Genomic DNA, 246,702 nt, shown 5'->3' on the forward strand with positions numbered 1-246,702 from the left:
GGAAACATACCGACTGCACAGGGCCTCACGAGCACTCAGCGTTCAGAAGGTGCCCTGGAACAGTGTCCTGGAGAGAAGTAACCCCAGCCTCAGAGGAACCAGGTTTGGGGGGTGGGGACAGAGCCAGAAGCCTGTCCCTGGTCTGAGAATCAACAAGAATGCTGCCACTCAGCTGGGCTGGTGGGGCTGAGATCCCTGACCTGCCCCCCGTTCCCCTGCTCCCTTATGGAACCCGGGGAGGCCTGGGGCCAGCTCACACTGAGAGGGTGACGGGGGAGGTGGGGAGCATTATCAGCAGGGTCCCCTCAAGGCAGAAGGACCAGGCAAAGGGTGGAAGTTGTGGCGGGGACCTGGCTAGCTGGGCTCTGCCTGCACCGAGGGGCTGGGCCCTGTTCTGCCCTCACCTTCAGATATTGGGGCTCCATTATGAAGGTCTGAGCATCCCAGGCCCCCGTGGGCTGCTGGGCCTGGCCTGATCCCTGGGGACTCTGGTGGCACCTGCTGGTACATAGGCCCAGGACCAGGTGTGACCATTGTCCACAGGGCCCCTGAGCTCTGACAAATCCCTCCACCCTGGGGCGAAAGGAGGCCCCAGACACCAGCCAGCTGTGCCTCGCCTGCCATGGGGAGACTGCAGCCCAGGGAGGGTGGGTGCTGAGCCCAGGTCCCACAGCAGCTCTGGACACTCATTTGGGGCTTCTAGCTGGGGCTGCCCCTGCTCCCCAGAGGTGGGCCGAGCATGTCCATGTGTTATACCCAACCTTGTCTGAAAAATGTTTGAGGTGATCTACATCAAAACGTTAAAATTGGTAAATCATAAGTGAAAAATCAGGACTAGGAAACACACAAATTAAGATAGAAGACCAGCTACTCCTGGTCTCCTGGTCCACAGAAGCTTTCACATACAGCCATATTGGCCTTGGTGGAAGATGAAACCCAGGTGTTCCTCCAAGAACCAAACCTTACAGTGATGGTCACATCACTGACCATGTCTTCCTTTGGCCGCCAGGGAGCTCAGGCCAAGCCCCAAGCTAGCTGTGGCCAACGCCAACCTATGGCCCTATGTCTGCCCCACCAGCCTGCCTGCCTTCCACCCCCAAGGCATGGTCTTCTCTCCCCACCCTACACCCCACCTCCTGATTCCGCACCTAATCGCTTCACAGCACTTGTCACTCTGAAATCCAGGGGTGGAAACAGGGATCGTGGGGTCAGAATCGCATACAGCGCAGTTTGCTTTAAGGGCAGAGTGGAAAGAGACTGGAGAAACTCCTCCATCTGCAAATTTACATCTGAACACGGGGGGCCGGGGCCGTGGAGTGACTGGAGCAAGAGGAGCCCAGGGGTTTTAGCTTCATGAGCTCAGGGGAGACATCCCCCCAAGAGAAATGAGTTTGTCGTTAGCTTGTCTCCCCAGCCAGAAGGCAGCCCCGTGCGGCCAGGAGGCTCACCCGCCCCACTCCCCCCAAGTCCTGGGCCACAGGCCAGTGCCAGCACGTGTTGGCTATTGGTTAACTAAGCGTTGGTGTGGCCTGGGCTTCAGCCGGGGAATCCTCAGTGGAACGTTGCATCCGCATCTCCAGGGCTGGGGTTCCAAGGACCGGCTCACTGTTTTTGTCTTTTGTTGTTTTATTTGTTGTAGATTTTCCAGGGTGACCTCTCACCCCCTCACCTCTCAAATGCAGAGTCTCCGGCTGGCCCGCACCTGCTGCTGCTGGATCTGCATCCCGGCCACACCCGGGGGTCCGCGGGCTGTGACCTGCTCCACACACTGGCTACGCTTGGGTTCCGGGGCGGCTGCTCCAAGGGTTGTCTGGACGGAAAGTCCCGCAGGCTAGTCAGTCAACAGCACTGCAGGCAAAACACACCAAAAAGCAGATGGTGGCTCACCTGCCCGTCCGTCCAGCCGCCTGCAGTGGGGGTGCTCGTGGTGAAACTCACATCCCCCGCCTCTGCTGGTACCTGGCCGAGGGCTGCTCACCCCGCGGGCTGGTCTTCATCCGAGGACGGCTGACCCTCACTCCAAGGTCAGGGCGTGAGCACAGAGCTGGGATCTTATCCGCGGGCAGCTCAGAGAATCTGAGGAGCTGCAGTCCAGACCCCGCAGCCCACCCACCTCTAGGGGCAGGAGGGACTCCAGACTCCCCTCCCCTGGGGTCACGTAAGCCCTATAGTGTCTGCTGGCCAGTTGTTCCAGGCACTGTGTGGTCCCATTGGTGGGGCTGCTGGCTGCCTCCTCCTCCCACCGGAGGAGCTGGGACTCAGCCAGTTCAGTGTCCCCGGAGGCCTCCTCACCCTCCTGCCTGTGCCCACCACCCCCGCCCGCCTAGGCTGCCTCTCTCCCCAGTCACTACAACGGCGTCCGCGGCTCCCAGCTCCACACCTGGCTCCTCCCGCGGGTCAGCACTGCAGGCAAGAGCTCCCCTCCCACTGCCCCTGCCTCGGGGGCCAGGGCGCGCTCTGCAGCCTGGATGGAAGGCCCTTCTCAGGGAGGGCCTGTTGGCCTCCCCTACCTGGCTCCCCCTACACACCATGCACATGCATGCACACCCACACACGTGTGCACATGGCACACAGCTCACCTCCCAGAGGCCCTTTGCTGCTTTGTACCTGCTCCCGCCGATCCTTGAAGGTTCTCCCGACCACCCGGCTGCCTGGCAAACACTCACTCAGGGTCCCCTGACTGCAAAGTGCTCCCTGGTTTCCCTGCAGGGAGACTCAGCCATGCTGTCCTGACCCCCGCCCCTCTGAACCGAGGGCCTGTCAGGTTCCCATGGCACCCTTGGGGTCCAGGAGACAGGAGGGTTAAATGAGACTTCCCTCCTGGAAGAGGACACAGGACAGGGACAGCGGGTGACCGCAGCTTAGGACCCAAAGCCGGAGCAGTCCCTGCCTCACATTCTCCATGAATGGCCAGTGCGCCAGCTGGCAGTGGGGGTCAACGGGCCATCCTTGGGGGGCCCTGCTGGTGAGGGCTTCGCCTTCCCTCACCCAGCAAACATCCTTGTCACTCTCATTAGACACCGGTAACCCCCTCGAGATCACGCTTCGTCCACGCAGAGAGAATTCTCTCTGTCTCTGTCTCCTGACAGCAGTGCCCCTAAAGCCATCCAGGGCCCCCACCCCCTCAGCGTCTTTTTTTGCAGAAAAGTCCAGCTCTGTCCCTTTGGTCTTAAACTTTCATATCCAGGCCTGGAAGAGGCTATCATATCCTTCTTAACAAACAAAAGCCCTTTCAACTACCAGGCTCCACCTGCTTTCGAAGGCAAGAGAACTGTGTGTGAGAGGTCACTTCTGGGACGGAGCAAGGAATTATAAACAGCTTTTTCCTGCCCCACCGGTACCGGCCTGCTGTTGCTCCGGGCCAGCACCTGGCCACAGATTCCCCCTTCGTCACCTCCTCTAACCCCTTCTCCCCAGGGCTAGCTGCTACCATCAGTCCTATTTCACAGATGACAAGACTGAGGCCCCGCCGCTGTGAGTGGTGAAGCTGGACTCTGTCTCAGCCCTGTCTGACAGCAGGACTCTCGTTCTGAGCTTCACTCTGACCGCTGTTGGCCCTCTGGCCTGAGAGCATCCGGGGGCCGGGGTACCTGGGACTCGTGGCTGGGACCTGTACTCAGAGGGTGCCCGCAGGTGTCTGCTGGATGAACTGAATCTCAGAGGAGCCTTTCAGAAGAAAGATCAGGCTGGATGTAGCTTACGTTTTTTTCCCTTGAAAAAGATAAACCAAAATCATGTAATATTCTTAACTCCCCCCCGTCCCCTCCTCTCAGCTACGATTTCCTTTCTCTGACCCAGACTTCAGCTCCAGATGGCACTGATGTGCTCTGTGGCTTCATTCTTGGATGGGAAATGGTACAAACGCAGGTTACACGTGGGGGTGGGGGTGGGGGACATACCGGCAGTAGCTGGTGTGTCCTCGAAGCACTGCAGGGCTCACCTTTGGCATGTCCCTACGTCTGTCCTCAGTCCTTGGACTGCCGCCTGCCCCTGAACAGCTATCAGAGAATGTCTCTCCATGCCCCAGGGTCCCCACTTCCTTCCCAGCACCCCAAGGGGCTTCCTCAGTGCTGGGGATCCATCCTGGGTGCTGGTGTTAGGGGGCTGTCCGTCCCCCGGGCCTCACTCAGCATCTGGGGGAACTTCTGGGGCCGCTTGCTGTCTGCCAACCCTGCCCCAGCCTGGTTAGCCAGCCCCTTGTCCCTGGCATTGCCTGTGGGTGGGCTCAGTCCCCTGTCCCTCCCCAGGCCCCCTACATCTTGTGAACAACAGGGATCCTTTGGGCAGACAGAGAAAAGTGGGAACCTCTGGACTGATACGAAATCACGCATTTTGGGGGTGACAAGTGGTCTGGAGGCCAATAAAGAAAGATGGGAAAAGGTGGGGATCCCCCGTGTCCGAATGCAACTTTTGCTCATTATGCCTTCATTTCAATAAAATCAGCCTTGCAGATCAGAAGTGCCCGTCAGGCACCAACGCCATGACCCTTCCCATCCAGACTCAATAAGGACAAAAATCCCTCCTCCCCTCGGGAAGGTAGAGCTGGGTGGAGATCAGGGAATAGGACCCCAAGCCCTTCCCTCCCCACTGAGTATTCCGCCCATTCATTTTTACACCGTGTGGAACCAGCTTGCCGAAGAGACTCTGCAGCTGCTCCCCTGAGCCTGCCGTCTCTCCCCTTGGGAGCATGCTCTCCAACACTTAATAAATCTTCACTCTGCTTCCTAGGCCTCCGTGCCTCTTCTCAGGGATGAGGGACAGGAACGTAATCACCGGCAACAGTCCCCGTCACTCAAACTGCCACCAGCACCGACAGCAGCCCCCGTCCCAGGTACTTCACCTTGCAGCCACTGCAGCTCCCTCGCCTCCCCCCACGCCTGAGCTGCCCGTCTAGGCTGCCCTTTCCTGCATAATAAATTGCAGGGCCGCCTCCTCTCTTACGGTATAGGTCACAGTGGCGGAGCCTGGTCACTGTCTGGGCCCTGGGTTTATTCTGGGTAAACCCGCGGTCTGGCCCCCCGGGGCAGAGAGACTGGGAAGGTGGGGAATCCCAATAGAGCAAGGGCATTTGAAAGGTGCAGGGTGTCAGAGGACACAACCACGTTCCACCTTGATGTCAAAAAGGCATCAAGAACATGACCTGCTCAGTTGCAAGTCAAAAGGGTTTTGACAGTCAGGTCCAGACAACCCCAGAAGACATGGTGGAGCGTGCACATGGGTTAGACTCGGCTGGCAGGCAGTGCTAGCAACCAGATGCTCTTGCTCTGAAATACGGACCAGCGCACAGGATAGGAGGCCAGGGCGTCAGGAAATGCGGCTGGGGTTCCTGGCTTGGCTACACAGCCACCAAGAAAGCCTCTTACCTCACTGGGTCTCAGGTCCGGGTCCACAAGGGAGAGAGTGGGAACGTGGCCCTCCTGCCCGTGCCCACGCTTAGCAGGAAAACCTTGATTTCATGGTTTTAATAAAATTCAAAGCAGACCAAATCTTGGCTCCAGCAGTTGGTGGGGAGAGTTAATTTGGGAGAAAACAAATGAGAAGCCCAAGGCCGGGATCGGCTGTGGGGGTGGGTCTTTATTTCCTCCTTTCTTCGAGCTCCCATCCCCCAGTGCTTATTAACGTGGAATTTGCTGCTTGGGGGAGAAGCAACTCTCCGACTTCATAAACATTTGCACGGAGCAAATTTAATAAAGCCGGGAATAATACCATTCAGATGTAATTCCTTCATTTTGCATTATTATTCTTGCTTTGCTACCGCAAAGTGCTTGAAATGCAAGGAGTTATTGTTATAGCAACAAAAGGAAATGACTGACTGGTGGGTTACTGATTAGACGTGCTTGGGGAAAAACAGAAGAAAGTCCCTAAAAGGGAGCCGGCCTGGGTCTCACAGTTCCTTTTTAACTTTTTTTCCTTTTATTATGAATGGCGGGATACACCTGCAATTTTTTCCCCTACTATCTTTCTGTATTATCGCTTTATTTGTACCTATTTTAATATCACTAAGCTATGGTCATGGAATTTGTATGAGATTTTTGCAAAACACAAATGCGAGGAGGGTGGCCTTCCCCTGACATCTCGTACGTAGTACCTTGAAATTAATGCTGCCAGCCGCAGACCAACCGGGGGCTGTTTTATTTCTGTTCAAAGTCACTTTTTGAAACAGAAAACCTGCAAATTGTCCGGCTTTCATGAGACTGATCTTACACTGGGAATAAAAAAAGATGTTTACATTCCAGAAAAGGAAAAGAGAACCCAGCACAAAGCACTAGACAAACCCAGCCAGTGTGTGAGTCACCGGCATGAGTTTTGTCCTAGAAATAGGCCCCCTTCCTGATCCAGCCTCGGGCTCAGATCTGCGGGGCTTAGAGGTCAGACAGTTCCGTCCGCTTTCTCACCACCCATGTCCTTCGGGATCAAGGAAAGTTCAGATACTAATAACTTGCAAGGGTGCTGTGTGAGGTGAACAGGCCCAAGTGCTAGGATGGTTACAAATTCTTTGCACAGAAAAAGGCAACTGCATGGGTGACGATAGGGAGAAACTGAGGTCATTCATACATTCATATTTTTTGTTTTTTGGGGTTTTTTTCAGGGGGCGGTAATCAGGTTTATTTATTTTAACAGAGACACTGGAGATTGAACCCAGGACCTCGTGCATGCTGAGCACACGCTCTATTACTGAGCTACACCCTCCACTCCCATTCATTCATATTAACTGGGGACAGTGGCTACTCAATACTGGGCACAGGGCTAGGCCCTGGGGATACCTCAGTGAGCAATAGTCTCCTGGTGCTGGCCTGAAGTAGAAGGGTGACAACTAATGTTTAGTACCAGGCACTGGTCCCCATTCATACTAAACCATATTCATTTATTTCATGGTCACCTTTAGCACAACTGGTGTGGAGCTGACTGTCTTGACTATGGGCTCACTACGGCCCCCTGAAGGCCTGCATGACTGGCTTAGGCCCAGTAACTTCCAGAGCTTGAACCAGCTGCTGGAGCAGTGGAGCGATATTACACCGACTGGCCTGTGCAATCAGACCTCATCTCTAGAAATGGGGAGGGGCCAATACATCTGACTGTCCTAGCTGCTGTACACTGGCCACCAGGGACCACAGAGCCTGCCACACATGACCTCAGAGCTGACAGCAGCCACACCACCTCCCACGTAAGGCAGCCCGGGATTGTGGGGCTGTTCTCACCCCCCCCACCCTTCTCCCCGAGAGCAGGGGGGAGAAGGGGGAGGGGCACTTGAGCAGGGACAAGACAGGATCTCAGGAAAGGATTCCCCTCGCTGCTGTGTTGACACAGATGGAAGGGGGCGAGGGCAGAAGCAAGGAGATGGCTTCGGAGGCTGCTGCACTGAGCCACGAGAGATGTTGGCGGCCTGGACCGCGTGCGCCAGTGCGGGTAGAGAAAGTGGTGGCACTGTGACACATTTTGAAGGAAGAGCTATCAGGCTTGCGGAGCACTGAGGGACCACACACGGGGTGTGAGAGAATGGGGGAGTCAAGGATGGCCCCGCAGGCTTGGATGGGGCTAGTGGAGATGGACATGGGAAGCCCAGGAGAAGAGCCGACGTTGAAGTGCAGACCTTGAGCTGCCTGCCAAGATCTCCCCGTGGAGATAGCAGGTGGGCAGTCGGAGGCAGGGGTCTGGAGTCAGGAGACATTAGTTGGGGACCGTCAGGGTATAGGCTGTATTGAAAGCAGGAGGCTGGGGAGTGATTACAGAAGGGAAGAGGTGCAGACCCAGCCCTGGGACGTGTCCTTCAGAAACTGGGGAGATGGGGGGGAGACTGAGAGCTGCACCAGAGAGGGGGGCGCGATAGACAAGGGGCCTGATGGAAATCCACCCTTAAAACCCCACTTCCTGAGCAGCTCTCAGGATTGGAATGTGACCATATCGGAGGACCCGCCATCTGCTTGCCTGGGGCTCCGGGCATTCAATGGCACCTCCAAGGGTAACTGGACCCCAGCCAGGGCCTTCCTGATTATATGACCCCGGCCTCAGGGCTGGGGCAGTGACTGCACACATGCGCAGAAATGCAGCACCGGCCCCGAATGACCCCGGGTCATTCGGGGCCGGTGCTGCAGGAAAACAGCTCCGGAGGGGTAACGCGCGGGGCGGGGCGAGGGGCGGGGCGAGGGGCGGGGCCTGCGCGGGAGCCACGTCCGGGGCGGGGCCAGGTGAGGCGCGGGCCGAGAGGAGCCCAGGTGAGGAGCCGGCGGGGCTGGAGCCAGGTAGGGCCTGGGGTTCGCGGGAGGGAGCCCGCCTGTACCCGGGTGGGAACGCAGAGCGGGTTCTGAGGTTGGGCCCATTGCTCAGGTGGACACGCCGAGGCGGGGCGCGGCGTCAGACGACGCGGTGCGATGACCGGCGGGGACCCGAGTGCCTGCGCTCGCCCCGGCCCGGCCCCTCCCCCTCCCCATTTTGCCCAAGCGCTCTCCTCTCCCTCCTCCCGCCCTCCTCTCCCCCTTACCCCTGCCCCTGCTCCCTGCCCCCTCCTTGCACCCCCGTCCCCTCCCTTTCTGCTGCCTCCCTTCTCCCGCGTTTTCGCGTTTTGGTTTGGTCCGGGTGGGCTGTCTCAGCCCAGGCTTTCGCCGGCCGCCCATTTCCCTCCTCTAATTCGGGGTCTCCGATCCGGCCGACACATCAGCTCCCTCATCCCGAACCTGGGAGGCGGGAGGCATCGTCCCGCTTCACAGATGTGAAAACTGAGGCACAGCAGGTGCTGCGCTCACTCAGAGGTTCTGGCTGCGGGCGCTGGCCCATTTATCACCAAGACCAAATATGCCGAAAACTTCAATCCGGAGGCTAATCAACCTCCAGAATCGCTAGTTAGGGGAGAGGCCCTGACTGCTTTCACTTTTCCCAAAACCAGGCATGGGGCCACTGTCAACAGCACAGGCTTGAGGGTTGCCCAGGGCCGGGCAGGTGTGTGAAGAGTGGCAGCTCAGGCCCCTGGAGAGGCAAGCAGGGTGGGAGGGGAGGAATTCCTGAGTCCTTATTTGGCCAAGTTGGGAGGGTGGGGACCCGGCCTTGGCTGTCTGGTGGTGCAGACTTTGAAGTTTTGTGTGAGAGGCTGTGTGGATTCCAGAGAGCGCGGCGCTGCTTGTCCGTGAAGTGTGGTGTTGACGTTTGTCCGGGTGAGAACGCAGAACATGAGACTCAGCAGTAAATATCCTTTGGTCGGTCTCTGTTGGTGGTTTTAGGGTCTTGTTTATGAGTTTCTCCTTTAATGCAATGACTATTTCTCAAACTAACACCAGGGCAGGGGCCAAGGGGTGAAGAGGGACACGGGGCACCACCTGAGCCCAGCTAGTCCTTGAGGACAGCCCCCTCCCCAGTCCCTGCCCACAGAGGACCCAGAGTCTAGCCTTTGTGCGACAGAAGGAAACTAGGGGCTTATAGGAGATCAGGGACAGCTTCCTGGAGGAGGCGACCATTGAGCTGGAGGATGGATGAGAGATAGGCAGAGGAGGTGTGGCACGTTGAGGTCACACACAGGCTGGTTGGCTTAGTTGGCTGGTTGGGGATAAACCACCTGTGAGGTGGGGTTGGAAATGCCTGTGGAGTACCCGACAGGAGGAGCGGTAGGAATTTACTTGGACTCAATGACTTGAGTCATTGAGATGCAACCTCAGTGAGATTTTTGTTATATTTATTTATTTATTTTTTAGATTCCACATAAAAGTGAAATCATACGGTATTTGTCTTTCTTTGTCCAACTTACTTCACTAAGCATAATAATACCCTCCAGGTCCAACCATGTTGTTGCAAATAGCAAGTTTTGTTCTTTTTATGGCTGAGTGATATTCCATTGTATGTACAAACCACATCTTTATCCACTCATCTGTTGATGGGCACTTCAGTGAGATGTCTTGAGGTCTGGAAACTTGGCTAAACATCTCACAGACACACGGCATCTCCCTGACAAGCTAGTTCCAGCTAACTTGGTGGGGGGCATGCCGTAGATGGTGGCTTCTGTTAAAGAGAGGACAGCAAGAGCTCAGGCCACCGTGGAGGTGCCCAAGGTACAGATCTGTTCTCTGATTTTGCCCTCTTTCACTGATGGGGAAACAGGCAGCAGGAAGGTGAGAGCCGCAGGAAGAGTCAGAGACTTGAGCAGGTCACTTTCTCTCTTGGGGACTCAGCTTCCTGACCTGTAAAGTGACCTTCTTGGCCGTACTTCCCCCAAAGGGTCATGGTCACTTTTGCTAATGGCTCTCAGGCTCCAACTGCACAACTGGTTGCCTCGTTCCTCACTCCCGCCATCCTCATGAGGCAGGAACTGTTACAGTCCCCTTTTACAGATAAGGAAACTGAGGCAGGGAGCTTTAGGTGACTTTCCGAAGTCACACGGCCAGTGAGTGGAGAGCCGCAGTGTCCACACCCTCCCCACCGGCACTGAGGTCTGCCTCCTGGGTGGAGACATTCCAAGCCTGCCAGTGACTGCCTTCAGATCTCTGTGAAGTTAGCATGTCGATATAGAAATGTCTAGAGGTTTTTTTCAGACCAATTTTTCAACTTTTCCCTCAATTCTTTGATTAAAATTGATGCTCAAAGAAGATGTGCCCCACGCATCCAGAGCTTCGAGGCCTCCAGGCGTGCCTTTGAGGGTCCCCTTCTGGCCCAGGCACTGTGGGAGTAGGGATGGCCTCAGAGATGCCGTGTGGGGCTCAGCTGCAGGCAAACACGATGCTCCCGGGTCCTGCCCCAGCCACCTTCGTGTGCGGCTTGTGGAGCTGCTGGCAGCTGGACCTGGCCACTGTCCAGGTTTCTGGGTCCCTGAAAGGCAGGAGACCTGGCTGAGTCAGGTCCCTGTTGTCTCACCTCTCAGACAGGCATCGCAAGCAGCAGGTGGTCCTGAGGCTCAGAGGAAATAACGTGGGTGCTCAGTGCAGGCCGAGCGGTGCGCTGGTTAACAGCTGATACTGGAGCCTGACTCCCCGACCCAGCCAGGATCCTGACCATGCGACTTTGAATTGCTGACCCGAGTTACTCTGTGCCTCAGTTTCCCCAACTGTAAAATATGAACAACGTTATCTCCTATCATAGGGTTATTGGGAGAAACAAATGAGTTAATTTGCATAAAGTGCCTAAAACAGGCTGTGGCATCTTTACAGGTGTTTACATTTGTTTGTGCTAGATCCCCCCCCCCACCATCACCCCCAACCAGGGGAGACGGGTGAGGACTGAGCTTGTGGGTAGCCTGTTCTGCCCGGGCTGGGGCCAAGTGGTTCTCTCTTCAGTGCCCCTGGGCAGAGTAAGGCTTGAGAAGTTTGCTTCAGTCAGAGCCCGTGACTGGTGACTGTCCATCCAAAGGAACTGGTTTGGCAGGTCAGGAGTCCAGGAACTCCTGGGGACTGCCCCGTCCCTTCCCCCACCCGGTCGTGGAACTGAAGCCAGGGACACACTGGCAGGCAGGAGGCTGTCTGGGCTGGGCCATTTGTCCTCTACAGAAAAGCTTCATTTCAGGTGGCTGAAGGCAGAAGGCGGAGGCTTGAACCAGCCGGGCAGGTGTGGGGCTTCTGGAAAGCGCCTCCTCTCTGGGCCGTGGTCTCTGTCAAGTTGTAGGTGCCTCCGAGACCCCCGCAGCTGTGAGGGTCTCTGCTCCCCCCGGGCCCCTAAAGCTGCAGGGTCACCGCATTTGCTTCTGTGCTGTTATAGCACCTTGCATCTAGGGTTGGGGGCTTTGGGGATTTACTCAAAGTTTTTTCTTTAAGGAAAATTTCAGATATTCAGAAGTGAGCAGGACGTCCCAGCGTCAACCACTGCCTCCCTGCAGCCAAGCCTGGCCGGCACCCCGCCGCCTTCCCATTCCGTTCCCCCACCTGCTCACCCCCCACCCACTCAGCCCCGCCTCCTGCTCCCGTATCATTGTAATACTTGTTCTCCATAAACACTGCAGTGTGCCTCCCCTTATATCACGTGACCACAATACTATTATCACACTTAAAACAACAGTAATTCCTTAATAGCCAATACCCAGTTGGCAGTCAGATTCCCAGTTGCATCAAATATAAAAATAAGGTTAATCTGTCTTCTGACCATGCCTCGCCTCTTGAGGAGTGGTCTGTCCTTGGCTCCCACAGCCCTGGTGACTCTTACGATGCATTAGCCTTGGAGCGCCTGACCTTTCAGTGTGCTGTCACACCTGTCACTTTATCTGATCTTCTTCAAGGCACTGGCCAGACAGAGCTTGTGCCCATTTCACAGACGGGGAAGTGGGGTTTAGAGGGGCAGACTGACCTCAGCAGGGAGGTACCCTGAGTAGGGGTGACCCAGGCTGGAACCTTTTCCTCTGACTCTTCGTCCATGCCGTTTGCTCACGGCGCCAGCGTGGAGGTACAGAGGGGTTTCTGGGTGGGGTGCAGAGGGGATCAGAACCAGGTCCCTGGCTCTGGGAGGTATGGGTGGCCTGACCTTCCCCCAGGGACCTGGGGTGCTTTTCTCTCTGGCTACATGGAGGGAAAATCTTTATTTGACTCAGCTAAGCTCTAACCAGATCTTTCCATACAGAGACATCTGAAGGTAGAGGGGTTTTGGGCCCTGTGGGTCCCACTTTGATTTCCAAGGAGACCAGTGTGGAAGGTAGATTTGAATTCAGACTGAATTATTGAACTGGACTTGAGCCAATGCTAGTAATAGGAACCATCTATGGATCATTGACCGCCTGCAGGAGCTATGTGTTCCAGGTAGTGTAGACAGCATGTGCAAAGGCCCTGAGGTGGGAACAGCTTGGCGTGTTTGAGGGGCAGCCCTGAGGCCTGTGTGGCTGGAGCAGAAAGAACAAGGGTGGAGGGGAGGTGATATGAGACAAGTTTTTGAGGGCAGCAGGGCCAGGCCACAAAAGTCTTTCAGGTGTCTGCAGGGGTTCGAATTTTATTCCAAGAACTGCAGGATGCTGCTTGCACTCAGAGGGTGTCATGGGAGGTGTGGAGTAGGCAGTTGGGATATTCGAGTCCAGGACTCCGGGAGAGGTTTGGGCCTGAGATCTGGGTGTAGGGGTGGAGAGCGTGGGATTTAATATCCCTTAGGGAGGAGAGGAGAGGGCCCAGGGTCCCCCACCCAACAGGTCTGAGTGTGGATGATGGACATCATGGCAGGGGCCACAACTGTGTCCTCTTCTGGGACAGAGAAGCCTAGGATGGCAGACAGTGGAGCCAGTGGGAGTGGAAGTGGCCTGGGAGTGACCTGAGAGTGTTGGTGAGACGGGCCGGGAAAGCCTTGAATGCCGGGCGCTGTCGTTGCGCTCTGCTTGTTCTCCTATTCAGCAGGCACCCCATGTTCCTTTCATGTCCTGGATGAGAGCTGAGACTCAAGTGTGTGTCAGAAATGGCCCCGGTTGTCAGGGGACACCCAGTCATGGGTCCAGAGAGATGCATGGACATGCGATGTTGGCTGGTGAGGGCTGCCAGAGCCTAGAGGAAGTTCCTGCGGCCTGAGGTGGGTGGGGGATCTGGGGGCATCATAACACTTTTGACTGTAACAAACAGGAAACCCAACTCTGAACTAGCCCCAAAGTCAAAGGGGACCCATTGGCCCGTGTAGCCAAAATGGTCTGGGGATTCTATGGAGATCAGATATGGCTTGATCAAGGCTTAGCAATTTCCTGTGTTTTTTGTGAGCTGCTGGCTCTTCAGGGTGGCAGTGATTGGCTACAGCCATTCTAGGCCACATCTTTATACACAGCTGTGTGGTGAGAAACTCCTCTATTGGCCATCTCCTGATAGCAAATGATCTTCTGGAAAACTTTTCCAGGTCCCTCACAGGCCTCAATGAACCTATCCGATTGGCCAGGAAAATTGCTAGGTGCTGATTGGTTCAACTTGACTTCCCCAATAAACCTTTGAAAAGGGAGATCGGCTTACCCTTAGGTAATCGGCAGGTCCTAGGAGGTGGGGTGGGTCAGCTCCTTGCAGCTGGAGGGCTGTGCAGGTAAGAGGGGCACCTGGGTACCACGGGCAGGGCCACAGGGATGCTGGGGAGGGGAGTGGCCCTGAGTCTTGAGCTTGGTGTCTACCAGAACCACAGAAGCGAGTGGGTGGTCCCAGCAGCTCTTTACAGACCCCCTTGTCCTTTCAGAGTGTCAGGGAACTTGTGGGCAGGCCTCTGACAGAACCGTGTAGCAGTTCACAGCTCACCTGGACCTTGCTGCTGCCACCTTTGGGTGTCTCACCCGGGTGTCATGCCCAGGTTCCAGTGGTTCTGGCCCCGGTACCTGGACAAACCAAACGGTCTACACACGCCTTCTCGCCAACACTGGGGACCCAGGGGTGTTTGTGTTAAAGAGTGGGTCATAGGGGTTTCTATCAATAAATTTGTGAAACGGCTGAGACAAAAGGGTGAGAATTACTCTTTATGGGGTGCACCTGGGAGAGCCTGGCATCCAGCTCAGTGGCGGCCCCTACTCAGCCAGGAGTGAGAGTTCCTGCCCCTGCCTCAGGTGTGACCCTGTGCCGGCGCCCTCCTCTCGCGTCGGTGCCCTCCTTGTAAAGTGCGGGGCCAGGCCTGGATGGCAGCCCAGCCCCTCCTGCCCGCAGAGCCCTTTGTCCGCACGCCCTGTTCACAGACAGGAGCCAGGCGGGCGGATACAGCAGCGAGCTCTTCCTCTGTACGCCCTGCACAGCGCCCGCACCACTCAAGTTAAATCTGGTGCTGATTTGCCCGAGGTGAGCAGGTGATAATTTGTACAACATTAGGATGATTGCTGTGAGGGTCTATTTGGGTAACGTGCAAGTATGTTTTTATAGCAACAAACCATTTTGCTGTGAGTTACAAATAGAGCCGTTGGGTGATTCGACACCTCTCTTGCGTGACGTCACGTTGCCCTAGCTCTGGTCCACGTCTCTGTCGTTGTGGCCTCACGATGCTGGTGGCTCCTTGGTGCCCATGCCCCCCACACTTGGGCCACAGAGCCCCGCCCAGAGGGAAGATTTTGGGCAGTGAGAGGTTCTGGAAGCAGGTGAGGTGCGTGAGTTCTATGAGTCATCCTAGCGAATTATTGAACCAGAGCAGGGCTGGTCATGGGAACCCCCGACTTTGTAGCCAACTCAGACAGAAGTGCACCTGGCTGGGGACCTAGGACTTGGACTGGTGTGTGTAGCAGGGGCAGTCTTATGGGACTGAGCCCTTAACTTGTGGATCTGCTGCTAACTCTGGGTAGTTTACGTAAGAATAAGATTGTGGGACACGGACTTGGCATCAGAGAGTTGGTGTTGGGATGACGTGTTTGTTGTTAGAGGAAAACCCTGTACAGGAGCAGAAAGAACAAGAACAGGGAAGAGTCTGTGCAAAGGTCCTGGGGCGGCGGAAGCAGCGTGGAGTCTGGGAGAGGCTCAGATGGGCAGGTTTTGTGGCTGGAGCTGCAGGAGCAGAAGGGGGAGCCTCATGTGAGTCTCGATTATGGGCCTGCGGGGTGGGGGGCTCACAGGGCTCACCCCAGCAGTTACCCCCTAACTCGCCATCCGTTGCCATAACAAAGTAGAGATTATGGATGACACGCTTAGGCCTGAATGTACAAACTTCAAAACAAATCGTGCTGCCTGTGCTGTTTGAGATAGGCGATGGAGTAAAGGTTTTGAGCTTGCAGAGAACAAAAAGAGGAAAAAAATCACTCTGTCTGGTTAAAGAAGAGTCTGGAGGGAAAACAAAGCCCTCTTGGCTTCAGAGACTCTCGGCCCCGGGCGGTGCTGCCGGACCGTGCAGTGGGAGTCCTCCCTCTGCGGTGGGAGTTCTCTCTCTGCTGAGGACGAGGCCTGGGCCCTTCCATTGTTTACCCGGGTAGTCGGGCCGCCTGCCTGCGAGGCTTGTAAGCAAGAATGTTCCAGGCATGTTCCCTCCCCTGGGTGGGTGGGTCCCTCAGGAGGTGGGCCAATCAGGGCCCCTGGTGTCCTCAGAAGGTCACCTCCAAGCTCTTTGTCCAGCTTTAACAGGCTTTTCCAGGGTAGCCCAGCAAAAGGGGGCGCATGGGGCTGAAGGCTGGCGGGGGGAGCTGCGGTGGAGTGGGGACAGGATGGCTTCCCACCTTCTTCAAACTTCAGGAGCCCCTCCTGCCTGTCGTGAGGGGTCAGTGGAATGACAAGGTGGCTGTGAGTCCCCCACAGGACTGAGTGCCCCCCAAGGGTGGCAGCGGTCTTCACACGCACCCCTGTGCCTGGAGTGACTGAGGACAGACATGCGCCAAGTTCGCAGCTCGTCGGGCTCCCGGCCTGGTCTCCTTGCGGACCAGCTGCCCGGGCTGGTGCAGGGCTGTGGGTGTAGATGATTGAGTTTATTTTCTCACTTTCACTGCAGATAGAGGGGAGCTCCCTGCCAGGCGTAGGTTCTAGGGTCCCAGGCCTGGGTGTTACCCCGCTGCCCCCGGGTCCCTGGCTTGGGGAAGGCTGGATGTGGAAAACGGTGCTGTGTCCTGATGCGGAGGAGGTGGGCGGTGGGGCAGCGCCGGGCCTCCCTGCCTGGTGCTCGGTGCCCTACGTCCCGCAGGGAGCAAACCCCAGCCTGTGTGTGCACCTGGCCCTGCCCGCCGGCCTTCAGCTGCCATCCCGTCCGCCTCCCCTGCCCTCAGGAGATGCAGCCTCTGGAGAACACAGAGGGTGCAGGGGTTGGGGACGGGGGCAGTGGGCGGGGGTGGTGGCAGATCCAGTCGCTGGTGAGGGTGAGACGTGTGGGTGGTTAGGGGGCCGATCTGGAATTGTCTGTGAGGGCGCTTGCTGGAGGTGGTGGCCCAGAACTGTAGGCACAGGGGAGCCAGGACGAGAGTGTGTGTGTGTGTGAGTGTGAGTGTGAGCGAGTGTGTGAGAGACACAGAGAGAAGTGGAGAAGGTGGTGCAGGTGACTCCTGAGACCTCGCCTGCCTGTCCCTGGGGTCCCTCTCTCCGGGGGTCTCTGCCCGTCTTTCCCTGCCTTCCCCATCCTGGGCTCCCTCCGTGTGCTCTGCCCAGCGTCTTCCACCAGCAACCAGCAAGGCTCTTGGTCCATCTCAACTCAGAGAGGGCACAAAGGGCACAACTCTTGGCGAGGCGACACAGCTATCAGTGGCCGCAGAGCCCACCTGAGGGAGCAGGTGGCCTGGGCTGCAGGGAGTGCTGGCGGGGTGGGGGTGGGGGACACAGCAGGGGGTGGAGGCTGGTTGAAACTGGAAATGGTCACTGGTGACATGGCCCCTAGACAGTGGAGAGCTGTCAGAAGGGACACACAAAACCCCCAGGTGTATCTGTGCCAAGGTGAGAGAGACTGTAAAGGGATCGGAGTAATAGGAGGCATCCTGGGGCCGTGTCACCGTGTGACCCTGAGCCACTGTCTGCACCTCACTGGCCTTCCTCTTGTTCTCCGATAAATGGGGAGGCTACAGAGTGGCTCCCTCCTTCCCGCCTTCTGTCTCCAACCATTGTTATGAAAATTGTTCAGAGAACAGCAACATGTAAGAAAACACACTTTTTGCCTTGGTTTGGAAGTTGGTACCGTTCATTATGGATTTTCTCTGTCTCTTTCTCTCTCTCTGAGCTGAACTCTTGGAAAGGAAGTGGCGGACCCCCCGCCATTCATTCCCTGCCGACTGTTTGAACATAAAGACGTTCTCCTGTACAACCTGATACTATTCCCACAGCTCAGCAAATGAGCCGTAATTCCTTTAATATCATCGTCCATTCAGGCCGCGTTCACGCTTCCGCAGTTGTCCCAGGGATGTTTTCGCCGCTCCTTTATCAACCAGAATTCCATCAAGGGTCACATGCTGCGTTTGCTTGTTCTGTCTCTCCGTCTCCATTCAGTCTAGAACAGTGCTCCCACCCCACCCCACCCCCACGCCTCCCCTGCCTTTTTAAAAAATAACATCAACTTTTAAAGAGGCCAGGCCAATAAATTGCCTGGTAGGATGGCTCTCATTCTGGGTTTCTCTGCTTGTTTTCCCCCATTATTGTGTTATTTCTTGTGTTCTTTGATTCCCTGGGGTGTTTCCTCTAGAACAATAGAGCTGGAGGCTTAATTAGATTCGGGTCGGACCTTTTGGGCAATATTGCAATGCATCTGAAGGTGCGGAGGTCAGGCTGTCCTGCAGTCGTGGTGCTGGGCTTGCCTGACTGCGGGGTGGCCACCAGCACATCACATGTTGTCCAGCACCCAGCTATGTTGTCCACACTCCTTTCCTGACCCCCACATCTTCCTCTTTGCAGCAAGAGACGCCAACTCCCATCCCAGATGGCGATGGCCGTGCCGCTGGTGGCCCAGGCACTGGGCTGAATATTCCAGGGTCTGGGGTGCTCTGGGCTGATGGAGGTGGTGGTGGGTGAGCAGACAGAGCTGATTATAAAACATACATGTACGTGCAGTCTGATTGTGGCTGTAAAATATGGGTGCGTGCGGACAAAGACTGGAGGGAAATGTGCAGAAATAAAAGTTGTACACAGGGTCATGAGCGACATCCCCCCAACCCCTTAAACTCAGTCCTTCAGTGTGCTTGTCACACCATTTTGCTGTTTAGAAATGAACTGCGGAGTAGAGGGAGGTCTGGGGGACTTAATCACAGCGACGTGGAGCAGAGCAGGTTCCTTACAAGGCTGTGTTATCTGCCTGGCACAGAGAAGCTTGGATCAGGGGAGAGCAGCGTCCTCAGGCGCCCTGCTGAGTCAGCGCTGGTGCTACCGTTTCTTACTGTGTCCTGGAGTGGAGAGATGGGGTCGTGTGCAGGGCCAGGGCTGGCGTCGGTTGTAGCTCTGTTCTGAGTCAGATTTCCCCCAGAGCGTTTTCAGAAATGCAGTTTGTTTACCTGTACCACCATCAACAGGAAAATAGTGGGCTTGATCATTCCATTCTCTTAGAGAAGAGAATATTGAGGCAGATTTCATCAAGTGTTTCAGTATCACTGATTTTTCAAAGGAAAAAATAGTTCTGGTGGAAGTGACAGGTCATCTACAACCCCAACTGGCTTAAGGAGAAAAGCGGATTTATTGGCTCTTCACACTCAGGTACAGCTGGATCCAGGTGCACAGCGTTTTAGGGACATTTCTCTTCTGCCATTCTGTTTTCATTTTCCTCAAGTTCATGTGGTGACCTTGGCTAGCTCAAGGCTCACATCCTCTCAGGTTTGGGTCCAGCAGAAGAAATTTTAAAAGCATCTCCTTTCAGTGGCTTTGTGGACGTCTTAGACGTCACTCTGATTGGACTGGCTGTTCGTGTGATCGCTCCTGAGTCGTTCCCTGTGGCTCAGGGAATTTCGTGCTGTGATTGGCCAGGCAAAGGTCCCGGGGGTGGAGCCTCCCTCGCCATCGCAGGGCTGCGTGTGTGCGTGTGTGCATGTGGGTGAGGGAAAGATTGCACGTGTGTGTGTGTGTGTGTGAGGGAGAAAGTGGGTGAGTTACGGGCAGAGGGGGAAAGGATGCCGGTGGCCAAGAGGTGTCCACTCAGTCCAGCCATGAGCCCTCTTCCTGTGGGGCCGCAGGCCTGGACCCTGGCCGGAGCCTGTGTGTGTGGCATCGTCCCTTTGGGCACAAGTGTGAGCAGTGCTGACTGGGGAGGCCGTGCCTCTGATGCCTGTTGGGGTCTCCTGACACCGGCTTCTCTGCCCGTGTGTGGCCTCAGCAAGCCCCTTACCTCTGTCATTCTCCACATGCGTCTGGTAGACACCCAGTCCTTTCCTCACACTGGTCACTTCATGTCTGGGCCCCTGTCTCAGCCTGAGCGCTTCTGAAGGCACAAATCCATCCTGCTCTTTGTCGGGGCCCTGGGATCCTGCCCGGAGCGGGTGGCAGGTGAGGGGTGAGGCCATCGTTTCATATGAATGGAATCGTGTGATCTTTTGTGGCGGCTTCTTTCACCAAGCATCATGTCTTCAGTGCTCGCCTGGGTTGCAGCAGGTGTCAGCACTTCCTTCCTTTTCGTGGACAAATAATATTCCATTGTTCAGTTACTAATGGGGATTTTTGTAAAGATGTGTACAGGTTTTGAAGCAGCATCCAGGCACAGAATGACCATGTGGTAACTCTTAGCTATGATTGTGATTGCCAGCCCTATGCAGCCATGAGTAGCTGAGATGGAGCTTTGCTGGCCTCAGTCACCCCATCTGTAAAGTGGGTACAGGAGTGAGTATGCGTATCTTTGAGGTGGGTGGCTCGGAAGGAATGAGACTGTCCTTGTAGTGCTGTCCCCACTCCATGTGTCCCTGATCCCACCGCCCTCCACCCTGCTCTCCTGGGATGTGGGGCTGGTTGGTGAGGGGAAGCCCCGTGGGTGCCCTGGTCGGTGGGCAGTGCCTGCAGAGGAGGAGGTCACATGTAGAGGCCCAAACATGGGGCTGATGCCACCGTGCAGCTGGACCGTGAGTTGTTCATCGAGGGGCAGTTCTCCCGTGTTGGGGGGACAGGGTGCGGGAGGGCTGGGCAGGCTGAACCCCGAACACCAGAGTGATCTGCAGTCTCGGCGAATCAGATGTAGGTGTTTTGTTTTTAATGTCAAGGAGGAAAATTAAACAGTAAGCAGGTCACATGAAGGGCGCTCCTTTACTCCTTAAGCCCGGTGCACTTGTGTGTTAAATGCCCCCCGGGTTCCGTGTGCTTCTCCCTCAGGGCGTCGGAAGGACCCCACGCCCAGATCCTCAGGCGGTGGCATCCGGATGGTGTGCCCAGGCCACCCTGTCCCCCGTCAGAGCATGTCCCGGCTGGACTTGGAGGAGCTGGCCGAAATAGGTAACGCGCATCCTCCCCCAGCCCCATCCTGGGAGATCCCTGGGGCGCGTTTGTTTTTAATAGGTAATATATTGATATGGCTCAGAAAACCCTACCCCTCTAAGAAGGTGCTCTGTGAAGCTGTCCTTCTACCCCATCTCTGGATCCCCACCTCCACCCTCAACGGCCAACTATTAGGGACTTTTTTCTTTCCAGAATTTTTAATACAGATTCACCTGCACCCCCATGGGTGATGACGGCCATCCTGCTGGGGTGCTGTGAGGCCCAAATGGGAAAATACCCTCATTCACTGCTTCCCGCTCCCTGCTGGGGTGCCGGGTTCTAGACCCCCATTTTACAGATAAGCAGCCTGAGACTGAGTGACTGGAAAGCATACCGAGGTCCCCTGGGGACAGGGCCCAGATGGGAGGAGAGCCCGTCATCCAGGTGCGTGGGGAGACCCCTTTCCGTGGCATCAGCTCACGGAGCTGGTTAAGGCCACGTGCATATGCGTGTTTAGGTGAGGCGCTGTTTCTGTTCTTGTGTGCAGCGCCGCCAGACTATCTTATTCATTTCACTCAAGTGCAGATTTCAAGGTTTGCAGGAGCCAGGGCAGAACCTAAGGACCTGCTGAAATAAGTGATTTTCCATCTGCGTCAGCATTTGACACCCAGATGAGGAACCCTGACGGGTTTTACATGTGCTGCTTGATTTGCTCCCGAGAACCCGCAGTTTTACCTTCTAGTTTCTGCCCCTTAACGCAGAAGCACGCAGCCTCAGACCGCTTCTCGCTCGGGTCGATTTGGCAGCACGACGGTAGTGCCAGTTTTAGGGGAAGTGACGTAGTTCTGAGACACGGGCCATCCTGTCCCCGGAAGGGGTCCTTGTTTCCCTCCTCTCCCGCCGTCCTTAAGGGGTCCAGGGTTCCAGCTCGTCGTCTCTTTACAGGTGTCCCTGCCACGTGCTGGAGCAGCTTTTACTTTTCTTTTTAAATTGAGGTGAGATTCATTTAACATGAAATTAGCCATCTTAGAGCGAACAGTTCAGTGGTCTTTATGATACTGACAATGCTGTGCAGCCATCACCTCTCTCTGGTCCCAGAACATGTTCATCACCCCAGAAGGAAACCCCAAACCCGTTAAGCCATCTCTTCCCCGTCCCTCCCTCCCCCCAGCCCCTGGCAACCATCAGTCTGCTTTCTGTCTTTATGGATTTACCGATTTTGGAGATTTCATATAAATGGAATCGTACATTCTATGGTCTTTTGTGTCTGGGCAGATGACATTTTGTTTATCTATCCATCCATTGATGGACACTTGGGCTGGTTCTGCTTTTCGGCTTGGTGAGTGGTGCCGCTGTGAACGTGGTGTGTACGTGGATTTGTCTGAAGATCTGTGCTCCTTTCCCTGTGTGCACACCTAAAGGGGGACTCGCTGGGTCGTAGTAATTCTGCGTTCTACCTTTTGAGGAAAAGCAGACTTTTCCACGACGTGCCCCAGTGTCATAAACATCTATCAAGATACTTCCAGAAGTGGGGCGTTTGTGGGGGTTTCCATGGGGCTGTGTCTGTAGGATGTGGCGGGTTTAGAGGTGGGCTACTTTCAGTGAACATGGGTCAGCCCAGCTCCGGGGCACGGCCTGAAGGTCCCCAGGACGTGGCCTCGCTCAGCTCCAGCCTGATCCGCACGCTCCCCTCTGTCTCTGGTGTGAGGCGGACCAGGATGATCACTTACGGCCCCCGTCTTCCTGCTCTTCCTCCTGGACTCGTGACCGTAGCTTCGTGGCCCTGTGGTCTGGCCTGCCCACCCCCAGGCCTCACCCTGCCTGCGTACCCCCTGTTCTCCCTCTGGCCACGCTTGTCTGTTACCCTTCCCCCGCTGGGGCCCTTTCCTCCCTCTGGACCACTTACCCTCTCACCCCTCTGTTATTTTATACCCGTCCATCATGAGCACTCAGTATAGACTCGGCTCCTCCAGGAAGCCTGCTCCAACCGCCTGGGATGGGCCAGCCCCTCGCCCCTGCCCCCTGCAGCCTTCAGGCCACTCAGCTGCCCAGGGATCCTGGGAAAACCCGTGGATGGAGCTCTTCAGGGTGACAGGTTCCTACCCATCTTCTCTGATTGTCCCTGGGACTCCCTGCTGACACCTCATGGCCTCTGTGCGCCGTTCCCTCCACCCGGATTCCCTTCCGGCAGGTTCCAGCCGCCTGGCTCCCTCCCTCCCTCCTTCATGCCTCTGCTTAGAGGTCCCCAGCTCAAACCTGATGCAGCCCCCAACTCTGTGTCCCCCTTAGGCTGCTTAATCTTCCGTTTGCCCCCCACACCTGACATCCCTCTGGTGTCTGTTTCTTGACCCCGCACGAAGGCTGGTCCTCGAGGGCAGAAACTGCATGAGTTCCCTAGAGCTCCCGAAACAGCCCCACAGAGCTCGTGTCATGGCACAACGCTGTCTGAAGTGCGTTTCACTGGGCGGGTCTGTAGTGAGGCCCGTACTCCCTGGGGGCTCCCAGGGAGAAGCTGTCTCCTGGCTTTTCCACGTGCCTGGGCTTGTGGCTCCCCGACACCCTGCAGCTCCACATCTTCCTGTCTGTCTGTCTGTCTGTCCTGTCCTCACAGCTCCTCGGATGCTGACCCTCCTTCCTCCTTCTTACAAAGACCCTCGTGATGACGTTGGTCCCACCCAGATACTCCGGGTTGATCTCCCCATCTCAGGTGCTTCATCATATCTGCAGAGTCTTTTTTGCCGTGGAAGGTCCCCTGGTCTCAGGTTCTGGGGATTGGGATGCGGACATCACGGGGCCGCCAGTGTCAGCATCTCTCAAGAAGGGCCCACGTTGGAATGTAGAGCCGGGGAGCTGAGTTCACGGCCACACCTTGCTGCCAGTTTGTAGTGCGACCTTGAGGAGTCATTCCCTGCTCTGAGCCTCAGTTCCACCCCTGACCATGCAGAGGACAATATCCAGTCCTTGGCTCTCATTTTTCTCCCTCCATGGTACTATGCACTGAGTGGCTGCACAGTGGGTGAGCAGCAGAGGTGGGTGCATAGTGGGTGCACAGCTGAGACAAGGTGCGTGTCCTAGAAAGACCTCAGGAGGCTCCCTCTCTGTCCTCCATCCTCGGGAATACAGCTGACTTCCTCTCCCCCTCATTGTCTGCTGTAGAGCTGCAGAGAGATGAGGAGGAGGCCACGGCACTGGGCGCGGTGAGAAGGACCCCGGTGGCACCCATGGCTGGCCCGGACCCTGCTCTGAGCATGAATCACCCCTTCTACGACGTGGCCAGACACGGCATCCTGCAGGTGGCCGGTGAGTCCCAGCTGGGTGGTTCCCCAGGACACCGACAGGGCCAGCCTTCCGTGGGTCCTGTGGCACGAGACGGGCTCCTCACGTAACCCCAAATGTCCTCTTTAGAAAACCTTTAATGTCTAGGTAGTGGGGAGGGATACTGGTCCAGATGTGAGGGACGTGGACCCACAGATCAGGTGCTCACCACAGGAAAGCAGGAAATCTAGTTACTTTTAATAAGATGTAAAAAATTCATTATTTGTGTTAATGTGCAGTGGGTTTATTATTCTTTTAAAATGAGCAATTAACTAAATATTTTAAAATTCTCTGTTTTAGGTTTTTAATACTGTAAATTTCTATAGAAATAACCCACATTAAAAAAGTTATTTAAAATCTCTTTGAAGTCCTCAGTGAGTTTTAGGAGTATTGACATGTTCTGAGACCTAAAAGTCTGGGAACCAGTGGCCTTGTCTATGATCTGTCTTGTGCACTTAAAAAGAATGTATATTATATTCTGCATTTTGGGGCGGAATGTTCTGTGTATTTCAATTAGGTTAGGTTGGTTAATAGTGCTGTCCAAATCTTCTGTCTTCTTCATCACTTTTGTGTCTGCTTCCATCAGTTACTGACGGGAGCGTTCAAAGCTCCCACGATTAGAATTTGCGCACCTCTCCCTTTGGTTCTGCCCACTTTTGTTCTGTGTTTTGATGCTTTGTTTTAGGGGCGGCATATATACTTAGGGTTTTTATGGCTTCCTGACCTGTTGACCTTTTTGTCATTGTGGAGTGGCCCTCCTTCCGTGCGTCATACTCTTTTATTCATCCTCTTTGCCCGATTTGTCTGATGTTACAGTCGTCTCGACAGCCGTGTCAGCTTTCTCCGTGTTGCTGTTGGTAGATACGCCCTCTCCATCCTTCCCCTTCCAGCCTGTCTTAGTCTCTGCGTGGGCAGCGTGTCTCTTAGAAACAGCTGATCGTTGGCTCTTTCCTTTCATTGAGAAGGGGGCTGAGTATCGGGGAGCCACCTTCTCGACAACTTGCACGCTATGCTGGGGAGTTTGCACTTGGTCACGATGGCTCTGGGGAAGCTTGAACAGGACCGACGTAATCCGGTCTGATTTAGGGGGATCCTTCGGCGTGGAGGGTGCTGATGGCGGCTGCAGGAGGCAAGGAGACGCACGGGAGCAAGAACGTGGCAGCAGCGAGAGGGGAGCGGCTAGAGCTGAGAGAGACTCTAAGATGTTATGCTGAGGACCTGCTGAGTCCCACCTGGGATCGGGCCCTCGTAGACGAGATGAGGCTCCTGGGTGCAAAAGGAAAAGTGGAATTAAGAGACGAGGGTCTCTGGGCAGTGACTCGGGCTGGCTCTTCTTTTATTCATTTATTTTTCTTTCTCTTTTTAAATAATTTTTCTCTGTTATGGAGGTACTGGGGATTGAACCCAGGACCTCGGGCATGGCAAGCACTCGCTCTACCACTGAGCTATTTCCCTCCCCCTGGCTCTTCTTTCACGTGCCTTACCTCCACCTGCTGCTCTGGTGGGGGCCGGCGGGACACGGTTCCTTCCTGGCAGGAGGCTGTGGGCATCCCCAAGGTTTGTGGTGGGTCCTTCAGCACCGTTAAGGGACTGTAGCTGCCGTGGGGTTGTGCTCAGGCCCTTCTAGAGACACCGCATAGAACCGTCACAGTTGAACACGTGAGCCTGTGTCTGCACTCCTGCAGGTTTCCTTGGGAGGGTGGAGGCTGGGCAGTAATCTTTGGATTCCGGATGGTTCTTTTGGACTAGAGTTCTCACTCGTTCAAACACCGACTTCTTGAGCTGTTTAAGTGTCTTAAAAAGAACATCTAAGAGCCTCGAGCCATCCTTAAGAACGCCGGCCCTCCTCAGAGGTCGTGGATAGCTGGAGAAGAAATCAGCAGGACCAACTCCACACTCAGCGAACGGGATTTTGTAGTCATGGATCGACAGCAAGGGGAATGAAGGGCCTCACCTGGGTGACTCAGTGGCTAAAGATGGAGAAAATCATCAGAGCAAAAATCAGTGTCCCTGAAATCGCGCGTGGCTTTTCCAGTTGGAGCGCCCGGTGAGGGCAGGCTCCGGGGTTCCCTCCCTGAGGGCTGGCCCTCCACCCCTCCTCCCAGGCCTCACCTGGTCCAGCGTTGTCCCCTCATCCCAACTCAGCCATGCTCCTTTGTGTCTGGTGGGTCTGCGATGTGGGGACGGAACCCTTTTTCCTGCTCCTCCAGGAGGTGGCACAGGCCACTCTGGGATCCCCTTCAGGGGTAAGCAGGCATCCCTCTCCGCGAAGGGGCTCCTCTAATTTTCCTCTCCCAAATGTCACCTCCTCCAGCGCTGAACGTCCAAACCACAGCCAGAAACCAAAGAGTCTTCTTGAAAATAGTATTGAAGGATCTCTCATTACTTTAGGGGTTGTATATTTGGCCAGATGGAAGCTTTGTAGAATTTTAACTCTTAAGGCAGTGTTCTGTAAATACAGTTGATTTAAATACTTTGAGGAGTGGTCGTCATCTGAAGCTCCGGGCTGGGGCTGGGGCTGGAGCTCAGAGGGGAGATGAGCCTGCGGAGAGCAGGGGGGTCCCGAGAGATCGAGGAGGTGGGACATGTCATCTCTGAGGCGCGTGGCAGGGGAGAGGGACACCGGGTCTGGTCCCCTGGAGGACAGAGCCTTCCTCGCAGCCCATGCAGACTCCAGCTGGCCTTCCCTGCAGGATGAAGACAAAATGAGTCTTCAGATCTCCTTTCACTTCTGCAAAAGAAGGTTAGCAACCTGACAACAAAAACCAAAACAGACAAGCCCCCACGTAGGTCCCGATGAGGCTGCTGCTGCCTTTATTACGCATTTTAATCATCCTTCACTCTCAGAGCGATGATGGATCGACGCGGGCGTGGCAGGGCAGCGGCTCGGGGGATCATTTCTTTATTCATAAACGGGGCTTCTCCCGCCTCGGAGACAGTGAACGATGCTGTGCTGTAAACAGCCAGGGGAGGAAAAGGGTCATGAATTAAACCGATGCCGTGTCCAGTCTGCGTTTTATTGATAGTTTTCATTTCCCGCCGTATTATATCATGTGGAAGCCCGTTCTCGACACGCTGGCCCGTGTTGCGGAGGGCAGCCGAGGGTGTTCACTCATCTTGACTGATGTCGTTGACGCCAATGCCCAGCGACTGCGCAATCAGCGGGAGGGTTGGGTGTCCGGGGATTCCTCTGGGCTGCAGAGGAGGCTGGGCCCCGGCGGCTGTGGAGGTTAGAAGGCCTCCTCCCCGGGAACGTGGGTGACCTGGCAGCAGAGAAGGCTGCTGAGGCCGGGCGGGGGGGTGCCACCCTGGGAGTCAGCCGGCTGCGGGGGTGAACCCAGCTCTGACACTCCCTGGCCTCTCCGGGCCGTGGTTTTCTCACCTGGAAATGAACAGCACACCTGGAAGCCGCCCAGCATCCCGCCTGGCACGTGGTCATGGGTCACATTTGTTGAGCACATGCTGTGTGCCAGCTCTGCAAGACTATTCAAGCTATCGATCTAGTCTCTCCTGAACCCCTTGAGGAGCCAGGCAGGAGCCGTGTCTGGTCTCTTCTCTCCAGAGCTGAGTGCACGTGGGCCCGCAGCAAGCACTTGTTGGCTGGATCTTCCGTTCACCAAAGTAGCGCATCCCCAAGAATTTCCGTTCAGTCCGATTCAGATGTTAGTGCTCATTTTCCCCATCACTTCATGGTGGCTGTTGACTTTCTGTTTCAGCCCCAGCAGCTTTTAGTTCCTGGCTCCTTCAGTAGCCGCACAGACAGTTCACATCTTCAGAAGCCGACTGGTCCTTTTCCCTTTCCTCCTGCGGAGCCCCGGCCTCCAGGGTGGTAGGAACATTGTTTGGAAAACAGTCCAGGCAGAGCCGTGGAAGGCTTTGTGCTGGAAAACGCCCATCTGGCAAGGGGAGCAGATAAATGTGTGGGTTCCAGTGCAGCCCTCCCAGCGGGAGCTTTCTAAGCAAACGGAAACCATGACCAGAATTCTCAAGCAACCTGTGAAAAGGCCGCTTTATTTGGAAACCGAAACAACTCTCGAATTCTGAACGTCAGAGTGGCTCCCAGGCTCCTGGGAGAATCAGACGTGCCCTAAATAACAAATAGCTCCCTGGCCGGACAGCGGGCGGGGACCTCAAGGGGCACGTGGTATGTGTGCGCCTGTGTGTGTGCCTGCACATGTGTGTGTACGTGTGAACGTGGGCACGTGTGTGATCATTTTCTTTCTTTTTTAACAAAGATGCTGGGGATTGAACCCAGGGCCTCGTGCATGCTGAGCACGTGCGGTACCTCTGAGCTCGACCCTCCCCCCGACGTAGGATCTTGCCTTTCAGAGCTGGGGGCGGGGCTGAGGAGGCGGGGCTGCCGTTCTTCTCATTTTAAGCAAACCTCTGAGAACAGTTGTGAATACTTGTTAAAGGGGCTTAAAGTGGGTTCAGAGTCGGGCACGTTTCTGGAAGGGCTCCCTTGTGTTTCCTTCAGGGTCCTGGTGATCTTCCCCAGTCAGTCCCTCAGCCAGTCAGTGAATGGTGTCGGGCATCGTTTGAGCCACAGGCATGGGCAGCAGGCGTGGGCTCTGGGGATGCAGATGGTGAAGGTGAACTTGGCACAGGTGCACAGAGCGTCGGGTGGTGGGTGCCCGTCCTCAGGTGCTGCATCCACCGCGCCCTGGGCACCTGTGCCCCAGTGGGCTGGTCAGGAGGCTACCGGTCTTTGTTATCGCCTGCGGGCGTGGTGGGGGAAGGCAGCCTTCGGTGTCAGTGCCATGAGGCAAGGCTCACGCTGTCTCCCCTGCAGGGGAGGACCGCCTTGGAAGACGAGTCGTCACGTTCAGCTGCTGCCGGATGCCCCCCTCTCATGAGCTCAACCACAGGCGGCTGCTGGAGTAAGTCCTGTCCCCTGTCCCCTCCACGCACCCCCACCACCTTGTGCACACATCCCCTCTGTAGGCTACCCCCCCCCCCCGTGTAAATGCCTCCATGACTCTCAGCACCGAGTGGATGTTCGGGGTCAAAGGCTAGCATACACAGACTGACGGGCAGGTCCCCAGGTGGATGTCACGTCAACTGCCAGGTCACCAGTCCACCCCGGGCCTGGAGCCCACAACTCGAAGTGAACAAAGGCACAGTTGGGTCCCAGAAGCACCTGGAAGCTTTGGGCTGGTTGTTCTGTGAGGCTCCCCCTGACCCACGCGTCCGCTCTGGCTTGTTAAAGAATCTTCCAGTAGCTGCTGAAGATATAATGGCGATGGCAAAAATCTTTGCTGGGAACTGGGGCCCAGAGTCTTTCTGCCAGAGAGCCAGTTCTGCTGTCTTGAGCTGGGATCGGCTGTGGAGTTCTCGAGGGGAGCCCGCGTGCCAGGCAGTGGGTTCCTCCAGACGGCAAGCCGGCCCTCCCAGGAGGTGCTGGCCTCCCTGAGGAGCCAGGCCAGTCTGCCGCCCACTCTGTGTAGACAGGGCACGTGGGGAGGGAGGGGTGCCCGAACTCAGAGCACTTGTATCCTGAGGTCCTCCGAGATCAAACACATTCCCTTGCCAGATTATTCCTTTTGTGGCATCAAGTAATCTGTGACCTGTGGGTCAGCTCTCACCAAGGGTACCACTGCTGTGCCAGGAATGAGTTCAGGATGTGTTTTCTTGGAAAGACAGACAGAAAGCAGGTTGGTGGTTGGGGGTGAGGGCCAGGGGAAGGAGGAACGCCTGCTTACTGGGCTTTCTTTGGGGGCAGTGAGAATGCTTTAGAGCTGGCTGAGGTCATGCTTGCACAGCATTGTGAATGGACTGAATGTCACTGAATTGTTCACTTTAAGATGGTTAATGTCACGCATTTCACCTCAATCCAAAAAAATGTACCTCTGACAACAATCGGTATGTTGTGCTCTTCTGCCCTGCCTCAGAAACCGTCATTACCGGATGGAGGTGTTAAGCATGGCCACCATGAACAGTTGTGTAGGTTGTCCACTGCACAAGGGCACCAGCAGGTGCTCCCCTCACCCAGTGCTGGCAGGCGTCTACCTGGAGGAAGAAGCGTCCTTTTCTCACTTGCTCAGAAGTGCTCTGTAGGCTTCTCGGCCTTGATAAGCCCTAATACCTAGTCTTTTCCATGGCTTTTCAGGAAAAATCAACACCATGTATATTATCCTCCATCACTCCATCCCAGTGGGTGGCTTTCCTGTGGCCAGATGTGTGCTCCTATTTTGAAACGAGGGAAGAAATAAGTCCGAGCCTTTGAAGCTCAACCAGTGATTTAGTTAATGACTTCCTATGCTGAGCAGGCGTGCAGATGTGCTGAGGCACTGAGAGGAACTTGACACGTTATGGAAGGAACCGGGGGCACACTGGGCTGGGGAAAACGTGCCCGCTTTCACTGCAAGTGTCCGCTGTGGACACGTGAGCTGGTAAGGACAGCTTTCTGATTTCTCCTTTCTTAAGAAAGTTGAGAAATGCAAGAGTGACCATCCTTACAGAAATGAGAGGGCGTTCTCGGGCTCAGGGACTCTCTGCGGGAAGTCAGAGATCTCCATCTGGTCCTGTTAGTGAGGGCAACTCGAGGCAGCATGGTATCTGTGAATTATGCCCGAGGGCTTGGTCCCGAGGATCTGGGGGACAGTGCACTGGAGAGTGTCTGGGCGTTGGAGTTGCTTCCGCGGCTGCTGAGCCCAAACCATGTACCACGTGAGGTCAGACTCGCATCATTTTTACATCAGAGCAGATGGCAGGTGGGGGCCTGTGGCTTTCTGGGGGCAGGACAGTGTGGGTCAGAAAGTGGACTCCGGAGCCAGGCTGCTGCATTCAGATCCTGTCTCGGCCCCTTACCCGTTCTCCTCTGCCAGCCTCTGTTGACTCCTCTGTAAAATGGGCATATTGGTGCCTGCCTCAAAGGGTCGTTGTGAGATTTAAACGAGCAAATCCGTGTAAGGGCCTGCAGTTCATGTGGTCAGTGCTTTGGGCAGAGGGCACTCTGATGTTTGGAATCACACAAGCAGAGGAGAAACTGCCATCCTTTGGGGCAAGGAAATGACCCCCTGCGGTATTCCGGCCGTGCGGGGCAGCTGCATGCCTGCCGGTGGCGGGGACTACCTGGGTTTTTGCCTCAAGTGGTTCTGGGGACACTTGTCCACCTGAGAACCGGCCTGCACAGTGGACCTCCGGGCTCCAGTGGGCTGCGTTCGCACAGCTCACAGTGAGGGCCGCTGTGTTCAGAGACACTGGGTCTGAGCTCCTGGAGTGCCCGGCTGGGTTAATTGTGGGATGAACTTCTAGGTAACGAATGACTCTGGCAGCCTGACGTGTGAGAGCTCGTACTGACGGCTGGGTGTCAGGGGCCCCGCCAGCGTGGTGGTGGGCTCAGGGATGGGCTTTCTGCAGCTCGTCTACTGGCGGCCACACGAGGCCGTTCTAAGTGGGCCACATGGGTGTGTCCAGGAGGGAGGGATCCGTGATCTCGGGACTTGTAAAGCTTGTGCTAGGGGTGTGGTCAGATGACTGAAGCAGAGCAGAGCCAGGGTTGTGCTTTACAGTAAAAAGAAAAGGTGCTGAGAGCTATTCTGGGCAGAAGGAGTTGCTTGCTTCTGGAGATGCAGCAGAGCAGCAGGGAGTCGAGGTGGAGGGGCCGAGCGAGTCCCGGGGCTGCATCCCAGTTCATCCTCTTTGTTGGTTTCCTATGGCTCTTATAACAAATTACCGAAAACTAGGTGGTGTAAAACGATGAATTTATTCTCTTCCGGTCCTGGGGGACAGAAGTCTGAAAGCGTGGTGTTGGCAGGGCCCCCTACCCACCAGAAGATGCTCCCCGTCCAGGAGAGAATTCCTCTTGCTTCTTCAAGCTTCTGGGGGCTGTCGGCAACCTTTCACCTGCCCGGAGCCGGTGGCTGCGTCACTCTCTTCTCTGCCTCCGTCTCCACAGGGCCGTCTCCCCGCTCTGGCTTTCCCTCTTATGTCTGTCTTATCCGGATACAGTATTGCATGTAGCGCCCTCCTGGATAAACTCCTCCTCTCGAGGTCATTGTCTTAATCACTTTCACTGAGACCTTTTTCCATGTAAGGCCGCATTCATGGGTACGGGGATTTGACATGGATGTCTTTGGGGGGCCATTTTCAGGCTACCCCCTCCACTTACTGTCTGTGTGACCTTGGGTAAGTTACTTAGCGTGTCTGAGCCTCAGTCGTCATCTAAGAAACGAGGACCAGGCCCCCAGCCTGTGGATTCTCAGTGTTGTCCTGGACATGTTCCCACTGGGTGCCCATAGCTTCTGTTACGGGGAGAGCACATTTGGTTACAATGATGGGGAGCGGGAGACTGAGCCCTGTGCTTTGCGCCCAGGTATCTGCAGTACACGCTGGACCAGTACGTGGAGAGTGATTACACCATCGTCTACTTCCACTACGGGCTGAACAGCCAGAACAAGCCATCCCTGGGCTGGTTCCAGAGCGCCTACAAGGAATTCGACAGGAGGTGCGTGTCCTCCAGCCTTCAAGGGGGGAGCCTCAGGTGCAGGAGGCTCGGGTGACAGGAGGGGTCACGTGTCTGCAGTGGGGGAGGACGGGATGCCAGGGGAAGGCGGGGTGTTAGGGGCGCCTCTCTTCAGGACCGGGGCCTCTGCCCAGCGCTGTCACAGGGGGCAGGGTGGGCACACATACTCTGAAAGGGCCAGACAGTCAGGATGCTGGCTTTGTGGGCCACCATGTCTCTGTCGCAACCTCTCAACTCTGCTGGAAAGTCTGGAAGTGGCCGTGGGTAACAAACAGGCAGGACTATTTATTTATGGACATGGAAATGTGAATTTCATGTCATTTTCACATATCACAAACTATTATTCTTTTCATTTTTTTCAACCATTAAAAGCATAGAGCCATTCTCAGCTTGCGGGCTGTACAAAGCAGGCGACAGGCCAGACTCGTACCCGAGAGCACCGACCCTGGTCTAGTGAGTTGTTGGCAAGGAAACGTAACCGTCCCCCCGGTGCCCTCCACCTGCAGAGCGCTTCAGTCTGCAGGGGGCTTTCTGGTGTCTCGTGTCGAAGAGGTGGGCACGGGTGTTACAGACAGGGACACACGGGTCCCAGAGGACGGGTGTCTCCCTCTAGGTCCCTCAGCTGGCACGTGGCAGGGCTGGGACCCCAGCTGAGACCCACGTTCTGCACTGTTTGGGGACTGCCGGGGGCTGGTGGACTTTTTCCTGCCACGTCTTGCGTTAACAGTGGGCTTCGCAATGCACTCGGCTCACAGACGGCGCTGCTGGGCGTTAATGTTGAAATCCGGGACGACTCCGGGTTTTCCTTCTTCCAGGTCCTTTCAAACCTATAATTAAATCTTCCTAACAGATGTTTGAGTCGGTGGGACGGTGGCAGGCAGTGCCTGATTTCTCAAAGCCCTCCCTCCCGACTGCCTCTTGGGTCCTGCTGCCATTGTCAAGAGAAGCTAATTTAGAGGGATTTCTCGATTTCCTGCCCTGGGTCTTGGGGAAAGTTTTGTTGCTACATTTTGCAGTCATTTATCTGGCACCATATGTACCGGTCAATGCAGGGGAGTCAGAGGCGACCAGGCCTCAGCTCTGGCCTTCCCCCATGAAGCCTTCCTGGATTGGCCCAGGAGAATCAGCAGTCCCTCCCCTGCAGCTTCACTGTCCCTGAGCCAATGATACACCTGCAAAGCATGCATTTGTGGCCAGGTCTTCCCCCTGCACCTGGCTGCATCCCCTGATCCATCTGTGCATCCCTTGCCTGTCGGAAAGGGTCTGCATATGACAGGCTCTCATAAATGTTGGGTAGGAGGAGGGAGGATGGAGGTGGACCAGCACTAAATACCAGCCTTCCAACTGGGGCAATCAGAGAGGCTGCATGGAGGAGGCAGCCTCTGAGTGGCTCCTGGAGTGATGGGCAGGCTGTTGCTAGGCGGCAGACACAAGAAAGGATGGTGGGCTGAGGCTCCGTGGGTGGGAGGGCTAGACTGGTGGGCTCACATGGGAACCATGGAGGGAAGCAGCAAAGGGTAGGGAGCGTGCTAAGGATGCCAAGCTTTGTCTAGGAGGCAGTGGGGAGCCATGCAAGGTTCTTGAGGAGAAGCAAATGACATGTTCAGAGTAGCCCTTTTCAGAAGCTCAGGCTGACAGCACAAGGATGTGTGTTTATACCTTTGTCTTGAACTGAAAAAGACAAATTGTCAAATGAGAGGAAGTTAACTTGTTCTGTGTCTCACACTCCCCTCAAAGGTGGACTGTGGGTGGGGATAGGGTTACAGAGCTAGGTTTGATGGAAGCCAAAATGAGGGAAAGCCTAGGCTTCAAAACCAGCCAACAGTGGACTGTCTGCTATCAGGTAGTGAGTTCCCCATCACTGGAGGTATGTAAGTGGATCTCCAGATCTAATTAGATGAGATTTATACACAAGGATTTTCCATCTGCCATCACTGCACCCCAGTGGGTTTCCTGGGTTCTTTTCTGTTGTCTCTGCTATTGACTTCTCATCTTCCAGACTGTTCTGCCAGGTTACTCCTTTAAGGAAGAACCATTCACACAGGAGTGTCCGTGACCCTCTTCCAGCAGTACTCACCTCTGCCAAGAAGCTCCTGCCATGGGGGCATCTCACGGAAGCCACCTTCCAGTAGGGATGGACTTCATGGCAGCTGTGTTCTGGGTCCTTGGACCACCTGAAAGTCACCGTAGCCTCCCTGTTCCGAATGGCAAGCCTGTCTTTTTGTAATTAATTAGTATTCCTTTGGGAGACACTTGGAGACTCTATAATTACCCTGCTCCTCATGGGAGTTGTGTGGGCTAGCTTTCACCTCCGTTGCCATTTCTCGGCTTGATTATTACTAAGATGGGTGCCAAACGGTGACTGGGATTCCTGGTTGGCACTTTACTGTAAGAAAGAGCCTTCTCTTCTGGTTTATTTATGTCAGTATGGACTTGTGATTTCCCATTTTATTTGGTGGGTTATAATCCATGACTATATTTATCTTGATGCTCAAATTGTTCAAATTTGGCCAAGCGGGCTTAAGCCTAGCTCTGTGTCCCTCAGACACGCCCCGTCCCTCTGAGCACTTCCATTACTTTCTAGCACCAGGATATGCTCTGCCCAGCCTGGGAATTGCCGTTCCTCTTAGCGGAGGGTGCTCCTGGGGCCCTGGAAGCAATGTGCTAGTTGCTTTTGGGGTGTTACGGCTCCTGGGCCAGTCGGTAGACAGTTGGGGGGGGGTGTGTACATATGCACGCACACACATCAACCTCGATCTCACATTCACACTTACCTATTCCTACTGGTACCCATGCTTTCACACCGACATCTACACCAGTTCCAGCCCTACCCCACGGATTGTTCTAGTTTTCTCACTTTCTCTATTTGTAACGTCTCCTCTCTGACAGTGACAGACTGGCTTCTGCTGCCCCTGCTTGTCCGACTTGCCACGTGTCTGACGACCCTGTGTGGCCGCCTCTCACTCACTGAGGCTCCATTACTGCTCGGGCGGCCCTGCCCCCACCCAGCGCCTTCCGGCTTGCACACTTGGCTGCAAACCTTGGGTCTCCTCTCATGCCTCTGGCTCCGGTGCTGTCCCCACCCTGCCTGGGCTCAGACACCTCCCTCGGGCTGTCTTCGCTCCTGTCCCCACCCCGCCCAGGCCGGCTTAGTCACTGACTCCAGGAGGCGGGTGGTTGGGGAGACTGATTTATAACATTTGCAGATTTCTGTGGTGACACTCCTGCCACTGTGGCCAGTGTCCCCGCTGGACACAGGCCTGGGAGGAAACAGGCGGCTGTCACCTCTGTGTCCGTTCCACCCCTCAGATGCAGCAGGCAGAACAGCACAGGGATGCCAGCCTTCCGGGCTCAGCCCAGTGGCTTTGGACTGAATTACTCAGGAAGGACGGAGGGCAGCAAGCTGAGAAATGCCTCGTTTGCATGGGCGCCTCGTGCTGCGGGTGGCTGTGCTGAGGCTCGGCTGTCCCTGCTATGTGAGCACACAGCTAAGTCCCCCACCCGGGGCCGACTCCCAGCAGAGGTGGGGCTGTTGCCAAGTTGCTGTCCAATGTGTGTCCCCAGCCTCAGCCCCAGAGTGAGCACCTGTCAGTGGGAGCTCTGATCTTGCAAACTGTGAAGTGCAGCGTGTACACTGGCGGTGGTGGCCATGGAGTCCTGATAGTCTCCTACTTTTGGTTCAGTGTCCTTAAATTGGCCAGAAAACGGAAGGTTCTGAGACTTGCCGTCAAGGCCACGGCTCTGCGGTTCTGCAGCTTAGAGTGTGTGTCTGCGTCTCGTGCTCTGAAGCCGTCTCCCCTCCCTCCACAGGCACAGGAAGAACCTGAAGGCCCTGTACGTCGTGCACCCCACCAACTTCATCAGAGTCCTGTGGAACATCCTCAGACCCCTCATCAGGTGCGGGGTGCGCTCTGCCTGGATGTCCCTGGGTGGGACAGCCTTCACCGTCCGGGCGCCGGGGAGGCCCTGACTCTGGGGTCCCCGCCCAGCCCGGGGTCGTGATCAGGCGTGCCGGCTCTCGACCGCAGTGAGGTTTGCTCCTGATATTTTAAATCCCCCCTTGGCCTGAGCACCCATCTTGTGGACTTGGGTCCCAAGACCACCGTCAAGTTTAATGACTCCCCACGAGGACTCCCAGAACCCAGGAAAGCTGTTATACTCGCAGATACGGTCTTTGCAGAGAAGGAGCCAGGTGGGATCTGGAAAAGGCCTGTAGGGGGAGAACAGGCAGATCACGCCAAGCCCCCCTCTGTCCGCCCCGGGGGATTCACAGGCCACCCCCCGTCTCCCAGCCATGACGTGTGGCCCCAGCAGAGTGTCGCACCCAGGGAAACTCGCGCGAGCCTAGTGTCCAGTCACTTAGACAGGCCAGTCCGAGGCCCCTGCCATGAACCACGTGGTTGGCGTCTTGTTCCTCTGTGTTGCTGCTTAACCAGGACCAGCATGCTGGGGCCACAGCTGACAGAGAGAGAAAGCCAGTGCCAGTTGCCCGCTGCCCGGGAGGACAGTTCAGATGTTCCTCTGCTTATTGGTGCCATCATTCACCTTGGGAAAGCCCTAAGGGTTCTAGAAACCTCTAAAGTCCTTCTTGGAAGAACACCCCCCAGCTCCTGCTGTGGGCGGCATGGCCGCCCGGGTGACAGGGTGGTTCTGGAGCCGGACCTCCTGGCTTGACTGGGCTGCCTTGAACATCTGTCACCCTCGGCAATAGATGCCACCTCTCTGCCTCGGTGTCCTTGTGGCTGACAATGCTACTTCAGTCACTCTGCCGCTGTAACAAGAGCTGACTCAATACCCGTGCAGTGTTTTGAGCAGGGCCTGCCCAGCGCTGGCAAACACTCACTATTAGCTGTTAAGGTTGTTCAAAATTTTTTTAATTATCCTTTTGTGATTAATTAATTAATTACAATACATTGGGTACTTTATGTGCAAGGCACCCCCAAACAATTCTATGAAGTCAGCTGTATTTCCTTATTCCAAAGGAGAGAAGGCTGATGCTCAGAGAGGTTAAGGAGCTTGCCTGAGGTCACACAGCAAGTCAGGGCTTGGCTGGGATTCCAACTCAAGCCTGTCTGGTCCTGCCCCTTATCCTGCCTCAGGCAGGAACATAAGCAGATACCATGAGCGGTCTGCAGAGATCAGGCTTGGGGCCCTAAAACTCCCCGGCCTGATGGCTATCACCTGGCTGGCTGCCCACCTGAGCCCAGGAGTCCTCAACTGACAGTGGAGGACATGGATAAGAACAGGGGCTCTCCACTGCCCACGTGCTGCCTGACTCTGACCCTCTGGAGGTGAGGCCTGGCGATGCCACCACACACCCGCGTTGGGGTCCCCTGGATGGGCTGCCAAGAGGCCCTTTCCTGGGTGTGATAGGCAGGGAGGGCCCTGTTTGCTCTGCAGAGCCTGCCATCCAGCAAATGCCTGGCTGGCTGGAGGGCAGGCAGAAACTCAGAGAGAAAGTTGAAGGGGGCTGCTGCATGACAGGAGTTGGCACAAGGGACCTGTATCCTTGCAGACGAATCACGGGAGGCCCCCACAGTGCAGGTGGCCAGGGGTCCAGGCACCCTGTCTGACTCCCCCTCATCCACTAGGGGGAGCCGGTGCACGCGGCTCGGCCTCCCGTGGGCTCCGGGCTCACGCCAGGTCAGTGATAAAACAGCTCGGTTTCAGTTACACAAGGTGAAGAGGTTTTAGAGACCTGCAGGACCGCGGAGAGCCTGCAGTGAACCATACGGTATCGCGCTCTTGAAAACTCGTTAAGAGGGTACCCCTCATGTTAAGTTAAAAAAAAAAAAAAAAGCAAAGGGCCGCAGGGAAACCTGTAGGAGCATGGTTATACTTGCTACCTGATTGTGGTGCTGGTGTCCCAGTGTATACATACGTCCAAACTCATCGAGCTTGGACGATTTCACGATCAAATTGTGAATGCATCAAATTGTGTGTATATCAGTCAGACTTCAACAAAGCTGGAAACCACGGAGCCGTCAGGTGGTGATCATTCACTACGTGCCGACGTGGGCCTGGCATTTAACTTCTCACCCATCTGCGCCTCCTGGTCGCCCCACTTTGCAGCTGGGGAAACCGAGGCTCGTTAATGACGATAGTCATGGACTGTGATGTCTGCCAGGTGTCAGACAGCGGACTGTTTTAAGTAGCCTCCTATTTACGCAGGAGAACCGACCGCATTCGGGGAGGGGGGGCAGGGGTCCTGAAAGGTGGGCGAGTGGATTCCGCTAGGACTTACCTGCGTCATGCCTGCTCCATGGTGGACCCCTGGGGGGACCCAGTGTGTCTTGTTCAGTCCCTGCAGTAACACGGAATTGGATGTGGTCGCCACCCTCGCCGAGAGGGGGACTGAGGGGTTCAAATGTGCAACCAGCAGCGACCCCAGAGGCCACAGGCCCCACGAGCCCCTCTCCGTGCCCCTCCCTGCCCCGGCGGCGCAGGGCTCCCGCTCTCCTCCATCTGTGCAAATTCACCGCAATTCAAACTGGAGGCACATATTTATTTTTATGCAGATGAGACTCTCCAGAGTATTTGGTGCATCCAAGATCTTATGAAAGCGAACATCTGCAGACGTGCGCTGCCTCTGTTACATCCTGGCTTTAGGTTGTGTCAGCATTTACATTTTCTTAATATGAAAAATGCCAGCATCTCTGTTCTTCCAGTGCTCCCGCTGCCAGCCCCCTCCCCCGGCCCCCGGCCTCTCTCTCGCCATCTTATCGGGGTTTTTTTTCTGTTTTTTTTGTTTTCATTCTCTTGCTTCTGCTTTTTCAGTCACAAGTTTGGGAAAAAAGTCACCTATTTCAACTATCTGAGTGAGCTCCGTGAACACCTCAGAGATGACCAGCTGATCGTCCCCCCGGAGGTGCTGCGGTGAGACCCTGTCCCAGGAGGCGGGGACTGGGCCCCCGGGCTTCCGCAGCCTCCGTCCCATCCTGTGAACACTGAAGGCTTAATTTCCAAATGTGTGCCCAGCCAGATCTGGTTGTGAAATCTGCAGCCTCAACAAAGATTCGCAGTAAAAGATGCTAACTGCTGACGCAGGGAGACGAGGCTGCGGACGGCTGTGTACACAGAGGAGATGCTTTCCTCACCCACCGTTGCAGAACTGATTAAAAAAAATAAGCCACGATGGGGAATGCTGTTTGCTGCCTTAGAGTTGACCATTTTTGCTTTTGAGCAGAAAATTAGGGGGATTTCTAATTCTAGGGAGTGTGGATAATGCTGTGTACAGAATGGAATGTTCTCCGGCACATCGCAGGTGCTCTGGAGAGCAGCCCACCTGGTGCTTCTGGCTGAAAGCCTGTCTAACGTGTCTGCTACTTTGTTTTATATGGCAGTGGTCCACCACCCGCCCCGCCCCCAGCGACAGTCTCTCAGGTAGGGTCATGTGGGCTGAGAGGGCCCAGAGGGCCGTGTGGTCGGCCCTGGCCCCCTACTGTCAGCTCCGGGCAAAGCCGGATCTCTGAGCCCTCCCTGAGTGCCCTCCGCCCTTTGCATCTCCCTCTCTGGGGGGGCTTCTTTGAAGGAGCAGGGCCCCTGCTAAGCTGCATGCGGGTGAATCCACAGCCCTGCAGGAGGAGTAACAGTGTTTCGCTCCCTCTGGGTGCCAGGTCACAGCCAGGTTCTGGGGATATCAAGCTGTGTTAGGGAGTGTGTCTGCCCACAGGACACTTGCAGGTAGTGGGGCCACGAGTCAGTGACAGTAGGAGCTGAAAGAGGCACTGAACCCAGCTGGGGAGGGGACTAGTGAGGAGGGATATCAGGGAAGGCTTCCAGGAGGAGGTGACTCCTGAAGTGAGTTTCAGAGGGACAATTGGCTAGATCGAGAGGCCAGGGAAGGATGTTTCTAGCAGAGGGAAGCTGTTGTGTAGACACGTGGGTGAAATATTGGCCAGGGGTTGGCAGGAGAGACTGGATGCTGGATAGAGGTTGGATTACCCTTGCTGGCTTCTGTGTGAACACCCCATGGCTACGGGGATCTCTAGGGTGCGTGTGTCTGTGTGTGCACATGCGAGACAGCAGTATGACACACAGGCCTGGAAGATGAGACCCTCAGGTCTCCTGCAGACATTTGTGGGACATCTGGCCCCAGACAGCCCCTGGAGGCGGCCCTTGGTGGCCCGAGGCTTCTCCCTGCACGTGACATGGTGACAGCTGTACTTCTGTTGTGTCCCCAGGCACGACGAGGAGCTTCGGAACCTGCACACGGGCAGGCTGCCCCCTCCCACCAAGACGCCGCCGCCGCGGCCCCCTCTGCCCACGCAGCAGTTTGGAGTCAGTCTGAAATAGTGAGTGAGCTGGGACGTGGTCTGCTCTGCTTGCTGGAACCGCGGAGAGCTTCCGCCTGCTGGGAGCTTCTCCCGACCTCTCCTCCAGCAGCCAAGCTTAACCCTGCAGGGGAGCTGAAGTGTGAGCGTGTCGCTGAGGCTGGAGTGCCCGTCGCTGCTGTGCGTGTCCATGTGTGTCTGTGCAGAGGACCCAGCAGTGGGCGGGGAAGGCATCAGGGACCTGGGGTCCTCGTCCAGCTTTTGTCACCACTGCTCACTGGCCAGTTCTGGCCTGTGACCCCCAGGCCATGGCCCGGGACACCTCCCACCACCTTCCACGTGAGCTGTGGCCACATGCTTTGCTCTGGCCAAGGAGTTAGGAGTGGCCATGGAGCGCGTCACATCCAGGAGGGAGCTTTGGGGACCAATTCATGGTTTGCCTCTCGTGGTGACAGAAGCAGCTGGACATGGTGCCCAGCCGGCCTGTGTCCCCGAGTGACTACAGAGTGTCTCCCACTGACACCTACACCGATGGGGAGCACGAGTGACAGGTGAACTTCTGTTGGGCTCAGCTGCCAGCATTTAGGGACTGTTGTTGCCGCAGTGTAGCCTCCCCTTCCTGACCAACCTTAGCCTTTTTAGCCATTAGCCATGTGACCTTGAACTCACTCCCCCTCTCAGCTTGTTTCCTTATTTCTGCAGTCAGGGAGCTGGATGATGTGATCTTTACTTCTTGTTAAGGCTTCTGGGGCCACCTATGCAGGCCAGCTTCGTCTCTTTGAAGACATCCCAACGGTACCTCCTCCAAGAAGCCCTCCTTGATGCTCCAGACAGCCCACAGGGCCCTCCTCTGTGGCAGCCTCGATCTGAGCAGGCTGCCGTGGGGAGTCTCCCCTGCTGACTCCCCTGCCCAGGGGCGAGCTCCTGCCCATCCTCCTCACCTCTTCTTCCAGCATCTGGGATGACGGAAGGTGAAGGGCTTGTTTTAACCACACAACCACCATCAGGCACTTGGGTCTGAGCTGCCTGATGCAGAGGGAAACCGGGGCCTGGAGGGTCGTGGATCCCAGGGAGCAGTCTGCTCGCTTTCATTTGTTCGTTGTTTCTGGTCAGAACCTTGCATGTGCTTTGCATGTGGTGCCCTGTAGACCTAGGCTGGTTCTTGTAACACTGAAGGGTTATGAACCGAGGCGGCTCTGGGAGAGCCCAGGCCAGGGAAGGCGGCGGGAGTGCCACCTTGGGTGTGTCCCAGCAGCTAAAGATGGACTGTCACTTTCTAGAACTTTGTGCAGTGGTGGACATGATCTGTACTGTCCACATGTGAATTTTTGAGCAGTGCAGGTGAGGCACGGAATGTCTAGCTTTATTTAGCTTTAACTGCTTTGAATTGAGATGCCCACTGGCTGCCTGGGGGTCCGTGAGGCCCTGGACTGCGGGGTCTGGTGTCTCTTCAGAGAGGCTTTTTGTAAGCGCTTAGTGAGTATAGTGTATGTTCAAATATGATCTCCCTAAATGTGTCTGGAGGAGAAGTTTACCGAACAGCACTTCCTTTTCCTTTATCACTCATTGTAAAAATGTGCTGGCGTGACCCACTTGTGTGGTGTGACTGGGGAACGCGCCTGCAGTGACCCTGGGCCCCTCTGGGGGGCGCTGGCGAGAACGCGGCGCTCAGAGGCGGGTTCTAGGGAGGTTTAGTCGGCAGGGCCGGAATTTTCAAGCACCTGTGACCATTTTCCCAGAGTTTCCTAGGCTCCTGCTGTCGGCCCTGTGTGCTCAGCCCAATATGGGTTCTGCGTGCGGGTGTGACCTGACACACGGGGTTCCAGAGCGGCTGTGTCGAAGCCGCTGGCATTTCTATCATCAATCCCTTAGCCCGAGGACTAGCGGTGCCTTCTGGTTTGCCTTTTCAGAACCACTTCTGTCCCCTTACCGTCTAACAAAGCTTAAAAAATGAAAAAAAAAAAAAAAAAAAAGGAAACTCACCCAACTCGTGGACTTCTGAAGCCATCCACCTGAGCACAGTGCAGGGGGCTGTCTGTAATTTAACCCAGCCCTCTGAAGCTCCCCAGGGCACCTTAAGCCTTGTGTTTCGAGCAGGTGCCTTTTGAAAACAGCTGACGCAGCATTTGAACCCCAGAGCTGTCAGCAGATGGGAGGCACATAGTACAGATGTCTGTTATGAAGGCTGTGGTTCACCCCTGTCCCAGGACTGGCTGTAACTGTGCACATCAGTTCCTTGTGTCTTTAGGGAGTGAGGCGTACCAGTGGGCAACCTTTGAAAAACATGCTGCACGTGCCGCTTTGAGAGAGAATCCATGCAATTGCCTCTTTAAATGAATATTTTATGCTGTTTCATTGCGAATGACTATAATAAAATGGCAATAAACACATTAAATAAAGCACCAAATATGTAATTTGTTTGAACTATGAATGAATGAATGTCATTAAAATTCATAAGCAGATCCTATTCACAAATGTTAATTCACTGAGTGAAGTTCAAAAGCACAGACAGGAAGCTATCACCTTAGAACAAGCTAATTAAGTTAACATATTAAGGGGAAGTCAGAGATTCAAAGAGGCCTTCGCCTGCTTGCCGTCCCGAAGAGAGACAGGGAAGACGTACGTGTGTGTTTAGTACGGCCCTGTCTGGGCAGCTGTAGGGGGCTGGGAAGAGGGAGGGGCCTCTGTCAGCGGAGGAGGGGCACAGGTCCCAGTCCAGCTCCAGCACTTTCCAGCTTTGGGAAGTCGAACTTGGCGTGTAACTTCTCACACCAGTCTCTTTCCCTGTAACTATAGGTGAAACCCTGCCCTCCGCACCCTCCAGGGCCACGGGATCTTAACAGGGTGTGCAGACAATGCGAGCTAGTTCCTGCTGCCCTCATATTTGTGCTTTGCTGTTATTCACCCTCATAGTCCCCTCCTCCAGGAAGCCTTCCCTGATGGCACCACACAGATGGGGATTTGTCGAAAAGGTTTTCCCCCACTGGATTGCCTTGGCACCCTTGTAAAGAACTAATTGACCATGAAAGTAAGCGTTAATTTCTGGGCTCTCATTCTGTTCCATTGATCTGCGTGCTGGTGCCATCAGTCTTTATTGCCGGAGCTCGGTGGTAGGTTTTGCAGTTGGGAAATGCGACTCTTCCAACTTTGTTCTTTTTCAAGATGATTTCAGCTCTTCTGGGTCCTTGGAATTTCCGTATTCATTTTAGGATCAGCTTGTCAATTCTGCAACAACAACAAAAAAGCAGTGGGGTTTCAGGAGGGACAGTGCTGTCTCTGTAGGCCCATGTGGGAGGTATTGCCATTTTAACAGTGTTGTCTTCCAGTTCACGAGCAGGGGATATCTTTCCATTTATCTGAATCTTTTAAATTTCTTTCAGTGATATTTTATAGTTTTCAATGGACCAGTTTTGAACTTTTTTGCTATATTTTTTTAAAGTATTTTTTCTTTGTGATGCTATTGTAAATCAAATTGTTTTCTTAATTTCATTTTTTGATTGTTCATTGCTAGTATATAGCCATACAGTTGATTTTTTATACTGATTTTATATCCTGTGACCTTGCTGAACTCACTTATTAGTTTGAATAGGTTTTTGTGTTTTTGTTTTTGTTTTTTTTTTTTAGTATTTTCTACATCCAAGGTCATGTCATCTGCAAATGGACATAGTTATTCTTATCCAACCCGGGTGCCTTTCATTTCCTTTTCTTGTCTGATTGCACTGGCCATGCCCTCCAGTACAATGCTGAATAGAAGTGGTGACGGTGGGGATGGGGGGTATAGCTTCGTGGTAAAATGCATGCTTAGTATGTGCAAAGTCCCAGGTTCAATTCTTAGTACCGCCATTAAAATTTTTTTTTAAATTAAGAATAATTAAAAAAAATAAAGTAGTGAGAGTGACGTCCTTGTTTTGTTCTTGATCTTAAAGGAAAGCGTTTCAGTCTTTTACCATTAAGTCTGATGCCAGCTGTGGGTTTTTCATAGACGCCTTTTATCAGGTTGAGGAAAATCCCTCCTGTTCCTGCTTTGTTGAGTGTTGCTTTTTTTTCTTTCATGAAAAGGTGTTGGATTTTGTCATGCTTCCTTTGCTCTGTTGAGATGATCACTTGACTTTGGTCCCTCATTCTATTAATGTGGTTACACTGGTTGCCTTTCGTATGTTGAACGAACCTTATACTCCTGGGATATATCACATGTGTTCATGGTATGTAATCTTTTTATATGTGGCTAGATTTGCTCTGCTAACATTTTGTTGAGGATTTTGTGTCTACGTATAAGAAATATTGATCTGTAGTCTTGTCTTATGATGTCCTTGTCTGGTTTTGGTGTTACTAGCCTCACAGGATGAACTGGAAAACGTTCCCTCCTCTTCTATTTTTTGGAAGCGTTTGTGCAGGATTTCTTTGGACATTTGGTAAAATGCACTAGTGAAGCCATCTGATCTTGAGGTTTTGTTTGAGGCAAGTTTTCTTGATTACTCACTCAGTCTGTTTACTTGCCATTCTATTCAGATTTTTTATTTCTTCTTGAGTCAGTTTTGGTAGTTTGTGTTTCTCTAGGAGTTTATCCATTTCATCTCAGTGATCTTATTGTTTACTGAGTTGTTCATAGTGCTCCCTTACACTTTTCGATTCCTGTGACGTCACTAGTCATGGACCCTCTTCATTCCTGATTGCAGTGATTGAATCTCCTCCCTTTTTTTTCTTAGCCTTAGCTAAAGCTTTGTCGATTTCATCTACAGCCTTGTCAATTTCATCTACAGCCTTGTCGATTTCATCGATCTTTTCAAGGAGCCAACCTTTGGTTTTCATGACTTTTCTCTATTATTTTTCTATTCTCTGTTTACTTCCACTCTAATCTTTATTGTTTCCTTTCTTCTGCTTGTTTTGGGTTTAATTTGCTCTTCTGTTTCTAGTTTCTTAGGGTGGAAGTTTGGTTGTCGATCTGCGATCTTCCTTCTTTTCAATACAGGCATTTACAGCTCTAAGTTTCTCTGAGCCCTGCTTCAGATGCGTCCCGTAAGCACCAGTAGAAGACAAAACCAACAATCTAAGAAAACTTGAACAACATAATCAATCAAATTAGTCTAACTGACATTTAAAGGACACGCTTCCTAAGAACAGCAAAACATATTCTGCTCAGTTAAAAAGTGACAGAGCAGAATTCCAGCCAGGTGTGTCTGACTTCAGAGCCCTTTTTCCGCAATCCAGCACAGTCGCTCAAATATGATGTCTTTGGGGTAAGAAATTCCAGGAAATAAGGAAAGAGAAAAACAAACATGTTTAGTGGGAGCCCAGAGGTCCATAGGATGAGTCATGGTGAGTGGCTCTGGCTTCAGATCCTGACAGATGGGGGCTGGGGGGGGGGTGAACGTGTGTGTGGGTGGGGCTGGGAAGGCCATTCTTTTATATTTGTACACATATTTTAAAGTTTCCTTATGTGAATCTCTGTATCGAATTAGCACAACGAGAGACTAAGTGTTAACAGCCTGTCGGAGGCAACATACTAGGTTTTCATGAAACAGGTTTTTTGACTAATCAGCATCCGATCCAGGCCTCCTGGTTCTGCTTTCATGGCCAGATCTTCTCTCACCTCTAGGCTTCCCTTTGTGTGCTTCCATCTGCCTGTAATGCACTTCCCTCTTTTGTCCTCTGCAGGCTCCTACTCATCCCTCAAAACCCAGCTCAGAAGTTTCCCCGTGTAGAGCCCTCCCCAACCCAAGGTCTCCCTGGTAACACGTCATCCCTCTGGTGGAGCCCGCAGACAATGCATTATCATTTTTGTTGTTTCTCTCTCTCTTTTGGCCGCTGGACCACCAGCTTCCTTGGGGCCCAGGCAGCATCTCTCTCTCCCTGTGTGTCATCGCGGTCCTGTGTTTTCACAGGGGTGTGGAGAGGACTAGAGCCCTGTGCTGTCATCCCGTCATGCCCAGGGAAAAACTTGCTTTCTTTCCTCTCCTCAGCCTCAAGGATAAAAATCAAGGTGAACTCATCCCCCCTGTTCTGAGGTTCACAGTGACGTACCTGAGAGAGAAAGGTGAGTGCTGGCTCCAGCCAGGGGAGGTGAGGGCTGCCAGGTACACCTCCCCTGGGGGCCGCTCCAGGGTCCTGAGTGTCCCACAGGCCAGGGAATTGGAGGACTGGAACCTGGGAGGGAGGGTGACCAGGATGGGCAGGGCTCATGCACAGTGTTTCCATCTAAGGGCTCTGACCCAGACTGTCTGGGTTTGAATCTTGGCTCTGCTGTGCACTAGCTCTGTGGCCTCAGGCCAGTTACTCACCTTCTCTGGCCCTCTGTTTCCTCCTCTGTCCAATAGGATTAATAACAGTACCTGGTTCACAGGGTTGTTATGGGGACTAAGTGAGGTGATGACTGGGAAGTGCTTTGCACAGCGCTGGTTCACAGGACGCCCCCCCATAAAAGGGACTCCTTTGGTACAAGAGATAAACTTGGTTTGCAGATGCCACTGCCAGTGAGACGAGTACATTCAGTGGCTTGGAGGGGGTGAGCCTTGTGGCTCCTCCAAGACTCCCGAAGCCAGAGCTCAGATCCACAGGGAAGGTGTGCGGAAGCCACTTTTACCCTAACGGGAGGCAGATTGTTCTCTCGGAGGAGCAGGATGCCGGGGAGGGGTGGCCACCTGCAGATGTCGGTGCAGGAGCTGCAGAGGGGGCTGTGCTCAGACAGGAAGTGGGACTCACCTCCGCTGGGGTCCCTGCTGGTGGTTCCCGACCTGCCCTGGGAACTGCGAGTTCAAATGTGAAGAGTTGTATGGAACACCGCTCGGGCTGGCGGAGCTGTGGTTGTCACTGGAGTCTCTGCTTTGATATTTGCTTCTGCTTTGTCGTTTGTAGTACTTCCCGTTCCGTAATGTGTTTCAGGGATAGACGAAAAGATAGTGAGTAAACAGTTTCACAGAAACTGAATGGGAGTCTTCCTTTTTTTTTTTTTTACCATATTAATACCTTTCTTTATTAAAAAAAATTTTAACAAAACAAAGAAACAGCCCAGAGTAGGAACTCAGTGTACATTTGTTGAATGAACATGTGAATTAAACATTTACTCACTGGGCACCCACCCTGGTCCAGGCACTGAGGTTTGCATGATGACTGCAGCTCACAGCCTCTGTGTTCCAGGGACTCACAGCCCATTATGTTTGTGTCCGTAAAGCTGTAACTGTCACAACCACAGACTTAGGCAGAAGGGGATGAGCCGTTCATAGTAATCAGGGGAACCAGGGTGCTAACACCTGGGTGGGAGGTCACTGTATCGATTTCGTTGCTGCATAACAAGCGGCCACAAACTTAGGGGTTAAAGCAGCATGAATTTGCTACATTCTGGAAGTCAGAAGTCTGGGCACACAGGAGTTGGGTTTTCTGCTCAGGGTCTCACAGGGCTAAACTCAAGGTGTTGGCCAGGCTGTGTTCTTCTCTGGAGGCTCTAGGCAATACTCTACTTCCACGCTCATTCAAATTGGCGACCAAATTCAGTTCTTTGCAGCTAAGATGCCTGCTTCCTGGCTGGCTGTCCACCAGCAGCCTCTGTCTGTTTCTAGGGGCCACCTGCTTTCCTTGCTATTGGGCCCCTCGCTGAAGAAATTCCCACACCTCGAATCCCTGCCCGCATGCTTTGAATCTCTGTTGCCAGGAGAACTTGGTCCCTTTTAAGAAGCTCACCTGATTAGGTCAGGCCCACCCTAGATAATCTCCACATTCTTGCCTTGGATGTGAATTCCATCTGCAAAGTCCCTTCACTGCAGCATCTAGATTCATGTTTGATTGAATATCTGAGATCCCGGGGTCCAAGGATTTGGGGGCTATCTCTGAATTCTGCCTGCTACAGTCACTCAGCAAAAAAGAGAAGGACCAGCCCTCCAGGCAGAGGAAACAACAGAGCATGGAGCCACCTGGAGGCTAGATGGAGGGGCTAGAGGGGCTGTGGGACAGGAGAGTAGGGCAGCAGCAGCCAGACCATGTGGGCGGGGCAGCAGCAGCCAGACCACGTGGGTGCTAAGGGTTTATGGGCAGCTCTCCCAGGCTGATGAAGGCAGGAGAGGCTCCATGCAGGGGCTGATGAGATTCGGATAGACATGTTCCATTCAGCTTCAGGATGGAGAAGAGTTGAGGGAGGAGGGGAGGGGAGAGCTGGGGGTCCAAGGCCCACTGCTGTCCCGTAGAACTTGGAAATGTCCTATATCTGCACTGTCCAAGATGGTGGCCACTGGGCACTTGTGGCAGTCACCTAGTAGAGTATTTTAATATGTGGCTCGTGCTTGAATGTGGGTAACTTGAGTTTTCCTTTTATTTAATTTTAATTAATTAAACTGAAATTTGAATCACCATGTGTAGCTGGTGGCCCCTGTGTTGGACAGATTAGCTCCAGGCACTCACGGGAAGAAAGGGAAGCAGCATGTTTGGGGGCTTCCTGGGGGCCGGGCATGTGCCAGGGGTTATCCTTCCTGCAGCCCTCAGAGGCAGAGGCTCTGTGGACTTACTCTGTAGACGAGGCAGCGGAGGCTCAGAGAGGCTAAGCGCTTTCCCTAAGCCCACACAGCTGGCGCGAGGCAGAGTTGGAAGGACCTGGGTTCTGTCTGCCTGAAGTGTCAGTCTCTTCCCCTCTCCCTTTCTGGGGCCCACAGAGGTGGGGAATCACAAGGGATTGAGGAGTGTGGACAAGTTTGATTTAAGAGGAGTAAATACAGGTACGGGTGGAGGATAGCGTGGGGAAGAGCCTTTCCTGCTAGCCACAGAGGGAGTCACACAGTGTTCTAGAAACCTCATGTGCTAGGACCTGTGAGATGCCCCAAGGCTCTCTCTCTGCAGGACTCCGCACCGAGGGCCTGTTCCGGAAATCGGCCAGTGTGCAGACTATCCGTGAAATCCAGCGGCTCTACAACCAAGGTGAGGGGGCTCCCCGGGGACTCTGGGCCTCCCGCCTGGCCAGCCCCCAGCCCCTAGAATCGCCCAGGGCGGAGGGAGATGCCCAGGTGAGTCCTGTGCCCGGAGGGGCAGGTGGCCACACGGTGTCACTTAACTTCCCCGGGTCCTCCTCTCAAGCCGGGTGGACAGTGGTTTGAAGTGTAAGGAACTGTCCCGTGGCACCTGCTCGGGCAGCTGCCCCGCCAGCCTGGCTCGGCTCCCTCAGCTGCCCGCGGATAAACCTGCTGGCCGGGAGCCGTGGTGTCACAGCTGGCCCACCACCGGTGACGTTAATAAAGCAGTTGGCTGCGGACAGGAGGCCTCCCCTCTTCTCCCGAGCACCCTTGTCTTTCCCACAGCCATGCATTCACTCATCAAGCGACAGGGCCAGCCCGTCTCAGCCCCGTGTGCCGGGCACCGGGGACAGTGGAGCCTGGTCTGACCTCAGAGCACCCTCATCCCAGGCAGGACCGAGTCACCTAGCTGAGAATCTGTAGCATGCCCAGCCTCCAGCGGGTGCCCTGGAGAGGCAGGGGAGGGTGGGGCGGCACCCCATTTCCAGGTGCTGTGTCCCAGACACGTGGTCCAGCATAAGGCCCTTCCCCTTTGGAGGTTTAAAGCCATTTTGTGTTAGAGCCTGTCTGAAAGCGGGAATCCCCAGCCCAGAGTCAGATCTCAGACGTGCGATGCCCTGTGTCCAGGGAAGCCTGTGAACTTTGATGACTACGGGGACATCCACATCCCTGCCGTGATCCTGAAGACCTTCCTGCGGGAGCTGCCCCAGCCGCTGCTGACTTTCGAGGCCTATGAGCAGATTCTGGGGATCACCAGTACGTACCTGCCGCGGGTGCCGGCCTGGGGTGGGGCTGCCCGGCCTCCTTCTGTTTCCATCTGGCACTGTGGGCCAGGGAAGGGGCCCGCCCCCACCTGGACCCCTGCTGGCCTCAGCCAGGCCGCTACTGTCCATGGTGGGGGGACATGGGGTAAGGGGTCGTCATCAGGGTGGCAGAGGGCATCCTAGACGGGGCACGTCACCCAGATCAGAATGCTGCCTCCACCCCCTCGTGGTGCTGCTCCAGAGGAACCCCCACCTCCAGCATCTCCGCATCGTCGTCTGGAAAGGGGGTAACCACCCCCGCCTGCTGTTAAAGACAAAGCTATTTGGGACCCTTGTTAAAGTACAGCAGGGCAGCCTCTATTCAGTGGGGGCAGGGGGACATTGTGAGAGGTGCAGGACCCCGGCAGTGGGCTGTGTCAGTGGGGAGACAGATTGGCTCAAGTCTGAATCCAACAAGCAAAAGTGGGGACTTACAGCCAAGGAGCAGGTTGGGGAGTGGTCACTGGGTGGAAACATCAGGGGTTGAGGGGGTTCTGGCTAACCTGACCCAACAGAATTCTTGCTGCAGGCAGGCCTGGTGGTCCAGCATCACCTAGGGTTGTGGGACCGGGGATGAGGAACCCAGTCAGATACCAGGGGCAATCAGAGTTCTTGTTAAACTGGCTTAGCAGGGTCCTTGGTAAAGCTGGACAACACAGAGACAGACATAGAAGCCCAGAAGTCAGGGCCTTGTTAAAAAAGAACTCAGAGGTGCCTGACTGGAGCTTGAGGAGAGAATCTTTGTCACCATGTGTCTCCCCAGATGGGTGGAGAACGCCGGGGAGACCTGGCCGGAGCTGCGACCACAGTGCGTGGTGAAGTGGGTGCTCTGGGGTGGACCGCGTGCACTGCTCACATATCAGAGATACTGGGGCGTGCCAGGAGACAACAGAATCGAACACTGTCACTTTCGAATGGGAAACAGGACTCCCTCCAGCCCCAGTGTGACCAAAATTGGGTTCACCTCTTGGTGGGTGTCAGGCCAAAAGACACACACCAAGCCAAAGGGCAAGAGAAGGACAGATTTTACCATTGCAGCAAGTCAGGACAACCAGGGGTCTTCCCCAAGCTGTGTCTCCTCAAGCAGCAAAACGGGGATGGTTTAAGCTAAGGGTACGCGCATATTCATGCAGAGGCTCGGGTGGTATATGCATATTCATGAGGGGCTTGAGCAGAGGAGAATGCAGCCTAGAACTGGGGCAGAGCTTGCCAGAGCCCACGCTCCAGCTGACTGACGTCACAAGGGTCCGCAAAGGTCAGCGCCGTCGTCCCTTAGGTTCTGGTTGACGTGGTGGTTGGGCGCTTGCGGGGACTTGGATCCTGCCAAACAGCTCAAGAGTGTGCTCCAGGCTCACCTTTACCTTTGAAACAGACCTGGGGGGCTTGACAGCTGATTTATTGCCTCCGATATGGTGAGGTTACCTCCCTGACCTGGTCAGAGCTGCTCTTACGTTCTTTGTTCCTTTAAAATCATCAACTGCCGAGGCCTGTTCTTCTGCAGGTGCAGGCCCTGTGGTCAGGCCTGGATCACAGATGGCTTAGGCCGAAAATGGCTTCTCTTACGTCAAGAAAGCCAGGCCTGGTTCTCTTCCTCCAGGGCCCCCTACCCCATCTGCCTACACCAGGCTTCCTGGAGCCCTGCAGTCCCAGACGGAAACTTGGGTTTTATATCAATTCCAGAACAGCTATTTTAGGATATTTTAAAGATAAATCTTGAGCTGTTTGCTCCCAACCAGTCTTCTCTGTTTTGCAGTGAAGAATCAGTTTTACCCAAAAGAGGTCTGGCCTCTGAGCTGGCTCCCGGGAGGGAACCTCTAATCCTTGGAATTTCCCAAGTGACAGAAGTTCTTGTTCATGGGGGCCTGATGGTTTATGCTAATGAGGTGACTCAGGATGGGGCTGGCCAATCTGAAAAGACCAACCAGGTGCTGTTAGAGGTGGGGTGTTGAGCCTGACCTCTGGGGAGGACAGGGGGTGGGGTGAGCTGGACGCTGATCTTAACCACATGGCCGTCCTTCAAGGATATGAGGCCCCAACTCCCCTCACCCCACACCCCATGGAAATTTGCACCCATTTAGTTGGCTGGCGCAGCCAAGCACCTCCCAAGCACCAGGCCCTGCCTGAAGGGGGAGGTGGGGATGGGTGACATTGAAGCTGACTGACTTGGGCCTGGGGGGCTGGAGTCAGGCTGGGCCTCAGGGAAACGTGACCGTGTGCACAGAGGTGATTGGCTGGAGGAGACAGACAGGGAGGCTGCCCATCCGGCGTCCACCCACGAGCCGGGCCCCATGCAGGGATGGCGGGGCAGGGGAGATGGCGGTGCCCTAGAGAGACACTTCCATACCTCGCTAACCCCTGCAGGGGTCTCTGACCGCCTGTGTCCCTGTGAGTGGAGGTGAGCTGCAGTCCAGTCCTCTGAGGGCCCTGCCTCAATGACAGAGCCGCGCTCGGAGAGCCCCTGGGGTCAGCAGGACACACGGTCGTGAAGCCAAGTTGGATTTTCCCTTGTCTCCTCTGCTGCCCTGGCCCCCAGTGTCATGGCCATCAGGGAGGGTGCTCACTGTCTTAACCTTCAGGAGATAGGAGTTCTGATTAACATCATTAGAAAAAAAACCATTTAGAAACCTCATACCCAGCGTGGGCCGTTATGCTGCTGGCACGGACTGTGTGACTCGTGTGACAAGGCCTCTCCTTGGCCGCACTCAAGTGAGGCTCCTCTGGGCCTCCTCGAGTAGGCCTCGGCCTTGGCCTGTGAAATCTGCACACCCGGCACAGATAGTTCACCAGCCCACGCCCTGCCCCCCGCACACACACACAGACTGGAATAAGCACTAGCATTTTTTCTAACAGCTCAAGGCTGCACCCCTAGGACGGTGACTCCAGACTCAGTCAGTTCCTGCCTGAGAGACAGAACCTGGTGATAGAGGTGCCCGCCCCGTCTCAGAGCAGTGACTTTAGACAGTGTGCAGTCATAAGGCCCGCCTCTGCCCGCTTGGAGATGTAGATCTTCTCTTCCCAGGACTGCCTTCTCAGGGGCCGTGGAGCCATCCCTTTGAAAGGCAAACATTCAGGAAGACCCGTGCCTCCCGGAGGGGGAGGGGGGGAGGGCATCGCTCACCTGCCTCCTGTCCTGAGGCCTAAGTGTGTTTCTCTGATTAATAAACCCAGACGGCCTTGTCACATTAACCCCCTCTTCCTGCTTTTGCAAACATCCCCTTCCCTGACTGCTCGAGCCCCTGCCCCCCCCCAGCTCCCTCGCCCCCTTACAATGTTCAGCCACCTCTGCACAAGTGGTAGGGTTCCATTCATGCCAGATTCTTCCCTGTTAGGGTAGTTATTACTGAATGCAGTCTATCCTGATCTCCATAACTAGGGTCCAGATAAACCATCCAGTTTATCTTTGACGCCGGCACCTACTTGCCAAGCCCCGAGCCAGGCAGCGGTGATCTTAGCGGAGGAAACCTTCAGGCCCTGCCCAGAAGGCATGCCGGGCTAGCTGCGGGCCAGGTGCAGAGTTGAACTGAGTTGACAGAGTTAAATGGTTGAAGTGTTTCTCGACCTGGACAACAGGTATTTTCCAGAAGGAACACGGGAGAAGGCTGCCGGGCGGGAGGAAGAGTGGTGGCAAAGGTGTGGCAGGGTGACTGAGCTGGGAGCTTGTGGCCATGAGGCTGGCTGGGCAACAGAGGTTCTCAAACTCTCCTGGGCATCGGACTCCCTCCCCCACCGACCCCCCAGGGGCAGGTTGAAACATTGACCCCTGGGCCCCACCCTGGAGTTTCTGACTCCATAGGGCTGGACATCAGCCCGCAAACCTGCATTTCTAACTGGTTCCTGGGCGATGCTGATGGGCAGGGCTCTGTCCCGTGGAACACAGTGGACGCCCAATTCCTGGGAAAGGCCAGGCTGTGAAAAACCAAGCCTCTGAGGGATAAAGCTCAATATGTGGTCTTTTTGCACCAGGAAGCAGGGGCAGGGGAGGGGCAGACACTGAGAATTTGTGAAGATTATAGCATGATGGTAATCACACGAGCACACAGTAAAAGAAAAAAAATCGAACAGTGCGAAAGGGTCTGTGATGAAGCTGGGGTCCCCTGGCAGCACCCTCGGTCCCACGCGTGCATCGACCCCAGCAGTGGGTCTGTGCCTGTTTGCCTCTCTTTCCAGGAGTGTTCCTCGTGCACACGCTGTTTTGAGCCTTGCTTTTTTTTTTAAACTTGAGACATCTTTTAGTTCTTTCCTCGTCCTGCGCATCTCGACTCATTCTTTTTAACAGCTGCCTAGCATCCCATCAACTTTATAATGTTACAGGTAGCAAACATCTAGGACTACTTCCAGTTTTGTTTTGCTCCCTAATTTTAAGTCTCAGTTCTGGTTATTGAGAACCCCCATGCCCATGTGACCGAAGACTAAGGCTTCCGGCTGTCGTCTGACAACGCAGCCTGGCTGAATTGCGACTCAGGTGTAGGGTTGCCAGATTGAACAATAAAAATACAGGATGCCCAGTTAAATGTGAATTTCAGATATGCAGTGAATACTTTTTTAATATAAGGATATTCTAAATACTGCACAGAGTGTACCTGTACTAAAAAATATTCGCTGTTTATCTCAAATTCACATTTAACTAAGTGTCCCCTGTTTTACCTGGCCACCCTGCTCAGGTGGGCTGCATGTCTTCCTGAAGGGAGGCAAAAGCCTGCCCCTGCAGGGAACACTCTGGAGGAAATGGGCTTTCCAGGTGGCCTGTGTTGTACAGGGAGAAAGGAAACTGCTACAGGGACAATCACCCAGTATAGAGCAGGGAGGTTGAGAGCCCTGACTCAGAGCTGAACAGATCTGGACTCCAGTCTGGGCTTCACCACACATTAGCTGTGTGACCTTGGGCAAGTCACTTAACCTCTCTGAGTTCAGTTTCCTCACCTGTCTCAAACTGGGGCTGCTTTAAGGATTAAGTGTGCATAAAATGCTTGGCATGGTTCCTGCTCTGTGCATACATGAGATACATGCTGCATACACGTAGCTTTAGGACAGCAAGTGGGTCCTTCCTGCTCGCCAGGGAGTGCTCTTTCTCCAAGGAACCATGAGCCGGGGGAGGGGGGGACCTGGCACCAGTGTCTGCTCTGGGACCACAGTTCCTAGAAAGAAGACGTGGAGGCTGGAGAGCAGAGACCCAGGGCAGCCAGGTGGCCACCTCCAAGCCTGCTGGTTCCTCGGAAATATTAATCCCAAGGAAACTCTTTGTCCGCTCAAATGACCCAGCAACAGCTTGAGTTCCGGAAAGAATGACTTTTATTAAAAAGCCAACAGGGATGTTCACAGCAGGGAATTCTGTGTCTTTCCGCAGTGGCTGTGTGTGTCAAGCACAGAGCGTTCACCGTAACCCTGCCCAGGGCTTCGTGGGAGGAGGTTAGCGCTCAGAGGACTGCGGTGTGCGTGTGGGTGTGTGCGCAGGTGTGTCTGCCAGTGTCTGCCGCGGGGGCCTGGTGTGCACTTGCTGATGGCGAGTTTTGACTTGAAGGCAGTGGAGGTCGGTGGAGGATGTCGTTATGGGGGGGTCTGGGGCTGCTCACTCTGGTCAGCTCCACCCAGGCCCCTGGTGGGCGCGGGCACCTGAGCTGCAAATCTTAAGCAGGTTAAGTTGGTCTAGAGCGGGATCAGCACACTCTTTCTGTAAAGGGCGAGAGAGTCATTATTTTAGACTGTGTGGGCCGGACGCAACTGGAACGCAGAAGCAGCCACGGACGAAGGGGCTTGGGTCTGCGCCAGTAAAGCTTTATTGCCAGAAGCAGGCCGTTGGCCCTCGGCTTGCAGTTTGCCGCTGCTGGCCTGGACCATTCCATGTATGAAGTGGTTCGGCTCCCTGGCCCTCTGGGAGGGAGTAGCTACGGTGCCCGTGGAGAGGGGAGGGGAGCACGAAGAAGAGGGGTTTGCTGAGAAGAGCCGCCCAGCTGGGAAGAAGGCGGGGCCCCGAGCTGCCCTCCTCCCGGTCCCCATGGCTGTTCCTGGGAGGGACGCAGGAAGGACCCTCGTGCTGTTGCAGGTGTGGAGAGCAGCCTGCGGGTGACCTGCTGCCGCCAGATCCTGCAGAGGCTTCCAGAACACAACTACGCCGTCCTCCGCTACCTCATGGGCTTCCTGCACGAGGTGAGCGGGCCGGGCAGGGCCGCGGAGGGGAGGCACTCCGCTCGGAGCCCCAACAGACCAGGGTCTGGGTTCACATTCTCCTCGGGCTTGGAAGCCCACTCAGGCCTCAGAGGACACCATCCAAGGCCTGGCCAGGCAACAGCTCTGCTGAGAAACCCACCTGGCCGCTGGGCAGGGTCACCTGTGCCCGCCCCCGCCCCCCTTGGACCCCTGGTCGGTGCTGAGACCTTCCCTGTCCTGTCCCTCTGCTCCGCGCCCACCCGGGCTGAGTGTCAGGAGCGGGGATATGTGCCCAGGCCAGGGATGGCGAGGAGACTCGTGGCTGTGTGTGGGCCCAGCAGGACGTTCCTGTGAAGTTTCATGAGTTTCCTGGAGCTGCCGTAGCAAAGTACCACACGTACACGCTGGGAGGCTTAAAGCAATAGAAATGTGAGCTCTCACCATCCTGGAGGCCAGAGGTCCTAAAATCAAGGACCGAGGTCTGCAGGGCCACGCTCCCTCCGGAGGCTCCAGGGGAGGGTCCTCCTGCCTCCTCCAGCTCCCAGCGGCTCCAGGCGCCCCAGGCTTGTGGCTGCATCCCCCAGGCCCGTCTTACCTGACCGCCTCCTCCATGTGTCTCTGTGTCTCCAGTCTCTCTCTCCTTTATCTGATAAAGCTGCTTGTCGTTGGATTAGGGCCCACCTGGGTCATCCAGGGTGCTCTCACCTTGAGATCCTTAACGTCTGCAAAGACCCTTTCTCCAGTACGGCCACCTTCGCAGGTTCTGGGTGGGCGTCTCTCTTGTGGGGCTGCCATTCACCCCCCGGCACCAGGACAAGGACATGGAAGTGAGGAGCACCTTTCCCGGCTCTGGGTCCGGGCTCAGGGTCCCCCTCCTGGGACAGGGAGCGGCAGTCTGTGAGGCCAACATGGGGAATGTCCACAGCCCCAAATGGGTCCTCCCCCGGCACCGCCAGACCCACGTTCCCCGCTGTATAACCGCTTCTGGATCCCCTCCCCTCTCCCTTGTGGGTGGAGTGTGGACGCAGGCGTGGACTGGGCCGTGCCTGGCTGTGTGGGTGCCAGCCAGGGACCCCGAGCTTCTGAGCACCCGCAGGGCGGCAGCATTTCCAAGAGACCTGCCCAGGGTCTTCAGGGGCTCATGTGGGAGCCCTGCTCCGTGGCAAGTGGCCTGAGGATGTGATGACCAGTGAGGGTGGAGGGGACCTCCGGGCAGAGCCAGTGTCACGTACTGGATTCCATCAGCTGATGCCACCTCTTGGTTTTAAAATAAACCACTTCATTCTCCCTCCCCCTCACTTGATTCCGTTTCTCAGAGGTCAACAGCTAAAAGTTTCTCCCCTCACGTTCTTTTTCTCCTTTGTTTTCATAATCTGGTGACAGATTTGTTTCTCAGCCCTCCTCCACGCTGCTGACGTTCATACGTCCAGTGGGGCTCGGCGCTGCGGCATGCTGGCCCTGGTGTGCGCCAGCAGGGGCTGTGGGGGCTGGTGGTGACAGTGACTGGGAGGGGGACCGGCTGGCTCACTGAGGCATGCTTGGACTTGTCTGGTCATCCTCTCTGGGTCCGTGTGGGTCACCTGGCTGTGTCCCCCTCACCCCAGTTTCTTCTCTCCCCTGGCATCTGTGGCTTCTGATTCTCAGAAGTTCTGGGACCTGGGAGCTGAGAAGAGAACAGGCTTTGCCCTCAGGTGAGCCCAGGTGACCCTCTGGCCACTGACTAGCCATGTGACCTTGGACAAGTCTCCTGGACCTTCTGGGCCTCAGTTTCCTCCTCTGTAAAATAGGCTTGAGGCGCCCCACTTCCCGTAAGTGTTGGCTGAGATGGGGGGCAGCTCCTTCGGGGAAGCAGGCTCCTTACGCCCTCTCGTCAGCCCCCTAAGAACCCTTGCGTGCCAGCCGGTTTGGTCTCTGTCCAACTCACCAGCCAGAGCACGGAGGTCAGAGGTCATCTGGCTGGGTGACACTGAAGGCTGGGCTCATACACACTGTGCTCGAGCCCCCACCACGAGGGGACTGCCTGAGTCCTCCAGAGTGGAAGAGGAGATGGGGGGCTGCTGTGGAGATTCTAGAAGGGGACCATAGAAGACCAGAGCCAGAGGGCCCCATCAGGGCATCGGGAGACCGAGGCCTGAATGGGGAAGTGGCTGCCCGAGGTCGCCACCCTGGCTGGTGGCTGCCTGCGCTCTGCCCACTGCTCAGAACCCATGGTCACACCCCTTGTGTTCTCACCCAGGTGTCCCGGGAGAGCATTTTTAACAAAATGAACAGCTCCAACCTGGCCTGTGTCTTCGGGCTGAACTTAATCTGGCCATCCCAGGGGGCTTCCTCCCTGAGCGCCCTGGTGCCCCTGAACCTGTTCACTGAACTGCTGATCGAGTACTACGAAAAGGTCTTCCGCAGCCAGGATACACACGGGGAGCCCGGCGCCAGCGGGGCCGCCCGAGATGGACACGCCAGAGACAGAGCTGCTGCGGGGCCCGCCAGGCCCCCCGTGCCCCCGCGTCCCCTGCCCGTGGCTGGGAGACCCCTCTAGCACTGGGAGTGTTATGGTGAAGTCTGTCAGCCTGCGCATGCGCGTGCTGTGTGAACTTGCATTAAATGGCCTTCTGGTGAACCTTCTAGTAGGAATTCCATGGTCCTGAGGGTCCAGCCCTTTGCACTGTTCCTGACTGAGGGCTGAGGTAAGATGATGGGTCTGTGAGGACCGTAACCCAACCTGGCTTAACTGCGGTCAGGCCTTTATGGGCTGGGCCTTGTACCAGGCATCTCCTGCTGCCGTGACGCTGTGTGACACGCCGCAGACCCAGGGGCTTCAAACAGCGGCTCTCTGTCGTTGCCCACAGGTCAGCGGGGCAGTTCTGGTCCTGTTGGGATTGCTCAGTGTAGTCGGGCGGAAGGTCAGTGGGGACACTCAGATCTCCTGCAGGCGTCGCATTTCCCTTTAGTCGGCTGATCCAGGCGCTTCGTGAAATGTGGGCCAAGGCTCAGGCACAGACACTAGTGCAGCGTCTCTCTGAGCTTGCGTGGTTCACTTGTGCTCACACACTGTTGGCCAGAGCAGGTCTCATGGCCAGGGCCAAGGTCACAGTGGAAGGGCTCTGCCACGTTGGCAAGGGGTGTGGACACGGGGAGGTGGAGAACTGGGGCAGCCGTCAGCCTGCCCAAGGGCTCCAGGACATGCTCTGGCCCTGTAGTCTCAGGCAGGCTGGCCCCTAGCCTTGCAAGATGGGCCCTGTGTTTCCAGCTTTAAATACAGTGAGGAGCGGTAGGAAGTCGTGGTTCTCCATTCCCAGCAAAGAGCCCCCAATTTCCCTGATCGGCCAGGCTTAGGTCGCGTGCCCACCCTGGACCAACGCCATGGCCAGAAAGTGCACTGGTGGGCTGGCGTGAGCCGTGTGCCCCACACTGACCTGGCAGTGAAGGAGAGGGGTCCCCCGATGTGTCATTGTGCTGGGGCCACCACAGCAAATACTGCAGACTGGGGCTGAAACAGCAGGCCTTTGTGTTCTCGCCATTCTGGAGGCTGAAGTCCAAGGTCAGGGTGCTGGCGTGGTCAGTTTCCTGGTTGGGTTCCGGAGGGCTCTCGTTCTGGCTTGCAGGTGGCCGCTTTCTCCCCCTGTCCTCACATGGCAGAAGAGAGCGCCCTCTGGGGTCTGTTCTTATAAGGAGACAGATCCTGTTGGATTAAGGCCCCACCACGCTCCTGGCCTCATTTAGCCTTGATTACTTCTGTCCAGGCTCTGTCTCCAAATACAGCCACACTAGGGGTTAGGGCTTCAACAGATGGATTTCAGAGGGACACAGCCACTCAGGCCACAACACTGAGCAATAACACCCTAGTGACGTGCCACCCTCCACAGAGGGTCAGCTATGTGTCAGGCACTGCTAAGCCCCCCGCGCTCTGGCTGCAGAGAGAACGGGGCTGCCAGGGAGCAGAGGACACATGTCCACTGCGGGGACACCGTCAGCCAGTCCAGGACAGGGATAGGGTGTCAGTGCCTGACTGAGCTGTGACCCGGGTGTCTGCATGGACCCTTGGAGTCGCTGGGGGCTTCACTCTGGATTGGAAGGTGAAGGTGCCTCATTCACCTCCTCCCTGTCCTCATCTCTACATTAACTCCACTCCTGACCTGTCGTGTGCAGTCCTCTGCTCTGCTTGTCTCCGCTTTCCTTGAGGGAGGGGACGTGTACCCAGCGAGCATCTCCCAGTGCCTGTCAGTGAATGAGTGACCCCTTGTGCTGAGGACCAGGCAGACTGAGGGCAGGAGAGCATCTGCCGGGAGTATTAATCCTACCTGATGAAGTTTCTCCCCGTGGCGCAGGTGGGCCTATGTGTCTTCTCTGATCATCTCATTCCTGGTCTACAGATGAGGACTGGAAGGCCCAGAGAGTTGAAGGACCTTGCTCTAAGTCACACAGCTTGTCCTCAGCAGAGCAGGGATTCAGGCCTGTGCATCCCTGTGCTGTGGGAGCCAAAGGGAGAGATGGGGCCTCAGTCTCAGCACATGTACAAGGGTGGGGGTGGTCACACTGCACACTCCCCTCCAGCTCTGAGAACACCAGCACAGAAGCCATGAGGCCTGAGCTGGGATCAGCTCCACCAAACGTCTGATCAGGTTGAAGTCCCACCCGCCTGCTTCCTATCTGAACACAGGTGAACCATCCAGTGGGGACACCAGGGTTCATCTGCCCCGTGTCCACAATGGCAGAACATGGAAACAAAGTAAGTGTCTGTCGATGGATGAATGGATAAAGAAGATGTGATTACATATACAGTGGAATATTATTCAGTCCTGAAAAATGAGGAAATCCTACCATCTTTGACAATGTGAATGGACCTTGAAGGCATTATGCTGAGTGAAATAAGTCAGGCAGAGAAAGACAAATACCATATGATATCATTTACTATGTAGACCAAAACACACAAAACACACCAACCTCACAGAAAAGGAGTTTTGTGGGTACCAGAGGCAGGGGGTGGGGGGAGGAGAAACTGGAGGACGCTGGGCAGAAGGTACAGACTTCAGCTCCGAGATGAATGAGTACAAGGGATGTGCCGTACGGCGTGCCTGCAGCTGACCCTGCTGCACCATCTGCATGGAAGCTGCCGAGCGCAGCTCCTAAGAGTTCTCATCACAAGGACATTATTTTTTTCTTTTTACTGTATCTGTATTGAGATGATGGATGTTAACCTATTGTGATAAATGCTTCACAAGTTATGTAAATCAGCCCTTCATGCTCTACACCTCACACTCAGGGATGTACTTTAGCTATTTCTCAATAAAACTGGAGAAAAAAAGGTTGGTCTGCTGCATACTGTATTTTGGATTTTTCCTGGTTGTACTGGAACTGTCTACATTGTTGGGTTTAAAACAGGTCTTGGTCCCCCCAAGGGCCGTCCCTGCCCCTCCCTCTGTGTGGCCCACCGGGGACACCTCCAGCGGCTGCAGTGGCCCTGAGCAGAGGGCACTGGTTTGTAGAACCCGTGGCACTCAGGCTGTCAGAGTCCCCGGCAGCCTTCCGGGCGGGATGACGTCAGAGGCCCCAGACCCTGCTTGCTCCGAGCCAGCCTCAGAGCTGTCTGGCCCCAGCCTGTGCCCTCCCAGTGCCAGGCTCCTGTCCTGTGTCCTGGGCATCTGGGGAGCCCCCAGGCTCTGCTGGTCTGAGCGGTATGGCCTACAGGCTTCTCTTCACCCATCCCCTCCCAGTGCCCTCTTCCTCACCACTCTCTGCACCCCCCACCTCTCTTCCTTGTCTGTCTTTGCCGTTCCTTCTAGCCCACCCCTCACAGCTAATCTCAGCCAGAATCATTCTCTTGTACAACTTGAAAAGTGATGATTGTTTCATTTCTTTTCTATTCTGCTACAAAGCCTTCTTTTTTTCCCCCTTTCATCCTTTTTTCTTTTTTTAAAACACAATCCTCCAGCTCCAACCAACCACAGCCAGGCACAGGGGGCCCAGACTGGGCCTGAGTGGGCTCCCCCAAGAGGAGTTCAGTTTGGAGCCGAAGGCAAACCCGCCGTCTGTCCCCTCCCCTGGCCTCAGCCTCTGGAAAAGCGGCTTGGCACCTGCTCCCTAGCCCCCAGGAAGGTGTCTTTTACTCATACAATTCAGAGCAACCCTAAAGCGGCCTCAGAGTTCTGTTGCCAGGAAAAAAAAAAAAAACCGAAATAAAAATGATGTCTCCCTGAAGAGCACACCACTGCGAACACCAGAATTAACAACGACATTAAATCAAATCTCATGCATTATGCAGAGAGGTTTACAGTGCAAAGCACATTTGTGAAATAAATGTTTCAAATTTTCTGACTCCGAGAGGTGGCCCCAAGACGTTCTCCTGTGGCTGCTTTGATAACAGTCTCCCTTTCACAAACGATAATTGTGGAATCCTAGCTTGAGCACGGCGTGGCCCTGTCACCTTCCCTGGGATCAAAGCGAGAGAGCGATTACAGTGATAATGTGTTGGAAGCACACACGGTGTGTATCAGCCTAAAACTGAAACGTGATGTAGAAATGAGGGCTCTAGGGTGTCTCTCTTGACAGGACGTGTGAAATAAATTGTCCAAACATTCAGTTTTGCAGAAATGGCCGAGATTTTAAGTGACTCCAGAGATTAGGCAGGCTGCCCAGAACTTGTAGCCTGGCGTCCACCAGGAACGAATGGATCCTGCCCAGAACAGGAAAGTCTGTAAGCAAAGCAAGTGACTGGTCTACCCTGAAGAGAGCCAGGCTGCTGTCATTGGGGAGCCGGGACTGGGCACCCCACTTCTGGTACAGCTGAGACTCCCGGCTGTGTGACCCTAGGCAAGTCATTTTGTACAGTGGGAGGAGTCCAAAGTCAGAAGACTCAGCGTGTGTCTCTGCCCTCCACCGGAGGGATGCCTGGGGTAAGTTCTCCGACCGTTTTCTCCTTTGTAAAATGAGAACAATGCTGCCGTCCCCTGTGTGCTTTTAAGCACCTGCTTTTTTTTTTTTTTAATTTTTAAAATTTATTTTATTTTGTGTTGGTGGGGAGGTAACTAGGTTTTTAAAATTTATTTATCTTTAATGGAGGTACTGGGGATTGAACCCAGGACCTTGTGCATGCTAGGCACACAGTCTACCACTGAGCTAGACCCTTCCCCCCTTTAAGCACCTGCTTTATGCCAGGCAGTGTCAGTCTCACGAAGACAGAGGTGAGTCGGATACATTTCCTGCCTTCAAGGTGCTTGCAGAAGAGTTGGGGAGAAAATAAATAAACACAGGAAATAAGTCTTTCTAGAGCTAAGGCTGTATGCACAGGACACAGGCAGGAGCGGGAGGGAGACAGGAGACAGAAGAGGGTCCCAGGCACCTCCTAGTTTTCTGGCTTGAGCTGTGTGGGCCCTTGAGGGTAGTGTTCTCCCCTGAGAGGGACCGGGTTTAAGAGGCAGAGAGAGCCTTGCTGTTGGTTTGATAACAAAAAGCTTTAGTGTTTTAAGACAAATAATTGCTCAGAGGGGAAAAAATATTCAATGACAGAAAGTGCAAACAAGACAGTGAGCATTGCTCAAATTTTCACCACCTGTAGATAGCCATTGTTACTGTTTTGAGGAATGGGCACTTTCATATGCTGCTGGATGAGCGGTAAATTGGTTCAGTCACTTTGGAGAGCAATTTAGCAAGCTGGTAAGGTTAAGGCTGATCCAGCAATTGTAAGTCTAGGGAAAGAACCCAAGAGGTAGGTCCAGAGCGTTACTGCAGCATTGCTGGCAGAGCAGATAATTAGAAGCAGCCCGAGTGTCCAACAGTATAAGAAATGGCAGGTGAGTGAAAGTTACATCCATGTGGTTGCATAGTGTCCTTCAGTTCAAACGGAGAAACTGGGTCGGTATGTTTCAACATGGATAGATCTCCGAATACAATACTAAGAGGGAGAAAAGTTCAGAATGATCAACACAGGTGCCGTCACTTGTGTAAAGGTTTAATACTCCCCAGTCCTATGTACAGCTTATGAGTTGAAAATATTACCCTTTTTGAACAATATACAGAAAGAATTTTTAAAAAGTGAATAGGAGGAGACATACCAAATTCCTCATGGAGCAGAGGAACAAAAGGTCTTTAATAGCTTCTACCTATCTAAATTTTTCCAAGTATTCTTAGTATAGCTAAGTGTTCTGCCTCCAGTATGGCTGAATGACTCTGTTGGGACTTGACTTTTCCATAGACAGCATCTAAAAACTGTAGACAAAATACAAAGGAACACAAGTAAACAAACAAACAGAAAATCAACAGTGACTTGAAGGCACTGCAGAATGAACCAGGACAGATCCCAGAGGGACATCCACACTTGGCAAAGTGAATGATGTGGGATGATCTTCCATTATGTGGCTTTTAACCAGAGCCATCCCAAAGCTGGCAATTCCGTTAGAATGGCTATATCTCCAATAGAAAATCACGGTCTTTTTGGCTTGAAAAACAGAGGACAGAGTTTGGGACAACCACAGTCCCTAGAAGGTGGGTAGAGAATTCCAGACAGGAGAGAGCCAGACAGGGAGATCCTGCATTTTGTGCATAAACTGCTCAAACTTCTGCCTGATCCCTGAGCCACACTTGTGCAGGACAGACACCAGCTAATGATAAAAGAACTGAACTGAAGTTTGAGCTACCAATGTACAGAGTTTGCAGTTTGAGTCCATCCAAGTTCAATGCCTGCTAAAGCAAACAAAACCCAGCACTCTTCAGAGGAATATAACAGAAGCCAAGGTCTCTACAACATAATATTCACAACATCCAGGATACAATTAAAAATTATTAATCATACGAAGAAACAAGAAAATGCAACTCACTCTAAAACAATCAGTGGAGACCAACCTTAAAGTGATGTGGGTGTTGGAAACAGCAATCAAGGATGTTACAGTAGCTATTATACACATCTTCAAATATATAAAGGAAAATGTGCTTAAAGTAAATGCAAAGATAGGAAATCTCAGTAAAAAATTAAAATATAGCTATTAAAAACGCAGGGAAATTATTGAGGGGGAAGGTAATAGCTCAGTGCTTCATGCACGAGGTCCTGGGTTCTATCCCCAGTACCTCCATAGAAAATTAATTAATTATTTTAAAAAACATGGAAATTCTATAAGAGCAAAAACAATACCTGAATTTTTCTTAAAGAAAAGACAAAAAAGAAACCCACTGGTTGTGGTTAGTAGAAGAATGGAGATGATAGTAAAGAGTTGGTGACCTTGAATCTACACTGATGGAAATTACCTAATCTGAAGAACAAAGAGTAAAAGGATTGGGAAAATATGAACAGAGCCTTAGAGACTTGTGAGACAATATCAGAATGTCTCACCCATATTTGGAGCTCCAGAGGCAGAGAAGAGAGAAAATAGGGTACAAAAAATTTTTGAAAATTAATAGCCAAAAATATCCCCAATTTGATGAAAGACATAAATTGTCAGATTCAATAATCTCAACAAACCCCAAGATGGATGCAAATCAAAAAAAAATACACCTAAACACACTATATAGGCTTTTGAAAACAAAAGAGAAAGAGAAAAACTTAAAGCATCCAGAGAACAAGGAAACATTGCACACAGAAGACCAAAGATGGAAGTCAGCCAACTTAGCAGCAGAAGCTATGATGGCCAAAAGACAGTAGAACATAATCTTGTTTCAATACAATAAAGGAACAGTAAAAGGCCGAGGGAGGAGGGAAAATTCCAGAATTCTATGTCAACCAAAAATACTCCTCAAGAATGAAGATTAAAAAAACTTTTTGTAAAAGAAAACCAAGGAATTTTTTTCCACTGGCAGATCTGGATTACAAAAAAAAAAAAAAAAAAAAAAATGCCAAAGGAATTTCTTCAAGGTAGTGGAAATGACAACAGATTGAAACTTGGATAATTAGGAAGTAATGGAGACTATTGGAAACGATAGCTATCTGGACTATATAGACCAGTACTTTCCCCTCTTAATTTAAAAGAAATAAACAGGATTGTGTGAGGAAAAAATGTATAATATTGTCTGATAGGATTTATAATATATGCAGGTGCAATGCATACGACAGTTGCAGCACTAAGTACAGCAGAAGGGGGCTTGTTTCAAGGTTTCTACCTTCTGTGTTAAGTGGCATAATATTCGTCCTAAGTGAACTGGAAAGGTAGGGATGTACACTGTAATCCCTAGAGCAGCTACTAAAAACAATGCAAAAAGACAGAGCTTTGAAAATAAAGTAAAAGTGACTTCTAAACAAATATTCAGAAAATTTAAATAAGGCAAGAAACGATTAACAGGAGGAAAAAAACCAGAGGCGGCAAAAAATAATAAAATGGTAAACCTAAATTAAACTCCATCGATAATTATCTTCAATGTTCATGTGCTAAATGCTACAGTTAAGAGGCAGATGTTGTCAAAATGGATATAAAAGCAAGACATAGCTACACACACTTTAAGTATAAAGATAGGTCGAAGGTAAAGGGATGCAAAAATATACACACACATAGTGAGCATCAGAAGTCTGGGGTGTTTATATTAATAATAGATAAACTAGACTTTTAAGACAAAGAATATTACTAGACATAGACGGCCTCTTTTTAACGATAAAATGGTTAGTTTATTCAGAAGACATACGTATCTTAAATACTAATGTGCCTAATAACAGAACTTTCAATACATGAAGTAAAAAACCCACAACAGATTTAAGGAATTTCTATAATTGTAGTTGGAGATTATAGCACTGTATCTTGGCAACCGAAAGATCAACTAGACAAAAAGTTGGTAAAAGTCATAGATAATCTGAACAACGCTACCACCACCTTGACCTAATTGACATTTGGGTGCCACACCCAACAACAGAAGAATACACATTCTTGTAAAGTGTACATGATACAATCACCAATATAGACCAGATTCTGGGACATAAAACAAGTCCTAGTAAATTTAAAAGAATTGAAATCATGTGAAGACTACAATGGAATCAAATTGGTCATAAAAAAATCACATCTAGGAAAAACTCAAATATGTGAAAAAATTTGTAAAGAAAGAAAAAGGAGTGACATTTCTAAAGAATCCAGGTGTCAAAGAAGAAATCATAGCAGAAGAGAGAAAATAATTTGAACTGAACACTAGTGCAAAATATCAACATTTGGGAAAACAGTCAAAGCAGTACCTGGAGGGAAGTCTAAATGCTTATAAAATAAATAAAATTAAAAAGAACAGCCTGAAATCAATGACTAATGTTCTACCTTAAGAAACTGTATATACAGGCACACCTCAGAGAGATTGCAGCCTCAGTTCCAGACCACTGCAATAAAGTGAATACCACAATAAAGCAAGTCATATGAAATTTTTGGTTTCCCAGTGCATATAAAAGTTACATTTACACTACACTGTAGTGTATTGTGTGTAATAGCATTATGGCTAATGAAACAAGGCACATACCTTAATTAAAAAATACTTTGTTGGGGGAGAGTATAGCTCAAGTGGTAGAGTGTATGCTTAGCATGCATGAGGTCCTGGGTTCAATCCCCAGGGCCTCCTCTAAAAAAATAAATAAGTAAACCTAATTACCTCCCCCACAAAATAAATAAAATTAAAGACATACTTTGTTGCTAAAAAGTATTAACCATCATCTGAGCCTTCAGGGAGTGGTATTGGTAACATCAAAGATCACTGATGACAGATCACCATAAAAAATAATAATATTGAAAAAGTTTGAAATACTGTGAAAATTACCAGATGTGACCCAGAGACATGAAGTGAGCAAATGTTGGAAAAATGATGCTGATAGACCTGCTCAATGAAGGATTGCCACAAACCTTCAATTTGTAAGAAACGCAATATCTGAGAAATGCAATAAAGGGAAGCACAATAAAACGAGGTCTGCCTGTATATATATTTGACCCCAGCTGGCCACAGCTGATTGTCCAGGCATGGGGTTCTCACCCTACTGGGCCAATTTGATATATGTATCAAAATAAACCCAAATCAGTAGAAGGAAAGAAATGATAAAGAATGAAATAATAACAAAACCAGACAACAATACAGAAAGTGAACAAAGCCAAAGGTTAGTTCTTTGAATAGGTAAATAAAATTCATAAGCCGGATATATTAAGAAATCACAAATTAAGAATGAGAAAGCAAGAATCACTTTAGGGTCTACAGAAGGTAAAATGATAATAAAAAATATTATGGGCAGTTTTATGTCAAAAATTCAATATAGATGAGATAACATATTCCTTGAATAATTCAACTTAACTGAAAATGACACAAAATTAAATATATCTGAATAATCTTACATATTTAATACACTGAAATTTCAAAAAATCTTCCCACAATTAAACTCCTGGCCCAGATGGTTTCCCTAGTGAATTCTAGCAAATATAAAGATGCTCTTTCAGAAGCAGAATAATTTTCAACTTGTTTAACACCGTAATTTGACAGACATTGCAAAGAAAAAAATCTATTGGTCAATATCCCTCACAAAGATATGTTCAAAAATACTTAATATTAGCAAATCAAGTAAAGCAATATAAAACAAATACATCATGACCATGTAGAGTTTATCCCAAGAATTCAAGGTTGGTTAGACATTTGAAAATTAATAGAACTCATTGTATTTACAGAACAAAGGAGAAAATCCACTTTTTTTTTAAATAGATATAGTATAAACTCTTGGCAAAATTTAGCGACCATTCATGATTTTTTAAAAAATCTAAGCAAACTGAGAATAGAAGAGAATTTCCTCTATCTACAAAATAACATATTTAATGGTCAAACTATTGAAAATTCCTCCCTAAAATCAGAAACAAGACAAGGATGCTTAGCCTCACCACTTCCTTTCAAATTATACTGGAAGTCCTGGCTATCACAATACGGCAAGAAAAATAATAGGCTTCAATGTTGAAAAAAGTGAAGTAAAACTATGTCTAATTTGCAGATCATGTAACTGTTTATGTAGAAAGCCACGAGGGATCCTCTCAGCAGCTACTATAACTAATAGGTGATTTAACATGGTTTCAGGATATAAGGTGTGTCGATCAGGGTTCAATCAGAAAAGAGAAACCACACAATAATTCGAAAAGGAAGAGTTTTAGACTGTTTCATATAAACAATCACTCAGAGGGGAATAGCTTTGAAAGTATAAAGCGATCTCTTATCACCTGACCACCCTAGGACTGCAGGACAGTACCCAAGGGACACCTGGAAGGAAAACTCCCCTCCCAAGGCTGGGATTCAGACCCCTTTGCTGAAAATGTGGTTGCAGCCTTTTGGCTGGTGACGTTTGCTGGGTTGCCTGGACAGAGCTGATCCACAGTCACTGGACATGCAGGTTAACACCCCTGTAAGTGGCAGGTAAGCTGAAGTTGGTAGGGAGTCATACAGAGGGAATTGGGGTGTTAAATAATTATAAAAGTTTAAAAACAATGAAAGAAATGGCTCCCAAGTAGCCCTGGTTCACATGGACCTTGAGTGCCGGATGTTTCTTTCCCGATGGTGCCAGCTGAATTCCTGGGAGCTCTCTCACTACATGGATTGGGGCGTGTGGCCCTTCTGCTAACAGAACAACATAGCTGGGGTGGGTCTAGCAATCTGAGCTTGAACCAGCCCCTCTGGTGGCTCTGATTCTCACTTGAGTTTGAGAATGACTCCCCTTGAGTGACGTTAAAGGCATGCCTTACACCCAAGGTTTGGATAATTTTTCTTGATCCCCCAGAAAGGCTGGTCCAACTACGGTTTTGTAGTATTTGGCCAGATTCATTTACATCAGTGCAGGAAAAGGTGTTAATTACCACACAGAAGCCTCCTTGTGAAATTGTTGCGGTTTAGAGCCATACATTTTTGGCCAACTGCTAGAGCCAGAGAATTATCTTCCGTCTGGAAATTCGGTAAGGAATCTAAGGTTGTGCTTTCACACCGAGCAACTTTTCGCTAGTGCTGGACACGTTTACTTTGGAACCACCCTTCTTGAATTCGATGTCATTTGCACACACATGCACACACATGGAGCAGTCAGCTTGTAAACATTTAACCACTGGCTCTCTAGGAATGCAGAGCCCTGATTTGTGGCATCTGCCAGTTTCTGTGGTGTGAATGATCCCACCGTGGCCGATTTTAAGCTATAAGCATGAAGTCACTGAACGTGGATTTGGAAGAGACGCATGCAGTGACTCTGTGGGGCTGATGTGAGCCTCTCTGGCATCAGCGCCACCCTTCCAGAGGTGGCCGGGTCCGGCCGGGCCGTCCCTCCGCTTCGGGGCAGCGCCTCTGCCTCCAGAGCCCCACCCGTGGAGGCCGTGGGAACAGCGCCGCCTCCTGCCTTAACCCGGATGTGGGAGGGGCTGGGGTAGACGCGCAGCTGCGCATGTCCTCCTGGAGCCAGCCTTCCCTGGCCTGGGTTTCTTACCCCGCAGGGACCTGCCTGCTGCTGCTGGAACGAGGCCTCTGCCACCTGAGGACAAGATGGGACATGTTCAGAGTGGCATTGCCCTGCAGGTGGGTTGGCGTCCTTGGGTTCTGTTTGGAAACCAGGGATCCTTGAGGGTAGATGCTGGGGGCTCGCCCTGCGGAAGTTGACCAGAGGAAGCGGCCGCGGCCGCGGCCAGCACCCAGCTCTGTGTGCCCCGATGCGGGGTCCTCCCAGGGGTCCTGTCCGGGGGACTAAGCAGGTGGGGGTGGGGGCTGGGGGCGGGGTGAGCGGCAGCTGCCTAAGGCAGGACAGGTGAGGATGGTGCGGATGGTTTGGCCTGCCAAATGGTCTCGCGCGCTCAGATTGCAGCCAGCTCTCAGACTTCTCCCGGGATGCACCCCAAGCCACGCTCAGGAATGCTGCTCAGAGGAGGGAAGGACACCGAGGTTAGCGCTAAACCACCCAGCAGCATTACCGGAAACGGTAGGCACTGTTCTCGGGGAGCCGTGGGGGAGCTTGAGCGGTGGACTGGGGGCAAAGCAGAGTCTAGGGAACACCGCAGTGCACCATGGGACTCACAGTCTGGGCTGGGGGGGGGGGGCAGCGTGTGGTTAGTAGTGCTTAGCTCGCCTCTGCTCCCTCATCTGCCCCTCACACCGCTGTCATGGGGCCACCCAGGCCCAGGTGGCCCCCTGCAGCCCCAGGCTGGCAAGGTCGCCAGGTTAGGAGTGTGCATGCATGCAGCCTGGCGGCGTGGCCTCCAGCCATCCGCACGTGCCCCACGACGTGATCATTGTCCGATGGGCAGAGATAGAGTGGCCAGAAACACAGGCGCGGGGCCACAGCCTGGGATGAAGTCACTGGCTGGCTGTGTGACCTGGATGTGTCCCTTTAGGTCCCTGTGTTTCAGGTCCGAGGCAGGAGCCAGGCTGGGTGGGTACACAGCAGGTCTTCAGGGAACCAGCTCTGCAGTCTGTGGGCTGTGGGGGCCAGATGAGGCAGACGGGGCAGCCCTGGGTGGTCCCGGGGGGCAGAAGCCACAGGGAAGCAGATTTCAGGTGACCTATGGAAAGGTGTCCATGACGGGCTGAATTGTGTTCCCCTAGTATTTGCGAGCATGACCTGATTTGGAAATAGGGTGACTGAGTCTAAATGAGCCCCCTGGGATGGATCCAGTGCAATACATCTGTGTTCTCATGAAAAAGGGAAATTTGGACACAGACACGCACACGGGGAGAAGGCCATGTAAGGTGGAGGCGGAGACGGGGTGGTGAGTCTCCAGGCCAGGAAACGGAAAACACGCATGGAGGGAAAATGATGAGGAAACACAGTGTGGAGACAGCCATCTTCGAGCCACAGTGTGCCCGAGGTTTACGGATGCTGGAGAGAAGCCGGAAACAGATTCTCCCCCACAGCCTCAGAAGGACCCAGCCCTGCTGACACCCTGATCTCAGACTTCCAGCCCCCAGATTCCCTGCCTTTGTGAAGTGGACAAAACCATAAAAAGGTGACTCATAGTAAGTTATGAAAACCTAAAGGAATCGAATGGAGCAAGGAAGGAGAGGAAATGCTGTCTTTCTGAGAGTGCCTGAGACAGCTGCACTGAGGGAACTGTGGTCAAGTTCCCAAGCAAGTGGGGGAGCCAGCAGGGGAGACAGCTGGAGAAGAACATGCAAATGCAGGCACAGCCTGTGCAAAGGCCCTGTGGCAGGAGCAGGCCTCATGGGTTCCAGGAAGCACAAGGAGGCCACGTGGCTGGGACACAGCCATGAAAGTGGAGAAGAGCAGGAAGGGAAGCTGAAGGGGCCAGATGTGCAGTGCCTATGGCCTTGAGGACTTCAGCTTTTGCTAAGCAAGGAGTGACAGCAGGCTTTTAACAGAGGTGCTATCACACTGCCCACATGAATGGGGCTGACTGTGCTAAGGCGGTGGTGGCAGTAATCCAGGTGAGATCATGGCTGAGATCAAGGTGATGTTGGTATGGGTGGTGAGATACGGGCACATCCTGTGAATGGTCCGAGGATGCAGCTGACAGATTGCCGACGACCATGCGGGAGGAGTGAAGGGTGACTGCGGAGGTGCTGGCCTGCGTATCAGGAAGGCTGACTCCCCCCGCGATGGGGAAGGTGCAGGAGGGGCTGCGGGAGACCAAGCCATCTGAGATACCTGCCAACATCAGCGGGGCTGGCCACGGGCAGCCGGATATACACAGCGGGGGGGGGGGGGGGGTCCCTGGCAGAGGTGCGGGCTGGAGATGGAGGCTGAGGAGCCACCAGCACAGAGACAGAAAGCCCAGAGGCTGGACCAGGCCAGCAAGAATTCAGGAGAGAGAGGTGGGCCCCCGGCACTCAGCGATTAGGCAGAAGAGAAACTGGAGGGGTCCATCTCTGTGACCCTGGGCCAGGCGGGGACAGGACAGTGCTGTGGCAGACCCCTGTGGCGGGGCTCCGCTTTATAGTCTGTCCCATTCCCTGGCCACAGCTGACTGTCCAGCGGTGGGCGCCTCGCCCAGCTGGGCCGACCAGAGGCCTCTGTAAGTCTGGAGCAGGGGTGCAGGGAGGCTGGCTTCCCAGTCTGACTAAGCCCCGGGGTAGTTTTGGCTAACCTCGCTGCCAGGCTGCTTGGGAGGCAGAGAAAGCGAGGATGTTGATGCTGAGAGGGAGCGAGGGAGGGAGCAGTGTGGACATGGCACCTGGCCTGAGTTTCTGTTACTTGTGACCATCAATCCTGGTCCTAAGAGGTGCACATGCCACCTCCTAGGGGGACCAGTGCATGGAGGGCGCCTGAGAGCCCCCCCCCACCTCCCTCCCTCTGTCAGGGTGGGGCGAGGGCAGGACTCTGATTTTCAGCCTCTCCAATTTCCACCTCCCTGCCCCGTGTGCTCCCAGAGGTTTTTCCGACGAAGGCAAGGAAACAAACCGCAGGACTTTGAAATCATCCATCGAGTTTAATGCATCGTACAGAAGGGAAACTACATCAGCATATTTAAGACAAACACTTTTTCTCTATCCTCACTATCCATCGGACGGTCCTCCTCGGTCCAAAAAACTAAGTCTCAAGACACATCGGCAGCTACCTCTCCCGGGTCCAACCTTTCATATCCTCCCAGTACGTTTTTAAAAAATTTAATTCACTCCATCCAAGAAGAAAAACAAACCAACAGAAAAGGAACCTGAAGACATTTACATCGCAAGCCACGCGGTAATGCATAATTGGCATCTCGAGTAACCAATATATAAGACGTGTGTCTCACAGTTCACTTTGTTCATCAATAAAAGAATATAAAAATCTTGTTCAACCCAGTGTTGAGTGTATTAAAATAGATCTGTATCGTACAGCACAGTTTCTCCCGGAGTCGTGAAGATGACAGGAGGGACCATGGCAGTCTGTGGGATTCCGGCCAGCCTCCTTGCTCTGCACCTGGCAGCGTGTGTGCGTGCGTGTCGGGGGCCACGTATGCACACGCACACGTGTGTTCAGCGCAATGTGGCACCATGTGATATGCTGGGGGTGGGAGCCCTGTGGCTCCCGGATGCTCATCCTGTTGTGCTAAGTCCCTGGGGACTGGAGAAGCTGAGGGCGTGACGAGCCTGCAGCTTGTAAGCCGGCAGGCACCCTTGGCTCTCGGGGGGGACGGCAGGAAGAGGGCCTCTCCGGTCTCCCAAGGCCACCCCTCCCTTCTCCCCAACCCTCACCCCACTTCTTCAAACCCCTCTGGATCCGTCCAGTTTGGCAGCACCCCACCCCCGAGGGGTTTCCCATTGGCCCCTGGCAGCAGAGACCACTGGGAGCAGAAAAAGAAGTTAGCAAGTGTCCCCTTCACATTAACTATCTCACGATAAAAACGCCATACAAAAATGTAAAGTTTCTTTTTGGCATAGTGTCTGTACTGGCAAGACAAGAGGAGTGGGAGACTTTATCGGCTCTTCGAAGGGAGAAGACAAAAGGCTTCGGTCGGAAGTTGAACGATTCAACCAAAAATAGAAAGCCCACCAAACGCCTCCACGGCACGGCTGCAGCTCCCTCTTGCCCCAAAACTCCATGAGAAAAAGACAGCGAGAGCGAACAGGTCCCAGAGTCAGCAGAGGAAGGAGGCGGGCAGCCAGGGCTCTCAAGACGCGGCGGCGGAGCCTGGCATCCCCCAGGCGCCTCCTTCACGCTTAACAGCTGCGGGTCTGAACCGCAACACTGACAATGGGGCCGGGCCGGCGTCTGGGAGGCGGGGGCCGGGCCTGGCTCGCGCCCAGCGGGCCCCGTGAGGGAGGGCGGCGGCGTCTACCTAGATCTGCTACCCACTCTCGCCCCAGCTACCTCTACTGCTCAGCTACGTTGTGCCCCAGCTCCCCACCCGCAGGACCCCTGGGCCTTCCTCCTGGGGCCTGGGCTGCACAGTCCTCCTGGCCCCTCCGGGGCCTCAGCCCTCTCTCCCCCGTGGGGGTGGCACGAGGCCGAGGAGACACCTGTGCCCAGAAGCCGGAGGCCTTGGCAGCTCCCCAACAGCCAGGAGCTAACTGTGTGCCCCCACCTGGCTCCCGGGCGTCCCGTCTGAACGTGACGGGAGTCGGACTCCATCCCCACCCGTCCAGGCTCTAGGCTTCTCACCCAGCTCCTTCTCCCTTCGCTCCTCTGTCTCTGTCTGGTTTTATTTTTGTCTGCAATTCATAGTGTTTATGAATTAAGGCTGACAGAACCCTCAGGTCTTGTAAGCAAGGTCCCAGTGACTTTCCGTGGGTGTGAAGATGGGTCCCTTGGGGTCAGTTGTGCCCCTGGGGGTGCTGGAGGGCAGAGTGCATGGCGGCTGCTGAGGGCTTGGTCCAGGGCCCAGCCAGCAGCGGGGCGGGGCTGGTGGTTGTCATGGTGACCTGGAGCATCTGCTCGCCCTGTATCAGTCTCAGGAGGGCCCGCAGGCGGTCCAAGGACGACTGGGTGCCCCTCTGCCGGGCCAGCAGGCTCGTCTTCAGCTCCAGGCATTTCTGTCGGGGGCAAGGAGTCAGAGAGTAGGGTCTCAGAATTCAGCTAGGCAGGTGTCCTGCGACAGCCACCCCCTCAGCCCCATCTCCCAAAGCCCCTCCCTTCTATTGCAGAGGCCTTCAAGAAACCATGAAGAGGGCCTCATGTACACCAGGCAGCAGCGAAAGTGGAATTAAACAGCAGCCAGACCCACAGGAGACACTTGTTTTACAGTCGAGAGCTGGAGATGGTGTGCGTGTGTGGGAATGTGGGAAAGTTCTCCCTCGTGCTTGTGACACTGCCGAGCAGACCCCATCTCTCTCTCCTCCTGCTGGAGGAAGCTCACAGCCTGTTTGGGCTCAGCGGCAGCAGCTGTGGAAGACCTTCCGATCCCTGGCCGGCTTCCCGCTCTGTCTCCTGCCTGCTGTGTTCGTGGCTTTTGCTAGCTTTTGTATAGATCATGGCGGCACAGGAAAGCGGTAAGGGCTGATGCCTCAAGTGAGAGCTTCACTCATTTGCTGCTTGGACAGGTAACTGACACTCCCTGAGACCGTGTCCAAACCACTAAGAGAAGAATAATCATAGAGCTTCTTCATGGGGTTATTGAGAGGATTAAATGAGATACTGCATTTAAAGGGTTTTACCAGGACCTGACACTGCTGTTGGCAATATCACCACCACCACCACCATCAACATCACCACCATCGTCATCATCACCACCATCATCATCCTCATCACAACCATCGTCACCATCACCATCATCATGCACAACACCTTTATCACCACCACCATCACCACCATCATCACCACCATCATCAATATCATCACCATCATCAATGTCATCACCATCATCAATGTCATCACCATCATCAATGTCATCACCACCATCAGTATCATCGTCACCATCAGTATCATCACCACCATCACGATCACATCCACCGTCACCATCATTATCATCATCATCACCAAAATCACCACCATCACCACCACCACCCTCATCTTGTTGATCACCACTCTGCAGAGGAGAAATCATCATGTTCACTTTATACAAGAAGCTGAGGTTCAGAAGCAGTCAGGGTCTTGCTGAGGTTCCAGAGCTGAGAAGGAGCAGAGCCAGATGCTCAGCTGCTTGATAACTATTTGTGGAACGAGTCACAGAGCTGCCTTCTGCACCTGCTGACTGGCTGAGTGATGCTGGCGAGTCTCTCTTCTCCTGGGGCCTCAGTAACCGGACAGTGAATCTTTGGATCTAGGTCTTGTGGTTCTGAAGGCAGATCCCCCACCACCCACACCACACACCTTCACCGCTGAGGCCAGGCGCCGGTCCCGCTCCTCCAGCTGCTGGTGCTCACTCTGCAGCTCACTGCCTCTCTGCAGCAGCTTTTGCTTCTCCTCTTCCTTCACTGGGGAAGAGAAGGCCAGGCCCCCCCAGGAGCGGCAGGTAAGCAGGGGCTGGGCTGTGGTTGAGCAGGAGAAGCAGAGAGAATCCTAGGCCCCTGCCTATAGACCATTCTGGCTACGGCCTCCTGCAGGGGCCAGCGGCTCTTGCCAGATGAACAGGGACTGGAATTCCCGCAGCAACCGCCCTGCACACAGGACTAGTCCCAGGGTCCCTCTTTTCAGAGCTTTGGCTCAGAACAGCCTCCCATGGGCCCCGGGTGAGCCAAAAGGCCTGGGGGCAGGTGGGCCAGAAGGGAGTCAGTGCCCCCTCCCACTTCCCGAGGCTGTCTTACCTGTCTTGTGGGTCACGTAGGAGTGCACGATGGCCAGCATCCCGGTCCAGGGCACACCTTCGTCTTTCTTTAAGGCCTGGAGGGCAGATGGGGAGCTGAACAAGTGGACAGCCTGGGGCCCACCCCACCCTGGCTCGCCCTCGGGGAGGCACGAGCTCTCCGGGCGGTAGGTTCTGGTGTGATCTGGGGTTGGGGCTGCACCTGCCTCCTGGTCTGTCTCACAGAGGCCTCTCAATAGGAACAGCTCCCAGAGGCAGGAACCTGCTTATCGCCAGGTCCCCAAGTAGTGCCCGGTGGGGAGCAGGTGTAAATTCTTCTTGAATGAACGAATGAATGAATGATCACGTGTCTTCTTCCCATGTCCCAGGGACCTCAGAGCAGTCCTGGGCAAGCCAGGGACAAACTGGGGACTGCATCCCCTCAAAGAGTTGGGACCCCACCCTCACCCCGGTTGAAGCAGTCACAATACAGGGCTGGTGGCCTCCCAGGGAGCAGCCCCACAGGGGCACACAGCCAACCGCACCCACCATCTCCCTCGGTCTCTACAAAACCCAGGATGATGGGAACTCACAAGCGTTAGTATTTTTTGAAATAAACGTGATTCCCCAATGACTTTTACAATTAATAATTCATTCTGTAGAAAAGCACACTTTTTAAAAAGCATTAAACAAACAAAACACTGACACTTCCCCTCACCCAGCCACACACAATATTAACACTTGGAAATATTTTCTCCCAGGTTTTTTATTCTGCATAGTTTTTTCTCAGATAGCTGTTGAACTACACAGCAGTTATAAAACCTGTTTTTGATTTTAATTTTTTAAAAATATAATTCCACATAGTGAACAACTCCAAAAGAACCGCAAAATCCTTGTAAAAAATCATCCAGTGATCACATAATATCTCACTGAGTAAAGAGCTAGAACCTATTTCACCAACTCCTTGTGGGGAAGCTGGTCTGTTTCCAGCTTTTCCCTTTAATAAAGAAAGGCCGAGGGGCTTCTCTGTGCACAGAACTTTGCCTATATGGCCTAGACTCCATTCCCCAAAGCAAGACTCTAGGTTTAAAAAGTGTACAATTTTTAAGGCAGTGCTTGAGAGTGCCTGCTTCTCTGCATCATCACCAGAAGGGAGTGTTACTGCTTTTTGCTAATTTGATAGCTTTTCTTCTGTGGGTTGTTATCCATGAGATCAAATGTGTCAACTGGCACTATTTTTGCAGTTTGTGTTGCTAGGCTGGTTCTACCCAGGGGAATCTGGTGTCACTGAAAGTCAGACAGCTGCAGAGGGAACCTGTGCTCACTCTGCACCAGTGGTCCTCCCCGGCGATGTCTGAGATGGCCATGATGGGGGATGCTATTGGCATCCAGCAGATGGAGGCCAGGGACACTGCTGAGCAGACTGCAGTGCACAGGACAGCCCCCCACAGTGGATCATCCAGTCCCAAACGTGGGCTGTGGGAAGGCCTGTTCTTCCCCAGCCCCTCTTCTCCCTCCTCCTCGGCCCTCCCCGTCTCTGCTCACGGTTGAGGCAACCCAAGAAGTGCAGACGGCCTGAGCTGCCTCAGATGCTGTGCCGGGTGAGGGCCCTGCGGTACAGGGACAGGGTGAGGGCGACAGCTTCCCGTACCTTCTGCTGACACTTGGGACACACCCACACGCCCTTGGGCGCTGACTTGAGGGGCGGGTCCAGGCAGCTGAGGTGGTAGGCCCCCGGGCAGGCGCCGCAGGGCTGCAGGTCGGCCCCTCGCCCGCAGGCAGCACAGCGCTCATCGTGGGCAATCTCGTTCTGCAAGAGAGGGGAGGGCGGAGGCGGGTCAGCCGGGCTGGGGTGGGGGGGGGGGGGGGAGGGCGGGTGCCCAGGCAGCTGCCACCCCGACCTGCTGGGGACCCTCTCCTCCGCCAGTGTTTTACTCAGCAGCCCTGGGAGAGAGGAATAAAGGAATAAAGGAATAAAGGTATAAACCTGGGCGGGGGGCGGTGATGACAGTGTGGGGACAGGCCTGGAAACCAGGAGGAGGAGCAGCATCCGGGTCTCCTGCCTCAAAGCCAGGGCCCTTCTAGGACTGTGGGCTCTGCAGAGCAGGACTCGGGCTCCAGGCATCCCCTGTCCCCGTGGCCGGGCTGGCTGCGTCAGGATGGCTGTGGACAAATGCTGCCCCAGCAGCCCCGACCTGTGATACTGCAGGGTTATTACTGCCAGCAGCTCAGCCTAATGGGAGTTTCAGCACCTGTTGCTCTTTGGTGGCTTGACCTTCACAGGCATGGAGGGCCTGGGAATTTCTCTTAGAATTAGATCTGCAACTTCGCAAAAAAAAAAAAACTGAAACAGTGAATAAACTCTGAAGCCATGCCCACAAATGAGGTCAGGACCAGCCAACCCTGGGAAGCTGGGTCACGGTGCGTGCATGGGGGGCTGGGCTCTCGCATGATCGCAAAATCTGGGTGTGTGGGGTGGGACCCTGAGACCCAAGTCCAGTCCCTCACCAGGTGGAGAATGAGGACCAGAGAGGGCCAGCTCTGCCCGGGGTCACACAGCGAGGCCAGACAGAGCCCGCTGGCGCCCAGCATCAGCTGCTTCCATTCAGGGTCCCTGAGTCCTCAGTACTGTGCAGGGAGGGCCCCTGCTTGAACCTGTGGGCTGGGCCCTGTGGTGATGCCGACCGCCAGGCAGGCTGGAAAGTGGACTGGTGTTGTACAAAGCTCTCGGCACCGAGGACAGAACCTGAGGCCCTCAGCTCCACTCCAGGGCAGCAGGAGTGACCCTAACCTGGACCGTATGGAAGGCGTGCCCCACCCCACCCAGCTGTGGAGACCAGGGGACACGTACCTTCCAGCAGGGGTCCTCATTGGCTAGCACAGGGAAGAAGGGCGGAGAGCACGTTAGTGGGCACGGGAGGAGCACTGATCAGGACTGGAGTCCGCAGTCCAGCGTGAAAGGGGTTCTCACCCAGGGCATGATGGGAGTATCACAGGCCCCCTGGGGACGCCTGGGTTCTCACCCAGGCTCATGGGAGTAAAGGTCTCTGCCCTGGCCTTGGCCAGGACCCGACAAGGGAGAGGTGCACTGTGGCCCCGAGCTCCCTGAAGAACACGGCAGCAGCAAGCTGTCCTGTCCAGTGGGGGGACATCACTCCAGGGATCCCTCAGAGTGACTTACTGTCAACTCGTTTTGGGCCGTCACTCACTTCCATTCTAGTAAGTGATGCCAAACCACATGTTTTAATGATCACAAAACACAGTTTTCCAGGAGGAGGGTATGGCTCACGTGGTAGAGCACGTGCTCAGCATACACAGAGTCCTGGGTTCAATCCCCAGCACTTCCTCTAAACCCAGCACCTCCTCTAAAAATAAGTAAGTAAACCTAATAACCTACCCCCCAAATTTTTTTTAATTTTTAAAAATTTAAAAAAAAAACTAAAAAGTAGTTTTCTTTTCAGTTTCTGGAAATCATACCATCCAGTGGGAAGAATGGCTCCTGTGCATTCACAGCACTCGACCGTTTACAAAGCGCTGTCATGCTCACCGCTCGTGTCACTGTCCCAGCTCGGAGAGGCAGTTACTGTTAGGGGCCCATTTTCTACAGATCAGTAAACCAGGGCCCAGGGCGGTAATGTGATGTGTTGAAAGCCACGAAGAGTCCCAGGAAGCAGGCAGTCATCTTCTGCCCTTAGGACTCCTTGTTTCTTTGGCACCACATGGCCTGGTTCTCTGCTCAAGACCACACTCAGGGGTGGGACAGAGGGCAGCCCGGAGCCCCGGGTTCTGGGCCTTGTGCGCGGCCCCGGCCCACACGCCTGCTCAGGGAGGTCGCAGCACAGGGGCCTGTGCCTGGAATGCGCCGCCCGCCAGGAGCAAGTAAGTGGTCGCCGCCGTGGACGAGGCAGGCCGGGGGGTCAGGCCCGCTGCCGCGGGGGGAGGTGGCCCCGGCCCAGGCCCACAGCAGGAGAAGCCTGCCCCGCCTGCCTTACCTCTCGCTGTGAGGAACAGGGGCGTGTTGAGATAGTTGGACGCCAGCCGCTTCCTCTGCAGGGGACAGAAAACAAAACCAAACCACCAGATCGTGGGGAGCCCTCCTTGGCTGCCGTGACCCCGCCCCAGACAGGCTCCCCACGCCGGGCTCTGGGCTCCAGCCGGCCACGCCCAGCCAGGGGCAGAACAGGGACAGGTACAGGGGTGCAGGGGAGGGGAGGGGCGGGTCGGCCGGGACAAAAGCCAGCAGAGGCTCTGTCCCACAGGTGGCCGCGGAGCCCATCCCGGGGCTGCGCCTGCCTCACTCAGGAAGGACGGTTAGGAATCTCTGACCGGGGCAAACCAGTAGCAAAGCTGACATCCGGCCACCCCCGGCATCTCCTTTCTCAGTCGGTTCTCGGGTCAGGTGGGGAAATGAGGGGTGTTACAGACTGGCCCCACTTCTTGGCATGTGGTCCAGGAACCCTGGCAACAGAGTGGCCTTGGCGCCCAAAGCATCATGTGTAGATGGAAGTTTCTGGTACATTCCAGAAGGTGGCTTTCGTCCTGGGCTTTGGCAACCACAGGCCATGGGTTCAGACCTTGGTGGTTCGAGATGGCTTTGGCTGTGGCAAGAAGATGGTTCTAGACTTGGATGACAGACTGTAAACATTCTCTCACGTGGTAGGTCCGTGCTCAGGACCAAGGGAGAGACTCACAGAAGGGCTGCTCTGGGGGTGACATCTGTGTCCAGGGCTCAAGGTCACAGGGCTTTGTGTTGGCTCTGATTGCTAATCAGGTCACCTGTGGCCATGGCCACAGACTTCGGAGGTCACGGCTCTGCCCCAGAGCGGGGATGGCTCCGTCAGTGAGCACAGCAAAGGGAACAGGGCCCTTACTGTACAGAGAACACGCCGTCTCCTTGGGGAGGTGGGGGAACAGCTTAGGGACACTCGTACCAACGGTGCCCAGTGCTGGGGGCACTGTCTCAGGACACGCTTGCTCAGAAAATGGGGGAGGAGGTGAATGGCTATAAAGATGTGCTCCCCGAGCAGGAGCAGGAGGCGAGCACCGGTGGGGACGGGTGCGGGCGAGGAAGCCGGGCGACGCAGGCACAGGGCCGTCGCAGGGCTGAGCCCTTCCTGCTCCGTGGACGCCCTCCCTCCCTCCCACTGAGCCCCAGTTTGTGAGCCACAGATTTGGGACAACGGGCCCAGACTGACCAAGACCCCGGGGGAGGCGAGCGGGCGTTCTCCTGCCCCTCCTTAGGCCCCAGAGCCAGCACTGGCCTCTGCAGACGCCCCGGAACGTGCCCCGGAACGTGCCAGCGCTGGCCTCTGCAGACGCGGCTCTGCTCCAGAGGGCTGCCCTGCTCTGCGGCCTTCAGGAAACGGCTTCCATCCTGGGGGAAGGTTCTAGGGCCTTTTTCCTAGGAAACCCCAGAGCATCTGGGAAAGGTCGCTGGCAGACGACGCCGAGCTAGCTTCTGGGAGGTGACATCTGGAGTTTAGCCTAGAATTTTGGACTTGAATTTGCCAGATTTCGTTCCGGATTCAGTTCCTCCCTGGGAATGTGAGGATGGGAGGGGCCAAGGTGCTCCCTGGAAGGCGTCCTTAAGTCCTGACAGCACAGCACGGGCTGGAGTTGGTTATTCTCATCGTGCCCCCCCTCCCCCGTAGGGCTGCAGTTGACCTTGGGGGGCGGTCTGGATGGGATTTGGATTGGGCGAGAGTTCCTTGGCGCCTACTTCAGTGCCCTATTTCCCCAGTTTCGGCTATCTGGGGAGCGCGCACGCTGCCCACCGTGAGGAGGCCGTGTTGGAGCCGGGGTGCCACCGTGTGAAGGGGACCCGGGCACAGGGCCAGCCACAGAGGGTTGGGAGAGAAAGCTGGGCACGCCAGGCGCCGTCTCTCAGGTTTCCGCGCGGAGGGAATTCAGCTGGAGTTACGGCCGCTCCTCTCCCTCCTCCCACCCCGCTCCTCCCGCGCGGGAGAAGGAACCGGCCTCGCTCAGTCCCCTCTCTCTGAGCCTTGCAGCCTCGGCCTCTCCACGTCAGGAGCATGGGCTGAGCTGGCCGGGCTCCACCGTCAGGCCTGAGTGGTCCCGGGAGGCCCAGGGGCAGCAGGGTCTGCCTGTGACCAGACCTCGTGCCTGGTCATGGGGGGTGTTGGGGAGAATCAGGGAGCTGGCTGCCCCCTGCCTCCAGGCCACGCGCCCCAGGGCAGCCCGTGGGAGGAACACACCGACATGCTGGTCTCCCGCATCTGGCTCTTACCTGATGCTGAACTCAGGAGGTACAGAAAGAATTATTTACCGTCACGCCGTGAACGGCGATCCCAGGAGGGGCAGGCGAGGGAGCCCCCCCCCGCCCCCCGCCCCGCGCAGCGCCGGGCCCTCACCTCCGTCTCCAGGAGGCCGCTGTAGGCGGGGTTGGCCGTGCTCCTCCTCTTGCGCTCCTGGCGCTTGCTCTGGATTTCTGAGGACGCACAGGTGCAGCCGTCACTGGACTCTTCCTGCCCCGGGGAACCCCGCCCGCGGCCCCTGCAAACCCTGGCGCCACCGTCCCCTCGCAGAGGGTGGGTCACACTCAGGTGCTGCCATCTGACCGGGAGTCCCAGCCCCGCCGCTCCTGTCTGACTCCAGCTCGGCAGACAGCCCCGCGCCCGAGCCCCCCGCCCCCGCGCCGGCCGGTCCCAGCCCCGTGGCCCCGGTCCTCACCCTCCAAGTGCTCCGTCGTAACCAGGCCCAGTGCTACCATGAAGGCGATTTTCTGAGGGAAGGAATCGGAGAAGGGTTAACACAGCTTTTCTGTTTTGCGGTTCCTTAGTGTGCACCTAATGCCCCTTCTCCATCCCGGGACCCCACCCAGGACCCCCCATCCATCAGTCGTCCTGTCTCCTTAGGTCCTCGGGGCTGTGACGGTTTCTCAGACTTCCCTTGTTTTTGATGACCTTGGCCGTCCGTGAGGAGTGCTGACCAGGACTCGTGCAGCACGCCCCTTGATTGGGACCTGTCTAATGTTTTTCTTGGGCTTAGACGGGGATGCTGGGTTTTGGGGGGAAGCCCACAGAGGTGAAGCGACCTTTCCATCTCATCCCATCGGGGCCCATGCCTTGACCGTGGCCGATCGCTGTGACGTTGGCCCCCATCACCTGGCTGAGGTGTGGCGTCAGGCGTCTGTGCTATGGAGTCACACTCCCCACCAACCCCGCCGTCCCCACTGTCCTCTTTGTCAGGAAGTCACTGTGCACTGATCACACTTAAGGAATTGGGGGGTTTTGGTGTTTTGTATTTTTGTTTTTGGTTTTGTTTTTTTTTTTTTTTTTGGTCATGAAGACATTTTAAAAAATTGTAGTAAAATTTATCAGTATTTTGTTTTGCAGTGTTTGGATTTTTCCATCTTAGCTAGAGACCAAGTTTAGAAAGCAAGTTGCTTATGTTTTTATTTTAGTATCTATGGTTTCACTCCTTTAATTTTTGATCCCTTTGGAATTCATCCTGGTCTTCATGGCGCCTATGGAGCCACGTTATTCCATACAGCTACGCATTTGTTCCAGTACCACTTACTGAAAATCCCATCTATTTTTCATACTGACTTAAGGAGCTACCTTAATCATGCACTAAAATATCATATATACACCCACACACCACATACACACTTGGGTCTGGTTTTTTTTGCTTCCTATTCTGTTCCTTAAATCTGCCTATATATTCGTGAGCTATGGCCTCACTTTTAGTATCAAGGCTTTACAGTAATATGATAGGATCAGAGTCCATTCCCTGCTTTTCTTGTTCAGAGCTTCCTCTTCTTGCTTATTTCTTCCTGTGAAATTTAGAAACCATCTTAGGCCATTCTGAGAATGAGAGAATCAGTTGGTCTATTTACTGGGCTGATGTTAAAATGATAAGTTAACTTAAAGAATAATGACAGCTTAATAACATTACATCTTTGTGTCCAAAACCACGGGGTGCCTCTGTTCTGTCTGTCTTCAGGAGTTGCAAACATCTCCTCAAACGGGCGTTGAATATTTTTACGTTCATTTCGAGGCATTCCATCCTTCTGCAGCGATCACAAACGGGGCCGTCTGGAAAGCATCCAGCAGGCTGCTACGTGTTTCTGTAGACTACTGATGTTTGCACGTTAACATCACACCCGCGGCAACGCCGGGTTCTCAAGTGTCTGCAATACTTTCTCCATCAATTCTCTTGGGTTTCTACATCATCTCAAATAACGACTGTCTACTCCTTTCCAATTTTTACTTCAATGCTGTTAAAAATAGTTCTCAACTTGTCAGCTTTAAATGATACTCTTTGAGTCACTGAAAGTCCCAGCTCTACAGAAGTGACAATCTGAGAGCTCACCCCTGCCACCTTCTCCCCATCCTTCCCTCTCCGTTCATGTAGATGAATCTTATACGTTGGTATTTACTGTAATCTTACAAGTGTAATATTTACATTCTGTCCCAAAACCCTTATCCTGTTCCAGTTTTACTCTGTAGTTAAATATACACGATGTGCACCCAGCATTGGTGCCGAACGTACCCCAATCGTCTCGTGGTTGACCAGGGTTGAGTTTCTAGCAGTGTTTTTGTGAATGGCTCATGGGAACAGCATTTCCTGAGTTCTCGGCGGATTTAAAATTCTTAAGTCTGTCGCCTTTTAATGTGAAGGACAGTCTGGCTGGACTTAAGTCCCAGCTCTCTCGCCTTTCTTCCCGGTCTTGTCCACGCTGCCCTCCTGGGTTCTGGGGCAGATGTTGCCGTGGAAAAGTAAGATGCCAGCCCAGTTGTTCTTCCTCTAAAATGACTTGATTATTTTTGTCTGGATGCCTACAGGACCCTTTCGTTTCCATTAAAAGTGAGTGACTTGACTGGGCTGTGACCCAGTGATGACCATTCCCCCGGGTACAGGCACCAGCTTTCCCTGGGACCTGGTGGGTCCTTTGTATGGAAATGAAAGTCTTCTTTTATTTCAGTAAACTTTTCTTGAAATACATTTAAAAACACAGGGAGGCATCACCACAGCATGAAAAGTGGGGCCAATAAAATCAGTCAGAGACGTGCGTGCACGTTGACATGGGATTAACAAAGGTGGTCGAGCAGGAGGGCCCAGCTCAGCGGTGGAGCACGTGCCTAACACGCTCAGGGTCCTGGGTTCCATCCCCAGTACCTCCTCTAAAAATAAAACAGACAAATAAATACTTAACTACCTCCTCCCCTCCCCAAAATAAAAAAAATAATAAAAGTTAAAAAAAAAATGATTGAGGTGGCTGCAGAGCTGCTGAGACAAGGATTCTGGGGTCCAGCAAGCTTCAGCCAACAGATGCCAGCATAGGCTGCAGTTTGGTGGCGCCTGGTTTCAGTGTCACGTCTAGGGGCCTGTGCTGGACAGGGCAGTGGCAGGGCTTCTGGGAATCTGCCAGGGCCGGCGCCCGCTTCACTGGCCTGGTCTGGGAAGGCTGGGCTGGGCCGGTACCGGTGGACTCCTGGTTCTGCATGCAGCCTTCCCTCCAGCCCCTCCTCCGCAGACGTTAACTTCAGTCCACGCCCACGTGAGGCAGCAGGAGCACACGTCCTAACGCGTTACAGCCACGTTCACGTTGTGGGGGGTTGTGGGAAAATCTCACTGTGTTTCTTCCTTAGTCCCTGGGTTTCAGCGTCGTGGCGCCTTCTTAGCGGTGATTATTTGATTGATTTCTTTCTTTCAATTCGTAGTAACATACTGGATTTTTGCGGGTAGTGAGGGTTCTTTATGTGTGGTAAGAATTGCCTCTCTTTCTCGTATGATTCCTTACAGTGAGTCTGTATTGACTCCATTCTTCACGTACGGTGCCTCTGTGGGATTCTGTTTTACCAGCTGCCTTGTCCCCCAACAAGGTCCAGGAGGGCCTGTGGCCCCTTCCCTGCTCCTGAGTGCCTCACAGGTCACAGCTGTGAACATCTTCAGGAGGGACGTTTTTGCTCGTGCTTTCTGACACGTGCCAGCACCAGACACTCCCCCCTTCTGTGTGTTCTCTCTCCGCATTCCCTCACGTGGCCCCAGCTTTCGCCTGACCCAGCCCCGTCTACCCTAACTGCGGCTCACAGACGCTGCCTGCCCTTTGCACTTTCTGAACACGGACTTGTAATCCTCAGGCAGTATGTGTAACTGACTCCTTCTGCAGCCTGCAGCCCCTTGGCCCTCGGCAAGGCCTCACCCACACAGCTCAGGCGACTGCATCGTGTGTACACACACACATCTATATGTACACATGTACATATATAATGTTTTATTTCTTTGCATCTCTGTGCTCTCTCTCTGGTAGCATATTTTAAAGGACTAATTATCTTGGTTCAACGCAATAAGTTTTTTTTTTTCAGCCAATCATGGTGGTTTTTATTACCAGATTTTCAAATAATTTCTGTATCCATCTGATGAATGTTTTATTTTCACGGTTTTTTTTTTTTTTGCTTCATTATTCCTTATTTATTTCAAGTGCATGTTATTCCTTTATTTTTAACTTCCTGGAGTACCTGAAACATACGCATTTCAAAGCCGTTGTTACGAGCATCCCACAAAGTTAGCTTCGTCCTGAGGAAATCTGTCCCCAGGGCTGGTTTTACTGAGTGTCCTTCTTAGCGTCACATTGTGTCACGTGTCTTAGGACTCTGCCTGCAGACGCAAACTGAGCACCACTTCTTCTTCTCTGTTTATTTTAGGTTTCCTTCTCTCTCCCTACGGCTTGCCCTCCCCTACAGCAAGTTTGCAAGCGCAGGGGCCTCTCCCCGCCCAGGTGTGGCCCCAGGCACAGGCTGGCCTCCCTGCTCCTCTCCTGCTGGAGCTTTCAGGACCCACTGCCCCTCAGGAGCTGCCCTCTCTCCTGGTCACCTTTGTCAGATTCTGAAGCTGGAGGCCACGGCCTGGGGCATGGGCCCTTCTCACTGCTTGCGTTTCTAGGACACGGTGATGCTCAGCTGCATCTTACCGCTGTCTCTCCGTGCACTTATCTGTCGTTGCCGTGGGTCCTCAGCAGGGAGGTCCAGTCCAAGTGCCACCCCGGGGGTGGGGGAGGGCTGCTTTGATGGATTTCAGGAAGGGAGGGGTGACCAATAAAAAAAAAGTCAAGGAAATCGTGCCATTTTTGACGATATGGATGAAACTTGAGGGCATTATGCTAAGTGAAATAAGTCAGAGAAAGATAAATACCCTATGATCTCACTTATGTATGGAATCTAAAAAAGAATGAACTCATAGCAACAGAGAACAGATTGGTGGTTGCCAGTGGCAGGGGGTGGGGTGTGGGGGAAATGGGTGAAGGTGGTCAAAAGATACAAATTTCCAGTTATACGATAAACAAGTACTGTGCAGCATTGTGACTAGAGTTAACAATTCTGTATTGTAAATTTAAAAAGTGCTCATCACACAAAAAATAACCACGTGAAGTGATGGCTGCTTAACTACAATTACTGTGGCATTTTGCAACATACACATGTATCTAATCATTATGCTGTACATCTTAAATTTACATAGTGTTATATGCCAATTATATCTCAATAAAGCTGGAAAAAATTTTTTAAACAAGAAGTGGAGGGGACTTGGTTATTTCTGAATTTTAGAAAGATCCTTCTAGCTGCAGGGGGAGTAGACAGGGAGGAACCCGTGTCGGGGCTGGGAGCCCAGGGACAGTCAGGGTGGGGCTGGGGCAGCAGGGATGGCGTGCAGGGAAGGAGCATCTGGGTGCATGGGTCTCGCCCCGAGAGGAGGCTGGGGCAAGGGTGGTGTCAGGGCTTGAACAGGGCTGAACTCCTGTGCCGGCCGTCCCTCTGCGGGGCACAGGTTAACCTGTGAGGGTAATCACCTTGGTCAGATGCTGCCCAAGGCCAGGACAATGAACAGCACAGAAGAGGCCAGGCTCTGTCCTAAAGAAGGCGGGGGATTTGGGACAGAAGGGAGCTGCCAGGGCCCGGGGCCAGGAGCCTGGGACGTGTCTGGACTTAGTGCTCAGCCCAGCGACCAGGTACACAGCTGGCCTCTCTGAGCCCGTCCACTCGTCTGTGAGCTGAACGCTGGCCTTCCTGCCGCGCCCACCTTGCAGAGCAGCCGCGAGGCCGCGGGAGAGGGGAGAACGCACAGTGAGCGCGGAAGGCTCGCTCGGCAGAGAAGCGCGCTTCCTGCCCCGTGTCCCTCCGATGTCTTGCGCGGGCCCTGTCCCATCATGTGGCTGAGCCCAGCTCCCTGCTTATCTCACAGGCGGCCGTGAGCTCAGAAGATGCTGTGTGTGTGCGGGGTGTGTGGGCACCAGGACCTCGCCAGCCACTGCCCCAGAAGCCACCGTTACAACCCAGCCCTACAAACACTAGCTAACATCTCTTTACCCAAAATCGAAGCCCCAGCCCGTGACCCCTGAGCTTCCGACTGGCTCATCTGGGGAACTTCCTGGGGCAGCTGCTGCTCTGGCCTCAAGTGCTTTGACACAGATTCTTCACGAACGGGTCCAAAGGCTGCCACGAGAAGTCGCGTCCGTGCCACCCGACTGCTCCCGGCCCTCTTCTAAAAGCAACTTTGAGAAGGCCTTTTACAGCAGGACATGTTGTAATTGCAAGTTCTATTTAAGTCATTACACGTATTTACGCTAATTATGTAGTTAGATGCAATTATACTAATTGTATAAATGCACAATAATTGACTAAGATACACTTCGAAAGAACAAAGAGAATCCACCCAGAAACCCTTCCCGAATGTTAAGGGTGAGGCAAGCCCCGTGGGAGGACGGCAGGGTGCTCGTGGGCACTTGAGCAGCGAGCTGGCCCCAGGCCCCACCATGCACACAGTAGGTGCTCATACGTTGCCACTGAATGGAACCAACGGTCTCTCTTGAGACAAAATTGGGCCTGGGGCCACAGAGGAGACGGGTTCCATTTCAGCCTCAGTGAGTGGGTGACTCTACAAATTCCCAGCGGGCTTTTAGGACCTATCAAAGGACGTTAGTAACCAAGTCATTACCCAAGGAATTAAGTTCCATCTTGGCGGCCGACATGCAGGTCTTCCAGGGTCAGGCTCCGACGTCACTCTTTAACCCCATGTCTAGAAATTCTCACACACACACATGCTACCCGAGATCCAAACAGACCAAACAGGCCAGCTGACTTTCTGGGGTGTGCTGAGTCCTTTTTCACTTCCATGCGACGCCCGGGTGGTACCCTTCACCAGACCTGCCATCACCCTGTCTCTTGTCCTTCTGCTGGACACCCTAACTGTTCCTCTGGTCCCTGTGATCATGCCTCTCCTCTGTAAAGCCTTGCACGGTCCTTCCAGATAGAAACACAGCTCGCTCTCTCTGCCTGGATCTCCCACAGCTCAGAATTTGTAATTCTCTGATGATACCTGACTTTTTTTTTAACCCAAATTCAAAGTTCTAGTGGCCATGCCTGTGTGTGCCAGTAGGTGTGAGTTTCCCTAGGGCCAGGACTGACCACATCAGCCCCATCTCCGTGTCCCCATCCTCAGCACAGAGTCTGGCATGGAGCAAAGGCATGCTGGATGGATGAATGGATGAATGATTTTTCTGGACAGCAGCACTTTGATAGAATTCTAAGGAGTTGGAGGAGCCCAGAGGGACCTCTTCTGCCTGCTGGGGGTGGGTGGTCAGGGAAGGCTGCCTGGAGGAGATGATTCCTGAAGGGAATCTTGCAAGATAAACAAGGGTTTGGTAGGGAGAGAAAAGGGGGCTAGGCAGGGGCAATCAGATGGAAAAAGGCCCAGAGGGGTTTGATTTTGGCCCAGGGTGGCTGAGCATAAACGCAGGAACACGAGGGGGTCACTTGCTGTGAACAAAAGTTCAACAAACAGCTTACTTTTAAGGCATTCGGGGTCCTGCTGTGCTACCTTCAGAAGGGGGGCACGGGTGGGCAGAGAGAGGAGCAGGGCTGCTTTGGGACCACAGCACTGTCCCACGGACGGAGGGTCCTGAGGACGGGGATGGTGGTAACAGCAGTGCTGGGCCCTCTCCCCGCAGACGCTGACTCAGGGAGACCTCCCAACAACGCGGCCAGGAAGGCAGACAGACCTACCCCTCCACCTCATAGATGAGGAAATGGACCCCGTCCGCCGCCCCGCCCCCCAGTCTCACCGCTGGCAACAGGCAGCTCGAGGATGCAAAACCCAGGCAGTCTGGTCTAGAATCTGTGCTGACCGCCGCCCCCCACGGCCGCTCAGCGAGCAAAAGGCTGACGCGAGACGGCTGAGACCGCCACTCTCTGGGCCAGTCCCCGCCCGGAGCACCCAGGGCCCCGGGCGGCTGTGCCCCGGGCTTGTCGCTCGACCCCAGAGTGAGGCCCGTCCCCACCCCCTACGGCGCAGCCATGTCCTACGGCGGCCCCCAGCCCACAGCCTCCCACCTCGGGGTTGTCCTGGCTTGGGGGCCGGTCCTCCTTCTTCTTTTTGGTGGCCTGAGCTCCCTGAGATGGCGCCTCCGTGGGCGGCCGCGACTCCGCCGTGCTCTCGGGCTGCGTCTGCACTTGAGGCTGAATGATGATGACCTGGAAGACGAGGCGGAGGGTGAGGGGGACGGGGCTGGAGGGCCCAGGGCGGGCGGGGCTGGGTGTGTCTGCCCCCAGAAGGGTGCGGGAGCTAGGATGGTGGTGGGATCCCAGAGGCAGGAGGAGGCCTGCACCCCGCCTCTAGTCCAGGGGGTGCTCACTCTGAGGGGCTTTGGCGATCCTGGGGGCATGGAGAAGGGCGAGGGGAGTCAGGCCCACTCAGCACGGCGGAGAGCAGCCCTCCCCGGCAGTCCTCGCGGCGCCCACGCAGTGTTTGGTTGGACTGAAACGTCTGCAGCTGAGAAGTCAAAGATTGACTTCTGCTGCCTGGCCGCTCCCTGGGCCGGAATCTCCCCCTTATGTGAATCAATTATTTATTTTGGGGGCAATGAATTGGGAAAGGATTGCTAACTTTTTCATGGACCTAGGCAAAAGAATTCACCAGGAGCAGCCCTGGGTCTGGCTTCAACCAGGAGTAGCTTGTTTTTTCACCCTAAGAACATGTAGCGACTTGTGAATGTGAAACTCCTCAGCGGTCACAGGAAATGCACCCCATTTCTCTGCCGGCTGAAGGGGAAGTACTTTGTTCTTCTTTGAATCATAATTTTGAAACCCCAGAATTCTCTGGGTGGAAAAAAATGTTCCCTTTTTATATTTACAGAAAAAAAACATTAAGATCCCCAACAGAAAAAAAGGGGGAAGAATATCCTAAAATGAGTCACACAGGAGACAGGATTCTTGAAAAGTGCTGGGAAACCTTCGAGCTCAACACTAACCAATTCAACTTTCAACAACCAGCATCTGTTTGCATGGACTGAATAAGCAAAAAACCTTTTAAAACGACCACACTGAATGCTAGTGAGGGCGCAGTGAAGCAGGCACACTCATTCAGCAGACGTCTGCTAAGCACCCGCTCCGGACCCGGTGCTGCTGACTGGTCCTCTGTTCCTCCCGGGACCTCGCCATCTGACCCTGGCCGGCAGTAACTCCTTCAGCGTGGAGAATCCCTAGGGATGCTGCCCACGAGTGGGAGCACAAAAGCATACTCCCAGAAATACACTGAGCGCAATACATGCAGCTGCGTGAAAGCAGCTGACGCTCAGGCTAGCAGGTGGAAGGGACACTGGCCGTGAGCAAGAGTGGGACAGCCTGGTGGACCCTGAACTGAGAACAGAGAAAGAGAGATCGAAGAGAGGAGACGGCATAGCCCGCGCGGCACCAGAAGCCTCACACAGCCACCAAGGCGCTCGGAGGAAAGCAGGAAGAGGGTCTCAGCTCTAAATCTCGGCAAGAAATCACTGATTTTCCACTCAGGCACCGGGGGTCCAAAGAAGTCTTGGCTGACCTCCCTCCATCATCGGGGACCAGGCTTCAGTACTGGGGCCTCGTCCGGGCATCTGCTTGGCCTCACACGTTATTAATTAGTTAATTCACCATCCCAACGAATAATTCATTCACCAACCAATCATTCTTCTTCCATGGGCATTAATTCATTCAGCTGCACATTCTGTCCATCCCACACTCATTCGCTTGTACCCCCGCCACTCCCACACCGGTTCACTCCCCTGCTCACTCATTCAGTCGTTCACCGTCCCCTCCGTTCATTCATTCACGTGCTGGTCCTTTCACTAGTTGCTCATTCACACTCCATTTATTTGCTCGTCTGTTCACACCCCACTCATTCATTTGACCGCCTGATGGTTCTGCCACCTGGTCGTTCGTTCTGCCCGGGGCCTCATTCCGCTGGTCCTTCCCGGGCCAGCGCCTCCCGTGGGTGTGGGCGCCCCTCACCTTGTTGTCGGCACTGATGAGGAGGGGCTGGACTTTGATGCTGTCGCTGACCACGGACACGGCGGTGCTGGGGGCCATGGCGGCGGCATTGCTGGGGGCGGTGGAGATGATGGCGTAGGCCACACCGGCGCTGCTCAGTGGGGAGGTGATGGCGGCGGCCTCGGCCAGGGCCTGGGGCTGGCTGCTGGGCGTTGGCACATGGCTCACGGTGTTGTTGGCAGTGGGGAGGGCTGGGCTGGGGTTCTTGATGCTGACCACGGTGGCCTTCTGGAATGTTGGGGGCTGCTTGGGGGGCCGGTCCCGGCCTGGGGTGACAGGGAGGCTGTCTGGAATCAGAGTCTTTGGCCTAACCTGGAGAGGGAGGGACAGTTGCGTGGTCAGATAGATGCACAAACAGGGTGATGGCATGCAGCCCCGAGCAGAGCCAGGACTCAGGAAGAATCCAGAGCACAGGCTTGGACACCACCTGGCTCAGACACCCGCATGTTTGAGGAGAGGGGACGGCAGTTGTGAGGCCATGGTGCCACCAAGGTTGCCCGGGTCCCGGACTGGCACCGACCGGCCTGGGGGCTCTGGTCTCCAGTAACCTGAGTGGAGGGAGAGGTCTAGGGTGGTTTCCGCAGGGCTCCGTGACCTCAGGAGGTCCCCTCAGTCAGGCGGGCACCTTGTCTGTAAGTTCCCTGCAGGGCTGGTCTTTATTCCGGTGGCCTTTCCTCCTCCACCACAGCGGGCCCTCAGCACAGCAGGCCTGCCTTCTAAGCACAGAATCAACATCCCCACCACCAGAGGACACGCGGAGGCCGGGGTGAAGGCCTCATGCCTGCCCTGGGGATGGCCAGCCTGGGGTCGGACAAGCCTGTCCCGCTCTGACCTTGGCACAAGTGGTCAGGGTCTCTGATCCCCAGACACCAGGCTCGGAGCTGGACACAGACATTGATACCGAACGTGGAAAACAGAAAGAATCCCTCTGGTCCTCGCCAGGCCGTGGCTGCAGACAGTCACCAGCTCGGGGACTGCTCTGCTCTGGACCAGGGTGGGGCAGGTGGGGTGAGTGGTGGTCAGCGAGGACCCCAGCTGTGATCCCGGCTCACATCCCAGGGAGCCAGCCTGCACTCTGTCAGCCCCTCCCCATCATTCAAGGTTTGCCCACGTGCTCTGGTTCACACTGGCCAGCCAACAGTACATCATCCGGACTCTCAATGTGGGTCAGCTGGCCCCAGGCCACCGGGGCCAGACTCTGAACATAAGCTTAGCCAGAGGCTCAAGATTTGGTTCAAACATGTGGACCTTCAACCCAGAGAAACACATGTGAGAGACCCCAGAGCTCATGACCTTTTGCTGGTGCTACCTGGCCCCAGGCCCAGTCCTCCTCCCAAAGGAGCCTCCAGGGGTCCTCCCCGCCCTCCATGCGCCTTCCTTTCTCTGGGTCTGGGGTCGGGCCCCATGAAGGCTGCCTCTCCTGCTCCCCAAGTGGCTTCTGGCAACAGCAGCGGCCAGCAGCCAAGCTGGTGGGCACCTTTTGGCCTGAGCTGACCCACCTGGAGGCCACCGAGTTAATGGCAGGTCCAGACGTGTGTTGGGAGGAAGACGCAAGGGCAACACATGAGATCAAAGTCCCAGAGCAGCAAGGGGAGAGGAAGGCTCAGGAAAGGTGCAGAGGCCGAGCTGAGCGACTGCGTGAAGATGGCTCATGCCTGCGTATTTTGTGTTTAGCTGTGCACACGTGTGTGCGTGCGTGTGCGCATGTGCGCGCGTGAGCGTGCACGTGTGTGTGCGCGTGTGTTTGCAGTGCGCACGCTGGCGTGAAGGGAGGGGTGGGCCTTGGACTTTCACAGCTGAGGGGGCACATGAGAGCGAGAGCTCCTAGGGACACAGCACTGACCTTGGTCAGAAGCCTCTCCCCGGAGGCCCAGTCCTGACTGTCCCTTGCCCAAACACCTTCCATAGCTCCCCATTGCCAGCAAGTCACTGACAAGCAAAGCTCAACTCCATGACTCAACATGCGAGGCCCCCAAAGGCCCCCGTCTCCACCTCTGTGCCTGCTCCCACCTCCCCTTCCAGTGCTGCGAGGCCCGCGGTTCCAGCCTCCCACTGCCATCTGCCTGCAGTTCTCACCGGGTGCCCGTTCCCTGGGGCCTGCCTCCACCTTGGACTGCCAAGACTGTCCACCCTCAGAGGCCTGCTTCAAGCACCACCTCCTCCAGGAAGGCCTCCCTGACCCCCAAGTAGGCGATGGGCCTCTGCAGCGCTCTCAGAGCTCCTGGGAATCCTTCTGACTCAGCCTTCTGACTCAGTTCGTCTGATTCCTCATCTGTCCCCCTCCTGGAATCAGCCTCTTAGGGGCAGGAGCTGTCAAGTTCAACCCAGGCAGGCCCTCAGCGAGTGAGGCTGCTGTGAGGACAAGAGGGCCAGGGCAGCCCCTCCCTGTCCACGAGTTGGGGGCCTCTGCCCAGCCCTGTGGCCCCAGGACAGGCAGGAGCCGTGGTCACCTGTGCAGCCGGCAGCCCCCGGCCGCTCCGCGGCAGGTGCCCCACAGAGCTGAGCACTGGGGGTAACCCTCGGGCTTCTGCTCCGGGCCGGGCGCCGCAGTAAAGGCTTTGTGCCGCCCAATTCTGTCCTCACGGCCCCCAGGAGGCACCGGCACCCCCCGCCTTGGCAGACAGGCAGACTTGGCCAGGAAGGTTAACAGGCCAGGCGACTTGTCCGAAGTGTGGAGCCCAGTCAGGGGGCCCCAGCCCAGCGTCTGTGCCGTCTCCCAGAGGGCACCCGCTTGTGACCCACACTCAGAAGTCTTCATGACACGTGACCCAGTCCAGGAACAAACTGCTCACGAAACAATGCCTATGGTGTCTCTTGGTATTTTCTCTTCTGTTCTAGTCCAGCCTGGCTTATGCCATTAAAAAGAATTCCGGTCGTAATCCACTAAATCGACTCCACAGCTCTTCCCGGTGTGGAAACCGCGTGTGGTGCAAATGTCTCCTCTGAAGGATGGGCAAAAGAGACAGGAGTGGGGGGACTCCCACGTGGGTCATGCCCAGCTCAGTGCCCACCTAAAACCTCAGTGCTGAGGGGCCGCGTACGGACAGACAGACAGACACCCTGGGGCCCGCCCGCGGGTGGCTTACCTGAGGTAGCACTGCCGCTCCTTGCCCGGCCAACCTCTGCAAGGAGCTGACCTGAGGACCCGTGACAGGCACTGCAGTGATGGTTCCCAAAGCCTGGAAGACAGAGGAGGGCAATGCTGACGTGACCCTGCCCAGCCTGGAAACAGTGAGCTCTGCCCTCTCTCTGAATTACAAGTTGTTCAGTCACAAAAGTAACATATATCATGCAGGAACTTCTGGAAACCAGAGAAAGAACAGCATCCCAGAGAACAATCACCTTTTGTCCCACGTTAGCTGCCTTGTACGTACGTTTCCTATATAGCCGCACAGAGAATTCTGTAACCGGTTTTTCCATTTTTTACTTAAACACATGTAAGATTTCCCGATGTGGCTACACTCTTCATAAATCACTCCTTTATCGTCTTTCATTCAGCAGATGTCATGGTATTTCCTCAACCAATCCCCTCCTCTTAAAAAAATTTGGTTTTTTCCCATCCTTTTTTGATTAGTAATCAGCACTTGCAGTGCACATCTCTGTGATTGATGCCGTTGCCACATCACAGAGAATTTCTGCAAGGGTCTGAAAACAGGGGTCAGTGAGTGGGAATTTCAGGAGGCAGGACTATTTGGGGCCCCTGATACAAGTCCCCACCAGGCTACTCAGGAGGGGCGACGACCAGGGCTCACTCTGATGCAGACGCAGACCTCAGCCTCCCAGTCAGGGCTCTCTCCGTGCATGACCGGACGGCCACACCAGCAGCAGGGCGGGCATTTAGGGTGGGGAGACGGGCGGCGACACCTCCCCGGGACTCCAGGCCCACACAGATGCAGAGGGTGTGTTTTGGGGTGCCTGTCTACCTCAGGTCCCTTTTCTGGGAATCGCCACTACCTACAGCTGATGAAGGAGCAGTTCCACGCAGCCACCGTGGTACCCACAAGCCTGCCTGATGGAGAGAGGCACTCTCACTCGGAGCCAGCCAAGCCACCAGTGGCCAGTGACCAGAGAGGTTCTCTCTTGAACTTAGAAGCCGAAATTCTTAACAAAGTGTTAGCAAATCAATCCCAACAATAATAAAAAAAATGAATAATACATCCTGAACAAGTTGAACTTATCCCAGGAATGCAAGGCTGCTTCACCGTGGGAAAATCAGTCAGAAAAAAAATGGTACGGTTCTCTCAACAGCTGCAGAGAAAGCACCGAGCAAAATCCAAGGCATGAAAAAAATTTCAGCAAACTAGGAATGAAAGATAACCCAGTAAAAGGCATCTACAAAATGTGAGCAGCTACCATCAGACTTAATGATGAGAGAGAACGCTTCTCCGCTGAGGTCAGGACTGAGGCAGGGTGTCCTCTCTCTCCACTCCTGGCCGCCACTGGGCTAGAAGTCCTAGCCGCTGCAATAAGCCAAGAAAAAGAAATAAAAGGCCTTCACATTAGAAAGAAATAAAACTGCCTTTGCAGATGGCAGTAGCATCTATGTAGAAACTCTTATGGACTCTACCAAAAAAGAAAGCTGTTAGAACTAATAAATGAGTTTAGTGAGGTTGCAGGATACAAGATCAACATAGAAAGAGCAACTGTAATTCTACATACTAGCACCAACATTTAGAAATTAAAAAATGTTTACTAGCCATTTGCAGTAGAATCAAGAAATAAGGAATTTCTTATTGAAATTTTAATGAGAGAAATTTTTAAAAGACCTACCTAAAGAGAGAGACATATCATAACCATGGATCAGAGGCTCAGTATTGTTAAGATGTCAGTTCTCCCCAAACTGATCTATAGCTTCAATGCAACCTCCATTAAAACCTATCCCCCCCCAAAAAAGGTAGAAATTGACAAGATCCTTTTCAAATGCACGTGGAAATGCAAAGGACCCACAACAGCCAAAACAACTTGAAACAAACAAAAACAACATCAAACAAAGTAAAGGACTTACACTTCCTGACTTCAAGACCTGGTATAAAGCTATCATATTCAAGACTGTGGTATAGGTGTTAAGTTACACAAACAGATCAACGAAACTGCGTAGAGTCCAGAAACAGACTCACACATATGGTCAACTGATTTTCAGCAAAGACTGCAAAGTCCACTAATTAAGTGGAAAAAGGACAATTGTTTCACAAATGGAGTTGGAACAAGTGGATACCCGTAAAAACAAACGAAAACATAACTTCAATCCATACCGTGCACACATTAAAAAAAAAAAAAAAAAAACAGGTGGATCAGAGACCTAAATGTAAAGTCTAAAACTATAAAACTTCCAGAAGAAAACATAGGAGAAAACCCTTGGGGCTGTGGGTTAGGCAAGAGTCTTCGATACCACACCAAAAGCATAATCCATCTAGGAACAAATTAATAAGCTGAACTTCAAAAAAATTAAAAACTACTGAAGTTGGAAAGACAGTGTTAAGAGAATGAAAGAACAAGCCACAGACTGGGGAAAAAAAACATGTGCAAATCACCTCTCTGATGGAAGCCTTGTATCCAGAACACACAGGAGAACTCTCAAAACTCAGTAACTGGAAAACTAACGACCCAATTTAAAAATAGTTTGAACAGATACTTCACTAAAGAAGATATGCTGATGGCAAATAAGCAAATGAAAAGATACTAAACACCATTTGTGATTAGGGAAATATGAACTAAACCACAGTAAAAGACCACCACGCACCCATTCAGATGGCTACAATGAAAAGGCGGACAAGTCCAGAGCTGGTAAGGATGTGGAGCAGGGCCCCCATCACTCTTGGGAACATAAAGTGGTGCAATCACACTGGAACTCAGTTCGGCAGTTTTGTAAAAAGTTACACATGCTTGTACTGCTGTGGACTGGATGTCAGTGTCCTCCCAAAATTATGAGGAAACTAATCCCCAGGGTGATGGTATTTGGAGATGAGGCTTTGGGGTGACTAGGCCACACGGGTGGGGCCATCATGATGGGGTTAGCACCCTTATAAGGAGAGACTTGAGAGGGCTTGCTTCCCCCGCCTCCTGCCATGTGAAGACACAGCAAGAAGGAGTCTGCCATGATGTGAGTGTGTCCCCTTAAAAGTCACTTGATGGAGTTACAAGGCAGGGTCTTTGGGGGGTGCTTAAGCTCTGAGGGTGGAATCCTGATGAAATGAATGGGATTAGTGCCCCAAAAGAGGTTCCAGAGATTCCTAGCCCTTCCCCCAGGAAAGAATACAATGAAAAGTCTGCAGCCAGAAAGGGAGCCCTCACCTGACAGTGCTGGCACCCTCATCTCCGAAGCCCGGCCTCTAGAACGGTGAGCAATGAACCGCCGATTACAGTGAGCTACTGTGTTTTGTTACAGCAGCTAGAACAGACCGAGAAAGCATCCATCTGCAAACCAGGAAGAGGGTCCGCACCACAAACCAAACCAGCCAACACCTTCATCTTGGGCTTCTCCAGAACGGTGAGACAGAAATGTTTATTGTTAAAGCCACCAAGTAGATCATATTTTTGTTGCAGCAGTCCTGACTAAAACACTCCACTTCTAGGCATTACCCACGAGAAACGACAGCACGTGTCCAGACAGAGGCTTGTCTGTGAAAATTCACAGCAGCTCTCCTGTGATAACCCAAAATGGAAACAGCTGAAACATACAATAGTGGCTCTGCAGATGAACAAACTGTGGTATATCCATCCGATGGAATATTACTCAGCCATGAAAAAGGAAACAAGCAATTGATACACATAAACATAGATGAATCTCAACATAATTTTGCTGAGTGAAAGGACCCAGACAAGAAGGGAGGATGTATTATTGTATGAGGCCATTCATATGAAATTCCAGAAAACGCAAATTAATCTAAAGGGACAGAAAACAGATCAGAGGGTATATGGAGATGGGGAGAGGAGGAGGAAGGTGTTACAAAGGAGAAACTTCTGAGGGTGAAGGGTGTGTTTACTATCTTGATTCTGGTGATGGTTTCACAGGTGTGTATCTGCCAAACATATAGCACACTCTAAATATGTATATTGTATATGTTACTCCAACAAAGCTGCTAAAGATAAACTCCCTTCCTCTTTCCCCCCTTATGGCTCTCTGCCCCTGGAATGAGTGTCATCCTTCCCCAAATGACACAGCAGAGGGTCTCAGGCCCCACAAGTCCCAGAACTGCTTGTCCCAATAATGATAAGATGGCTCCTCCCTCCTCTGGAACGTGCCACCTGGCCCAAGTAGGCAAAACTCTGAGGTTCACGTCCTTCCAGCCAGCTGCCTGCCTCTGCATGGAGCCAAATTATCCATATTTACCTAGAAATTCACTGTGGACACGTGGTGGAACAGAGCTTTACATGCAAGACAGAGGGCATTAAAAACAGATGCAGGATAAAGAAGTTGTGGTATATTTACAATGGAATACTACTCAGCCATAAAAAAGAATAAAATAATGTCATCTGCAGCAGCGTGGATGGACCTGGAGATAGTTATTCTAAGTGAAGTAAGCCAGAAAAAGAAAGAAAAATATCATACAATATCACTTATAAGTGGAATCTAAAAAAAAAAAGACACAAATGAACTTATTTACAAAGCAGAAACAGACTCACAGACCTAGAAAACAAACTTACGGTTACCAGGGGGAGAAAGGGAGTGGGAAGTGATAAACTGGGAGTTCGAGATTTACAGATACTAACTACTATATATAAAATAAACAAGTTTATGCTGTAAAGCACAGGGAACTATATTCAATATCCTGTAGTGACCTACGATGGAAAAGAATATGAAAACGAATATATGTATATGTATATATATATATATATATATATATATATATATATATATATATATGACTGAAACACCATGCTGTACAACAGAAATTGACACAACATTGTAAACTGACTATACTTCAATTAAAAAAAAAAAAAAAGACGCAGTCACTTTATGAGAAAGCGTCTCCATCCACTGTGCCATTCCCTGTCCCCCTCCAGCACCGCCCTGTGCCCACATTCTCAAAGATCCTGCCCCAGCTTCCGTAAAGGGAGGGAAGGCGGTGCCCTCCCCCTTGCCGGACCTGCTGTCACATCAGCGTCAGCCGCGCAGCCTGTCTGCGGTCAGATCCCTGGACCCGGCCTAGACTTGCGCAGGTGGGAGGCAGGCTTGGGGGAAGCACTATTTGATTAACGAGCTTCCAGGTGATTCTGCCAACGTGGGGGCCACGGGCCAAAAAGAAGCTGGGCTGTCCCTCCAGCAGGTTCGGCAATGAAAGGCCCACAGGTGCACCATCACTCCATCAGTGGGTGGAGCCACGTGGACCCTTAGGAGCAGGGATTCCCGCGTGGGTGATGGGCCCACGAACCACTAAGGCAAATCCAGGTCCAACACCTACAGGAGCCAGAGAGCAGGCACGAAGCTTCTTTCCCTGGGGACTCCCTGCCAGCGAAGATCTCCAAACAAGCACTTCGGATGAGGGGCGTGTGCGCCTGCGCTTTCCCAGCTTGTGTGCACCTTCAAGTCTGCGAGGAGAGGCGTGAGGGCGGCTGTGTGTCCGTGTCTGGGCACATTACTGCACCAGCCGTTTGGTTCTCCGGCATCCACTTTGGGGCATGTGCCCTGTGTGTTTCCATATGGATTCTTCTCTGGGTACCTCTTCTGCTCTGTGTCCATGGGTCTCACAGGCACCAGTGTCTGTGGTTCTAAGCCTTCTTTCCAGACTGGCACTGAGCAGTCTCTCCCGCCTTAGGACACCGGTGACTTCCGTCCGTGGGCCTTAGAAATTCACAGTCAGGGAGGGGGAGGGGGGACCACAAGAGGGAGGGATGGGCCAAGGCTGCTGGAGAGGCAGAGCCCTCGAGGGTGGGGTGGGTCGGGGGAAAGACAGGGGGAGCTTCAGTTTGACTGCATTCTCAAATACTCAGTTACTAAGAAAAAGACACGAGCTGCCACGGGGAAAATGCTGAACACCTGTGGGATGTTCACAGAACAAAGCATTCACCTCCCGACTCCCGCCCAATGGCCGCATTCACACCGCTGCCTGGGCCTCGAGGTGCCCGGCAGCTCTTTAAGGAGCATCTCCAGTGTCTGGGGGTGCCCTCTGTGCCGGGGCAGCAGGAGGAGCGCAGACGACCTGACGACTCCCTGGGTCACAGCCCAAAGTCCCAGGCTTTGGGGAGGAGCTTGCTACAAGCAGGCTGCTGAGCGGACCCTCGGCCGCACCGCTGCTGGGAGTGGTAGGCTTCCCCCCAGGTCACCACAGCCCCGTCCACGGCCGTCCACCTCCCGTCTGTGCTCCAGGGCTTCCGGGCACCCTCCAATCGCCATCTATTTGCTTCTCTTGCTCGAAGGCCGACCACGGAGCGCATTCTTCCACGTCCCTATAAACCTTTAATTAACAAGCTGAAGAGACATTTTATCTGGCAGGGGCTGACCTTTCTGCTCCGAGGAGGAATTTATCGGTAGCGGCAGAAACAATCATCTCAGAGACTATTTCACAAGCACTGGAGAGTTTATAGCTGCACTTTTGTCAAGATAAATGAGCTCCTTATGACTACACTTACAGCTCTAAGCATTTTAATAGGGGGAAAAAAGGGCCATAAAAGTCAAAGATAACTTCACATTTTTCCTGCATCGGTGGAGTCCCTGGGGCGGCCTGCGACACCGGGGAGAAGCTCAGTCACGGCCGAGGCAGGTGGGAGGCACCGAGGAGACAGGCGTCGTGCTGACTGTACTCGCGGTGGGGAGCTGGGCTCATAAGCTGGCTCTGACACCAGCTGCGTGTGGCCCCTTAGCTCTCTGCACCCAATCTCCTCTTCCACGACACGGGGAGTTCCTGCTGCACCAGGCAGAAGAGGGTCAAAGAGATGGGTGCCACGGAGTCAGCGCTGCGCCCGGTGCGCGTCCCACTCCGTGAGCGCTGGGTAGGGGGAGCGGGCGGCCCCAGCTGTGCCCGGAAATGGGGAGGGACAGGAGGGCGCTAAGGGTGTGCCTGGGAGGAAGGTACACCCTGGGGCCCTGGCGGGATGCGCGGGGCTGGACCGGCGGCACAGCCTCGGGCCTGCTAAGCTGACTCCAAGGGCTCCGACAGCTGGGGGACCGGCAGGCACCGCCGGCAGCACCAGAACCGGAGGCCAAGCAGAGACAAGAACCACGCGACCAGCTCACGGTGGCCGAGTCTCCCACGCGCCACGGCCCCGCACACGCGCGGGTCAGGGAGCTCAGTCCTCCAGACTCTCTGTCCTCCCTGCAGGAGTGGAGGCGGTGGGGGGGTCACAGTGCATCCCCCCACCACCCACGAGGCCTCTCAGCCCCTGCCCCGGGCCGCCGCTGTGGGACTCAGGAGGGCTGGGTTTCTTCTCGCCTGAATACCAGTGTTGGTATCGACACAGATCTGCAGATAAAACTGTAGAAAAACACACGGGGAAGCCCTCCCACAGTAAGAGACACCCACAGCATGCCCTGTCCCCCTCCTGCCGCGTAAGCACACACCTGAAACGCCAGGACATCCCCCGCGGAGCCGTGTCACCAGGACCTGCCGCACACGGCTACACCAACCTCCCACTGCCCCCAAACACGAGGCCACTGCCTGGTTTCTCCAGGGGAGGAGGTGGGGACTCTCATGCCCCCCGTGCCTTTCGTACGAGGTCACCCAAACTGCCATGTCCCCCCAGGCCACCTGCACACCACCAGGTTCCAGTTATAGCCTCCAATCCCCAGCCAGTCCTTCCAGACAAGGGGGAGACTGTTACTCCTACGTACTGCACACCCCGTCACCACAGAGACGTCCAGCGGTCCTCGTTAGAGGATGCCATGTGTTTCCAATCCAGACCTCATTGAATAAGGGGGACAAGGCTCTTGAGAGGTTCGCCCCCCATCCAGGGCAGCCAGGGGGCCGGTCTTTGTCCGCTGAAGCCCTAAGGCTGGAGAGGGGCACCCCCAGGCTCCCCTGCAGACCCAGAGCCTTTGCCCTTTGCCGAGGAGTGGGCAGGTCCTCCGTACCCTCAGCGCCCATCCCAGGATATGGTTCCTGGTTCCTTCCAGGGAAAACCCTCACTGAACAGTGGAAAAAGCAGCCCACCCAGTGGGCCACTTTCAGCCCCCAACCGCCTGAGAGGCTTCTGAAAGCACGGCCCCAAACTGGCCCAGGGGAAAGGTCTGCGCCCTGAGCGGCCGGGGACACGGCGCCTGGACTGCAGCAGCCTGTTGCTGAGTTGAAACAACAGGGTTTCACACCACGCCTGGCCTGGGAGGCCCTCGGCCAGGCCTCTGTGTCTCTTCATCGCCCACCGGGGAAGAAAAAGCAGAAGTTGAGTTTTGCTAAAGGAAGCCATCAGGTGCTGGGATCCCCTTGCATTTACTGGAACACTCTGCCATGTCTACCTCCCCACCAAGGGACGCCGAGGCCAGGGGCTGGATGTCACACCACAGCCACGCGGCCAGTCTATGGTAGGGCCCAATCTCACCGGAGCCTGAGCCCTTGGCCACCACGGGAACCCCAAACATCGGGGGGTTCCTGGGGCCCGTACACCCTCAGTCCCCAAACATCCTTACCAATCTGCCCCCTAGTTTCATTCCAGGTGAGTTCATCCCCAGCCCCTGCTTGGCATCACCCCCTGCTCAGCTGCCCACAAACATCCTTGTGGTGCAAGGTGAGTCCTGGGCTGAGATTCTGAGCCAGAGGAGAGCATTCAGGACTTGGAGCTCAGGGGGCAGGAGGGCAAGCGAGCGCCTCCCAGGAGCCGGTGCCCCTTGCGTGATCAGCAGGGGAGCCGAGGCCAGGTCATGGCCTGACTCCTAAGGAGCTCAGACTACATCCCCGGAGCAGCGGTCCCCGAGGAATGCGGCTACACTACACAGAGACGAATGTTCCTCTTTATCTGACCTGGGCAGCTGGGCCCCAGTCAGCAGGAGCAGGAGTTCCTGGGAGCCTGGCTCCCCTGCAGGAGGAGGAAGTGCCCTGTATCCCAAGTGCCCTGTATTGGGGCACAAACCACTATTAACTTCGTCTGGGAGGCTGATATCCCACAGGGGCCCAGGGTGCTCACTGCCAGGTCTGCGTGCTGAGCGGGGCTTCAAGGACCGCAGTGTCCCCTTCTCCAGCCCCTCCGATGACCGAGAAAGCATGTGCTGAGCTGACCAGAGCGGGGCTCCTGCTTTCTGCACCCCACGAGGCTCCTGCCTCCGCCTGGCTGGGTGGGGAGTGGGGCAGCAGCCCCAGGCCTCTGAGAGCCACACAGGACAGCCCAGGAGGAGCCCGCTTCCAGGCCGCAGGCCGGCTGAGCGGCGGCACAGCTTCTCGAGCTGCAGTCCTCCCTGCCTCCCTGCATCCCTGTGACGTGGGGCAGAGGTAAGCCTGCAGCTCCAACATCCGTAAGTGCCAATAAATGTTAATATCACACAAGCACCACTCTTACCGTCGTGTGAAACCGGTTTATTATTCACAGATGAAACCTGACCGCCGCCTTTATCACTGTGGAGGAGACAGGGATAGTTCCGTGTGCTCCCGGCGGGCTCTGCCAGCCCCAGCTCGGGGCCCCCGCGCCTGCTCCCTGCCTCCACTAGCCCCGAGCTTGTCCACAGGGGACTGTCAGGGGCCTTTGGGGTTCATGTGAAAACCCAGGGAAAGGCAAAACTCCCTTTGCTGCCCCGTGTCTTGGAAGCCCCCTCCTCCTGGCCCAGGTCGTACCTACAGCTGAGACCCAGCACACACCCGGACCACGCGGTACCGGTGGGGGCCAACCAACCCGCACTCGAATTTCATCCCCTGTCCTCACCTCCGGAGCAGGGGATCAAGAACCACCTTCTCTGTTCCCAGGACCAGAGGGGCGGGCAGGAGGCACCTGGCCCAGAGCCACGGGTGTGATTCATTCAGTGGGTCCTCAGTTCACAGATGCCTATCAGGGACCCACAGTGGTGACAAGGGAGGCGGAGGGAAGGACTCGAGGGGGATGGCACTGGCAGGAGGGCAACGAGGTCTCCTGATGAAGGAGGGACAAGCATGCCCAGGCCTGAGGGTCCCCTTCTGGGCACACCTGGGGCCACCCGTGCCCATGTGCACAGGGACCAGACGGGAGCAGGCTCACAACAGTGTCTGCGACGGGGAAAACTGGGAACAGCTCGGCTGTCCCCTGGGACAGATCAACTGGAATGCTCTCATGATGGAAAAGAGGCGTCGGGGAGTCCACGCAGGCTCTTGGCTGGAGAGGTAGGGGGTCCGAGTGGCCCACAGCGCTGCGCAGACCCGTTTAGATCTCCCCTCCCAGGACCAGCCGTGGTCGTCAGGCTCTTGTCCACAGGCACCCACACCCACTGGCCCCTGCCCTGGGCATCCTGCCCTCTCCCCAGGTCTGGGGCGTGGTCCCCAGTGCTCAGCAGCTCCTGGGAGAGGGGAGCTACGCCCCGGGGCCTCTCAGGAGACCACAACACCGAGCCTTGAAAACAAGCACCCTCCTCCAAAACCCGCTTCTTCAAGCCCCTCACGGGGAGTCATTTTCTGAAGCTCCGATTCTAGGGACGCTGCCTACTCCCCGCCCCAAAGCAAACCTGTTTACTGAGCACCTGGGGCGGGTGGGGGCACAGCTGCCAGCACAGGGGGCTCCAGCCAGGCTGGGTCCCGGTGACCCTGGCCGAGCAGGGCCGGCCGAGGCGGGCTGCCCGGGGCCAGTTAACCAACGCAGTGGTCTTTACAGAGGAGGCCATTCTTAATCAGAAAGCCCCAGAAAACACAAGTGGCTACTCTGTGCTGACATTTAAAACACCCTTTTGGCAACCCCCAGTGTGGCAAAGCGGTTTAATTAACTTGAAAGGGTGTAATTTTATGCTATTTAGTAGGAGATACACACTCCAAATGGCATCGTGGACTGAGAATCGGGGGCTGTGATCTTGAGAGTGAAAAAAACCAGCCATGAGTCCCTGGCAACCACAGGTGTGGGGTGGGGGGCCGTGGGGGTGGGGCATGCTGGGAGCTTCCCTCCAGATGGCGGCCTCGGAAGCCGCGCCAGCTCTGGGGCGGGGTGTCCGCAAGGCCGCGGCCCATCAACTCACCTGGGAAACAAACGCAGCATCTGAAGGAGAACTGGCCTTGGGGGGGCCAGTCACAACTCCCTGCCAGTCCCCTCCGCCGGGCCCTGCGGGCGCCAGTTCTCCGAGGGGGAGGTACCGCCTTCCTGCCCAGCTCTGGCTGTAGGCATGTCCAAGGTCACAGGGGTGGGTGGGGGGCTCCTGGATGGGAGCCCCTGGCTGGACGCTGCCCCCATCCCCACTGAAGGGGCCTCTTAGGGAGGAGACCAGCCTCTCAGCTGTGAGGCAGGATGGGTGAGGCGGTGTGACACACAGAGGACCCAGGAGCTGGGGCTGCAGCCTCACTTGGATGCTGGAAAGACCCTGGGGCTAGTTTCCCTTCCTGCCTGACCTCTGGAATGATGTAGTAAAATCTGGTACCGAAGGGCATGGGCTGGTCTCCAGGGCTGCAGGGGAGGAGGCACCACGGGGACCGCTCCCTCTCCCCGGGGCCTGGGGCGAGAGGAAGGCGTGGAGTGGTGGTGCCCACCCTTCCTGGTCCCCTGGTCCCCACAGACTGCCTGTCCCACTCGCCTCGTGCTCCCCGCTATCTGCGACTCGGGAGCCGTTGTGTCTGCCCCTCAGCAGGAGGCCCCGGAGCTGCTCCCTGGGCCCTTGGACGCAGGGGCACGCATCGTCAAAACAGATCCCCGCGAGGGTGAAATGCAACCTGCAGGCGTGTTAAACGGGCTCTCCCCCACCGACCCCGGACCTCCATAAAACAGTCATTCAGGGAATCTGATTTCCACATGTGATCGGCTGACGCACACTCCCACTGGCCCCAGCCTCATCATCCTGCCACCTCCAATGCCCCAGAATCTAATTTAGGGGACCCACATCTGCATGGCTCCATGGGGTGCCCGCCACAGCCCGGTCCCTCTCCCCTTTTGGGAGAGGCCCCCTGCAGTGAGCCTCACGTGGGCAGTAGTGGGGAGGGGCTCGCCCCAACCCCCGGAGGCAACTGGGGGGTTTTCGACAAACATCTACACCCAAGTAACCACCACCCAGACCAAGATACGGAACACTCCAGGAACCCTGGAGGCTCCTGAGAGCCCCACAAAGGACGGTCTGGCTGGGGGAGCAAGGTCCTGCCCTTGGCAACCAGCTCCTGGTTTGATTTACCGACCCGGCAACTGATAGGGAAACAGGATTAAATCCCCACTACTTAATCCGTTGGCACTAATTAGACTCAGCATGTTTACTGACCAGCTATCCTGTGCCAGGCCCCGTGTGGACAGAAGTAAGCAAGGTGAGGGTGCCGCCCTGTCTGTGGGTGACAGGCTCCAAGCCAGTCCAAGCCAGCGCAGGTCCAGGATGTCAGCCAGGATCTGACACTTCCCAACCAGCAGGGACCTGGTGGATGGAGGTCCCACCATCAGGGAAAGGGCGTGGGGGTGTTTGACGTACACAAGGCACCTCTGCGTCGAGGTGGCTTCCACAGTTCTAAGGGATGAGTTCAGGGTCCCAACATGCAGATGAGGGAAGTGCAAGGAGATGAAGTGACCTGCCCCAGGCGAGTGGCTGGTGAGACATGCGTGGGAGGGGACTCTGAGGGGGACTGTGGCCCTCAGGTTTCAAGTGGACAGTCCTTCCACCACCCTGCCCCCACCCTTCCTTCTCTCCCCTCCTCCACCTGGTCCTGCAGGATGAGACCAGGCCACAGGGAGGAAGGGACGACTCACAGAGGGCTCAGGGACGCTGGGGGGCTCGGCACGCAGCTCAGACACACAGGGGACCACAACACTTGGTGGCAGCACTTTGGGAACTGGGAAATGATGCTGATGGTGGATCCCAGGGGTCACTCTTCTGCATGTGGCTCTGGGCGGTGGGAACCACACTGAGCTCGGGGAGGGGGAGGCGGGAGGACCTGGTGAAACAATCCCGGCGGTGCCTCCAGGAGTGACTCCGACCGGCACTCTCACCTCCTGATTCAGTTTCCCCATGTCTATGATGGGGCCACCAGCACCTAGGGGAGGCGGCAGACAGGCCACTAGACAATACCTTCAGAACCTGGCAGTGAGACAACCCAGGCCGAGGGCAGGGAGTGTGGTGGGGGTGGCAGAGTGCCCTGTGTGGCAGGCACCAGCCGGCACCCCCAGTCTGCGGGGGAGAAAGCCCCCGCCTGATCCTCCGTCTTTCCCCAGCAGACTGCCGGGGGCCAGACCCACCTTAGGCGGAGCGAGGACCGAGGGCTCGCCTCTGGGCCGCTTCCTGGTCTTGCTGAGATCTGTGTGGAGCAAAGGCAAGGGGACACAGGCAAGGCTGGCCGGACCAGGTGCTGTGTGGACGCTGGCCGACTCCCACCAGAACCCACCTCTGGCCTCCCCATGTCCAGAGGTTGACCCTCTGCATGGGGGAGGCCGGGGTAGATCAGCCAGGTGGCCACAGACATGGGGCCACATGATGGGAGACTCTGTGTGGCTGTCCTTCCTCTCAGCGAGCTTAACTGGGGCCAGAGGCCCTACTACTGCCAAGTTCCCCCCAGGCATGGCCTAACACAGCCTGGCCTAAAGGACATTCTCCAGAGCATGGATGTCCCCTGCAACCCTGTAAGCAACACGAGGGGGCCAAAGCCACCCCCAAGCACACCTGTGCCAGGCAGACGCCAAGGCACAATGAGCTTTCCTGAACGGCTCCTTCCTTCACTCCCAGGTGAGCAGTTGGGCAGACTTTTTGGGACCTTTCCTCTGATTCACCTTGGCCAGGCAAGTCCCCAGGGATGGTGGTCTGTAAATACCACCCCCAGGCCAGTCCGTAGTTAGTACAGTGATGAGAGTGTGAAATTGGGCCAGAAGATGGTGGGGGAGAATCTCTTCACACTTCCACACCTTTGCACGCACACAGGTACCAGTGCACGCACACGGACATGCGCACACTGCCCCCTGCCTGGAACACCCTTCCCGGTTTCTGTGCTGGGCCACCAGCCCTCCCTGGACCTCACTCAATAAAGCAGTGATGCTCCCCAAGCCCAGCGCTGCTGAAGGAAGCGCTGGCTGGCTGCCTGGCCCCCAGGGGACTCACTGGCTGGGTGGTGGGCGGGGCACCAAGACCCTCCCCCAGCTTCAGACTGGAGCACATGACCCAACCTGGCCAATCACAGCACTGGATTATCTGGGACCTATTACTGGTTTAGTGGGCCGGCATATGACCCAGTGGAGCCAATCAGAATCCTTCCCTGGGACTGAGTCTCCAGCAGGGAGAAAGACGCTGTCCTGCCAGGGATCCTTGCTCAGGAACCGGAGGTTGTCCCCTGACCCTGGGGCCCCGGAAGATCACCGCTGGGCTGGTTCACACTGATGACGGCCCAGGGTGTCACCCTCACCTCGTGAGTAAAGGGGAGGGCACAGAGTGGGAGCCCCATACTTGCGGCTCTCTGCTTTGGGGGTGAAGGCAGCGCCTGCTTCGCCCATGGGGAAACCCCTGGGGCCTCTGAAATCTTGACACCTGGTTAAACACACACCTGCACACAATGTAAGTACCTATTCTGAGTCAAGGAAAAAAGCAGAGCCTTCAAAATGCCACTCCAGCCAAATGCCCACACGTGCCCGTGGTGGTCCCAAGGAGTCGTGGAGGTCTGTCCACTGTCACCTGCACCATCACGTCCGCCCCGCAACGTGCTCCCTGGGACGCCAGCCAGGAACTGCAGGAAAGCAGCCCAGAGTCCTGGAGTCAAATCCTGGCCCTGCCCCCGATGGGCTGTAAGACCCTGCACAGTCATCACACTCCCTGAGCCTCAGTTTTCCTCATCTGTAAAACAGGGACAATTAACATGCATGCAGATTGGCTGTGACGGTTAAAAGAGGAGTGTGTGGCACACACCTGGAGCTTAGGAGTCCCCGAAAAAGCTGCACAGAGGTAGGACAATGTGGCTTCAGGCAGCCGTGCCTTTGATTAGGCTACCCACCCTCCCCGAGCCTCCGTTTCGTCATCTCTAAAATGGGGATGCGGATGTCATCTTCCTAGGGTGGTGAAGAATCAGGGAGATTAGGAAGGTAAGGTGTTCAGCTGCCCCGTCTCTGCCCTCCTCCAGGAACCCCAGGCCTTGAGCAGAGCCTGCGAGCTGGGCCCGGTGACCTGCTGAGCTGTGCTCTGCGTGCAGACGGTGTCCCCCAGGGGGACACTCAACGCTCTGTCCTCTCTGCTGGGGTAGTCTTAGAAGGAACAGTATTTCTGATGGAAATGAATAAAGTGCTGAAAACAAGCTTTAGACTTTGAGCTGAATGTCCTGGGGCGGGGTGGGGAGGGACAAATCCTCACAGGCTAAATGTAGCCAAAATCACCTCCCAGGAGGGTCCTGACCAGGTGGCACTGCTGCCTTCTCTCCCGCAATGAGTGCGGGGGCCATGGCAACGCACGGGGTCCTGCTCCAATACCCCCGCCTCCAGGTGGCCCCGGAGGGCTCCTCCCAGCACTGTCGGACAGGGGAAGGGGCGTTGCTGGGTGGTGGAGGCAGGGACCAGGGAAGCCACTAGCAGCCAGACCGGTTCACAGCGGCTCCTGGCAGAGGCCTTTGTGAGCTCACGCTCTCCCCTTGACCTGGCAGAAATGCCGGCCCCTGGCCTGCAGCCCCCATCTCACTGTAAATGCCCCCACTCCCAAACCCCTCTCCTCTGAGCTCCAGGCCCGCACAGGACATCCCCCCAACCCCGGACGCCTCCCCTTCCTCTCAAGCCAGCTCCTCTTCCCGGGTCCCTCATGGCAGGGAGGGGTCCCACCACTGCCGCCCTGTGACCGTGTCACGCCTGGGCTCAGGTCGGCCCCTCTTTCCATCACGGAAGTCTTCTCCGAACCCCCTGGCCAGGTGGGAGCCGGGGCCTCATGAACCGCGGGGGTAGGGGAGACGACACGACACTTCGAAAAAGAGTTTGGTGTTTCCTACAAATTAAACACAGCCTGTGCGCTAGGACCTGGCAACTTCTCTCCTAGGTACTGACATAGAGGAATGAAAATGTGTCCTCAAAATGGCATGCCCACGAATGTCCAAAGTAGCCTTATTCATTATCGCCCCAAAGTGGGAAAACCCAAGCGTCCGTCAGCTGGAGAGTGGACAGCCATGGTGACACATCCGGGCCACGTGACGAACAGAGCAGAGGGCGAGGCGGGCCCACCAGCAGCAGGGAGGAGCCTCGAGCGAACGCAGGGGGCCAGGAAGGCCACTTCTGAACGGCCCCGCTGACACGAAGCTCGTGGAAGCGAGGAAGGTGGGAGGAGTGATGGGACAGGGCACAAGGGCCCCTCCCTCCTGGGGGGATGAGAATGCTGTCTTCATGGGGGGGCAAGGCACTTGGTGTGTACAACTGTCAAAACTCATCAAACAGTAAAGACCTGTGAATTTCAATGGGTGTAAATTACATCTCAAGGAGAAAAAATTACGTATTTAAGAAAATGGCAAGAGCTGCAGCTCCAGCCCCCACGGGAAGAAAGGAAAACGGGGGCGGGGGCTGCTGGAGGGGCGCGGGCTGGAGTGCAGCCCCACGGCCCCCGGGGGAGACGAGGGTCACCACCCACCCCCCGCCACCTCCTGGCGGCCTCACAGCCCCCGCGCTGCGTGCGGACTGGAATCGAGTCCTAGGCACGTCGACCAGGGCCTGAGGGGCAAGGCGCCGTCTCCAGGAGGGGACCGGGGACCCGGGAGTGGGTCAGGAACAGGTGTGGTTTCTGGGTGGTGCTGAGACAGCGCTGGAATCAACATGGGCCGTTTATGGAGATAAAACACACACTGGTCTCACGATCATAGACAGGACTTCACTGTCCTGTTACAGACTTCTGTTCTCATCCCTCTGATGAGCACCCGAAACTGCAGAGAAGGGGTGGTGGGTTAGGGGCTGGGAGGGATAGAGGACTTCCCCAGACCGCACTCTGGCTCCCGGCGGGCACACGTGTGCCAGCAGCACTGGCAGCGGAGGAACAGCCCGGAGATGCAAGGTGGACGAGGCAGCACAAGAGGAGGCAGGGAGGCCAGGGGGACGTGCGACATGGGGACAAGGCATGGAGGCCAGGGAGCTCTGGAGGGGGGTTTTAAGCAGGAGGGTGACAGGAGTCGTGAAAAATCCCAGGCAGAGCCCAGAGTTCGGTGGTGGGGACACACATACGAAACGGGTGACGCCCCCGCCCTCAGGAAACTCACTACCTGGGGGTAGAGCGCGTGGACAAGCCTCTGCCGCTCTGAGCCTCGTGTCCCCACCTGTAAAAGGGAACAGTCAGGGGAAACCACAGAGATGCCTGAAACACCGCCGACCTCCCCCAGGCACCGTGCGGTTAGATGGCGAGGAAATGACCCACACCTCCCCGTGGCAAGAGGGCCTGATCTGCGGCCGGCCTCCAGGCAGGCCTGCTTCAACCCCTCCAGTCCACTCGATTATTCCCAACATGAAACCCGGCCCTTAAATTCCGCCGTGAGTTCTAATTATCAGCATTAGCATTGCTGATCTTCCGCCTGCCCGCTGCGAGCGGCTCCAGAGGCGGCCGTGGTCCAGCACCGCATCCTCGTGTTAATAAGCTGGAATAAATGAGGCCGCGCTGAGCAGTGGGGCCCACAGGATGCAGGAACATTTTAACTTCAGATTTGGGGTCTCAAGTTATGAGGGACAACCAGAGGGAGGAGCAGGCCCCACCCCTGGGGGCCAGAGCAGGAGGCCGAGATGCGGCCCGGGTCAGTCGGGGTGCTGGAGGACGGACGGCGCGGACGGGCCTGGGCTGCTGGGCTGGGCTCTTGAGGGAGGGGGACTTTCTGTTCAAGTTGCACAGATGAGTGGGCCCCTCATGCCATCCCCGCCCGGCCTTGTTCCTGCACACACCCGGGGGCCGGGACAAAGTGGGGCACAGCTCAGAGGGAGCCCGTCTCATCAGCCTTCACTGAGGGGGGAAAAGAAGGGTCACTCTCGGCCACGACCCCAGCCCTCGGCCCCTCCGAATGCACCCGCACCTGTCCCTGGCGCAGACTGTGGACGCCCTGGGGTCCCCCAAAGTGCTGAGGGTAAAAACAATGAAGCAGCAGCACTCAGGAAGGAGAATCAGGAGGTCAGGGAGCGAACAGACACCAACAGCCAAAAAGGCACGCAGGGCCTGGGACACCTGCTCCCCGAACCGCCCTGCTGGGCAGAGGCAGCGGCAGACGCACGGGGGCTCCCTGCCCTCAGGGGTCATGGGCCTCCCCCCTCCCCCAACTGGGACCTCCCCCTCCCACCCAGGCTGGGGGTGGGCTGGACAAACCAGGGCCCACATCCTCGCCTGCATCCTCCAGTGAGGTGGACTCGTGGTCCACTGTGCACAGGAGCAGACGAGACACACACAGGGGGAGGTGTCCGCCTGACCTGGGGACCGGCCAGCTTACTGTCATTCATGGAATTTAATTTTGTGTTAGTATGTCAACTTCTAAACATTCCAGCTTGTTCCAACTTTTAAAGGCTCAATAAATATTCATTGAATGAGTAGAGAGATTAGAGAATAATGGTAATTCTGGCCCTTACTGAGGCCCTGCCACGTGCCACACAGTCATGATTGTATTTACTCCTTCAGGAACCGCCGGGGTGCTCACAATTACTTTTCCTTTCCACCCAGGAGGACACAAAGGGCCAGGAGGCTCAGTGACCTGCCCAAGGTCACTCAGCTTTGAGCCCATGATCCACACGGGGGGAATCCCAGAGACCGTGGGGAGGAGTGCGCCAGGGCACCGCCAGGCCGCCTCCCAGTGTCCCCAGGTGCCAGGCCTCCCTGCAAACTGGGCAGTGCTGGGCTCCTGGGGGCCAGGCGTGGTGGTAACCCCAGTTGGCCATGGAGCTGGCTTTTGGGGGGCCGTCTGCCCGGGTAGGTCAGGGCAGCCTGCCCCTTTGTGCCTCAGGTCCTGCACCCACAGCCTCTCTCCTCCTCTTCTCCTGCAGGTCTGGTTTCATTTCATCTCGGTCAGAACAGCAATGGGCACAGGAGGTGGGGGCAGAAAGAACAGAGGACTACAGACCCCACAGAAGCTGCGGACGCCCCGATTCTCTGACCTTGTGGTAGATGCGGGGTGCAAAATGGTCAGTCAACTCCGTCATCCACACAAACAGGGGCTCGGAGGGCTCAGCCTCGACTCTCACAGCCCGTGCCTCAAAGGCCCGCACTGCGCACCTACTGTGTGCCGGGCACCCGGCTGCGGGCGGGCCTTTGGTCCCGCCGGTGGTGACTGACCAAGGTGAGGGCAGTGGGGGCCACACCGGAGCAACGTGGGGTAGGGAGGCCCCGCCCAGCCTTTGGAGCTGCATTCACTCCTCCGTCGGTTCCCTCCTCCCTCTCTTCATTCTGTATTTTATTCAAGGCATGAATCTGAGGCAGCCTGTCCTCCAGGGGCTCCCAGTTGTGGGGACAGACCTCCTGCCCTGTTTGTGGGGGCAGAGGGAGTAGGTCACCCACCCAGAGGAGAGGACAGTGAGCCAGGCCACGAAATAAGGCAGCACGGCGCAGGCAAAGGTGTGGCAAGGAGGAGCAGGGCCCTGGGAGGCCAGACTCAGGACCCGCATTTGTGCCCGAGTGTTCATTCCTCTCTCCCAGCCGGACCCAGGGAAGAGACAGACACTCCTCTGAAACCTGGCCCCGGGGGCTGGTGACACGGAGCCAGGCCCCCGGATGGTGTGCGCTCCAAACCCCGCCTGCCAACCAGCGAGCGGACCCGACGCTGGGCCAGGCTGCTGACCCTGGACCCCCGTCGATGGATGGGGGTGAGGACACCAGGCTTGTAAGTGGGATGACCACATGGGGAGAGTGTCCTCAGGGCAGCGGAGGAGGAAACAGGCAGGGCTCCTGAGAGCAACTGAATGAATGTGGGGCTCAGGGGACAGTATTCGCTGTAGAAATAAAGTCACGGATGTGGAAAGAAGGACGCCGGGAAAGGAAGCGTCGGGTTTGGGGTCAGCAGAGTGCTTCCCCGGTGCTCACTCGCTCCGCCCTGTCGCACGTCCGCCTCTCTGAGCCTCGGTTTCCTCCTCTGTCAGCTGGAGAGATGTCTCCCTCCTGGGGTCACACAGCTATCTGCACGGAGGGCTGACGGGCGCATCCACAAGGTGCTTTGACCTCCCCCCACCTCTGCCTTAACTCCCTGTAAGTTGCTGGCGACGACGCCTCAGTGACATGAGGAGGGGAAAGCCCTCCGCGAGCGTGAGGAGCTGCAGGAGCAGGTTCCGATCAAGCTCGGTTCACGGGTAGCTCACTTCGCGTTGCTCCTGCATCTCAGGAGGCCCCACCTCCCCAGGAAGGCCTGGTGCTCACGGGAGCCAGGAGGAAGTGGCGGGTGAGACGGGGTCTGCCCAGGCTCCCCTGCACCCCCTCCCCTGTGAAATGGGGCAACTTTGTCCGGCCAATGACATGAGGTCCGGTGCTTCCCGTGCAGACACACGCCTGGATCTGCGCCCCTTCCAGCCCCGAGTGGGAGCCCAGAGCTTACGAGTATCCTGCTCCGTGAGCGCCTGTGGGCCGGTTCCCAGGCCAGCGGCCGGCAGCCTGGCCCATGGCCCCGGCCCCCGGTCTCTGCTCTGCTCAGGTCTCCTGCACTGGGTTCAGGGCGAAGCACATCCAGGAGGGCTGGAGTGGGGGGACAGGCAGTGATGGGGTTCCTGGCAGCCCCTTGTCTTCTGCCACCTGACCAGGCTCCCCCCAAATACTGGTGGCAGGATGGGGGGTTGTAAGGGGCCCTGCTTACCTCGCCCTTGGCAGGCAGCTGTGGGCAAGCACATGGGCGTGACAGCTGGGACACACCTGAATCTTGGGGCTCCACAGAGGGCTGGCGGCCAGGTGGGACCGGCGCTCTCCCGGTCCCGGCAGCGAACAGGGAAGACGCTGTAACCCGCTCCGCAATCACAGGAGCCGTGCCTTCCGCCGGGATCGCTCTTTCCTCTCCCTCAGCCTGCGTCACCCGTTTATCCATTCCACGAGGCGGTGGGCTTGGAGTCTTGGGGACACTGCAAACTCTCAGGGCCCACCTTGTCAGCCCTCAGAAGAGCTGAATAGCGGGTACTCGATCTCCTGACCCAGCTCCTCACCATTCTGGAGACCCTAGGGTTTTTCTCCAGCCGCCCAAGGAGGGTGGGGGTGGGTGGGTTGGCTGCCAGGAGCCCCCGTTCCAGGCCTGGCTCCGGCCCTGAGCTAGTGCACACTGGAGCCAGAGAAGACTGCCCCCACAGCCACCTCCATGGGGACACCAAAGACCACCTCTAGGGATATCTGTACCCTGGGACAGGTGGCACTTGCTAGTCAGGCTGTGGTTCTCCAGTTTGTTTTGTTCTAAGCAGAAGTCCCACCAATTTGAAACATCAAACTGGACACTGTAATGTGCAGCGGCTCCACCTCTGAAGTGCCCGTGGGCCCCTCCCCATCGCCCCCAAGTCTTATGCAGACCCGACACGTCGCAGGCGCCACTGGGCTTTCGTGATGTGACCGCTTTGCATTTTCCCGTGTTCCCTTTCATTTTATCTTTCCTGCTCTAATTTATTAATTAGTCTCTCCGCTCACAACATAATCCCAGCCCCAGAGGATCTTTTAACACAGCCAACACCTCTGAACGTTTCCTCTTCCAGTGCGTCGTGGAGGGGAGTGGAGCCTGGGCTTCCTGCTACAACGGAGACTCCCCAGGGGAGCCCCCGCCCTCCTCCTGAGACCGCAGCTTCCAGGTGTGCGGGTTTGGCTGCAAGGGTTACGCTAAGACTTTGCTGTATTTGATTTGGACTGAAGATGCCCCTTCCCCGGTCAGCTGGGGCTCCCCACAGCACCTCCCCTCCCCATTGGTCCTCCCGGGAGTCAGGCCGGGTCCTCCAGCTTCAGCCCCTCCAACTAGGCTCTTCTTAAGGAGCCTCCCAGCTGAGGACCCCACCCCAGGGGGGTGTGAGCCATCGAGGTCTTGACCCTGAAAGGGCCCACGTTTATGCAGGACGATGTGGGGAGCCACACAGCCGACAAGGCTGTTTAAACCCGTGACGTCGAGGTCTCCTTGTCCGAATGCACCGGCCAGTATAGTTCCTTTCTCTTTTCAAAGCCCCTCAGAAAGTAATTCCATAAGCACCCCGCGCTCGTTCAGCGCTTCCCCGCCCCCGAAATAATCCACAGCCGCCAGGGCGCATCAGGCCCTCCCTCCCCTGGGCCTAAACACCCTCACCTCAGAGGTGCCGGTGACTTTCCGAGCCCCTCCTGTGTGCGAGCAGCTCCTCTCCCTTAACCCTGAGCCCCGCACATGCAGGGATCTTACCAATTCTTTTCTCTCATCCTGGGAAGACACTAAAAACAGCTGCAGTGAATGAAGCTGACCCCCTCCCCCAGCCGAGCTTCTGTGACCGGGGCCCATCACGCCAACCCAGACAACCTGAGCCACCTGGGATGTATTTGTGTGTTCGGTCCTGCCCGACTTCCCCACCTTCCATCCCGTCTCACCTGCTCCTCCGTGTGGCCTCTCTGGGGCCACTCAGGTCTACAGGTGAACTGAGAAACCATCACTTCACCAGAAGTAACATCCCTCCCCGCATCAAGTTCATCGAGTTTACCCCGTCAGATTCAAGCCCTCCCACACCGCACCTGCAGGACACACCTGGGAGACGGGAACCTGGAACCTCATTCTGCTCCTCTGTCTTTAACAAGGGGGTCCCAGATCCTTGGGAGGCCACCAGGCTTCTATGGCCCACAGGTCAAATCAGGCCCATTGCCCATTTTTGTAACGCCCCCAACCAGGATTTTTTAAATGGTCTGTGGAGGAGAATCAAATAAAGGTTAATACTTTGCGTCATGCGGAAATTACATGAAATTCACACATCAGTGTCCACAAGTAAAGTTGTATTGGAACACGGCCGCACGGGTTCCCTCTGTGTTGTCCACGCTGCCCTACAGCGGCAGAGCTGAGTCGTTATGACAGGGGCCCTGCGGCCCATCAAGCTAAGAAGATGCCCTGTCTGGCCCTTTCCAGAAAGTCTGGCGACCCTCCAGCTAAGCGATGATGAAGGACGTGTCCGGTGTCTGACCACGTGTACGCGTGTGGACGGTGCATTTCTTTCTGGGGCTGTTTGAGACTTCAGAGGACACTAGGAGGCCAGACAAGGATAAAGCTCACAGCTGGGCCTCACCGTCCACTCCAGTCAGGACTAAGAGGCTTGGCTGGACCAGGGGCCCTAGATGGGACAGCCAGAGGGACAGCTCCCCACTGTGCAGCTACCACGAAACCCAGTGAATCCAAAACCCAGGCTGCCACGTGCTGGGTGGGATGTGAGGGGCGCTTTTGAATGCAAACATCTACACAGCACCAGTGAAGCTGGAAAGAGAAGGATAGTGCAGAGGAGGATAGTGGCCTTTTGGCCAGACGAGAGCCACCTGGACCACGAGGTCGTGGGGCTCAGGGCCTGGGCTGAGCAACCCCACTAGCCCAGGTTTGAGTCCCAGCTCTGTCCTCAGTACCTGTGAGGGCCTGGGGAGGGCACATAACCCCCTGGACCCCACTCCCCCCACTGTCTACCCTGAAGGCTTGCGCATTGGAACAGAGAGGCATGGGGAGCATTCAGGCCTGAGCACGTGCTCGGTGAGTCGCAGCTGCTGCCATGACCACTAGTCTTTTTCAGCTCACCTCCCAGACAACACTGAGGGCTAAGGACTCTTGCCCATACTTTTGAACATCTTTTGAAATAGACTCAGAGAAGTGAAGTGATCTGCCTGAGGCCTCACAGCAAGATGCAGCCGACCTGGCTAGACCTGGGCTTCCTGACACCCAAGCGCGTGCCCAGAGCTGTTCTACCCGGCTGTCCAGACGGCAGCAGGGCCGGCTCCCTGGAGGATGAGCACTGGACAGCCCACTTCAGCTGGGCTTTGAAAAAGAGGCAGATCTTGACACATGGTGCAGGGTCCGCCCTCCAGAGACAAGAGAAGGGAAAGCCAAAGCAAGGAGGTGTGAGGTGTGAGCAAACGGGGACAGCGGTGTCACAGGGCGGGCAGGATGGAGTTCCAGCCTGGCAGCCACGGTCAAGCTAAGCCCAGAGCGACCACAGGATGGACCACCGGCCAGTGATCCGGCTGGGTCAGGCCTGTGTGGGCAGAGGGTGGCGGCACAGTGCCTGGTCAGGATCCCCAGCTCTGGGCTTAGATGGACTGGTGCAGAATCCTGGTCACCACTCCTTGGCTGTGTGACCTCAGCAAGGTCCCGGAACCTCTCTGGGCATCAGTTTCCTCATCTGGGTAACCTTGACCTGTGCTCACGGGGAGGTTGTGACTATTAAGTGGGATGATACAGGAGATGATGGAGCGGATGCTCCGTGTGTGTTCCAAAGCAAAGTCCCAATAGGCCGGCCCCAAAGGCCAGGGATCCAGGATCCTCATGGGAAACAAAGTGAACTGAATCTTCCTTACCCAGGAGGAGGACACGATTCCGTATTTCTGCCTGGGGAGGAGCTGGGCAGGAGGGACAGGCGGAGGGCAGTCCAGATGGCGCCAAATTGACGGGGTGGAGGCCTGACCTGGGGCCTGAGAGTCAGGACCAGCTCACCATCTCGAGTGCGTCTTTTCCTCATCACTCAACTCGTAATGGGGATGACAGCCAGGATTAAATAGTAAGTCATCTCCAGCCCCATTACAGCCCCAGCAAGATGGCTCCAAATTAAATCTAACAGTCAATGAAATCGTCAATATTTAATTTACTCATTGCAGGTGGCAATTCAGCCCTCATGACGCTGCTGTTTAATGGCAGAAATACTGGGATTTATCATTATGGGCCTCAAAATCGCTGGGCTCTCTCCACCAGGCAGCCGCTGCCCAGGCGAGCAGGGGGTAGAGCCCTGGGGGACCCTCCGCAAGCTGCTCAGGGAGCACGTGGTCCGCGGGGAGCTTGTCCCCGGGGCCACTGCTGGGCCCCTCTCAGGACAGTGGTTCCTATTTTTGAATCCACTTGGCCCTCTTTGGAAACAGGAAACTTGGGAAGAATTAAGGGGTGGTGGTCCCTCCTGATCCTCTGACCTCCTTTACCTGGTCTCCCCGGATCTGGGAAGGGAGAAAGGGCTCTCCTGAGGGCAGCATCCCAGATGCCTGAATCACTTAAAAGCATCACCTCATGTACTCCTTCCGCTGGTTTGCTGTACCTGGTGGCCCTGCCCTCCCGCCCTCCCCCGCGTCCTTCTAGCCCTGCTCACTCCCCGGGCTCCCTGCAACCCCGTGCCCCACCAAGGATGCATCCTGTGGACCCATGGCCACTGCCCGGCCCGCCCCTGCCCTTCTGCTGAGGGACCACAGATTCCACTCCCCAGGCTTCAAGCTCGACCAGGAAGCCCTTTCATGGGTCGAGCATACAACTGCATCAAGTACTAACTTCCTTTAAAAAGTTTCCCACCTTGATTATTTGCACGAAAAACCTTATGAAGGCAAAAAAGCAGGTGCCCTGGGAGAGGGACGAGAACCCAGCCTGTGTGGCAGGGCTGGTACATGAGGCCCTGGCTCTTTTCTGCCGCTCATCCTCCACGCAGCTTCCGGGGGAGTTTCTAAATTAATTTTTGTTTGTATTCAATTAATGCACGTACAGAATCGATAGTCAACTCTCCCTCTCTCACAACTTGCTTTCTTCTGCCCCGAGTTTTCCCTGGCTTGGCTTTCTATGGTCCTCTTGCTACGTTTTCCTAGGTTGCCTGATGGAATTAGAAACCCCTTTTCTGTATAAATCACCGGGTGCCAGTTCCTTTGTTTTCTAGAAGCTTCCATCTGCTGGTCCAGCCTAACTGGGTTTCTCTCAAGGTGACTGGGCTCCTCCTGCGCTTAGATGCCCCACTCTTCTGGGTTTGACTCCCTTATTTCGGCAAAGCACCTCACCCAGAGGGCTGCATGTGAACGCACATCTCCGAGGCCCTGCGTGTCTTCAAGCAGAGCCCTAGGTTGGACAGTATTACCTCGCGGCATTTTGAGTGCGTGGTTCTGCTGGCTTCCGGCTTCCGGGCCCATGGCTGGGACAGCTCCCGCCTTCGTGGTTCCTTTGCAAGTGACTGTGCTCTCCTGCTCCCCAAGTTTGAATCCGAAACTCAAACCACGTGCTCTAGACTTCACAGTGATGCTCTGCAAGGTGGACCTTCGGGCATCTTCCTTCTGGAAACTTGTGCCCTCTGATTACAGAGAGCATTCTTATTTCTTTCATCTTGTTCTGTCCCTTCCCTTGTTTTACCTGGAACTCCTCCCACCAGACAGATCCTCCAATCTTCTCCACGTCTCTATCCATGCCCATCCATTTATCATTTTATTCTACTTTTTGAGAGATCCCCCAGCTCTCCTGCTGACTGCTGAATCCCACTGCCACGCACTTTATTTCCAATGGTCCTTGCAGGTCTGTGGCTATTCCTCTATCCAGCACCTGTCCCGACCTCACGGGTGCCGCAGATTGCCTGATTTCTCATGTAACCAAGCAGGACCCTGTGAGGTCTTCCTAGGACAGAGCCCCCCCCCCCCCCCAGTCCTCTGCTGTGGCTCCTCTCTGAAACACCTGAAGTAGCCACATAATACTGTCTCATGTTTACTTCCTGAGTTTTTCAGGTACTGAAAACCACCACCAAAGGGAAGAAATTAACACTTGCTGATCAAGGGCACGTGGCCCCCAGACCTGCTGGCACCCAGGGGTTGGTAGTGTTGACCGCCCTGTTACTCCACATCAGCCAATCAGAGAACTGTGCACGAGTTAATCACGTCCCCTGCAACACCCCCACCCCTCACCTGCCCTTAAATACGCTTTGCTGAAACCCTTTGGAGAGTTCGGGGTTGTCTCGGGCAGGAGCCACCCCATGCTCGGCCCGGAAGTAAACATTTCTCTGCTCCAAACTCCGATGTTTCAGTTTGTTTGGCCTCATGGTGCACTGGCACATGAACCGGCCTTCAGCAACACTCGGAGGACTTTGACTGAAGGCTTCGGGAAGGTTTTCCGGCTTCCTGCATGGCCTCCTCCTCCTCTTCAACCCTGTTTTCTGTCTGTCTTGCTCTTCCTTGTTAGAAGCTCCCTGAAGGTAGGGTGATCACTGACCGTCCGCTCCCCTTTCCGGACAGAGCGCTGGAAAGCCCTCCGGAGGGCCTGTCTGGGTAATCACAGCCTGCTACAAAATGATGGCCCTTTGGCCTGATCCGTCTTCTCTCTCACACGCCTACTTGATGCCTGGGGCTTCAGCTTCGGAACCTCCCACAATCTCTGGGCCCCTTGGTGCCTCCACGCCTTCGCTCCTGCTGTGCCCCCTGCTAACTGTGGTCCAGATGAAGGAGGCACCTAAGCCCCCCGGAAGCGCCCTCTCAGTCAGCAGGCATCTGTAACGCCTGCTGCAGCCGCTCTGACCCAGAGGAAGCCGGGGCGTGGGGCGGGCAGGCAGGTGTCAGGGACACGCAGGGGAGGGCCCAGGGCTCTGCAGGACAGGGGGCTGGTGCAGCGATGAGCCCAAGGGAAGGGAAGCCTTTACGACTAGGGGAGGACTGAAAAACAAGCCGACGGTGGGCGGGTGAACAGCAGAGAAGACACTCCAGGAGAGGCGGGAAGAAGGCCAGAGTGTTCAGGGAGATGCAGGGATGGGGTGTGAACGGAGCGAAGGCGAGGGCCGGGGGTGAGCCAGGCCAGCTCCCCAGAGTCACGGGAGCCCTGGGTTCTGAGTGGGGCACAGGCACGGCCCCTTTGCACTTCAGACAGCGCCCTTTCCGGGCGCGCAGGCACAGGCTTCCCTACACGTGCCACCTTCTCCCTGAGACCCACTTCCAAGGGCGCTTACTTATCGTGGTGCATCCAGCATCCAGCACAAGGCCTGGCACGTTGTAAACGCTACGTAAACATCCGCCTGGAACCAACAACCGTCCAAGAACTCCTTGGAGGCCGAGTCCTCCACGAGCCAAGGGTCCCACTTCCTGAATGTATTGCTGCCGATCATTTCCAGGTGTCCTGGACCTGCAGACCCCACCCCTCACTTCCGTCCACGGCTACCTAAGTTCAGCGTCAAATGCTGGCTTTGAGAGGTAACATCAAGACATCTTTCTTTTTCCTCACTATCTCAAATACTAAGGAAATCTCCGTCTGGCCCAATGCAGTTTGGATAGCATCGTGCCGACACAGCCGAACCTCCTGTCCCCCAGGGCCAAGACTACCCGCTGTCCGCATCCTCCCCCACCTCCCCTCTGCCTGCTGGAAATCACTTCCGGCTCCTCCACGCTTCCAGGCACCGTAGCAGGGAGTGTGCCCTGCGCCCCCAGAGCCGCTGGCTCTTTCGAAGGTCTGGTCTCCCCACGAGCTGTGTGACAGTTAATCTCGTGGGTCATCATGACTGGGCTGTGGGGGTGCAGACATCTGGTCGGACACGATCCTGGGCGTGTCTGGGAGGGTGTTTCTGGTTGGGATTTACAGGTGAATCCGTACACTGAACAAAGCAGATCACCCTCCCCGACGTGGGTGGGCCTCACCCAAGCCACTGAGGGTATGGACAGAACTGGAGGCTGAGTCAGACGCAGGCCCTCCTGCCGACTGTCTGAGCTGGACGTCAGCCTTATCCTGTCTTTGGACTCGAATTGCCAGGGGCCCTTCTCGGATCTGGAGCCTGTCAGCGTTTGGACTGGAACTTGTACCACCAGCCCTCTGGGGGCTCCAGCTGGCTGGCTGTCGATCTTAGGATCTCCCAGACCCGGAAGGGCATGAGCCGATTCCTTGTAATAAATCGTACACCCTTGAACAACACGGGCTTGAACTGATACGTGGAGTTTTTTCAATAAACACGTACCACAGCAGTAGCTTCATAACCAAGGCTCGTTGAGTCCATGAATGCAGAACCAAGGATGCGGACGGCCAGGCGGAAGGTCACAAGCGGATTTTCCACGGCTCAGGGGGTCGGCGAGCCCCAACCCCAAGAGACCCCATATAGTCCATTAACTGCTCACCCCGCCCTCAGCCCAACTCCAGCACCTCTGGCCCCTCCCCTGGGGGCTCAGGCCCGACCCCAACACCTCCGCCCTCTAGCAGACAGACGATGCCCCCAACTCCACAGGAGAGAACCTCACGCACTGTGCCCGGCATGTAAACGAACCGATTATGCTGATTTCAGCTACAGTGATGAATAACTACATTTTAGAGGGCGATACCTCCTAGGGCGAGATCTTTGGAGGAAAGTTCTTGCCTGCAGCGAATGTTCTGATGTGACTTTAGACAAGAAGCGGGTCTCTTCCATTTATACATTTACATGAGGGGTGGGGGGGTAAAAGCTTCTTCCATCCCCAGGTTTCGGCCTGAGTCACCCGTGGCCCAAAGGAGCTCTACCACTGGGCCCCCCGAGACTCATCAAACACTGAGCCTGAAGCTGCCTCTGGATGGTTCTCAGGGCAGAGCCTGTGGCCCAAACCTGCTTTTGCTGCTTTCTGCTGTGTGAGTCCTGGCAAGCACCTTTACCTCTCTGATCTTAGCTTCCTGTCCGTCCACTGGAGATGAGGCAGTTGGGAAAGGATTTGTCACAGGGCTCATTCCTGTCCTCTCTCTCCCGTGAGGCTGGTGGGTCTCCCGGCTAGGCCACCTCATGTGATGTGGACGCAACAGCTACTCTGAGTCTCAGCCTTGGACTCCAGCAGCCTGAATCGCCAGCCTAGAGATGGGCTTTGCTGGACACCTCCAGCCTCCTGTCCCCCAGCCTCATCCCCCAGATGCTGGTCTTTTGGGATCCGTGGCCCCACACGACCGCCCTGACAGTGCATCCCCCACCACGTCCCCCACTCCCACCACTCCAGCCACTTCCATCTGGGTCTCCCTTGACACTCCTCAGCTCCCAAACGCCCTCATCGGAGCTCATCACCTTCTCTAGCAGAACCTGGCCATCCCCACCCCTCCCTCCTCACCCCACACCCCTGGGCTCTGGGCCCTGGAGCAGCAGGGCCTCAGCCAGACTTTCGAGGCAGCCCCTCTGCCCCAACGCCCTGCTCAGCTCAGACACGGTCCCATGGGAGCCGAGGCCATGCTGCCCACTGGCTGGGAGGTCAGGCAGCAGCCAGACCAGATGCCAGGCAATGGCGGGGATGGACCCATCCCAGCAGCCTGGACACGAGCAGAGCACCAAGGACCCTCCCACCCCCAGCCCCACACACATCACTCCCTCCCCATGGGAGGCAGAGGCCCACCCAGGAATCCAATTTCCCAAGGCCCCACTTCCACATGCCCACCACCCACCTGTCATGGAGGGCAGGGCTGTGTCTTCAGTGGAATCAAGCAACACAGGAAGGCACAGGGCAGGGGGAGGGGATTCTAGAAACCACTTCCCACGGCCCCTGCGGAGGCCTGACCAGGCGGTGGCTGTAGGATGCCCCTGGTTTGGGCTCTGTCTGTTTTTCTCACAGTTAGACTGGGGTTATGGGTTTGGGGAGGAAGAGCAGAGAGAAGTGACCTTTCTGCCCCGTCACACCAGGGCACGGGCTGTCAGCCTGCCTGATCACTGGTCGCTGACCTTGATCACTGGCGGGGGGTTGTGCGTCCGGCGTCTGCGCTGCGGAGTTTGCAGACTGGTCACCCAGCTCACACTCTGAAGGGGCAGGGCTGCGCCCCGCCTCCTGCAGGGCCGAGCAGGACGTCTTTACGCGGAGTCCTTCCGCGTGGACTTGTCTCTTCTCCCTCATTTATTTAACCACTTACTGATGCCGTATGGACTAACTGACCCCTACTTGACACTTTGAGTTACAACCCAGCACTGTATTTTGTTGCTCAAACTGCTCCAGCCGCAGCCGCGGGCACCCTCTGAGCTGGCTCCTGTGTCCCTCTGACATGTCCCCATAGTGAACTTGTTTCTGGCGCCACAAGATGCTCAGCTCCGGGATACCCGTCACTGGTCCCTCTGAAGGACACGGACACTTCCTGAGGCCAGAGCCACCCCTGGCTTCACAGAGCTGCTATGACAAGGGTCAGAGCAGCAGTTTCCAGGGCTGATTCTCCCGCCGTTCCTACAGCTGGGGCTCAGCGGGCAAAGGTGGGGCTGGGCACCTGTGTGCTCGAGCTGCCCCGGCCGCTCTGATGCAGCCCGTCCTCAGCCCGGCTGTGGGGAAGGATGCGTCGGCGGGCGTCCCAGAGCCCAGCCTGGAACTCAGGACACCTGCATCTGGGCCCCACCTCTACTTCTGGCGTTCCTCTCCCTGCACGCAGGGGGGTGTCTCTAATACACCCTGGGGCACTTCGCGGCACGTCTCCTCACTCATCACCCCCACCCCGTGCCCACAAAGCCTGTTCAATGCGAGGGCCTCTCAAGTCCCTGGGAAATGTCCCTCTCCACGCACTGCAGCTGGTTTTAGTATTGCATCCTCTTTCAGGGGCCAGTGAGGGCTGGTGGTGGAGGCAGTGCCCTCAAGGTACCCGCACGCACAGCAGACCCTCTGGAGTCAGGAAGTGGAAAGGGGCTTTCCATTTCCACTCTGGGCACATCCACTGTGTGTCGTGCAGACACCTGAGGGCCCCAACACAGCTTGGCTTGACTCTAGGATGTCCAGTGCCTCCAGGCAGCCGAGATGGGGCCTGGCCTTCGTGCAGCCCACTCCCCTCTACTGTCCTGCCCCCTGGAGAGCACAGACCCACCCCTGCCTCTGTCTCAGGGATCTCCCCATCCTGACTCTGTCCTCTGGGTCACCGCGTGCCATGACTTGAGTCTGTGCTGACCTTTCCCACATGGGGGTTGGGTCTGTCTCCCCACTGGGCTGAGAGCTCCCTAAAAAGTTGTCTTACACACCTCGCACCCTACCCGGTTAGGACACAAGACAGGTGCCTCACAGCTGCTGACAAACAGAAAAGAACCTGGCTTGGGGGTTCAGGCGGAGAGGGGGCGAGGTGAGGAGGAGGGTCACGGGGGCTCACGATGGGGCGACCCACGCTGTCGGCAGCCAATGCTCGACTATGGGCACTGATGCCACGTTATTCCCATTCACGGGCGAGGTCCCTGATGGACTGAGGCAGGGTCTTGGGGGAGCCCTCACAGCAGAAAACATTAATGAGGGATAAAGGCTTGGCTTTGAAATTCAAATGCCTTTGCATTCTTCATCAATTTCTTCCGGGATGACTCTGATTCAGATTGGTTTTTCCAGACCTAATCGCTTTGATGTTGCTAATGAAAATATGAAAGGTGATTAAGGAGAACTCTTTCTTTTTTTTTTTTGACTTTGGGAAAATGTATAATGAGTTATGGATTTGAGTATTTTGGCCTATTGTGCATTTCAACATTTTGTTAAGGGTGGGGGGAACCTTGCCAAGCCAAAGAAGTCTGGAACCCAAGTCCTGGCTGAACTGACTTCCAGAGTGGACGGAGGTGCTCTTACGGCCCACATGGCTGAGCCCAAAACACCTCTGCGTGGGTCAGCTCAGGGGTTCTCTGGGCAGAGCCAGGTACAGACCTGGCACTTACAAGCCCTCACTCAGTCAGTCAACAGACACCGAAGGAGCAACCCCTGTGTGCCTGGCCCTGGCAGAGCTGACCCCTGGGGCTAATATGACCCCAGCCCCTTCCCGCCCCAAAGCAGTGAACAACAGAGCTGTGTGCAGGGAGCTCCTTACTCAGCAGGGATGGTGTCTTTGCTGCCAGACAACTGAGGCCCTACCACAGGCCTGGCACCTGCCAGGTCAAAGGAGGGGAGGCAGGGAACAGAGACAGGAGGCTGCCTGGACAGACAGGCGGCTACAGAGAATCACAGCTTACCATGAGCAGAGGCTAGCCAACTGGGTACTGGCAGGAACACTTAAACGGTAACTTCAACAAATTGCTGGAGGCTGAGTGTAGACTAGCTTGAGAGTTACAAACTCCTGGGACCAGTCTAAAGGTGGAGGGGGGCATGTTTGTGGGTTTAACCTCCAGAATCCCACCAGGGTCTCACAGAGAACCTGAAGAAAAATCCTCCAGTGCTTGGCGAGGGGAGGGGAACAGTAACTATTCTGAAATGCAGCCACTGTGTTCCCAGCTTTGACAAGGCACCACCAGAGGTGGATGCGGCACCACGGGAAAGACTATGTGGCCCCGACTCCCAAGGCTGTGCAACCAGCTGAGGAAGACATAGCCCAGCACTGTGAAGTCAGGACGACTTCTTGGAGGAGGTGCCAAGTCAGTTCTTAAAATATTAGCAGGAATAAGTCAGAAGAGGCAGCAAAGAACAACAAAGACAATTATCAGGAACAATACTTTGGACACTGATGAATAATCCAAGTCTATGGCTTGGCCGGGGAGGTTGTGTCTCAGGATCCCTGGGCTAACTTTACCCCTCCTGGCCCAAAAGCACCATGACCTTTGGACTGGGGGTCACAGCAGTTATGACGACAGACAGGAGTGAAACATAGTTCCATTCTTGGCTCTGAAGTATTGGTGTGCGATGGTGTAAACACGTGTGTGTGTGTGGAGACAGGCTTCACAGACATGCTCTGATGTGACCCACGCTTGCATTCTCACGGACACAAGCTGCACACCAGAATGTGCTTGTGCTCCACAGCACCGATCCCCACATCCTTGGGTTTACACTGAGTCTGAACGCTAGACAAATGCACTGCGCCCACAGCTGGTCACTTCCAGCTCCTGTCACCACCTCACCAGCTCTGACTACTGTGTATGTCAAATCAGGCTGCAAATCAAGGAGAAAGAAAGATAGCTCTTCAAACAGCAGGAATCCTTCCACCCATGCTGGGCTTACAGTTCAAATCAGAGCCGCCCAGTGTGAATATGATTTAGACTTAATAAGACCAGGGTGGTATATGGAGATACAGATGCCAACCAATTTGTTTCAATTAATAGTATGTTTGCCTTGTTACTGAGAGTTTAGATCATAAAACACCACTCAGTAGCCTATCATTGAACAAATAAATTTTAAAAAATGTGAATTAACAAATGGGTGTTGTTGTGACTGAAGCAAATACCCCAGGATTTAAAGCTGTGAGAATCCTTAAAGCTCTTCCTGTCAGTCTTTGCCCTCCTCCAGCACGGAGCCAGGGCCTCGCAGGCTCTCCTGGCCAGATGATCCGCCCCACCATCACCTCTGTCCTCCAGCCTCCTCTACCTGATCCCCAGCTGCATATATGGCTGAGGCCCTTGCTTCTGACTTCACTGAGAAAAGAGCAGAGAACTTTCCAGAAGCTGCTGCCACCACCACTTCGTGCATTAAGCCACTCTCTCTAGAGACTGAGGGTCAAGGGTCCAAGCACCTGGCTGAGACACCTCTGTGCCCTCCACCTGCCCCACCACTGGGAGGCAATGCTGGCACCTGTCTGGCCTCGCTCCTCCCCTGCTACCCTGTGGGTAGTCCAGGGCAGGAAGTACAGGGGGCAGCTGGGCAGGTGCCTTGCAGAGCCGCAGTGGAGATCCTGTACCCCCGCCCCGTGCCACCAGTCTAGGAAGTGTGTGAAGAGCCTGGTGACCCTAGTCACCACTCACAGTGTCCCCCAGATGTCACTTGACTCCCACCAGCAGGACGAATCTGGCTTCTCCCACCCTGACCTACTCACCCCAGTCCCCTTGACGACCCTGTCAACTAGACACTTCAGAGACACGTTCCAGACCCACCTATGTTGTGGAAAGGCGCCCCCTCCCCTCCGGGAGCACAGACGGTTATCTAACCAGGATGACCATTCCCAGACCTCAGGCTGGGTACTACGGCAGCAGCTTCTCTGCTTATCTCCCCCTACAAGGAAGACAGGAGAGAACTAAGGTTCCAGGGCCCTAAGAGATATGCCCAAGGCCACATATCTAATAAGTGCTAGAGGCAGGATTCCCACCCAGGTCTTCAGGCTCCAAAGCCGTCATGCTTCAGCAAAGCTCCTACGCGGCGAGATGCACCTGCGCCAACGCGGGGGAAGCAGCCGCGCGGGCGCTGTCCGTGGTGCTGAACCAGCGCGGCACGGCCGTCCTCCCACTGGGGTCTCCAAGGCTCCTTCTCACCTTGCCCAGGAGGGGGCGCTAATCGGTTTTGCTTCATTTCCGGAATTCATTTTGGTTAAAAACAAAACTTTTAAAATGTGGCTTTTATGCTACTTTAGAGGGGGAAAAACCACCTTATGACTTAAGGTTCACAATATGCACAGCTGGCTTCATACACTTTTGACCATGCTGTCTTCTAAAAGTTACACAACTTTTTCCCTCTATGACAGTGCACCTCTAGGAGGTGCCCTGTCCCTGGAGGTTTGATGGCGAAGGACAGAGCCCTTGGCCCCTGTCTGCCTGTCTAAAGCACATAACCTCACTGTGGGTTTGAGGCAGGAAGCCCTATACCACAGGTTCACTTTTAAAATGTAGGTGTGTTGTTATTAAGTCCTGAAAAGATACTAGAAATGATAAAATGTGTCACATTTAAAGAGTAACAATACCACCTGTGTACGAAGTGCCCAGCTTAAGGAAAAAGAATAAATGGCCCTTCTGACCCCATTCTGTCTATGGAGTGTGTGTCTACTGAGCACCCAACCCGCACATGTTGTGGCCCTTTCCTGGCCTTCTGAAGCAGCCTGCATTCTGTCTATGGAGTGTGCATCTCTCTGAATAAATCTGGTTTTACTCAAAAAAAGAAAAGAAAAAGAATAAATGAACACCAGTTTTGAAACACCCTTGCCTGCCCTCCCTATTCCCTCCCACATACAGGTAACAGCTATTTCGTATTTATCATTCTCTGACTTTTATTTATAGTTTACCAAATACATTTATAAAAACATATATTGTTTTATTTTGCATGTTTTGAACTTTATATAAAGGGACTCATACCGAAGCCTTGTTCTGCACCTTCCTTTTTGGACTCAAGTACATGTTCCTAAGTTCACTGTTGTCACTGCACATGGCCTGGCTTGTCCCTTTTCTCTGCCAGACAGGCCAGGCATGCCCCTGTTTATCCAACTCCCCTCAGAGACATCTCAGCTCTCACCACTTTCGTTTGTTTTGGCTGCTAGAGAAGAGCAGGTCTCCAAGTACACCTGTGTAAGAATTTCTCTAAGATATACACCTAGAAGTGGGGTTTCTGGTCAGGGGAAATGTGTATCTCATTAATTTTGTTTTGTTTTGTTTTGTTTTTGTTTTTTTCGGGGGGGAAGGATTAAATTTTTATTTATTTAATGGAGGTACCAGAAATTGAACCCGTTACCTCGTGCATGCTAGGCACGTGCTCTACCACTGAGCTGTACCCTCCCTCCGGGAAATGTGTATCTTCAGCTTTACTAGGTGACTCCAAACTGTTTTCAAAATTCTCCAATTTCTGGCCCACAGCACTGCCCAGAGTTCAGGTGGCTCGCGCACTCACCAGCCCCGGGCAGCGTCAGCACCTCCCATCAGTGTTAACCCGACAAGGAGGAAATGGAATCTCACTGCGGTTTTCACAGGCATTTCCTTGTCTCCTGCAGGGCTGAGCATCTTCTCACATGTTGATCAACCAAGCTTTTCCTTTTCTAAGAAGGCTTGTCCAAACCTCTAGTTCCCGTAGGAAAGCTTTGGATCATGGTTTCATTCCAAGGGACCAAACACGTGTCCTTTGGGGGACTCTGTAGGCTAGTGCTCTGTGTGGACTCTGCCCGGAGTCCCACAATGAGGCAGCCCACCCCTCCATCCTAGGCAACTTGGCTCACAAGGCAGCTGATTTTCCCAGTTCGCAGCTAAACTTTTTTTTTTTTGCTGCTCCACTCCAATAATAATCTCTTAAACTGAAGTTGCACTTTGAGTTCAGAAAGCGTTTCCTCAAGCTGTATCCCTTTCCAGCTCCCCTCAGCACTCCCAGGATGTGGCCTCGGGCAGCTCTGGACCAACAGCCCGTGGTGGGCAGAGCACACCTGTCTTACTCTGCTGCACATGCAGTGCCTGGTCTGGGCGCAGCACAGATCTGGAGCCCAGAGGGCACTCCTGACAGTCTGGGGGCCGTGGGAAATGGGAAGGAGCTGCTGTCTGGGGGCTACTCCTCTGAGCAGCCCTGGCAGATGCTGCTTCTGGCGCCAAGTCCACCCGTGATGCGAGGGAAAGGGTGGCCACACTCCACAGGCTGCTGTGGTCTCTAATGTGCCCAGGTAGCCTGGGGGCATCGGGGAAGCCTCCTCCCAGCCACAAAGATGGCCCTTAATGCTCCTTCCTGCAGTCCCTGGAGGGTAGCCAGAAACAGAAAGGAAACATGGTCTCACCTCTGCCCACTTTTCTCTCCACCTCTCCCTCACTCTTCCCCAAAAGATGCACCGCACCTCTGTGCCTGGGTCTTCACCACCAAGAGGCTCACCCCTCCGGCTCCTTCCCACCTCAGAGGCAGACTTGGTATCCATGATCAGCTCTGTTTACAGCACTGAGTTTTCAGAAACTTTATCTCACTAAAGCCTCTGAGATGCCCCGAGTTTACGTGTTTGGGCTTCCAAAATACCTCTTAGCACTTGGCCTTTTTCTTTTTTTAAATTGAGGTGAAATTCACATAACATAAAAAGAACCATTTTAAAGTGGCATTTAGTACATTCACGAAGTTGGGCAACCACCACCTGTATCTGGTTCCAAAACATTTTCTCCATCCCCTAAGAAGCAACTGGCTTTTTTCTGCAGGATGTCTGCTTGTCCGGCGCCCCCACAGGAAGACTGCGGAGTCTCGGGCATTTCCATCCCATCCTCTGTTCTTGCTGAAAGTCACTGACAACACACACTGAGGTCAATTAACTTGTAAACATGCAGTCACGCAGTCCCATATGCCAGCACCTTACAGAATTCCCGGCAGGCACCGTACAGGTCCTTGCTGCAGCCCTGGCCGGGCCTGAGATGCTGCACAGGCCCGGGTCCCGGGGCAAGAGGGCACAGGTAAACCTGAGTGAACGGAAGGTTTGAACGAGCCGTGCTGTGATGGAGACCCATCAGTGGTGCCAAAACTGGGCAGACTGGGAGGGGTTCAGGCTCCCCAAACGTCAGGCCCACAGCCCCCTAAACATCTCGAAGTCACTCTGCACAACACAAGCAGGTCTGGAACATGTCTCTGCGATGTGACTAATTAGCTGTTACTCAGACTTGCTGACAACTGGGCCCGGGTCCCAGGCCCCCCGGGGAGCCGAGCCCCTTCACCAGGGTAGAAGTGCCCTCCCAGGCTAACCCGGGACCAGGAAGCGACATCTGTCACCCGGCACTGCCACCCAGAGTCATGAGCACAGCTAATTACCACTAATTGTAATATCGTTTCTGTCTTGCTAATACATTTAGACTTGCTAATCAAATCAAACCATTCCACCTTGCCATGCTGCTTTCAAATAAACATTTCTGCAAAGCGAGAAATAAATAACTCCCAAGCTTTGTTCCCTCCTCCCTGTAGCCACTGTCTGAAGAGACATGGGGGTGGGGGTGTTGGGAGGGGGTACCGTTTATTTGTCTCTGGGACCAAAGGCATAGAAGGAATCTGATGAGGAACCAGCCTGTACTGTCCAGAGCTTCCAAAGAGAGAGGGAGACAGAGGGGAAGAGATACCTGGGGGGCACTGGGAGGGAAGGAGGGAAGTGGAAGTAGAGGAAGGAAGGGAGGGAAGGAGGGAGGGCAGGAGAAGACGAGACACTGTCATAAAGCAGCCTGCAAGCTGTTACGCACTCCTCCTGTGTCACCTCCACCCTCTCTGGGATGCAGTCTCCTGTGGCCTCGGCTGGACTGGTGGCTCCTTCTCAGGACCCTCTCAGACCTGATATCCCCACTTCCACTCATCAAGTTGGGGTACTCTGATCTGTGGCAGACCCGGCTGTGAGCTGGTCAAGGGTGGGGACTCTGTGCTGCTGGCCTGTGTTCCCAGCACCGCCCCTCAGGAAACACACCCCCTCCCCACACTGAACAGACAGCCTAACCATCAGGTAAATGCCACTCTCTGTGTTTGCAGATGAGGACACCGAGGTCCTGAGGATGCTAATGACCAGCCTGGAGTTTGTGATCAGTAAAGAGCAGGACCTCAGAGACAGTCCCGGGTGGGTCTGGCCCTGAACCTGTGCTCCTTCAGGAGAGGGGGAGGGGGAGGGTGGCCCTGGCTCCGCTGCGGCCCTAAACAATAGCTACACAGGGACCAGTGAGGAAATGTGAAGGCCACAGGGTGCTCTGCTCAAGGACACACCGGAGTGATTCCGAGAATTCTGGAATGGAAATTGACAAAGGGTTGACCATGAATGCAACTTAATATAAATGCATCCAGTTACTATAGCAATCCTGCAGAAGAATTTCCTCACCCCAATACATCCACCCCACTGCTGAGAGAGGGGCTCACGTTATGCCAGGAGGTCAGGGGATCACAGAGCTCCTCAGCCACGGCCCTCAGCCTTTGCCTCAGCAAACGCCAGCCTCGAGATGCAGGGGTGGGTGGGGTGGTGGAAAGAGGTCCTTAGCTGGGTCACCTGGCCTGGCCTGGCCTGGCCAAGTCATCTCCCCACTCCCAGCCCCAGCACTTCTGCCCAGACGAGAGGGAATGTCCGGTGTTCCCACCCACTCTGCTTGTTTATTTGATGGCAGAAATGAGTGAGGGAGGGAAGGGATGAAAGCATGGAGCCTCTGCAAAGGCTGGTTTGCAGCAGGGAGAATAGAGAGGAGGGATAGTTGAGAACAAGCCCTGACTGTGGGCAGCACATTCTCACCAACATCACCAGCGATCCCGTGAGGCTGCTATTTCTCAACCCATTCCACAGATGAGAATCCTGAGGCTTGGAAGTCATCCAACCACCATAAGAGGAGGCAGGACTGTCAGCCGGGTCTGGGCCACTCCAAACCCGTGTTCCTCCCACTCCTGCACAGAGTCCTCCAGCAAATCGGCCCGCCTGGCATCTCGTAGCCACTGCTTCTGCCCGAGCGATACCCACGCGGCTCACATACATAACTAAAAACTGAGAAGCACATCCCGCATCAAATGAGGCTGTCAATTTCAATTAATTTCAGACTTTGTGTGTTTCTGGCAATTATTTGTAACAAGGTTTACAGAGGGCATTTAAAATTAATTGTGATTTTTATCTAGAAACCAATGCTTATTTTTTAAGCAGCTCATTAGGGGTAAGTACATATTACAGGAGCAGCAGGCTCCGTGGCAAGAAGGAGGCACCTGGGGCCAGGAGCGAGCAGCCAGCAAGGGAAGATGTCTCAACTGGAAGGCTGAGATCAAAGCCAGCGGGATTGTGACATGAAGCTCCAGAAGACGAAACGAGATCTGATTCAGATGGAGTGAAGGCAAAGTTTAACAGCCTGAAGCGGGAGAGGAGGGCTGGGTTCCCTTCACCCCTCACCTCGGCTGTGGCTCTTGGGGCGGCCCAGCCGTCCCAGCCACCTGGCTCCGGGGAGACTTGCCGACTCGGCAAAGGCTGCAGGGACTGGGAGCAGCAAGGTCCCTGCGTGGAAGGCAGAGCAAAGGCTGTGAGGAAGGGCCACCCCCAGGCCACCACAACCACCCTGGAGGAGCCAGGACATGGCACCTGGCACCCAGGCCAGAGGGCAGGTAATGAGGACAGTGAGATGATTTCTGTGTTTGTTTTGCTTTTAAGTGTTAAAAGAAATATGTTTTAAAATTCAACCTAGAAAGAGCGATGCAGACGAACAGAAATGTCTAAATACATAAAACAGGAGAGAAAACAGCCTAACATCACAGACAAGTTACCCTTCTTCCTTTACATAAAGACATCACATGATTAAAATTGAGTGAAATCCTCTGAGTTTTAATAATAAAACCACTAGTATTTGCACAGGCCTTACAGCTGATAAAGATATTACTAGTTCCATTCTGCAGGCAGGGCAAATGAGGTTCGGGAAGTTTCCACGCCTTACCCAAGTGTGTGAGATGAGCCATCTGAGAACTTAGGGCGGGCCTCTCCTTTCAGGCCTTAATCTCCTCAGTGTTTCCCTGAGGTTAGCAAGGTATGACAATCACCACCACCACCACCATCATCACAAAATCACTACCATCGTCACCATCACCACATCACCATCACCAGTACCACAATAAACATCCCCATCATCATCACTACCATCACCACAATGATCACCTTCACCATCATCTCCATCACCACAGTGATCACCGTCACCATCATCTCCATCACCACAACGATCACCGTCACCGTCACCATCATCTCCATCACCACAATGATCACCGTCACCGTCACCATCATCTCCATCACCACAATGATCACCGTCACCGTCACCATCATCTCCATCACAATGATCACCGCCACCGTCACCATCATCTCCATCACCACAACGATCACCGTCACCGTCACCATCATCTCCATCACAATGATCACCGTCACCGTCACCATCATCTCCATCACCACAATGATCACCGTCACCGTCACCATCATCTCCATCACAATGATCACCGTCACCGTCACCATCATCTCCATCACCACAATGATCACCGTCACCGTCACCGTCACCATCATCTCCATCACCACAGTGATCACCGTCACCATCATCTCCATCACCACAGTGATCACCGTCACCATCATCACAAGAGGAAAAGACCCAGCAAGAAGAAGAAGCATGCTGTCCGTACCTTTCTGTTTTGTCAGGTGGCCAGGGAAAGGGCTATCCTCACCCAGAGCCCTGGTTCTCACACTTCAGGGGCCCCAGAATCTTGTGGGGAGCATGTCACACACCCTCTTGGGCCCAGCGGTGGGGCTCCTGGTTCCACAAGTGTGGGGTGGCACCAGGCACCTGCTGGCAGATGGAGCTCCAGGCAGACTCAGATGCAGACAGTCACGGGGCAGGCTCTGGGGGACCCTGAGCAAAGATCCAATCAGGGCCTGAGACTTTGCAAAGGCTGAAAACACTAGCTGAGAGGAGAGGATCACCAGAGAGTTAAACATACATGTTAAGGAGCAATTGTGTCAGTGAAAGTACTTGACATGTATGCTTATCTGTGTTCAGTCCGGCTCCACAATTCACCAACTACATTTTTAAGGTGGTAGGATTACATATCTTGTTGTTATTTTTCATTTTAAAGTTTTAATTTTCAAGAAGAATCATACACCGTTTTCCATGCCTGGGATTTCCTTCCAGAATTTCACGGTCATCTGCCGGCAGCGAACAGAACGGCAGGCTCAGACAGACGAGGAACAGACGACTCCAAGGAGTGGACCTGGGATTGTTCAGATCTACCAAGAGGCATCAAATGTCACACAAATAACTGCAAAAAAAGATACACTTGCATCGGAACACACTGAGTCCCACAGTCTTTAAAAGTAATGTCAGCAGCATTTCGTACTTCACATCATCTTGTCATTAATTATGTCGGGGGCTCCAGGGAGGGACACAAGGGACTTTGTTGCTTGGGTGTGTCAACCTCAGTGACTTGAGAACTTGTAAAGCTTTTTGCTTCTTCTTGATACAAATATTTTGTCTTTAGGACAGAACGTAACAGCAGTGACATTTCCATCACGTTTCCAGGCTCTCAGGCACACCTGTCATCCATTACATACAATGGAGCTGCTGTGTGCCCACATCAGACACGGACGTTCGACTGAGGAGTCTGAGCACCACAAAGCAGTGAAGCCAAGATGGACCAGCCTCTGACACGTGTCTGCTTCCTCCACTGCACAGCAGGGATAAACCTTCCTCACCAGGACGTGCTGTGATGATAGGTAAGTTAAACTGGAAACCACTTCGACCGACTGCGGGAAGTGGTCAATAAATGGAAGCTGCCACCATCATCACCGACGTCATCACCATCATCACCACTAGCATCACTGTCATCACTGTCACAGCCGCTATCCCCATCCCCCATCACTGCCGCCACCACCACCGTGACCGTCATTACCACCACCATGATCCAGTCCAGGCGAGTCCACAGGTGCCTTTCTTGAGGGTAAGGAGCCGATCTGGGCTTTGGGGGATGGGCAGGATCTTGCTCAAGGGAAGAGGGCAGTCCAGGCAGGAGCGCCATCCTAGGCAAGGCCCGTGACCCACAGGCACCAGTCTATCTGGGAAACGGTCAGTGGTTCCATGTCAGAAGATGAGGCTGAGGAAGTGATCTGAAACCAGAGAATGAAAGGCCCTGGCTCTCGACAGCAAAGACTTTCTGACACTTCTCCCTCAGGTCACTGACTTACAGACTGTGTTCCCTGGAGCCCCAGGTGTCTCCCACCTGCCAGAGGTCCTATAGTCGGGGGCAGAGGGCAGGCTGTGCGCTGGGACCCAGCTCAGCACAGCAGCTCCTGTCTGACTCAACTCGCTGGGGCAAGGGGCTCAGGAAGGTGTGAAGCTCTTGCTGTGGGCAATGGGGAGGGAGTGGGGGGGGCGATCGTTTTCAAGCACAGAGAAGTAACGTGAGGGAAGGACACCCTTGGTGACGGTGTGGAAGACAGACTGGAGGCAGAGAGCAGTCAGGAGGCTGCTGGGAGGTGAACCAGAGCAGCAGAGGCGGGAAAAGTGAGCGGAACAGTTAGGAGGTGAGATTGGCAAGACGACAGTGGGAACTGGGAGCAGAGATGAGAGCCAAGGCCAGCAGGACCCCCAGAGAGTTGGATGCTTCGGACGTTCAGCATCGGAGGGTACCAGTCTGGCCTCGAGACACACGATGAGAGCTTGCTTCTCCAGGGCCCTCTCCGCACACCAGGCTCTGTGCGGAGCTCTATCATCCATCGTTCTGCCCCATCCTTCCAGCTCTGCAAGGCAGGTGCCCCTGTCACCTCTGCTTCACAGGTGAGTAGAGGGAAGCTTAAGGACAGTCAATAATTTGCTCGAGGTCACAAGACTAACAAGGGCAGAGATGGGATCTGAGAGTTGAAACTGCACAGAGTTGTTGAGGCTCAGGATTTGGAGCAAGACCTCTCCCGGTCCTTTGATCCCCTGAGGCACTGACGGTGCCATCTCTGGTCATCACTCCCTGTTCCCAGGCTGCTGTGAACCTGCTCTCCATGTAACAAGTCATGCACTCACAGCAGGTACCGAGGCTTACAGTTCTTAAATCTACGGAGCCCCTAACAACACACACACAGACACACAGACACACACACACACACACACTCCATCACCTAGTGGTTCACTGATCAAAAAGGCCCCCGCCAAAGGGCAGATGGAAGAATGGAAGTATGGGAAATAATGGACCTCAAAACAAGGGGGACCACTCTGAAGATCAGAGTTGTCCAGGCCTGGATGGACTTGTTTGGAGATAGTAAGCTCCTAAGATAGAAAGATTTCAACCCAGTGGGAATGATAAAGAGGGAATTCTTGGAGAACTTGCCCAGCATTTTGTCAGATTTATTTAGGAAGGAGAGCCTGAAGATAACTCTTTGCAGAACACCATGAACCCCTGATGTACCTGGTCCCACCAGGAGCAGACTTCAGGAGAACAGCACTGCATTAACCTGTGTGCAAACACACAGAATGCTCGCAGCCCTCCTCCCAAGTCTTCAGAGAAACCACAGCAACTGTAAATCTTTGTCCACTACTTCTTACGTCACTGTCCTCTGCTAGAGCCCAGACACCAAAAGTTTAAGAAATACTAACGCAAGAAGTTTAATGAAGAAAAGTGGCTTACTACTCGTTCCTGCATGTCGGAGGAAGGCTGTGTTAAAGTCAGCAGGGGCGTTCCTCGCCCTGGCCCTGGCCACGTCCACTCAGCACAGGGACACAGAGAAGGAGGGGTCTTCCCGGAGGTGGGGTCCCAGCTGGCGGCTCTGTGGTGCATGCGGCCCCCTCCTCCAGCTAGACTGTTGGCTCTGCTGGCCTCCATCCACGCACACAGCAAGAGGACTCACCTGGGGACATGGGACAGAGTTCCCACTGGTTTTTCCGTGCTGGCCGAGGGGGTCAGCTGGGTTTGGAGGGGGAAAGGACTGCTGAGAACCCTGGACTTCACTTTCCTGGTCCCTTCCAAAGCACACTTAGTAAGCACATCCACTGAGCAACCTAGAAAAGGAAGCTGCGGCCGGGGCGGAGAAGGGGCTGTCCGGCCGAGTCAGAGAGGCCACCTCCCGGGTGGAGGGCGTCCCACCTGGCCTGGTCCAACCCTGTGTGCAAACGCGCCTGGCACCCCCTGCTCCCAGCCGTTCAAGCATCGGTAAGTCGTGACCTCCTGGGGCAGCCAGCTCTCTCTGTGCACACCCTGATTCTTAGGAAGTCTCTGAGGTTAAACCAAAATTCAGCTTGGTGTAACTCCCGCCCCTCCACGCCCTCTGCGGTCTCAGGAAGTGCGGCTAACACCCCCTCTAGGGGAGATTCTGCAAGTGTTTGGACAGAGCCACCCGCAGCCACATCCCAGGGAAGGACAGCGCTGCCCTGACTGCCGGGACGGAGCAGGTACTCGGGAGGATGGTGGTGGCGGCGCAGGGCCGCGGGAATAGCTGGAGCCCTGAACCGCCCACCTAGAAGCGGTAGGAGGGTGAGCTGTGCACGCGTGAATTTCACAATTAAAATAAAAATTTTTTTAAAAAGAAGAAGGAATTGAGACCCTGCAGTAAAGCTGAGCTCACAGGTGCCCCTGATGACGGAGGAGGTTCCGAGGGCTGCCGGCCTGGTGCTGCCCAGAACCACGTGCCTGGTGGGGAAACTCCAAGGCCAGCTCTGCCCACAGGCCACCGGGCAAAGAACTGGCATCTAATCTCCGGCCGCTGACCTGCCAAGCTCGCAGAGGCAGAGGCAGGATGTGGCCCCCTGTGCCACCTCAGAGGCCACTCTCATTGCAACTCATCCGTGCCTCGTCTGGACTCTAGGACCTGGGGTCGGGGTGGGGACGGGAAGTATGTGTGCAAAGGAGCCACTTGGGCAGGAGACTTGCTGGGCAACCAGCTACACAAGCTACACAACATGGCAGGATGACATCCCCGCCTGTTGCCACATGACCCTCAGGGCCTGCAGGCTGGACTTACCATTGTGTTTTTTGTGGCGCGAGGGTAATCAGGTTTATTTATTTACTATTTTTAATGGAGGTACCAAGGACTGAACCCAGGATGTCGTGCATGCTAAGCACACGCTCTACCACTGAGCCCTCCTCCTCCCCTTCCCCTTGTGTTTTTTCATCTCATCCTCACAATTACCCTCCGAGATAGACAGGAAAGTGTCACCCCATTTCACAGATGCAGAAACTGACTCAGAAGATCAAAGCTTACCCGTCAGGAGATGCAGTGGGGACGTGGTACCCTCACACTCGGTCCAACAGGGACACCCGCCTGTCTGTCCCTGAGACACCGAGGGCCACACCACATCAGGTACGGGTGAACCTCAAATGCCACATACACCTGCAGCACCCCAGGGCTGGGGCTGGCGGGGACCTGCTGCCGGGTGAGCGGGGAGTTCTGCCTCAGTGGCAGCCAGCACGCCCCACAGCCGGAGCAGCGGCTGGGAACCAGACACCCAGGATTCACTTCAGCCCCAGAGCCGAGGCCTTGGATGAGGCACTGTAGCCTCCGCGTCTCAGTTTCCTCCCCTGGAAAATGGGGATAGGAGTAGGACTCACAGAACTGTTGGAAGAAGTAAAGGCATGTTCTCACCTGCCACGGGGAGCGCTGGCTGCACCCTCCCACCCGCAGTGGGTAACGTGGGCAGAAGACACAGCCAGCCTCCCACAACGCAGCACAACGTCAGTGATTTCCCCGTCTCAGCTCCGGGCTGCAGGGAGGGGAGGGACGGCGCCGCTGGCGGGGACAGCGTGGAGCAGACCCCCCCACCTTGCATCCCTCAACTGTAACCTGAGGCAGACGGGACTAGCTTCGCCTGGCAGGTATAGCAGGGTGGACAACAAAATTCACGTCTGCCCAAAACCTCAGAGTGGGTCCTTATTTGGAAATTGGGTCTCTGCAGACAGGATTAGTTGAGATTACACTGGATTGGGGGGGGGCTAAATCTAACAACTGGGGTCCTTATAAGGAGAGAAGACATAGACTTAGAGGAAAGACAGTCCAGCGAAGACAGAGCCAGAGACTGCGGTCATGCAGCCACAGCCCAAGGAGCGCCTGGAGCCCCCAGAGGCTGGAGGAGGCAGGAGGGATCCTCCCCTGGACTCTGGAGGGGGCGTGGCCCTGCCAGCACCTTGATTCCAGACTTCTAGCCTCCAGATCCCGAGAGAGTAAACTTCTGTTGCTTTAAGCTGCCCAGTTTGTGGCGCTTTGTTACAGCAGCTACAGGAAGCTCACACAGCAGACAGCAAGCTCAGACTCAGGGAAGGGAAGTAACCGGCCCAGGTCCCTGGGCTCAGGAGCAGCCAAGCCAGGCCAGAAGGTCCCCTGGCCCTGTTTCTGCCCCTGTGCCACCCTCCCCGATGTCCACTTCATCCAGAACCCTTCCCATCCCCCGCTTACAGGCTCGCTGATCAGGAGGAAAGATTTGCAAATGTCCCCACTTCTGCCATATCCAAGAGTGTCATTACAGGAACGAAGTCCAGATAAAAATACTCAAATCCAGAGTGCGCTGGGGGGAGACTGCACATCCACGAGGCAGCCTCCGAACCGGTCAGCCGCCTACCTTCCAGGCCAGGGGGCGCCGTCCCTCCTGCCGGCCAGCAAGGTGCCCTGCTCCCGGCACCCCCTTTGCCTTTTCCATCAACGAAACAAAGCCGAAGAGAAGCAAACACAGCCTTGGAAAAGTGGGTCAGTACATTCCTCCCTCCAGTCACCAAACAGAGGCGGGGAGGGGGGATAAATTACTGTGCCCGAGTCCAGCTGCACCAGGATGTCATAAAATGTGCCGCTAAGACACAAGCGCCAAAGAAGTTCATCAAAGGACACTTTAACCCACGCTGCCAGGCGCTTCTCCCTTTAAAGGCTGCTTATTTGGTACCGGCCCTCGTGTTTATAATTAGATCTGCAATATGAGAGCTCGGGCCCCATTCAAGCCCACTCAGCAGAACTCATTAATAAACTAACTTCCAACGAGCCACCGCCTTCGGCCGGGGCGGTGGGGGGGGCTGTTTTATTTACAGAAACATATTTGAGCTCCACTTACTTATCTAAACAAGAGACAAAGGCTTTTGAAGAACCTCAGCGGCCCTCCAGCCGCACCACTGGCTGCTCCCCCCGGAGCTGGGGTCTCTAGGGTGGCGGAATCCCAGGCCGCAGGGCTCATGATCAGACTCCCGTCACTGCAGAACCGGAAGGTTATCCAGCCTGAGCGCTCAGTCAGGCTCTGACTCGCCATGCGGGAGGGTGAATGGGGGGCACGGGGGTGAAGGAGGCGGGAGATTACCAGATCGCAACCCAGCGTGATGGAGCCGGCTGCAGGGACACTGGATCCCGTCAGGGAGTCAGGACAAATGCCCACCTCAGCCAGGCCTGGATGACGAAGGAGGAGCCAGGGGTCCGGGGCTTGGGGAGGGGACTCAGAGGGCCCCCAGAGGGGGAGATCTGGGTCTGGCCTGCGGGAGTGTCCTTTGACCAGCAGCGTTTAGAAAAGGCCTTAATGCACGGCCCACGTCCAAACTGCAGATTCCACGTAAGCGTGGGTTTCTGGCTTCTCTTGAAAAAAATCAAACAAGCAGGCTGCTTGGGGGCCCTGCCTCGTGATAACGGGTGGTGCTGGGCCTCCCTGGCCCCCACACTGCCCACAAGGCACCATCTCTCCAGCAGGCCTGGCCTTGGCAGGACCACACGGCAGGACCACTCGCCAGCCCCCAGCGTTAGAGCCTGCAGTCCTGCAATGGACCATCTCAGGTGGTACCTGGGCAAGGGTGGGATCCTGGATGAGCCACAGACCTCACTCAGCACAGGGACCACAGGCCTGGTCTCCCATCCAGCTCCTGCTTCCCCTCTGCTGAGCAGGTGCTGATTCAGCCGTTGAAGGTCTCAGAATGACCAATTCTATCCCTGGGCAGATCCCTCTGGAAGGGAATTCCTCCAGACTGGAGCTGAAATGGGCCTTCTGGTACCTTCCAGCTTCTAGTCAAAATTCTGCCCCATGAAAGGTCTGCTTCTACATCACGGCCAGATGGCGATTTAAAGGCAGGGGTCAGTCATGCTGGAGAGGTCAGTCCCCACCCCATTCCATCAACTCTCTGATCTCCTCCCTCACACTCTCCTACCACTCACTCTCTCGGTCACACTGGCCACCACTAGACAGGCTAGGTACATCCCGCCTCACGGCCTTTGCACGGGCTGTTCCATCTGTCTAGGACACGCTCTCTGCAGAGAGCCACAGGCTTCACTCCCCCAGCTTCTTCTACGGGCCTGGGCTCCAATGCAGAGGCCCCTCTTGACCACATTTAAAATACCCACCTGCCCCCACCTCCATCCTGCTACCTGGCTCTCCTCTCTGCCAGAGCACCCATCCCCTTCCCACCTGCTCCGTAATCCACTTACGATGCTTCTCTCTTATTACTCCTCCCCCGAGACTGTGAGTGCGTCTCAAGGGCCTATTCCGTCCACTGCTGTCTGTGTGGTGCCCAGCACAGAGTGAGCGCATGGTAGGTGTGCAGTGAATGTCACAACTTGACACCGAGCGGTGGCTGCCACCCTCACCCATCCGAGCGCTCTCTCCCAGACCCACTGGTGAGCAGACTCTGGAGTAAACGCAGTAGAGCATGAGACACCACCCCGTTCTGCCACCCTGTTCCCTTCCAGCCCCTGGCACCGAAACTCCCTGCCTCCTCCCCACCCCCAGCTCCTGCTTTAAGACCCCAGCCAGGTGGCTCCCCTCTGACCCGGCCACAATGACACTGTTTTATCACCTCTCCTGTTAATCAGGACAAGCCCTTGGAGGGACCCTCTTGAGCACACTTCCCCTTGGCAGCAGCACCTGGGAGAAGGATGTTGGTGACAGAGGCAAAGAAAACTCTGCACAAGGTGGGGGGTGTGTGGGAAATAGCTCAGTGGTGGAGAGCAAGGCGTGAGGTCCTGGGAAGGAAGGGAGGAAAGAAGGAAAGAGGGAAAGAAAGAGAAAGAAACAAAGAAAGAAAGAGGGAGGGAGGGAGAGAGAAAAGGAAGGAAGGGAGGGAGGGAGGGAGAGAGAGAGAGGAAAGGAAGGAAGAAAGAAAGAAAGGAGGAAGAAAGGAGGAAGGAAGGAAGGAAGAAAGAAAGAAAGAAACTCTGCACAAAGTGGGGCTGTCACCCTGCAGCTTAAGAAACACCCCGGCGTTCACCTGGGACGCATTTATCGCCGCCGAGACGCATTAATCACAGAGAAGAGTGGGTATCACTGATTGTAGGAGATGCTGCTTGTCACTTTGTAACTTGCATCTCACATTAAATTCTGGATCACAGTCTCTAATGTGTATATATTTTAATTGCATTTTCAAGTTCATTTACATGTGCAGATTGGCTTTCCGCCTGAGTGACATCAAAGAGAAATGCGTCTCCCTCCCTTCCTCTCTCCCCTGCCCCATCCCTGCCTCGTTCTCTTTCCTGGGGCAAAAAGCTTCTCCCCAAATTGATTACAGCATCACCCATGGATGTCCTGCTGGGGCCCCCCAGGGAAGCCCCAGCAGAACCCCATCTGCCATTTCAAGTACCTTTCTGCTGCCTCCGCTCCAGGGACCCAAAGGCAGCCACTATTCTCCCTAAAGGTGACCCCGCCTGTTACCACCTTTCATCACCTTTTCTACTTGGAGGGTGACTTTGCCAGATCTGACAGATGCTTTCTTGCTTGTGAAGGTGGAGGGTATGGCCTCTGACTATACACGCCCACACCCGCCTTCACCCCCAGTGTAGACTCCAAAGCAGAAACATGTGCAGAGGGTCCCAGTGGTGAGCAGGCCCCAGACACTCATCTTTCAGAAAGTTACCTGCACCTGGAGATCGAGTCAATTTGATTCAGTAAGTTTCATAAAACGGACAGCTCCAGAACACACTCACTGGTCCCGCCAGAGCTGCCTCCCCAGCCATTGTGAATTGGAAGCCAATGACTCTGACAGTCGGACTACATTCTGAAAACCTCTGGGGTGGTGCCGCCAGCTGCTGCTGTCGGCACAAGGGCATCGTGACATGGTGTGCGGGACCCCAGCACATCTTGCACAGGGGCCACCCCGCGGGCAAGCAGCTCCTGAAAGAAAACACCAGTGAACAGAATGGAAAAGAATCAAAAAATACGTGTATATACACGTATGTATGTGTATAACTGAATCGCTTTGCTGTACACCTGAAACTAACACTGTAAATCAACTACACTTCAATAAGAGATGAAAAGAAAAGAGAACAGTGAACGGGACTGAATGGCTTAAACAACGACAGGCATCCTGCACAGCTGCGCGGGGGTCGGGAAGACTGGGGCCCCGGGGCCCAGGGCCACCCCTCCCCACTCAGGGACGCAATTCCAGCTGTGAGGAGGGGGCCTGGGCAGGCGCCCCACAGGGACCCCTGGCCTCCACATCCTGTGCTTTACGCCCTCAGGCCAAGTCTAGGGGACTTGTGCCCTCAACTTCCACCAAAGTCCACGTTCTAGCTGTGGACACACCAGTCCATGGAGACAAAAAGCAACCTGGGGTTTCTACCCCAACAGAAAGCCACCGCGGCCTGTCTTCTTCTCCACGGCAACGGTGCCCCTGGGGCACCGCCTGCGTCCTGCTTCCTGAAAAACTGGCGATAACGTTACATTGACAACAGCCCCCCTCTAACTCAGCTGCCCCGCGCTGCGCCGGGAATTCCACCCAGCATGTGCGACACGCATCCTCGCAGAGCCTCAGGACAGCCCTGCCCGGGAAGCAGCACTAGCCCCGCTCTGACTCAAGGACCCGGACAACCTGCCCTCCCATCTTACTCGGGGGCTGGGGAGCTGCACACCTCTGAACAAAAACAGAAAAAAAACCCTCACAGATGGACGTCTTTCTGCTGCGCTTTAACAAGCCCAACACAGGTGCTAAGGAGGAAAGAATTAAGGAAAAATACAAAAGCAAAGTGCAGCCCACCTGAGACCATGGGGGACGCCCACCAGTGGCGGTCAGAGGTCATCGCCAGAACGAAGCTATGTCTCACCACACTCGGGAAACTACTACCAAACAGTAAGTTAACGACCAGAGGGAAAAAAATAAGTTAAGGAAGCACGTTTGCTCCTCTGGAGAACAGAGGCCGCCTCCAAACGAGCAGACGCCTCCACCTTAAGGTATAAACCAACTACAGTGGTAATAATCAAAGGACAAGCCGAGGTGGCCAAGCCCGGGAGAAGCTCCGGCCGCGGCAGCCCCAACGGAGCAGAGGCTGCAGGAGCATTCACTTCGGGGTCAGTCCAAGCCTCCCCCGGCCCCACCCCAGTGACAGACGCAGAGGATGGGTGCAGACCCAGGCTCCTCCAAAATCCTGCCATCTTCTACTTGAGCGAAGAACTCCCACTCATCATGAACGGCTGCTCGTTTGCTGGTGGTTCTGATGCGCTAACTCCATTTCCTTCTATCGGAGCACGTGCCCTGGACTTAGATGACACACCCAACTATGCAGACATGTGACACAGCGTGTTGTCACGTCTCCCCCACGTGCGCCAGCACAGGGGCTGAGATCTGGGAGCCACTATGGCCCAGAACTGGACCGCAGCTCCTCCAATCGGCAGCTGTGTGCCGCCAGCAAGCCACTCAGCCTCTCTGGGCTTCAGCCTCCTCTCAGTTAAAATGGAAACTAAGAGCAGACCTTCCCCAAAGGGCGGTGTGCATAGTGACTGAGCTGGTCCACGGAGAGCATGAGAAGGGGCCTGGTCGGCAGTAGAGGGGACAGCGGTGACCTGTGATGCCCAGGTCCCTCTTGCTGAGGACCTACCAAGGGCCCGGGGATCCACGGACCTCACTTAACCCTCCTGGCACCGTTTGCTGAGCGCCTCCCACCCGCAGCGCTCTGCTGTCTGACGTTTGATGCCTGTTCCTCCCGTCTCCCAGCCCGGGGAGCGGGGAGCCGGGTTTACCACGCCAGTCTGTCCAGTTTTAAAGCCTGTGCTTAGCCTCTTTCTCACGTTCCTCTCGGAGACAAGAGTTAAAAGCCTTCTCAGGGGCCCTCCTCTGCAAGGAAAGTCACACCCAGAGTCCCAGCTCCTTGAAAGCCGTAAATTCCCAACAGTGCGGGGAAGACAGCAGGGGCTTCACCCTTCCTCCAGAAAACCGCCTGTGCCCCAAAGTCCTCCTGCGTCTGAGGCAAGAACCTTGGAGGACGGGCCAACAGACACCTCCAGAGGGGCTCCCTCCAGCCCCTCCGTGTGTGACCGGGGGTTCCCGAGACGCCGCTCCTCGGGCAGGAACGCCACTAGCTCAGGCCCCGAGACGGGCTCCAGCTCCGGTGGGCAGACCAGGCAGCGGCCACGTTCAGCACCACCGCCCACAAGTGGAGTGAAAAACCACAGCGAGCCCACGACTCGGTTCCTGAACAGACAAAGGCACTGGAGGAAAAACTTGCTAAATCACGGGGCTAATCGTCATAGCCAGCGGCTCTAATGAGGCGTCCTGGGATTACTAAAGTTATTATCAGAGTCGTCTCACTGAAAAAATTCAAAGTTAATTGAAATCAGTTGTACAGTTGTGACAGCAGGTGTTTTAAAAGGCTAACATATCAAAGCCAACTCCGTGGACCAGGAGAGGAGGTAGCACGGTCCCCAACAACCAGGAGTGACAAGCAACGCCACCCAAAGGGAGACAAGCCACAGGGCAAAGGCTCCAAGACCGTCCCCCTCCCCCACCCCCCACCACCCCCGGTGCAGGGCGGGCCTCTCCCGGGGTCACCATGCAGTGCACACACCCTCTTCAAATCAGCCCCTTTGCTCTGCTTGGTACTTTACACGCACTTTCTCATCTATTATCTGATTTCACCTCTATAACTCCATGAGGTAGTTTTCACTGTTGCACCCGCTTTACAGATAGGAAACAGAGCTCAAGGAAGCAAAGTAACTTGCCCAAGGCTACTTGGTGGGAGGCAGCGAGCCGGGATAAGACTTCAGGGCCCCTGCTCTCTGGGCTAGAGGCGAGAGCACCCTCCCGGTGGTCCCGAACTGTCTGACCTTGGGAAACTGCCTTTCCCTGAACTTTCTCTTCCCACAGGGAAGATTCACCTGCCCAGCCTGACCCAAGTCATGAGATTACCCTGACAATGAAATAAAAAGACACCCATCAGAGACGTGCTGCAACACAGGGCATCGGTGCTGCAGACATCCAGCGTGTGGCGTGTGCGATCTGTCTCTCTGCTTCTCTCCAGGTGCAAAGGTCACTCCTCAGAAGGACCCCAGGCACCTCGTCACAGCACATCACCCCGTCTCCTGCCAAGTGAGCCTGCCAGTGAAACATCACGCGCAGACACCTCACTGGATTAGGTAACTGTGGATACAACTCCCTCCCCAACTACATGTGGAACTTTCTGCAGGCAGAGACCAAGTGAAACCATTTTGTAAGTGTAAAGCCTTATAAACGAGATGTCGCTATTACCAAGAGCAGCACATCAGCCACCTTCACCTCCACAGCCCCACACCAGGCAGGAGCTCATTAAATGTTTGTGGAATTAAACTGAGTTGCTTCCAAGAATACAATGTCCAGTTTAGGAAAAGCATGCTTATTAGTGTATCCACCAAGCATGCTTATCCATGTTATAAATGCTCGTGTGCACAGGACACACCCTGTGAACACACCTCAGAACCACGTGCCAGGATGAGCAGTGAGAGGGGCTCACGCTTCATGACTTTCACGGCTGTGCTAGGAATTTTTTCTCCAACAAGCATGCGCTGCTTTTACAATAAAAACTTTGTTACAGGTGGAATTCTCCCTTATCTCCTCAGTGTTACAGGAATAATAGGAAGAATATTAATCACCGCCTTCCTCGGGAAGATTTCATTTTAGCAGGAGGATGGTAATTCTTTTTCTTACTTCAACAAATCCTTCCTCTCATTTTAGTAATATAATCCTGGACAAGGTATCAACTGACTTTATATACAGTGCGTAGACTTCATGCATATTTATCAGCATACATCAATACACAACTGACCCTCGAACAACGTGGGTTTGAACTGCACAGGTCCACTTCCACGCGGGCCCACTTCCACACAGAGGTTTTCCATAGTCAGTGCAAGAGCAGCTCGTGATCCGCAGCTGGCCAGACCCGCAGATTCGGAGGACCTGCCTTACGTGGATGGAGGTCCAGCTACAAGTTACACGGCGTCTGCACGGAGGGTCACCTCCCCTAACTCCCACGTGGTTCAAGGGTCAAGGGCACTTACCGTTTGTTATTATACAGTTCATAAACAGTTGAAATAAAATCAATTATAAAAATGTAAATGACAAATGTAAATATGTGTATATGTACACATACACTTTTTTTAAATCAACGGAGCAAAGTTGCCCACTGAGTCATCTTTTGGGGCTTCCAGAAGTGTCCCCCACTAATTCCTCAGCCCCAAGAAGCTCTGGGGAAGGCAGGAGTGGGGGGTCACACACAGCCCCTGCCCTCACCGGTCTGTTAGGTATCGGCCACCTGGAGCCCTGGGTCCAGCAGCCCCCTCTCCCACGTCATGCATGGTGCCCTCATCCCTGCAAGAGCCCCCCCAGCAGGTGACGGGCATCGAGGAGCTCACATGGCCAGGCCGAGCAGCCAGCGAGCTCAGGCCTCCCTCACTCTCCTCCCTTCTCATCTGCCCTCAGCTCCAGAGCCCCAGAAGCCCCAGGCCGTTTCTGAGCCCTCTGCACAAACCTGGCCCTTCCTTGCTCTGGCTCCTAGAGGACCCCTGTCCTGTCTCCCCCAGGAAGCTGTCTGCCACCTCCAGGGGCCCACACAGCATAGCTGTCACACAACTTTCCTGGAATCTCCTTGACATGTGGTCATCTATACCTCACTCTCCTGTGAGGATTCCAAGAACAGGGAGCTGCTTTTGAAATGGAGCTCTGTGTCCGCTCAATTCACATGTATAATTTTAAAAATCTGTTCACTGTAAGCCTGTGGCAAAGGACGACACCAGGGACTCGTCTAGGACCATCCTGCACAGCACGGCTAACCCGCACACTCACCATGCTGCAGTCACCTGCTGCTCAGCAAGGATGCATTCAGCCCAGACAGGGCAGGGCTCTCAGAACCTGGCGGGGGAAGGGAGCAGAGCAGCGCGGCCCTGCCCTTCAAGGAGCGCAGTCCAGCAGAGACAGCGGACTTCTACGAAAAGGTGAGGCCAGCTGGTGGTCAGCAGTCTCCAGGGCAGGAGCATGTTCGCGGCACCGGAGGGCCTGCTGGAGAGCAGCCGAGGAGCGCACTTCGGGGGCAGCGCCACCCCTGCAGAGAGCGGTGGAAAACCACCAGAAGGTCTCAAGCAAGGGAGCGCCGTGACCTCATTCAAGTGTTCAGACTCTTACTCTGGTGGGGAATGTACCAGAGGGGGCAAGAGGAGATGCAGTTCACTGTTCACAAGAGCCAAATGGTGGAAACAACCCAAGGGTCCATCAGCTGGTGAAGGGATACCAAATGTGGTCCACCCACACCGCGGAGGGTCATTCAGACATGAGCAATCAAGTACCGACCTGCACTACAACTTGGAGGAACCTTGAAACGTTACGCTAAGTGGAAGAAGCCTGTTATACAAGACCACATATGACATGATTCCAGTCATGAGAAAGTTCAGAATGGTAACTCTACAGAGACAGAAAGTAGATTTATGGAGACAGAAAGTAGATTAGTGGTGGCTTAGGGCCTGGGGAGAGTAGGGGATGAGACCCAAAGGGTTTCTGAGATGATGAAAATATTCTAAAATTGATGGTGGTGACACTTGCAAATATTGGTGCACATACAAAAAATATTAAACTGTACACTTTACATGGGTGAATTATGTGATATATGAATTATATTGCAATAAAGCTGTTTTTTAAAGTGGCTGCAGGGAGGAGGCTACTGTAATCTTTCAGCTAAGAGATGATGGTAGGAGGGACCTGAGGTGCAGACAGAGGGAGGGGAAGAGGGGCCCCAGGAACACGGCTCAGGTAAAAGTGTGGGTCTGGGAGACTCTGGCTGGACGACGGGGAGTGAGGGGTCAAGGCCGAGCAGGTGACAGCGGGCACAGCCAGGACTGTGCCTCTGCTGTCTCAACCCCAAGCTCTTTTCCAGAACATGAGCCATGGAGCTTTGAGAAGCAGCACTTGCTTTCTCTTTCACGTGTAATGCTGGTGCTTTAAGAGTGAGAACTTGAACTTCAGGTCAGGAAGATTAAAATTTCCCCTCCTGATTGAGAGCAGGCTTGGGGGGAGAACTTGGAAAATGGAACACCCTCTCAACCGAAGGACCGAGACAACTGGGGAGCTTCCAGGATAAATCCACCCTGCGGTTTTGTTTGGTGGATACTTCCACCGTGGAATCCCTCTGGTGGCCAACGTAGCTAGTGAATCACAGTGAAGACATGATTCAGCGCCTGGGTGACTGTCACATTCATAATACCTTTCAAGATGACATATTTTTATTGCTGCACTTGAGGACAGCCCTTCGGAATCCAGAGTCCATCAAATCAACAGATTGAGCAGCACGCAAGGCCCCAAGTTCACTCTAGGGCGTGTGTGTGTGTGTGTGTGTGTGTGTGTGTGTGTGTGTGTGTGTGTGTGTCTTCCACACACCAGCGTGGCCTGCAGCTCTCACAGAAGGCTCTTCTCACTCTGTGGTGAAGCTGAACTCGCCTGAAGTTCAGGTCTGAAGATGCCTGCTTCACATGGCATCTAAATGTTGTCGTGAGAAATCCAAAGAGGGAGGCAAAAACCTTTCAGTATTTATGATGGGTCTGTTATTTACATGGAAGTGCTTGTTGCTTGACAATTTAAATAAAAATGTTACTGCCTCTCTGCATGTGCTACAAATTCATGGCGTAAAACCACTGGAGCAACTAATGGAGTCTTCACACATCATATCTTGTTTAAGACAAGGGGGTCCATCCTCCACTGAGATCACAACCCAGTGGTGAGGTGCGGTCACACCTGGGAATGCAGCCTGGCCACAGTGGGCTGGGCCACAATGCAGCTCTGACCAACTGCCCCGTATCTCCCTTTTTTTTTTTAAAGGAAAAAATATAAACTCTGTTTTTGCATAGCAAGGTCCTATAGAAGCTGGTTTCCAGTTTATCCCCTAGGCCACCAACAGTGGGAGAAACTCCGGCCAGTTACACAGTTTGTGTCTTTCTGCGTCTGACCAACAAACAGCCTATCTACTTCTAGAGTCCTTGATAAGCGTCTTTAAGCACTTGTCCATGTTTCTAGAAGTAACTAAAAAAATTCCAGTGCCAAGGGCACATATGGGAGATTGATGGCAGGGCAGCAAAAGATATTACTCACTGCTATTGTATTTCTAACAAATGTGGATGATGGGGTCGTCCGTTCATTTTACTACCCAGCTCATCATCCACATGTGCACTTTTAATTGAAACTTGACCTTTCCATCCCATATTCCAAGTGGGAGCAGCACAAAAACACATCTCCAGAGGTGAAGATGGTGTTTCTCCCCAGGCAAGTCTCCAAAGGGACACTACCTTTACTTTTACGCTGAGTTAAAAACAAACTCTGAAATACTGGCTCCTTCATTCCTGACCCTACATTTCAGCTCCTCATAGGCAGGTGCTGGGGCGACAGAGCAGAGCCCACGACTCCTCTTCAAGACCCTGGGGGCAGCCCCCATCACCTCAGAGAGCTTACTCAGTGACCTTTCCCCAGCCAAGCTGCCAATCACCACCAAACTCTCCCAACGAGAGAGAGACAAGTAAATGTTAAGTCTACCCAACTCGTTTTATAGGTGACCTCTGGAAGATTTCACCGCAGAGCCTGGAAGAGACAGGGCTGCTTTATTAGCATGCTGCCTCACGGCCCCAGCCCCTCCCTCCCGCTTTTATGAGCCCTTGCTATATAAAATGCCACAAAGGAAAAAGGAAAAACAACACACTTACACTGGCAAACACTAGTTCCAACAGTCAGGACAAACCCTGGCTGCTTACCAGATGTTATTTTCAGTCATTTAAAAGAGAAATATTTTTAAAGGCCAGAGAACAAAAGTTTTTGTTGTTTTCTTTCTTTCTTCTTAAACATACACTCTCACACACACAAAAAGATGGAGGTACATTCCGTTCACAAGCATCCTTCCCCGAGTTCAAATTTAAAGGCGAAGGCAGTCGGGAGTAGGGTAGTTCCTTCCCCAAGCGGCACCACAACCTTCAAGCACGATTTTCAAACGATTCTCTCTTCAGCCTCATCTAAATTCAGGCATGACAGATAATAAATAGCTACTCATTTACTATCACCATAAAAATTTAAACAGCCTTGAAATAGTTGCTAAAATACAGGAATGATCAAACCTAAGCTCCGAAAAGCCACTCCAAATAGTAAAACTATTGCCACGAAGAATCACACATAAAGAGACATTGTTGCGATAAAAGCTGCTGGATTATTGGATTTTCTCGCTCTCTCTTTTAAATCTTCTACTAGGAGCGTAAGAGTCAACAACTTGCCGTTTTACCCGATGAAAAAAGGGCTTAGTAACCCTCAGCTATAACACTGTACCAGATTTGGTGGTGGATTTTTTCCTTTTTAAAGAAAGTATCCGATTCGATTCTACACAGTGATTAAACATCTTTGTGCTCAGCGGAGAAGGGTCTTCTAACCCCTCCCCCTCCAAAAATGGCATCAAAGCAATCAAAATGGTAATGCCGGGCCTGGGTCCCCTCCCCCCGCGAACTCCCCGACTTCGCCGGGGCCGCGCGCCGGGCCCCCCTCCGGCGGGAATGGAAGCTTCCACTCCTGGACGGGGGCGCGGGCCGGGCGGGCGCGCGCGGCCGGGGAGGGGGCCGCGGCACCGCCAGAAAGGGGTTAATAAGCATTCGTCCCAACCCTCCCGTCCAGCCGGGCGCCCCCGACCAGGCGCAGACCCGCGGGAACAGCCATCTTTCTTTCCGTAACCCCCGGCCCCCTCCTCTTTCGCACACCCCCTCCCACCACTTTTCAACTTTAAAGACTCGAAATGAACACCCGGCCTCCGAGTTCTCCCTCGCCAGGTTCGCCGCCATCCCCTCCAGTCTCGTCCACGTCTCTCCTCGCAACGACATTCCCTCGGGGTAGGGGGCTTCTGATCAGGCCGGGGCGGCCTGGAGTTGGAGGAGGAAGGGGACAGATCGGCCGCCCGGTCGGGGGCGGGGGCGGGGGCGGGCGCTGTCCAAGTTTGGTGCTGACGGCGGCGGCCGGCATTCCGAAGGAAGCGCGATCGATGGCCTGGGGGCGCGGCGGGGCGGGGGCGGGCCCGCGGGGCTGGCGGAGGGAGGGGAGAGGGCAGCGGGGAGGGCGCCGGCGCCCCCGCCCCCGCCAGCCTCGGAGCCCCGAGAGCGCCATTGGCTGCGCCGCTCAAAGTTCTCGGCTCCGGGCGGCTCGGGGAAGGGGCGGGAGTGCGTGTGCGGGGTAGGAGCGCGGGGGGAGGGGCGGAGGGGGAGGGGCGAGAGCGGCAGGGAGGGAGGGGGCGGGGGCGCGCGGCCGGCCGCGCTCCGGCGGCGGCATCTGTTCGTGGTGCTGAAACCCCTACCGCTGAGCTCAGCGCAACTAAGTCACAATGGACAACTTTTCCTCGCCAAGGGGCCGGGAGGGGGTCTGCAGCAGAGCCCCCCACCGCGAGAAGCTTCTCGCGTGTCCCAATCTAAACCTGACGCCCAGAGACCAAAGTTGGGGCAAAACTGGGGGGTCCTTGGGGCGCCTTTCTTTTGTTCCCAGGGAGCTGGCGTCAGGTTCCAAGAATAAAAGTGATGCTGGAGAAGTGGAGGGGAGGGGGGCCCGGAGGAACAATTCTTTAAATAAGATTTGCAACGGAACCCAGAAATCGCTTCCAAGTAGTTTGGTGTCCAGGCCCGAATTACCACTCCCTCTCCCCCCACCCTCATACCCGTGTGAAGCGGGGGACACTGAGCCGGGAGAAATTTCCACATTCCAAAAACATGTCCACCAACTCAAAATGGACGCCGGGCTGCTCGCCGCCTTTTAAGTGCAGCTTCTCTCTTTCGGCCACTGCGGGAACCGCGCTCTACCCCCTCGGCCTCCAAGAACCCGGCTCTTTCTTTCCAGAAAAGGTAACTTTGAGGACTGGAGAGACTTTCGGGAGTCTGGGCGCGCGGCGCCAAGGCCAGCACTTTTTAGGGTGCTGCCAAAGTGCCCGACGACCCCTCCTCCCCACCCCGGGCCAGGGGCGGGGGACAGGCTCCAGCTCGCTTACTTGTTTGTCGCTGAGCGCGGCGATCCGCGTCTGCCTCTCGTGGAGCTGTTTCTTGAGGTCGCCGTTCTGCGGAAACACGGGGTAGCGGGCTCAGGCCGGCCGCCGCGGGGGTCAAGTGCGCCCGGAGCCCCACGGGCCGCAGCCCCCAGCCCGGGCCGCCGGCCGCGCGCCCCAAGTTCCCTGGGCCGCGTCCCGCACGCGCGGCGGCCGGGCAGAGCCGCGCGGGGCCGCTTACCTGTGGCTGCCGCCTCATCGGGGCAGCTCGCGGGGCGGGGCGGGGGCCGAGGCCACCCGGCGGCGCGCCCCGAGCCGTGCAAGTTTGCAGGCCGGGGTGCGTGTGCGAGTGAGTGTGAGTGTGTGCCGGGGGAGGGGGGAGGAACAAAGAGCCAAGTAAACACGGCGAGTCCGTGTCGAGCAAAGCTCATAAATATTCAAGTCGCGTCCTAATCTCCCCAACACACACACGCACAAGCCGCAATACCGCTCGGGCTCCGGCCGCCACGCCGCTGCTCGCCCGAGCAACAATCGCCAAAACTACTTTTGCAAACTGTGCAGGATTGCACGGAGGGTGGGGGCTGGAGGGGGTCGGCGCACACACTCTCACACGCACCCCGGGCAGGCTCACGAAGGGGACCCTTCCCGGTACCCTCGCCCTGCAGGCCCCGCTCGAGAAAGAGAAGATGCCGGGCTCGGGTCCCACGGGCCTCCAACCCCCCAAACTGTGCAGGATTGCAGGACAAGGCGACAGAGGGGACGCCCAGAGGGGGGTCCGTGCATGTACATACTCCCTTCACCTCTGAGGCAGGCTCAAGGAAGGGCCCTCCAGCCCTGCAGACCCTGCGACGACGAGGAGGACACCGGGCTCCGGTGCCTGGAACCGCAACCCCGGGCCCCCAGCCCCCGACCTCCTACCTGGTGGCGCGCGAGTTCCACGGAGAGCGCCTCGGGCCGGCTCTGCAGCTCCATCCCTGCAACTTGGGCAGCACTTTGCGCTCACTTTGGCCCAGGCTCCCGGGAAGTTGCGCGGCTCCGCGGGGACGGGGGCGGCCGGGGGCGGACCAGGTCTCGGGGGAGGGGGGGACACGAGCCCCCTCCCCCAAGGCCGAAAGGGAGGGAGGGTCTGGTGAGGAGGTAAGAAAAGCAGCCGGGCTCCGCGGCGCCGAGCCCGCGGCCGCCCCAACTCCTCAGGCTGCCCGGCAAGTTGCGCCGGGTCCCCGGGCTGCCGGCGCGGCCCGGCGCACGGCCCCCCGGCGCCGGGAGCCCCGCGCAGCCCCGCGCGCTCCCGCTCCTCCGCCGCCCGCCGGCAGGGACTATATTTCCTCCGGCGCGCGCGCCTGGATCTCGCTGGGCCTCGGCAAAGTTGTGCCTCGGCACGATGCTAATTCGGCAGTGCCCGGATGGAGCGGGCCGGGGCGGCGGGGGGCGGTGCCCGAGCCCGCCGCCCGCCCCGCCCCCGCCCCGCCCGCGCGTGCGCACTGCCGTCCCGCCGCGGCCCGGCGCCCCGAGCGCAGAACAAAAGTGGTGGCGCGAAGGGGCGCAAACTCGCCGGCCCGCGTCTTGGGCCACTGCCCCCGGGCCGCTCGGGCGGGCGCTTCTCCTCTTCTCCGCCCCGGCGCCCAACCAAACCCGAGGAAAACGGGACGCTCAGCCTAAGGCCGGGCTTGTAGATACTTTCCGGTGGGAAGGGAAATGTCCACTTTTCCATTTCTTTTCTCTGGCTTTCGTCGATCCCTCTTTGCCCCTGCTCCCTCTTTCCTGCCTCCGCCCGCCTTCCTCTCCTACTTTATTTAAATTGTCTTCCACCCCCCACCCCCTGCCCGCTGTACACTAACGCTGCGACTTGGAAGATTAAATTAGTCGTGTCGCCAGATTCCCCCACCGCCTGATGGCCACCGTGTTGTTTAAACAGTATGAAAATTGATCTCCTGACTGTTCCTTTAATGGTTTTTTTTTTTTTTACACTCACAATTAAACTCTCAACAGATGTCACTGGACTTTTTAAGGCTGTTGTTAAAAATCGTAAACATGCCCGGTCAATGTGACATAAAACAATTACAACTACAGCTGCGGAGATCGCATTTCAAAACTCCCAGCCCCACAGCCAGGAGGTTAATGTTCTGGAGTCGATATTACGCTCGTGGAGTTATCATCCTCATCCATTAACGTCGGAATGCTCTGTGCGGTATTGGGCGCATCCTAGTATGTTTGAGGGATGCTGGGGAGAAATGGTGCAATCTACTCAAAGTACACGTTAAACGTTTAAACTGATCAATCATTATAACTTCATATTCCTCTGCAACACAAAAAATAGCCAGGTACACAGGCAACCAATGCCCCTTTCAGCATATGCCAACATGCTGCCTTTTGCTTCTACTGGCAGCAGAAGTTGTTGGAATTTTTTTTTCAGGTTGGGGCCCCAATGTTGTTCTGGCCTCCGAATCAGAGCATTTGCCACCAGTGGCTTTATGTGTGTGTCTCTTTGGCCCCCCCAAACCCTAGAGGCCTCTCCTCCCTGGCACCAGCACCTTGCCTGTAGGAAACACTCAGTGAGGAATCCCTGGTTACTGTGTGAGCTTTGTTAAAAACTCACAAAACTAACATGCCCTAAATGCCTGTCTAGCACCAGCCAGAAAGAAGCAGGGCTCACCAAATGTAAAACGAAAAGGCTGACTCTAGCTCCTTCCACTCTAGGCTTGCCCCAGTTTAGGATGGTGTCCCCACTACCTAGTGCTTTTGCTGGCCTGGACACCAGCCAGGTAAAGTGGACTGCAGGTAAAGTGGACTGCCTAGGGATCAGTGTTCCCAGAGCCAGAGGGAGCATGCAAGTGAGAGGGTTCCTGTTTGTAATCTCTGTAAATTTCACTGGCCTCTTAGTAAAATTTCATAATAATTTCATCGTCCATGTATGTAATTTAATCAATGGAGAGGATATTCGGGTTGTCTGTGACCTGCAGAATCAGGCAGATGCTGACTGGGGGATAGCAGCTGTTGAGATGTTTAAGTACCTTTTGCAAGTTTCTGTCATTTAATTAAGTTACAGTGGTGATCATTTACATGCCCCTCTGTCGTTTTCAAAGTTACCTAAATCCTGAGCGAGCAAGGAAGGCCAGGGGCTGGCTGCTCTCTGACAGTGAGGAAACTGGTTATGTGAAGGAAAAAAACTTACGAGGAGTCCTGTGCTGCTGCCTAAATGCGTCCCGCACAGCAGACCACCCTCCCTTTGCCCATGCCGGGCCCTCGGTCTGGAATGCCCTTTCCCCCGTAACCCACCTTTTAAAACCCTCTTCATCCTCCAAGATTCACTTCAAATGCCACATTTTCTAGGAACTTCCTCTAATTTCTACACATAAATTCTTTTTTTTTAAATTGAAGTATAGTTGATTTACAATGTTGTGTTAGTTTCAGGTGTACAGCAAAGTGATACACATATATACGTACATATATATATTCTCTTTCAGATTCTTTTTCATTATATCACAAGATATTGAATACAGTTCCCTGTGCTATACAATAAGACCTTGTTGTTTACCTATTTTTTATATAGTAGTTTGTATCTGTTAATCCCAAACTTCTATTTTATCCCTACCCTCCCTTTCCTCTTTGGTTACTAAAAGTTTGTTTTCTATGTCTGAGTCTGTTCCTGTTTCATAAATAAGTTCCTTTGTATCATTTTTTAAGATTCCACATCTAAGTGATACCATATGATATTTGTCTCTGTCCGACTTCACTTACTATGATAATCTCTAGGTCCATCGATGTTGCTGCAAATGGCACTATTTCATTCTTTTTTATGGCTGAGTAGTATTTCATTGTGTGTATGTATATATATATATATACCATGTATTCTTTATCCAGTCATCTGTCGATGGACATTTGGGTTGCTTCCATGTCTTGGTTATTGTAAATAGTGCTGCTATGAACATTGGGATGCATGTATCTTTTCAAATTAGAGTTTTCTCAAGATATATGCCCAGGAGTGGGATTGCTGAATCATATGCTCTATTGTTAGTTGTTATGTTGCAGAAAAATGTGTTACAGCTCAGTTGTGACAGCAAACTGGATCTGGGCGAGAAACCAAGCAGCGCTGGAAGAGTTGGAGAACTCAGGTTTATTACACCAGCAAGCTTAGATGAGTTAACATTCCAAGCTCTGGAGCGCTTCTGTAGGTTTACACAGGCTTTTATAGGCTGCCAGTTTACATTTTGCAACATCATATGCAAATAAGGTATAACAAAAGTTGACTAATTAGGAACAAGCTTTGTAGAAATGGCCCAATCAGGAGTGAGAGAAATAACCAATCAAGAGTGAGGGAAACAGACCAATCAGGAGGGAGAGAAATAACCAATCAGGAGTGAGGGAAATGGACCAATCGGGAGTGAGCTCCATTTTCCTAGAAGTTAGCCGTTTCAGAGGCAAAAAGTGAGATAAAGCCATTGGGCCAGGGAACCGGATGGTGCTGGCTGGAGAGCAGTGGCCCTGCCTTGGGGTACTGCTGGGTTTTTTTATGGGGCTTCTCACCTCAGTTTAGGGAACCTGAATACTGGTTTCCATAGTGGCCACACCAATTTACATTCCCACCAGCAGTCTACACATCAATTCTTTACTCCTCCCTCTGGAGACTCACCATGAAGAGCTTACTTAGCACGGGGGGCATTCTGTCCCATAATGCAGGGACTTGCTTGCTTCCCTGTTGGAGCCTGAGCTGACTCTGAGTCTGGCTTGTGGGCAGAGCACAGTAGATGGATGTTGAAGGAAGGCATGGGGTGCCTGGAGCCAAGTAGGTACTTAGCAATGAATGAGTGAGTGAAGGGATGGATGAATGAATGAATGCTAAAAGTGGGAAACAACCCACTATCCAAAAGGTAGGCTATTAATAATGGCCACAGAAAAGAGCAGTGTCTGCAATTAATTCCAGCGTCCACATTTCTCTTTACTTGCACTGTGGTTAAGTGGACAGGGGGCCTGGACTGGAGCTTGGATATCTGGGTTTGACACTTGGGTCCACCCTTTAACAGCCTCAAATCTTAGGAAAGTTATTCAACACGTCCTAGCTTCTGTTTCTTCGGATGTAAAATGGAAATTATCCAGCCAACCATGGTTACCCTTGGAGCCACTCAGCTCCTCTGACCTTGGCTACTTGCTCAGTGGAGAGGCCCAGTTGCAGGCCCCCCCGGCTTAACTGGCCTGGAAGTGAGGGCCAGCCTAGAGCACAGCCTCCTTCACATGCCTGCCATGAGGTGGGGGGAGGGAGGGCAGGGGCTGCGGTGGCTCCAGGAGCACGTCCAACCCTCTGGGCCCATGGGGGTCCCAGGTGCTCCTGCCTCTTCTGGCTTCTGAGTGAAGCTTTGCACCTCGAGCACAGATCCAGCCTCCCCAGTGGCTGACCAAGGGGTTGAGTAACACAACGCAGAAGTCCGGGAGAGTGAGTTACTTCATCAAATGAACTTGGACCAACTAGAAACAGGATTCAGGAAGGAGCCAGCAAATCAACATGGCTCCGTTCTCCATTGATTGGAATGTTCTGGGGCCCAGTGGGCCCACTGGACGGCCTATAAAACATCCCACATACCCCAGCAAACGGCCACCTTCCATGGGGCGTGGCAGACAGCTGGGTGATCCATCGCTTGGTTTTGCTCTCCTTCCTTTTCCCTCAGTCTTGTTGCTCTGGAATTGGACTTTCCATTAGTGTTACTGTTGGGGGCACCATTTGAGAGCCTTCCTCCCATCCTCTCTAGAAGGCATCCTTTATTTCATTTGATCCCCTGAAATTACCCCCATCTTACAGATAAGAGCACTGAGGCTCAAAGAGGTTCAGAAAATTTCACAGGCTGCAGGTGGTGTATCCACACATGGGACGGAGCCTGGTACCGTCCCGTTTATGCCTGTCACCCTGAGTGACATTTAATAGTTCCCTGTTTGACTCTCAGATGCATCCCAGCCTGGATGGTGAGTTGCATGGTGAGCCAGCTGTGGGATGGAGACAGAACTCACCCTCCAGGCTTCACGACTCCAGAGCCTGCTGTCCTCCCAGTACCCCACCTTGTCTTACCTGGCACAGTGCCCCTCAGTCTAGAGTAGTGGCTGGAGGTCGGGAATGGCGCCGTCTAGAGCCTGGGACGCTGGTGCAGAAGACTTGGCTTCCACCAGGGTCAAGTAGGGCCAACATCACAGACTGTCACTCTGCTTCCTGCAAAATGGGTGGCTAGGTCCCATCCAGTCACTTGCCCTCCAGCTCAGAGGCTGCATGGCATACCTGGGACACACCTGCCAGCCACTGGCAGGCTCAGGCCCGTAGCCCCGCTGCCCCCACACATCTCCTTGGATGGGCAACTCTGTCAGCATGCCTGAATCTGAGCTCCCTGGCCCCAGAGGGCAGCAGCCCATTCATCATTCCTGGAGTCATTCTCTCCTCTCTCAGGCCCCCATCACGTGCACTTCATGTAATTAGTGAGGACAGAATCGCACTGGGTCAGGGCAGGCCCTAAACCCAATATGACTGGTGTCCTTACAAGAAGGGGAGAGGACATACACACACACACACACACACACACACGTGCACACACAGAATGCCGTGTGACGACAGAGGGGGACTTCAGATGCTGTAAGGGACACCAAGGATGTCAGAACCACCAGAAACTGGGAGGAGGCCTGGAAAAGATGCGCTCCCAGAGGGAGCAGCCTGCCGACACCTTGATGTGGGGCCGCTGGCCTCCAGGCTGTGAAAAGAGGAAAACATTTCCGTAGTTTTAAGCAACTCGTCCCCAGTCTGTGGTGCTTTGTGACGGCGGCCCCAGGAAACCCACACCCCACACACGGCTCCAGCCCTCTGTTCCCGGGACCAGGCACGGGCTCCCACGGCCCCGCAGCGCTGCACGTTACCCTCGCTCCCGCGTCCCCTCCTAAGAAGCGAACACGGAGTCTGGTGAGCGCCCGGCACGGGGCCAGGTGTCTTCTGATCCGCAGAGACCAGAATCTCGGGTTCTAGTAAAGTCATGTGACACGTGTACCAAACACCCTTGACATCTCCAGCGGGGTCAGACACCTCGGTATTTCCATGGCCAGGCGCATGAATCCCCACCAGAAGTGGGATGAGAGCAGCGAACTGTCCCGTCAGGTCGAGGGGGGGTTGCTGCCAAGAAAGTGTGAGCATCAACCTGCCAGGGAGGAAACGCAGGTCATTTGGGACTTAGCACCACGCCTGCGGGACCGCGCACACAGAAGGCACGCCTGAAGCTCGCTGATTTCCCTTGTCAGCCCCACTGCTGAGTCCGTCTACACGGCGGCTCCTCAGGCCTGGGAGAGCAGGAATGATGATCATCTCGCAACGAGTGAGGAAACTGAGGCACAGAGGAGCTCAGGACCTGCGTCCATCACAGCCCTGTCCCCACACCTTGGACCCTCCCTAATGCACCAGAGGGAGGGTCGTCCACCCCTCCTCCTGGCACCAGGCAGAACCCACTTGCCACGCAGCATCCAGGGCCTCTGCCCTGAGCACAAATGTTTATAATTTTTTTTCCCCTAAAAGTGCTGTTTAAAAAAAAGAAAGGAAATGGTAGGGCTGGTTCCTTCTGAGAGCTCTGGGAGAGACTGTTCCAGGACTCTCCCCCGGCTTCTGGGGGTTTGCTGGCGATCTTGGGTGCTCACTGACTTGTAGACACGCCACCCCAATTCCTCCGTCTTCACAGGCCTTCTCCCTGCACGCCTGTCTCCACATCTCCCCTGCGTAAGGACACGCAGTCACGTGGGATGAGGGCCCTCCCTGATGACACCCTTTTCACCTGGTAACCTCGATAAAGACCAACCCAAGGTGAATCCAGCCCCCACCGGGAGCTGAGCCTCGGCCCCACCTGAGGGTGTGTTTGTCCTAAAGCTTCTATTACTAAGCCCCATCCTCATTAGTACCTTCACACCCACAGCATCAGAGACGCTAAGTCAGCTGCTCAGCTCTCCGTGCAGGAGGAGTCAGCGTGCTGCACGCAGCACACGAGGCAGGGTGCCGCTTACGAGGAGGAAGGGCACAAGCCGGGGGTAGGCCCTTGTCCTCGCTCCCCTTTGCGCCTGGAAGTCCCAGCGAGCCCGGGAGTGGAATCAGTGCTCTGGCTTTCCCTCTCAGGTTTGGTGAAGTTTTTACTTCCAGACTTCTGACCCAGCGGCGCCTCTGACCCTGGAACCTTCCTGCAGAGCAATAGTGGACGGAAGTTTTCACTCGTCTAAGCCCGAGCCCGGCTCCTCTCTCCGTGGACAAGGCCGAAGTGTGTCCAGGGGAGTAGTTACTGGGGAACAGAGTGAGAGAAAGCTCTTTTGCTCCACATGGCAGGTGTCATGCTAGAGGCTGTGGGACACTGGTACCTTCGAGGGGTCCCAGTCTTACAGGGACAGCAAGTCTCAGCCCACCACCTCCTGACAGGGATCAGGACCGATGCCGGCAGGAGGTATAAAGGGGGCAGGGCGCACTGAGGAGGGAGCCCCGTTCCCCGCTGGTGGCCTTCATACTCCATCATCTCACTGATCCCTACAGCACCTGGGGCTAGCTGCCTTGGGAAACTGAGGCTCAAGGCTGTTAGGTTACTTGCAAATCACCTAGATGGGGGGTGTCAGTGAGGACTGAGATCCTGGAGAGCTCCACTGCTTTCAACTTGCAGCTGTGGGGCAGGGTATTGCGGGGCACAGGGCCCTGCGGGTGCCTGAGTGCACGGGTGGGTGTGGACACAGGTGTGCTGGGAGAGGAGAGGGGAGGTGGCCTAGCTTGGATTTAAGCCAGAAGCTGGCCCTGAGCTAGGATTCAAGCAAAGGAGTTTAGCTGGGAGATGATACCGGGGTGTGACCGCAGGAAGTGCCTGCGGGGTGTGGGGAGGGAGTCCAAGCGAGGTGACTTAAGCAGCAGGTTACTGCACTGGGCGACAGGGCTCCCAGCTGCTGTACTCAAGGGGAGGGAGCTGGGGCACTTCTCCCCCAGCTCCCTGCCCACCACTGGTCAGGGCTGCCTCCAGGGTCATTCCCTCTGGCCGATTCCGAACCCACAAGGCCTCCAGGGTCATTCCCTCTGGCCGATTCCGAACCCACAAGGCCATGCCTTCTCCTGGGACTGGAGCATCACAGGTGCTCACAGGAGCTACAGAGTGCATGGGAGGGGCAGGGCAGGGCAGCTTCTGTCCCCTCTGGAGAGGACTGGAGACATGCCAGGGACAGAGGCAGAGGCCAGACGCTTCCCAAAGCAGTTGGGATGGTCGGCAGGTGACGGGGGGCCATTGACACTTAAACTGCCATGACAGTGTCTGCAGAATCCAGATGCGGAGGGATCTGGGGCAGGGCGATGGGTTAGGATGCTGCCCTGGGTGGAGAGGCAGGTGGGTTGAGGAGCTGGAGGGGAGTTAGAGCTGAGGCCACCCAGGTGGGACTGCTAGGCCGGGCGGGGGCTTCAAAATACCCCTGAGTGTCTGGCCCGTGAGCCACGTGGACAGGGATCGCGCTCTGAGAGACAGGTCTGCAGCGGCTGCAGCTGAGGGGAGGGCGTCTGGCTGGATCCGGGACAGGCAGCTGCAGGTTTGCTCTGAGCAGCAAGAGAAGACCTCAGTGACTCTCCGCTGTCCCTGCTGTGCTGCCCCACCTCTGCCCTGGACTTTGGCCTCCTTGGGGGCTGGTGATGGGGCTCCATGATGTCCCTCTGGGGTCCTGTGCATCTGTTCTCAGTGGGAAAAGGAGCTAGGCAGCCCAGCTGGCTGATGTCAGGGGGTTTTGAAGCCTGGCTGTCATCCATTGGCCAAGTGATGAAATGAAATAAGCTATTTGCTCTGCGTCTCCGTCTCTCCACCTCTAAAGTGGGGATTATCCACTTGGCAGACACACCAGTGGGAGCATAAAGCCAGTGAATGGAACGCCTCCCTCTTGGCAACGCTGCTAAGTGAACTGCGCAGTGGGTGCTGGGATAGGCCAGGGCCGGGGGTGCAGTGGGGTGGGGGGAACCTGGCCCCCAGGACCGCTAGTGCTGGGTTCAGCTGGGTCCCCAGAGTGCAGATGGCACCCCCGCGAGGCAGCCACCTGGAAGAGGCTGTGGCATCAGAGGCCAAGAAGATGGGCCTTGAAGGTTTGGGGCAAGGACCTGCCGGTCATTGGCAGTCACTCGGCTACCACTGGATGGAGGGGTTTCGGCCCCCGACCCGGGAGGCTGGGACCATTGTCCAGGGTGGGGCGAAGCAGGGGCCCCATGGGGCGCAAGGGTGTAAGTGGCTCAGGTTGACAGGCGAGGTGGGGGGAGTGAGGGCGTCCAGGGCAGCCTCGGTTTCTGAGCAGAACTGTGTGAGCGAGGGAGGGGGGGTTGGGGGGCTGGGGTGTTAAGGTCCTGCCCTCCCCAAGGCTTGTCTGGGGGACACTTTGTGGGCCAGGGTCCCGTACAGGGGCAGGCAGGGGGAGGTAAGGCTTGTCATCAGCCCCTCCTTCAGTTTCCCTCCCGATGGGGTTGGACATGTGCCCCCCAAATTCACATTCTTCCCAGAACTTCAGAAGGTGACCTTACGTGGACATAGGGTCTTTGCAGATCTCATCGAGTTAAGATGAGGTCCCCGTGGGCTGGGGTGGCCCCTTAGTCCAGTATGACTGGTGTCCTTATAAGAAGAGGAGGCACACAGAGACAGACACACGGAGGAGAACGCCACGGGACCACGGACGCGGAGCACCCAGGACTGCCAGCAACTCAGAGACCAAGAGAGAGGCCTGGGGCAGGGTCCTTCCTAGAGCCTTCAGGGCAAGCGCGGCCCTGCCAACACCTTGATTCCGAACTTCTGGCCCCCAGAACCTTGAGAGAACGCACTTCTGTTGTTCACAGCCACGCACCGTGGAGCTGCGTTACCGCCGCCCCAGGACGCTAGAACACTCCATTTACTTACTCGGCCAAAGCTGGCCTCATTTGTGAATTCCGCCTCCTCGGAGCCAGCACGATCAGTCCTAGATCTCCTTCCGCTGGAGGGTTGAGGCTGGACCTGATTCTTCTCAATAGTGTCACCCCTGGCCTGGCTTCGTTAGATGCTACTTCCCTTACTCCCCAGCGGGTTGGGTTTAACAACCTCCATCTGGCCGTGATGAGGGGAAATACCTTCTTCACCTCGATGTCCCATTGTCCGCAAATCCAGCTCCCTCTTCCTTCAGTGGCTGGTGTTTGTAGGCATAGAAAGTGAGTTCGATTATTCATTCATATATTCAGCACATAGTTTTCCTATAGTTTATTGAAAGCTTTCAAAGACTTCCAGAAAAAATCTTTTATTCTCTACCCATTTTATGCCAAAGCAGCAGAACAGAACAGCGCCTTTCTTCCTGGGTGACCCAGCACGCCTCCCTGCAGCATCTGAGTGTGCAGATTCCAAATGCAAGAGCGCTTGTTGGCGCCCACCACGTGTCAGGTACCACAACAGGCAATTAAAGTTATCATAATAATAATGTGCTTATCGAGTGAGTGCGTGTTGAATGCCCAGCATTATGTTAAAGGCTTTCCATGTTATCTCATTTTAATCATTTTAATCCTTCACAAAGACCCTTTGAGGTAGGTGTTACCAGCCCCATTATATAGATGAGAAAACTGAGGCTAACTTCTCTAATGACTTATCTAGGGAAGCACAGCCCATAAGCAATTGTTTCTAACTGAAACTAGCCGAGGTCCCAGCCTGGTGTCCTACTGCCCACGAGGCAGCTCTGTTGGGCTCACAGACACTGGCCAGATGGCTGGCTGTGGCCTGTGGGTGACACTGTTCGCTGGGAGGCTGGAGGACAGGCTTCTAGTCCCAGGCTTGTCACCCTCTGGTGAGGACATGAGTAAAAATGTTTCAACAGCCACGTGGCAGTGACTGGCAAGAACAGTAGTTAAAGGAGTTATGGGTTATTAATAACATTTATAACGATGAAACGAGGATCATTATTATAACAAGGACAAGTGCCACGGACTAGTGTTAATTGCGATAATTACTAATTTATTGGGGAATTAGAAGATGGTTTCAGGCCTGTAAATCAGGGAGGAAGGAGAAATGTAAGTATGTGGGAAAATATGTGAATTTGGAAGTTCATAATATTTGCCTGACAGGGCCCAGAGAAGAATTTCAAAGCAGTTGCATGTCCAAGGGTACCCCCGCAGGACAACTGCTGATATGTCAGACCTCCTGAAAATGCATAACAAACAAACAAAACCCTGAGATACCTTGGACCCCAGGAGCACCAGGCCGGGCAGGCCCTGGAGGAAGACCTCAGATTTGGTTCTAGAAGTGAGGGAAGGCGGAGCGGGGGGTGCTATGCTCAGGCTGTGGGAGGAGCACGGGCTGTGGAGGGCGGAGTGGAAGCAAGGAGCCCAGACAGACGGCCACCTGGTCTAGGAAGAGAGGAGGACACTTGTCTGGGGCAGGAGGTGGCGGAGTCCAGGATGTGGCGGGAGGGAGTGGGCAGGATGCTCGGGCCGCCTCCGGATCAGTTAGAGCGAGTCCCTGGGGGCTGCCCCGGGCCCTGGGGTTTGTGCTGGTTCTCAGGTGCAGCCAGGTGGACACTGCTGGCCCTTCCCTTGAGAATATCCTGCTTTCATTCGTCCAACCTCCAATTCTGTCTGTGCAAATGTCCTATTTTGATATATTCCCCTACCTCCTTACCTAATACCTTGTTTACACCTGATTAAAAAATATATATTTCTGCATTTGATTAAGAAGCTGTTTTTTATTACCTGATGTTTTACCATCTACAGAGCTCTTTCACTACATTAGCTCTTTTTTAAAAACAATTTAAACGTTTTACATTAGCTCTCGATAATTCTGTTGTGGGGTATGAAATGGGGGTTCAGAAAGACCAAGAGATTTGGCCAAAACCACATGGCTGAAGGTAACCCCCAAGGGGACGTGGTCTTGGCTCCTGTCTCTCCTTCATTTATCACTGTGTGTCCTTGTTTTCTGACACAGCCCAGCTTGTAGGCCCCTCTGCACCTCGCAAGGAGCCAGTCATCCTCCAAGCTGCCCCCTGCAAGTGCCCCGCCATCCGCAACCCACCTGCTGCAAGGCTGCCGCTGTCAATGGCTCACTTCATGTTGGTTTCTGTGATGTGGAGTTTTTTATAATAATAGTAACAATAGTAGTAATGATGGCTATTTGTTGAGTGCTTCTGTGTCCCTGTGTTGAGAAAAGTATTTTGCTGAAGCGATGCATTTAATTGCGGCAGTAATTCTGTGAGCAACGGACCACCGTGACCCCTGTGTCATGAACTAAATGTTTTTGTCCCCCCAAAAATCATGTGTTGAAACCCTAACCCCCAATGTGATGGTATTTGGAGATGGGGTCTATAAGAATTAAGGTGAAATGAGGTCACAGGGGTGGGACCCTGATCCAGTAGGACTGGAGCCCTGACGAGAAGAGGGAGAGACACCAGAGACCCCTTTGCACCTGTCCATCCATCCATCCATCCATCTACCTATCATCTCCAGCTCCAGCTCCAGCTCCACACGCTCACGGGGAGAGGCCACGTGAGACACATTGAGAAGCGGGCTGTCCACAGCCAGGAAGCGCGGCCTCACCAGAAATCCGTGCTGATGGCACCTTGATCTTGGACGTCCAGCCTCCAGAACTGTGAGAAAATAACTGTCTGTGGTTTAGGCCCCCTGTCTGCGGCATTTTGTTATGGCGGCCTTAGCCAGCAAATCCACCCCAGTTTTGGATGAGGAAACTGAGACACAGAGACGTCAGCTGACTCCGCCAGGAGTGCTCAGTAGCTCATGGGACCAGGCTGCAAACCCGACAGCCTGGCTCCAGCTCCTGCCCACTCTTCTAGCTCGAAAAAATGAGCAAGGAAATCCTCCTAACATCCCCCCACCCCCGATGTTCCACGCAGCCTCCGCACCCTCCCTCCGGCCCCCGGCGCCAGGTCCGGTTCCAGGGCTGTGTGCTGCTGCCTGGCCGCGCCCCGGGCTCTCCCCAGCAGCCTTGGCCCCACTTTCCACGCTTGTTGAACTAAGCTGCCCAGAGTCGTGAATTCCCCTCTTCCCTCCTGTGGGCCCCACGCAGCTGGGTTTCCTTTCCTGCCTTGTGCCACGGGCATCCAGGTGCAGGTCTGTCTGTCTCTCTGTGTCACCACAGAGGGCTCCCTGAGGCCAGGCACGGCATCCTGCCCACATGTGTCCCACGGAACTCAGCCCAGGGCCCTGCACACGGACCACCTGGGTCACGAGGGGGTGGAGGAGTCCTACGTGTGGGCACATTTGCAGCACCAAGGGGCACTGGCACCCGGTGCTTATAAATAGAGTCTGAGGGGTAGACACATATGCGAGAAGGACGTGACGCAGATATGGTATAAACAGTTCATTTTCCCTCGTCAGGGTGACTAAGGGTGACTGACCTGAACTGTGTCACTCGGTCACCTGGAGCCCTGAGCCGAAGTCTGCAGAAGCAAGTGGCTCCAGGCCCCAGATCCAGCTGTGTCCCACACCCCATCCAGACTTTCTGTGCCCCGTGGGTCTCCTGGGGCGATCTGTCAATTGGTTTTGGGGTGTGAACTAAGCAGTTGCCTTCGGTCCAGGGTTGACTGTGCAGGGCCCTATTAGGAGAGGCAGGGAGGAGGCAGCTGAGTCACCAGCCTTCTCTCACCTGTGCCTGTCCCCCAGCCCCCTACTCGGATAGACCTTCTCGCTTTCAAGCCAAAGGAAACTACTCACGTGTCCCGAGGGGCATGGATTCCTCTCCATTCCCCCGTCCGGAGCGCACACACACAAACACACACACCACCCTGACTCCAGGCAATATTGAATGGAGACAGACCCTGCCCTCTTAATCCAATTAAACTCTCAAAGTCAGAGGAGACCGCATCTTGCCCATTCTCTCACTTTATAAAGAAAGGATGGTTTAGAGAACTTTGATTATGTCTCAAGTCATTGGCAGGAGGATGATTTTAGCCCCAACCCCACTTTTTTTACCCCAGACAGAGCAACTTTGAGACAGCAACATATGCTGCCACACTGGCCCTGCTCCTGAGGCAGACATGAGTAATCAATCCCAGCTCTCTTCCTGGCTGAGCCTGAGCTTGGTCTGCAAATCCTTCTCAACACAGTTTCCAGGCAGTGACTCCTAACTGGTCAACTTGCACTGGTCCTACTCACCTTCCCAGCTGTCCCCACGAGCATGTACTGCCCCCTTAGGAGCTGGGTGTCAGCAACGCCAGCCACAGCCAGAGAGGCTGTGGGTCTCCACAAGGCAACAGGGACTTCAGGGGTTAGAAAGCTGGTTCTGTGACCCCACCACCTCTGTTTAAGGGTTCCCCCAGAGCAGTGGCTTCCATGCTGTTTTGACCTTGACCCACAGTAAGAAACAAACTGCACAGAGAAATCCAGGACCCACAGTCATGTATGTACATACATGCAACGGAGTCAGAGTTTCATTGGAAAGACAGCTATGCAGCTTAATAGTGTCTATTCTGTTCTTCATGTTATCCTCAACCACTAAGTTGATTTCATGCCCCACACCTGCGACGTGAGAAACCACAGCTCTAAACTGTTCTCACATCTTTAGCGTCTCCACGTTCCAGAGATTTCAATTTCTCTTTCCATCAAACTCCTCCATTTCCCCCAAAGCTCTACCTTCAGTGATATGAGCATGGGCAGCACAGAATTAATCAAATTAACCAGTGAATAGCTGACTGGCAGGGCCTAGCCATTTAGACTTTGAAAGTGTCCCAAGTGACTCTTACCCTCAAATTCTAACTGAGAATCATCCAGTCAACCCCATCAAGTTTCTTAATTTAAAAAATGGGGAAACAGACGCATAGAGGAACAGCCATTGGCCAATGATCCCAGGGATCCAGAGGCCGGGCTAGGATGACTCAAAATTATAGCGTTAGAGACTCAAGGCTCTTGGGGACTGTGTCCCCCATTTTGGTGGCCACCTAATACCACACAGCCAATAGGAGGAGACATGGACATAGTACCTGTAGTGGGTAGAATGGTGGCCCTTCAAAAATGTACAACCATCGTGACTCCTGGAACCTGTGAATATGATCTCATTTGGGAGAAGAGTCTTCTCCCAAATTTGCTCAAGGCAGTCCTGGGAAACCAGCACACACCCAGAGTGGGAATTCAGGGGTTACCACGGAATCCGAGTGTCACGCTGGGAACCCCTTTTACCGAGCTCCTGTCGAGTGCGGGCGCCACACCAAGGGGTTTACATGCATATCCCGATGGTGGCACCGAGTGGGCCAGGCAGGGACAGCCGTCACCCCGAAGCTCACAAAGCGTGAACCCCTCGCCCAGGGCCAACAGGCAGAGCGTGTGCAGCTGGGGCTACTCCCTTCCAGCCACCTCCTCTCCGAGACAGGCCGGGGATGGGGCAGGCCTTTTTCCGGGGGAGGGGTCTTCTGATGCTTGGTTCCTGCCTCGTGGGCAGCTACACCCAACAGAGCCAGACTCTGAGATTTGAGCTCAGAATCTGGGGAGTAGCCCCAAAGTACAAGATGGAATTTTAGCAAGAGAAGCCTACCGCAGGGTTTGTTTCCCTTTGCTCAGGATGAACAGGAGCAGATACAGTCTGACCTACATTTAGCACAGAGGGAGGAAATTTAGTTCATTGAAAGAAGTGAGAATTTGGTAGTTCTTAAGTGATTTAAAGTCTTTTCCTCTGCTTGACGTTCTCTGTATGGTATTGGATGTGTGACAACATACATCCAGAGAGAGAGGGACCATGATGTAGAAGTCAGGCCATTTACACATATCCAAGTTAAACCGCCAGTGCGGACGAGTTTATAAAGGGCGTGACGTGTCGCCAGGCCACCGGGCACAGGCATGTCATGAGGAAGTCCTGGAGGAAGCTGGGGTGGGAGGGCCGCACACGGATCCCGGCCAGAGGGTGCAAAGTGGAGCCAGCTCTTCCGGGTCTTCTCAACCACGACCGATGGGCCGATGGGCCGATGGACAGGGCAGGGACGCCTGGACCAAGGCCAGCGAGTCTGGTGAAGCCCCACCCTCGGCAGCACTTTTGGGCTTTAAGAAGTACTTCAACGCCCTTCTCCTTTCATTCACAAAAGGTCCCGTGAGCAGAGAGGGGAAGGATTATTTCTATTTTACAAGAAGAAAAAAAAACCCACCAAGACGCGAGTTAAGTGTGATTTTCCCCAAAGTCTGATTCTAAATGGATGAGGTGGGAAGCGGACTGTGGATCAGACATGAAGCCCAGCCCGGAGAGCGGCCAAGTCCCCGCTAACTGCGACTGGACGTCATGGCCTCTAGACCTTGAGACCTGAATTCTCACCAAAGCAGATGTCCCAGAGCCGCCACGTCACACAGGAAACCCCGCTCTCTTCATGTTTCAGGCGGGTACAGCCAAAGCATCTGGTGGTTCAGACTGCCTGTCACAGAAGGTGACAGGGTGACCTGAGGGACTGAGAACCGCACCCGGGGAGGCACCTCAGCGGACTCGCGCTGGGAACCCTGGTTCTACACGTGGGAGACGCAGGCGGCAGGGCCCCGCATTCAAAGACTTTAAGTGCAAAGGGGTGGACGCTACGTCTCACCAGGTGCTTGAAGGCGGCGGCGCGCACCGACCCTCTGCCAGGGACGTCTGGCTTCTCCTTTCTCCCCCACATTGTAGTGATGCTGCTAGATTTGTTTACATGTGGTGGAGTCAGGACGGCAGCCCGGGGTTGCAGAGAAATCGCTGCCTTCAGAAGCTCAGCTGTGCAGAGGGTAAGGACCCGGTGCAGGGAGGTCCCCGGGGGCCACGCGGCCCCAACCACGGGCCCAGGCTCGGGACTGGAGGAGCTGGATGACCTCTGGACGCGGTTAGCTGACTGGTTCCCTGTGCCCTGACCGCCCCCGCCTTGGAAGGGAGATGAGAACTCCGCCCCTCCCACCCGCAGACTACAGCCAGGGCTGAAAGGAAACCGGCTTTGGGAACCAGGACGTCCAGAGGCAGCTGGGGCTTCATTTTCGCGGGAAGCTCTCGCTGCTTCTGTGCAGTGGGGAGTCTGGAATGGTCATTTTTTTCCTGCCACTCCCATCCCCCAAGTGCACTGAGACCCTGCAATGACAGCACTTCCTTAAAGTGAGCTGACGGTGCAGCTGGGGCCGGGGTCTGACCCCCGGGCCCCAGACCCCTGGACTCACATGGACCTGGGCCCACACACCAGCCTTCCCTGATGAGGGGGTGAGCCTGGCGAGCCGCTTAACCTTCCAGCACCAACGGGTGGCGGCTCGGCTACAGAAGGGGGACCCATCACAACATTAGCTCCGTCTCCTTCTGGGGGAGGGATGGGCTGCTCAACCCCACAGCTGCCACGGGTCTGGGGTAGACACTGAAGTCACTTCCTGATGCCCAGTAAGGGGGGAAGGCGAGCGGTGAGCCAGAGTCAGGCCAGCTTAGGGCAGCAGTGGGCCAGGCATCTGCGTTCACTGCATTTGTAAGGACTTGGCTTACCCACTCCTGGTGGGGTGTCACCGGGGGTGCCGAGTCTCCCACCAGCCCAGGATGCTGTGGGAACTGGGGCAGGAGCCTCTTCGGTCAGGCTCCCAACCCAGTGTTTCTTCTGCTTGGCCCATAGAAGGAAAGTCAGTTCTGTCCATGTCCTGCAAATTTCCGCAAAGGACACCAAACATTTGCACCACACCTCGTCCCTCTCCAGTCACGGTGCAAAGCCATCAGCGAGTCGGAGGCTGCTTGGAAGCACGGTTCTCAGCAGGTGCACACCGACTGCCGCTCCCAGCCCTCCAGTGAGTGGCCTTGATCTCGGGCGATATTTAGATGCTGTTTTCCTCATTGGCCACAGATGCTTGTCACACCAGAAACTCGCTTGGCGGCTCATCCTGGGTCTCCTTGACCTGGTGCAGTTTGAAAGCAGAAGAAAACGCTCCAGTTTGCCAGAGACACCCGTTTCCCTTGGGAACAAACGTTTACATCTGGCCTTTGCTGTCCTTTCTCATTTGGTTTCTTCTCACGGAGGAAGCAGCCAGGCCCCACGCTCTGTCCAGGTGGGCCAGTGCACAGGCCGGCCTGTTGTGGGGAGGCCTTCGTGGGGCAGAGCTGGAGGGGCCTACGACCCTCCCTCCAGGTGAGAAGACTGAGGTTCAAGAGGAGAAGGCATTGGCCAAGGTCCCTGCAGGTAAGAGGTGCAGGGTGGAACCATGTCCAACTTCTGCCAACTCAAGGCCACACGTACTTCCCACCGTGGGATGTGGCTGGGGACAAAAGGGGCTGACCCCGAGCTTGGGTGCTCCCTTCCTATTCCTGCACCCTCCCTGCTGGGTGACTTCAGAAACACTCCACTATGCTCCGAACTGTAAAGTCGGGGGGGGGGGTCTTGGCCACCACCAGGGAAGTACATCACCCCTCCCCTTGGCCACGGCCACACCTGCCTCACTTTCCCAACCCAAGCTGCTCCCCCAAACCCACCTGCTCACCCCTAACCACTGGCTGCCCCCTCCTCAACCCCTTATTTCTCTCACTGCCTGGCTAATGACAGGGAAATGGAGTTTGGGAGCAGTCAAGGGACATGCTGCGCTGACCTAGTGTGGACACACAGTAACTACTTTTGAATGAAAAAGAAAAGAGAAGAAATGTCACCCACCAGGCTGTTCCCAGGACCAAGGAGGTGATTGATGCTCCAGGCCTTCTGTGTCTCTGATGATGAGCTGGCCGTGGCCAGGTGTGGTCCTGCCCACCTAGGTGAAGTGATGGCTCTGCTTGTCCCATGGCATCTGGGGGTCCCACCCCATATGGTCTGCAAAAGGCTCTGGCCACACAGAACTCTGGCCGGAGGGGACAGCATCGCCTGCGGGAAATAAAGTGTACACCCGTCCTGACCCGCTGAACAGTTCTTCCTGGCTTGGGGTCCTCAACAAGGTTCTCTGTGACACTGGGGACACAATTTCTCCCCCCAAGACCTGATTTTGACTGGGCCCATTAGATCCTTTTTCCCTTGACACCTCTCCCTTCTGCCCCGACCCTGAGATTTGATGGAACTTACCCCGTCCGCCGCGCTCTACCCTCTGGACCCTCTATGGGTCAGTCATCAGCAAGTCTTGTTTCCAAGCCTCCTATGTGCCAGCCCTGTAGAAGGAGAAACCCAGTTCCCTGCCTGGGGGGCTTAACCCCTGTACTGGGCTGACTAGTGTCCCTCTGAAATTCATGTCCACCCAGAAACCTGTGACTGTGACCTTATTTGGAAATTGCGTCTCTGCAGAGGGAATCGTGTTAAGATGAGGTCATCCTGGATGAGGCTGGGCCATCATCCATTGACTGGTGTCCTTTGGAGAAGAAATTCGGACACAGACACACACAGAGTGGCTATGTGACAATGGAGGCAGAGACCAGAGGGATGCAGCCACAAGCCAAGGAGCACCAAGGCTGCAACAGCCATCAGAAGCCGGAAGAGGCGCCGGAGGACTTCTCTCTAGAGCCTTCGGGGGAAGCGGGGCCCTGCTGACACTTTGGTTTGGGGCTTTTAGCCGCCAGATCTGCAAGAGGATACATTTCTGTCGCTTTAAGGCCCCCTCCCACCCCGCAGCATGCGGTCATTTGTTCTGGCAGACCTAGGTGTCTCATCCACCCCCCGCAAGGGCAAGACACCCACGCTGCGGGAGCCCGGTGCACCCCCCAGAGGGCAATGCAACTGGACAAACACAGCGCCGTATCCGAGGCACTTCCTCTGCGCGCCTCCAGACATCACGTCCTCAGAGCCATCCGAGAGGCAGGCTGGGCGGGACTGTAGATGGGAAAACTGAGGCCCAGAGGGCAAGAGACTGACGCAAAGTCAAATAGTTGGGAAATAGCAGCCTAGATTCAAACACAGCCTTCCCGAATCTGGGGGCAAGTGGCCTTGTTGGGGTTCGGTGTTACGTTTGGTTTGTTTGTTTTTTATGAGGGGGAGGTAATTAGGTTTATTTATTTGTTTCTATTTGGAGGAGGTACCGGGGATTGAACCGAGGCCCTCGTGCAATGCTAAGCATGCGCTCTCCCACGTGAGCTGTGCCCTCTCCCCGTGTGTTCCGTGTGCGCCCTCCCCACTGGTGGGGGCGGCCCCTCCAGGCGCTTTGCTCCTTGATCAGGGCCTCCCCCGTGGGCAGATCACAATAAAGGAGGTCTGGGGAGGATGATTTGGGTTTTTGACCCCCCGAATCGGGGCTCTAACAGACCTGGTGACTCACAGTGAGCGCGGTCAGGTTAAAGATCAGCACGTGCACACGTCAGGCCCAACCTGGTCTGCCCTTGCCGGTGGGTTTTGCAAAAGTCATTAGCCAGACAGTTCTCTCGGGTCCATTGTACTTTCGTTCGCTCCATTCACCTCCATCAGTACCTGGCCTTTCGCCTCCTCCCCACCCCACCCCCCCACCCCTGACTTCCTCTAATGGAGTCTCCAGGCTGGGCCCCTTCGGCTGGCCAGCCTCCAGGCCTGGGCTCTCAGCAGCTTGGGACCCCAGGGAACCACGCCCTCCCTGACACACTCCTTGCTCTTTCTCAGGCTCCTAAACCATGGAGCTCCCCTGGACCTGGACCCCTTTCTCTCCTGACCCTGAAACTCTCCTTGGGAGCCTACGTCTAACCACGGCTTCTGTTGTCAGCCACGTGCCAACATCCTCCCAGTCACCAGGCATCCCACTGCCAACTTCATGTCTGTTTGAAAGTCCTACAGGAGCTCCAAGGCCAACCAGTCCAAAACAGCCTCCTTCCCTCTTCGTGCTAGTTCCACTGTGACAGGGTTCCATGAACGCTTCATTGGTGGGTGGTACCGGTCCGCTGGTGGGTGATGGCGGTCTACCGTGACAGCGTTCCTTTAGCAGGTGGCAGGTTCCACTGGTGCTGGCGGAAGTGCTGAGTGGTGGGAAGGGTCCTGGCCTTGAATCGGGCAGGCTCGGCCTCCAGACCCGCTTGCCCGACGTGACCACAGACAAGGGACCCGGCTCTCTGGCCTGCAGTAAGAGGATGGTGATGCCACCTCACAGGGTGATGACGGGCTGGGTGGCGATGCTGCCTCAGAAAAGGAGGGTCAGCAGGGCCGAGAGAAGAAATTCCTGCAGCCAGATGGGCTGACAGGGACACAGGAGGGTCACACAGGGGCCATCAGACGTGCACCTGCGAAGGAACGTGGAGCAGCCCTGCCCCGCCAGAGCCTCGTCCTTTAAGCTCTCCTCTTTGTCCCTACCACTAGCTTCTTGCTGGCTGTGACTGCGGGCGGGGGTCTGTGCCAGCCCTGGCCCCTCCCCCACCTCATTCCTCCTCTTCCAGAAGAGCATCGGTCACCACAACCCTGTCTCCCTCCGGGGCTCTGCTCCTGGTCTCCGGGTCTGAGTGGCCTCTGTGCCCTCACATGGGCCCCACTGCCCCACCCCCCGCAGCCCACCTGCCTCCCCCTCCTGCGGCCAGGCTTACCTGGTGCCACATTGAACTTTTCAGTCTTTCCTTTTCTTCTCGTAGCTTCTCCCGCCCCAACATGAGAAACTTCTAGCAGAATGAACTCTGAGATGAGAGTGACCCTGTACCAGGCCAGGCCTCCTCTCCTGGACCCGTGTGTCCCCTCCTGGCCCGGATGACCAGCGTGCCTGCAGAGATGCACCCCTCCCTCCGGCTCTCCCTAGCTCCAGGCCTCCGTCCCCTCTCTGGGACCTCAGGGTGGAGGTGATGACTCGTGAATCCTCCCACCCCCACCCCAGGCCTCAGCCTCGCCCGGGTCCCACTGCTTCCCACCTCTCACCCGATTGTGAGGCTCTGATCTGCCTTCCTAAGGGAAGTTACCTTCCTAGAACACGGCTCTGAGGGTGACACTACCCTCTCCCCACTGCCCCACGCCTCACTCCTCAGATGAGCACAAAGACCCTTGTTCTGCTGCCAACCAAGCCTCGCCCCCACGCTCCCCTCCCCCAACACGATGCCGGGGTCTTCCCAGAGTCCCCACCCACTTTCAAACCTCGTTGACAAGCCTCTCTGTCCCTGGAATTCCCACTGTGGCCACTTCTGCCTGGCTAGCAAGCGTCCTGGGCTTCCTGGGCTCCCTGGGCAGTTGCTCCTTCCCTGGGGTGGCATCCTTGCTGTCCACTGTCCCCTTGCTCCCTGCAGGGTGGGCGACCCCTCACCAGGCAGAGCACCACCGGGGGGGACCACCTTCCCGCCCCACCAGATGCAGTCCTTCTGGGATGCTTCCAGCCGGCACAGAGCGGGAGCCCAGGGTGCGCTGGTTAAATGAACAGACCTGTGAAGACTGTGTGTAAATAATTTTTAATATGTTGAAACACATTAAAAATGCATTAAGAAAGCTGGCTATTTAAAGGAATTCCATGGGGAATCATTTTCTAAAAATGAGAAACTCTTCTTAATGGGAATAATCACTCTCTAATTCAAATGGTGCCTGTGTTTGAATCTTCATTGACAATATTGCCTCTCTTAATAAAAAGAACGTCTTACAAGGACATTCTTTGTGGCCAGAAACTTTACTCCCAGGGGCGATAATAATGCCTACGAGTGGTTAGCGCAGAAAATACCATGAAACACTAAGTCAAATTATGTCAAGTGTCCAAGAAACTCTGAAGTTTATTTCTGGGGGTCTTTGCTGGAGCAAAGGGGTTAGGGCTGGGCCAGAACAAGCTGCATACTTACAGAGCTCGGTACAAAATGAAAAGCAAGCCCCGTGTTCAGAAATGATAAAGAACTTCGAGGCGGCAACAGCAGAGCATTCAGTCAAGCCTGGGCCCCTTCTGAGCGCCGGACCCTGTGCAACTGCCCAGGGTACACAGCCACGAGGCGGACAATTGACCAGGAAAGGAAGAGATTTTGGCAAGCCTTCTTCTGGGCCCCACGGGAGGGAGTCCTGGCTTGGCTGGGACGCTCCCTGCAGGGAACTGTTCTGTGGCTCTCAACACTAGACTGTGATGATGATGAAGGCCATTGGCATGGAGATGAGAGAGGGATCCGAGTGGACCCAAGTCATTGGAGATGATTTTGTGATGAATCTTAATTGATCCTCCAGAGCCCAGCATTAATGTCACCTCCCCTGTTGTGGTGCTGGCCACCCCTCCACGGCCCACCTCAGAACCCTGCACGCCTGTCTTGCCACATTCACTTCCTCACCTGTACCTGTTGGCTGGCACACCTGTTTTGCCCACCATCCAGAGGGCTCCCGCAGAGCGCAAGGGTCTAGGCCCAGTTCCCTCTGGTCCTTGGCAGTGGACCTTGCACACCAGAGGAGCTCCATGGTCTTTCGCTGGAACAGAGAGGGTGTGAACCTGAGCACAGGCAGGTCAGAGAGACCCTCCTGTTGAACCCGCCCCCAGCCCCAGGCCATCCCTCCTGCCCATTTCCTAGTGGGTTTGGAGGCCTTCCCTCCCTATCTGTAGGTTCTGAGCGCACATCCCCCTTGCTCTTCTGAGCCGACAACATATGTATTTCTTGGAGTAGATCCAACCTCAGGTGGCTCCCAACCGAGTGTATTCCAGCTGGTGCCATCTCCAGTCTACGGCACCCATCCCCGCTGCAGGCTCCTCACCACATGTCAGTGGGTCCTGCATCTTCTCTCAGGACCTCCCAGACCACCGGACAGCAGCCTGTCCCCTTCCAGGCACATTCCTGGCCACCCCCAGCACGTAGGCCTCTGGCTCGCCTAGGCCTAGCCTCTTTCCAGCTGGCTATCGCCCCTCCCTCCTCTCTGCCCCCTCCCACTGAGCACAGACATCCCCAACTCCTCACTTCTTCTGCATCTGGATTTTACAGGTCCAGATGGCTTTACACACCTGGCTGGGACCCGGACTCCATCCTGGGGGCCCCCAGGTAGCACTCGGAGAGACTGGGGAGCATTTACTGGGCTGAGGGTGTTGGAGGGCTTCAGAGCAAATCCAGGGAACTGAGCTCCAAACACTGCTTACACCACGAGGCTGCTCTGGTCACTGGGGAGTTTTGCTCAAAGGGTAACGTCGGAAACGTCTCCTTAACCTGAAAGTAAACCTCAAACCCCCCGGAGCTTCTCCCCTCCAGGTGTCTCCCTGTGGTCTCAGCATGTGCACAGGGCACGTTATCTTTCCTTCCTCTCCCTGACACCCACCGGCCACGTCGAACCTCAGATGCTGGAGTCATTGAATTAAGACCAGTGACTTTGCCACGTTTAAAAAGAAATGAAATTGGTTTTCAAATAACAGTTACGGGTTTTATGAAGATCATGCACTAAAGTACAGAGCACACATTAGTTCTCTGGGCTGTCAGGGAAATAAAAACACCCCAGGGGCCTCTGCTTTGCCAGCTCCCCGAGAGAGAGGTGAAGGGAGAGTGAGGGACGGGGAACGCTTGTTCAGCATGCGATGCAAGGAGGTAGCGGACTGACTCCAGCATGGCTGCACTGTGTGGCAGGTGGGTATGCGGGGCTCTGGGGTTCAGACCTTCCTGGGACCCACGTGACACAAAGGACCCGGGTCGGCCACTGCATGAGATGCTTCTGGCCTCGTGGGTGGGTTAGACGCCGCCCTGTGCTAAGCCCATGAGGCCCTGAGTCTCTGCGCCTTCTCCCCAACATTCCATGATGCTCACCCCTCTCCCTTTCTCCTCCTTCTGTCCAGCCAACCCTTACCTGTCCTCCTAGGCCCACTTACTCTGTGGCAGGCCCCCACCTTTTGTATCCACCCAGGACTCGGGAGAGAAGGGATGATGGTGGCCAGACACTGCATATTGATAATCCTTGTAGATTCTCTCCCAGAGGGAAGGGTGGTAATTGGGGTGAGCTGTCACCCCATGGACCCACCTCCTGTGGCCAGGGAGGCAGATCACAGCACACACTCATGGGGCTGGGGACCAGCCAGGTGTGTAGAGGCACTGCCAGAAGGGAACCCCTGTGAACCGGGTGGGCCACCCAATCTACAAATGAACATACGGAGCCGTCATCCAGCTGAGAGCCTGGGTTGGTACGTCGACTGATTTGTCCCAGTACCTTTGCCCAAAGTCGCACATGGATTTACACAAGCAAGCATGTGGAAGGACTGTGTGTGCATTTATATGTCATGCAGGTAAAGTTTTCTCACCTCATCCTGAAATTTCCACTGTATCTTTTTTCTGAGGGAGTGAGGAGGGGAGGTAATTAAGTTTAGTTTTTTTTTTTTTTAAATGGAGGTACTGGGGAATTGAACCCAGGACCTCATGCATGCTAAGCACGTGCTCTACCACTGAGCTATAACCTCCTCTCTCCACTGCATCTTAAATATATAACCAAGATGTGTAAGGAGCAACAGTATTTTCTTTGCAACTCCTTGGCCTTCATCTGAAGCTTATAACAATTTGAACACCTGGATTTTTCTGCAGCCGATCCTAGCCTTTGCAGATGCCCAAAGATAGCAATAAAGAAAGAAGGATTCCAGGCTGTTCAAGTCCACTAGGATTCAGCCTCGAGGCTGATGGGTGCCTGGCCATCATCACCCGTTCACTGTTGTGCAGAACCTCTCGTGATGTCCCATCAGACACACTGGCAATCCGTTGCTTGCCCAGCTAGTCTCCGTGTACCAAACACTGATTAAGCATTATTCACATCAGTCATGATAGCAACCGTCTTATGTAAAGATGTCCTCTGTCCCAGCAACACTGTTCAGATGCAGAGATAATTCCATGGACGATAGGAACCCAAGCACCAGAGAGGCTTAGCAATTACCCAAGGACGCAAAGTAAATGGGATAGTGGCAAACCTGTTGCTGGAGAATAGGTTCTTGTCCCGCACAGGAAAGAATTCAAGGCATAATAAAGTGAAGGTAAGTTTATTCAGGGAGATGCACACTCCACAGAGTGCCGTCCATCTCACTCAGAAGGGAGAGTGGCCTGGGAGATACACACTCCATGGACAGAGTGCGGGCCGTCTCCAAAGGCAAGTGGAAACAACCATGAGGTATGGGCTTGTCAGTTTTTATGGGCTTGGTAATGTCACATGCTGACAAATAGGAGGATTATTGGAGTATCTGGGGGAAGGGGCGGAGAATTCCAGGAACTGCATCCCCGCCTACTTTTTGGCCTTTTCAGGTCAGCCTGGGAACTGTCCTGGTGCCCGTAGGAGCGCCAGGAGGCTCAAGGTCCTCTGGAAGGAGAGTCTTCTGCCCTCCTGGTTCTAACCAGCTGGTCCTGCCCTTAACTGCTATGTCATTCCTGCAGTGGTTGTGCCCTGCCCCCTCCTCTCCTGTCTCAAACCCAGGAGTCATACTTCAGTGCCTTTACCTCTCCACCCTCTGCTCTGCTGCCTTTTTCATCATCATTCAAGATGCCCCACTGGGAGGGAGGGGAAGAGACAGCGAATATGAAAACGAATCCATGTGTGTATCTGCATGACTGGGACACTCTGCTGTGCACCAGAAACTGACACATGGTAACTGACTATACTTCAATTTAAAAAAAAAAGAAGAGGAGAGGAATGTAATTAAAACCACATGGGTGGGGTGGCTAGGTGAGAATGATGCTTCACAGCTGGTAGACACAGTGGAGATATTCTGCAGGTGCATCTGGACATGAAAATAAAATAAGCAGAAACATAGGTCTCCTTATCTTCTAAAGAAATCATTTGGAGGGCTTTCCCTGGGGAAATTTAGACAAAGGAATAAAATTTTAAAATTAAGGAAGGCATAAGCTGCTGAATTTATCATTGCATCATCCTGGAAGCTGAGGGAAATGCCATCTTTATATGCCTGATATACAAACTGTGGTTTTTATTAACCAAAGAAAAACATGCTGAGATCAGAAATGGTACCTATGAAACAATCCTTGCATATGGACCTCCAAAAATAATATAATGAAACACAGAAACTCCAAGGATCTGCTGACGAAATCTAACTCATATGCGTAAAATAACAAGGTTAGAAATACGAAGTCCTTTTTAAAGAATAAACATATTTTTTTAAATCAAAGGAGATTTTTCCATTGGAATTTTTTAACAAAGGAGATTCAGGAGTGAGTGAAGGGGACAGGAGCCGATGGTTGGGCACAGAGATGTCAGTTACAAAGGTCACGGCGTGGAAATCGCCAGGGTGTAAAGGAGCCTTACCCCGGCACCTGCGGCTTTGCCGGTGAGCCTCCACCCACCTCCCCGGCAGCTGGGAGCTGCACACATCAACGGCCGGCTCTCAGGGCTCCTCTGCGGAGGCCTCGCTGTCCGTGAGACCTGGACACGAGATGGGGCCGAGCAGAGTAGGACCCAGGGCTGGAGCCCAGCCGGCTGGCCCGAATCCCAGCTCCGGAGGAGGGAGGGGGGATTCTGTTAGCCCAAGGGCGACAGGGAACCATGCAGGCCTCAGTTTCCCTGTCTGACCAGTGCAGGTGATAGCAGCCTCCACTTCACAGGGGTGTGAAAGGGTTAAATAAATTATTTCCTATACGGTGCCTTAGTTGCTGTTGGCTGCCACAAGCATCATCAGTTTATTTTTTAAGATTCTTTTTGGGGGGAGGCAATTAGGTTTATTTATTTGTATTTGTTTTTTATTGTTAACGGATGTACACGCACGCCACCACTGAGCTATACCTCCCGCCCCGTTCACTTTTGAATAGTTTCAACATTTACGTCCTGCAAAATCAGCCCAGCAGACGGAGGTGTGGAACACAGGCTCCCCACAGCCGCCCCGTCGCCTCCCTGCACACGGCAGGGAACCGCTGGCTCTCCTTGTACCCCCCCCCCACAGGGGTCTCTAACGCCTGCAGAGGCCAACACGACTGTCGAGTCCCCCTTGTGTGAGACGGTACGTGCTTGCGTTAGGCTTCTGTTCCTCTGTGGTGAGTCCCACCAACTGGGCAGAGACACACGTGTGTTACCTCGCAGCTCCTGCTGGCGGGGAGCCGGCGCGGCGGGCCCTCCGGCCAGGTCTCACAGGCTGCCACCAAGGTGTCTGCCAGGCCGGGTCCTCCTCCAGGCCCGGACAGAGCTCTGCGGTGGTAGGACTGGGGTCCTGTCTTCTTGCTGAGGGTCAGCGGGGGCTGTTCTCGGCTCCTAGAGGCCCCTGCAGCTCTTACGCTGTGTCCCTGCAGCCCCTCTCAGCTCGGCAGCCTATTTCCCCAAAACTGTGAGGGAGGGTCTCCCACTGCCTCCGCTGAGAGGGGGTTACCAAGGGAGGGACATCCTGTCACCTTTGACAAACGAGTGCCCCAACCACAGGAGTGACGGGGCTCATTCGCCATACTCCGCTGGGCGGAAGCAAGGCCCCGGCACACCTGCCCCCGAGGAGAGAGGAGCACAGCGCGGGACCGCTGGGGCCCGCGTGGCTGTGTCCGTCTGCCGTCACCTTATGCAGAGTCCCACGCCTTGAGTTTCTTCTTCATCTACATTCTTTTGGCTGTTCCCCAAGTCACACCTTCCCTCCGGAGAAAAGGACGGAGGTCAATGAAGAGATCAACTGACTGCACTGCAGGCTTTGCCTGGTCCCTGGAGCAAGAACAGAGGTCGGTGTGTGCGCGTGTGCGTGCGTGTGTGCGTGTGTGCGTGCGTGCGCGTGTGCGTGCGTGTGTGCGCGCGTGCGTGCGTGTGTGCGTGCGTGTGTGCGCGTGTGCGTGCGTGTGTGCGCGTGTGTATCTCAGTGGCCCCCAACCTTCCAACTAGGAAACTCCAGGACTCCAAGTTGCTGGTTTCTGGTCTGAGGTGTAAACCCCTTCCCCCCCCATGTGCAGAACTGTTTTTAATGCCATGCTTTGTGTTCTAAAGATACTGATGTATTTAAGTAGAAAGGATGAATCACTACACGGAAGACAGAGCATCCTATAAATAGAGCAAGCTGTTGACAGCACGAGTCCTACACGGACAGCTTACGCCCTCTCCCCGAACCCCAGTCACCTGTCATAAAGCTGGTCCTCTGGCCGCCTGGCAGCCCTGCTCTCCTGCCCCTGAAAGACCTGGGTGGGGACCTGGATGGCTGTTGACTGCAAAAGAGGAGCCGGCCAGGGTCTCTGAGGGCCTCTGCTGTCACCAGGTTGTGTCTCGTGATGCAGGCGGGATCTGTCACAGACACGTTCACACGGGGGGGGGGGGTCCCTCCAGCTTCTCTTTTTTTATCTTTTAAATGTAAATCTCCACGTACAGGAAAATGCAGATCTTAAGAGTACAGTCTTCTGAGTTTCAACAGACATACACACTGATGTAACCTATACCCCAATAAAGGTCTAGAATATTTCCATCACCCCAGAAAGCTTCCCTGGGCTTCTTCAATCCCCCCGCCCCCCACCCCTGCAGAGGTAACCACTGTCCTGACTTCTGTCCCCACAGATGGATTTTGTCTGTTCTGAGAACTTCAGTTACTGGAATAATACACTATGTGCCTTTTGTGTCTGGTTTCTTTCATTTGACATAATTTCTGAGAGATTCATCCATGTTCTTGTGAGTATATTTAGGTCTTTTCTTAATTATGTTAAAACTTTATGATCTATTGCGTTTAAGGTTCTATAACCTTATGGTTCTGAGAGGCTAATATGAACAGACACTTGCAAATGTAAGATTTGAAAGCATCTTAATGCTGTATCAGTTGTCAACAGAAAATCTCAGACTGGAGTCTTACGAGATCTTCAGACTCTATGTGTCCAGACTGAACTTATCCCCGGCAAAAACTCCTGCATCCAGGAACGGCGCTGCCGCTCGTCCACCTGGTTCTCCGAGTCGGAGACCCACGCAGGAAGGGTCTCACATCCAGGAGCGCAGCAAGTCAGGCAGTGGCTCCATCCCCACCCCGCCTCCCGCGGCCAGCCCCTGAAAGGCACGGCAGGCAGGCGTGGTGGAGCCATTCACCTCGCCTGTGAAGTGGGAACAACCCTGTCTATCCCAAGAACATGATCGTGTGGGCAAGTCCAGTGGTGTGGAGAGGCTTGGACACAGCGTTGGAAGTCACAGGCCCTATCCATCCACACATCCAATCATGGAGCCAATGTTCGCTCCACGTTTGTAGGGTGGGAGGCCCTGCACTAGGAAGAAGGCAGACCCTGACTGGGATTTGGGACAGAGACAGAGATAAGGGGCTCCAGGAGCCAGAGGAGGGGCCAAGGACCCTGGCTCGGTGGGGAGGGTGTGTTTCGTGAAGGCGGGGACATGAAGATGAGCCTTGAAGAACATGATAGGAACTCTCCAGGCTCAGGGAGCAGGGGACGGACTCAGAGCGAGAGAGAAGCAGACTCCACGGGAAGGAGGATGTTGAGGGGAGGGCAGGGGAGAGAGAGAGGAGTGTGGAGTCTGACACCAGGGTTTCCAGCGACAGCAACCCAGTGGGGGGTGGATCGCGTCCGCCGCGCTGTGAGGGGCTCTCGGGTCACCTTCGGGTCGGGGAGGCGCTGGTTTTGGTGGGGCTGGGGCTCCTGAGCCCGGCGCAGTGGCCAACTTGCACGGAGGGATGAAGAGGTCTGAGTGGCAGGGACAGGGTTAGGATAGATTCAAGCCTCGTCAGCCTGAACGGGCCCAGACAGCAGGTACTACAGAGGAGGAGCGGGGCCAGCCAGGAGGGGTGGGAGAGGGTCTAGGGTCACGGAGGAGCCGTCAGGGGGCTTTGCCACCTCGCTTCCCTCCTCCGGGCCTCCTCAGCTTCCCCAGGTCTCAGACATGGGAGGCCCTGGGCGAGATGCTCTCCAAAGGCCCCGCCGGGTCAGATCCTACTCCGGGTACCACCTCCGCATCTTTATGGCTGGATTTTTTTTTTTAATGAATCCAATGAGTATGAAGCAAAGTGCAGCGATATGATAGTCAAAACAACTGAAGATCCTGAATCCTTCATCGACCAAATAAATAAATCCACGAGAAACGCATTCATACGCCCATCAACTGCATCGTGGAGACCTCAGTTTGAGGGAAGAAGGTTCTGGAAATCAAGGGATAATGACAGGCACTCTCCTCTTCTCCGTCTCGTGCACACTCACGGACACACACAGGTGTTCTAATACGCCTCAGCCACTTACTGGCAGCATGATCTCGGGCAATTTATTTCACGCCTCTGCGCGTCACTGAGAGCAGATACGGATGTCACAGGGTTGGGTGACTAAGCTAGGGAGCCCAGGAGAGCCCTGTGTGCTTGGCGCGCAGTGAGAGCGGAATAGATATCAGCAATCAGCAGGGTTAAAACCCACATTCCAACTAGAGTCGCCATCCGTGTCTCCACCTGAACCCTGTCCACATCCACTGCCACCCCCGCCCCTGCCCCCACTCTCCTCCCCTCTCTGTCTGGTTGAGATTTTATTGTTCTCGCCGCATATGGCATCTGCCTCCTGTTGGACTGTTCTAGTTAATAGCAGGGCTGCTTTTAAAGGCTTATTACCAATGATCAGAATTTTAAAATGACCCTGTTTACTGAAAGTGAGAGGGAGGTCTTACAGCCCAAATCTTCCGGGTTTTCCCCAGGAGGCAGGTCAGGCTGCAGGGTGCAGCGCGGGCAAACCCGGCGGGTCTCAGAGCGGCATCTCTGTCGGCATCAGGGTAGCGATCCCGTATCACCCAGGGTGGACCGGATACCCTTTGACTGTTCTTCCAACTCTGAGGTCATTGGGCTCTTAAAGCCAGTTTGATACACTTTTCAGTACTTTATTTGACCCATTATGAAGAAGGCGCTGAGGCTGATGGGCTGTAAGTGGCACATTGTACATTCCACAGCTGACCTGCCACGTCACCGCTGGCTCGTGCCGCCCTGGGGTGGGAGGGAGGGGCCTTGCCACGTGGAGCTGACAGGGCTGCAGCCTCAGACGCCCACCAAGGGACCTGCTTGTCTGTGGACAACCAGCAAAGTAGTCACGAGCAATGCTCCTCTCAGGGAAGCCTCATCTCTGGCCACAAATAAACTGTTGCTTCTTCATTCTGCTCACAGACTGCTCTCCCCTGGACCGATGTTTCATTTTTTTTCTTGGAGAGTTTGGGAGGTGGGTGGTGACATTTTCAGCTGCTATTTTCATGCATCATTCTTAGTCACTGTGGGCAGCTTAGAAGCCAGCAAAAAGCCTTCCCACGGCCTGGGGCTGGTTATTCCTGACTCTGCAGCCCAGACTCCCCTGCCCGCTGAGGCCAAGCATGTGCTCCCTGTCCAGGCACTGTTGCAGCTCCTCCTGATTTAAAAAGAGACAAACGCAGGCTCAGGACGCAGACCCCTGGCCACTGGAGATCCCTTATCAGCTCCCTCACTACCTGGAACATTCTCCAGAACTAGAAATAGCAAAGACAGGCTCCTAAGCGTTCCAAAGAGATGCCCAGATGCAAACCTTGAGGCTCACACATGTAACTCCCAAGAGGGCCCTTCTGGCTTCTACTGTAAGCATTTATTTTTATTTTGGATGGAATTTAACAGCCTTGGTCTTCTCACATACAGCAGATTCCAAGCAACAGATTCCTAACGTGCCGGCCCCACATGCCTGCCGTGGAAGAGATGAAAGCCTGGAGTGGGCGCTGGTAGTGGATGCATCCTCGGGTACCGCCCAGCCTCCACACCCCACGCTTCCATAATTCACAGAAAACATCATTAGGAAAGAAATTTACATAATGGACACGGTTTTAGAATTCATTCCTCAACACCAAGCAAACCAAACATGCCCACAAACATGATTTTGATTTCAGGAGCTTGTACACTCCCTCATCTTCTTTCTTCCTGCTCTTTTTTGCTTCTCTGTCTTTTTAGAGAGACAGTTTGGTTCCATGAAGGCAGCCCATGAATCGGGGGGCCACATCTGATATAAACGGGGTTACTTTGGATTCACCATCGAATTGCTCAGGGTTTGTCTGCTTTTCTGTGAACAAGGGGCCCAGGGCACCTTCTCAGAGTCACATGCCCAGCAGGGGCTGAGGGCACCTGCCACAGCCAAGCAGCTTGCACCTTCGCTCAGTTAACGAGCACCACTGGTTGTCTGCTGTGTAACTTGGGGAGATGCTGGTGGAGCAGAGATGAGGCCCACAGGTCTGCCGGCCCGGACCCTGAGTGGAGGGGCCGAGGAGACCTATGAGCACAACTGCCACGTCAGGGCTGTTTTCCCCACTGACACCACGGTGGACGGCACCGAGCTTGGGCCGGCTCCCGGGGCCGCATCTGCTCTGCCAGTACTGCGTGTGCGGCTGTCTGAGCTCCTGTGGCTGCTGCAACAGATCACCACAAATCTGGGGGCACTGAACAGCACGAACTCATTATTTTACAGTTCTGAAGGTCACACGTCCTAACATCAAGGCATCGGCAGGGCTGTCCTCCTCCTGGAGACTCTACGGGATCTTTTCCCTTGCTTTTTCCAGCATCCAGGAGAAGCCACCTGCGTTCCTTGGCTCACGGCCCCTTCCTGTTCTTAAAGCCGGCATCATAGGCCCTTCCATCTTCCCATATCCCCTCCCCTCTCCCCCTCCTCCCTCTCATCACATCTGCATCTCTGCCTCTGTCCCTCCTGCTTCCCTCCTCTCCTCATGAGGACCCTTGTGATGATATTCGGTCCACCGGGGGCCCTCAGGAAACTCTCTCCATCCCAAGATGCTTAACTTAATCGCACCTGCAAAGTCCCTTTTTCCACGTAAGGCAGCAGATTCACAGCACTCAGTGCGGAACTGGAGGACAGGACCACAGAACCCGTGTGTGACACAGGAGGATGGGCCGTGGGTCACTGGCTGGGAGAGGAGGATGGACCATGGGACACTGTAGGGAGGGAGGATGGACCACAGAGATACTGTGTGGGACAGAAGGTGGACCACGGGGACACTGATGGGACAGGAGGATGCACCATGAAGGTACCGTACGGGACGGGAGGATGGACCACGAGGACACAGATGATGATTAGGGCTTGCAGTTGGAAACAGGCTTCAGCAGGTCATCTGAGAGTGTCATCCCCTCACTTTTCATTCCTATGACATCACAGAAAGTCACTCGTGCTTGGAGTCCAGCCACCCAGGATGGACAGTTCGAAGCTGCTGGATTCCAAGTCCTGGGGATGGACCCAGTCAAGTTGTGTCAGGTCCGCAGAGGGTCCTTGAGAACAACCTGCCTCACCCTTGGCCTCCTGTCCCTCCTGTCGCGTCATCCCTGTCTGGGACCAGATGCTGAAGACCCCTCCCCCCAGGTGAGCTTCCTGATCCCCCTCAGCCATCTGGAAACCGGTCAGCTCCAGCCCCACTTGTCACGCTGCCATCTACTTGGCTCCAGCTTGCACGAGAGCACAAAGACTTACTTTGTGGGTGATAATCACTAGGATGTGACCTCCTGCCGAGAAAAGCCCAGGGATGCTGCCCTGCCAGAACCTGCAGGGACATCGACAGAAGCTGGGAAGGCGCCCCCTCCCTTCCCTTCACCCTCAAGTCGATACCCCTGAATCCGAGATGCAGAAGCCCCACCCCTGACCTCCCCTGCGGGAGCTAGGAAGGCTCCTTGTGTCCCACCAGGGCAGGAGCTACAGGGACAAGCCCTGCAGGTGGCGCAGCAGGTGTCCAGTCCCGGCTCTGCCCCAAGCCAGCCCTGAATGTGGGCACGCTAAGCCACACGCCTCCAGGCCTCAGCTGCCTCTTGTGAAAACAGGAGTGGGAATCCCAAATGCACTGGGCAGGGACGAGACTGGGAAATGAGTGGGTGGTGCAGACAGAAGCTGGGCAGAGCAGAGACCAAAGGGGAAGACGGAGGCGGGCATGGCCGAGGCTCTGGCAGGAGTCCGCCCTGCAGAGGGTCATCATGCAGGCCATGCCCACCCACTGCACACCGGGACCTGGAGGCCCCTGAGGGCTCTGACCCAATCCCAGTTCTCCACTGGAGACACGGGGATGGGGAGGGCGGGTGGCGGTCTGGCCGTCGGGAGAGTGAGCCCTGAAGCTGTGCGTCATCATAGCCTGTGGGGCTGCATTGAACTCCTCCTCTCAGGCCTCCCCGGGCCTCGGAGCAGAATCTCCCTGGTGACACTGTCAGGTCAGGGCACTGGACATGAGAAGCACCCACAGGTCTCAGGTGTCCTGCAAACACAGCCCCCAATGAAGCTTTCAGCAAAGTGGGTGGAGCCACCCTCAAGACCTCCGCCACATGCCTGTCCCAGACGCAGGCCACCACTGCCTCTCTCCCCTTCTAAATGGTCCACAGCATGTCCGTCCCCAGATCAGCTCCCAGGACCGCAGCCACCGCCCTTGTAACGTACATGCTGCTGGTGCAAGCGTGGTGGGGTTCAGCCACTTTGGAGAACCTTTGGAAAGTGTCTCCTGAAGCTGAGCACAGCCCACCCTCGACCCGCGGTTCCACTCTTGGGTTTCCAGCCGAGAGGCACGAGCGCTTACGTCCCCAAGATGCACGTGCAGGTATGTTCATGTCACTTTCCCCACAATGGCCCCAAAGGGAACCACCTACGTGCCCGTCGTCTGGGTGATGGAGACACCAGGTGTAACAGGCTGGAACAACGGGCTCTACCTGGAAATACAGAGGGAAGATCTGCAGCTACCGGCACGAAAGCGGACGAGCCTCCAGACGTCGTGCTGAGTGACAGAAGCCAACGCGAAAAAGTGCAGACCAGATGGCACAATTCCGTTTACAGAAAATACGAAACAGGCCAGGCTAGTCAGTGGCCCCTGGTCAGAACAGGGGCTCCCTTTGGTGGGGAGGGTGGCGGCTGGGAAGGGGGACAAGTGCAATGTCTGCACCTTGAGCTGATGGTGATGAGGAGGGTATAGACATGTAGAAACTCACCACCCTGTTGATTCAAGACTGGTGCCCTTCAGAGCCCTCCTACACTGCTGGTGGGAATGCAGTTTGGTGCAGCCACTGTGGAAAACAGGATGGAGTTTCCTCAAAAGACTGAAAACAGACCTACCATATGACCCAGCAATCCCACTCCTGGGCATAAATCCAGAAGGAACCCTACTTCAAAAAGATACCTGCGCCCCAATATTCATAGCAGCACTATTTACAATAGCCAAGACATGGAAACAGCCTAAATGTCCATCAACAGATGACTGGATAAAGAAGATGTGGTGTATTTATACAGTGCGATACTACTCAGCCATAAAAACCGACAACATAACGCCATTTGCAGCAACATGGATGTCCCTGGAGAATGTCATTCTAAGTGAAGTTAGCCAGAAAGAGAAAGAAAAATACCATATGATATCACTCAAATGTGGAATCTAAAAAAGAAGAAGAAGAATACAAGTGAACTTAAATATAAAACAGAAACAGACTCACAGACATAGAATACAAACTTGTGGTTGCCAGGGGGGGTGGGCGATGGGAAGGGATAGACTGGGAGTTCGAGATTTATAGATTCTGACAGGTATATATAGAATAGATAAACAAGATTATACTGTATAGCACAGGGAAATGTATATAAGATCTTGTGGTAGCTCACAGTGAAAAAGAATATGAAAACGAATATATGTATATTCAGGTATGATTGAAAAATTGTGCTGTACACCAGAAATTGACATATTTTAAACTGACTATAACTAACTAACTAAATAAATAAACAAGAAAAAATGGTTGACAATTCACCAGGTTAACCTACTGGAAGAAATTTCCTGAGGAAAGTTAAAATTTATTTTCATATTTATGTTGCACAATATATTTAAGGATCTATTTTTCTCAAAACAAAGTTTTACTCAAAATCATGTTTATTTAATTCACTCAGCCCAAATAAACTCTATTTCATTAATCATAAAAAAATGATTGGTGCCCTTTACATACTTCCCAGTATCTGGTATACCTCTGTTTTAAAAAGTGGGATGGCTCCCCAGTGCCAATCAAGTCAAGTTCAAACTCTGCACCTGGCCCCCCACAGCCCAGTCTTACCCCGTCTTTCCAATCTCATTGTCCTCGTCTCATTTTATGTCTCAGCCGCTCTGGCTGCTTCTGTGCCCTCCTCCTGCTCATTCACACGTGCCCACCTTAGCTCACGTGGCTCCCAGCTCAGCCCTTCCCCTATTCCACCTGGAAAGAACCAGTCTCCCCTCGCCTCTCTCTCCGACTCTATGTCTCCGTCTCTCTCATCCGCACACCCGCGCACACAGACCAGGCGCTGTACTGGTCATCTTCAAAGTCATCATCTGACCTTATTCTCGCAGCTGCTCTCGGAGGGAGCATCACTGTGACCATTTTACAGGTAAAGAATCAGCCTCAGAGAAATTAGTGACTTGGGCAGGGCCACAAAGCTAAGAAGGGGTTGAAGTCAGATTCGTGCCCAGGTCAGCCCTACAAGGAGGTGTTGAGTGCACGTCCGAGCTGGTCGGGCAATGATGACTAGAGCTCATCCTTGCCTTCCGAGAGCTTCGCTCTGGAGGGAAGGCAAACCGCCAAGTGGAAAATGCTCATACATGGAAAGGGCAGAGCTCTGGACTGGTCCTCATCCCACCACCGGACAAGCTACATCTACACTCCGAGTCTGTTCGTTTATCTGTGAGGTGGTGACAATACTTCCCTGCGTCTCGCTGTCAGGTGGCGGGCGGGTGACAACTGACAGCAATTCACTGCCTATCTTTCTGATGAAAAATATCCTCTCCATCCATCAGATTGTCCAAGGTCAAGGTCACATGCCACCTCCTCTATGAAGACCTTCTCAGCTTCGCTCCCTTTCCAGACCCTCATTCTCCTCCTCCTCGTCATAACAATAATAATGAAATAACAGGATCCATCCTGTGTAAGAGTTTACTGTGTTAAGGACAACGCGAAGCTCTTTTCACACACCTGCACACGTAACCCCCACAACATCCTGCACGGAAGGAACCGCTGTCTCTACATTTTAGCTGAGGAAGCTGAGGCTTGTGAGGGGGTCAAATGACTCGCCCGAGGCCACGTCGCTTGTGCGGGAGGAAGCCAACATTCAGCCAGGTCTGCGCAACTCATGGGCTCAGAATCTTATTTTTTTTTAATCTTTTTTCACCTTTATTGAGGCATAATTGACAAAAATTGTGTATATTTAAGGTGTACACCGTGACGGTTTCCTACAAACACACATTGTGAAATGATCACCAGAAGCAAGCTAATTAGCATTCACTGCCTCACACAGTTACCTTCTTTTTCCTTTTCATCCTCCCCATCGCCCTCCCCTCTGGCAACCACCTGTTTGCTCTCTGTATCTGAGTCTGTTTCTGTTTTATTATGTTGCTCATTTGTTTTGCTTTTTTTAGATTCCGCATGTAAGTGAAATCGCACAGTATCTCTCTTTCTCTGTCTGACTTACTTCACTTGGCGTGATGCCTTCTAGGTCCATCCACGTCACAGACGGCAAGACCTCGTTCTCTGCTCGTGGCTGGGCGACACACACGTGCATGTCACGTGTTCTTTTCTCTAGTCATCTGTCGATGGATGCTCAGATTGCTTCCATAGCTTGGCCGTTGTAAAGACTACTGTAATGAACATAGGGGTGCGTGTACCTTTTTGAATTCGTGTTTTTGTTTTCTTTGCATAAATACCCAGGACTGGTATCGCTGGATCACATGTTAGTTCTATTTTTAACTTTATGAGGAAACTCTGTACTGTTTTCCAAAGTGGCCGCTGCAATTTACATTCCCACCAACAGGTCACTAGTGTTCCCTTTTCTCCACGTCCTCGCTGGGCTCAGAACCACAACCACTCAAGCCTCTCTTCTAAGGCTGAACAACCTCACGTACAGCAGGGCATTTGATCACACCTACTAATGTTTGGATGGCATTTTATAAGACCTCATTCTACAGGTGAGAAAACTGAGGTTTATCACTTTTTCATTGAACAGATCATTAGTGCCCATAAGTGCCAGGATGTGGCAGGGAACAGTGTCGGATGGGATCCTGCTCTCGCGGGGCTTGGAGTTCAAAAGGGAGCTGGGGGCCCTGAAAACAAACCAACAAACATCAGCTGGTGAAAGGGAGAGACTCAAACAGGAGAGAGAGGGAGAGAACGAGAAAGCCCTTGCACCTGGGGACAGCTTAGCTGAGAGCCAGGGTGGGAGGACCTGGAGGAGGGACGTGCCCGCGGGAGGGCTCAGCAAGTGCAAAGGCCAGGGGGAGGGGACAGTGTGGCCTGTCTGAGGGGCAGACAGGACAGAGACTTGGCAGCATGGTTCTTGAGGACAGCAGTGGCGTAGGGTGAGCTCGGCGAGGCAGCCAGGCAGGGACAGAGGCTTCGTGGGCGCAGGGAAGAGTCTGGACTTTCTCCCAAGGGAAGGGAAGAACAGGAGGGTTTCCAGCGGGAGTCACAGGACCACATTTTCATTTCAAAGAGGAGCTTATGAGGGCACAATCCAAGCCTGGGACGTAGGCGTGATGGCCCAGGCAGGAGAGGGTGGTAGTCTGGACAAAGATGGAAGCAGGGAGTTGGGGAGAAGAGATTGGAGTGCGGAACTGGGTGGAGGTCGAACCCATAGGACACAGTGGATTGTATTTCAGGAAAGAGGGAAAAAGAAGAATCCGAGATGGTCCCCTGGTTTGGGCCTGTGCTTCTGGACCGATGGTACTGCCTTGACAATGAGGGGGCAGCAGCGCTGGGAGAGAGCAAACGGGACCACGGGAAGCAGCTGGGAGGCAGGAGGAAAACGGAGGGGGCCTGGGCCTGCTTTGCACTCTCTTCCGCTGGGGACAGTGACCTCCAGCTCTCGCTGCCTCGAGGTCATCACTCAGACCTCTGCTCATACATCTGTTCTCCAAAGTCTTCCCCAGGCCACGGACACCTGGGAACACTCCATCCCAAGACCTACTTCCCTTTCTTTACAGAGTGGATCAGTGCCTGCATTTATCTTGTTTGTCCAAGTATTTATTTCCTTTCCCCAAGTAGAACGTTGGCTTCTGGAGGGCACGTCCTGTCCTGAGAGCTGTCTCTCCAGCATCTAAAACCAGACCAGTCACATGGCAGGTGCCCAGACTCACTGACTTGCTCTAATCTGAGCAAATAGATGAATGGTTTCCAGGTCCCAGTGTGAGACAAAAGTGCATTCAGTTGTGGAGTCGTATGGAGGTCAAAGGACCTGGCTTTCGGGTTGGACATAAATTCTAATCCGGGCTCACCTCTTTCCTGCTGTGTGATTTTGGGCAGGTCCCATAACCTCTCCGAGATGCAGAGTGAATAATAAATAATGTCCATCTCACGAGGCTGGATAGGAATAAATGAAATAATGTTTACAAGGAGCCCCGCCCTACCTGGCACATAGTTGGAGCCCTTAAAATGAGCTAAGGAAATAAACAGACACCTAGAGCAATGCTTTAAAAAAATTTTGAAATTATGTTGCTCTTTACTCCCTATAATTGCCACATAGAAAATTTAGAAATTATTCATCACATTGGCTCCAATCTCCCTTTGCCAGCCCACTGGCGCATCAAAAGGGTGCGGTGAGCACAGGACTGCGAATGGGGTCAGGTTAGGAGGCAGAAGCACCCGCCCAGCTCCCAGGCACCGCGAGCCCTGCTCTCCCGCCTCCCGATAAAGGCACCAGTGACTCAGTCAGGAATAAGCAGGGGCTGCAAACACTTCTTCCCAGAAAGGAAGATCATCTTTTGCTCTAAGAGTTGCCTCATGGGCCCCACTGTATTTGCCTCTATTGTTCTTAACAGTAGCTTTGCAGACAATCGGACGGCGAGAAAGTGGCAGGACACTGCGGCTCTCGGGAGGAAGCCCAGGCCAGTCTGCCGGGGACGGGGGAGCACCTGGAGCAGTCAGCCCAGGGGTCCCGTCCAGGCCCCAGAGGTGGGAGAGAGACAGACAAGGTCCACAAAGCCGCTGCTCACCTGGGAACCCCAGAAGTGGAAGGACCACCCAGCTGAACCAGAGGAGAAAGGAAGGGCTGTTTTGAGCCCCTGAGTTTTGGGGGCATTTGTTAGCAAGAGCTGCCTGAGACACTCCGCTCCCCTGAGAACACCCCCAGGGCCTTGGGCCTCCCTCCCTCGGTGCAGGCAGGCATGGCCACGGCCCGGACAGGACGGGCAGAGGGCCCGTATCAGACGGCTGCCTGTGCCTTGCAGATGAGCATGGAGGGGCTGGTCTTCCTGTAGACAGAATCTGCAGGTAAGAAACTTCCTTCCAGAACATGGATTGGCAGAGGGATTGGGGTGGCGAGACCAGCCAGGAGGCTGTTGAACTAGTCTAGGCAAGACTTGAAGGGGTCCTTCCAGGTGTTCGGGCCCTTCCAGGTGGTGAGGTCCTTACAGATGCTGGGGACCTTAAACTAAGGCACTAACAGTGGGAGCAAAGAATGGGGAGAGGTAAAAGACACCAGGTTGTCACAGAGCTGGGGACAGACTGGCCGGAGAGCAGGTAAGGGGTGTTGGGAGCCTTCGGGCCAGCGCACCTGGGTAGCTGTGGAGCAGTTGAGGAGGATGAGATCCCCAGGAAAGGCTCCCCTTAGGGGGGACAAGGAGGATGAGGAGCCAACACCAGCTGTCTCGAGCTGGCTTCCGCAGCGGCTCTCAGGCCCAGGAGTTGCTTTGGTTCTATGTTGTGTGGCCCCCTTCCCACCTGGGGCAGAATCTGTCTCTGAGATGCTGTTCATTTGACTGAGATATATTAATTGGTATTAAAATTACTATGACCAGGCATGTTCTAGGACTTTATATATGTATTTATTCACTTTAATCCTCAAATGAACCCCATGAGGACGGTTCTACAATTATCCCCACTTTACACATGAGGAAACTGAGGCACAGAGAGGTCAGGAGAATTGCCCACCATTCCAAGTCCAGCAAAGGGCAGAGCAGGAACCCAACCCCACCTGTCGGCCCCAGCGCAGGCCTCTCCCCCTCGGCACTGTTGACATCGAGGCCAGACCGTTCCCTGCAGTGGGGCCGCCCTGTGCACCGTAGGACGTCGAGCAGCATCCCTGGTCTCCACCCAGATGCGCCGCAGCCCCCTCTGCCCAGGTGTGACAACCAAGCGGCGTCCAGACATCGCACGTGTCTCCTGCAGGGGGCAGAATGGCCCCCGGCTGAGAACCCTGCTCTAAAGCCTAGTCTCTGTTTTTGTTTTTAATTTAAGCCCCTTCCACAGAGTAGAGGGAGGCACCCTTCTGCCTTAAAGAGGAGTCGCCATCGAGGAAGTCCACTCTAGAAGATGGACTGGAAGAGGTGGCTGAGAAACCAAATACTTACACGATTCAGGAAACAAAGGTCCGAATGCATGTGTGTTACCCACAGTCACAACTTCAGGATGAAGATAAGCAACTGGAATTAGACTTTTTAGAGATGGAGGGTGACTTTCCTAGGACATAGCAACAACCTCTGAAGATCCTGTCTTGGAAATTATGATGGTTTAGGATGCAGAGTATCTGCTTTGCTGCAGCTGCAAAAGGGGGTCCCTTTCTCCTCACCTGGCTGAGGTCTCTCCAGCAGTCAGGGGCACTTCGTTTCAAAGCTACTTACTGAGCTCTCTTAGCACCAGTATGAGAGGGACAGAGGCAAGCCTGAGGCTCGGAGCTTCTAAGAAGGAAAGGAGAGCGTGGAGAGGGCTGCAGATACACCGAACGTGGCACACGAGATGTTCTGCGTGGACGGTGCTCAGCAGATACTGGCTGAGTGAACAAGAAGGGAATTCAGAGACCTTGGCTCCCGGAGGTCTGAGCAGGGGCTGCGGCACCGCCCATTCGCCCAGCCACACCTCCGAGCCACCCCGAGGCGGGTCATGCAGGCTCCCAGGGGCTGGCATGCCGAGTCGAGCTGGGGATGGACTGAAGTGTCAGTGAGTGGCTTTCACTTCTGTGTTCCCTCTTCCCACCTGGCAACACCTAGTTCCTAGTTGTCTTTGTCACCTGTCACTGCCACATTGCAGGACTTAGAAAGTATAACAAAAAGAATGTGAAATATGTCATAATTTCTATGTGGATTACACGCTGAATGGATAATACTTTGGATGTACTGGGTTAAATAAGAGAAAGATTAAAATTATTTTGACCTGATTGTCTCCTTTTTTGATGAGGTTCCTATGTCATTTCAGGCGGCCCCCAGGGCTCACGTCACCTTTCTGTGGGAACTCACGGGTGCGGAGCGTAGAGCCTAGCTGTGCAAATCCTTCTTACCTGTTTTGCCCGAAATATATTTACAGAAGACAAAACCTTTCCCCCCACATTAAGGTTAAAGGCCAAACCTATGAAGCAGAGAGGACTAATTAGCAAGTCTGATGGTTGGAATTTTGTTTCTATTTCCTCTGTCAACTAGAGTAATTTGTTTGCACTCTCCTCTCCCGGCTTCTGAAGTGTTTGCATTTCCCGAGCCTGCCTTTCTTTGCAAATGAGTTAACAAAAGCCGATCACTCACAAATATGACTCACTTGTTTCGCAAGTGGAAACGAAAGAAAGTCAACAACAACAAAGGTGGAAAGAGTCCTCCAGCAAGGGGTTTCCCTCCTGCTTCTCCCTCCAGATACGGCAACCTCTGGTTCCAGTGTCACGGCACACACACCCCTCCATAGAAGAAATGTGTGAAATTTAAACTTTCAGTGATAATCTATACACTGATTTTTTTTTTTTTACTTTGCATCAAAATGCATTTTCCTGCAAGACTTGGGTTCTAATCAATAAAACTGATGTCCAGTTCCAGTGAAATCTATGGCTGCTGATTAAAATCGCCTTAACCAACACCAAAACATCTCTTGATCCTGCTAGCCATCGCTGATGGGTTATTTCTTTCTAATTTATTCTAATATCATACCTTGCCGGCTGCCAGTGGTTCTGCGGGACCCCTGAGCGCCCTGGTTTCCGCAAACGCAGGCACACGTGCACGCAGGCCGGCACCCTCACGGGCAGTGGGTGGACCCCCCCCGGCGCTCAGGCGGGGAGGCGTCTCTGGGGATTCGCTCCCTAGCCCATCACTTTACACCTTCCGATGGGACTTGCTCGCTGAGTGCGGACGCTGAGAGGTAGAGTCTGGGCCAGGCACGAAGTTTGAGTCAGCACAAAGCAAGCTAGTTGGCAAGAAAAGCCACACCAACGAACACAGGGGCAGCGCTGCGTTCTGTCCTGCCTCTGCCTTTGCCTCTAACTCACCGGTGACAGTTCCTAACTCTGGAACTGCTTCTTTCCCCGGACAGCAGGAGAGCTGGCCTAGCAGACCATCAGGCCCTTGCGAGCGCTGATACTGTCTGCTTGCTTCCTTCTCATCTGTCACCAAGTAAACACCCACTACATACCAGGCATTGAGGATGCTCAGACACTGCTGACTGCGGGGGACAGAGCAGGAGAGGCAGGCCTGTCACGGAGTCCAAGGACAACGGTGGAACTGGAGCAGAGGGAAGAGGAGGCAGGCGCTGGGTGAGAAACGGGGCAAAGCACCCCAGCAATGAGAGCAGCAGCCTCTTCCAGGATGGCTGCCTGGGATCCTGAAAGCCCAGCGCGGGGCCCAGCACAGGTGAGGTCCTCATACATGTGAGTGAGTGACTCGGAGTCCCAGAGTCAAGGAACAGCACGGTGAGTTCAGGGCGATGCAAATTGCTTTGCTAGGCTGGGGTGAGGGAGTGGCAGAGGGGAATGGCTTATATGGGAGGGAAGAGGACAGAGGATGGGAAAGGAGTCAAACCTTCCGCTGTGTACCCCAAGCTAAGGAACGTGAGCTTGATTCTAATCATGACTGCATGATTAAAACAGGAAGTGATGCCACCAGAAAGACACGGTGAAATGTTGGCTTTATTCCTTCTTTCGTGTTTGGTTACAGAAGCTTTCTGGGCAAAATATTTTCTTTACTGAGAGGACTTGAATTACAAATTACTTACAGGATTATTCAGATTTTCTATTTCTTCATCTGTCAGTTTTGATAAGTTGTCTATTTCCAGAATTTTTCCATTTCTTCTAAATGCTAAGCTTTATTGGCATTTTGTCCATAGCATCCTCTATGACCCCCCTTTTCGTTCCTGACGTGAGGGGTTTGTCCCTGCAAATGCTGTTTCTGCTTCCTCTCCTCTCTTTCTGGGACCCTGATTACACACCATGTTGGACCTTCTCGCTGCGTCATTTGTCGCTCACCCTTTCTTCTGTTATGTGTATCCCGTTCTTTTGACTCTCCAGCCTTTATTCTGGATATGTTATGGGGGCCTGTTTTGCAATTCACCAGTTCTCTCTTTAGCAATGTCCGTTCTGCTATTAAACCCTTTCACTTTCAGTTTGGGTTCTTTGTACAGGCATAGAATTTGGGTTATTGACAGACCAAGTATTTCAGTTTGGCTCTCTTCTATGGTTTCTGGAGATCTGCCATAACACTCGCTTTTCTTAAGTCTTTAAATATCTTAAAAACATTGTCATTGTAAAAGTTTATGTCTGTTCTTTCCATTAGCTGGAACCCCTGTGAATCTGTTCCTACCGTTCATTGTTTCTCTTGGGTTTTGGTCATATAGGCTTATTCCCTTGGTGCTTTGTTATTTTTGATTGAGTGTCAGCCTCAATTATAATATATAAAAATTATAGAAATAATTTGAGGACTAAAATAATATATTCCTCCACAGAGGATTTACTTTGCTTCTGGTAGGCACCGAAGACCTCTAGAAATCCCAGGTTGCCTTAATCCAATTACAGGGATTAAGATTATTAGAAGCTGAGAAGTGAGAATGAGAGCAGGAGAAGGATTTGAAAACCTACCTGCTTCCCCCGCTAAATACCAGCTATCAGAGCAAAGCCAGCAGTCCAGGCCGGATGGCCCGACACGCAGCAGCCTCGACGCACCCCCCTCACCAAAGCAGCATTCTAGAGAAAGTGTGGCTTCCTTGGCTCCCCCCGTCTCGGCACCATAATCCTGTCCAGCCATATTGTAGGAAATAATACACGGATGGAGCCTTTAATCCCAGGCTTTGTGAGAGGACAGAGGGATTTTCTCAGAACGACTGAATCCAAACTCTGCAAACTGTCGACATTTATTCACAACAAGCCAGAATGACAGTCTCGCTGAAGAACCATCAATCATCCTTCATTATTTGATCTGAAGAAAACGTCCATCTCCTCTGCCCCAAGCTTGATGCTCTCTCGGGCCCCTCCGTACACGTGCACACACGTGCACACACATGTGGCACATGTTCTCACATCAGAACGTTCACTTCTTGTTTTGGAACCAAGATTATCCAGCTCGGAAAACCCTAAGTCTTCGTTGACGCCTTTAGGCAAAGCCCAGTCTTTAAGGACAGACTCTGTCAGCGAGCGCTCACCTGGCCTCCGCGGCTCTGCCTGGTGCTGGCTGCTGCCCGGCCCCTCCACCCGCGGGGCCCGGGATCTCCTGTCTGGGCCACTGTTCTCCAGGCTGATAGTGGGCTCCCTCAGCTGTGCTCACCCCCCACTTGGTGCTCTCAGACTGCAGCTCTGGGGCAGGAGGGGAGACATCTGCACGCAACTGCCGAAAGGTGGAAACAACCAAGGTGTCCATCAGCAGATGAATGAGGAAACAGAATGTGGTCTACACGTACCGTGGAATGTTATTCGGCCTTAAAAAGGAAGGGACTTTTGACTCATGCTACAACATGAATGAGCCTTGATAACATCATTCTAGGCGAAATGAGCCAGCCACCAAGGACAAGCACCGCATGACTCCATCTATATGAGGTCCCCAGAGTAGTCAGACTTATAGAGACAGAAAGCAGAACGGTGTTTGTCAGGGGCTGAGGGGAGGGGCTGGGGAGTTGCGTTCAGTGGGGACAGGGTTACAGTTTAGGAAGATGAAAAAGTTCTGGAGATGGATGGTGGTGATGGTTGCACAACAATGTGAGTGTACTGAATCGTACACTTAACAATGGGTAAAATGCTAAATTTGATGTGATGTTTAAAAAGAATGAAAAAGGTACATCTTTTGCTTTAGAACAGTTACCATCTAAAAAGTTAAACTGAGGGACTTAATTAAACTTAAAAGCTTTTGCACAGAAAAGGAGACTATTGACAAAATGAAAAGACAACCTACCGAATGGGAGAAAATATTTGAAAACAATGCAATTGACAAGGGCTTAATTTCCAGAATATACAAACAGCTCACACAACTCAGTAACAACAACAACAACAAAATAAACAACCTACTCAAAAAATGGGCAGAAGACCCAAACAGACATTTCTCCAGTGAAGACATATAGGTGGCCAAGAGGCACATGGGAAGATGCTGAATATCGCTAATTATCAGAAAAATGCAAATCAAAACTACAATGAGGTATCACCTCACACCAGTCAGAATGGCCATCATTAAAAAGTCTAAATAATAAATGCTGGAGAGGGTGTGGAGAAAAGGGAACCCTCCTACGCTGCTGGTGGAAATGTAATTTGGTGCAGCCACTATGGAAAACAGTATGGAGATTCCTTAAAAAACTGAAAATAGACTTACCATATGATCCAGCAATCCCACTCCTGGGCATATATCCAGAGGAAACTCTAATTCGAAAGATACATGCACCCCAGTGTTCATAGCAGCATTGTTTACAATAGCCAAGACATGGAAACAACCTAAATGTCCATTGACAGATGACTGGATAAAGAGGTTGTGGTCTATTTATACAATGGACTACTACTCAGCCATAAAATACAATAATGTCATTTGCAACAACATGGATGGACTTGGAGATCGTCATTCTAAGTGAAGTAAACCAGAAAGAGAAAGACAAACACCATATAATATCACTTCTATGTGGAATCTTTAAAATGACACAAATGAACTTATTTACAAAACAGAAACAGGCGCACAGACATAGAAAACAAACTTACGGTTACCAAAGGGAAAGGGGTGGGGGAAAGATAAATTAGGAGTTTGGGATTAATAGACACAAACCACTATAGATAAAACAGATAAACAACAAGGTCCAACTGCAAAGCACAGGGAACTGTATAGTAGTAACTTATAATGAAAAAGAATATATATAAAAAATTAAATTAAATTTAAAAAATAAGTGTATGTATAGCTGAATCACTATGCTGTATACCAGAGACTAACACAACATTGTAAATCGACTATACTTTCAATTAAAAAAAATAATAATTTTTTTGAATGGGCAGAACTGAAAGACATTTTTCCAAAAAGGAAATACAGATGGCCAACAGGCATATGAAAAGATGCTCAACACCGCTAATCATCAGGGAAATACAAATCAAAACCACAATAAGATAACACCTCACAACACCTGTCAGAATGGCTGTCATTAAAAAGACCAGAAATAACAAATGCTGGCGAGGATGTGGAGAAAAGGGAGCCCGTGTGCATACACTGTTGGTGGGAGTGTAAGTTGGTGCAGCCACTGTGGAAAGCAGTATGGAGATTTCTCAAAAAACTAAAAATAGAGTTACTATATGACCCAGCAATTCTACTCCGGGGTATGTATCCAAAAGAAACAAAAACACTAAATTGAAAAGATCCAATGCACCCCAATGTTCATAGCAGCATTATTTACAATAGCCAAGACATGGAAGCAAACTGTCCGTCAACAGCTGAATGGATAAAGGAGCACTGTGTGTGTGTGTGTGTGTGTGTGTGTGTGTGTGTGTAATGGAATACTACTTGGCCATTAAAAAGAACGGAATTTTGCCATTTGCAGCAACGTGGATAGACTTGGAGGGCATTATGCTAAGTGAAATAAGTCAGACAGAGAAAAACAAATATTGTATGATACCACTTATATGTGGAATCCAAAAAATACAACAAACTAGTGAATATAACAAAAAAGAAGCAGACTCACAGATACAGAGAACAGTGGAGGGCGGGGGAAGGGCAATGTAGGGGTGGGTGAGGGGAGGTACAAACTATTGGGTACAAGACAGGCTCAAGTTTGTGCTGTACAACACGGGGAATAGAACCAATATTTTGTAATAACTGTAAATGGAAAATAACCTTTAAAATTGTATTAAAAAGGAAAAAAGATTTTTTAAAATAAAAAGTTAAACTGGAAGAAGAGTTTAGCCCACAAAGAAGTAGTCTTCAGTTATGTGGAAAATTCATTTGTAGCAAAAGCAGCAATCTCTCCTGATGCTGGGTAATAGTGGCTTTACTGTAACTAGATTAGCTTCATTAAAACTATTTTCAAAAATCAATCATAAAAATCAAGTTGTATGCAGGGCCTTAGAGTATCATGATCACAGGGCTCTCAACGTTAACAGCTTAGCTTTCGCGGCACTAAGAAGAAATCGCCCACACGTATCTCCTTTCAGGTCTTTGTACATCATTTGTCTTCCAGATACATTATTCTTCCCTTCCCAGATATTTCTAGAAAAGTAGGGAGCTCAGAATGACTTCCGTCAATTTTCAAGCTCACCTCAGTGGAATAAGAGAGATCTTCTTTTTTTTTTTTAATTTATTTTTAACACCTTTATTGTGGTATGATTCCTGTAAACTACACATATTTCACACGTACAGTTTGATGAATTTTGATAGATGTGAACACCCATAAAACCACGACCACGATCAAGACAGCTAACATTTCCGTCACTCCCCCAGAGGTGCAAATTTCGAATTCCCAGTGTATCCCTTCCCACCCCCTTTCCCCCTGGTAACCACAGGTTTGTTAGCACCATCTTCTTAATGTGTCTATTCATTATGAAGAGTGAGGAGTGAAGTCCTTGCCACAGACCAGGGCTTCACTCTTCCCAAGCAGTGTCGAGCCATCCTCTGGGAGTTGGAGGAGACTTCACATGGGCTTAAAACAATCTCATAGATTCCTGCAGGCTGGCTGTGCAAGGCAGAGCAGGGCACACGCAGACAAGACAGAACTGGTTCCTGCCTCTGAGAAATTTCTAATCTGGTGATGGATAAGGCTCGCATGCAATAACAAACAGGGAAGACCATTTTGCTCACACCCCTGCCGTGGGAATTTAAGGGAACAAAAAGATGTATCCAGCTAAAGGGATCAGGAAAATGCTCACAGCTTCACAAGAGAAGATATATGAATAAACACGTGAAAAGATACAGGGAAATGCAAATGAAGATCACAGTGAGGTACTCTACACACACATTAGAATGGCTAAAATTTTTATTTAAACATAAAATCCAATACCAAGAGTTGAAGAGAATGTAGCAGACCTGAATCACTCCCACATGGCTGGTGGGAGTGAAAAACGGTACAACTGCACAGGGAAACTGCCTGGCCGCTTCTTGGAAAGTTCAACAGACACCTGCCATACAGCCCAGGAATTTCACATCTAGGCACTAACCTGAGAGAAGTGAAAGCATTTGTTCACACAGAGGCTTGCGCACGAGTGTTTATAGCAGCTTTCTAGCCCCAAACTGAAAACAACCCACAAGTCCATCAACAGGCAAATGGATAATTAAATCCTGGTGTGTCCATACACTAGCATGACACCCAGTATTAAAAGAAATTAATTACTGACACACACAAGAACCTGAACAAATCTCAAAATTGTTATGCTGACACAGGGAACTATATTCAATATCTTATAATACCCTTTAATGAAAAAGAATATGAAAATGAATATATGTATGTGTATGCATGACTGGGACATGATGCTGGATGCCAGAAATTGACACATTGTAACTGACTATATTTCAATTTTTAAAAAATCATTATGCTGAGTGAAAGAACCCGGACACAAAAGAGTTCATGTTGTAGGAGTCCGTTTTCCTGCAACTCCAGAAAATGCAAGCAAATGTCTGGTGCCAGAAAGAAGCCTGGAGGGTGGCGGGCAGAGAGGGGAGGGAGGGACCAGGACACTGGGGGTGATGAACACGTTCTGAATCTTCACTGCAGCCAGTTTCACAAGCGCAAACATCTGTCAAAACTCATCAAATTGTATCAGTTAAATAGATACTGGCTTATTGTACATAAATTATACCTCACAAAGGTAATTATTAAAAAGTGTAAAAAGCCACAAGTACAAAAGGAGAGGGGAGGAAGAAAAGCAAACAAAAAATATCAATACAGTTTTTTAACAGTTTTTTGAGATTTAATTGATATTCCCCAAACTGCACATATTTAACGGATATATTTTGATGAGTTTGGAGAGACAGATAAGGGAGGGAGGGAGGAAGGGAGGGAGGAAGGGAGGAAGGAAGGGAGGGAGGAAGGAAGGAAGGAAGGAAGGAAGTCTCTTCCTGGCTTGCAGACAGTTGTCAAGCGAGGACACAGCATGAAGGCGGCCGTCTGCAAGCCAGGAAGAGAACCCACCGATGCTCTTACCCTGATCTCACACCTCCAGCCTCCAGAATTGTGGGAAATAAATGCCTGTTATTTGAGCCTCCCAAGTTGGGCTATTTTGTTACTGGGGCCCAAGCAGTCCCTCCCCTCCTCAACCCGCCACTCCCAGGCTGCCCTCCCGTTCACCCACGCAGACCGCCCCACGGAGGCTGCAGTGGCTAAGGTCGCCCGTGCCAAAGCCAGGCGGCTTACTGATGTCTTGACTTCTGATTCCATTGTGCATTGTGACTCTCGGGTTTCCTCCAGGTCTGACTTTTCTGGCCATCTGACAGCTCCCCTCGATGGCCCAGCAAGCACCCCACACAGACCAGACTCCCCTGCTCAACCCTCTCCAGCCTCCCAAGTCCCAGTCTTCCAGATGCTCAGGCTACAAAGTTTGGAGTCCTCGCCACTCCCCTCTCATTCCCACACCCAATCCATCTGCAATCCTGTGACTCTGCCTTTGAGATACGTCCAGACTGACCCCTTCTCGCCTCCTCTGCAGCCACCACCATCAGACCCAGAGACTGCTGGACGGTTTTGATCTCCTGATGGACACCCTGCTTCCACACTCCCCTTGCGTCTTTACACGCAGGCCCTGGTGGTCCTCTTAGACCTAAGTCAGAGCATGTTCTTCTCCTGCTGCAAATGCTGCAGCAGTTCCCAGCGGCACTCGGCGAGACCCGAGCCCTCACCATGGCTGGCGGGGTTCCAGATGCCAGGACACCCTGATCCTCCTCCCTCTCCTTCAAGGCTCCTGAACAGCCTGCCTCCTCTCCGCGCTCACCACGGCCCCAGCATCTGGGCCTAGGCCAGAGCGTCGACCTCCCAACAGACGTCCCTCACCCTCCTTCCTCCTGCTCCACCCTCACAGCTCCATCCAACAGCCCCCGAAACACGAGCTCTAAGGAAGGCTGCAGGAGCCCAACGCTCCCCTGCTCTACACCCCTTCAGGGGTTTTCAGAACACGTGGGACAAGGCTCAGTTCTCGGTTCTGCCTGATGGACCTCAGGGTGTGGCCTTCGCTCTCAGCTCCAGCACCTTCCCCACCAGGGCACACACCCACCTTGCTCCTGTCCGGCAGGGCCCTGTCAGGGGAGGGGTGGCCGGCTCCAGGGGTCCCCTCCCGGCCCCGCCGCCCCCTCCCCGCCCCACGCCTGGGTGGGAGCTCCTCACCCCTCCTTGTCTCGCTAATTCCTCTTTGGCCTTCAAGATTCAGCTCTGGGGTCAAGTTCTTCTAGAAGCTTCCCTTAATTAAATGAGGTATTTAACCAAACGTTTGTTGAACATGGAGTGAGTTCAGTACCGGGGGCTGTTTCAAAGGACTTCGAGCTGGACCTACCCGGTCCCACTTCCTTGAACTGGTCCCACTGATGTGGAGGCTCAGGATGCGGCTTCCTGGGCAGCAGGTGTCTTGTGAAAAACTCCCTTTGATGTACCTCTGCCACTGACGTTTTGAGCGTAGCTGGTCTAGAAACACAAGCAGCTGAGGTCTGAGCGCCGGCTCGGCGCGGGCAGGCACTGTGCTGGATGCTCGGTGCGGCGTAAGGCTCACACGCCCCGTGTAATAATAGGTACTATTATCGCTCCTGTTTTGTAAGATGAAATAACTGGGGCTTAAAGGGTTCCTCGCTCCAGGTCACCCAGCTGGTAAGGGACAGAGCTTCTCACAGCTAAAAAGGGTCTCGGGGACCCTGTGACCCGGGGGCTCTTCACCCCAGTGCATTAGAACCACCTGGGAGCTTCACAATGTGTTTCTCCTAGAGATTCTGATTCAACCCGTGTTGCTGTCCTCTCTCCCCAGGGGACCCTCAGGCACGGCCAGAATTGAGACCCACTGACCAGTCCAACCCTTTGATTTTACAGGTAGGGAAACTGAGGCCGGGAGAGCCCAGATGACGTTTCCAGGTCACACACAATCCTTGACGGAAGGAGGACTAGCATGCAGGTTTTCTTACACCCCATCCGATGTTCTTCCCAACATGCCGGTGTTTTCCCAAGACCATCACCCCTTTTAAGGAGGACAGCGTGGGCTTCTCCAACTGAAGACAGTAGGAGCTCAGACACGTTGCCAACTTTCTGGTCAGCGTGACCCCAGGTGGGGAACACTGAAGGGCAATCTCCCCAGCCTGGCGGGAGAAGGAAACGAAAGAGGTCCTTCTCCTGGAGGCGAGAAACCCCGACAACCCAAACTACGCTCCAGCGCCATCTAGTGACATGGAGAGGGGTGACTCAGAGGTTTCAGAAGCTGGGATGGATGAAACCGACTTGGTTCAATGCAACTGGAGCTTTGGAAACAGAGGGAAGTCCTCAGATGACAGGTCTCGCGGGTGGAGGTGGCCACAGAATTGTCACCAAGGAGGTGAGAGTTGAGGGAAGGTAGGCATTTACATTAAAACAAAGCATTTTATTGAGAAAGGAAAAACAGAGTTGGGTCTAGCAGGTCTTCAAAAAATTAAACGTAGAATTACCATATATGACCCAGCAATCCCCCGTCCAGTGTGTACACAAAAGAACCGGAAGCAGGGCATCGACCAGGTACCTGTTCCCCACGTTCACAGCACCTCTATTCACAATCGCCAAATGGAGGAAACAACCCAAGTGCCCACTGAGGATGGACGGGTAAACAAAATGTGGTATATACATAAAATGAAACATTATTCAGCCTAAAAAAGGAAGGAAGTTCTGCCACATGCTACAACATGGCTGAACCTCGAATTACTGCAGAATGAAATAAGCCAGAAACAAAAGGACAAATACTGTGGTCCCACTACACGAGGCGCCCAGAGCAATCAAATTCATGGAGACAGAAAGTAGGGTGGTGGTTGCCAGGGGCTGGGGGAGGGGGGAAGTTATGGGGGGGTTCGTGTTTAATGGTACAGAGTTTCAGCTTGTGAAGATGAAAAAGTCCCGGAGATGGACGGTGGTGGTGCTCGCAGCAATGCCTGTGTATGTAACACCACTGAACTGGGCACTCAGGAAGAGGTTAAAATGATCAGTTTTATGTTCCATATATTTTACCACAATAAGAAAGAGGGAGAAAGTTAGGTTCAAGGCCCGACGTGCTCAGTCAGACCGAACTGAGCGGCGCTCCACAGAACCGGGTCGGCGTTCATCCTCTACTCACCTGTTCACTCACTCACCAGCAAATGCTGACACCACCACGTGCCAAGAACTATTCCAGGCATGGAATCAAAACCCAAAGGGCAAAACTCCCCACCTCGGTGGTGCCTACAGTCCGATGGCAACAACCAGATAAGCAAGGAAACACCTGGCAGGACAGGTGATGATACTGCTTGAGGAAAGAGAGCGGGGCCGGGCCGGGGCTGAGGCTTGAAGGGGAGGGAAGGGAAGGAGTTTCTGACACAATGACATTTGACAAAGGACCATGAAGACAGTGGGCTGCATCTAAGCAAATGGGCCTCAGGTGCATGAGCCCTGCTGGGCACCCCTCCTGGTGCTGGAGGTGGGGGAGGAGTGGGGCTGAGGCCAGAGAGGCGGCCAGGGTCAGATCCTGCAGGGCCTGGCTGGCCATCTGAGGACTGTGGCTTTCCCCATGAATGACATGGGAGCCACGGGGCAGGGGAGTTTGGGCAGAGGAGGGTCTTAGGATTTAACAGGATCACTGGGGCTACTGTGAAAGAATAGACTAAAAGGAGACACAAGTGGAGAAGAAAGACGAGTCGGGAGCCACTGTAGAAATCCAGGGGACAACAGAAGCTTGACTGAGGGATCCCTGGGGAGGGGACTGATGGGGGGTGGTCCAATTCTGGGTCCACATCAGGAGCCAAGGGATTTCCTGATGGCGTGGAGGCGAGTGCTTGGCTTCTGTCCACAGTGCCTAGAGGGACAGGGCTGTCCATTTAGTGAGAGAGGTGTGGGTTTGGGGAGAGAAGCCTCAACATTACATTCATACTGGGGCATACTGAGTCTGAGAAGACAATGCGAGAGCCAAGGGGAGAGGTGGAGGAGACACACGGGTGGGATGTGTGGGGAGAAGGCCGGGCTGGGAAGGGATGCGATTTGAAGCCATGATGCGATTACACAGGGAGTGAATGCAGATGAGGAGGAGTGAGCCCCCAGCACGCAGAGATGGGAGGGATGGAGGAGGATCCCAAGAGGGGCTTGCAAAGGAGAGAAGGTGTCCTAGAAAGTCAGAAGAAGCATTTCCAGGAGGAGACAGTGGTCAACCGAGTCAAATGCTGCTGACGGGTAAGATGATGAGGACCGAGAAAGTGACCATTGGACCCAGCAACATGGCAGCCCCTGACCTTGACAAGTTAGACCTTGACAAATGAGGACTGGAGTAGGAAGCTCTAATTTTGTCATCCCTGTACCCCTGAGGACCAGGATGCTTGGTGGGGAAGAAAAGAGATGCACGTGGAATCTGGAAGAGGTTAAGGAGAACCCTTGCAGAGCTGGGGTCCCCCCATGAGCAGTATCACCAGGTGGCCAAATAGGAGGTGGAGGAAGCGTCTCTTCCTAGAAGCACTGCGACCATAAGAGAAAAGCAACGAGAGGGCATCACCCTTCTGCAACACCCAAAGCACTGGTGGACCTCAGTATCAATCAATATCGGCTGACATCACCAGAAAAGAGATGGCCAGACATTACGATCCCCTCTAAACAAAAAACAAAGAAAGAAAGAAAGAAGGCAGCAGCATCAAGAGACTGGCTCCCGGCAGACAGAGGAACGAGCTAAGCAGCACCACGAGGAGGACGCGATCAGGCAGAGCCAGCCAGCAGGAGGCGCTGCGGGCCAAACCGCGCCGGTCCTCTGCGGATACGTTGTAAAGAAAAAGCGTTTTTAAAGAGCACAGAAGGGAAAAGAAGACTAAAAGAACTGGAAAACATATTAAAAGTCTGAATGAGGCAAAAGTAAACTGTAGCGTCCAGGGATACGTATTTGAGTCTGATCAAGAAACACGAGGATGTGATGACTATGAAAGTCAGGCTGACTGGGACCCCCACTCTTGTGCGGGGAGGGAGGGGCCTGGGATTGTGACAGGCCCGAGGGGGGACTTCGGGAAAACTTGCAAAGTCCTAGTGTTTGACCTGAGCAGGGTTAAAAGGGTACTATTTGTCATTAATTGTTTATTAAGGTGCACATTTGTTCTGTTTCTTCCTGTATACAGCCCCCAGGGGGCATTCGGGAAATGTGAAAAAGCTCTGGAAACGGATGGTGGTGATGGTCACACAACCACGTGAACGTACTTCATGCCACTGCGTTGTGCACTTAAAAATGATCCAAGTGGCCCATTTTATGTTTTGCATATTTTATCACAACAAACAAGAGAGGGCGGCGTCACCCAGGTAGGTAGTTAGCAGCGCCCTCTCACACTGAAGCTGCCGTTTGGCTCGTCCCCTGGAACATTTTCTTCTCCACTTCTGTCTTTTCTCTTCTTAATAGACACCGGCCCCACCTTCTGTGTAAGAATCACCTACAGAGTTTGTAAATGCAGGTTCCGGGGCCCCTCCCCACGTCCAGATGCAGTCAGCTCCTAGGTCGCCCTTTTGGAAAGACCCCTGTGGCCTCCCGCGTCTGCTGCATTGACCGAGTCATGTGAGGCGAGTCCTTACTTTCCTGCTACAACACTCCTGCCTGTCCCCACGCTCAGGACGACCGTGTGCAATTGCTTGGTGCAGAGACACATGAGGGTGACTCTAGGCCCTCCGAGAGCGCCTGGTGGGGGTTGTCGTCATCATGTTGTCATCACTGTCATCATCGTTGCCCCTGTCACCACCACCAGGATCAGAGGGGCGGGGCATTTGAACAAGAGGTGGTCCTGAGTTAGACACCAAAGCAGAGGCTGTGTGTCTACACCGTTAGCACTCACGTGGCCTTTCCTCCACTCCTTACACACATTACAAAGGATTTACTGGGAAAGAGTCGGGGCTGGGTGCCAGCCAAACAGCAAGTTGTGCGTGAAAATACAGACAGGGATTCGGTGATGCTTACGAACCCACGACGTACAGGCGGAGTTAGGGACTGGGGTTCCAGGAGAGGGGCCCGCCGGTTTTTCTCGTGCCGGCTTTCTGGAAGGGGTGATGTGATGTGACTCCCCTTCTCACCACCCCCGCCTCCCTCCACCCCCCTCACCCCTCTCCACCGACCCACTCCCCGCCCCCAGCCCCGCCTCCGCAAACTCTCATGGACGGTTTAGGCTCTAACAACTCTGGAGAGCTATTACGATCTATCAGGTGAAAAAATCATTTACTTTACAAAGTGGTGTGATTTTCACCACCGGCTGTAAGTAACAGCAACAGAGAATCATTTCGGCTGGCTGAGTGCATAATCTGTGTGTGCTAAACTTCTCTAAGCGTGGATTTACACAGTGAAGTAAATTAGCCCCCGGGGACCTGCTCGGGGCGGCGGAGGAAATAGCGTGCGCTACGTAGATGGGCTGAGGATGCAGAAGGACCACTGCTCGGACTCACCGTGGTCCCTCTGGGAGACCGTTGAACACTCCGAAACTTCTGCACAAATCCTTCCCCACGGATCACACACCCAGCCCTCAAATAGGCTTGAGGTCCGGCTCATCTGCCACCAGACAGTGGAAGGGAAAAGCAGAAGAGGCGGCCCAAGGTGCCCCCTTGCCTCTCCCTCCTTCATCACAGGGACAGACTGTGCCGGCGACTCACAGCGACAGAGTCAGACAGCAGACGAGAAATCATCTGGGCTCCACTGCTGCTGTCACGGACGTGGGGCTGTAGTCTTGAAGAAGAGTGTTGGGGTCGTGGCAGAAGGTGTTTCGGGACCTGCCTGGCTCCTTGCCCCAGTCTCTCCGTTCCCCATGGAACCGTCCCCTGGGTCCTCCACGGAGACCTCAACCCACCCGGGGGGATACTCATCCTGTCTGGAGGCTGGACCCTTCAAGGGGCCCCGGGCTGGGCTCTACTCAGGGTCATCAGGACAGAGACTTGAGGAACTGGTGGTTTTCAGGGGGAAAAGCAGGTACAAAGTTATATTAACAGCAGGCATGGAGCTCACTCAAGTAGCAAGAAAGAAATAGGCCAGCCCATCACCCACAGCTAACTTTCAGAGTCAGCTGTTTCCTAGTTTTTTGCATTTTCTAAAATTTTCCTGAATGGACATGCAAGAAACAAAGTAAGTTCCCTCCTGCGATTGACACCTGCTCAGATTCCTTTCCCTTTGCTTTCCTACTGCCTCCTGCCCCTCCTTCCCCAACTCCACGCAGTTCTGCTTGGGTGTCCTTTCTTCTCCCGAGTCAGGGGGAGCTCATGAGCCAGCCTGGCCGGAGACAGCTGTGGTGCCTGGTGGGCGTGGAGGTGCCCGTCAGCTGGGCAGAGCTGGACATGTGAGAAGAGGACCTCTCTCCTTTGGGGAGGGTCACGTAAGCCTGGAGCTGCCGATGGTGCGGCTGCACAGAGAAAACCTGTTTCTGAGCTAAGCCCACGAACGAGAAGCCAGAGCTGAGGGACAGAGCCCGAGCCCTGGGGACGGCACTTGAGCCCCGAGTTCAGCATGACTGAAGCCGGCCCTGCGAGTTCTTTTTACTGAGCCGGCAACTTTCCTTCCGGCCTGAGCAAGTCTGGGTGCAATTCTGCACCCCTTGCAAACAAAAGACTCCCAGTGCCACTGCCTTGCAGGGCTGTGACACTGCTTAGAAAGGCAAGGGGCACTGGCGGCAGCGGCCGGTGGGTGTCCTGGGTGTCAAGGCTGCCCACAGATGGGTTTTGTTGGCCCACATGGGATTAAAAGTTTGACTCAACACCTTAAAATCTGGATTTTATCTGTGACTCCAGGTTTTCTGTCCTCTGAAAATAATCTCAAGACCTGGCAACCCTGGGCCTATGTCCTGCGTGGCAACAGTGGGCTGGAGCTGCAAAGGGGCTGCCCTTTGGTCGGGGCGTTCACTCTCTAACAGACCCCACGTCTCCCTACTTGCTCCCCAGCACTGTGGCTGGATGTCACTTGGCATTTGTAATTGACCTGCAGGACTGACGGCCCCCAGTGAATCCCACCACCTGGGCTCCGTGCCCCTGTGTGGCCCCACCCCTGCTTACCCCTGCCAGGCCATGTGACCTGCTTTAGCCAATGAGGCGGCAGCATGTAACAAAAGCAGGGGCTGATAATCCTTGGTACTGGGTGGGCTCTTTGACCATGGCGCTGGAATGAGAGACCACATGGAGAGAGGGGCAGAGAGCTAGGAAGTGCTTACAGGATGATAGGGACACATCAGCAAATATGGAATCTGCCTTTGAAAAGGCTGCCATTGGCCAAATCTAGGATGGTTTGAGCGTAAAAATAAATCATGGCACTAAATGAAAATCCACTGAGTATAACAGGAAACCATAAATCCATATAGATACAAATAAATAAATGAATATATTGAGAGTTAATGACCATGAGATGAAGGCGGCTGCAGAGTTTGAAAGAACCTCCCCATAAAATGGCAGAAAACAAGGGAAAGGACTAACTCTTACTGTAAAAGACAAGGTGGCCCAGCAGACGCCCCCTCCATCACGTGGTCAAAGGAACATGAAGAATGAGGCCGGGCGAAACCATGAGCCACCCGTGGGGCCCAGTGGGGAAAACAAGGCAGCTTTCCTGTGGTTGTTCTGCCAGATTGTCTGGTTGCTTGACCGGGAAGAAGGGCAAGCAACGGGAAGTATAGGGGAAGAAAAAGAAAATCACCTAATAGTTCAAAAGTATTATCCTCCAAGAGAACTAGAAACACGTGTCCACACAAAGCTGTTCACGAATGTCCAGAACAGTACTGTTATTCACGAGAGCCCGAAAGCAGAAACAAATCAAATGTCCAGATGTGGTGAGTGTATCCAGATGTTCCTCAATAAAAAGGAACGAAGCCCTGACCTTCACTACAACATGGATGAACCTCAAAAACATTACACTCAGTGAAAGGAGCCAGTCACTGAAGACCACGTACCATGTGACCCCAGGCATGTGAAACGTGACCTCAGCCATGAGAAACGTCCGAAAGAGACAAATCCACAGAGACGGAAAATAGACTCATGCTTTCCAGGTGCTGGGGGAGGGAGGAAAGGGGAGTAACTGCCAGTGGGGTCGGCACATCACGAACGTTCACTTAGGATCTGTTGAGCGAATGAGTGAATTGAGCCTATGGTGGCTCACCGGTTTTTGGCCTGTAAATCCTTTCCCTGTGTCGGTCATCCTACAGTGAATGTACTGCAGCTTAACCGCCAGGAGGCAGTTTGGGGGTGAAACCAGTGCCCCCTGCCCCTGGTTCTGTTCTCTGTGTGAGAGCAGAGGAGGCTGTACTCCTGGGTCATGAGGACAGACGAGGCCCGGCCAGACATCAAACAGGCCAGGCCCTTTCCCACTCAGAAGTATTGCTGAAAGCCCCACAGCTCAGCCCTGGAGCCAGAAGCTCCACAGGGCGCCGAGTGGGGAAGATGGACACTGCCCTCAGTCTCTGCCATGGTGGAAGCCAGCTGGCCTAGATCAGTATCTGTTTACTACCTCCACGGGCACAGATGATTTCTCTGAGACCCTCTTGGTGACACAGTTGTTTTGCTTGTGGTCCGGCTGGTTCCATCCTGCAGCCAGTCACCGTATATAGGTCAATGGATCAACTATGCGGCAAACCCAACCAGCTGCTGGACAGGCTGAAAATACCAGCCTGGCTGGTAACCTTCAGTCTTTTTGTCTCAACCTGAAATCTAAAAGGTCCGGCCCAATCCCTGCATGTCTGGGGAGCACCTACAGCACAATTGATGCCTCAGGCTTGGCCTTTGTTCTCCTGAACTCAACATCCAGCAGCGAGACAAAACAGGCATGAAAAGTTGCATTAAGATGCAAGAGTTTTTAAAAAAATAAAATAAGTAAATAAAAGCTATGAACTGATAAATAAATAAATAAATAAATAAATAAATAAATAAATAAATAAGATAAATAAGATAAATAAATAAATAAATAAAATGCAAGAGTTTTTTTTAAAGTAAGAAAAAAATAGGTCAGTAGGAAAACCAAAGACTTATGAGTAAATAGCTCCAGAAAAGGACGCTCAGGTGGCCAGTGCACGTAGAAAAGAGATGCTCAACTTCATTGATAATTAAGGAATCTGCAAAGATGTGACATTAATCCGAGTGCAGACTGCTTAGTCTGAAAGCATCAGAGAATGTGGGGAACGGACAGTGCAGGCCCATAAACAGGCTCTGGGCAACGCGGGATCATGTCGCAGCTGCAGGTCTGAGCGCCCTCCAGTCCAGCAGTGCCACCCGCGAGGAGCGGGCACCTGTTCCCAAGGGACACGAGAAGGACGGTGACTGCAGCGCCGTTCCCACGCTCCGAGGAAGAGAGGTCTGACTCTGTGAGGTGCAGTCCATCGTGTGGCGGAATACTGCAGAGCAGTTTGGACAAGTGACCTGCGTCGCACACATCACACGGACGGTCCTCTAAACAAGCTCAGTGAAGAAAGCAAGTTACAGAATGATGGATAACAAGGTGACACCATTTTTGCCCAGCGTAAAACACATACACAATGGATTTATTTTTTTCTGTTTTGTAGGTAAGTTCATTTGTGTCCTTTTTATTTTAATTGAAGTACAGTCAGTTCCAGTGTGTCAATTTCTTCAATGGCCATTGAGTGCATTTTGTGGAGCGTAGCAGAGATACAAAAAACCTGCCGGGGACTCTGTCAAGGGCAGAGGAGGAAAGGGGTGAGGGCAGAACTTTATGTCAATTATAATTTTTTTTCCTCAAAAGGCAGATAAATTAGAAAGAGGGCAGAGTGTCCACAGTGGGCGCTCCTTATGGGGGTGTCTTTTTGTTATTTTTTTTGCCGGGGGCCGGAGGGAGGTAATTAGGTTTATTTACTTCTTTATTTATTTAACGGAGGTGCCGGGGACCGAACCCAGGCCCTCGTGTGAGCTAAGCACACGCCCCGCCGCAGAGTTATACCCTCCCCCCACCTTCTGTTATTGTTCATGCTTTTCTGTACATTGTAAGAATTTCATAATGAAACACTTTGAAAATAAAGTAAATAATTCCCCTGAAAAATGTGAGCAGTATAGTACTCCCCATCACAACAGCTGACAGGCTGAACAGGGCAGTGAGGGTCCTCTATTAAATAAATCCCCGGCGCAAGGAGCTGAGTGGCTTGTGAACTGTGGTGGGCTGGGAAGGCTTCAGATGGAAGAGGCAGGATCCAAGCTGCGTCATGGAGAATGGTGTCCAGACTGCGTTCTTGGGAAGCAGACACTGAGACGGAGGTTGGGGTGCAGGTGTTTACAAGGACCCACACGGGTGAAAGGAAGGGGCAGGAAGCAGCACTGGCAGCGGCAGCGGCAGCGGCAGCGGCAGCGCAGTGCAGGCCCCGCACGGCCACGGCCGGCCCGGCGAGAGCACTGGAGCCACACTGTCTGAGGTGATGGGGCCTTGTGCCCCCCTGCTCACTCAGCCACCAAACGTAGGCTGCCTGGGAAAGGCCATGACCTTGGCAAGGGGGCTCCGAGGGAGGGCGCTGACGCCGGGAGGCTGTCGACCGCACTCCTTGCACCTGCCTGGTCTGCCTCCGGCCTGTGTCCTTGCCCACCACACACAGGCTTTCTTAGAACAGACTTTCCTTTTTAAAGCAGTTTTAGGTTCGCAGTAAAATTGAGCAGAAAGTTCAGAGAGTTCCCACATACGCTGTGCCCACATACACACAACCTCCACGTTATCAACACCCGCCTCCAGGTGCGTTTGTTACAGTTAATGAACCTGCACTGACACATCGTTGTCACCCAAAGTCCGCAGTTGACATCACAGTTCACTCTTGGTGTTGGGCATTCTGTGGGTTTGGACAAAATTATAATGACATGTACCCACCATGACAGTATCACACAGAGCAGTTTCACTGCCCTAAAAATCCTCTGTGCTCCGCCTGTTCACCCCTCCCTCCCCCCAGTCCCTGGCAACCACTGTCTCCATAGTTTTGTCTTTTCCAGAGTGTCATAGTTGGAATCATCCAGTGTGTAGCCTTTTCAGATTGGCTCCTCTCACTCGGTAAAATGCATTTAAGGTCCTTCCATGCCTTTTCACGGCTTGGTAGTTCATTTTTTTCAATCACTGAATAATATTCCATTGTCTGGATGGACCACAGTTTATTTATCCATTCCCTGAAGAACATTTTGGTTGTGTCCAAGTTTTGGTGATCATGGATAAAGCTGCTATAAACATCCATGTCCAGGCTTTGGTGTGGATGTAAGTTTTCAGCTTATTTGGGTAAATACCAAGAGGCAAAGCTGCTGGGTCACATGGCAGAGTAGCTTTGTCAGAAACCGCCAAACCGCCTTCCAAGGCGGTGGTTCCATCCTGCACTCCACCTGCTGTGAATGGGCGTTCCTGTTGCTCCACGCCCTTGCCAGCATTTGGTGTTGTCTCCCCTCCTGGTAGATCTCAAAAGAGCTCCAGGGCAGGGCTCTCTCATTGCAGGGGACACGGAGCAGCTCTCTGCATGGGACCACAGGATACTGGCAGCTCTCTCCAAGGAAAGTCCCAGTCAGCCTCCTCCTTCCTCCTCTGGTCTCTTTTTAACACCTTGATGGGTGGAAGGTCCAAGATCCATGGAAATAGCCCTTGAAATTGTCCTTGCAAATTCTGCAGAGTGAATCTGGCTTTAGGATGTCACATCTATTGTACCTTGGTGTTGCCCATGAAGAATCAATTTTAACAAACCGTTATGTCTAAACTCTGCAGTTACAGCCACCTTGCGTTACCCTGCAATTACATAAGAGAGAAAAATCTGGATCCAGATGCACCATCTTCCAATCTCACACCTGCAGAAGAAACAGGGGTGCTGGCAGCCCATCTGAACTGCTGCAGAGACACATAAATGGCAGAGAACTGCTGTGAGGTTTCTGGCTCCTCTGGACAAACAGGAAACCGATCACCACATGGGTGCCCAGCTGTCTCGAATCCACGCCGCTCGCATTTCTCCCACAGATGTTACATGGGCCTTTCCTGACACTTGTTCCCCTGTGGAAACAGGGTTCTGTTTCTCTCGGTATGTGCCTCTTCCCTCTCAAAGGCGGGACTGGTTGGTGGGGATACTCAACAGTCAGTAACTCGATGATCTCCCTCGTTCTTGTAGCCCTCGTCTTAGTTCAGCATCCCCGAGAAGCAGCCCCTGCAGCAGAGACCCGAGCGCCCGCGGCTTACCAGGGGGCTGTCAGGTTCCTGCGCCACAAGCTGGGGCGCGCTATCTCAACGGGAGTGGACTCTCTCCCAGGTCCGGCGGCCAGCGGGCCACGCTCCCTCTGGATGCGCTGGGGGAGGCTCTGTCCCATGCTTCTCCTTGGCCTCCAGTGGCCGCCAGCAGTCCTGGGTTCTCCTCAGCTGGCTGATGCGTCCCGCCAGGCTCTGCCTCCGTCTCCTCATCTGTGTCTCTCTGTGTCTCCTCCTTGTAAGGACATCGATCATATTGGATCAGGGCCCACCCTAATTCAGTGTGACCTCATCTTAACTTGATCATGTCGGCAAAGACCCTACTTCCAAATCAGGTCGCATTCACAGGTACTGAGAGTTAGGGGTGCCACGTATCTTTAGGGGGCACACGATTCAATCCATAATAGGAGGTGATTCTGGGGAACTGAAATGGGGTGGGCTGGGATGTGAAGCAAGAAGGGAAAGAACCAATACAGAGTGTCATCACACATGCTGCCCACGGGGAACCTGGCTCCATCCACAGCGGTGCTCTGGGAGACGGCACAGAACACATCTCAGAGTTAGTCCCCTGGGCTTCTCCACCTGCTCCCTGTCCAACATCAGGTGAGGGTGGTTTCTGGGGGATTAACTGTCTTGTACTTCTGACTTGGTTTGCCCAATGCCAAGGCCCAGTAAAGTCTCAGAGCCAGGAAAAAGGCCTCAGAACTCAAGTCTCAGGTGCTTGTGGTCAGTAGATCTCAGTGTGTAGAGACAAGGACTGAGGGAAGGGCAGGAAGCCAACAGCATTGGCCACACACCTCGACAGACTCAGCTTAATTCTAATCAGTGAAAATCAGAACAAATATATGAGACATTCGATCCACTGAGGCTCCACCCAAGGTCTTTAATCCTTAACTATCAACTCAGATGTTAAATGTGGTCACTCACATGGTGGGAAGGATACTGATGTAGTGAGGTCCCAGGACAGAAGCTAGGTGACCTGGGACAGAAGCTAGCAGATGGCACCCTCCACGGTTTTGTTGAGCTACCACCTTAATCTCCTCCTCTTGGGCTGGAAGAGTCAGCGCCCTGAATCAGGAGTTGGAAAGTGCATACCAGCCCTACCATCTGCCCTATTTTGTCCCTTGTGCTAGTGTGCAGTCAGCACCCCTTTCCAGACATGCCGGGAAGAAAACGGGCCAGGCCCTGCCACACCTCATTTCAAGGACTGCCAGCCACTCTGCTAAAAGAATCGAATCCTCCTCTCAGCCCTCGCACGTACAAAGCCCCGAGGTGCTAGCATTGCACAGGAACTTGCTTCCTTCAGAAGTGATCAGAGCAAACCTACTCGCTAGGGGAAGGCAACAAAGGAGGGGAATGGGAGTCTAATATCTCGGGCACTTCCCTTGAGACATAATTAGTGCATCTTGGAAATCATTCATTTTTAGCTCTGTCATAATTCTCAGCAGCAGGTTAAGCTGCTGAGAATGACGTAACAGCTATTAATTAGTACCGAGATTCATCAAGTAATGATGAGAAGTAGAAAGAAATTGGTTTGGGGACTGGAAAGTATAAGTCATTCCATACATCGATTCCTACCATAGTCGTGTCAGTCTGGCTGCTGAGCGTAATGGCGATCAGCCTGCTGACCAAGGGCCTGCCTGCTGCACTGAGAGCCTGGCGTGCTGCTCCCGCTGGCGACAGGTACAAAACTGTGCTCTGCTGGGTGAAGGCTTCCCAAACCAGCCCAGTCCAGAGCCACTTCCCTGTTCTCTGAATTCTGAGACCCGCCACCTGTGAGCTCATCCTGTCCGGTCCTGGGACACAGCTTGTGCTGTTGCCTTCTATCATTTTTTTTTTTTTTTGAGGTGGAGGGAGGGGCATTTGGTTTATTTATTTATTTATTTTTAATGGAGGTACTGGGGATTGAACCCAGGACCTCATACCTGTTATGCACACGCTCTACCACGAGCTACATCCTCCTCATCTGTCATTGTTAGACTCAGACTGTTGCTTTACTTCTCCTGTCACTTTTACAGATTCCCAGTGAGAATACAAACGTGAGGGGAGAGACCACAGCCACTCCCTTTGTGTCCAGAATTGAGTCCTGGTTTCAATGGAGTCACTCAACTTTAATTGAGAGATGTATTACCTTCCCGCAGAAAAGACAGTTATCAGCCACCGAGTGGGAACTTGTGGATCATGAGCTTCAGGTCATTCAGAACTGAGGCTTTGGAATAGCAACCTACTGGTACACGGAGATGGAGGAGAAGGGGAGGAGGGACCCTCGAAACAATCTCAGGGTCACTGAGGCTGAAACCCTCCAGCGACTCAATGAGAGAGATTGTGGTGATGGAAGTGAGAGCTAGACTTTCCTTGTTTGAATTAAAAGTCTTCTTTCAAATAGTCATAAAACAACACTAGTCTCATTTGGACTCTACTGAAAGTAATTGCTTTGCCTTCATGTTCTAGCCATTTTTGATACAAGGAGAGGTCAACAGAGAAACCCTGGCTGATCTTGTTTGGGCCATGGAGACAAGCTTGGGTGTGTGGACCTGGGTCTCTTCCATCAGGCAGTGTCTTAGAGAGGCTGTTCATTCATTCATCCATCGAATGTGTACTGAGCCCTAACAATGGGCAAGGTATGGTGCTAGCCACTGTCTGGGGAAGGGTGGGGTCTAGTGAGTGGAAAGGAGGATGAACAGACAGATGAATCAAAGATCAGCTTAGAGATGAAATTGGCAAATAAATAACTATGATTCTGCAGGGAAGGATAAGAGGCCTGAGAAGTTCGGAGAAAGTTCTTGGAAGCACTGAGAAAATATGATGGTAAATGAAATGCAAAGACATTGTGTTGACTACCTGTCTCATAATTTCTAGCAGGAAAGTGTAGAAACTAGAGAATCCTCTGGAACCAGGTAAGTGTCCACCTAGGATCCCTCAGTCATTGCATTCATTGCTTTAAATACATTGTATTTGTTTACTATGTGTCTGGATACATTGAATTTATGTACATTATATTTGAATACATTCTATTTATCAATTTAAATGCATTGTATTTATTGATTAAAGGGTCATGGTAAGCATAGATATTGTGGACATATCATGTAGAAGTTTCTGTTCCACAACAAATAAAATGACTTGAAGTGGTTGCAAATATGCTGGTGCTTAAATGGCCTAAGTGGTTCTTCTCCAATGAGGAAGAGAGATATTTATACACTTTGGCTCAGGCATCCACCAAACAAAGGTGCAGTGTTAGACTGGGGGCAGGTCCCATACAGAGTTTCCCGTGGCTCAGAGTGCAGGCTCCAGAAGCCAACTGCAGCTCACATATGGCCTCAGATGCTCACCTGTGCCCCAGGCAATCTGCTCAACATCTCATGCTTCAGTTTCCTCACTCTTTTAGGTTGTTGTGAGGATTAAAAGAGCTAACACGTAGAGGTAGGGGGGCTGCACAAATGTTAACCAGCTGTTATCATCATCATCGCCATCACCACCACCATCACCACCATCACCATCATCATCACTACCACCACCACCATCATCATCACCACCACCACCATTATCACCATCATTACCAAACCACCATAACCACCGTCATTACTACACCACCATCACCACCATCATCACCACCATCACCATTATCATCACCATCATCACCATCACCACCATCATCACCATCACCATCACCATCATCATCAGGACAGTGGCAGACTCTGTCCTGATAGCTCCTAGCAGGAAGAATAGCAGGCAGGTAAAGAGGAGAAAAGCAGCCAGAAGCAGCCAATCCAAGCTGATTTTTAAATGAGGATTTGGAGGTAATTTCCTATAATCTTGAACAAGAGGTAGGTGAGACCGTTCTTTCCTTTATCCAAAAGACAGCAAAGTCAGACTGGCTGTCTTCAGTATGGGGTAGGGGAAGGACGTTCAGGAAAAGACTCTGTGGTACTCCTCCTGAACGATCCAATCCGCGAAGCCAGCGATCAGGGAATTTCTTTTCCCAGCCGCTCTCACCCTCCTGTGGCCTACAGCTGACCTGTGCACCAGTGCTCAGCTGATTGGGTCTGGCTTCAAAGCCGAGAGTTGACTGGATTTTTCTGGCAGAAAGTATGAGCTCTGATTGGCTTAGATTGGGAATCAGTGGGAAAAGAAAAAAGGAGGGGCGGAATCTGACAGCGGTGGGAGTGGAAAAAACATTTTTGAGATAAAATCGAAAGTGCTGCTGCAGTCACCAAGAAAAATGGCCGATGAAAGCCACATCCATTTCTTTCTACATCAAAGACTTTGCCATGCATTTAACTTGCAATGATTGTTCAAAAATATTCAATGATGCTTGTCAAAGATAGTAAGGCAGACTTTATTCAGGACCATCACGATACATACAGGGACCACCGCAATGGGATTCTGCAGCCAAGGGATTTATTAGCCAAGGAGCAGACTGGAGTCAGTGGATGGAAAATTACTGGGAGGAAACGTCAGGGATAAGTGGGATTCTGGCCAAACCACCCAAACAGGATTCTTCCTGAAGACAGGCCAGGGAGACAGGACATCACCTGGGGGGAGGGGGCGGTGGAGGTGAGGAGCCGGATCAGATTACCAAGGTGATCAGATATCAAGGATGGGGGAGGTCCTGGTTAAATTGATTCAGCAGGGGGCTTGCCAAAACTAGGTTTTCTAGGGTCCCCCAGGTGAGCCTAGGAGGAGGTTCAGGAGCCTGACTAAAGTTTGCTCAAACACAGAATCTTTGTCATAATAAAAGTCTTCTTTTTAAAAAATGTAATATTAAGAGACACTATGAGACAAACTCCATTTTACAACTGTAACCTACAAAAAAAGACAAGATAAATGTAAAAAAGACAAACCATAAAGAAAAGATACACTAGTTTCAAAAGTATCTTGAACTAAATTTGTTCAAAGGTATAATATTAACCTGTGTGCTAGTTAAACAATTTTTTTGAAATTTTAAGCTTCAAACAAAATCTTTCAAGGATGGAAAAATAGAAAAGAATGCATAGAAATAAGCCAGACACAAAAGGACAAACATTGTATGACTCTATTTATATAGGTACCTATAATAGGCAAATTCATAGAGACAGAAAGTTTAATAGAGGTTACCAGGGGCTGGGATGGGGGAGTGAAGTGAGTGTTTAACAGGTAGAGAGTTTCTGTTTGGGCAGATTAAAAAGTTCTGGAAAGGAATGGTGGTCATGGTTGTACAATATTGTGAATGTAATTAATACCACGGCATTTGACACTTAAATGTGGTTCAAATGATCGTTTTTTGTTATATTTTGCCACAATAAAAAAAATCGATTAAAAAATACATAAGTGCAGGGCTGTTGAATACCATCATGCCATTTTGCACCCTTGGACTTGTGCAGTGCACGACCTGAATATGGCGTCCCTGTCCAGACACTCTACTTCCTGATAAAAAGTAACAGAACTTGTATTCATATTTTTTTCTTTAAGGCAAGACTCTCAGTTGACTTTCGTTTAAGAAAGAAAGAAGAAGAGAGAGAGAAAGAAATAAGGGAAGGAAGGAAGGGAGGATGGGCTGAGGGAAGGAAGGAAGGAGGGAAGGGAGGGAGGGAGGGAAAGAAAGTTCATCAGTGCACCAGGAAGAGCAATGGTTGCGTTCAGAGACATAACAAGTGTGAGGGAAGGCAAAGCAGGGAAACTTTAGGCAGAGAAAATGGAAAAAAGTGGATGCAGCAGGTTGTGTTTGGGAAGTGGAGTCAACCAGAATTTTTCTGTTTATAGATGGGTTCTGAGAGAAAGGGAAGAATCAAAGATGACCTAAGCTAGTGGGAGTGCCATCCACAGGGATGGGGGAGGCTAGGAGAGAAGCAGCTGGGAGACGGGGCTGGGAGCAGGAGCAGAAGTTGGGTTTTAGTAGAACCAGCTTTGAGAAGCCTTTAGACATCTACATGGAAATAATGAGAAGACAGATGGATATGAGTCTGGTGTTTCTGAGAAAGGTCAGGGAAGAACATACACATTTTTGAGTCGAAGTTAAAGGAATACACGAGATCACCTGTAGAGTATAGATAAGAAAGGAGAACAGGGCCCCGGGGCACTCCAACACTGAGAGATGTGGCAGAGGAGGGGCAGCCCTGAGGCAGAAGGAGACCCAGACAAGTGCAGTATCTTGTAGCCTCCAGAAGGAAGTACTTCAAGGAGAGAGCAGTCACCCACGGGAGGGACGCCGAGAGACTCGGTAACTCTGGGTGAGGAAAACGTACTTTCATTACTTGCATCCATGTTCTCCATAAAATATGAGGCAGCCATCCACTAAGTAGTGGCAGATTTGAGGACAGAAGTAAAGGTATAAAAGTCACCTAGTCGGGTATGAAAGTAAATTTCCTAGGGAAGAATAGCAGGATGTTCTGGCAGTTTTGAGTCCCATTCGAGAGCCGTGGTCCATAAAGGAAAATGAAGTTCCGCCTCATTCCATGAGGCCAGTATCACCAAGATATCAAAACCAGTCAAAGACATCCCAAAAATAGAGAACTGCAGACCAATGTCTCTTATGAATATAATGCAAAAATCCTCAATAAAACACAGGCAAATTAAATCCAGAGATACAAAATGGATTATGCACCATGACCAAAACGGAATTTATCCCAGGAATGCAATTTGCTTTAACATCTCAAAATCAATTAATACATCATATCAGTAAAGGACGAAAATTAAAAAAAAAAAAAAAAACCCACGTGATCATCTCAGTAAACACAGAAAAGGCATTTGACAAAATTCACCTATTCATGAAAATGTCTGGCAAACTTAAGAATAGAAAGGAACTTCCTCAACTTGACAGAGTATGGAAAACCCACCGCGACGTCGCACTTCACGGTGCAAGGCTAAATCCCCCGGGGACTCCCCGAGGGTCGGGGACCAGACTGGGATGTCTACTCTTGCTACTTCCTTGCAACATTTAATAGAGGTTCCAGGCAGCGAAATAAGGCAATAAAAAGAAATAAAAGGTATTTGCATTCAAAATGAAAGGGTAAAACAATCTCTACTCACAGACGTGACCCTGTTTGTAAAAACTCCTAAGGAATCCACACAAACGATTAGAACTAATAAACAAGTTCAGCGAAGTTACAGGGAGCAAGGCCAGTGTGCGACAGTCTATTGAGTGTGTATACGTTACTGACAGAAAAACTGAAAATGAGACAAAGACAACTGCCTCTGTAATAGTGTCAGTGAGAATAAAGTGCTTGGGGAGAAATCTAACAAAAGGTGTGGAAGACTTGTACCCTGAAAACCATCAAACACTGTGGGAAGAAATTAGAGAAGATTTAAATAAATGGGAAGACAGCCACGCGCGCGGACTGGAAGACCTAACGGTGCTAGAATGGCAATGCCCCCCCCGGACAGGTTCAGCGGAATCCCTGCACGACTTCCAGCCGGTGCGGAGGAAGACAGACGGCCGCGTGCTACAGCCGTCCGCCAGCCCACGCGGGGAAACGGCTGGCCTGCCGCTAGAGGAACGCCACGCGAAGAGGACGCGCGCGGAGCACAGGAGATGATTAGTAAGTGACCAGGGAATGAATGGACGAATGAAAGCTTTCCTGGCTGTTTTGTGTCTCCCTTGCTGCATCACGACCACCCCGAAACTTACTGGCTTAAAACAATAACTGTTTCATCGTTTCTCCTGATCTGGGATTGACTAGAGCTCAGCTGAGCAGTCCTGCTGGCAGCAGGGGCTGAGGCAGCCATGGTGACCTTTTCCCCGCGTGTGAGTGCCATGGCTGGGACAACTGCAATTCTGGGTGGGCTTGGCTGGGGCTCCCTCCTGTCCTCTCTGTCTGTCTGTCTCTCTAGCTCTCTCTCCCCATTTAGCCTCGGGGCGGCTTCTCCCTCTCAGTGTGGCCTCTTCATGTGGTCTCTCCAGTGGGGTAACTGGACTTTTTACATGGCGGCTCAGGGCTCCCAAAAGTGCAAAAATCAGTTCTGAGGCTTAGCATTGGTGCAGCATCCCTTGGGCCCCATTGTATTGGTTAAAGTGACTCACGGGGCCAGGGTGGGAGGGGCCCACACAGGGGCATGAATTCCAGGAGCGGGTCCATCCGAGCCACCGCTGAGACAAGCCCCCACGTCAGCCTCAAGGCCAGTGCCCCAATCCCAACCACACCAGCCCTCTCTTACTGCTACTTCTATCACCACCTCTCTCCAAAGCAAACAAACACCTATGGCTAAGTGCATTTCACCCCCCAAAATAAATTGCCATGAGCCCCACGGTCAGCACGATAAACGCCAAGCCAAGAATCTCGACCCTGAATTACTGCGGTTCTACTGCTGGGCACCTGGCTCCAGCATCAACATTCTTGGAGCCCTAGTGTCCCCTCCAGCAGGCGAGTGAAGAGAGGAACACACAGTTTGCCCACCTCATTACCTCACAGTGTTGCTGTAAGAATTTCAATAAAATAACACAGATGAAGAATTGCTGGAAAAGCTCCGAGGACGGTACAGGTAGGTATTGTTTTAAAAGAAAGTGTGAATATTTTAGCTCTGCATCTTCCTTTTTTTAAAGCCCATTTCTCTGGAGGGTCTGGCCTTCCAGGAGGATGGTGATTTATACACTGTCATGTTACTGTAAATACGAGCGGCTACAAGCTCGCATCAGATGATTTAATGAGGTTCTTCTGTGCTGATGGCTGTTTATTTTTCTTGGCTCTCTTTGCTGCCATCAAATCATCCTGAGTAAATACTGAATAAGTATTCCACCTCACTCTTGGGTTGGGCTTCACGACTTAATGGGAACCATGGACAGACTCTGTCTCTAAAGGGAGATTTTTTTTTTAGATCAACCACCACCACCAGTGGTTCTGAGATAATGACTTGACAAACATCCTATTTACAAGGCAATCAGAACTGTACTTTAGGCTACACTCTGAGGCAAAAAACAAAAACGAAAAAATCTTACTTGCTCAGAACACAGTCATTACAGAGCTTAGCAGGGAAAAAACTTTCAGGTTACAAGAAACAGACTTTTAATGAATATTAATGAGAGTCGTCTGAGATGCTCGTGTAAAAATAAACACAGTAGAACAACGAACCCCTCTCACAGTTAAGTTGTCACTCCATGACCACAGACTTCCTGTCCTCTGGCTGGTTGATATGACTTAGTTTTGGCATAACAAACCCAAGGGTCTGTTTCTGAAAATATCTGTCTCCTGGCTCCAAGGGCCCTGAAAACACTGACTAATTTGGAAGACAGGTGTGGAGAGAGAGGCGGCCAGTGGCCTGACACACTGCAGCTTTCTGAGACTCCTCGAGGCACTCGGCAATTCTGTGAGAACATTTCCTGGTAGAACAGGGCTGCCCTCAAACGAAAAGACAATCCGGTGTAGATGGGTGTCGGGTGCACACAGGCCCTCGTCGCTTCCTAGCTGGCCTTCCCTCGTCACTTCTGGGATGCTGGTCCAGGCTCTTCACCGTCTGGCTTGTTGCTGGTACTCAGGGCAAAAGAAAAATGTTCCCCCAGGAATCAAGAGGAAGGAGGCTGCTCTCCGAGATTTACTCTAGAATTCTTGGACAACGATAACACTAGTGATCTGCAGAAGTAATCAGGGCGTTTCTATAAACATGAGACCCAAGAGTTTGGAAACCCCTCCAAGCTCCAGTGAACTCTGGGCAGAGTTGTGCTGGTAACGGTTTAACAGCGGGCTCTCTGGGAAGAGGTCCTGGTCTGTAGTGTCCGCAGCCTCCGCGGTGGAAATACTCCACCGTGGCCAATCCGAGCTGCTGACTGGACATAATTGGATGCAGGGTTGGGAAGAGATGTGCACAGTCAGTAATTCCAAGCGCAGCCTGGAGTCTGAGAGACACAGGACTGGAATGTGAGTGGACGCTATGAAGCAGAAACCAAATTCATCGTATTTTATCCCGTGTGAAGGAATTCAGCGCAAACTAAAGGCAAGTGATCACAGAACGGAGAAAAGGGAGGGCGGAAGAGCCAAAGCAACAGGGCCTGTCTGGGCCCCTCACACGGCGGCCAGCCCTCACGACAGGCCGGCTGCCTGGGACTGGCAACACGCAGCTCTGCCCCCGTGGGAATCTGATTCCATGCTCATCAAGAACTCTCTGATTAAGACTTCATTTCCTGTGAAGAGCAGGTGTATCTATGCAGGGAGGGGAGGCATGGTCTGCTGACCAAGTTCTCTACTGAACAGTTTTATTTCTCTTTCATTGTGATAAACTGGAATTGTAAAGTGTGTGTTCATTCAGTCTTTCATCTTGTCCTCATGGCTTCGGTCGCAGTGGACTCCAGTGTGTCCCCAGCACCTTGCGACTGCCAGATGCTCTGGGCTCCCTGCCGGGGACCATCCGTGCCTGGAGGGAGGAGCAGTGGCCACATCCTGGTGGCCTTGCTGGCTCGCTGGTGCCTTCGAACAGGTGCTTTTGGTCTCTTGGCTCTTACGATTGCCCGCGGCAGGAGGGTTGTCTGTTGTAAGCACTCTTCAGAACCAGAAGTGGTACCCCCGAAGACACTCTTTTCCACATCTGATGACGTTTCCCTATATTTCAAGACCCTGTTCAAGTAGTGCCCCCTCTTCTTCCTCCCTGGGCAGGGGCTTCCCCGGGAGCTGCCAGCAACATCTCCTTCTGTCCGCTGTCGGGGGAAGTGAAGGGAAGCTGCGTGGTGGGCCGACTTCTCCCGCTGCGGGGCGTTGCTCTCAGACTCCGAGGGAGCAGATGGAGGGGATGGGGATGGGGAACCTAGCAACAAGACCCGCCTTCAAAGTCGAGGTCTAAAACAGGGGTGGCCTCTGCTCCCCTGACATTCAGCTGCTCGAAATTAGACTGCACTTCACATCGATGGGCCGCGTGCCGTAGGGCACGGAGCCTCCTGACAGACGCGGGCATGTTAATTAAGGCAGCTCGCGCTGCACCGTGAAAAGGCAGCTCCAGGGTGCTCTCAGCACCAGACACCCGGAGGGGGCGGGAGAAATGACAACCAGGGACCGGAGGCACCCGGGGGAGCAGCTGTATTAAAGACCATCGTGGGTTAGTGGACGGCAACGTACAGCCTGACCAGGCTGACTCCTAGCGCCACTAGTCGGACGTGTTGTGAAAGCGGCCATGCCTGCAGGGAGGCCTAAATGGTCCTAGATTTTCAGATATAACATAAGATCATAATTCTGCTCAGCATTTTTTTAACTCAATGCATAAGATTCATTTTTTTAAAAAATCTCAACACAACTGGCAACTGGGCATCTTTTTCTTGAACTCCTTGGTTCTGAAAAGGAAATGAGTCACTTTAAAGGAGTGCGAGGATGGAAAGTCAGCATTCACTGCTGTGATTAATTACTCCCGTCCAGCCTGGTGTCATTCGTCACTACGTTACACCTTCTCATCTTTGTAGGTCTGCGAGGATGATCTGCAAAGCCTTGGAAGCATTTACCTCGTCTCCACTCCTAAGTCCCTGAGTAACTCGGGGGCCTGCTGTTCATGGGAGCCCTTGGGTCCCCCGTTGTCGTCAGATGTTCTGCGCGTGGCACAAGGAAGGAAGTGTGTGAGGAAACACTCCCTTGCTCTCTTGAAACAAGTGTCTCTGCTTTGGGTGAGAGGCACGAACTAAACACCGGTTGTGCTTTCCAGAAGGGTGATGCCCATAAATGCCCAAAGCTGCCGGCTTGCCTTCCACTCAGGGAGCAACCCCTTGTTGCTTAAAGAAACAGGGGAAAGTAACCATTCCTGGAAATAACAGGAGTGATGGACAGCTGTTCTCTCGGGATAACGAAGCATATCAGCCACTCCGTCCTCCTCCTGTTGCTTCAGCAAAAGCGTCTTCCTGCCTAGCCAGCGAGTCTGATGCGCTTATCAGCCCATGCTGGCTGCAAGGCAGCAGGCAGGGGCCACTCCTCAGAGGCCCAGAAACCTGGCTGGGGGATGGGTGCTGGGTGCCTGTTACGTATACAAATTATAAGAGAGGCATTGTTTTGACCCTTAAGATAACGCCAGAGGCTTCCCCAAGTTACCCTGCGCTAGTTAAATCCACATACTGCCGTGCAATTCCAAGTGTACCCCACTTTAAGCAAAATTTCTTATGATATGTGAAACTTGTGTTCAACCAAAGCATGTCCTTTAATATACAGAGTCAATAAGGGATGCCTTTATTTTATTTTTGTAGAGGAAAGGTTTAGTCTTTGATCAGAGAATGGAGAAGTGTGGGACGGCACTCACACACTCTCCTGACAGGCTTGCTTTCTTTTTTTTTTTAAACGGAGGTACTGGGGATTGAACCCAGGACCTCCAGCATGCTAAGCAGATGCTCTACCACTGAGCTATTACCCTCCCCCTGGGATGTCTTTAAATAGCCAGCTCGGCTCCACAAACCATCTAGAGCGCAGTCAGGTAGCCAACATCCAATTCCTCAAACAGATGGGTGGGAACAAATGTGCGCCCAGGCTTGAGAGCACCTATTTACTACACAAAGCATCGCTGAGGAAGTGCCCACTCTTGGAGTGTTTGTCTTCCAAGCTGGCAAAGGGGAGGACAGAACATCATTTCTTTTTGCCCCCTCTGCTTCCTCGATGTGAAATTATGTGAAAGGGAATAGCGGTTTGTTAGAGTGAGGGGCGTGGCTATAAAAGAAGGCTCAGTTATGAGAAGAGAGAAGTGTGCCCCCTTGCAGCAAGGAGGATGGAGGAGCCCGACAAGAGGCTTCTGGTCCAGCAAAAAAGAAGTAAGTTGTCCTGACACTCTCCCACTAAAAATCCTAAAGTTCCAGGTTAAATGTAAAAAGTGTCCTCCTAAATGCAAGACTGGGCTTGTGAGAAAGAAAAGGAAATTCTCAGATGCCAAAAAACAAAGCGGGAGCAGGGACGATGGGAGGAGAGCCAGCTCTGAGGCCTGAGGCCAGCAGTCACTTCAGTTTTAGAAGACAAGTCTCAGGTGCGCACACGGTGGGCATTTCCACCAGAAACCCTGGAAAGGGTGCACGAGAAAAGCATCTGCCCTGATTAGGGGTCGGTGAGGAAACGAGCCTGTCTCAGCTCCAATTCTGGATGGAGAAGGAGGGGCGGCCCTAGGAATTCTTGGCTGCAAGCCAGTCCTCACACAGGTCTGTGGCTTCAATTAAAGCCTCAAACTAAGAGTTTGACCCACAGCGGTCCCAGGCTGGTGGTGCACCCAGGGGCCCGCCAGGAGACTGAAACCTCCACTCTCAAGCAGGTCCTCAAAGAATTCTCAATGACAAGGTTTCAAGGATCTTGAAATTTTGATCAACACACACACGAAAAAATAAGCCTCCGTGAGTGAGAGTGAGCAGGTACAGCACAAAGCAGGCTAGCAAAGGCCCCAGGTTTTGAAAATAATCAGATACAGAACAGGAAATAAGTATATCTAACATATTTAAACTAAAGGGAAGACTGAAATTCTGAGTAGAAAACAAGAAACTATACAGAAAAAGACCAAGCAGATTTGAAACAGAATCAATTAAAACTTCTAGAAATAAAAAGCATAAAACTTTAAATTAAAAACTCTATCAATATGTTAAACAGCTGGTTAGACATATGTAGAGAAATAATTAGTGAACTGGGTGATAGACCTAAAGAAATTATTCAGACTACAATATAGACAGAAATAAAGATGGAAAATACAAGAAGCTGAAAAACAAGGAAGGGGTTCCAGAAGATGACAGAGGAATAGAGAAGAGATAATAGTTGAGAATCTTCCTAATTTAATTAAAGAAACATTCTCAGATCAAGATTCTCAGTGAATTCTAATCTGGATTTTTTTTAATCCAGGTTTTGAAATATCACTGTGAAATAGAATATAAATGACAAAAAATGTCTTAAAAGCATCAAGTATAAAAACAGAGATCACTTATAAAGGAACAATAGTTAGATTCACAGCTGACTTCTGAACAGCAATAATAAAAGACAGAAGACAGTGGAATGCTATCTTCTGAGAAAGTAAGTAACAGGATTGAATATGCTAAGAAACTCTCTCTCAAGAAAAAGGACAAAATTAAGTCAAACAAAATTGATAAAGTTTACCAGAAATATATCCTGTCAAAAGGAACAAATAAAAGATAACTTCAAGAAGAAGGACAGTAATCCCAGAAGGAAAGTCTGAGATGTAAGGTGTAAAGGTGAGCAAAGAATATGGAACACATTAGGGAAATCTTAACAAATTACTGTATAAAACAATAACAGAAATGTGTTAGAGTTTTAGAGACCCCAATAAAAAGCACCTCTTTTCCATACATGAATTGTGAATGGATTATTAAATGAGAAAATATAAGAGGGCAGAGAAAAGGACAAAATATTGCCCTTGTTACTGACAAAACTAATGTTGGGAAATGTAGCTTATATCTGCAGGCAATTACATTTGAACCCTAGAATTAGGCTGATTTACCCAGCCGGTTACAGGCAGTTCTAGATCTCCACAGCTGCACCCTCACCATCTCTTCTGCCAAGTACATGAGAACCTGCCCTTGTAAAACTTACAGAATTGAGGAAACGAATCATATTTGTTCTTCCTGAAAGCAACTTACTTCCAAGAAAAGACAAGGCTACACATGCCTACTTTTCCCTTCCAGATTCACCCATTAGTTCGAGTCAGGCAGAGAAAGACTATTAGGGTCATGCTAGTGAATCTCCCTACACATAGAGGGAAACAGATTAATGAATAAATGATACCATCCTACAATAGAGACTAACATCAGAGAGAGAGGGGGATAAAGCTAAAACCCTCAGCAACGCAACACAGAAGCTAGAAACGAGGGGTCTGGAGGGGCCTAAAATGTTATAAGGTCCTTGCATTATTTGGAAAGAAGATAAACATATTAAATTTAGACTCATTAAGTTAAGTATGCCTGCTCAGTATTTCAAGGCTAAGTATTAAAAGAATAAAAACAAAGTTTACGACTTTACAACAGCAGAAGGAAAGTAATGGAATGAAAAAATAAACAAATTAACTCCAAAGGAATTTAAGAAAAGAGAATGTTTTTAATTTAAAAAGGAAGACATATAGAAAATACAAAATAGTATGTCATAATTAACTGTACACTGTCAACAACAATAAATATAAGTGGACTAAAGATTTCAGTTAAAAGACAAGGACTGTCAGATTGAATATGAAAAGAAAAAATCAGTAATTTGCTGTTTCCAACAAACTCACCTAAAACATTAGGTTACAGAAAAGTTGAAAGTAAAGTATTAAAAAATATATACTAGGCAAATACCAAAAGAAAGCTCTGTATGTTAGTCAGAAAAAATAGATTTTTCATTTTAAAAATTACTATAAAACCCACAATGAGATACCACTTTACACTCACTAGAATAGCTACTATAAAAAACAAAAAACAAAAACAGAAAATAAAAAGTGTCAGAGAGGGTGTGGATACGCTGGAACCCTTGTGCTTTGCTTGTGAGAATATAAAATGGTGCTGCCATTGTGGAAAATAGTCTGGTAGTTCCTCAAAAAATTAAACATAGAATTACCATGTGATCCAGTTCTGGGTATATACACACACAAAAATACTGAAAGCAGGGACTTGGAACAGATATTTGTAAACCCATGCTCATTACTGACCCAGTATGTCATTACTGACATTAGTTAGAAAAAGTGGAAGCAATCAAAGTGTCCATCAGCAAATGAACAGGTAAACAAAATGTGGTCTATACATACCATGGAATATTATTCAGCCTTAAAAAGGAAGGAAATCCCTTTTTACATTCTACAACATGGATGCTACAACATGGAAGGACCTTGAAGACATCATGTTAAGTAAAATAATCCAGACACAAAAGGACAAATACTGTATGATCCCACTATATGAGGCCCCTAGGGTAGTCAAATTCCTAGAGACAGAGAGTAGAGTGGTGGTTGCCAGGGGCTGGGGGAGGGGGGAAAGGGGAATTATTGTTTAAAGGAGATATAGTTTCAGTTTTGTAAGATGAAAAAGTTCTGGAGATAAATGGTGGTGATGGTTACAGAATAATGTACTTATGTCCCTGAACTGTACACTCAAAAATGATAAATTTTATGTTCTGTATGTTTAAACACCATAAAAAAGAGAGAAAATTGCTATAGATAAAGATAATTAATTTGGAAAGCTAAATAACCATGAAGATGAACAATTCTAAATTTGTATGCATCTAATAACATAGCTTCTAAACATATAAAGCCAAGACTAAAAGAATTACAAGGAGAAATTCACAAATCGACCATCACACTTGGGAGATTCTAACATACCTTTTTCCATGATTGAATAAGCAAAGGAAAAATCCAGTAAAGAGGTTATATAGTTGAAAAATAAAATTAACAAGCCTGAGCTAAGGCACATATACAGAATATTATACTCTGGAATATGCTTTCACATACACAAGCAGGAAACAGCTTCTGTTGTTTTAAATATCACATTTAAAATAAGGCAATAACAATGCATATTAATATAAATAGATAATTTTCTTTTTCATAATTATAAAACCCATCAACCCAATATATATATTACTCTCCACTCTTTCATATTTAAATATTCAATATAGTTAAACATAACATTCTATTTGTTCAAAACCATATTAAATTTAAAAAAAACCCTATACTAAGGTTTTAATAAAATGTTACAACAGCTCCTTAGAGAAATGGTTGACTCCTGGGTTTGAGCAGAGAAAATACAAGATAGTCTGGAGCATCTTGTAGTGCCAGAACAAAAAGGTAGTGCTAGAAAAAAAAAATGGAGCATGTTGAACAAAAGAAAGAATGTGGTGTTGGATTATAACAAAAGTATAAAATAAATATACATGAGGACTCACTGATATAAATAAATGATTGAATACATAATGGGGAATAAGAGACAAATCTTCCTTTCAGAGGAATTTCAAATAATATATGTAGATAGTCCCCCCACAAAGAGGTGGAGCTTCATTCCCTGTCCCCACCTCCTTGAGGATGGGCTGAACTTAATGACTCTGTCCCAGAGAATAGAGCATTGGGAGAGGAAAACAGTAACTTTACAATGGAAATGTCTGGCAGACACCACCTTAACCAAGTGATCAAAGTTAACATCACAGTATTAAGTCACGCTGAAATCATGTACCCCTGTCGCGATGGGATGAGGAGGGCATTTCACCTCTGTTTTGTATTCACCCCTCCAAACTCCAGTCTAAACAGGAGGAAAACATCAGAGGGGTCCAAACTGAGGGACATTTTACAAAACACATGACCAGTACTCCTAACTGCCTAAGTCATGACAAAGAAGAAAAGATTGAGAAACTGTCAAAGATCAGAGGAGAGCAAGGGGACATGGCAAGTCAATGCAGCATGCGGTCCTGCCTTGGGTCCGGGAGCAGAGAAAGGGTATCAGTGGGAAAATGGGTGAAATATGAATGAAGTCCAGAATAAACAGTAATGTACCAGTGTTAACCTCTTAGTTGTGACAAATGTGCTGTGGTTATATAAGTCGTAAGACTCGGGAGACCGGTGCTTGCTTCGGCAGCACATGTACTAAAATTGGAACAATACAGAGAAGATTAGCATGGCTCCCGCGCAAGGATGACACACAAATCCATGAAGCTTAAAAAAAAAAAAAAAGATTGGGGAAACTGGGTGAAGGGCATGAATGAACTCTCGGTATTATCTTTGTAACTTTTTATAAACCTAAAATTACTGCAGCAGGGGTGAGAGTATAGCTCAGTGGTAGAGCGCGTGCTTAGCATGCACAAGGTCCTGGATTCAATTCCCAGTACCTCCATTTAAAAAATAAATATTAATTAAATAAACCTAATTACCTCCCCTCAAAGTAAATAAATAAATAAATTTAAAAATTAGAAAAATTAAATTATTGCAAAATTTAAAGTTTATTTTCAAAAATTTTATAATCTGCTAATATTGTAATATCAAATAGTCAACTAGTTTATGTCTTAAATAGATGTATTGTATTTAAGAAAAATTTCCAAAACCCCATGTGGCTAACTCTATGCAGATCAACACAAGGGAAGAAGTTGGTGGGGGAAAATGCAGATTAACACTGAGTTTCACAAAATACTTTTATCTAAAGAAAACAACAGCCAATTCTGCATAATTTTCCAGGAAAAGCTTTCTCAGTTAGTAATAAAACTGAATCTTTATAGACAAGAAAAGAAAACTCATAAGAGACTTCACAATATGCCCCAGTCTGCTCTTCCTCACCCTCCCTGGCCAGTTCACTGACCAACAGAAATGGACACAGCTTGCCCTCCCAGAACCACCCATGCCTTTGTTTTTGCAATGTCCTCTGCCTGATGTTATGTTGCCACCATGCTCTACCTAGCAGGCTCTCATGCATCATCTGAGGTCCAACCTACATGGTCCCTCATTGATTTGTTCATGACTTAGGAGGCTTTTGCAATAATTCAAGTAAAGATGATGGTGGCTTGGGCCAAGATGATAGTAGAGGCGGTGAGGAATGGCCTGTGTTAGTCAGAGCTCTCCAGAAAAATAACCAAGAGGAAGTGTAAAATGGTTCTCTGGCCATCTAGTAGCCACAGTTTGAGTCCAGGAATCAAGGGGTGGAAATGGCATCACGCACTATTGCCCCTAGTGTCCCACTAGCAAAGATTTTTGCTTCCCATACCCATGACCTCTGCTCAGCTGGCCCTGAGGTCTTAGTTCCAAAGGGAAGAGTGCTTCCACCAGTAAATGCAACAATGATTCCATTGAATGGAAGCGAACCCTGCCACCAAGTCTCTGAATCAGCAGGCAAATAAGGGAGTTACTGTGCTGGCGGGGGTGGCTGATTCTGGTTATCAAGGGGAAACTGGACTGCTGCTCTGTAATGGAGGTAAGGAAGGGTACGTCTGGAACCTAGGAGGTCACTTAAGGTATCTCTGAGTATCACCATGCCCTGTGATAAAAGTCAATGGAAAATTACAATAACCCAAGTCAAGCAGGACTACTAATGGCCCAGACCCCTCAGGAATGACAGTTCGGGTCATCCCACCAGGCAAAGAACCACAACAAGCTAAGTGCTTGCCGAGGGCAAAGGAAATACAGAATGGGTACTGGAAGAAGGTACTTGAAAATTCCAGCTACAGCCCCATCACTAGTTACAGAAATGAGGACTGTGATTGTCAGGAGTATTTCTTCCTGTCTCCAGAAAGAGTATTTCTCTCTCCACAGAGGAATTTACTTTAAGGAAGTGGCTCCCACGATTATGGAGCCTGGCAAGTTCAAAATCCGCAGGGTAGGCCTGCAGGCTAGAGACCCAGGGGAAGAGTTGATGTTGCAACTCAAGTCCAAAGGCTGCCTGTAGGCAGAATTCCCTCTTCCTTCGGGGAGGTCATTCGTTTCTCTTAAGGTCTGCAACTGATTGGATGAGGCCCACCCCATATCAGGAAGGGTAATCTGCTTTAGTCAGAATCAGCTGACTTAAATGTTGATCTTATCTAAAAAATACCTCCACAGTAACACCTAGACTGGTGTTTGACCAAATATCTGGGTACCACTAGCCAAGCTGACCCATTAACTATCACATGGTCAGATTATGGATGTGTATAATTTAGATAGCCAATAGGATGCATCTGCTGATTATATGTGGGGCCTAAGAGAATGAGAGTTTATCCCAAGCACCTGGAGTTATGAAGAGACCACTAACTGAGACGGGGAGACCGCAGGCGGCAGCAGACAAGGGAGGCAGAGTCAAAGGTGGAGATCAGGCTTCGGAGGTTCAGGCTTTAAAATCTGACTTCCCAACAGAGATGCTGTGTAAGCAACTGGATATATGGGGCTGGAGTTCAAGGGAGAAGTTTGGGCTGGAGATTAAAATCTCATATCACCATCTCTGTAAGCCTTTTGAAGGATTTCACACAGATTCCTAAATTAAAACAGATCCCTTGTGCCCCAGTTTGGGATGCAGAAAATAACTATAATTAGAAAACCAAGATGGATTAAAACGTAGAGGGACCAGCTTTGCGGAGGAAGCAGAGGGTTAACAGGCTGGACGATAAAGGCTGAGCCAGAGCGTGCCAGCTGAAGAGATGCCAGAAGGAAAGTTAATGAATTGCCTTCGTTGAAAAGATGAGAATGACACTAAACCAGGATTGCCCTGGAAAACTGGCGATTCTGGGCGCGTGGCACGTTGGCCAGTCATTTTCTGAGATGTGGTTTATGAACCAGAGCCAGCACGTGATGCTGTTGTGACGAGCACAGCCTCCCGAGTGATTTTTCTGGGTTTTCATTTCAGTCCCACAGTTTTTTTTAACCTAGGAGTAATTTAATTTTTCTGCGCCTCTGTTCCTTCATCTGTTAAAACAGAATCACACTGTGGCTCATTTCCTGGGGCTGATGTGCGAACTCAAAGCTATGGTTGCCTGGCCCGGGGTCCATGCTCCATGCACGTTAGCTCTGAGGGTGGTGACCTGTCTCCCCCACTTCTCTCTAACCCCATGTGAGCCTTGGATTCCCTCTCACTTACCTCACCTGCTCATAGCCTAGTGTCTGGCACAAGTCAGCAATCAGCAAGTATTTGTGAAGCTGCACTGAACAGAAAAGTGCCACCTCCCAGGGCGTCAAGGAAGGGACTGTCACCACTCAGACTCTCCTGCGCCTGCGAGCGAGCATCCTCTCCTCCTTCCCTCCTGCTCTCCTCGGGTGAGCCCCTCCTTGGGCCCTGGGTCCCAGCCCCTCCCACCTTCTCAAGAACTGCCCTCTAGTAGCCCTCTCTCTTCTTCACCTTCAGCCTCTCCTTTGATCCTTCCCCTCTGCATTTTAACATGCTTGGGGCTCTTCCACTTTTAAAGACAAAAAGTTTTTTAAAACCAACCCTCCACCCCAGTGCCTCTCCAGCTAGCTCCCCATCTCTGAGTTTCTATTCTCAGCCAAACGTCTGTAAAGCAATCTACCCCCGCTCCCTACAGTGTCTCTGCACCTCATTTCTCAAACCATTGCTCAGGGTTTCAACCCAACCTTCCCTTCTCCAAAAGGGCGTGCTCTAGCGCCACTCACGACCGGTTATTTTGCCGGCTCTAACAGCTCTTTGTGCAATCTTCACTTTAACCTTTCAGCACATCCAAGGTCCCAGCCAGTCCCCCTCTTGAAACACTCACACCTTATCCTAGCTTTCTTCCTGTATCTCCAGCCAACTCGCCTCAGTCTCCGGTGATTTTTAACACAATGGAATCCCTCAATAACATGCATAAGTTCCACCCTCAGGCAATTTCTTCCACTCGCGAGGCTTCTGTAACACCTTGAACACGTATGACTCCCAGTTCAGACCTCTTCTTTTAACTTCAGACCCACATGGATGTATCACAGGCACCCCAGATAAATATCTTCAAAACTGAACTCACTGCCTCCATCCCCTCCCCAGACCCAGACCCCCTCCAGCATTCCCTCTCATAGCAGAAAACTGGGGGTCATCCTTGACTTTCCTATTGTGCGATCCCTACAATTCAAATCAATTCTCACATTCTGCCTCAAATCAGATTAGATACATATCAAACCCACCCGCTTCCCTCCGCCATCACTGCTGGGAGAAGGAAGCACTGACCATGCGATTCCACCGGGAGAGGACAGGTGGCAGCCCCACACCTGGTCTCCCCCGGACTCCGCCCCTGCACCTCTTACTTCCGCTGATTTTACTCTGTGTCCTTCAACGGTGATAAACTATGACCATGAATGTAACAGCTTTTCTGAGTTTGTGAATCCTTCTAGAGAATGCTGAGCCTGAAAGTAGTCTTGGAGACCCCCTGCACGTCAACAAATAATCAAACGATAAGAATCATGATTATAGTTTTAGATGTGGGAGAAATGAAAATGGGAGAAATCTTGGTTTCTTGTAAGACAAATGCACATCCCCAAACCCTGGACTGTGCTGACAGCTGTCTTTGGGGTGGGGGGTAGGCGGAGCAGTTGGTTACTAGAAGCTACTAGAAAGTGACAGTCACAGGTCGAATCCGAGCACTTGGGGCTGAAAGGCACCTTGGAGAGAGCATCCGGTTCAAGGGCCCTCGCCTGGCAGACAGGGTGACGGCGGGGAGCCCAGGGACACAAAATTAGCTGGTGCAGGTCACCAGGCTCGCTCAAATAAACCCAGTGCTCACTGAACCCTGGGTGCCGGGCACTAGGCCAGATGCTGAGGAAATTGATTCCCTGGGTTCAAGTAACGCGGAGAAGAGGGTTGGGTGGGGCTAGCAGTGGGGGACGCCTAAGTCACGCCCGGCCACTCCAGCAGGAGCTGAATGAGTGCAAGCTGCCCCATGCAGTGGTCCTCAGACCTCTGCACTACGCAGAGCAGAAGAGGAGGGAGCCCTGATCTGCAGTGGGCCCTGGGGGTACAGGGGGATGGTGTTGGGGGGGCAGGGAGGACACTTCAGGAGAGGCATGTACAGTGACCGGGAAGCTGCCCCTGGGGCCCCGCCTTCCCCGGCCCAGTTCCCCTGAATTGGCGCAGTTTGGAGACGCTCCCTGGGATAGCCCTGTAGCGGAGGGAACTACACAAGGTGAGTGTGCGCTTAAGGGCCTCGTCACCCGAATGACAAGGGCAGTGCCCTCTGAAGGGATGACAGAACCGCTGAGGCCGTGAACCAGGCAAAAAACCAACCACATTTAAAACCAAAGGGCTCTGGGAGCTCCATCAGTCAAGGACCACGCTCACGCGTGCTGGGCGGGGCGCGTGCGCATTTCCCGCCGCCACTCCTGATGGAAAGGTGAGTGGGTCGAGGGAGGAGCGCGGGTCGGGTCTGCCCTCTGCGCGCACAGGTACCCGAGGAGTCTGCAAGCAGGTTGCTGGCTTGCCGTCGGTAACCAGGGAGCCTATGACTAGAGTCCCGGGAACAGGGACCTGGGGCAAAGGATAAGATCGCCGAGCAGGCCGAAACCACCACCCTTTTCCCACGGACTCCAAGGTCCTCCCTAGAGCTCTGGGGAGAAGCAGGTGGGGCACCTGCGGGCGCCCTGCCAGGCCTCGCCTCCCTTGTCTGCTCTGGTCTCTCCTCTAGGGCTCCTCCTGCAAGGCCTCAGTGGTTTCCTGAGGCCACAGGAGTACAGCACCATGGGCCGGAGGTCACACAGGGGACATCTGTTCTCTCTCAGTCTGGAGGCCAGAATCCGAGACCAAGGTGTCCACAGGGCTGGGTCCTCCCGAGGGCGCAGAGGGAGACTGCGCCAGGCCTCTCCCTCTCTCTCTAGTTTCTAGGGACTCACTGGCTTGAAGACTCATCACCCGGCTCTCCGCCTCCATCTTAACATGGCCTATTTCCCCTGTGTGCCTGTGTCCAAGTTCTCTCTCTCTGTGGACACCAGTCGTGCTGGATTAGGGGCTCACCCTACGCCAGTGTGGCCGCGTCCTAACTACCCACATCTGCGGCAACCCTATTCCCACACAAGGGCACATTCCCAGTTCCTGGGCCTTAGGACTTCGACATGAATTTTGAGGAGACACAAAGTTCCCTGTCGGGGAGGAGCCTTTATGTCCCCCACCCACACACCCACCCACCTAGGCCTCTGCTCACTGGTCCAGAGGGGCAGACTTCTGCTCTGCCCCCAGGATGGGGGCTGAACACTGCCCATCACGCACTGCTCCCTCCTCCAGCTGGCAGGACCAGCAAGAGCCAAGGACACGGGGCCCCATTTACCAGGCGACACTAATTCCCTCTCCCTCGGCAGCTGCTCTCCCTGCTCCGAACAACGCAGGCCAGGCTGCTCAGGGTTCTGCCTCTGCCTGGGATGG

The 246,702-nt window shown here is 53.4% G+C and overlaps 2 protein-coding genes and 2 non-coding genes across 13 annotated transcripts; 2 read left to right on the top strand and 2 right to left on the bottom strand.

Moving 5' to 3' along the window:
- Positions 1-8,167: 8,167 nt before the first annotated feature.
- On the top strand, positions 8,168-61,947 carry ARHGAP8 (Rho GTPase activating protein 8). 10 transcript variants are annotated; one of them, XR_012510973.1, is made up of 14 exons: positions 8,187-8,240; positions 20,565-20,684; positions 23,823-23,966; positions 28,774-28,861; positions 32,299-32,430; positions 36,259-36,345; positions 39,226-39,324; positions 40,632-40,742; positions 46,682-46,755; positions 49,542-49,619; positions 50,339-50,467; positions 56,555-56,658; positions 58,042-58,349; positions 58,895-58,994. XR_012510973.1 is itself a non-coding variant. In XM_074375688.1 (14 exons), the coding sequence occupies exons 2-14, from the start codon at positions 20,612-20,614 to the stop codon at positions 58,923-58,925; spliced, it is 1,197 nt and encodes a 398-aa protein (XP_074231789.1). In that variant the 5' UTR covers positions 8,187-8,240; positions 20,565-20,611; the 3' UTR covers positions 58,926-59,071. The 10 variants fall into 10 exon arrangements, 9 of the variants coding, with proteins under 9 accessions (XP_074231783.1, XP_074231789.1, XP_074231784.1 ...); XM_074375688.1 differs by having other exon boundaries at positions 58,303-58,349; positions 58,895-59,071; XM_074375683.1 differs by lacking the exon at positions 58,042-58,349 and having other exon boundaries at positions 58,895-61,947.
- Positions 25,365-25,438, bottom strand: TRNAG-GCC (transfer RNA glycine (anticodon GCC)). The gene has a single exon. It is a non-coding gene; the product is annotated as a tRNA-Gly (tRNA).
- An 11,725-nt stretch (positions 61,948-73,672) lies between the features above and the next one.
- PHF21B (PHD finger protein 21B) lies at positions 73,673-159,069 on the bottom strand. The gene is made up of 13 exons (XM_074375696.1): positions 158,926-159,069; positions 158,014-158,079; positions 97,102-97,194; positions 93,977-94,327; positions 92,045-92,185; positions 84,387-84,438; positions 84,068-84,144; positions 81,689-81,743; positions 80,548-80,570; positions 79,348-79,506; positions 77,719-77,794; positions 77,285-77,388; positions 73,673-76,008 (listed from the first exon to the last, which is right to left on the bottom strand). Exons 1-13 carry the CDS (start codon positions 158,977-158,979, stop codon positions 75,790-75,792), a joined length of 1,470 nt encoding a protein of 489 aa, XP_074231797.1. The 5' UTR covers positions 158,980-159,069; the 3' UTR covers positions 73,673-75,789.
- An 81,407-nt stretch (positions 159,070-240,476) lies between these two features.
- On the top strand, positions 240,477-240,583 carry LOC123618387 (U6 spliceosomal RNA). Its single transcript, XR_006726823.1, has one exon. It is a non-coding gene; the product is annotated as a U6 spliceosomal RNA (small nuclear RNA).
- The last annotated feature ends 6,119 nt before the right edge of the window (positions 240,584-246,702 follow it).

The sequence above is a fragment of the Camelus bactrianus genome, chromosome 12, assembly GCF_048773025.1.
Source record: "Camelus bactrianus isolate YW-2024 breed Bactrian camel chromosome 12, ASM4877302v1, whole genome shotgun sequence".
Classification (NCBI taxonomy): Eukaryota; Metazoa; Chordata; class Mammalia; order Artiodactyla; family Camelidae; genus Camelus; species Camelus bactrianus.

Coding starts and splice junctions, on each gene's coding strand:
- ARHGAP8 (XM_074375682.1), top strand. CDS start 20,612: ATGGTGTGCCCAGGCCACCCTGTCCCCCGTCAGAGCATGTCCCGGCTG. Junction 23,967..28,773: donor CGGCATCCTGCAGGTGGCCG/GTGAGTCCCAGC, acceptor TCTCCCCTGCAG/GGGAGGACCGCCTTGGAAGA. Junction 39,325..40,631: donor GTCCCCCCGGAGGTGCTGCG/GTGAGACCCTGT, acceptor TTGTGTCCCCAG/GCACGACGAGGAGCTTCGGA.
- PHF21B (XM_074375696.1), bottom strand. CDS start 158,979: ATGGAGCTGCAGAGCCGGCCCGAGGCGCTCTCCGTGGAACTCGCGCGC. Junction 97,195..158,013: donor CCGCGCTCAGCGACAAACAA/GTAAGCGAGCTG, acceptor TCTGTCTTCCAG/GCTTTGGGAACCATCACTGC. Junction 94,328..97,101: donor GAGCGGCAGTGCTACCTCAG/GTAAGCCACCCG, acceptor CTCCCTCTCCAG/GTTAGGCCAAAGACTCTGAT.